The 288,358-nt window shown below is 42.2% G+C and overlaps 7 protein-coding genes, 2 long non-coding RNA genes, 1 other non-coding gene and 1 pseudogene across 24 annotated transcripts; 5 read left to right on the plus strand and 6 right to left on the minus strand.

Moving 5' to 3' along the window:
• Positions 1 to 6,058: 6,058 nt before the first annotated feature.
• On the minus strand, positions 6,059 to 18,613 carry LOC113268709 (uncharacterized). Of its 3 annotated transcripts, none has more exons than XR_006411486.3 (4): positions 18,196 to 18,613; positions 7,874 to 7,959; positions 7,171 to 7,297; positions 6,059 to 6,584 (listed from the first exon to the last, which is right to left on the minus strand). It is a non-coding gene; the product is annotated as an uncharacterized LOC113268709 (long non-coding RNA). The 3 variants fall into 3 exon arrangements; XR_006411485.3 differs by having other exon boundaries at positions 6,059 to 6,282; positions 6,477 to 7,297; XR_006411484.3 differs by having other exon boundaries at positions 6,059 to 7,297.
• On the plus strand, positions 17,077 to 17,149 carry TRNAT-UGU (transfer RNA threonine (anticodon UGU)). Its single transcript has one exon. It is a non-coding gene; the product is annotated as a tRNA-Thr (tRNA).
• A 2,178-nt stretch (positions 18,614 to 20,791) lies between the features above and the next one.
• On the minus strand, positions 20,792 to 51,772 carry HHIPL2 (HHIP like 2). Of its 2 annotated transcripts, XM_048225349.2 has the most exons (10): positions 50,794 to 51,772; positions 43,168 to 43,383; positions 39,543 to 40,195; positions 38,522 to 38,665; positions 35,612 to 35,943; positions 33,983 to 34,109; positions 31,144 to 31,289; positions 26,401 to 26,482; positions 22,449 to 22,531; positions 20,792 to 21,735 (listed from the first exon to the last, which is right to left on the minus strand). In XM_048225349.2, exons 2-10 carry the CDS (start codon positions 43,231 to 43,233, stop codon positions 21,350 to 21,352), a joined length of 2,019 nt encoding a protein of 672 aa, XP_048081306.1. In that variant the 5' UTR covers positions 43,234 to 43,383; positions 50,794 to 51,772; the 3' UTR covers positions 20,792 to 21,349. The 2 variants fall into 2 exon arrangements, with proteins under 2 accessions (XP_048081306.1, XP_026373074.2); XM_026517289.4 differs by lacking the exon at positions 50,794 to 51,772 and having other exon boundaries at positions 43,168 to 43,544.
• A 1,003-nt stretch (positions 51,773 to 52,775) lies between these two features.
• On the minus strand, positions 52,776 to 82,152 carry TAF1A (TATA-box binding protein associated factor, RNA polymerase I subunit A). The gene is made up of 11 exons (XM_026517290.4): positions 82,047 to 82,152; positions 80,725 to 80,847; positions 78,578 to 78,747; positions 73,287 to 73,400; positions 67,752 to 67,950; positions 63,085 to 63,215; positions 61,796 to 61,954; positions 58,917 to 58,983; positions 58,108 to 58,231; positions 55,876 to 56,030; positions 52,776 to 53,264 (listed from the first exon to the last, which is right to left on the minus strand). The coding sequence occupies exons 2-11, from the start codon at positions 80,843 to 80,845 to the stop codon at positions 53,152 to 53,154; spliced, it is 1,353 nt and encodes a 450-aa protein (XP_026373075.2). The 5' UTR covers positions 80,846 to 80,847; positions 82,047 to 82,152; the 3' UTR covers positions 52,776 to 53,151.
• On the plus strand, positions 55,446 to 57,892 carry LOC113268708 (40S ribosomal protein S11-like; annotated as a pseudogene).
• A 93-nt stretch (positions 82,153 to 82,245) lies between the features above and the next one.
• MIA3 (MIA SH3 domain ER export factor 3) lies at positions 82,246 to 161,345 on the plus strand. 7 transcript variants are annotated; one of them, XM_057315412.1, is made up of 29 exons: positions 82,246 to 82,373; positions 110,029 to 110,162; positions 114,419 to 114,505; positions 116,927 to 119,720; positions 120,953 to 121,168; positions 123,711 to 123,856; positions 141,387 to 141,518; positions 144,408 to 144,429; positions 145,142 to 145,230; positions 145,480 to 145,557; positions 145,649 to 145,759; positions 146,778 to 146,849; positions 147,022 to 147,126; positions 147,792 to 147,914; positions 148,001 to 148,112; positions 149,178 to 149,233; positions 149,324 to 149,414; positions 149,530 to 149,668; positions 154,956 to 155,057; positions 155,693 to 155,753; positions 155,863 to 155,898; positions 155,974 to 156,041; positions 156,167 to 156,267; positions 156,435 to 156,572; positions 157,500 to 157,568; positions 157,686 to 157,765; positions 157,899 to 157,970; positions 159,444 to 159,594; positions 160,506 to 161,345. In XM_057315412.1, exons 2-29 carry the CDS (start codon positions 110,034 to 110,036, stop codon positions 160,814 to 160,816), a joined length of 5,691 nt encoding a protein of 1,896 aa, XP_057171395.1. In that variant the 5' UTR covers positions 82,246 to 82,373; positions 110,029 to 110,033; the 3' UTR covers positions 160,817 to 161,345. The 7 variants fall into 7 exon arrangements, with proteins under 7 accessions (XP_057171395.1, XP_026373067.2, XP_026373065.2 ...); XM_026517282.4 differs by lacking the exon at positions 82,246 to 82,373 and adding an exon at positions 106,951 to 107,127; XM_026517280.4 differs by lacking the exons at positions 82,246 to 82,373; positions 157,899 to 157,970 and adding an exon at positions 106,951 to 107,127.
• On the minus strand, positions 121,749 to 140,106 carry LOC113268704 (uncharacterized). The gene is made up of 4 exons (XR_006411464.3): positions 140,023 to 140,106; positions 137,101 to 137,190; positions 124,171 to 124,321; positions 121,749 to 122,223 (listed from the first exon to the last, which is right to left on the minus strand). It is a non-coding gene; the product is annotated as an uncharacterized LOC113268704 (long non-coding RNA).
• Positions 161,346 to 163,106: 1,761 nt separating the features above from the next.
• AIDA (axin interactor, dorsalization associated) lies at positions 163,107 to 198,773 on the minus strand. The gene is made up of 10 exons (XM_026517287.4): positions 198,459 to 198,773; positions 190,853 to 190,922; positions 183,688 to 183,741; positions 183,016 to 183,070; positions 177,276 to 177,339; positions 176,942 to 177,048; positions 170,263 to 170,385; positions 168,255 to 168,377; positions 165,040 to 165,157; positions 163,107 to 164,919 (listed from the first exon to the last, which is right to left on the minus strand). Exons 1-10 carry the CDS (start codon positions 198,566 to 198,568, stop codon positions 164,823 to 164,825), a joined length of 921 nt encoding a protein of 306 aa, XP_026373072.1. The 5' UTR covers positions 198,569 to 198,773; the 3' UTR covers positions 163,107 to 164,822.
• A 25-nt stretch (positions 198,774 to 198,798) lies between these two features.
• Positions 198,799 to 219,290, plus strand: BROX (BRO1 domain and CAAX motif containing). 5 transcript variants are annotated; one of them, XM_026517284.4, is made up of 13 exons: positions 198,799 to 199,194; positions 201,134 to 201,250; positions 204,142 to 204,248; positions 204,602 to 204,698; positions 208,147 to 208,242; positions 209,343 to 209,415; positions 210,762 to 210,867; positions 211,548 to 211,637; positions 212,991 to 213,076; positions 214,261 to 214,342; positions 214,660 to 214,810; positions 215,699 to 215,858; positions 216,868 to 219,290. In XM_026517284.4, the coding sequence occupies exons 2-13, from the start codon at positions 201,150 to 201,152 to the stop codon at positions 216,949 to 216,951; spliced, it is 1,233 nt and encodes a 410-aa protein (XP_026373069.1). In that variant the 5' UTR covers positions 198,799 to 199,194; positions 201,134 to 201,149; the 3' UTR covers positions 216,952 to 219,290. The 5 variants fall into 5 exon arrangements, with proteins under 5 accessions (XP_026373069.1, XP_044246576.1, XP_026373070.1 ...); XM_026517285.4 differs by lacking the exon at positions 198,799 to 199,194 and adding an exon at positions 199,546 to 199,674; XM_044390641.3 differs by lacking the exon at positions 215,699 to 215,858 and having other exon boundaries at positions 198,804 to 199,194.
• A 2,620-nt stretch (positions 219,291 to 221,910) lies between these two features.
• On the plus strand, positions 221,911 to 234,393 carry FAM177B (family with sequence similarity 177 member B). 2 transcript variants are annotated; one of them, XM_048225351.2, is made up of 6 exons: positions 221,928 to 222,020; positions 222,367 to 222,968; positions 227,903 to 228,256; positions 228,542 to 228,608; positions 230,788 to 230,885; positions 231,162 to 234,393. In XM_048225351.2, exons 3-6 carry the CDS (start codon positions 228,083 to 228,085, stop codon positions 231,342 to 231,344), a joined length of 522 nt encoding a protein of 173 aa, XP_048081308.1. In that variant the 5' UTR covers positions 221,928 to 222,020; positions 222,367 to 222,968; positions 227,903 to 228,082; the 3' UTR covers positions 231,345 to 234,393. The 2 variants fall into 2 exon arrangements, with proteins under 2 accessions (XP_026373058.1, XP_048081308.1); XM_026517273.4 differs by lacking the exon at positions 222,367 to 222,968 and having other exon boundaries at positions 221,911 to 222,020.
• Positions 234,394 to 267,108: 32,715 nt separating this feature from the next.
• On the minus strand, positions 267,109 to 280,364 carry LOC113268763 (flavin-containing monooxygenase 5-like). Its single transcript, XM_026517374.2, has 7 exons — positions 280,230 to 280,364; positions 276,600 to 276,788; positions 276,006 to 276,168; positions 272,857 to 272,999; positions 271,882 to 272,081; positions 269,897 to 270,295; positions 267,109 to 267,463 (listed from the first exon to the last, which is right to left on the minus strand). The coding sequence occupies exons 1-7, from the start codon at positions 280,362 to 280,364 to the stop codon at positions 267,109 to 267,111; spliced, it is 1,584 nt and encodes a 527-aa protein (XP_026373159.2).
• Between the last annotated feature and the right edge of the window lie 7,994 nt (positions 280,365 to 288,358).

Raw genomic sequence — 288,358 nt, forward strand, 5'->3', positions numbered from 1 at the left:
ACGCCTCTGGGCCCCTTCCTGCCTCTCAGACAGCCAGGTGGCCGCTGCGCTGCTATCCCTCCAGGTGGGAACGGATCACCAACAACGCAGAGACCTCAGAATGTCTCGCCCTCCTCACAAGAAGTGGGCCAAAAGCCTGACTCAATGTCCCACCCAGGCTTCACCCTCTCGCAGCCTGTCCACGACAGTCACGTCCTCACCAAGGGCTGTGGCCGCCCCTCGGCTCCCCCCAGACAGAGGTGGACAGCTTGGAGGCGAAAAGGCAGCAAACGGGAGACCCCCTCATCCACTCTCACCGCCTCACCGACCTAACCAGAGGCGGGGAAGCACACACACGGTCCAGCCCAAGGTCAGAAGCTTTGCCCTACATATTGCATGGTGCACTGGGTGTTATACACAACTAATGAATCATCGAGCCTTACATCGAAAACCGGGGATGTACTGTATGGTGACTAACATAATATAATAAAAAATCATTATTAATAAAAAAAAAAAGAAGCTTTGCCCTGCCTCCACTAGCACCTCGGCCCTGGAACACACGCAACCCCATGCTTGGGGCTGGGAACAAAGCCCAGAGTTTCCCTCCAACGGGAGTAGCGCAGGCCTGCCCGAAAGGGTGGGGGCCGCCTGGAAGGAGGGGGAGGGAAACAGGAGGAAAAGCAAAGGGTTGGTTCATAAACCCGGGTTGTTTCGGGTCAAGCCCCAGGCAGGTCTTCTTTCCATAAGGTCACGACCGTCCTCCTCCTCCATAGCCTGACTTCTAAGGGCTTTGAGAAGGTCCCTAGAAGGAAAAGTGTAACTCCTTCCCTGCACTTGGTTTTCTAGAAGCCCTCTCTTCATCTCACTGCCCTGAGACCACACAGCCTGGCCTCTGGGCCTCGCCCATGATGTACACGTCCCCCTCCTCCCTGCTCCGCTCCCTGGGCTTCTTGGCACCCAGGACCCTGCCTCTCTCCTGGCTTGTGCTCCTGAATCCGTATGTTTGTTGGGTCTGCTCCCCCAGTCTGTCTCCCAACCTGTCTCACTCCCCAGTCCCATCCACCAGGAACACCTGCCTGGCCCGGCTGGTTCTGCAGAGTCCGGAGCACAAGAAGGAACCCCATAGGCCACTGAGCCGGCATGGGCCACCATCATGCCCCTGGTTCTCTTCCATGACATTTCCCTGCTGCTATTATTCCCTCGAAACCTGAAGAAGGTCAAGGGGGGTGATTAAGACAAAGAGGAAAAAAGCAAGCCAGGTCCTCGTGCATCGTGCCCCAGGGAGGTCCTCGAGCAGCAGGCCGAGCTTCTCAGCGACCTGCGGGCTCAGCCCGACATTTATGCAGAGCCTGGCCCAGCAGCCGTGTCAACGTGGGACCAGAGAATTGCATCAGGGAAGACGGATGTGCCCCTGTGAGCAGGATGGAGGTCAGCAAGTCGCTTCGTCCAGCTTTAAATCTCCGAGGTGTGACATCTTGGCGGACGTGGAGATCTCCTTTATTTTCTTTTTGATAGCAGCTCTGGACATATTGCAGCCCGCTCGCTGTATATATCCAGGCCCTGACAGCCCTGCAGACGGCCCGTCCCCACACAATGGGGGCATTCTCCGCGGCAGCCGCACCTGAGGCTGGGACAGAGCTGCCATTCAGGCCCCGGCAGGAAGGCCCTTCCACCACGACCAGGAAAAGGGCCCGCTTGTCTGCCCCAAAGGTTCGGGAAGAAGCAAGGATCCCGCCGTCACCCCTGTGCTGCCCCGGGCAGGAGGTCGTTGAGACGAAGGGTCAGTTCAGACCCCGGCACCGGCTTTGTCAAAGGCTGGACAGAGTCCTCGTTGTCTCGTCCCCCGATGGTCACTGCTGAAGAAGAGACGGAGGGTGAGATGTTGAGTCCTGCGCCCCACACACGAAGCCAAGCCAGGGACTGGCTCCCCAACACAACGGGGTTGTCCATCCGATGGCTCGGCAGGCCTTCCACGGCCCTCAAGGTATGTGGACATGCCCTTCCCGACCCCGCACCTTGAACTGTGGTCTTTCTTCCTCCTCTTTCCCCCCTCCCCGCCTGGATCCAGACTCGTGCTTTCCACCCAGGGGAAGTTCTTCCCCCACCCTCACTGCTGTGGAAACCTCTTTACTTGTTTTAAGATTTTATTTATTTATTTGACAGAGAGAGCGCGCACACAAGCAGGGGGAGCAGCAGGAGAGGGAGAAGCAGGCTCCCCGCGGAGCAAGGAGCCTGATGTGGGACTCGATTCCAGGACCCCAGGATCATGACCTGAGCTTAAGGCAGACGCTTACCTACCGAGCCCCCCAGGCGCCCCCTGTGGGAACCTCTTATTCTCTTGCCTGAGCTGTAACCTCTGCCCTTTTGTGCAAGAAGAAATTCCCACTTCCAAGCTGAGCCTCCCAGACCCGCAGTCCCAGCTCGCTGACCACTCCCCGCCCCCACGGTGTAAGTCCCTCTCCTAATGCGCTATTTTTTGCCAGTACTTGTTTACCTGCGCCCTCCCTGGGCTGGTTTATTCTCGTTCATCTTTAGTGCCTTCATCATCTTCATCTGGGCAAACTCTCCTTTCACAGAACGTGGGGGCACATGTCACAGCCCGTGCAATTTCAGCAGGTGGGAAAGGAGAGCAGCTTGGCAAAAGAATGACTTGAAATGGGAGGATCCTTATAAAAGCCGTGGGCCTCGGCGGATCCCTGTGCACTCTGGGCCCAAGGGCAGCTGCCTCTTCTCCACAGTGACCCCTAGGTTTGTGGACCTGGCCACCTCTCAACCACTGCTCGTGGTGGAGAGAGATTCCTACAAGGTGCAAGATCCTGATGGTATCCGTGGGGAAGACAAAACAAGCCAAAGCTGGACCTGACTGACCCCTAACTAAGTCCTTTACTGTTTCCATCGACCTCCTTCTGCCTCCTTGGTTAGAAAGGCGAGAGGCGTTATTAAGAGTGACCAGGTTAAAAAAAAAAAAATATATATATATATATATATATATATATATATATATATATATAAAATCTGGAGTGACACGGCCTAGGGTTCAAATCTCAGCTCCACCGTTCGCCAGCTGTGTCACTGTGAGCAAGCTCCTTGGCCTTGCTAAACCTCGGTTTCTTCATCTGTAAAATGGAAATGAAAACACACAGCTTAGGAGGCTCGTAGATGACGTAAGTAAGACAATGTGAACTCTCTGGCACGTTTCCTGAGAAGGAAAAGGCTCAGGAAATGCTACTCCCTTCACTTTAATCCAGGTTCCCCAAGTGTAGGTGTTACACATGTAAAATGGGTTTCATACTCAAATAAGTTTGTGAAGTGCTTGGTGAAACAAATGAACACCCTTTTCTTCTCTGCAGGACTTGTCAGAGCCTTTAACCTGCCAACATGAGCTGTGAATTTCCAAGAGGCACTGTAGTCTTCAGGCTTCCCGGGCCCCTGTGACCACAAAACCCTCTTCCTAGAACATCACTATAGGACAGTGCTCCTTGACTTGTTATTTAGGAAATGATACTTAAAATTAAAAAATATATAGCAATTACCATGTCAAACGGCACAGATGACCCCTTCTTCTGGAATCCGTAAATGGCCACTGTTTCCCTTCAGGGAAGCCATCACCAAAGAAGAGAATCCAAACTAGGCTTTCTTCCCCCAAACTGCTGCATAAAAGGACTGTTCATTCCAACCCTAACTTTTTCCTAGACGGAAAAAGCCTTCACTACTCACATCTGCCTCAGCCTTCACTACTCACATCTCTGCTGAGGCTCCCTGGCACTTACATCTCAGGAGGGAATTGGGGCCAAAAGTTAAAGGAGAGGGGTGAATGGTTAAGCATTGTTTTAGGTCTTTGTCTCATTTTATGCCTTACATACCAATTTTTTCTTAATAGAGATTTTTGAGCCCATTAGTAGCTGCAGAGAAACATTCAGCCACTTCTCAACGTCGCACACCGCGGTAGAGGAAGCAGGCTAAGGGCTCCCGGGGCCAGTTGGCAGAGTTAGAGACAGCCACTCAGAGAAGTTCAGCCAGACAGCAACCCACCCTGGGAAGAGGGCACGGCCTCCCCAGGGCCATCGTGGGGCCCAAAAAGCGTATTCTGAGATCATAGTCACTTCCACGCATCAGCGATAGACCCTGGCATGTTGTGGAACCAGCCGGTACTGCTCGGAGACAGGGAATTAACATGCACGCTGGGTCTTTCCAAACTATCCATCAGGTATGGAGAGCCACTCTAGACACTTCGGTCCAACAAAGCTCTGCCTAGGGACATGCCTAATAGCTTTACACTCGAGTTTGTGGATTAGACTCAAGGACAGTTTATCCCGTCATGCCGATGAGAATGTCAGCCGGCTCACCTTCACCGCTGTCCCCTGCATCCAGCGGCACACTTAATCCCAAGTCAAATGCGAAGTACAGTCGTATCAGCTGGGGAGAGGTCGATGAATTGGAGAGAAGAGCTTTAAAAATAAGGATTCATGTTACCAAGTTTCAATCTCAAAATCCTCATCTCCGCACACTCCGCCCCGACCCCGGCTGCCTGGAGCTGCGCTCCTCCACGCTCAGTAACAGCCCCACGTGCGGGGCAGGGCCTGGCCCCAGGGGAGCACTCACTCATCTCTGCAGAATCAAGACCCACCCGTGGAGCGCTTAGGCTGAGAAGCCCCGGGTGCAGACGTCATCTTCACGCTAGCTTGGCGAAACAGACAAGTCTTCCCATTTAACAGATGATAACATCGAGACTCACAGAGGTTCAAAACGTACCCAAGGAGGCTCTCCCAGCATCTAAACCACAGGCAGGGCTGGCAATGGTGGAGGAGATGGACTGCCGACCTCCCTACATGCGAAACACAGGGCGCCCAGCTCCCTCGCCGTCGGGCTGCCGTTTCAGAGTCTGAATATCGTTGAAAATGGGAAATGTCGTACTGGCTCCTGTTGAAACCTCCCGACAATAATTCCTCTCCTGCATCTAGGCCCCCTCTTTGCCAGGCATGAGTCTACCTAATTGGTGTATGTTACCTACCTCGTCCTCATGACAACCCAGCTGACAAGGCCTAGTCTTGTCCCCCATTTTATAGAGGAGGAAACTAAGGTCCATCAAGGTCAAATGCCTTTTCAAAAGTTTAAGAGCCAGAATTCAAATCCAGACAAGAGAGGCTGGCTGCAGAGCCCACACATACTCTAAGCCGTCAGTTTTCACCACCTGCCCTGCTGGGCTTTCCCGGCTGGTGGACTTTCTCCCCTATTAGACTGATAGTTCCTCCAGCGTAGTAACCAAATTCCATTCATCTTGTATATATGTCTGTGTGTGTATAAACACACACACACACACACACACATACACCCTAAGCACCATACATGGCACGTAATCAGTACTTAATAAATTTTTAATTTCTTCCACCAATTAACCCCACTCATTTTTCTCTTGTTACGTTCCCCTCTTATCGGTGAGAAGGCATGTATTATTTTGGCCCCGTTTTATAGGCAAGAGGTTACCTCATCTCTGCAAAGAGCTTCCAGAACTCAACAAAAAATAAAAAGCAAGCTCGCTTGGAACAAAATGCCAGAAGCTGTATCTGAGAAGGTCTTCTGAACCCTACATTCAAACCCTCAGGAGGAAGTTTAGGGAAAAAATTGGGAGAATCGATGTGAGACCATCTCCCCAGTGATCACCTACAAACTGTCTGCTGAAAACCAAAGTCTAGGGAGATTCTCTCCTGTGAGGGTTTTGTTTGTTTGTTTTGTTTTTGTTTTTCAAAAGATTTTATTTATTTGACAAAGAGAGAGACGGCCAGTGAGAGAGGGAACACAAGCAGGGGGAGTGGGAGAGGAAGAAGCAGGCTCCCAGAGGAGGAGGGAGCCCTATGTGGGGCTCGATCCCAGGACCCTGGGATCATGAGCTGAGCCAAAGGCAGACGCTTAATGAACGACTGAGCCACCCAGGTGCCCCTCCTGTGAGGTTTTGACAAGAACTTGTTTCAATCCTGATGCCACTAGAACCACCTGGGAAACAATAAAAATACACGATGCCCAGGCCCCACCCCTGACACTGATCCTGTCTGTCCAGGGAGAGCTCCAGCTCATCAGCGTCTTTTCAAAGCCCCCAGGTGGTTCTGACACGTAGCCAGAGCTGAGCCCCGATAGACTGCATTCAGAGCAAGAAGGATGTGTCAGTAGAGAGACTGAAAGAACATTCCCCAACCACAGCCCAAAGGACCAAGCCTCACCTTGGGATGGGCTGTTGTGTTCTTATCAAGGCTCTAACGGCACCTTCACAAACAGAAAGTGTATCGGTGGGTGGCTGATGTCTGGGCCCTGAGAAAGCGGAGAGGTAAATCCACACCAGAGAGAAGGCATTCACACGTAAAGACCCCCAGAAAATTACCAGTGCACCAGCTATGAGGTCGTTCTGGCAGTCACCAGCCGCCACATGCAAAGGGCTTCCGCTCCCAGCCCCTCTCTGGAGCACCTGGGAACAGCCCACCATGGGAACCCCAGGGCATACTCACAAGACAGCAACAATGTCTGCATCGCCCATCACTGGACACTCAGTGCCTCCCTGGCACGTTGTAGGCTCTCAATGAACATTTGTCATTTGAGTAAAGACACTGGAAAGTCTATGGGCAAAGATGGTCGACCAGTTCTCCACCAATAGGAGCAAGCATTTCATCAGGGCAACCAAGAGCTGAGCTCTGCAATTCATTCATGTGGACCGGGATTGTATAACATAGTTTTATGCGCAACCCAACCCAAGCTTCAGAGGAACCCTAAAAAGCAGAAACCGGTATTATTTTGAATTTTACACATGAGGAGACTTCAGTTCATAAAGCAACTCGGCCAAGATCAAATGGCGAGTAAGTGATAAGGCCGCTTGATCCAGAGTCTGTGTGCCTCCCACTTCACTGCCCCCGGATTCGCTGGGTGAGAGACTAACAGCCGCAGGGAGACTTGGGAGAAACAGAGCACAGTCATCCACAGGTGAGACCCTCTCCCCTGCAGGTGTGGGGAGTTGCAGGCAACAACCTGCCCTTGTCCTGATTTGAGGGAGGACTTGTAAATCCTACCAGTCCTCCTAGATTTGGGAGACCAAGGTAGGGTCGTTGAGGTCATCCCGTTGATTCCCCCTCTCTAGGGAACCCCCAGAGCCATTCCGGGGATGTGGGCACCAAGCTCTAGCAAGGCTCTGGGGAGAAGGGTCCCCACCTTGCTCGAGTCAGCCACCTCTCCACCAGAGGAATCCACACCGCTGAGACGGCTTGACTTTGGGTCCCTGGAACACACCCTGTGAACTCCGCTTGGAATGGGCCCCATCTGGCTCCACCGAAATCTTCTGCAAATTTCAAGAACAAACTCATTTCCCACTTTCTTCATGAACTTCCACTGACCACCCAGGTATCTCTCCCTCGAGTGAACATTTCATCTCTTCTTACTGGACATTTGTGATACTTGATATCACTCATTAACTTCTGTCTGTGTAAGCCTGCCTCCCACACTGTGCTGTAATTCCCCGAGGGCAGGAACCGTGGCCCACATGTCCTTGCACTGCTCAAGGTTACCTAGGACAGTACTTCCTGCAGAAAAGATACTGAAATAAATATGTGTTGATTAAGGCATAAACTTCAATAGTACAACGCACTGGAAAGAACTCAGATCTGAGCTTTAAACCCAAGTGCATTTGCAAACTGCCTACTTAGAAACAAGGTCATCCTCGGAGACATCACGAAATCAGGGCTAATCGCAGTGATACTATGTACATACATAAATCAGTGTATATAAAGCACCTAATAAGTACCTGGAACATAGTGTGCCCTCGATAAATGTTGGTTCCCAAAGCACCCCACCTGAAGTGATGACACTGAATGTGCCCGCAGTCAGGGCCCAGGCAAAGCTGGCTAATGTACTTTACCTTACAAAGCTCAGAGATCCTGGTCCAGGAGGCTCGACTCTTAGACGAAGTATGAAAGACAAGGTGATCTTTGACTCTAAAGGGGCCTGAAATGAGGTTTGGGAGATAGTGAGATGCTAACCAATTGGAAATGAGGATTATCTCAAGAACCATTTCCAACCCAAAGGTTTGACCTCAGAAGGATGCTGGCGACTGTCTACCACTTTGTCACTGCTGGACAGTGAGTGTTCAACCCTGAGGCATCACTGGCCCAGACAGCCCTGGTTTAATATCCCAGGGTTAGGGGTCGGGCCTCGACCAGCAGGCTCACGTGCCCCATACATGTTGGCGAATTTCTTAACTGGCCATGAGGAGAGCCACCTTGCAGGACACCCGGTTGAGTCCGTGGCTGTTTATAACACAATGAATGTGTGCAACTTGGGATAAAAACGAAGCTCTGCATCTATGGGAAGGAAGATGTGTGTGTGTGTGTGTGTGTGTGTGTGTGTGTGTGTCCTCTGAAGTACTGTTAATGATTGAACAAGAACTCACGGCATATTCTTGCCCAAGCAGCTGCGAGACACTTTATAATCCGAGGAAATAGGCAGAAACTCAGCTACTCATAGAGGGCAGTCGAGTTTCGTGCCCAGCTGCCTTCTCCGATGGACCGGAGTTCACCTCCAGTCTCTCCTGTCCACCGTGACCTGCCGGCATCTCCTCGGATGTACCCTGCGTGTGATGACACGCGCCCTGCAGGTGCTTGCATGCACACTGAACTCAGGGGATATGTATTCCTAAAGTGCCCGTATGCTATGTCCGCTGCTCCGACCATGACAGCTACGGTTCCATTATTAGAGGTCAAGAAACCCAAGAATGGGAGGATAAACTAACAATTTACTAAGCATGGGTAGGGACCAAGGCTGGGCAGCCACAAGCAAAAAAGAAAAGAGCTGAGAGTGTTGAAAAGGGCATTTGCCCATGTCCATTCGAGGTCCCTCCAACTTCCTCCAACGACGCGTGGGGCTGTCTGGCCACTTTATTTGCAAGTCTTCCCAGTTTCCAACTGCTGTGAGCGCAATTAGAGCAGTTCTTGCAAGCTTCCCTCCCGTTTTATCCACCTTTTACAGATTACCTTTTCACCAAGGCTTGAGTGAAATGAGATTTCCAAGGTCAAAGAGCTAGTTGGTGGTGGAGCTGGAATGCAGGACTATTGGGCCCAAAAGCACCCTCTCAGTCTTGTTGCTCCGACCCTTCTTAAAGCTCAGCCAACCTGAGACTCCGCGGGGACGGCTACGAGAGTGTGGACGGGTCAAGCTGATTGTGAACTTGTGCCGGATCCAGTGAGTCCAATTCACCCCACAGTGGAGTTAGACGGGCCCAGGAGACCATTCTGGGGCCCCTGAGCGGGTGGATGGCCCGTCACCATTACAACCCTCAGCGCCACCCCTTCTCACTGCCATCCGCAGCCTCCTGAGAGCTTCACTCGGCTTACCTTCTAACAAAGGTAACGAACGTGATCCCCGTCCCAACTGGTGAACGCGAAGGCCGGAAAGGGGCAACTTAAGTGTGCGGCCAGCCCTCTCCTCATTGGGGAAGAGCCAATCAGACAATGAAAAGGGTCTCCACGTGACAACTGCGCATTTACACAACAGTCATTAGGAAGGAACATCGGCGCCAGATCCCAGACCTATGGCTGAGTCCAGCTGGTTCTCATTCCCTTCTGAGACCAGGCCTGCGGCGTGGTTTCATTTAATTGTGTATTTTTATCGTTTGATATCTGTAGCCAGATGCCTGTAGGCAATCAATGCCCTTCTCCATCAGTTCAAGCAAGAAAATGTACCTGCCGTGGCAGTATTTGCTTCACTGGGCTGCTGACTTATTTTAAGAACTAAATCTTTCCTGTTACTATATTTTTCACGCTGGGGTGTACGCGCTCCAACACCGACATTAATAACGTGTGTCCAGGGCAGAGCTCTCCTCTGCCGTGAGAACGTAGCGCCACCTAGTGCCCGCGCGCCCCACTGCAGCCAAAGTCAATCACCGCGATAACCTTGACAGTTTTGTGCTCTTCGGGAGAATTTTTACACGCGTTCTTCCCTCCCCACATAACAGAGCTTGCCTGGCAGTGTTCTACTTATCTTCTTTTTAAGATAAATAAGTTAAGACACAAGGCTCCGGCGAGAAAGCTGAGTAAGTTTTCCACTTGCCAACTCGGTGCCGTACTTTCCAAGTTTGGTGGCTGTCATTTATAAATGATGAGCTCATGAGAGAGAAGACCTCATGCAAGTCCCAGGTGCCCAGAGCACAACCGTGGAGAAAGACAGCCCTCCCGTGGGACCCGATGCAATCGTCTTGGCGTTATTTAAGCCTTTCATACCAGCCTCCCCAAGCTCTAGGTGCACGATTATCCTCACAGCACCTCTCGGGGGTCTAAACACCAGTGTTATTACTACCTGCAGGTTACCACAGGGACTCACATGCCAAGAGGTAGAAAGTCCATCCTCCCTGGGGACTGAAAGTAGAGATGGAGCGGCTCACTGTCCCCTAAACTCCCCCTGAGACTCCACGGGGAGGGCTATAAGAGTGTGGATAGGTCAAGATGATTGCAAACTTGCATCGGATGCAGTGAGTCCGAATCCCCCCACAGTGGAGTTACACTGCCCCAAGGAGATGACTCTGCCCCCCCAGCAGGTGGATGGCCCGTCACCATGGCAACACTCACATTATGTCTCCGCCTTCTCACTCCCATCCACCTCCTCCTCGTCCCCCCGCCTCCTCATTAGTGCAAGAACCAAGAACTGTCATCCTAATACCACCCAATAGCTCTGGCCTTCAAAACCCCAACTCTTTTCAGATACCTAGAGCAGGGGTTTTTATCCTTGGCACCACTAGATTAGATAACTCTTGGGGGGGGGGGTCCTGCACACCGGAAATGTTTAGTAGCATCTCTGACCAATACCCACTAAATGCCAGTAGCATCCCTCTCCCTACCCATTATGATAATCAACATATCTCTAGATGTTGCCAAGTGCTCCCTGGGGGTGCAAAATCACCCTGCTTGAGGGCCACTATTCTAGAAGGCAAGTACACCAGAATATAACAATAATACTAATAACAACAACTCCTATGACTGCTACCACTTAAAAGGCACATAGTGTATGCTAAGAGCCTATGACAATATTCTATTTAATCTCTGCAATGAAAAAGCCAATCTGTGTTGCCTTCTCTAAGGAAATATTTTCATTGCAGATAAAGAAACTGAAGCTCAGAGAGGTTAAGTAACATGGCCAAGGTCACACAGCTGGTAGCGGAAGAGTTACCATTTAAAACCAGGCTTTTCTGATGCCGAAACCTGACACCATCTCCAGATCCTGGGACCATAGATCACAGATGTTTCTGGAACAGTCTCAGTTCTCAACAGTCTTGTAGAGTATGCTGACACTGTTCGAATACTATGTCCGGATTTATATTTAAAGACCTAAGCATTGCAGCTAGTCTCTCTAGGAACACCAATCCTAAGTGTTAGTGCTGAGGAGATGTTGCTATGGGGTAATGGAGAGAGCCCTGAGTCCAAGTCCAGACTCTGGGGCCAATAACTGACTGTAAGGTCTTCATTTGTGGTCAATTATTTAAGCTCTCAAAGTCCCTGTGTATTCATCTACAAGGTAAAAAGGATTGGTTCGATCAGGTTCTCAGCTGTGGCTGCACACTGAAGTCACGTGGGGAGCATGAAAAAGGAATGCCTAGGCCTCACCCCAAGCCAATTGAACCAGAATTTCTGGGGCTTTGTTTAAGCCCCAAGATAACTAATGTGCAGCCCAGAATTGAGACCCATGGGGCCGGATGAACTCGAAGACTCTCAAGTTCTGTGTTTCTGTCTTTGGGCCCCACTCGCCTTAGGCTGGACACCTTCTTTTCTCCCTTCCCACCAGGATCATAGGACAAGAGCTCTTTGCGTGAGTTTCCTGGGCTCGTAAGGCTGCCCTGCATGCCTTGAACAATTTCCTGAGAGGCCCTCAGTTCCCAACCGCCATCCAGTCCCTGAATTAACTATCTCCAGTATCATTCTCCCACCAAAGCTATGGACCCTACCCCACTGTCCTGTGGTTGTGGGGGTTGGAAACTCCTCCAAAGGCCTGCAGGGGGCAGGGAAAATGACAGAAGACAGCTGCGTCATCTGAAAGACTATCCTCTTCCTGGCCTTGTTGAGCGCTTGCCCTGTCGGACTTGAATAAGGTTAATTCTAATCTGCAGTCTTTCAAGAGGTGAGAGAATGTCCCCTTTCTGGACATGACTCACCGATTCCTATGTCAGCTCCCAAAGGAGAGTGATAACGTCTCACTCAGCAGGTGCCCGCGAGGAGCTTCGGCTACAGAACAGGGGCTTTGGGCCTTCTGAGCCCCATGCTCTTTACCCCCTCCTCTGCCTCCTGCCACCCAGCCTTCTGTGAAGGACCCTCTCACAACAGGGGGGGCTTCACACACTACCTCTAGGTACAACTAGTAATAAAAGCCATGTATATGGATGAAGTCCTCCCCCAGATGCCAAGTTCATCTATTTTCATCCAGTTTCATCTATTTTTCCCAAGTGCCTACATGAGAGGCTATTAGTGGTCACATTATTTTTATCATCACCATCCTCCTCACCATCATCATCACCCCATTTGACATGTGACGAAACCGAGCTGTCTATGTTCACTGTCCCCCGTCCCCGGCGGTGGTCGCTTTGAGAATGACGGTGGTCTTCCCCACTGGCCCATGAGCTCTGCAATGGTGCAGAGACCACCTCTGGGCTGGCCCACAGCGTCTCCCAAACTGGCCGGAGACGCACCGCAACTCCGACCCGGGCAGGCTGGCCCCTGTGAACCCTTCCCCTTGCCTCGGGGAGGGGAGGGCTGCAAAGACGGCTGAGAAGCAGCTTCTGGGAAGTGGGCCGACTCTCAGGAGTGTGGGCCCGTAAGGGACACAAAGAGAGTCTTCAGGGAGGAGAAAGGGGTCAGTGGGGACAAGAGCTGCCAAGATACCAAGGTTCATCCACGCGGGGGGGGGGGCGCAGAAGACGGAGGGCAAGTGAAGTGAGTGGGCGGTGAGGAACGAGGGAACCCGTGCAGACAACTCACTGGAGTGGAGGGTTTTTATGTCCTTTTCTTTCATCTGATGCTTTCCGTGGGAGAGACTGGAGAGTGTTAAAAGCTGATGGGAAGGGTCCAGTGGAGAGGGAGAGGCTGGCCGTTCCAGCGATCAAGGGCACAGCCGGACGGCGGGGTTGCCGAGGAGGACAGAGGGGGGAGGAGGCTGGCTTTCTCCGGGGCCACGGACAGCCCCTCCGCCGCAACCGGAGGGAAGGCAAGAAAGCGGACGGGATCGCGCCCGAGTACCTGGAGGGTTGGCGCGGCCGCCCCACTGACGGTCCTACCGCCGCATCCACCCTGGGCAGCACGACCCCTTGGCCCCTCGGCACAGGTGAAGGACCCGAGCCTTGAGAGTACAAGCACTCCACTGCCGCCAGCAGGGGGCAGGGCTGGGCCGGGAACCGGGTCCCTCCGCCGCTCCGGCCCGAGCTCAGCCCAGGCACAGCCTGTCCCCTCCGCAGACACCGGGATCCGGTGTCCCCGCGTGTCCCCCGATTCGAACTGAGGTCTACCAGACCCCAAAGCCCAAGATCTTTCCCCTGCCCGCCGGCCCCCTGCGTTTGATCTGGAAGGGAAGAGACGCAAGGCTCGGGGGAGCCCACCAAACGGGACGTAGTCAGAGGTGTAAATTCGTTCTGCAAGCCAGGTATCAAGGTGGTGGGGCTAGGGGTGCATTTTCTCCATCCTTCTCTTCAGTCCTCATCCCTCCAGACTCCTCCCTCCAGAACAACCTAAACACACCGGTAGCCCCCCTCGTATTGCCAAGCTGTGGAGCGCCCTGACCCAATGTCATCTCTGCACGGCTGGTGCACATTCTCTCCGGACTCAAAATTGCAGTCCTTCCATGGAGTCCACCCAAAAGCCCAGCAATCGAATTAAAAACCTACCCAAGAGAAGGCTGTTTGGTGTGGGACAGGATCAACATCCAGGAGATGAATTTTGTTACCATGATTTTAATAAGTGAGTGCCTTCCATTGGGTCCACGTAAGTCTGGCAGGCATTCACTGTTGAGCTGCCCACCCACTTTCTGAGCTGTCTACCCTAAGGCTTTTCCATCTGGGATGGTGAGAAGGGTTGTGTGCCCTGAGTTATTGCGGAAGATGCCACAGCCCCTCCCCCCAAGGATCCCGGCAAATGGGAGGAGAGGGTCAGCTGGGACCAGAGCCCCTGACCCCAGCATCCCAGGTTCTAAAGCCCTCCTGTCTGTGCCCTAGGTTCCTGCTGGCCTCCCCATCCAACAGGGGGAAAGGGGGTGGAGGAGAGGGGGTGGAAGAGCTCAGACACCAGGGCCAGGGGGCCAGCTTCATGTAAATCTGTGTTGGGTTTATAAAGCAACATGAACAGCATCCTGCTTCCTGCCCTCTCTCCTTCTTTAGCTTTGTTCTTCCTGCTTTCGGGGTTTGTGCTGGCCGCGGGGGTCCTATCCCCCACCCTCCACCTCTAGCTGGGTTGTGGGTGGGTGTAAGGAGGGACCAGATGAGAGGGAGGACTCTCCACCTCCTTCCCTCCTTCCCTGTCCTGATCCACCACCACCCCACCACCACCACCCCCCGGGGGTCCGCACTAAAGAGCCTACCTTTATCTTGGACAAATTCAGAAAGCCCCTTTGCCCTCTGTTTTGGGTGGTGGGTTGGTTGGCTAAGTTATATACATGTGTGCACTTCGTTTGTTTTGTCTTTTGTTTTGTTTTTTTACTTTCTTTGACCAACCTTCAGAGTAGGAAACAAAAACCATGGGAAGTCCCAAACGCCACGACGGCAATGTGCCTTCTGAGACCATTGTACTGCGCGACGTGGCAAGCCCCTTCCCCTCCTGGGCCAATGCTTCCCTGTCTTCAAAATGAACCGGGGCTAGATGAGCTTGGAAGTCCTTCCTGACCCTTGCACCCTCACACCCTCTGACCTTGAGTTTGATTTGGGGACAGAACATGGCCTCCTCCCAGGAGGAGAGGACACGGGACAGTGATTCCAAGGAGAGGGCGAGGAGAGAGGGTGGAAGCGCTGTCCCTCCTACATCCTCCAGCCCTAGGGCTGCAGCAGACTCATCTGAAGAGAAAGAGGGCAGGAGTGAGCAAAGGAAACTGTCGTTTAAAAGCAAAAAGAACATAAAACAGCCAAGGGATGCTGCTGAGACTTCTATTGTCCATCTCGTCCTCTCCCTCCATCCAAACCGGACCCCAGGATGCCTTCCCTCTCTATCACGTTTGTTTCTGGCACTTCACAATTTCCCCTAGCACTTTCAAGTTCATTGTTAGGTTGAATCCCCCAGACTGCTCTGAGATAGAGACAAAATGATCACCTCCATTTCACAGGTGGTAAGTGCTAAGTGGGCTATAAAGCCCGTCTGGAGGGGATAGGGAGAAGGAGGAGGGGACGTAAGATTCAACAGAAAACCCTCCCAGACTTTTTCTCCTGAGGCCGTGCTACACAAAAGCCGACTGAAGTCTATAAAGGGTGTTCGCCCTCCTTAGCTTTCCTTCACCTTGTCCTTTCATCTTTATAGTCTTTATCCTGCAGATCACACGTTAGAACTGAGAGGAGAGGCTCTGTTTTTCTATCACATCTCTCCTCCTGCTGGGAGGTGCTGGGGATTCATCATTTGGCCTGGGGAAGGGGTGGGGGCAGCAAGTGAGAATCGCTGGTGAGGTCTGCTAACCAGAGGCAGACAAGGTCAAGGGAATGAAGGAGGCCTTGCTTCTGCCTTAACTGAATGCCCGGCTGCATTTGTTCCTGAGAAATTGTGTTCCCTCAAAATTCTTGGGTGCAAGCCCTAACCCCCAGTAGCTGAGGGTGTGACCAAAGTGAAGACAGAGTTGTCACAGAGGCGATCAAGTTAAAGCGAGGTGGGCCCTAATGCAATAGGACTGGTGTCCTTATAAAGAGGGGGGATTTGAAATGACATGCATGGAGGGAAGAGGATGTTAAGAAACACAGGGAGAAGCCGGCCATCTACAAGTGCCAAGGAGAGAGGCTGGGATGGGTCCTTCCCTCAGAGCCCTCCAAAAGAAACAACGCTGCCCACGTCTTGAATTGGACTGGTAGCCTCCAGAACCATGAGACAATGCAAAAGGTGTTAACAAAACTCCAGCTTGGGTGGGGAGGCAGGGGAAGTGGAACTGAGATGAGAAACCTTCTCCCCAGGCACTTTCCCAATCTCTCCTGGCTTACGAAACAAACATAGATGTCAGTCATTCAGCATTTATTGAGCACCTACTATGTGCTACACACTATTCTGGGAATAAAAGAAAACCCTTAGGGCTCAAAGAGCTGACACTCTAACACGGAGAGACAGAAAAGAACGATAAAGCACATTATCTAGTAGGAAAGAAGGTTCACCTAGTATGGGGTAAAATGGACAGGATAAGGACGATGGTGCAGTTTCAAATAGAGGATCAAGAAGGGTTTTGACACTCCTAGGAGGGAAGGGAGAAAGGCCTGCAGACCACTGGGCTTCATGGCCTTCATTCTGTCCTTCCTGCCGGAATGGGTTACGCTGTCACTACAACTTCATTCCTTCCGTAAACAGTTCATTAAGCAAAAAAGAACGAGGCACAGTTTCATGATCCCAGTCATTAAAAGAGCAAAGACGGAGCTTTACTTATCCACCCTATCTCCAAAGTCTAGAGGGATTCGAGTATTCAATAAATACTGTTAAATCAATTAATTCATCCATAATCAATAGCATATTTAACTTATGAGAAGCAAAAACACCCCCCATAACTTCCCAGTAAGTAAGAAACTTGATACAATGTATCATATAAACAATGGCTCTGGAGGCTTTTTTCACATATAAAAGAACCACTCAGAATAGGATCAGAACATGATTTCATTTTTGCCTTTTCCCTTCCAGCCCTTGTCTGTATGCATAACTTACGCAGGTACGATTTAGTGTTTTGTAATCCTAAACATAGGACTTTGACATTGGGCGGAGGGGTGAGTAGTGCTTGTCATATTGTAGTCATTTTTCTCTAGCATTTCATAGTCTTTACGATTATCACTGATAATGGACGCATGAGGTCAGTTGTTTTCAAACTGCCAGCTAAAGCAATATTGCTTCCAATGTCCCTGAACTAGAGCAAACCAGGTAACGGGTAGGCTCCATAGCTCAGTGGTTAGAGCACTGGTCTTGTAAACCAGGGGTCGCGAGTTCGATCCTCGCTGGGGCCTCTTACACGCTTCTACCTTTTTTTTAAGTCCTCCCCTTCACGGAATAGAAACTCGAAAATGGAACAGAGATTTCTGAAAACGTTACTTCTGGCAGGATTAAAAATTACTCCTCCTGAAATGCAAATGATGGGCGTCCTTCCAGTGAGTTAGAGGTGACCCGGAAGAGAAAATCCTGGACCGACACAAAGAGCAGGAAAAAGAAAGAAGAAAAGCCGTCCTCGGCGACCCAAGCGCTACCGGGACCTGCGACTCGGTCCCGGGCAAAGGAGACGCGAGGCGCCCTGGCTCGTTTTCAACCCCCTGCAAGTCTAGCCCCAGCCCCGCGTTTGGAGAAGCTGGGGGGCGTCCGCGGCGGGTTCCCAGGGCAGCGGGAGGGGCGGGCCTGGGGCGCTGCCGGGGGGCGGGGCCGGCGCTGCGCCTGCAGTGACGCCGCGCGGCCGGCGGGCGGCGCTCCTGCGCCGGCTCCCACTCGCCTCCCGGGAGGCCGGCGAGCGCGCGTCCCGCCGCCCGCCCAACCCGGCTCGAGCGCGGCCAGCGTGGCCGGGCCGGAAGTGCGCGCGGTGGCCGCCACGTGGCAGCCGCGCCCCCGCGCCCAGCCCTGCTCGGAGGGCCTGCCCCTGCAGAGGGAGGAGGAGCGGCTCCCGACAGTAAACAGCCCCGGGCTGCTGGAGAGCCGTTGTGTGCCGCCGCTCTCGTTTCTCCGCCGTTTCCCTGAATTCCGGAACGCCGCGGGACTGCAGCCTCCAGAGTCTTTTCAGAATAGGCAGATTCTCCCCACCCTGGATTTCTTTTCCCTTATTTCAGGGCAGGGCCTGATAACGGACTGTCTGCAAAGTAGCCGCTAGCCTCCGCGGCCACTGAGGGTCTGAAATGGGGCTAATCAGGATTGGGCTGTCTGCAAGAGTACGATACACCTCGGATCTAGAAAACAGTACCAAAAGGAGAACGTAAACTCTCCCCCGTTGGTAGCTTTTCCTTGATCACGTGCTGAAATAATATTGTAGATATATTGGATTAAATAAAATATGTAATTACATTAATCTTACCTATTTTTTTAATGTGGCTACTGGAAAACTTTACATTACATCCACGGCTCCCCTTTGCAGCGCTCCTAGTTCTGTTGGACCGGGCGGCTTTAGAGAGCCCGAGTCCTGTGACCTTGAGTTCAAGTTAATTCTTAACCTGGCTCACACCAGGTAAACCGGTGGGCACAGTCTCCTTCGTGTGTGGGTTTCCCAGAGCCAGTACTGTGTTTGGCAAGCATTAAGTATGGCATCGGTTGAAGTGAAATTAAATATCTTCCCAACATAATCTTAAACGCCACAGGAGCAAGGGAATGTTTATTTTCTTTCTTTCTTTCCTTAATTCTTATTTGAGTACAGTTGACAGTGTCGCCTTCGGGTGTACAACACAGTGATTCAACTTCTCTGTGTGGGACTCAGCGCAAATGTAGATGTCCGCACACAACACTGTTACGGTATCATTGGCTAGATTCCTCATGCTGTGTCTTTTACTCCCAATTTAATCAGTAACTAGAAACTGTACCTCCCACTCAGCTTCAGCCATTTTGCCCATGCCCCCCTCCGCCCCTCCCCCTGGCAACCATCACTTTGTTCTCTGTATTTATAGATCTGATTCTGCTTGTTGTTTATTCAGTGGTTTTTTAGATTCCACATCTGAGTGAAGTCATATGGTGTTTGTCTTAAGGGAATGGATTTCTTGAGTTAGCTTTGGGGACGATGCAACGGTCCGACGTTCGATCTTGCTTTGCAAGATTCTAGCTCCGGGAAAGCACACTCCTACTTTTGTTGGTTGCAGGCCCTTCTGCGGTCAGGATGGCTGCTGCTGGGGATGCTGTGGAGGTGAGATGCTCAGAGTGCCCCCAAGGAAACAGGCCCCAGTGGTGCAAAAACAAAGACCCATAGTGACCACAGAGGGGTCAGCAATCACGGACCCTGAATGCCTTTTTGCAAAACCATTTCAGAGCGTCCAACACCGTAATCCGAGACTGCTTACTTTGACTGTTCCTTGTGGCCCCTGCCCTAGCCCTCTCCCCCAACAGGCCCCTAAAAAGAGCAAGCACAAACATGTGTGCCTTTTTCTGTACTTCTCCACACCTCAGCCTCTGAGGAAACCAGAAACATCCGGGCTATGACCTAAATGACTGCTCTCTCAGTACTGGCGCCTTTGTGACAGCTCACGGGCATTGCCAGCCATTTCCAGAAAAGAAAGCCACTTTGCCTCAGGGGAATATAGTGCCTCTCCCCCCAGCTTCCTGGCTTTTCAGGGAGACCCGTTCAGTTCCCTGCCCTAGACCCGTCACCCCCCATCCAAAAACCCGTGTGCAGAAGGCCTAGAACTTGAAGGACATGGTCCTTTGACACATGGATTCTGAGCACCTTCCCGCCAGGGCTCAAAACACTTCTAAGCCAGACTCTATTTATGCCACCTGTCTTCGAAGACAGAGCGTACAAAGATAGATGAGACAGGCGAGTTCAAACATTTGTTCAAGAGATCAGGGGCACCTGGGTGGCTCAGTTGTTAATCTGCCTTTGGCTCAGGGCGTGATCCCAGGGTCCTGGGATCGAGCCCCACATCAGACTCCTCCGCTGAGCCTGCTTCTCCCTCCCCCACTCCCCCTGCTTGTGTTCCCTCTCTCTCTGGCTCTCTCTCTCTCTGTCAAATAAATAAATAAAAATCTTCAAAAAGAAAAAAAAAAAAAAAAGAGGTCGGTCCAATCTCCCCGAACTGACCCAGGCTGTTCAGCCATCTTTCAACAAAAGGATCCAGGGTAGAATTCCTGCCGCCTTTATGTTGGTGTCTTCATCTGAGAAGATGCTAGAAGTGTAAAACACCAGGGCTGGTTAGATCCTGAAGTTTAGTGACTACCCTAGAGAGTGTTCACGTGAGTTACGGAGGTGGGCGAAAGTAAAGAAAATCAAAAGCCCTAAGCTTAAGTTAGCCTACAAATAAAGACTGCTAAAGAAACAATGGAATTTGCTTTTTGGAAGTCCAAAACATCTGTGCAGGGTGCATCCAGCCGTATGAAAAGCAGTGATTACATGACCTCTGATGGTTCCTCGACAACCCTGGCAATTCGTGTTTTCGTTCTCCTTAAGCCAAATTGCCTACACCGTTCTGGATGATTTGCAGCATTTGGAGAACTTCCTAAAAACGGCGATCATTTCCTCTCTTACCTCTTTTACTCCTCCAACACCCGGTTAAGAGCTACCTACCCTCGGGGTGTCTGGGTGGCTCAGTCGTTAAGCGTCTGCCTTCAGCTCACGTCATGATCCCAGGGTCTTGGGATCAAGCCCCGCATTGGGCTCCCCGCTCAGCAGGAAGCCTGCTTCTCCTGCTCCCACTCCCCCAGCTTGTGTTCCCTCTCTCACTCTCTCTCTGTGTCAAAAAAATAAATAAATAGAATCTTTAAAAAAAAAAAAAAAAAGAGCTACTGACCCTCACCGAGGGCCCTGCAGGGGGCAGGTGCACAGGACATCGACAGGGGCATTGGTTCAAGTCCAGCTGAACAGATCCCTGTTCCCTCCCTGCCGTGGTCTAGGGCAAGTAGCTTAACCTCACGAAGACTCACTTTCCTCCTCTTCAACAGACATTACATGGCAACACACATAAGCAGCAAGGTTTTGAGGTTTCAGATAATGTATATAATCTTGGCGCATAATAAGTACTCAAAATGTAGTTACGTCCACTATGCTATTGGCCAAGGCCAATTAGTGGGCGCTGGAGTTACAGACCAGAACCTGCCCCAGTCAGTCTGTGAGAGGCAGCCTGGGGCAAAGGAGAGGACCATTTTAGAGGGTCTTTCCTTGGAAACATGTCTCTATGGGCTTCCTCCTGGACCTGGGATGAGGCAGGAGAGCGAAAGAGGGTTCTTAGGCAAACTGATGAAACACACCAGATTTCTTAATGCCAGACACACGTCCAAGAGATCAAAGGATACAGGACCGATTGAGCAAGTATTGATTGATTACCTTGGGTTGTGGGCATTTATGAAACAAGAGAGATGCACCGTGGGATTCCAAGGTTAGCCAGGCGCCCTGGCCATGTGGGATCTGGTGTCTTCACAGAAGCAGAGAAGGGGCAGCCACTCAGATAGCAAGATTCCTGTGCAGAGGACAACCGCACTGGCCCTAAGTCAGGTTCCCTGTGCCTGTCCCCACCTCCACCTCCGGCTCCCACTCAGCTAAAGCCACGTTCAGCAGCAGCAGGAATAGCTTCCACGCGGCGAGGTGGTTCTCCCCTGGCACGTCCCCTGGTCAGCCACCTTGACAGAGAAGGCGGAGGGAGTCTTCTGCCAGCTCGCTTCATCTGTGCTGACTGCTGGCCCCTGCCCCGGCAGGGTTTCGGGCTCCGCTTCCTCTTGCCCTGGGGACCTGGGGACGAAACGCTGGCTCTCTTCTTCTCACCAGGCCTTTGCAATGCCTTCCTCCTGCCTAGGGGAGAAGCTGGCTTCTTGGAGGGGCCTTTCTGAGATGAGGCCCGGTCTGGGCTGAAGGCTAAAGTTACACTGGATAATTTTCTAGCCGCCTTCTCCGACCGCTCCTTGAGCAGGTCCAAGACTGTCTCTGCGAAACAAATATTTATGCAGTGAGAAACAGAAATCCTGGAAAGTCACTCTAAGGGAAACAGCACCCAGGATACCTATGACTCCCTTTTTTCAGGGGCGCCTGGCTGGCTCCGTGGTAGATACGTGACTCCTGATCTCAGGGTTGCAAGCTCAAGCCCCATGACTGGCCTTGATCTAAATATGTTACTTTTTTAATAGGGTCACTCCAGTGATCCATGGTTCTGGAATAGTTCCCTTAAGACAGTCTCCCTCCTCTATCAGCCCTTCCTGAATCCCCACCCTGCCTCTGCTCACTCCAGGGGCCCCTCGGTCCCCTGGGCATCCTTCTCTACCAGAACCTCGGTGCTCTATCTATTTCTTCATTTGCCTGCACTGCATTTGACTCTGAGCTCCTACAGGTCAGGTTCACGGCTGTAGCCCCAGGGATTAGCACAGTGACCGCTGCAAACTCAGGGCTAAACGAACAGTGCCCAGTGAAGAACGGATGCATGGACAGAGGGCAACGGGTCTCTGCAGAAGCACGTGCCGCTCGGCGTGCAGACTCCGGTATACGGAGACGTACACACAGAGCCACAGTTACAGTCCTCATCCAGAGCATAAGCCTTCGCGGGAACAGACCTCCCGCCCTGGGAGGACTGCAGCGTGCTTGCAGAGGGCACCGTGCCAGCGCCTCGATGCCGGGGCCTGAGGCTGGGACAGAGACGGACTCACGGGCGAGCGGCCTGAACTGGACCCGCTTGCTCTTGGTTTTCACCGGCAGTGGCTCGTACTTGCACTTGCCAGGGGGTGCTCGCCTAAAAACAGAGAGAGAAAGTGAGGACACCAGATTCTGAAGACGGGACCAGGAAGTCAAGGTCACACATTTGCAAGAGTTGGATTCAGCTCTCCTTTATCCATGGGGATGGGACAGAGGGAGTAGGAAATACGTGATGAGCTCAGAGAGGACAAAGAACAGGGACACGGTAGGCTCTTGCGACAGAGTAGTGAGGGGGGCAGGGGCACGGGTATGGTGATAGAATTGGGTGCAAACTCTGGGGACCACGGGCAAGTAATCCTTGCTAAGCATCAGTTTCCACATTGATAAAAAAGAAAAAGTAATAGTACCCATCCTTGCAGGAATAAATAAGAGCTGTGTGGGGCGCCTGGCTGGCTCAGTCGAGTGACCAACTCTTGATTTCAGCTCAGGTCATGATCTCAGGGTCCTAGGATAGAGCCCCGCGTCGGGCTCCCTGCTCAGCGGGGAGTCTGCTCAAAGACTCTCTCGCTCTCTCCCTCCACCCCTCCCCACACACACATGCATGCGCACTCTCTCTCTGAAATAAATGAATACATCTTAAAAAAATAATAAAAATAAAAATAAGAGCTGTGTACTCGATATACCATAAAGTGACTGAGAAGTCAGTTCTAAAATTATTTTTTAAAGATTTAGAAAACGACACTTAGAACAGTGCCCCACAGATGATGATGACGATGATGATGATGATGACGGTGATGGTGGGGGTTCCCTTTAAAGAGAATCCCGTCAAGAACTCACGGCACAGCCCCTGAAGGACCGCCAGCCTCTCTGCCTACTAGAAAAAGATTTCCATGACTGCTGTCTCCTGGGTGCATCTTCTGAAATAAAACAGACCCTGGAGACTAGGACACTTGCTATTCAGAGCAGAGATGGAACTTTCCAGCCAGTCCCCACTGCCTCCTTCTCTGCCTCCCTTGCTTCGGCTCTGTCTCTCCTTGCTACCGCCCTCATCCCAGGTGGAAAAAAAGTAATTCTCTTTATTTCACAGACACTTGCCTAGTGCTTACACACTGCACGAATACTTCATAAGCATAACTCACTGAGACCTCACGATAACCTTGTGCGGTAGGTGCCGTGATGATCCCCATTTTACAGAGGGGAAACTGAGGCACACAAAGATTAAGAAACAGATGCAAGGTCACACAGCTGGTCAGTAGCAAAGTCAAGTTTCCAACCCAGGCTCCAGGGTCTGTAACTCGCAAGGAAGGGCAAGAAGAAAAGATGGAAGGAAGGAAAAAAAAAAAAGTCACACGGCAATAAACCATCTGCTCCTCAGAAAGCTGGCCTAGGTGCCTTCAGCGCAAGACAGGCTGACGACGCAGGCAGAGTGAATCTGGATCCACTGCTGGGGAAGCTCTGAACGTCAGTCCAGGTCCACACGATGATGGCCGGAGAGAGAGATGCCGAAGACTCTGCTCCCCGGAGCTCGGTGTCCCTACCCCGGGCCCCCTCTGGCTAGCCCCCCTCAGGCAAGTACCTTCACCTGGCCAAGCTCAGCTGGCTTCCCTGTAGGGTGAGGGTATGAGCCTGTCCCCCTGGGATCTGTCAGCACTAAACGACAGCCCAGCTGCTCAGTGCCCAGCACAGTGCCTGGCACACAGCGACAACGCCATGAACGTCAACCTGAGAGGCAGGTGAGCGAGCAGGGATGTCATCCGGGTGCGCTGGCATTACAGCTGTTCTACGGCTGCTCTTCTGAGAGAGGGGAGCTCAATTATCCCCTAGCCAAGCCAGGAAAGTGTCAAAGGAAAGACAAAGCGATTCACGCAGGGAAGAGCAGAACTCCCACCCAGCCATTATCTGCCACCTGAGGCACTTGAACCGGGTGCTGGGTCTGCTCCCCTCAAGCACGGGCAATATGCAGACCGGGCAGCGAAGCCAGCCCAGTAGCTAATTCGCCCCTTAGCAACCCTGCAGGTGCCACTCAGAGAGCACCTCAGGCACGGCCTCAGGGACGGAGTGTCTTCCAGGAACTCCCGAGAACACGGAGGCCACGAGCCTGCTGCCAAATGGGGCGCACGGGGCCTGGCTCCCGAGCCCTGATCCACACACAGCTGTGCCCGTGGCCCAATGTCGTCTGAACACCACCCCAGGTAGGAGCAATGTGGCCTCACAGGGAGGTTTTCCTCTGTGGGTCTGTCTTCAAGCTGATTCACGGGGGAGCCTTTCTTGCTTGGGGGCAGAATCCTGAGAGAAATCCAGGCACTGCCCCAGGCCCTCAGGCTGGATACCCGCTTCACCCTCCCAGCAGGGCACGAACCACACGCAGACACCCTCACAGATGGAAAGCTGTCCTGTGGCCTTTGTCCCGGCAGCTGGTGAGCCTCTGAGGTCAGCAAAGAGCAGAAGTAAGCAGTATGGAACTGTTGGCCACTGAATATTGCCACTGAATTCCAGAGAGGGTCAGGTGGAGACACGAAGAAATCCATTTAAGATATTTGCCGAGACCCCCTTACACTGTCGGTGGGAATGCAGGCTGCTGCAGCCGCTCTGGAGAACAGTATGGAGCTTCCTCAAGAAGTTGAAAATAGAGCTACCCTACGACCCAGCAATTGCACTACTAGGTATTTACCCCAAAGATATAGGTGTAGTGATCCAAGGGGCACCTGCACCCCAATGTTTATCGCAGCAACGTACACAAGAGCCAAACTATGGAAAGAGCCCAGATGTCCATCAACAGAGGAATGGATAAAGAAGATGCAGTCTATATATACAATGGAATACTACTCAGCCATCAAAAAAATGAAATCTTGCCATTTGCAACGACGTGGATGGAGCTAGAGGGTATTATGCTAACCAGATAGGTCAATTACAGAAAGACAGTTATCATATGATCTCACTCATATGTGGAATTTAAGAAACAAAACAGGAGCATAGGGGAAGGGAGGGGAAAATAAAACAAGATGAAATCAGAGAGGAAAACTCTTAACTCTAGGAAACAAACAGGGTTACTGGAGGGAGGTGGGGGAGGGGGTAAATGAGCTATGGGCATTAAGGAGGGCACGTGATGGAATGAGCACTGGGTATTATGTAAGACTGATGAATCACTGACCTCTGAAACTAATAATTCACTTTATGTTAATTAACTGAATTTAAATAAAAAATGTCTTAAAAAGGGGCGCCTGGGTGGCTGTCATTAGGTGTCTGCCTTCGGCTCAGGTCATGATCCCGGGGTCCTGGGATCAAGCCCCACATCAGGCTCCCTGCTTGGCTGGAAGCCTGCTTCTCCCTTCCCACTCCCCCTGCTTGTGTTCCCTCTCTTGCTATCTCTCTCTCCGTCAAATAAAAAAAAAAATCTTAAAAAAAAATTTTTTTTAATTAAAAATTAAAAATAAATTAAAAAATAAATAAATTGTCCCAAATTTGGCCGGTAGGAGCCCTTCAAAGCTGGCTCCTGCAGAAAAGAATAATCATAATAATATAAATAAATAAATAAATAAATAAACAAACAAACAAACAAATATTTGCCTGGGACCTTGAAACCTCAACCAAACCCAGGGGAGAGGGCAACAGTACTTACTCAGGTGGTCGGAACTATACACCCATTGTCAGATGATCCCAGAGACAGAAGTTTCCAGAAGCATATTTTTAAAAATAAATAAAACAGGAGCCACAGGTCTAGACTAGTCATCCAAGAAAGGCTCAAGATCCTCCTTTCCCACCACAAAGAGACAATTTCCCAAATATTTCATAATCCCTAGACCCACAGCCCTACACATTTATTTGCCCAATCTGCTTTTTTTTATCTACATTACAGATTTGCTTCATTGATAATTTCTGGAAATTCCTAGGAAGTCAGGACTGTTTTTATGATCTGCCATGAAGATATATGGATGCACCTAAGAAGAAAATGAGACCAAAGCTCACCTCGATGGGTCAACAAATTTGTAGATCGATCCTTGCGGTGCATAGGCGCTGGGGTAGGCAGTGGCCAGGAAATAGAGCTCCCCTGGGGAAACGGGGACAGGCGATCAGTAGCACGGCCGAGACAGAGCTGAATGAACAGAAACTCTCGACATGGGGTTAGAGCCCTGAAATGCAGTGAGCCCCAGGAAGGGAACCCCAGGAAGGGAACCCCGGAACCCTAACTGACAGCTCGGCCTTCACTGGACTGTGAGCTCCTTATGGATAAAGCCTTTCTCTGACCCCCAAAGACTAGCTCAGAGTGCACCCCAACAGACGCGCGTTTCTGTTACGTTCAATGAACCAAACCGGCTTCATCTCTCTGCTCTCAGAAACTTTGCCTTAACGAATCTCCATTTCCTTCCCCACCTCTTCACTACCAATAAGGATTCTCTGAGAAACCCTGAAATAGCCATCTACAGGATAAGGACCATTTACCCATCACTTTTTTTTTTTTTTAAGATTTTATTTAATTATTTGAGAGAGAGAGAGCACTTGCACACGAGTGGGGGGAGGGCAGAGACAGAGGGAGAAGCAGGCTCCCCACTGAACAGGGAGCACGAAACTGGGCTTGATCCCAGGACCCTGAGATCATGACCTGAGCCGAAGGCAGATGCTTAACCGAATGAGCCACCCAGGCGCCCCCTTTCATTCTTTCTTAAGAAAGAGTTACCCTGTGCCTGTCACTTTCTGTTGCCCCTTACTGAGTCCACTGGCACCAATCCCCACTGCCCCTGCCTCACTTTTCCCTCCATGTGCACCTTCTTTCTTTGGTCCTTGGGTCCCTCGCTTCCCCAGACCCTCCCACACTTCCGGCTCTCCTCCTGGCCTTCTCCACACCTCCCAGAATCACCTCTACCCACGGTCTCCTTTCCCCGTTTGAACATTCTCTGCTCATGGCCACGACCTCATTCCACCTCTTCTCGCGGTTACCTGTGAGGGACAGGATAGGATGGGTTGACGAGCCCAACTTTGGAGCTGGCGTCATCTGACTTTGAATCCTGACAACACCAGTTGCTAGCTATGTTGTCTCGGGCAACCTCTGAAGCTTGTAACCGTCACGTTATTTATTAATTCATTTGTCAAATGGGGCTAATAATACCTCACATGATTATTTGGGATTAAATTAGAAAATAGTGGGGCGCCTGGGTGGCTCAGTCAGTTAAGCATCCAACTCCTGGTTTCAGCTCAGGTCATGATCTCAGGATTCTGAGATCGAGCCCCACGTTGGGCTCCGCACTCAGCGAGCAGGCTACTTGAGGATTCTCTCCCTTCCTCTCCCTCTGCTCCTCCCCGCATCTCTCAAATAAATAAATAAATCTTAAAAAAAAAAATAAGAAAGTGAAGATCGGCTATTACTCTTACCTTCTTATCTCTTTACGTCCTAACATTCGTGCCACTGCACTGAACGGGGCTCACTTGTATGCTCTCTCAACCTCATGGAAGTAAATGTCTACTAAATTGCTAATTGGAAAAGCCTCGAACTTCAGACAGCTCTGAGTTACTTCCACAACCTTCTTCCTTGAATTTGTGCAGGACAGCGATTAATGTTTGTCCCGTGCCAAACGTGAGGCCTCCGGTCTTCACGCAGCCCCCACACAGCTGCCTAATAAAGTCTGGATTTTGTGTACCCACAAACTATACTGTCATCTTGCCTGTAAGGGGTCTGAGACATCAGGACACATCCTACCCTAGAGCCAGTTTGCCTCCTCTGATTAGAAACCCTGTTAGATAAACGAAGGGTCTACCAAGTGTTATATACGGGATGCCATCAGGCAGGAGCCCCTCTAGACCCTGCAAAGAATTCCCGCTCTAATTGAAAACCCCACATTGTGGCATCGTCCCCCTACAACCCCAGTTTACTCAAATTATATGTCCTAAACACGCTATAGACTTCCCATTGTATTTTTAGGGGAAAACAATGATAGAAGCGAATGCCATCTGTCATGTCCAACTGACAATTTTAAAAATGTATTTTAGGACCAAAAAAGACTACCCCAAAAAACTGTAACATGCCATGTAAAACAAAATGCATGTGATGTAAATTTAGTGCAAGCATTAGTACTTTGACCGGCCCTCTTGAGAATGTGACTGATGTTCAGAAATCCATCCCATCGGGACCCACCCAGCGATGGGCTGCCCCACGCCCGCGCCTCCCTCCACAGTCACTCATGCCAGCTGTCAGCTAGAAAAGCCTGGAAGTACTGGAGGTTCAACCAAAAATGACGTGTCTCTGGCTGGTGACTGATAACAAAATAATGAAATACTCAGATCTAAAAATATGTCCGTAAGTGGGAAAGGCTAGGACGTGAGCAGAAAATCTGAATCACTCTGTGCTAACACGGAAGAGCAAGCAACTCGGGAAAAAAATAACTTGCTTTGGGACACCTGGGGGGCTCAGCTGGTTAAGTGTCTGCCTTCAGCTCAGGTCATGATCCCAGAGTCCTGGGATGGAGCCCTGCATCGGGCTCCCTGCTCAGCGGAGAGCCTGCTTCTCTCTCTCCTCCCCACTTATGCTCTGTCGCTATCTCTGTCTCTCTCTCAAATAAATAAATAAAATCTTTAAAAAAAAAGAAAAAAGAACTTGCCTTAAAAACAGCCTTCCTGGGTTTAGGGCCGTTTTGGGCAGTCTGGCTTGGGAACAACACCCTGGCAATTCCACTCGATAAAATTCAGCCAAGGACACTTAGTTTTGTTGGCCAGATGTACCGACTGGTATTTAAAGGATCCCTGTTTTCTCCTGCGAGAAGCCTGCAGGCACAGCAAACCAAACTACCCAAGTCAGGGTTTCTGACGCCTCCTGAAAAGAAGCAAGCCGCAGAGATGCAGGATACTGGGGCAGACCCGCCTCCGGGGCTCCAGCCTCCAGGCAGAGCGATCTCCAGCCTTGGAGGACTCCAGCCTCCCTGGGGCACCAGCCTGGGGGGCTCCACCAGGCCAGACGCCCCACCAGGCCTGTGGCTTTCACATCACCCTCTTTCCACAGAGCATCGTCCTGCCAGCCTATGGTTTCTCTCCTGTTTTCTATGTTCAGACTTCCACTTTGGAACTCACTTAGACTTCCTCTATTAAGAACACTTGAATTTTCTAAAATATCCTCTGTACCTCTAAAATATTCATCTCAAATGATAAGCTAGGAAAAGGTCCAGGAGCCGACTGGATTTCCGTACGCCTTGCTCAAGTGAAGGTCTGGCACGGCCGCCCCATGACTCAGAGCGGAAAGAAGCCCAGGACTGAGGAAACCGTCCAGGCTCTCTGGTTCACACTCACAGAGAAGCCCAGGTCTGGAAGGGGCCCTGAGAGACCATTTTATCCTCTCCCGAGACTCCGAGCAAGGCTACATGCAGGGCCAAGTAGCAACGAGGTCACAGGCCCTGTCCTCCTCGCAACATAAAATGTTATCTTTCAAAATGTAACATCACTTAGGTAAAGCTGAAATTAAAACTCCAGTTTCTGATTACAGAATTTGAGGCAATTTAGTAAAGCAGAGTCTCTGTCTCTCCTACATGCACACGTTTCGCGTTGCGATGCCCTTAATAAATGCCTCATCTGTCTAGCGAACAGCCTCCTACCTAGCTGTCTACCCACTTCCCAGGAAAGTTCTCAGGAAAGCTCTCCTGGCTCATTCATGGCACTTGCGTCACAGACTCCTGGTCTGTCTACCTTCTTCCCAGGAAACTTCTCAGGAAAGTTCTCCCTGGCTCACTCATGGCACTTGCGTCACAGACTCCTGGTAGGGTGAGGAAAGAGCGCAGCACGGTCGGGCGCTGATGACCAGAGGCGCTCCCTCCCAGGCAGCGCCAGGAGGACAAACACCAGTGTCCACCATGTCTGCCCCACTGCTGGCCCTGCCCACGCTCCTGGGATTGCAGACGAGGATCAAATCAAAGATGAGGACATGAATCTCCTTCATGGTCAAAAGACCGAAGGACTAAAGTGTAAACCCTGATTTGCCCCACACCGTGAGGTGTGGGCCTCAGTTGAGAAGGGGTAGGTTGGCATATTGGATCTGTTGCCTCACTGGCGGAATCAGCATAATCATTACATCATGGGAGTGTTGTAATAATCAAACAACATAAAAAAATGTAAAGTGCTTAAAACGGTATCCAGTACCTTATAAACGCTGCCTATGGGGCGCCTGGGTGGCTTAGTCAGTTAGGCGTCCGACTCTTGATTTTGGCTCAGGTCATGATCTCAGGGTCGTGAGACTAGGCCCCAAGTTGGGACTCTGTGCTGAGCGTGGAGCCTGCTTAAGATTCTCTCTCTCTCTCTCCTCTCCCTTTGCCCCTTCCCCTGCCGCACATTTTCCTTCTCTCTCTAAAAAAAAAAAAAATAACTAAATGGTAGTAAAAATAGAAGTGTAGTTGTTATTTAAATAACAATAATAGGGATGCCTGGTTGGCTCAGTCGGTTGAGCGACTGCCTTCAGCTCAGGTCATGATCCCGGAGTCCTGGGGTCAAGTCCCGCATCAGGCTCCCTGCTCAGTGGGGAGCTTGCCTCTCCCTCTGCCTGCCGCTCCCCCTGCTTGTGCGCTCTCTTTCTCTATCTGACAAATAAAAAAATAAAAACTTAAAAAAATAAAAAATAAAAATAAATAAATAACAATAATAGTAATAATAATTATTATAACAAATGATTAGTTCACGATGCCTGTGATGCTTTAAGTTCCAATAAGCAGAAACAGAGTAACTCTGGGTATGTGTTACCTGCTTCATCTTCAGCAAAAGAGATGATAAATTTGCTATAGGTGCTGATCAACCCTGGGAAGGCGCAGGACGCAGTGTTGCCCAGGCAGATGTCCCGTTTCTTCCATTTCTTGGTTCTTCTATCTTCCTGCAAAGCCATAAGTCGACTAGATAAAAAATAAAACCTTTATTATAGGAATCCATATTTTCACCGTGTGGGATATTTTTCTTCCTCCTCCAGGAGATCAACACCTAGCCTCTCCCTGGAATCAAAAAGCTGCATCAGAGATATCTTAGTCACCTGCTGGCCCTACATGGAGAAGCTCATCTTCTATTACAGGAGTCTAATGGGGGCCTGTGAAGGGTGCACCCCCACCAAAGACTAATCTAATTTCTGTGAGTTTGTGACCTTTGGCTCGGTGCTCAACTGGCTACGCCTCAGTTCCCTCATCTGTAAAATGAATTTACCACGGACAAAAGTTGCAAAGGTTAAGTAAGATAATATACGTGAACAGCTCCCCAGTGTGCCTGGCACATAGTAAGGGCTCAAAAACTGGTAGCCATGGGGCGCCTGGGTGGCATAGTGGTTAAGCGTCTGCCTTCAGCTCAGGGCGTGATCCTGGCGTTATGGGATCGAGCCCCACATCAGGCTCCTCCTCTATGAGCCTGCTTCTTCCTCTCCCACTCCCCCTGCTTGTGTTCCCTCTCTCGCTGGCTGTCTCTCTCTGTGTCAAATAAATAAATAAAATCTTTAAAAAAACAAACAAACTAGTAGCTATTTTTGTTATTATTACGTCTGTGTAGTAGCAGGTAGATGCTTCATATCCCTTTGTCATTTGACCTACAAGCAGGTTTTTAGAATAAAAAGAACAGGAAGATGGGTCAACTAGGGTGTCACATGAACCATTTTAGAGACACAGAGATGCTCAATCCCAGGTGCATGTGCTCTGACCGAGGATCACCGAATACCAGCCAAGTGAAAGGCGGACTTGGGTTAGTTGTAAATGGGTATTACAAACTTTAGGCAACCACTGAAAAAGAAAAAAAAAGTATAATTGACATGCTTAGAAAGGGAAGAAAATGGAATTCTATAGCGTGCTCAGTTAAATCCACAAAAGGCAGAAGAAGAGTGGAAGACAAAGCAGAACAAAGAACAAGGGCAACAAACAGAAAGCAGTCATAAATACGGCAGATATGAACCCAACTACGTCCACGACCATTTTGAAAGTTAATGGTCTAAATGCACTAATTAGAAGACACAAGAGATAATAGGGGCGCCTGGGTGGCTCAGTTGGTTAAGCCTCGGATTCTTGATTTTTGCCTCAGGTCATGATCTAAGGCTCCTGAGATCGAGCCCCATGTCGGCCTATGCTCAGCGTGGAGTCTGCTCGTCCCTCTCCCTCTGCTCCTTCCCCTGCTGTCTTTCTCTCTCTCGCTCACAAATGAATAAAATCTTTAACAAAAAAGAAGACAGAAGAAATAATAAACAAACAAATAAATAACAGAGATCACCAGAGTGGATCAAAAAACAAGACACTACTATACATTGTCTCCAAGAAAACTTTAGGCCTGGATGATTTCACCCGGAAGAAACATATAAAGAAGAAGTAACGCCTATTTTACACAAACTCTTCCAGACAACTGAAAAGGAGGAGACACTCTCCAACTCTTTCTATTAAAGCCTGCATTACCCTGATGCCAAAATCTGGCAAAGATATTCCAAGAAAGAAATCTGTTTCACGAACACAGATACAAAATTTTCCAACAACGTGTTAGCAACTGCAATCCAACAATATATTGAAAGGAAAATACATCATGACCAAGCGGTGTTTATTCTAGAAATGCAAGATGGCTTCAATGATTAAAAAGAAAAAATCAGTCAACGTAATTCACCATATTAAAAACTAAAAATGAGAAAACCACAGGATTCTCTCACTAGATGCAAAGATGCATTTGACAAAATATAACATCCATATTTAATACAAACTCTCAGTGAACTAAGAACGGAAGGAAGACGTCCTCGCCTGATAGACAGCCTGTAAAAACACCTGCAACTGACATCATACTCACTGGTGAAAATGGAAGCCTTCTATCCAACACTGTACTGAAGTTTAAGATGAAGCACTAAAGTCAGAAGAACAAGAGTAAAAGCCTTGCAGTTCAGGAAAAGAAAAAATATCTATATTTATAGATAAAATGATCCTTCACATAGACAACCCAGAAGAATCTATACACACACACACAAGCCGATAGAGCCAATAAGAGTTTGACAAGGTTGCCTGATACAAGCACAATACACACACACACACACACACACACACACACACTTAAATGCATATAATAAAACAAGTATATAATAAATATAAAATAAACATATAGTAAAAAACTGGAAACAGCCAAAACAGGAGAATACATGAAGACTTTGTGGTATATCCATACAACGGAATATTACAAAGCAATAAAAGAGAAAAACTACCCAAACATGTGACAACAGTGATGAATTTCACTGACATTATTGAATGAAAGAAGCCATACATATACCAAAAAAGAATACATACATATGATTCCATTTATATTAAGTTACAGAAGCAAACTTAATGTGTGATGGGAGTGGTTACCTCTGGCTGGTGTGCGTATGTGTGAGTGTGAGAGAGAAAGGGTGGTATTGACAGGATATAGGCAAAAAGGAACCTCCCAGAGTGATGGAAATGTTCTGCACCTTGACATAGCAACAAGTGTATCTACTGTAAAACTTTAGCCAACTGTGCTCTTAGAGATTGCATCTCACCACATGTGATTTATATCTCAATGAAAATGGTGAACTAAAAAAATATGAAAGGAGACATCAATCCCTTCTTACCCACTCACGAAGTCCCCAAAGATGTAGAGGCCATTGAGATTTGGGGATTCACATCCACGGTAGACATATCCTCCAGTGACTGACTTCCCCACTGCATGGCCGTAAGCATAGATTGGCAGAATGTCACCTGTCCAGGAACAAAGAGACTGTCACAGCTAAAAACTGAGACCTCCAGGTCACCGAGTGGCTCAGCTGATTAAGCATCTGACTTTTGTCTTTTTTTTTTTTTTAAGATTTTATTTATTTATCCGACAGAGATAGAGACAGCCAGCGAGAGAGGGAACACAAGCAGGGGGAGTGGGAGAGGAAGAAGCAGGCTCATAGCGGAGGAGCCCGATGTGGGACTCCATCCCAGAACGCCAGGATTGATCACGCCCTGAGTCGAAGGCAGACGCTTAACAACTGAGCCACCCAGGCACCCCAAGCATCTGACTTTTGATTTCAGCTCAGGTTATATATGATCTCAGGGTCATGAGATCGAACCCCCTGTCAGACTGAGCACGGAGCCTATTTGAGATTCCTTCTCCCCCCTGCTGCCATCCCCCCGCCCCCCGCAACCCCGCTCATGAAGCACATACACTTTCTTTCTCTCTCTCTCTCTTTTTTTTAAAGATTTTATTTATTTATTTGACAGAGAGAGACAGCCAGTGAGAGAGGGAACACAAGCAGGGGGAGTGGGAGAGGAAGAAACAGGCTCCCAACAGAGGAGCCTGATGCGGGGCTCGATCCCAGGACCCCGGGGTCACGCCCTGAGCTGAAGGCAGACGCTTAACAACTGAGCCACCCAGGCGCCCCTACACTTTCTCTCTCTTAAAAAAAAAAAAAAAAATTTAGAGATTTTCAAGCAGGAAGATGGGGACTTTCAAATGTAGTTGCCTAATTGAGTGGAGAACACTTTATCTCTTGGTCTTTGGTAGGGCAGGCAGCCAAGAGAATCACATTTATTTTTCTCAACAGACCAGCTACAATATTCGTGAGCTTCCCATTTGACTGGTCTCTGCAAGCAGAAAGGAAGCCAAAAATTCCCCCACCTATGAGGCAGTGACCTGGGAATCCACACACCTAAATGTATCCCCTAGGCTGACATGGCAGATACTCAGGTTTAAGGATTTGAAAAACTAACGAGGGTCTCTAAGACTCCTAACTTAGAGGACCAATCAAAGAGATTAAGCACTGCTGATAAAATGCAACTGAAAAGCACATCTTGATAACTGATATTTAGGGACTGTATATGGAATGTACCACCTGACTGTATATGGAATGTCCTTTCAGTGGGCGGTTCCAATTGGAAATAAATTAGAAACCTATAGCCACCATTTCTTCTGCTAGTGGTTCTCAAAACTGCATGCCTAAAAATCATGCGGGTAATTTTTCTAAAATGTAGATTCCTAGGTCAATCCCAGTGCCTGAACCCACCCAAGATCCAAATGCATCAGGTCCACAAGCACTACCGAATGTGTTTCTGGTGACAGTGGCTGGAGGGCCAACCTGAGAAGCACGATCCCACAGGACATAAATAAAGACACCAAGGGACCTGCAGGGCCAAACACTCTCAGGTCTCATTCCCCCACCTCTATCTCCCACCCCCTCAATTCATTCAAGAAATCACCCAGAGAACTTCTGACTTACCCAAAGAGGCATTATGACAAAGCTTTCTGTCATAACATTCAAAGCCTTCCTTGGCCCTCCAGCCATAATTGCCGCCTTTCACAATGATGTCAATTTCTTCAAACCTATTTTGTCCCACGTCCCCGCAGAAGATGCGGCCTCGGCCCCGGCGCGTGACGGGGTCCCCTCGGTCCACAGCACAGCGCCACATGTTTCTGACCCCATAGGCATAGACCTCAGGGTGCGCCCCTGGCTCCGCCACAAACGGATTGTCCGGGGGCACTCGGTATGGTCTGCCGTCTGCGCCTGCCCCGTTCACATCGATCCGTAACACTTTCCCCAGCAGGGAACTTCTGAAAGAAGGAAGCCAGGAAACAGGCGCAGGATGAATACCCAGAAATGCAATTGCCAGATCATTGGCTAGTTTTATCTGTAATGTTTTCGAAGCCTCTCCATACTGTTTTCCAGAGTAGCTCACTGTTTTGTATTCCCACCACCAGTACACGAAGGTCTCCACATCGTCAGCAACACTTGGCTGTCTTTTGTGTTTGGTTTTGCGGGGGGGAGGGGCGGGAGGGGGGGAGCCATCCTAATAGACAGGAGGTGGTATCTCATCACGGTTTTGATCTGCATTTCCCTGATGGTGAGTGACACCGTGCATCTTTCGTACACCTGTTGGACATTCGTTTACAAGATGAGTAAGTTCTAGAGATCTGCTGTACGCTGTCCCTATAATGAACAATATTGTATTTACACTTACAATTTTTCTTACACTTAAATTTTTTAAGAGGGTAGATTTCGTGTTAAGTATTCGAAATTTAAAACTAAATCAAATTATAAAATAGAAGATAAAATAAAACGGCACCAGACCAGAGACTGTCCAGGAGGACCTACCAACAGTCAATGCTAAATAACTGCTAGGAATCACTGGGAAGACAGGATTTTTTTATAGATATATACATGCATACACGAGATACATACACCAAGTCATGTCTATATGATAATATATATAGATATATAGGTATACAGATTTATGCAAAATGTTAAGACTTGCCAAGTTTTGGCTCAAGGAGAACTAGTAGGCAAAAGTTTCCTGGGATCCTGGCCCATATGACCCTGAGCAAGCAAGTTGCAGATTCAATTTTTAAAATGTTTTTGATGGGATGGTTTCTCTCAGGTTCGGTTTAACACTATGAATTTTTTTTTTTTTTTTTTGGAATATGAAACACTTCGTGAATGTGCGTGTCATCCCTGAGGAGAGGCCATGCTTATCTGTAACGTTCTGATTTAGTGTATGTCCAGCTGAAGCAAGCACTAGGACTATGGATTTTTAAAAGGAGTTGGTTGGTTTATTCGTCCTCAGAGAGTACTGTGGTCATAGAGAGAGCAGAGCTTTTAGCAAGCCTCTGCCAGAGAGTGTGGTCTCTGGGCCTCCGTTTCTTCCCATGTATAGCAGGGGGGAGAAACACTACCTCGCAGTGTGGTTGTGGTTTTAAGGGGTAAGTGAGTTACCTTGTGTGTAACAGGTGAGGCAATTCGTAACAGTCGGCCTTTGACAAATGTTGGCTCTTGAATACTTTTTGTAAAGATTTATTTATTTATGGGCACCTGGGTGGCTCAGTCGGTGAAGCATCTGCCTTCAGCTCAGGTCACGATCCCAGGGTCCTGGGATCGAGCCCCACATCGGGCTCCCTGCTCAGCGGGGAGCCTGCTTCTCCTTCTGCCTGCTGCTCCCCCTGCTTGTGCTCTCTCTCACACACACTCTCTCTCTCAAATAAATAAATAAAATCTTTTAAAAAAAAGATTTAGTTATTTATTTGAAGGGGGGGGCAGGGGCAGAGGGGGAGAGACAAGCAGACTCGCGACCTGAACCGAAATCAAGAGTGGGCCACTTAACCGACTGAGCCAGCCAGGCGCCCCTGTTAGCTCTTGATTATTGTAACGTCAATATTTTAACACTAGGGATAATGGCATTCCAGTGCTTGCTGGTACAAAGGGCAGAAGGATCATGTGACTTTTAGCTAGGTCAGCACAGCCCTCACTGGGCTCTCGCACCAGCTTGTCTGAGTTTGATTTCGTTTCTGCCACTTACTTGCTGTGTGGCCTTAGAAAGTTACTTTACTCCTCTGTGCCTCTATTTTCCCATCGGTGAAATGACTATCATAATACCTACACTGCATAGGAGTCATCCATTCCGTAAGTATTTCTGAAGTGACTCCTGTGCCAGGCCCTATTCCAGGTGCTGGGGATACATCAATTAACAAACGGATAAAAACTCCTGCCTTTGTGGGATGTTAGAATTACATTCTTGGGGCACCTGGGTGGCCCAGTTGGTGAAGCGTCCAACTCTTGGTTTCAGCTCGGGTAGTGAGATCAAGCCCCGAGACAGGCTCTACCCTCAGCGCGAAGTCTGCTAGAGTTTCTCTCTCCCTCTGCCTCTCCAGCTCGTGTTCTCTTTCTCCCTCTTGAATAAGTAACTAAGTAAATAAATAAAGAGAATTACATTCTTAAATACACACAAGGTATTCAGAACAGTACCTGACACACAGTAACCATTCACTACATATCACTCACTAACTACCTTCTCACATGTCTCCAGGGCCTAGCACAGTGCTGGTAATATCACTGAGTTGAACGGAAATGGATAAGATCTTGGTGTGGTAAATGTCCCGCTAGTATATACTGAACACTGAATTCGTCTCTCCGTAGCACTCTGACAGTTACACTGAGCACCCATAGTACTACTTACCAAAACACACTGTGCCTGAAATGTACAGGACAGGAAACCAATGTTCCTCGCACTTGCCTCAACAGAGAGGGCTACATTTTGCAGTTAAATGATTTGGGCTTGACCCCCTGTAGGCTCCATCTCAGCAAAAACATACAAGGGCTCACCCTAAAGGGACAGGGGCCCAGATCCATCCCGCTTACTTGTTCTGAGCATTTCCAAATCTGCCGAAGGGATCCCCAGCCTGTCCTCCATCCCCAGTGAATATATACAAGTAGCCGTCCACACCAAAAAGAATTTGTCCGCCATTATGATTTGAGGCTGGTTCGTCTATCTCCAAGATGACTCTGGAAGGAAAAGAAACCATGCATGAGGCTTTGGTAGAAGCTAAAACTGCATCCTCCTGAGACTCCCAGAAATGACTGGTCCAAGCCAGCCAAGATCTGCTTCGGAGTTTCCAAGAATCACAAAGCTTGGAGCACTAAGACACCCCTAGTTTCCCAGTATGACTCCTTCATGCATCATTTTTCTTTCCTATCATGATATCATGAGCTGGAGACACAGCCAGGGTAAAAATCACCCTTTTCTGGGCCTTACTCTCTGTTCTACCAGAACTCTTAATCCCTTCCTTTGAGCAACCCAGCAGGGGTTAATCTATCAGTTAGTTTTCCATGTTCTTTTCGATCCTCCAACCTGTCTGCTTGAGAAAAGGGAGACAAGGCAGAAAGGACAAGCAGGAAAAAAGGCAGAATGGTAGAGTGGAAAGACCATGAGCGTGGAGTCAGAATTAAGTCCTTCAGACCATGCATCCATACTCTATGGCCTTGTGCCACAGCTTCCTGTGAGGATAATTCCCGTGTTCAAGGCCAAGGGCCTGGAATCCAATGGCCACACAATAATCAGAGGCCACTATTATATTTAACATACTGATATTATTATCTATAATCATTTCCCAAACCATTACGGCTGCTGGCCATTGCTTACGCTATAAAAACAAGCAAGCATGGCTCTGATGAGTAAATATAAGGTGATGGCTATACCCCAGGAAGACCCCCCGACTCAAAAGTCTAACTTTCTGTCTCATTATTCAGTGATGACTCCTTGGTCTATATTATAAGCTCATGGCTCTAAAACCAGAAACATGTCCCTTTATCATCTCAAGGGACGGACTGACAATATTTGGGGTACAGGACAGAGTTACCCGTTCTCACGGGCATGTCTTACCTTTCTGATTTGGGGTCAGCTTTGTTGGCATCAGCCCGAGAAACCTTCATCTCACTAATCCGGATCTTTTCTACCTTCTTCTTGCCCAGACATGAGTAGTAAATATAGAACTTTCGGTTCCGGTGGAATTTGGGATGAAAAGCCAACCCCAAGAAGCCTCTCTCATCCCCTACCCAGGGAGTAGTCAACACGATATTCTTGAGGTCCAAAAACGGTTGTTCCAGGCGACTCCCATCAGGCAGATAGACCCATACCACTCCCACCTGCTCGGCCACAAAGAAGCGATGGGTGCCATCCCCAGCATGGACCATGGAGACGGGGTTCTTCAGCCCATTGGCCACCTCGGTCAGGCAGAGCTGCAGGCAGCCCTGGTGGTCCTCGGCCACCATACCCAGGTTGCGGTTGAGATGGTCATTCCTCAGGACATTAGGGAACCAATAGTCTTCGTCAGGAAGGTTGAGGGGGTGGAAGAAATGTGCGCCATCCTTTTCATGTGACCCGTGGAGGCGACGGTCATTGGTCAGTAGGGAGAAGGCAGAGCGGCAGTTAGAATGAAATTCAGAGCAGTAGTCAGAGCAGAAGTCAGGAAGGTCCCAGAGGTCCATCTGAGCGTTCTCAGCATCGTCGAGACGATCTGCATAGGGTGAGCACTCCTAGGAAACAAAAGGAGGCTTGATTCGTAGTCAGACTGGCCACACTGGGGCTGGTCCCAATTTCTGAGCAAGCAGAAGGAAAAATGGACTTGGAAAGAACCAGGATTCTGGAGTTTCCATGACCAACTACTGTAAAGTGCTTTTCTGGGACCCCAATTTTCTAGTCAGTGCTTCAGGACAGCAAAAGGGGAGAAATCTTTCATGTTCACTTTACTTCTTTAGCATTTTAACTTAGTTCTTGACACTTCAAGTTTTAGTAAGCGATTAATTTTTTTACAGAGTACCCGGGTGGCTCAGTCAGTTAAGCATCTGCCTTGGGCTCAGGTCATGATCCCAGGGTCCTGGGATTGAGCCCCCACATCAGGCTCCCGGCTCAGCGGGAAGCCTGCTTCTCCCTCTCCCTCTCCCCACCCCCCCTTCTACTCACACTCTCTCTCATATAAATAAATAAAATATTTTTTTTAAAAAGTACTAATTTCTCCACCTTTCCCTTTATTATAAATACTGTATCTATAAGATTTTATTTATTTAACCAAATCTGAAGCAATGTGGCAAAAATTTCACATTTGCTAAATCTGGGTATTGGATACACGTTGTTAATTATTTAATTTTCTGTGCTTTTCTGTCTGAAAACTATTTCTGTCTGAAATAGTTTACAATTAAAAACAAAATTACCAAACTGAACATGCAACGTATCACTCCCAGAGATTAGGCATCTAGTAATTTCTTCACTTACTTATTAAAGATATTCAAGTGCTTCATGTATACAAAGCCCCAGCCTGGGAGTTGCACGAATCTGAACCGTGGCTATGGGGCCACACCATGCTCTTTACACAAACACACAAGTTCTGCGTGCCAAGTACCCGCTACTCAGGGCTCCCTAGGGAACACGGGACATCGTAGGCAGACAACGGACTCCCAACAGTAATGAAAGATAGGCAACTGAGAGTAAGGAAGAAAGGCCAGTTTAAAGGGCACGCTTCGGGGCCTGGGACAGAACCCACTGGCCCAAGAACCCCCTTCTGATCACTGAACCCCCTCCCAGCAGCCACCAGAGCAGGACCATCCCAGTTTATCTGGGTTCCCGCCACCTAACAAAGGGGTAGCAGCACTTCTCAGGTGTGCTTGAGCTCCCCATTCACTCATTTCAACCCTGATGGCAGGTTGCAGCTCAAGCTCCTGGCTATTGGAAAGAGGGGAAGAAAGAGTCCTTCCAGAAGATTCAGTGTCTCTTCCTGGGTGCTCTGTTTCAGTTCAGGAGACCTGTCAGAGCTGCTGACAAGAAGCAAAATGAACTGCTCCGAGTCTCACGCCACTGGCCTGTCCACTCTGGAGGAGGGGAAAGAAGAGGGGAGACAGAAATCGGGATGAGCTACCAGGGAACAGAGGGGGCCCACTCTTAGGCAGAAACGTAGAGTCTGCACCGTTGCTTCGACTCAATTATCTCAGGATATCATTTCTCTACTTAAGGAAAGCAAGGCCCAGGAAGGGTCTTCCCTGTGGTGTCAGACACTGTTCTCTGTGCCGAGGACAGACAGCAAGAGGCAGCAAGGCTCTGTTCGAACAGGACGGACGCCTGGCCCGGGTCAGAACACCATGAAGTCAATGGGTCACTGCTGTTGGGACTCCGCCTTGGCGAGGTATGATCAAAAGGGCAGAAGACTTGGAGCTGGAGCCTCTCTAGATGTGTGTCCCAGCACTGCTGGACCTTAGACAAGTTCTTTAAAACTCCTGACTCCTCACCAGTAAAAACGGGATCATAATAACTTCTGCGGAATCACTGCAGGGAATGCACTAGATGTGTGTGGAAAGAAAGAAGAGGGGCTTGAGACTTTTAATAAACAGACTCATGTAGGTTATTCTGATGACTCAAATCCTTCAAACAGGGGAGCTGCTGAATTTGGCCTTCGGTAGAGAAAGTGGGAGGGCGGGGCGGGGAAGGGTGGAGACATTTTTACCAGAGGGCATCTCGGAAATTAACAGGCTTCGTGTTGCTCAGAAGAGCCCAGCTTCTGCCCTACGTGGTTATCCCAGAGTTAATTCTCCTGTGAACAGCTGAAGGTGCCGGAGGTAGGAGAGTCCAGCCCCGGGGAGATGCCATGCGGGTGGCTGGCTTTGTGTCGGGATCTGCGCTGTGCCCTGCAAATGGGGAGACGGGGCGGCCCGCGTGCTCGGCAGCGGTGGCAGCAGGAGAGCCCACTAGCTGTGCTGACACGCCCAGGAGGGTCTCAGATCACAGGTCGGCCTGGACTTCCTGCCTCTTCGCCCCCAGCACATTAGAGCACCCCTCCCCGTGGCAGCCTCTCTCAGCAGCTCTCCTCCAATGCGACTCTCGCCTGCACCCTGAGTCGGTGATGGGGGATGCCTGCCAGGGATGTGGAAATATTTTGGCTCTTGGAGAGCCGGGAGAAGCAGAACCTCTGAGAGTCATTGCCACCCAGCGGCTTGAAGCCCTGTCAGCCCAGCTCTAGAATACTGGGGAGAGCGCCCCCAACCGCCGCCACCACCATCACGCCAGACACACACACACACACCCGGCACAAATGACCCAGACGAGGATGGGCCCCAGCAGGTGCCACCACTCCCTCCGAGCCCCGTAACCGCCCCGTAACCACCGCAGCTGTGCATTGCTCCCAGGGCAGGGCAGGGGACCCAGACCACGCTGCTCGGAGAGCTCCATGGAGGACACCCACCTCCGCCTTCTGCCTGAGAAAGCACAGGGGTCAGCAGACCCCATGGGGAGACCTTTGGGTCTCCCAGTGGAAACCAAACCCAGCACCCCCTCACCTCCGCGTGCCCGTCCAGGGACCAGAGCTCTAAGGTGAGGCAGCTGCCCGTGAGCCTCTAAAGGGCTGGGTGCCCAAGGAGACCCCACCACCACCACCCCAAGACCCACAGCCACCAAGCCCAGCACCCCCACACTTTGCTAAGCTGGCTCCCTCACTGCCCTGCAGGGTCACGCCCAGGCCTACCTGGCAGAGGATGTCCTTAATGTAGCTCCCACACAGCTTGTGGCCCCTGAGGTCAAAGAAATCCATGACGACGCTGTACCGAGTAGCGAGGAGGTAGTCCTTGTGCTGGTCACAGCGGCCGAAGGCCTCGTAGTGTGAGCAAAACTCGAGGGGCGGTGAGGGCTGGAAGGGGGGCCCGTGATCCAGGCACTGGGAGTGTCCCTGCAGCAAGCCCACCTGGCCCAGCCAGAATGTAAGGCAGAGGTGGAAAATGCCAGAAGAGGTAGGGAGTCTGGGGGCCCAGCAGCTCAGACCACCCCCAGGAGTGGCTGTCCTCAGCATTTTGGGCTCCGGAACACTCAAGCTGCTGTGTTTGCTCAGGTTGGTTCCCCCGCTGGCCACTAGTTCCCTCCCTCCCCCCACCCCCTACTCTACCTCCAGGGTGTTTTCTTCCTTCCTTCTATCCCCACCCCCACAAGTTCCCGGAGGTGGTTTCTGAGCAGTGTCCCTTCTGCGGTCTGGGTAGCTAAGTGTCTCACGTGAAAACAGTGAGAGACGCATGTCCCCGTCCCCTCCAATGCCATCTAAACATGAAGCTGGTGCAAGTTCTGACCCCTCCTGTTGCGTTTTTGGGGGGGTGCATGGCTGCTTAGCAAAAGGTACAATGGTGTCAATGGCAAGCCTGCCGTGATTCATTAAAACTGCAAAGAATTCCTGCGGGGGGGAGGGGCGGGGGCAGGAAATTCACACTTTGTTTACGGTTTCTTCACTAGCCTGAAAGCCTGAGCTGCCCAGAGTCTCCCGGAGAGAGCATCACCTATCACACAGTCCCAGACCCGGGAATGTGAAAGGGCAAGATCGGGCGTCCCTGTAGTGCGGCACCAACGGGACTCCGGCGGGGCTCGGAGAAGCTGGAGGGGAGGTAGGGGGAGGCTGGGGAGCTGCACGGTCCCTGTGATCTGGAAAGGTCTATCCCGGCAATGGTAGATTGTGAATCTTGGCATCCACAGCAGGAGCAAGCAGAAAGGAGGGGGTGTGGCCTGGTGGAAACAGGGAGTCGCAAAGGGCTCCTGGAAGAGTGTCATCAGGAAGCACAGAACATCTGGGGTCTTTATTTTTGCCAAATCTGCACTTGCTCTCGGGGCACACCTCCTCACTTAGTATAACATTAGCATTTGAGAATGTGTTTCACTTTGTACATGTTCCTTGCACGTAACAGGCCTTTGGTAAATATTTCTTAAATGAGGGGCGCCTGGGTGGCTCAGTCTTAAGCGTCCAATTCTTGATTTCGGCTCAGGTCTTTGTCTCAGGGTTGTGAGATGGAGTCCCGCGTCAGGCTTGGGGCTGGGCTTGGTGCTAGGCGTGGAGTCTGCGTGAGATTCTCTCTCTCTCACGCACACAAGAAATGGGGACACCTGGGTGGCTCAGTTGGTGAAGTGTCTGCCTTCGGCTCAGGTCATGATCCCAGGGTCCTGGGATCGAGCCCCGCATCAGGCTCCCTGCTCATCGGGGAGCCTGCTTCACCCTCTCCCTCTGCCTGACACTCCCCTTGCTTGTACTATCTCTCTCTCTGTCAAAAAAATAAATAAATAAAATCTTTTAAAAAATAATAAATTAAAATATATATATATATATATATATATATATATATATATATAGTTCTTGAATGGGTGGATGAAGGACATGGAGTCCCAAACTCACACAACCCCTTTCCAGAGGCATGAACCTGGGCATCAGTCTGCAGAGGCATCAGGCAGGTTCCTGAGTTCACTTTCCTTCTGGTACTTTCCATGGTTCTACTCCACCCTGAAGTTTCCTTAGGGGCAAAAATTGCCCTTTGAAATGCAGATGAAATCAACCATTCTCCGCGTCTATGGCGGGCACCCGCTCACCACCCCAAATAGCCTTTCCCTGATGTCATCGAGAGGGCACAAGGAGGCTCCATCTAGTCGTGTGTGCTCACAATGCTGTGGATTATGAAGGCCCCCGATGGCACTCAAAATACAAACAAACACATTTTTATAACTAAGGGAAAAGTCAGGAGGGAGTGGTTAAGAATAATCAACAACACGGCCCTGTTTTCCCGTTTGTGCTGTTCAATATCATCCCTAATTGAACATTGCTTTTTAAAACGTAACACAGCATCCATGATTCACTGCTGACTGGGCTGTTTCCATGGGGTTGTTTGCTGAAAGTTAGATAATGTCATGGCTCTGGAAGCCTTGGGCGGGAGGAGTAACAAACACACATACGGACCAGCTTCAGCCAGAGGATTCACACACCGCTACCTTCTCACAAACGGGAGGTAACAGTCTGACCCCATGAGGCGTAAGAATGAGTGCATTCTCTCATTCCACGTGGGACCTGAAAGCACTTTTAGATCTTTTATTGACATTGATGTCTCAGTTTTCCCTTTGCCACAAAAATTGAGTTCAAAAGGAATGCCTCCTTCTTGGAAAATAATTCTTAATGACTGTGGTTAAAGAATTAGCACAGGGGCGCCTGGGTGGCTCAGTCGTTAAGCGTCGGCTTTCGGCTCAGGTCATGATCCTGGCATTCTGCGATTGACCCCTGCATCAGGCTCCTCCGCTGGGAGCCTGCTTCTTCCTCTCCCACTCCCCCTGCTTGTGTTCCCTCTCTCGCTGGCTGTGTCTCTCTCTGTCAAATAAATAAATAAAATCCTTAAAAAAAGAAAGAAAGAAAGAAAGAATTAGCACAGGGGCGCCTGGGTGGCTCAGTCAGTTGAGCACCTGACTCTTGGTTTCAGCTCAGGTCATGATCTCATGGATCGTGGGATCGAGCCCCAAGTCCTGCTCCCAGCCCCGTGGGAACTCTGCTTGTCTCCCTTTCTCCCTCTGTCCCTCTCCCCCACTTGTGCTCGCTCGAGCTCTCTCTCACTCTCTCTCGCTAAAATAAACAAATAAAATTTTTAAAAAACCAACTGATCCTTTAAAAAAAATTATAGCACAGCACTCAAAAAAGAAGGAAAGAGAAACAACAAAGACCTTGGACATAATAATTCCTATCCACCCAGGACAAATCAGATCTTACTGTTTTAGGCAAAGAGGGATTTCAAAATTAGTAGGAAAAGATCAGCCAGCAAGTCCCAACAGACATAGTGACAGCATAAATTTCTAATTATTAAAAGATGCAATATTTCAGATGGGACTACATAATATTTTAGATATAATTATATAATACATGAGATTATATAATAATTATGCAGTTATTAATTTTACCTTCGACATGCTATTATCATGCACAAAGCATTATGCTGAAAGAGGAACGTTTAACAGAAAACAGATGCACAAAATACACTTTTTCAAGGAGTTTATGCTCTGAGAAGAAAGGTTAAAATAAGAGTCCAAATAATACTAGGCAGATGATCTTAAGGTAACAGTGAGGAACAAACTTGCCACTAGGAATCCCCAGGAGGGGGAGAGGGCATCAGGTTGGAGTGGCTAAGAGAATCCTAATGAGGGTTGGCCAGGGTGTTCAGACAAGGTACACGTAGAGAAGACCAGGAAACAAGTTTTGACCCTTCGATCAGTTTAGGAGATAACTCTGAACTACAAGCTGGGACCAGACAGGGTATCTGAAATCACCTGAGCTCCAACCTTGGAAGCAAACAGAACTTTTTTTTTTTTTTTAAGATTTTATTTATTTATTTGGCAGAGAGAGACACAGCCAGCGAGAGAGGGAACATGAGCAGGGGAGTGGGAGAGGAAGAAGCGGGCTCCCAGCAGAGCAGGGAGCCTGATGCAGGGCTCGATCCCAGGACCCTGGGATCACGCCCTGGGCCGAAGGCAGATGCTTAACTACTGAGCCACCCAGGCGCCCCCAAACAGAACATTTTTAAAAAGAGTGTATTAGTTTGCTAGGGCTGCTGTAACAAAGTGTCACAAACTGTGGGGCTTAAACAGCAGGTGCCTCACACTTCTGAAGGCTGGAGGACAGAAGTCAAGGTGTCAGCAGGGATGGTTCCTCTCAGGGCCACGAAGAATCTGTTTACTGGCTATCTTGTACATTCCTCAGCCTGAGGATACGTCACCCCAATTCCTGTCTTTGTGTTCCCATGGAATTCTCCATGTGTTTCTGTGTCTAAATTTTCCCTTTTATGAGGACACCGGTCATTTTGGAGTAGGCCCACCTTAATGACCTTACTTTATCTCTGTAAAGACCCTATCTCCAAACGAGGTCACTATTGTGAAGGACTGGAGCTTAGGACTTCACCATATCTTTTTGGGGATGCATTATTCAACCCGTAGCAGACACACACACACACACACACACACACACACACACACACACACATGCTATTTCATATAGCAAGGGCCTTTTTTTTAGTTTATTTATTTTTTTAATAATCTCTACACCCAACATGGGCCTCAAACTCATGACCCTGAGATCAAGATTTGCAAGCCCTTCCGACTGAGCCAGCCAGATACCCCTGGCAAGTGCCTTTCAAAAATAATGTTGAGAGGTTCAGGTCTGGTGTTTATTCTAGCATCATGTCATGGGATTGAACAGAAAAAATTGAAAAAGGAATGTTCTAGCTCAGTCCCTTCACATATAGTTTATGGTTTTCTCTCGCAGTTTATCTGCTTTCTCACCATATGAAAGTGAACAGGTGTGTCTGAGATTAGGCGATGTATTAGTAATTCACTTGTATTATAGTTTATAAAGTATTTTCTCATCTCATTTGATCTTCACAAAAACTCTCTGAGGTAAGCAAGGGATATACTATATTCCCAAGGTATAGACAAGTGAATTAAGTCTCAGACAGGCTCCATGAAATGCTCAGGGTCATGCTTTGGGTGGATGGGAAAAATGGCAATTAGATTTAGGTGTTCTGGGGCACCTGGGTGGCTCAGTTGGTTAAGTGTCCGACTCTTGATTTTGGCTCAGGTCGTGGGATTGAGCCCCGCATCAGGCTCCACATGGAGCATAGAGTCTGCTTCTCCCTCTGCTCCTCCCCCTGCTTGCGTGCTCTCTCTCTCTCTAAAATAAATAAAATCTTTAAAAAAATTAAAATTAAAAAATTAAATTTAGGTGTTCTGGATTATAGCCCAGATCTTGTTCATTCCATCACGATGTATCAAAACATGAGAGTACAGCAATCGCTTTTACTTATCTTCATTTAGAAAAGATGTGTGTCAGAGGCCGCTAGCCAACTGAAAAGTATGTTGACTGAAGATCCAGGCATGCTGATAAGATTGTGAATTCTTGGTATAGGCATAATGGGCGGTTGAAGCAGACAACTGGCAACTATCACTGTGGGGCGGACAGGACAGAAATTCAAGTTCTGCCTCTATTCACTGAGTTAAAGACTACATCTGTATCAACAGGGATCCCATAGAGAAGGTTCTCTGTAGGACTGAAGAGCAGTGGACTTTTATTTGGTGCCTGATTGTTTCTTTTGGGAGCATGAATCTTGGATGGAGGAAGAGTTTCAAATAGATTAATTTTTAACCTTTTTTTTTCTTTTTAAGTCGACTCCATGCCCAACATGGGGTTCAAACTCACGACCCTGAGATAAAGAGTCACATGTTCTACCAACTGAGCCTGCCAGGTACCCCGAATAGATCCATTTTTAAAAATTAACTTAGTCAGATGTTAGTCATAGGATTTGTAGACCACATCCATCAAGGGTCTGCTTATTTCCTTTAGAAATATTTAAAATATATTCTAATTCAATCCAGCAGAAAAAGCCCTTGTGCTATTAATATGAATAAATAGCTAGATCTAAAAAGGCCACACTTACCCCTTCATTAAAGAATGGTCTAGTTTTGTGTTTGTCTTTTAGTTTCTTTTCCTTTTTTGTTTTTGTTGATAATAATAAGTGTTACCACTTATTGAGAAAAACAATCCATCAAAACTCATGCTAACCATGTTCTGACTTTCTCCGATCACCCCATTTTACAGAATAAACTTGAGGCTCAGTTCAGTGAGGTGCTTTGTTGAATCCAGACCTTTCTGACTCCATAAAGCTTATTGATTTTTTGGTTTTGTTTCTTTTTGTCATTGATAAAATTCACACACCACGTAATAAACTCGTTTAAAGTGTACATTTTAATATATTCGACAGAGTGAGTTGCATTTCCCTGACTTATGTGTTTATGGTCCATGTTTACCCTCTTATGTGAAATACTAATTCATGTGCTTTGCCCATGTTTTTCTATTGGGATCTTTGTCTTGTTTATTGATTTGAATTTATTTTAATCTTTCATCAGTTCATGTGTCGCAAACACATATAAACATTTCAGTCATTAGTTGGAACTAATGACTAACGTATAAATTAAATGTATATGTTTACATGTTTTTCTCAATAACTTTTTTTTTTAAAGATTTATTTTTAAGTAATCTCTATACCCAACATGGAGCTCAAACTTAAAACCCAGAGATCAAGAGTCACATGCTCTACCGCCCGAACCAGCCAGGCGCCCCACAAATACTTTTCTTTTAATGGACTGTATTTAGTTTTCTTAAAGGTATCATTTGATAGGCAAAAGATCCTAATTTTGATTTAGTTAGTTTACATATAATTTAATCTAGATGAAATATACGAGAACTGTTTTCGAAGTAGTGGGCAACAGACAACACAAGCCTGGGATTACTCAAGTGAAACTCATAAAGAAGTTCTATGATAGTCTAACTTCTCTATCTTGGGAGGACAACCTCTCATGAGCAGTGCATTGGGCCAGAGTCCAAGCAAAGCATGGCAGTCCCACTAAGCTGGTGAGCCAGAGATCAGAGTTTGGGGCAGCTGAGCAAGGAGGAACAGTGCTCAAATGTGTGTGAAGCCCTCAAGTCCATGGTTGATGGCTGGATGGTACATAGCTTAAAAGACAGGTATATTTTAGTGGGAAGCATTAACTCGACTATTATACAATTTCTGTATTTCAGAGATTTCTAGGAGAAAATAAGACTTTTTTAAAAATATTTTATTTATTTGAGAGAGAATGAGAGAGAGAGCATGAGAGGGGGGAGGGTCAGAGGGAGAAACAGGCTCTCCACTGAGCAGGGAGCCCGATGTGGTACTCGATCCTGAGACTCCAGGATCATGACCTGAGCCGAAGGCAGTCGCTTAACCAACTGAGCCACCCAGGCACTCTGAGAAAATAAGACTCTAAATTATCTTTATTTAGTTCCTGTTATTTAGTGTCTAAAACCATCGTGATGGATGGTCACTTACTTAAGATTTGTTAAGTATTAATTATTATCCTACGCATTCACTATATTTTTCATTATTCATAGCAGTCCCGAGATAAATCCTACTGTCTCTCAGCTACAGGTAAAGGAACTATGAAAGCTCAGTAACCTGCCCAAGAAGTCACAGAACTACCTAATGATAAACCCAGAATTCAAGCCTAACAGTCTCCTGAGGCCTCATACTTGGCACAGGCACCCCAAGATACCACTCGCAATGGCAAAGGCACCCTGGGTCAGTAACTTTCATGAATTTCCATTCAGTTCTACTCAGTAATTAATGAGCTAGAAATTGTTAGGGACTGATGATAGGAGATTATCAAGCCCAGATAATATACTATCAAGAAAGACAGATGTACAAAGACAACGTAACAATGTAGTGATTTGGTAAGGGGCTGTATAGGGAGGGACCAGGAGGGACACAGAGGGGGAGCCTACCGAGCCTGGCAGACAGGACAGGTTTTGCTGGAGCTGGTAGGCTCTGGGTTACGAATCCCCTCTATTCTTCACCTTGCGACCTCAGTGCTCTGCAGGGTATAAACACTGACCGAACTGGGAGGCAGTACAGACAGCACAGATAGAGTGTGATCTTTGGAACCACACTGGTCAGGTTAAGGTCCTGGTGCCAACACCCACCAGCTCTGACCTTGTGCAAGTCACTTAATCTGTGAGACCCCACTTCTTTTCTAGGTAAAACAGGGACCGTCCTTAGGATTCTGGTGATAGTAAGACAAAATGGAAGGCCCAAAGTGGGCTTTTAGCCATAATAATTTATGAAATGGACTTTAGTGGACCTAAAAAAAAATTTCATAGTTGATTTGCACTGCTCTGCCTCATGCGATAGAACATCTGATATAAAAGTTCTAGGAAACTAAGCTTTGTGTGGAAACCAAGAACCATATCTACTCATTTCCTTCATTCCCACCTCCATTTGCCAGAGATCTTGAGAACTCATCAATCCCATTGAATAGCTTCTGACTAAAGGTTTCTGGGAGCAGATGCCATGACAATCTCAGCCTGTGCTTTGAGATTTTGTCCATGTCGTCTGGGGATTTCATCCCTGTCATGTTGATCTACAGAACTTCCTACACAACCGACTCACCAACTCCCAGCGGTAAAGCTGGCCCTACTCATGCGGTAGCTTGAACCGTTTCCGTTGCTCTGCGGGGCACGTACTTGTTTCATATGTACATTCTAAGGGCGAGCAGTTACTCGTTGATAGCCATCTCACTAAGTATAAAATACTGAATCACAGTATTGACAAAGCATAATTTGTCCCCCAATTCTCTTGCAGATGGGTTTTTTTTAAAGATTTTATTTATTCGAGAGAAAGAGGGAGAGAGCATGAGCAGGGGGAGGGGCAGAGGGAGAGGGAGAAGCAGACTCTACCCTGATCAAGGAGCCCAATGCGGGGCTCCATCCCTGGACCCCGAGGTCATGACCCAAGCCGAGCCGAAGGCAGACGCTTAACCAACTGAGCCACCCAGATGCCCCTCTTGCAGATGGTTTTAAATTAGCAGGAACATAAGCCATGGGGAAAAAGTGTGGTTTGCCAACTAAATACTGGACTTGCTGTAAAGTTAGTGGGCCTTCTTGGAACTCAAATACAAGTTATCGGAACTGTAAAGGTGTAAGAGCTGGGCCAGTGTGGAAGAAGCACTCGCTCTACTCGTTATCACAACATATTATAAGGCTCCAGCTCCCATTCCAGGAAAGCTGTTCTTGGCTTCTGCGCCATGCTTTCCCACAAGGCTGACTGGGTGACGCTTGACACTATTTCACTGGCAGATTCTTCTCCACTGTCCAGCGCCGACTGCCACATCCCAGTTTCCAAGAGAAAGGTGAGGGACACAGGAGTTCCAAAGCATGATGCTTGGAATGATTGCTGTGCCCAGCATAACAACAACAAACTAAAGCCCTTTGAAAGTAGGCCACCACTCTACCCTCTCTGACCCAAATTCGTGTTCTAGAGTCAAAGGTAGCTTTATGTCAGGTCAGTTAGCCCCAGACTGCCATATCTTAATATCGAAAAAGAAAGAGGATTCCTTTCCTAAATCCTTCTCTGTTTCCAAAATTCCTCAACAGAACTCATGACCAATATATATATATATATATATTGGCTATATATATATATATATTTTTTTTTTTTTAAAGATTTATTTATTTGAGAGAGAGAGAACGTGCACGCACGCGCTTCCAAGCACCTGGGAGCAGGGGAAGGGGCAGGGGGAGAGAAGCAGACGCCCCCGCTGAGTGTGGAGTCCCAATAGGGGCTCGATCTCACGACACTGAGATCATGACCTGAGCCAAAATCAAGAGCTGGACACTCAACCGACGGAGCCACCCAGGCGCCCCCCAATATATTCTTTATGACGGTAAACCTAACATGGATCATTTAGAATCTTCAAGAAGAATATAAATTCACTTAACAATACTACAAGTTATGTTTTATTATACAACAGCCGGAAGCAAATTATTTGCAAATGGCAGTAACTGCCATACAACTGTATTCTCTATACATTACACAAATGTATTTCTTATGTGGAAGTTATTCCATAATAAATACTATATTTCACAGTACAAAAAAGGAAAAATATGTATTTACAAAGAACAAAGGCAGTGAGACTGTTTCTTTAGTTATAATTATAATAAAAGAAAATATAGAAAAATATAAAAATAACTTTTTTGCAGCCATATAAACTATCTCCTAGAAACACCAAATAAATAATACATTCAATAATTACCCACTGAGCTACTATTCTGTAGCTACTCATCCGAAATAACTAATATCCAATTTCAGAGTCCTGGATTTACAACACTGTGTTTTTTCACTGACTTCTTTATCTGCTTAATTTTTTTCCTTAAGACTTGATCATCTTGTTTGGAAATAAACCGAAAATATCTGCAACCTACAAAACAAAATAAACAAAGAGTTTTAATACTTATCAATTCTTCAAGCATATTTCTACATTTTTAAAATTTTGCTTCAGCTCTGGCATACTAATGATTATGGAAATGGGGGGATTTGTATGATGTATACCAGTCTGAGCACATTCTAAGAGATGTCGCTGATGAAATGTACGCTTCCTGCATATGAAAATGTTTCTGATCTGTCATAATTGGAGCACATACTTCTGCTAGCTTTCCACCTGGCCTCCCAAGTCCTAGTTAAGGTGATATGTGTGTTATACACATATTCGTATATTAAATGAGCCTTCTCCAAAAGCAAATTACTACAGCTTCCCTTTCAATGTTAGCTTGTAAAACAGCCCAAGAGGCATCTGTAACAATAAGAAAGTTCTCCGTAAGAAAACTCTGAGGTGAAGGATTAGGATAAATAACTCACAGGTCAGAAGAGATCAGAACTTATCTAGCCATTCCAGCACCTAGCGAGCAGCCGGGTGGTGACCGAGCAGCTCTGAGAAAGGTGCCTCGTGCTCAACAGAAGTTCCTTCTGGGGCGCCTGGGTGGCACAGCGGTTAAACGTCTGCCTTCAGCTCAGGGCGTGATCCCGGCGTTATGGGATCAAGCCCCACATCAGGCTCCTCTGCTATGAGCCTGCTTCTTCCTCTCCCACTCCCCCTGCTTGTGTTCCCTCTCTCGCTGGCTGTCTCTCTCTCTGTCGAATAAATAAATAAAATCTTTAAAAAAAAAAAAAAAAAGAAGAAGTTCCTTCTTCTACCTGCTTTTCCTAGTCTTACCATGCTAAGTAGATCCCTGGTTAAATATTTCAGACATGAATCAAAGTTCTGTAAAAAAAATACATAAACTGGATATTACAAGATTTTAAAAAAACATTTGATAAATGAGCGAGACCATAAATCACCTAAGAAAAACTAATTTCATTATAGTCTCAGCATGTATCTATCCATCCATCATCTCTGGGAAATTGCTAGGATATATACTGTACCTACAGTAACCATTTTATTATCCCCCAAAACAGTATGCCAGAATCACTAATATTTTATTAGCTGGGAAGCAGTGGTGTTAATATAATAGACTGTATTTCTAAACACACCTACCACTTTAGCAAAAGCAAAATACTTGGAAAACAGACCTCTGCTTCTATCTAGAATACACAAAGATGGAAAGAATTTTGCTCCCACCCTAACACAGAGAAAAAGCCAAATAAACTACAAACTCCTACCTCCTCATGAGCCACCGGACGTGGAGTCACGAGGGGAAGGGCCTGGCTTGCCTTCGCAGAGCACGGGAAGAAGGGCAGCTACCATACGCCACTCTAAGCATGAAGCAAAGGCAACCATGACCAGAATTTGAATCCTGTGATATAATGAGGGTAACCCGAGCACGGACCAAACCGAGCTCAACTCCTGAACAGACTGACTGAACCCCGGACACTAAGGCCCGAAAGAAGAGATGGACCCCCTTTTCCGCCATGATTATGCCTGATATTCACAGAGTACTTCTGACTGTATAAAGCACTTCGATGTGAAGCTCACTTGATGCTTACGACCATCCTGTAAGTAACACGGACAGGTGTTCGCAGAGCCCACTCACAGAGCAGCCTCCCAAAGGTTAACTGTTTGACCGAAGTGACAGGGAAAGGTGACAGAACTGGGAAATCAGGCCAGGTTTTCCGACTCCGCTCAAACACAGACACCTTTAGGTACCTGTACTAGATGCCTCCATGCTCATGAGGAGGCAGAAAATCAGAGTCCGAATTACATTTCTGTTCCTCGGCGTGTGTTGAGAAATCTTACGCTTGCTTTCGTATTTATTTGCCCCTTTCCTCTGAAAAACTGGCATTTTATTAACCTTAGTAACCATCTGAAACACTCACAGAGAATACTAATTCCAAAATAGTATCAACCATATCTAAAACCAGGCTGAAGAAGCTCTTTAGGGTACTCCGAATTCTCTAGCAACAGACTGCTTACTCATGGACACAAGACGTTCACTTCATCTCTGGCCAGACCCAGCAGCGGTCCCGTCCATCTCTGTCCTCATATGGCAGGAAGAGTCTTAACAGCCAAGACAGTCCACAGAGAAAAGATCGATTTCCCTTTCTTTTAAGAGGATTTTTAAATAAGTTAATAGGAGGTATACTTTTTCTTATGGGGAGATATGTTTCATCCTTATAGAACAGATAGGTAAATATAATAGAGAGCAACATACAACAATGAGGTCAGCAAAGAATATTTTTCTCTTTCTAATACCGTAAGGTAAATAATATCAGTAAACTTTCTATACAGTTGTTGTGAAAACAGTCTGCATCCCCTATTTTAATTGGCCCCTAAAGATACTCAAGTTACAGCATTAAAACCAACCACCACAATCAACAAGATGAAATTGCTGCTTCTAGTCCACGGACAGTCCTGACAAGCAGATCACCTGGCCCCAACTCAATACTCATTTTCCCATTCACCGGTTATTTCTCCGGCCTCTAATGTCCTTGGGCACCGTACCCAGTAAGCTGTGGCATGAACAAATGGCCATACTTTGTAATTTCAGAATCATCCAAAAGTTCTATCTAGATAAGAAGAACACAAAACTCCGTACCTTTTCCTAACAATATTCCAGCTACCAAAGCTTTCTCACAAGCCAATGCTTTATCCTCTTTCCAATCGCTTTTTGCCCAAAAGGAGCTGAAGTGAAAGCTTGGCCACCAGTTCTTCCTGGTTTTCCACTCTTCTTGAACCCAGGCAAGGTGATTCCTAGAAAAGAAAAATGTCAAAAGGGAAGGTCAAAGATGAAAGTGGACCTATACTGCCAGAATCTGAACTTAAGAAGAGTCTGTGGCGTCCTTTTCCAGGCAGCCGGGAAGATGGCGGACATTCAGACTGAGGCTGCCTACCAAAGCAGTCAACCATCTTTCAAAACCAGAAGAGGGTCCTGCTTGGAGGAAAGGGCAAGGAGAAGCTCCTGCGATACTACAAAAACATCGGTCTGGGCTTCAAGACGCCCACGGAGGCCACTGAGGGCACCTATCCTGACAAGAAATGCCCCTTTACTGGTCATGACTCCATCGTGGGCAGATTCTGTCTGGTGTGGTGACTGACCAAGATGAAGATGCCGAGGACCATTGTCATCTGCTGAGACTACCTCCACTACCTCTAAAAGTACAACCGCTTCGAGAAATGTGACAAGAACAGGTCTGTGCACCTGTTTCCCTGCTTCAGGGATGTCCAGATCGGTGACATGGTCACAGCGGGAGAGTGCCAGCCTCACGTAAGACCGTGTGCTTCAACGTGCTCCAAGTCACGACGGCCACTGGCACCAGGAAGCAATCCCAGAAATTCTGAGACACCTGTCCAGATCCCTCCCCCCAAAATAGTTATTTTCCCAGTCAGGGGAAAAAGAAAAGTCTGTGGAAAGATGACGAGGAAGATGTTCTCAAAGTAATTTCTGAGTGTGGCCATCCATGGTATATATGGCATGTGCATGAAAGCAAATCCTTTTTAGTCCTCTTTGATTTCTGCTTTCCATTTAATCAAACAGCCAGTTTGGTACACACGGTGGTTAACAGCACACACCCTGAACTCAAATTCCTGGATTCAAATCTCAGATCTTCCATTTACTATCTATGATCCCGGGCAAGTTGCTTAACCTCTCTGAGCCTCAATTTCCGTGAAGCTATTAAGGGTACCCATCTCACAGCACTGTTATTAGATTAAACCGGCCCAGGAGTATAGTGGTCTCATATAAAGCTCTTCGCACATCGTCTTGTACTTAGTAAATGTTCAATAAATGTTAGCTATTATGATTATTAGTTAAAATTACTTTAAAACCTTACTTTATACGCTACAAAGAATTACTACTCAAAGTAAGATGGCAATATTATACAAATATGTGAACACACAGGTTTGACAGTCGGACCCAGACAATACTAAGTGTTCATCAATAACTTAATTGAGCAAATACTTACTAGCACCCATGTGTGCCCTGTGGCAGAACTTCTAGAGGTTTAAAATACTGAACAGTACATTTCTCTGCCTTCACAAATCTTACAGTTAGTTGGGGTTTATATGCTGCTGTCGATGTGGAAAGTGGTTTATAGTTATCACACCAAAAACATTTTATAATCAGCCCTCTTCCATCTCCAAGGTCAAGTCAGATCTGAAGGCTGACACAAGTTCCCATCGATGATGAAGCTTCTAACCAATTAAGATGGACATGATAAATCAATGAAACTTAACTTTGTGATATCCCTTCCTCTCACAAAGTAAAAATGACAAGGACCACTCACTCGTACTTTCATTTGAAATGTGGCACTAATGATATCATGATCACAGGTAAAGCTTCAGATATCCAACTCACAATGGACTTAACAAATATTTGTTGAATGAATACAACCTACGATGATCTTATGAGGCCCTCAAAGCCCCACTGAAAATTCCTGAAAAACAGCTGGGAGAAAAGCTGCTTCCTATGTGATTTTACAAGATGATGACACACAGATCACCAAGAGCTTTACAAAGAGTCTAGCAAAGAGTGGGAATGACCGCTTTATGCCATCATTTCCAACTTGAAAATGTACATCTTCCCTAATACTGCAGTGGTAAGATACAGTAGTTATTTTGATAGCATAAAAAATCTTAATAGAATTTTTGTATGTTTTACTTGGGACTGTATTTTCTTGCTTCTGATGTACTCAGAACAGCTGAAGACACAGTTCAAGAAATCAAAAAACATAAGCAAAGAACTTGATTTAAACAGTGAGAGATACCAGCTAAAATACTGGGGAATGTTATTGATGCTGAGCCAGTAATAAACACTGTGTCTTTTACTTACCCCATTAAAGTCTGTCTCAGATATTTTGCCAAATATTTCCAAGCGGTTATATTCTTAGTGCATCCACCAAAATCTAAGACTCCAAATAATACCTCCAACCCCAGTTTATGGTGGTCTTCTTTTTCTGCAATGGGCACAACAATTAGAACTTACACGAGGTATTGAAGTGCACAAGGCTAAAAATATATATTTGGTTGATAAAATACTACTGGGTTGTAAGCCTTTGGTTAAAAGTTTAAAATAATTCATTATGCTCATATTCCCTTGTGATAAATCTGAAACATTCAGTGATTTAGTCCTGGGTAATGATGTCAGTGGTGGGTCTGATTTCTAAGTGGACTACATTCTACTGAGGGGGACACTATTTAAAGAACCTGCCCTCTCTTCTAACAGGAGAGCAGCTGACATAGCCCCAGTACCTACGGGACTTAAGCACACTTCCTTCTATGAAGAAGTACCTTCTTTTCTATACCGAGCTGAAATGCAGTAGAGATTAAAACAAGGTGAGTTCTAGAAATGGAAGCCACTTCTCTTGTGCTAACCGCTACCTAATAGTCTACAGCAGGGGTCAGCAAACTTTTCCTATAAGGGGACAGACAGGAAATATTTAAGCTTTGTGAGTCTTATGGTCTTTGTCACAACTACACAACTCTGCTGTTGTAGTGCAAAAGCAGCCAGAGACAACACAAAAATGCTCCAAAAGAACTTGATTTACAAAAACAGATGAGGGGTGGATTTGGCCCATGGGGCCATAGTTTGCTAGTCTATAGCTTGTCTGCACAAAGAGATACAAAACAAAAACTGTTTACCTGATTTCCTCAGTAACCTATGGAATTCTAACATCAGTTTATGAGATGGTACAATCTGATACAAAATCTGGAAGAAAAAAATAATCTTGTAATTTGTGTATATTACAAAGGCATTTCTTTGTCAAATTTCATTTTACTTTCAAGTGAAGTTCTTACTGTCTAATAAGCCCTCAGTAACTGAATCAAGGATTTAAAGGCACTTTGCTTTTGTCCAGTTTCAATTGGGGTATAGAAAGGTGTTCTATGTAAAGCTACTTTTAAAAATCCCTGTTAATAACAAGACAGCTGTTGCGGGGGGAGGGCAGGGGAAGTAGATAAGAACTTTTTATTTACTCTTTATACATTTATATTGTTTACCACACTTACAAACTTAATTTCTTTTCAGAAGCCAGGATGGAGGGGAAAAAAAAAATCAAAATCACACAGAAAAGATCAATAAAAACTTATTGATCACAAAAGGTCACAGAATATAAATTTAAATAAAAAGCCCAAAAGGGCAGGGATGGCTATTTTGGAAGACTGTGTTCAGGAACACAGTACAGTAAGAGTATTCAAGAAAGTATTTTGACCATTTTATCATTTACCATTTTACACAATAGGGAGAAATTAAAGGTTTTTAATTCCTTTTTATTCGTTTAAGAATAAGAAAGACTATTTTTATGACTATCCAAACCAGGATGTAAAGTAAAATTATATTTTTCATTTCAATATACTTCACATTAGAAATCAATTTATTCTGTCTGCTCGCTGGGGTCCTTTGACCTTACACTGAAATTATTTCTTACAAAATAAAAAGTAAATTTTATTAATTATTCTTAATAGTTGCAATAGTCTTTTAAGTGGAGACCAATCACAAACAATATACCAATATCAGAGTATTTTTAAAACTCGGTTCCTATGAAATCACATTTGTCTTATGATTTATGGAATTCCGCAAACGGCTCAATTCACTTAGGTTTTAGAAAACTTTTTATTGACATACATGTAATAGAAATGTATACAATCATGAGTGTGCCATTCAACACATTCTTACAAAGTTATATGCACTCATATAATAAGCACCCAGATCAAAAATTAGAACGTTATCAGAACCATAGTAGTCTTTAGTTAGTTTTGGAGAATTCTTAGCCATTAACTCTTCAAATAGGCCCTGTTTATTTGTCTGCTTTTGCCCTGTTCTCTCTTCTCCCTGGAACTCCAATTACAAGTATGTCGGACCTTAACCGAGTCCTCTGTACACCCTTTCATCCTTTCTGCCTTCGGTGCTTTAGTCTGATGTTTTCTATATAGTTCATTAACACTTTTTTTTTTTTAAGATTTTATTTATTTATTTGACAGAGAGAGAGACAGCCAGCGCGAGAGGGAACACAAGTAGGGGGAGTGGCAGAGGAAGAAGCAGGCTCCCAGCAGAAGAGCCTGACATGTGGCTCAATCCCAGAACTCCGGGATCACTCCCTGAGCCGAAGGCAGACACTTAACGACTGAGCCACCCAGGCAACCCCCCTTTTTTTTTTTTAAGATTTTTTATTTATTCACTTGAGAGAGAGACACAGGGAGAGAGAGGGAGAGCACGAGCAGGGGAAAGGGACAGAGGGAGAGAAAAAAGCAGACTCCCCACTGAGCAGGGAGCCCGATGCGGGGCTCAATCCCGGGACCCCGGGATCATGACCCAAGCTGAAGGCAGATGCTGAACCCACTGAGTCACCCAGGCACCCCTCATTAACTCTCTTCTGCTACGTTCAATCAGCTATCAAACCCATCTATTGACTTTTTAATTTCAAACATTACATTTTTCAATAGGAAAACAGAATTTCCCTAAAGCCATTTTGTCTTGAACATAATTAAGTGTTCAACACAGTTATTTTCTGTTAAATTTTTTAAGATTTTGTTTTATTTTAAGATTTTATTTTTACATAATCTCTACACCCAATGTGAGGCTGGAACTCACAACCCCAAGATCAAGAGTCACACACTTCACCAATTGAGCCAGCCAGGTGTCCCAGCTAATGTACTTTTTAAAAGAAGACTGGGGGTGCCTGGGTGGCTCAGTCAGTTAAGCGTGTGCCTTCACCTCGGGTCATGATCCCAGGGTCCTGGGATCGAGCCCCATATCAGGCTCTCTGCTCAGCAGGAGACTGCTTGTACTCTCTGTCAAATAAATAAAAATCTTAAAAAAAAAAAAAAAAAAGAACCCTAAAAAATAAATAAATAAATAAATAAATAAAAGAGGACTGATAGATAAGAATTTTTCTCAGGTCCCTGTTGGCTAAGCATCTGACTCCTGATTTAGGCTCAGGTCATGATTTCAGGGTTGTGAGATGGAGCCCCACACTAGGCTCCACACAGGGAGAGAGTCTCTCTCTCCCCACTCCCCACGCCCCCTTTCTCTAAATAAATAAATAAATATCTAAAAAAATTTTTTTTACTGCATTCAAAGTGCATACCTTAAGTGTTTTACTGTATGTAAATTAAATGTCAATAAAGCTGATCTTCAAAAAATATCAAAGCAGAACTTTCCCACAAGGGTGACAAAGGGTTTCCAAAATACTGACCCTTTGCCCTCAGCCTAACTTGGACAGGGTAGTTGGGAATGGCAGTGGAGGGTCGCCCAGAGCCCGCAGCCTTGTATGTCCACCCCAGGCCACACCCGGTCATTTGGCTAGAACTTGAAAGCTGGAAAGCATGACCTAAGGATGTTTCAAAATTTACTTTTTTAAAAAAATTTTTAAAAGTAATCTCTACACCCAACACAGGGCTTCAATTCATGACCCTGAGATCAAGAGTTGCCTGCTCCACCAACTGAGCCAGCCAGACGCCCCTAAGGCTGTGTTAAAGCAGATGCCCAACCCAGTTCAAGCACTGAAGTAAACATTTTATACCTTAAGCACACTTATCAGTTTCTCTCTTGGTGCCTTCTCTCTCTTTAGAAAGTTGTATAAGTAGATGTGAGCATTTGGGTTTGATGGGAACTTTTCATCGTAGGCATAATTGGTGAGTACCTCTCGGGCTCCATCTTGATCCCCATAGAATTCCAGCATCTATATAAAATAAGTCATCATGTCTTAGCTAAATTCTGTAAGATAGCTGTATGAAAGATAATGCACAACTTAACACTGTTGATGGGTACAAAAATTCATTAAAGTGACAAACAGTACTTACTGTAAAGGGAACAATAGAAATGCCAGTTTTCACTTCCACCAGTGTGTGTTACAACCTCAATGGAACACAGATCACTTACAACACAGGTGTTAAGTGGGTTCCCATTTCTTCCTTATCACATTTTTGTTACTGCAAAATGCAGCAACTTCAACCTAGGAACTATTCCTATAAGAAACGAAGTCCTCAAAGGAGGGCACACTAACAACTGAAAAAGACCATACGAAGCAACTAAACTCAGTGCCCGACATAATCTCAGCCACAAAAGGAGCTCATGGGAGCTAGAATTCTTTTCCTTTCATTCCCACGCATATGCAGGAATTTCCAGATTCATTGCCGTGTGGTTTCAGACATTATCTTTTGACAACATAATTATCAGGTTAGCATCCAGGAAACTTTCAAAAAGCCAATTATTTTGAAGATTTATTCCTAGTGCCCATGCCAAGGTTCCCTGTCCTTTTCACACTGACTGTGAGATGACACGGCATGGCACCCTAATGAACTTCCTAAGAGTCATTAGTCTTCATCCCACATATTGTGACCCACTTTCAGATTTTTGTCCCCTGGTCTTCTCTATCCCCACGAAATCGTAAAATATCTCTCTCTGCTTTTCTTCTAAGTTCAGTAAAAATAATATAGAATTAACATTTATAAACTATATTGATATTTATTTTATAAATATTTCACCATGACACATTATCCAGTGGTGAAGGGGAAAAAAAAAAGTAACATTTACATTAGTAAAATAAAAATTATTCGGACCAAAAAGAGACATATTCTCTCTTTTTAATTTTTAAAAAATTTTTATTTTTTTATTTTAAGTAGTCTCTATACCCAACGCAGGGCTCAAACTCACAACCTGGAAGTCAAGAGTTACACACCCCACTGACTGAGCCAGCCAGGCGCCCCCTCTGTTTTTAAAACAATTTTCTCCACTTAGTTGCCTTCTGATCATAAAGATAAGGCTTATAACAAAATGAAGCTAATAAAACTTAATGAGAAGGCTACTTGCCTCTACGTAACTCTTCACAAAAGGGTCCCAAACGCCGGGAGTTTGAATCAATGCACGAAGGTTTACAGATGTCTTCCAGCTGTGGTCGAACATATTCTGGGATGCTGTGTTATACGCATAATCATCTTCATCTGCCCAAAGAGAAAAGGTTCTTACGAGTCATTCAGTCCTGAGGGCTTTGCTGATAGTAACAGCAATCAGCAAACTATCCACAAGAGAAGTTCAGGCCCTGATGGCTTTGATAGTAACTTCTAACAAAGAATTTTAAAGAATAATATAGTTAAATTATTTATTATTATTAAATATTAAACATTTAAAGAATAATACTAATCCTTTACAAACTCTCCATACCCCCCACCCCACCCCAGTCAGAACGGGAGGAAGTGCACGCATGGGGAGCTTTAAGGATCAATGTAGGTGGCAGCTACATGGATATTTGTTTTAAATTTTAAATTTGTTTAAAATTTTATTTATTTATTTAATTTTATTTTATCACGCATTTGTTTTGTACATTTTTTCTGCATGTTATATTTCACAATCTTAAAGGATTAAAAGGAAAGTTAGTCCTTCAAAAAAGACAGCTAATAGAAACAAAATACTTTTTATTTTTGGCCACTTTGGGGCAAAAAACCAGCTCTCCCCTCACCCTAAAAGGCATTGGTATTCTCTTCCCAGAGGACCAACTAAATAAATATCAATATGGGCTTGGAAATGAGGTGATAAAGTAGGTAAGAAACTATATAGAAAGAAAGGAAAAAAAAAAAAAGCAGACCCAAGTCAGAATAAGTTGAGTGTGAATTTGCCATGGAAGGGGCTTCCCAGGCAGCAAGTGCATCAAGCCACCCAGGACAGGCCACAGCAACGGAGACAAATCACAAGCCAGCACTGAGCATACAACATGTGTTATGTTCTCGTGAGCCTGGTTATACAGAACTAGTCCTAACGTTTTTTTCTTATTAAACAGATGTTCAGGGTTAAAGATCATCCAAAGAGCTCCACATATTACCCCATCTTTATCTCTTCTTGCTACAGAACAAAGTGTCAGCTGCAGAAAGGCATTGAATCATCTACCCAGTGTGAACGCCATGTTCCAACTGCTTTAATCATCAATGTTTGCTTGAGTTCTACCCAATCAGGGGTAAGAAAAAGGCAAATATTGACTTTAAAACTCATCTAACCTATTAATATCAACAAGCCTTTTTTAAAAGAAATATTATACCAGGCGTTATGGCAAGGTTAACAACAGACATAAGAGAGGTATGTGACCTCAGAAGACCGATTAGTCTAGAAGAGAAACAACACAAAATAAACATGAAAAAACTTAGGACAATAAAAAGCAAGTGATAAAATGCTGAACGATGTAGGCTGAATGCACAGCTAACGTATGAGGGTTGTGGCATGGGAATGACAGATCTAGGGAGTCCTGCAGGGCAGATGGCATTCTAGATGGGGAGGCAAGCTTATCATGATGAAGACAGTATTTCAGAAGTGTCCCGGGAGAGCTCCTACTCAGAAAGAGGGAAAGGAATTTTAAGATTAGTGAACCTACATGCCTATGAAACAAAGGAAATACTACTTACCACATCAGGATAATAAGGAATCACTGCTTATACTTATAAGCCAATATATGCGGGGACTGAGATTTGGATGGAGGATGAGAAAATTAAAAGGGTTGTCCCAGGGAAGCTATGGAGAAAAACTATACAAGGGAAGGAAGATGCAGAGAATCAAACACAAATCTGTGGAGAGGAGAGGATGCCACCACCACTGGAAGTAAGAGAAAGGGAACTCCATTTGAGAAGTAAGCACACACAGCCAATCCTTGGTGTGGTCAATCAAGAAAACTACCTGTTATGACCTCAGTACAGAAATAAAACAATTTTACCTTGCCCTATTCTCTAAACATACTATTCTGATGAATGATATTATAAAACACGAGCGCCTGGCTGGCTCAGTCAGAAGAGCATGCAACTCTTGACCTCAGCGTTGTGGGTTCAAGCCCCACATTGAGTGTAGAGATTACTTAAAAATAAATAAATAAACATCTTTAAGAAAACATTATCAAACAAACTAAACTCTATTCTAAACACACAGGAAGAAATACTTATTATAGGCAATGATGTCTACTGAAAAAAATTTGTAACTTTTCTTAGAAATATTTTAAAAAGCAATAAATCTAAGATGGCCGTGGACTTAATTTACCAATCATCTAATTTATGTCTGAAAAGTTTGATAAAAACAGAAATATTACAAAGGATGATCAAGAAGTTTACAACAATAGAAATGTCTGCTCTCTACAGTATCTGGGAAGAACCAGGCTCGAAAGTAGGGGAATAAGGTTACTCCTTAAGATCCTGAGTGTCCCTTGTCCACTCTCACCACTGTTGTTCAACACAGTACTAGAAGTCCTAGCCTCAGCAATCAGACAACAAAAGGAGATGAAGGGCATCTGAATCAGCAAAGAAGTAGTTAAACTCTCACTCCTGGCAGATGACATGACACTCTATGTGGAAAACCCAAAAGACTCTACCCCAAAATTGCCAAAACTCATACAGGAATTCAGCAAAGTAAGCAGGATATAAAATCAATGCACAGAAGTCAGTTGCATTTCTATACAATAACAATGAGACAGAAGAGGGGCGCCTGGATGGCACAGCGGTTAAGCGTCTGCCTTCGGCTCAGGGCGTGATCCCGGCGTCATGGGATCGAGCCCCACATCAGGCTCCTCCGCTATGAACTTGCTTCTTCCTCTCCCCTGCTTGTGTTCCCTCTCTCGCTGGCTGTCTCTATCTCTGTCGAATAAATACATAAAATCTTTAAAAAAAAAACAAAAAAACAATGAGACAGAAGAAAGTGAAATTAAGGAGTCAATCCCGTTTACAATTGCACCAAAAACTGTAAGATACCTAGGAATAAACCTAACCAAAGAGGCAAAGGATCTGTACTCAGACTATAGACCACTCATGAAAGAAATTGAGGAAGACACAAAGAAATGAAAAAACGTTCCATGCTCATGGATTGGAAGAACAAATATTGTTAAAATGTCTATGCTACCTAGAGCAATCTACACATTCAATGCAAATCCTTCAATCCCTATCAAAGTACCATCAACATTTTTCACAGAGCTGGAACAAATAATCCTAAAATTTGTATGGAACTAGAAATGACCCCAAATAACCAAAGGAATGTTGAAAAAGAAAACCAAAGCTGGTGGCATCACAATTCTGGACTTCAAGCCCTATTACAAAGCTATAATCATCAAGACAGTATGGTACTGGCACAAAAACAGACACAGAGATCAATGGAACACAACAGAGAACCCAGAAATGGACCCTCAACTCTACGATCAACTAATCTTCGACAAAGCAGGAAAGAATATCCAATGGAAAAAAGACACTCTCTTTAACAACTGGTGTTGGGAAAATTGGACAGCCACATGCAGAAGAATGAAATTAGACCATTTCCTTACACCATACACAAAAATAGACTCGAAATGGATGAAAGACCTAAATGTGCGAGAGGAATCCATCCAAATCCTAGAGGAGAACACAGGCAGCAGCCTCTGTGACCTTAGCCACAGCACCTTCTTGCTAGACACGTCTCCAAAGGCGAGGGAAACAAAGGCAAAAAAGAACTGTTGGGACTTCATCAAGATAAAAAGCTTTTGCACAGCAAAGGAAACAGTCGACAAAACCATAAGAAAACCAACAAAATGGGAGAAGATATTTGCAAATGTCTTATCAGATAAAGGGCTAGGATCCAAAATCTATAAAGAACTTATCAAACTCAACATCCAAAGAATAATCCAATCAAGAAATGGGCAGACGACATGAACAGACATTTCTCCACAGAAGACATCCAAATGGCCAACAGACACGTGAAAAACTGCTCCACGTCACTTGGCATCAAGGAAACACATATCAAAAGCACAATGCGTACCACCTCACACCAGTCAGAATGGCTAAAATTAACAAGTCAGGAAACAACAGATGTTGGTGAGGATGTGGAGAAAGGGGAACCTGCTACACTCTTGCTGGGAATGCAGGCTGGTGCAGCTGCTGTGGAAAACAGTATGGAGGTTCCTCAAGAAGTTAAAAATAGAGCTACCTTACAACCCAGCAATTGACCCCAAAGATACAAATGTAGTGATCTAAGGCAGCCCCTGCACCCCAATGTTTATAGCAGCAATGTCCACGATAACCACACTATGGAAAGAGCCCAGATGTTCATCAACAGATGAATGGATAAAGAAGATGTGGTATATATGTACAATGGAATATTATGCAGCCATCAAAAACTGAAATCTTGTCATTTGCAACTAGTGGATGGAACTAGAGGGTATGATGCTAAGCAAAATAAGTCCTTCAGAGAAAGACAATTATCATATGATCTCACTCATGTGGAATTTAAGAAACAAAACAGAGGATAATAGGGGAAGGGAGGGAAAAATAAAACAAGATGAAATCAGAGAGGGAGACAAATCACAAGAAACTCTTAATCATAGGAAACAAACTGAGGGTTGCTGGAGGGGAGGTGGGGTGAGAGGATGGGGTAACTGGGTGATACACTATATGTTAATTAATTGAATTTAAGTTAAAAAAAAAAAAAGATCTTGACTGTCCCTGTGATTCAGTCTCATTGATACAAGTACACTCCTCTTCACTTACCAAGTGTAGACAATTCCATCTTTTTTTTAGACCAAGTATAATACTGCAAAAGCCCTTTATAGGCCTGAATAAGGTTGATTAACACTTCCTGGGAAGACGACTTTTCACCGTATCGCCATGTCTCTGCATGACTAAGATTTCTGTTTGCATCTTCAAGCATTCCATGATGCAGAAGGTATAATGCATGTTGTAAGGAGATCTGCAACAGTAAGAAAAAGCCCAAATAGGTCATTAGATATCCATTAATCCAAAAACTCAGAGAATATATATGCTAGGCTAAGACCTTGGTAGGACACAGATGATGCAACCACATCGTCTCTGTCATCAAAAATGTCAATTTAGTAAAGAGGAAAGATACACGAAATAATTAACATTATGTAAATGAGCTAAATTATATAAACTCATAGAAGACAGTGTGATCTGGTGAAACAAACAGGGGCTTTCAAGATAAATAGTCCTCGTTCAGGTGCTTTGTTACTTGCTGTTTGAGTCTTACAGGTTATATGGAACAATTACATCTGAAGGGAACATAACACCTTTCAGAAAGCTGTTATGAAGACTAAATGAGATAATATTTGCATACCACCTAGTGCCTACTTTGGCCCATAGCAGGTAATCAACGCATTATTTTATACATGTCATATAAACTCAGAGAAAACATCTTAAGAAGGAGTACTAAACAATGGCATTTATTCAGATGGAAAAGTGAATGCCTGATACAGAAGCTGTAAGAATAAATACACAAAGAATGAGCATCCCAAGTAGGGAGGACACTAAGGAGGGGAATAATGGGAAGTACAGTTAATCATGTGAGTAGAGTCGGAGTTCAAGGCCTTCATCACGAACTATCACAACAATTTCTCAACTGGTCTCTCCAGTCCTGCCCCACTACAATCCACCTTCCATGTGGCTGCCGAAGAAATCTCATTTGTGTAAAAGCCCTCAATGGCTCCCATTGCCTACAGAATAAAATCTAAGCTCCTTCGGGGATGGCACAGAGGGCACGGCTGACTTCCCCAACCGACTTGGAGAGTAACTAAAGCACTGGATACGGGGCTATCAAACTCTCATCGACCCTGCCGTTTCCGCCCACCTTCTTCCCTAATAGGCCCAGTGAACACCCACTCACTTTTTCAGCCTCATCTGAAGCATCACTTCTTTCCCTGACTCTCCTATTCATTTCCTCCCAGCACTCTCTGATTCCAGAGAGCTGACCATTCCCCTCCTTTGCCTTCTCACTGTATCTGGCGTTTCTCCTCTGGTACCGTAATGTATTCCATGTACGTGCCTGTCCCCCTCTACAGCAAGGTCTATTTCTAGCACATTATCTGGAAAATAGCAGTAAGTGGGTTTTTTAAAAATTATTAACAAGAAATGTTTTACTGCCTATCCTAATTATCACTCTCAGACTCTGGAGTGTGAAATAAGGTCTCTTTCAGGTTTCTTCACTTCAACTGAATAGATTCTATGGGCTTAAAAGAACCCAATCAATAATTTAGTTAAAATTCGACCCTCCCTTCCCAATCAAATGACTACCCAGTTTCTTCTTGAAAGAAGAGAAGGGAAGCACACACCGAGACAGGACATTCCTTTTTGCAACTGTTCAGTTCTAAAGTTCTTCCTTATGCAGAACCATAAGCTGCTTCCATTTCAATCCCACTTATAGTAGACCTGGGCTTAACAGACAATAAGATTCTAAGAGAGCACCCAGCACATAAGTAGAAACTCAGAACATTTTTTCTAGTAAGAAAAGAATCCTAAACTGGGGGAAATCACTTTTTTCAAAATAAGAAAGCAGTGAGAATGTAAAATGATGCGAAGTTAAACGTAGAGTTATCTTCATATATTTTATATTTACTCATATACACATTTGTCTACATTTTATATGTATAAAACATGACCCAACAAATCTACTTCTAGGTATCTACTCAAAGGAATTCAAAACAGGGACTCAAACAGATACTTGTATACCAATGTTCACTGCGGCACTATTTACAACAGCCACAAGGTGGAAATAACCCAAAAACAGATAAACAAAATGTGATAGGTACATACCACAGAATGCTAATGAGTCATAAAAAGCCATAAAAAGTTCTAATGCATGCCACGATATAAATATATCTTGAAAACACTATGTTAAGTGAAATAAGCTAGACACAATAAAACTAATACTATGTGGTTCCACTTACATAAAATATCTAGAATAGGTAAATCGGTAGAACAGAGAATAGATTAGAGGTTACCAGAGGCTGGGAAGACGGAATGGAGAGTAACTGTTTAATGCGTACAGAGTTTACATTTGGGATGATGAAAAAGTTTTGGAAATGCCGGTGATGGTTGCACAACATTGTGAATGTTATTAGTGCCACTGAATTGTACACTTACACTGGTTAAAATAATGTATTTTATGTTATACATATTTTACTGCAATAAAAAAATTAGAAAAAAGGAAAAATCAAAACAAAACAAAAAAAGGACCACAGAATAAATATTTTAGGTTTTGCAGGCCATATGGTCTCTGTCACAACTATTCAACTCTGTCATCTGCCATGCTAAAAGCAGCTGTGACAATGAAATGAATGGGTGTAACTGTGTTTCAATAACTTTATTTAGAGATATTGAAAAAAATTAAAAAGCAAAGCATTTTAAAACTTTATTGAAAAAGGACTCTTTCAGTCAAATATATACCACAGAAAGGGAGCTATCTAACATTCTGGAAACATCTCAATGTTTTTGGATGAGGCTTAAATAAAAAAAAAGAAAATCTGGAGAGGAAGTTCCACCTACACATTAGGAATATTAACACATTTTTATGAATGGAATGAGAGTTAATATTACTAAAATGTCCATACTACCCAAAGCCATCTATAAAGTCAATGTAATCCTGTCAACATTCCAGTGGCATTTTTCACAAAAATAGAAAAAAAAAATCCTAAAATTTGTATGGAACCACAAAAGACCCCAAATAGCCAAAGCAATCCTGAGAAAGAACAAAGCTGGAGACATCACATTTCCTGATGCAAACTATATTATAAAGCTATAGTAATTAAAGCAATACGGTGCTTGCATAAAAACAGACACGAGACCAATGGAACGGAATCAAAAGCCCAGAAATAAAACCACAAATATAGGGCCAACTAACATTTGACAAGGAAGCTAAGAATACTGAAGAGAGAAAAAAGACAGTCTCTTCAATAAAAGGTGCTGGGAAAATCAGATATTCTCAAAATAATGGAATTGGTTCTCTATCTTATACTACTCACAAAAACTAACTCAAAATGAATTAAAGACTTAAATGTTAAGACATGAAACCATAAATCTCCAAGAAGAAAACATAGGAAAAAAGGTCCTTGACATCGGTCTTGGCAATGATTTTTTTTTTTTTAAGATTTTATTTATTTATTTGACAGACACAGTGAGAGAGGGAACACAAGCAAGAGGAGTGTGAGAGGGAGAAGCAGGCTTCCCGTTGAGGGAGCCCGATGTAGGGCTTGATCCCAGGACCCTGGGATCATGACCCAAGCCAAAGGCAGACGCTTAATGGCTGAGCCACCCAGGCGCCCCTTGGCAATGATTTTTTTTGGATATGACACCATAAGCACAAGCAACAAAAGCAAAAATCAACAAATGGTATTATATTAACCTAAAAGGCTTCTGTACAGCAAGAAAAACTATCAACAAAATGAAAAGGTAGTCTATGGAATGGGAGAAAATATCTGCAAGTCATATATCTGATATGGGTTTAATGTCCAAAATAAATACGAAATTCATACAATTCCATAACAAAAAACCCCAGGAGTGCCTGGCTGGCTTGGTCAGTGAAGCATGTGACTCTTGATCTCAGTGTTGTGAGTTCAAGTTCCACGACGGATGTAGAGTTAATAAGTAAAACTTAAAAAAAAATACATATATATATATATCACATTCAATTACAAAAATGGGCAGAGGACTTGAATAGACATTTCTCCAAAGACACACAATTGGCCAACAAGTACATAAAAAGGTGTTCAACATCATTAGCCATTAGGGAAATGTAAATCAAAACCAGAATGAGTTATCATCTCACATTTATCAGAATGGCTATTTTTTTTTTTTAAGATTTTATTTATTTGACACAGAGACAGCCAGTGAGAGAATGACAAGCAGGGGGAGTGGGAGAGGAAGAAGCAGGCTCCCAGCAGAGGAGCCTGATGTGAGGCTCGATCCCAAAACGCCAGGATCACGCCCTGAGCCGAAGGCAGACGCTTAACGACTGAGCCACCCAGGCGCCCCAGAATGGCTATTATTAAAACAAGAGATAACAAATGCTGGCTAAGATGTGGAGAAAATGGAACCCATGTACCCTACTGATGAGAATATAAATATAGCCACTATGGAAAACAGGACAGAGGTTTCTCAGAAAAACTAAAAGCAGAACTACATACGATCCAGCAATTCCACTTCTGGGTCTATATCCAAAGGAAATGAAATCACTATCTTAGAGATTTCTGTTCTCCCACATTCACTGCAGCATTATTCACAATAGCCAAGACATGGAAACAGCTACGTGTCCATCTACTGGAGGAATACATAAAATGTCATCTATGTCTCCATAAACACATATACACAATGGAGTACTATTCAATAATAAAAAAAAAAAAAAAAAAAGAAGGAAATCCTGCCATTTGGTTAACATGTGGTGGATGGACTCTGAGGGCATTATGTTAAGTGAAATAAGTCAGAAAAAGACAAATATTGTATGATCTCACCACTTACACGTGGAATCTAAAACCATCAAACTCAGAGAGAGTAGAATGGTGGCTGAGGGGTGCAGGAAATGGGGATGTAGGTCAAAGGGGACAAACTTTCAGTGAGAAGATGTATAAATTCCAGGGATCTGATGTACGAGATGGTAACCATAATCAGTAACACTGGATTGAATACTTGAAAAGTTGCTATGACAGCAGAGCTTTAACGTTCTCACCACAGCAACAACAAAGTGGTACTATGTGAGGGGACAGATGTGTTAACTAACCTTACGTGGTAAACATTTCATAATAAATACACGGATCAAATCATCACACTGTATGCCTTAAACTCACACAATGTTATATGTTGATTATTATCTCAATAAGGCTGGGGAAAAAAACCCGTTTTCACATATTCAAATTCCCAATTTGTTTTAGTTCTTTCCTTTTTCTAAAAGCACCAATTCCTACAGAATGACTTAAGCAAATGGCTGAAATGACTTAAGCAAAAATGTTAGAATTTGGCCCATCATCATAATGAAGCACAAGGGCCATCACTCAAGGACTGGTTTTGGCGGCCAGAGACATACAAAGAGAAGGTATTTTCTCTCAGAGAACAAGGTAGGTAGCAGGAAATGGAGAAGCAAATGGTTTTCACAAGATGACTTCCTTTCAGCCTCTTTTATCTATCCAAGTGTCCTACTCTTTTCCATACTTTTTACATGATTACCTACCTTACTACTGAGACAAACAATTTCTTTAAAAAATGAACACTGCAAATGTAAATTCACAAAACCTGCATTCTCACCTTTAAGTAATTCATGACACCAATATTTTTCATCCTGTCAGCAAAGGTATTGAACGTCTCCACACTGCTTTTGGGATGATAAAATAGAATTTCACTTCCGAGCTTCCAAATAATCTGTCAAAACAGAAATTACTAATAAATATGTAAAATCCTTGCCTTAACAAATTTTAAGAATGCTATTTTTTTTCTGCTTACCACCTGTAATTCATTTTCCTAGGTACCACTACTGCCAATATTTTGCTGTTTCTCATTTCACCCAGTAAAACTAAATATCGTATCTTATGCGATAAAGTTTTTTTCCATCCATTAAATTAAAATACCAGACGCCTATACTAGTGCCATTTTAAAGTTTGTAGTCTAAAGAAGGTAGGAAGTTAAGATCCATATTGAAGAGAGAATTTTTAATTAGAATACGGGCAAGTATATTAAAGTCAGAAAACTTGGATTTCTATCAGCACTGGCTTCTTCACTGCTCTTGGTCTCATCTTTATTATCTACAAAATGACAGCAATGGACTAGATGTTTCCTGAGATCCACCAAACTCGATAACTCTGGACTATATTTAATCTATATTTAGAACTCCAACTTAAAATTTGTCATCAGTTACAGTCAAATTTTAATAAAATATATTTTCTCCCAGAGCACCAAAACTTTGGTGACAGAACCTGGAGCCCTTCTTTTTCATGGGACTGAATCTATTTCTCTCAACCCAATTTAAAGTATTTCTTTTTTTTTTTTTTTGTTAAGATTTTATTTATTTATTTGACAGCGATAGAGACAGCCAGCAAGAGAGGGAACACAAGCAGGGGGAGTGGGAGAGGAAGAAGCAGGCTCGCAGCGGAGGAGCCTGATGTGGGGCTCGATCCCAGAACGCCGGGATCACGCCCTGAGCCGAAAGCAGATGCTTAAGGACTGAGTCACCCAGGCGCCCCTAAAGTATTTCATTTTTTAAAAAAAGATTTTGTTTATTTATTTATTTGACACAGAGAGAGAGAGAGTTCATGCCCAAGCAAGGGGGAGGGGCAGAGGGAGAATGTGGGGCTGGATCCCAGGACTTTGGGATCATGACCTGAGCCAAAGGCAGACGCTTAACCGAGTCACCCAGGTGCCCCTAAAGTATTTCATTATTGACCTCAAAGTAAATTTAAGAGAATTTTAAATCAATTCTTTCTGTGAACATACACATTAGTTGTTTGGTATGATCCTAAAACTTACCTTCCCAACTCAGAAAGAGAGATCAAGATTTCCTTTGTAGAACAACCAAACTATAGCATTTTGGAACTTAAAAATTGTAGATTATCTATCACAGTTGTTCTTAAACCTAGTTGTACATCAGAATTACCTAGGACACCTGTTTAAAATATTCTAGGGATGCAGACTCTGATTCAGTAAGGGGTGGAGCATAAGAATCTGTATTTTCTTTTTTAAGATTTTATTTATTCATTTGAGAGAGAGAGAGACAAAGCACGAGCAGTGGAGGAGGCAGAGGGAGAAGCAGACTCCCCACTGAGCAGCGAGCCCGATGCAAGGCTCGATCCCAGGACCCTGGGATCATGACCTGAGCCGAAGGCAGATGCTTAACCAACTGAGCCACCCAGGTGCCCCAAGAATCTGTATTTTCAACAAAAGCCCTAGCTAATTCAAAAAATGGTAGACAGGGGCACCTGGGTGGCTCAGTTGGTTAAGTGGCTGACTTCGGCTTAGGTCGTGATCGGGTGGCTTAGGTCGTGATCAGGGTGGCTCAGGTCGTGAGCAGGGTCATGGGATGGAGACCCCTGTTGGGTTCCGCACTCAGCAGGGAGTCAGCTTCTCCCTCTCCCTTCGCCCCTCCCCTCATTCGTGCTCTGTCCCTCTTTCTCTCTCTCAAATAAATAAAATCTTAAAAAAGAAAAGAGGCAGACAAGTATCTGAAAACCAATGATTCAAATCCTTCATTTTATAACACAAATTTTGAAGAGAAAGAACATATAACTTGTCCCGTGTTTTATAGATGCAAATAGCTTTGTCCATAAACTAAATTTTCAACCAATAGTTAAATTTTCTTTGCTCAGATTTTTTTTTTGGCTCTACTAAATATCTAAATGGTACAATGCTCACTGTATTGTAAAAGCTACTTGAAATATTCATGTGAAGTTATTCATGGATAAACTGTATTTTACTGAACAAATTTAAAAATACATGTCAGGCCCTGTTCTAGATCCCTCCCCTCATGGAATTTACATTCTATTGTAGAGAGACAGACAAGAACCAAGAAACAGAATAATTAAATTGCAAGTATCGTGGGCAAAGAATGGAGCAGGCGAAGAGGATCAGAAGTGACAGCTGGAAAGTGCAGGGGGCCGGTATGGAGTTGCAATTTTAAATAGTCACAAGAAGCCTCACTGAAAATGAGACTTGACAGATAACAGATAACCATAGTGATATCTGAAGACAGACCTTTCCAAGTAAGGCAAAGGCAATCAGGCAAAAGTACACATGACCCGTTCAAGCAAGAACAAGGAGCTAGTGAGTTTGGAGGACAAAACAAAACAAATATCTGAGTAACAGGAAATGAGGTTAGAGAGGTCATAGGGGGAAAGGGAGTGAGCGGATCAAAGAGAACCTGCAGGCAATCATAAGGACGCTGGCTGTTACTCTGCGTGAAATGGGAAGTCATTATACTCTGCAGCACAGAAGTGATACGATCTGACTTGTGTTTTAAAGGGATCACGTTGCATCATTAGTCACTGGGGAAATACGAATCAAAACCACAATGAGATACCACTCCACAACCACTAGGACAGCTATAATCAGAAAGACAGACGATAACAAAAGTTGGCAAGGATGGGGAGAAATCGGAACCCTCACGGATTGCTGGTGGGAATGTGAAACGGTGCAGCCACTTTGGAAAACAGTCTGGTAGTTCCTCAAGAGGTGAAACACAGTTACCATGTGACCCAGGCCTCCACTCCTAGGTACACACCCAAGAGAAATTTCAACAAACATCCATAACAAAAACACGTACATGAATGTGCATAGCAGTATTATTCATAGTGCAAATGACCCAAATGTCTAACTGATGAAGTGATACATAAAATGTGATGAAATATTACTTTGCAATAAAAAGGAATGAAGTACTGGGGCGCCTGGTGGCTCAGTCAGTTGAGCCTCTGACCCTGGATTTCAGCTCAGGGTATGATCTCAGGGTCATGAGACTGAGCCCTGCATTGGGCTCTGTGCTTAGCGCGGAGTCCGCTTGTCCCTCTTCTGCCCCCCTCTGCCCCTCCCCCTGCATGCGCACGCACTCTCTCCCGCTCTAGGAAATAAATTAAAAAAAAAAAAAAGGAATGAAGTACTAATATATACTGCAATAAGGCTAAACGTGAAAACATTATGTTCAGGGGAAAGATGTCAGGCACAAAGATCATATACTATGAAATTCACTTATATGGAATATCCAGAATAGAAAGTAGATCCGTGGTCGCCAGGGGCTGGGGAGTGGGGTAAGGAGGGGTGGAATGGCAAGTGACTGCAAGCAGACACAGGGTTGTTTTGGGGCTGGGGGAGCAAAACTGTTTGAAATTTAGACTGTGGTAATGGCTGCACATCTCTGTGAATCTGTGAAAAATATTGAATTGTACAATTTAAATGTGTGAACTGTATGGTGCGTGAATTATAAAACTTTTTTTTTTTTTAAGATTTTATTTATTTATTTGACGAGATAGAGACAGCCAGCGAGAGAGGCAACACAAGCAGGGGGAGTGGGAGAGGAAGAAGCAGGCTCCCAGTGAAGAAGCCTGACATGGGGCTCAATCCCAGAACTACGGGATCACGCCCTGAGCCAAAGGCAGATGCTTAATGACTGAGCCACCCAGGCGCCCCTTAAAACTATTTTTTTAAAAAGATCACCCTGGTCCCTTTGTTGAAAAGAGACTAGGGATTGCAGGAGGACAAGCCGTCGTCTAAGTCAGGGGACAGTGGCTTGGATCAACGTGCAGCAATGCAGGTGGTGAGAAGTATTCAGACTGAATTTTTTTTTTTTAAGATTGTATTTATTTGACAGAGAGATAGCGCACATAAGCAGGGGGAGCAGCAGGCAGAGGGAAAGGAACAAGCAGACTCCCCGACGAGCGGGGAGCCCCATGTGTGGCTCAATCCCAGGCCCCTGCGATCATGACATGAGCCGAAGTCAGACGCTTAACCAACTGAACAAGCCAGGCATCCCTCGGACTGAATTTCTAATGTAGAGCCAAAAGGACTTTTTGATGGTTTGGATATGGGGTATGAAAGAAAGGGAACTTCAGAATCTGGCTCCAGCGACTGGATACATAAAATAACCATCACTGGAGATGAGGAAAATTAGGTTTGATGGTGAAGATCAGAAGACCCATTTTAGATATGTTAGTGTAACAGGACTGTTAGATATCCAAGCGGTGACGTGGAATAAACAGCTGGATACAGGAACGCGGATGTGAAGTGATGTCAGCGCCAAGATATACAAATGGGAATCGTCCATCATAGAGACTAAATTTAAGGCCATGAAACTGAATGAGCTCATCAGGAGTGAGTTCAGATAAAGAAGAGGACTAAGAATTGAGTTCCGGGGAACTCCCAAGTCAAAAGGCCAGGAAGAAGAGGAGCCTTCACAGAAGGAGGCTGAGGAAGGCCAGTGAGGCCAGAGAAAACCGAGACTGTTCTAGTGTCCTAGAGGCCAGATGAAGACAGTTTATCACACAGGAGGGAGTGATCTACTGTCTTAAAGCCTGCTGACAGAGCAAGTTATATGAGCACTGAGAACTGGGCACTATTGACCTTGACAAAGTAATCTGGAAGAAATGGTGATGCTGGTGGTCGGGGGAGCCTAACTGGAGAGGGTTTAGAGAGAACAAGTATACACATTCTTTCAAGGAGTTTTGCTGAAAGCAGAAGTGGAAAACTGGGGCACACCTGGGGAGGAAGTGGGGGTCAAGAGATGATTTTAAGATGGAAGAAATAACATGTCTGTAGGACAGGAAACATCCCTACAGAGTGGGGAAAATAATGACACAGGGAAGAAGGAAGAATATATGAAGGAAGGAATGAATAGTGGGGAATCCAAGAATTCAGACTATTTTGAGTTTCCTTTAAAATCCTAATAAGTAAAAAGAAGTGCGAGAAACAACATCCCAATACAAACTCTCCACCCAAAACTACTTTTAGTAGCTTTTAGAAAAATCAATTTGAGATCTTGCAAAAGCTCTTCAGGGGGCACTCCACAGGCAGAAACGCTCCGGTACCTGCGATGTTCACCAGCGGACTCACAGGCCACTTACCTCGGGTGCCGCCTGCCTCTTGTGGCTGTCCGAATCTTCCAAGATCTGGAAGTAACTGTGCATGTAGTCGGCAGCTTGCTGCCACTGGTGCTTCAGCAGCGCTTCTTGGATAAAACCCAAACAAGCACTTGTTGTCTGAGCAAAATCCTTCTCCTTTTTCCCTCCAGTTTCTACAGATTAAAGAGAAGAGTCTTTACCCACAGTGATGCCAAGTCAAGTTTAAAAAACTGATTTCTGACAAGCCATTGTTTTCGGGTTTTTTTTACAGAGTTCTTTCCCTTGTTATTTCCAGTAATTTTTTTTTTCAAAGATTTATTTGACAGAGAGAGAGAGCGCGCGCACGCACGCGCGCACACACACACCCAAGCAGGGGGAGTGGCAGGCAGAAGGAGGCTCCCTGCTGAGCAAGGAGCCTGATGTGGGGCTCCATCCCAGGACCCTGGGATCATGACCTGACCTGAAGGCAGACACTTAACCTGAGCCATCCAGGCACCCTCAACAAATAGTTTTTGAGCACCATTTTGAGCCAAATACTATTCTAGGTACTCAACATATAGTTTCAATCCAGATTAATCCAGTTTTAATCCAGATCCCCTGCCTTCAAAGTTTTTATTCTAGGGGGCATATCCTTCAGAACCCTGAAAGAAATCTACTAGAATTTTTTTAAAAAAGGCAATTGCTAGGCAATTTTGTTTTCCTATTATGGTTATTTATTACTACAATGTCAATATTACCTGAAATTATTTTCTCATTGCAGACGTGAAGTATTTTGGGCTTAACAGGCTATCCATAACTTAGGAAACATTTCTAAGCATGTAAATTCTTGTCTTAAACCTACCTGCTTTCAGACAGACTCAAGCACTCTACAGAACACCGATGACAGAAACATGCTCAAGTATGTCTTAACTAGCAAGAACTTTAGTTACTAGTTACCTGCAATGGAGGGAAATAGCACTCCCTCTGAAGTGCCATCCATTCAAACCTTGTTTAAACCATGTGCATTTATTAGCAAAAATAAAATGAAAGGAAAGAAACTTATTTTTCCAATACCTGCTATGCATGAGGTTCTGTGCTAGGCACTTTACATATATTATCTCATTTTTAAAATTGTATTTCAGTTATTGGATGTATAAGCCTTGAGATCCGAAAGACGTGGGTTTAACTCCTGATACCAACACTTAGAGTTTAACTTCTTTGAAATTCATTTCCCTCATCTCTAAACTGCCCATCACATGGATCTGAGCATTAATTTCCCAAGATAACTAAATGAGATAATATTTAGACTGAAAGATAAAGAAATAGGAGCAAGTTCTAGGAGCTAAAGAATCTCAATCAAGGGGGAAGATGGCTAGGCTAAGAGAGATCTATTTGAAGGCATTAAGTGTCAGTTTTAATACATTCCCCCAGAACTACACCATCCAACATGCCCATATACAGATAACCACTTCTTTTATATATTCTTACAAGAAATATATCCCACAGAAACTCTTGCTTATATGTACATTTATATGGGGGAAAATATTATTTTTTTGAAACCCATTATAGATCAATTCTATTAGGAATAATTTCAATGCAATTCAACAGAAATTTTTTTCTTTTTTTTTTTTTTAAGATTATATTTATTTATTTAACAGAGAGAAACAGCCAGCGAGAGAGGGAACACAAACAGGAGGAGTGGAAGAGGAAGAAGCAGGCTCCCAGCAGAGGAGCCCGATGTGGGGCTTGATCCCAGAACGCTGGGATCACGCCCTGAGCCGAAGGCAGTCGCTTAACGACTGAGCCACCCAGGCGCTCCTCAACAGAAATTTCTTAAAAACACTTCCTACATATGTACTCCTCAATGGCCAAATTTTCTTCATCTATGTATCTCTAATATTTAGCCAATGCTAGGCATATAAGTACCTAGTAAGTATTGCTAGAGAAAAAAAAAGTATATCTACCATGATACAGACTGTTATTAGTTCAAAGGAAAAGTAGAAAAAAAGAACTATTCTTTTTATGATTTTTTTGCTTACAGCCTCAAAGACCCTCGTATAGTCCCATCTTGAAAACTGAATAAACCAGCTTGGTTATTCACTTTGTATCCATATTGAGTCTTATCATCTCCTTGCATTAAAGATAAAATGGCTATGTGTTATTTTACTTACCCACAGTCCCTATATGCTTTTGGAGCCAAGGAAAAGACATTCCTGTACCAGAGAATACACATGATTCCTCCTTGTCATCCTCTGTCTTGGACCTTATCAATTCTTCACTGAAATCACTCATACCTGTTCCAAATTGAGAATATCAGTTACTTTCTGTACATCTTATTTCACAGCCTTCTTAGTTATACAGAAAAACTGCCATCTTTTTATCATTTGATCAGTGAAATTAATTCTACCAGGTACCTCCTTTAAAGTTAAGAAATAAAATTATGTCAGCAACAGCCAAAATAATATGATCCGTTCAAAAAAATTTTTAATCTTTACTCCTATGTTACAAGAACATACAAAGATAGATAAGATACTGCTCCTTAATTTAAAAACACACACACAACTCAAGTCTAGAGGAAGAAATAGCAAAATGACATATAATAATAAAACAATACAAGCACGATACTAGGAGTAGTAGTTAATACATATAGGTCCTTTCCTATACAACAAGCATATAAATTATCTCATTTAATCCTTATAAAAATCCTGAGGAAAGTACTATTATTTTCTTCCATTTTCATGTTGAAAAAAACTGAGGGGCTTAATTAAATTATATAACCTGACCCAACATCATAAGAAAGATGAAGACAATATTCTAGGAACTAGAATATCAAACTCTTTGGCATGAATAGAGTCTTGGGTCCGCGTCGAGGAGGGGGTCGCAAGACAAAACCAATGACGGGAAAAGAATCTAGGAGAGCCATACACCCAGCTAAGTGTGGACTTAATCCTCAAGTTGCTCAGGGCTCCTGTCCCTCTTTCCCTAATAATCCAACTGATTTTTAGGTCCTGCTGATACTACCTGCCGGAATTTCTCCGATTTTCCCTCTTCTCCGCAGTCCTACACCATTACCCTAGTTTAGGACATCTTCAAACTGTGTCTCCATCACTAAATTAGCTTTCCAACTAGTTATCCCGCCTCAAATTCTGCTCCTCCATATTACAGCCGGAGTACACCCTTTAAAATCACATTCTGTGGTTTAGGAGCATGGGTTTGAAGTAACACCTAAATTTGCATCCGACGCACAAGTACTTTAACGAGCCCTTACAAGAAGAAGCTCTCCCTTCCCAAATTCTCAAAAACTAAGTTGGTGCCGGTCAGTTGCCACGGTAACCACCATAGCTTCTTCACCCCTTCCGCCTCGTTCTCAGAAATAAAGGTTTCAGAACATCAGGAGAAAATATCAGCAGAACATGGGTGAATCCTAGCACAGTCCTTCCGGTTCTACTTTGAACGGTGGCAATGACTGATGAACAGATAAAGCGGCACTTACCTGCCTAACGCCCAATCTTTCCTGCAGCTATAAATGCAGCCTCTCAACTGGGGAACAGCGTGAGCAAGCGGCACCGGAAGCGGAGTTAGAGACGGCTTCGTGTGAACATGCGCAAAGCCCGCCTGCTCTTTCAGGCGGCACGCAGACGCGGCTCCGCCCCTAACTCCTCCTTCCGCGGCGGAGGCGTCGCCATCCATGCTCGACCCGGAAGCGACCGCGGGCCGCTGCCCTCCCTTTGGGTTGGTCCTGATCTTACGCCTTAGTCTGTCCCAGTGGGAAAATGCGAGACTTTAAATGCAACTGGAGACTGAGAAGAGGCTGGTTGAGGTGAGCGGTCAAAAAAGCAGAATGTCACTTTACCCTAATAATGCAGTGTACCGGGACCTTAAAATTTGTGCTTGGCTCAAGGGCGCACGGCGCCAGCCTCAGAGGCGTGGCTAGTGGTCCTGATCAAGATAAATCAGCTTAACCTCTGAATTGCTTCCTGGAAATCTTTTTTTCTCTTTGATTAAAGTTTTAGCTTTGAATTTAAGGGATTTGACACACACCCACCCCGCCCCACCCCCCAAAAAATGTGGGCAAGAATGTCTTTTTCCCTCGCAACGGAGATGGCTCTGGGGACACATCTGGGGTCACTTTTCATGAGGAACACTGATGAACTTACACGGAAGAGGGGTCAAAAGTAAGATGGTTAAATGTGAAATGAGGGAAAGTTCAGGAGTTCTGGGGAAGATGCCCCTGAAGAAGCAGAGACTCATGGGAACACAGTATGTATCTCCACATTTTGGAGGTTTGGTCTGTTAAAGAAGGGTCAGACCATTTTTCCATTGGGTCAGAGAAAAGAACTAGAACTAAGGAGTAAAAGTTAAAAGGAGGTAGCTTTAAAGTCATTACAAAGATTTTGTTCATACCTAAGGCTGCACGAATAATGGCATAGGCTCCACAAGAATCTTTGGGTTTTCCCTACGCTGAAAGTGAACCATTTGAACAGAATCAGAGTATTGTGGAATTGATTAAAGGACGTAGTAAGAATTTCTACAGGAATTCCTTTTTTTTTTTTTTAAGATTTTATTTATTTATTTGACAGGGACAGCCAGCAGAGAGGGAACACAAGCAGGGGGAGTGGGAGAGGACGAAGCAGGCTCCTAGCGGACGAGCCTGATGGGGGCTCGATCCCAGAACGCTGGGATCACGCCCTGAGCCGAAGGCAGACGCTTAACGACTGCGCCACCCAGGCGCCCCTCTACAGGAATTCCTTAAAATGCCTGAAAAACTTGATTCTGCGTTTTCCTCATGAACACCATGCAGTAGCTATGAGCTTGCAAGAAAGCTCCAGGGGCGCCTGGCTGGCTCAGCTGGTGGAGCGTTTGACTCTTGATCTCAGGGTGGTGAGTTTGAGCCCCACAGTGGGATGGCTGTTCCTTGTCACCCATTTCCCTCACTCAAGCCTGTGCTCTACAGCAAGGCTGATCTAAATGATGATGTGGTCCAGCAAGGCACACAAACGAAATAACATGGCCATCATCTTCTAGTCTAGAGGCTTGATGTGGCTACATTTCTTCCTTTGCCATGAGCTTGTTGACCTTGAAAGTAAAACAGCTTATTATTTTAACCAGCAAAATGTGTTTATTCAGGAATAGCAGAAGAATTGCAATTTGGAACAAGAGCTATAGCAAAAGCCATAGGCAAGTCCAGAGAACAAAGGAGAGGACCACTCTTCTATATAGCAAAGGGGAGAGTTCGGAGGAGCTGTTATAAACAACAACAACAACAAAAACATTGGACTAAACTGGGGCTTTGAAGTGTAGTAGCTTTTCATTGGCTGAGTTGTGACGGTTTTTCATTTACTGGGGCTTACTGGGCAAGGAGAAAATCATCCTTTTTCCTACTGGGATAGTGAAAGGGTTTCTTCCTATTGGGAATGCAAGATCATCTCTTCCTGTTGGATCTGCAAAGGGTTGCAATGAGTGGTAGGGCCTGAGAGCTCCCCTTTCTGGGCTCCCAGCTCCATCTAAAAGAGGTTTCCTTTCTTGAATTTCACAGGGTATAATTTCACTCAAACCAACCCGGAACTGATTTTGTAAAGCTACAAATCTACGCTCTCACAAAAATAGAGAAAAATTTTTTATTTACCTTAACATTCTCAGACAACTTGAGGTAACTGTAGAAAAAAGAAAGTTAAGGGGCGCCTGGGTAGCACAGTCATTAAGCGTCTGCTTTCGGCTCAGGGCGTGATCCCAGCGATCTGGGTTCAAGCCCCACATCAGGCTCCTCCGCTGCTTCTTCCTCTCCCACTCCCCCTGCTTGTGTTCCCTCTCTCGCAGGCTGTCTCGCTGTCAAATGAATGAAAACAAAACAAAACAAAAAAAGAAAGTTAAGGATGAATCTTTTTTTTAAAGATGTATTTATTTTAGAGAGAGAGCGGGAGTGTGCACGTGAGGGGGGAGCAGAGGGAGAGGAAGAGAGAGACTCTCAAGCAGATTCCCTGCTGATAGCAGATCCCAATGCAGGGCTCTACAGTCCCACAACTCTGAGATCATGACCTGAGCCAAAATCAAGAGTCGAACACTTAACTGATTCAGCCACCCAGGCACTCCAGGAATTAATCTTTATATGCTCTACCTACCCGTACCCTTTCCCATAGTACAATTCTGGTAGAAAATGTGGTGGGTGAAAGCAGTAAAATGAAAACAACTGTACTATATCTCATCCAATAGCATAAACAAGATTAAAAAAAGAAATAACGTGACAAAAAATGCAAACATAAAGCATGCAGAAGGCTCTAGACTCCAATCTAGAGGAAAACATATTCTTTTTTTTTATTTAAAGATTTTTGTTTATTTATTAAAAAGAGAGAGAGCCCAGAGGGAGAGTGAGAGGGAGAAGCAGACTCCCCACTGAGCAGAGCCCGACTTGGGGCTTGATCCCAGGACTCTGAGATCATGACCTGAGCCGAAAACACTTAACCGACTGAGCCACCCAGGCACCCCTAGAAGAAAACATATTCTAAGAAACAAAAAGATGTCCTTACAATTACATTGTGCTAAAGAGCAACTTAATATAATAGTAACATTTTTTATTATTTAGAGAATATTGTTTCCATGAACCCTTCAGTGATTCCCATGAACACTTTATCTTATTCCCTGCAATCTAATAAAGAACAAGCTTTAGACAACCAAACAGTTGGAAAGACATCATCATAAATAGTCTATACTATATCACAGCTGATAATTGAACCAGATAAAAAAGGAGTGTAGCAAAAATGAAAACATAAAACAAAGACAGCTTACATAGTAATATAGAGAAAAATATTATCTAACTACAAACTCCCTAAAATACATAGACCAGGATCCCACCCCAGGCTTAGAATTGAGGAAAAAAACAAAAACAAAAAAACCAAAAAAGTATGTCATCAAAGGCATGGCTTCATTTTTTTGCCCATTTGATGCCCTGAGATACTCAAAGAAGTTCAAGTAATCTTACTGGAGAGAAAGGCCACATGAAGAAAGAGTTCCTGAAGGATGAAATACCACATGGAGAGAGGCCACATGAAGCCAACAGTCTGCATCTTAGTTCCATACATATGAGGCAGCCTTTCCCAGGCCTTGAGACCCAGATCAGTCAGCTGCTGAATGCAACTGCATGAGTGAGTCTAGTTGACAACACATGAAGGAGGACTGAGCTATTCTCACCAAACTCTGCAAATTCCTGACTCACAAAATGCGAGCAATGAAATGGTGGTTGTTTTAAGCCACTGAATTCTGGAGTATGTTATGCACCAAGAGATATCCGAAACACTGATATGATCATTTGCATCTTCCATCTTTCTTTTCTTCCTCAGTCTAGTTAGAGATTACCAATTTATTTATGCTGTGATCAGAAAACAAACTTTGTCAGATGTCAATATTGTAAAAATTGTTGAGACTTATTTTATCCCTCCAATATGATCTGTCTCGGTAAATGTTCCATGGGCAGTGAAAAAGCATGTGTTCTGCCATTGTTCAGCATTGTATATTCTATCAATGTCAATGAGGTTAAGGTAGTTGATGGTTTTGTTCAGATCTTCTATATCGTCACTGACTTCTCATACAGTGCCACTATCAGTTACTGAGATAGGGGAGTTAAAATTGCATACACTGGATTCATGTCTTCCTTTAGTTTTGTCAGTTTTTTCTTTACATATTTTGAAGTTTTGATATTGAGCACATTAACGTTGATGGCTCTTATGTCTTCTTGATAAAATAACCATTTTATCATTATGAAAAATTGTCTTTGTCTCTGATAGCTCTTCTTATCCTTAAATGAAATTTCTTATATTAATACTGTCACTGCAGCTTTCTTAGCTTACTGTTTCTTTGTTCCATGTTTTTCCGCCTTTCTGCTTTCAACTTACCTGTGTGTTTTTTAATGTGATTCCCTTGTAGACAGTAATTAGTTGGATCTTGTTGTTTTTAATGCAATGTAGCAATCTCCATCTTTTAATTGGTATGTTTTATCCACTTATATTAATTGTAATAATTTATATTGTTGAATTTAAGTCTATCATTTTGATATTTGTTTCCAATTTGTCCCATTAGTTTTGTGTTCCTCTGCTCTTTTCTTCACTTACTGCCGATTTTTTTGATAAATCAAATACTTTAGTATTCCATTTGAATTCCTCTGTTGGCTTTTAACTATATCTTTTTGCATTATTGTTTTAGCAATATTTTTAGGAATTATGATATGCATTCTTAAATTATCAATCTACTTGGAACTAAAATTGTGATACTTCACATAAAATAAAGGAGCCTTACTTTGTGCAGTTCTATTTACCACCACCCTTAAGTCCTTTGTGTTTTGTTCTGTTACATCTACATTCATTATAATTTTTGCTTTAAACAGTCATATGTACTTTAAAGAAATTAAGAGAAGAAACATATATTTTGCCTTTTATATTTACCTATGTTTGCTATTTTCAGTGCTTTCATTTCTTCTAATAGATTATCTTCAAATAGCTGCCAGAAATTCTTCCCATTCCTGCCTGCATATACATGTTGCTTCTCCCATTACGAGGTAGAATCTAGAGGTACCTGGGTGGTACAGTCGGTTAAACATCCAACTCTTGGTTTCGGCTCAGGTCATGATCTCAGGGTCGTGAGATTAAGGCCTGCATTGGGCTCTCTCCCTCTCTCTCTGCCCCTCCCCCCGCAATGCTCGCTCTCTCTCTCTCTTTCTCTCTCTCCCTCAAACAAGTAAATCTTTTTAAAAAATACATACTTAAGAAAAAAAGAGGTAGAGTCTAGGTGCACCTGGGTGGCTCAGTTAATTGTCTGACTCTTGATTTCAGCTTAGGTCATTATCTCAGTGTTGTGAGAGGGAGTCCTGCATTGGGCTCCACACTGGGTGTGGAGTCTGCTTAAGATTCTCTCTTCCTGGGGCGCCTGGGTGGCGCAGTCTTTAAGCATCTGCCTTCGGCTCAGGGCGTGATCCCGGTGTTCTGGGATCGAGTCCCACGTCCGGCTTCTCCGCTGGGAGCCTGCTTCTTCCTCTCCCACTCCCCCTGCTTGTGTTCCCTCTCTCACTGGCTCTCTCTGTCAAATAAATAAAATTAAAGAAAAAAAAAAAAAGATTCTCTCTTCCTCTCCTGTTCCTCCCCCCTCCCTCTCTTAAAAAAAAAAAAAAAAGAGCTGGAGTCTATTTCTCCATCCCTTGAATCTGGGTGGGTCTTTTGACTTGCTTTGATGAACTAAATATGCCAAAAGTGATGTCATGCCAGTTCTAGATACAGACCTTAAGAAGCCTTGCATTTTCTTTTTTTTTTTTTTTTAAGATTTTATTTATTTATTCGACAGAGATAGAGACAGCCAGTGAGAGAGGGAACACAAGCAGGGGGAGTGGGAGAGGAAGAAGCAGGCTCACAGCGGAAGAGCCCGATGTGGGGCTTGATCCTAGATCGCCGGGATCACGCCCTGAGCCGAAGGCAGATGCCCAACTGCTGTGCCACGCAGGTGCCCCAGAAGCCTTGCATTTTCTACTTTTATCTTCTAGAAATCCAGGCAGCAAGTAAATAAGTTTGGGCTAGATTACTGAATAACAAAAAACATTTAGAAAGAAAAAGACCTATCCCAGCCATTTGAGCCACCACATTTGAGTCTCCAGACATGCGAATGAAACTATTTTGGAAGCTTCAGCCCTAGCCAACTTCCCATCCGAATGCAGCCACATGAGTGACCTAAGCCAATAACACCCATATCTGAAGAATGACCCAGTTAAGTCTAGCTAAGGCACAGAATAGGGAGAAATAATAAATGATTATCATTTTAAACCACTAAATACACAGTAAAGGAAATTAAAACATTACATATCTCAGTTTCCATCAGGTATGTCATCATCTTTAATCCTGAAGAAAAATTTTTAGCATTGCTTATGGTACAGGTCTATTGCTGTTGAATTTTGTTTTCATTTACCTAAATATGTCTGTTGTGCCTTCAGTTTTAAAGGATATTTTTTTCTGGATATAAAATTCTGAATTGGCAATTTTTGTCTTCTAGTACTTTAAGCCCTTCCATTGTCTTTTGATCTCCCTCTCTCTCTCTCTTTAAAGTAAACTCTACCCCCAATGTCGGGCTCAAACTCATAGCCCTGAGATCGAGTCACATGCTCTACCAACTGAGCCAGCCAGGCACCTTTCTTTTGATCTCTAGTTTCTGATGAGAAGTCAGCTACCATTTTTATCATTTTTGCTCACGTGTAATATATCACTTTTCTCTGGCTGCCTTCAGGACTTTTCTTCCCTGTTTGTTTTTCAGTTTGACTATACTGTATCTAAGTATGCATTTTGTTTTTGTTCTCTATATTCTCCTTGATATTCACTGAATTTCCTACATGTATACATTTTTTTCACTGAATTATTTTCAGCCATTATTGCCTCAAGTATTTTCTTTACATGCAATTATCCCTCTGCTCTCCTTCTGAGATTCTAATTATATGTATATTAGTTCGCTTGATGTTGATAGGTTACTGAGTCTTTGTTCATTTTTTTCTTTTGATCTTTAAACCAGATGATTTCTACTAATCTGTCTTCCAACTAACTTTTTGTTTTTACAGTATTCAATCTGCTGATAAGCCCATTTAGTGAATTTTTCCATTTTAATTACTGTATTTCTCAGTTCTCGAAATTTTTTTTTCTTTAAAATTTTCAGTTATATGCTGACAACCTTATCTGTTCATTCATTACAACTATATCTTCCTTTAAGTCCTTGAAAATATTTATGAATGTTATTTAATTTTTTTTCCTAATCCCCAAATCTGGGTCATCTCACATAAATTTTTTATACACTACTTCTCTCTTATGGTTCATATTTTCCTATCTCTTTGTACATTTGATAATAAATAATTGTATGTTAGATAATTGTAGATAATACATTACAGGGAGCCTGGATTATGTTGTCTTCCTTTAAAGGGTATTACATCTGTGCACCACACAAATTAATTACTGGTGGGTCGTTTTGTTATGTTAGCCTTGGTACAATTATTAGCAGCATGTGTCCATTTTGGTTTTATACTTGGCCCTAGCATGTGCCTCTTACTTTTTTGCATGGTTCTCTCTTAGGGCTTGATTCTGGATTCTCAATTAAATGCCCAAAGTATTAGTGAAGTTGCTGCTCTTGGGTTGGGCTGGAAAGCCAATGTCTCCTAGCACTGCAGGATTTTTAGCATCACTTTTCAGCCTTCCTCCGGCAGCAGGCAAACTTGTCTGGCACATTTGTGTCCCTCCACCCCAACACACATATATGGCATGCATGCATGCACACACACACACACACACACACACACACACCACAGCTCAGGTGTTCTAACCCACAAAATTACAGCCATTTCAGTAACTTCGACCTCTGATAACTTTATCCTCATCTCAGGAAGACCACTACTTTACTTGAGTTTCACCTCCCTAATTACGTGTGTTTTGTTCTCAAGTATGACAGTCATGTGCTGCTTATTTATCAATGCCTGAAAATATTTGCTCTAAGTAGTTTGTCTAGTTTTATACTCTTTTGTGGCGGAAAGGCAAGTCTAATGCAAGTTACTCTATCTGATTCAAAGTAAAAATACTACATTCCTTATATCCTTGTCCATCATAGTGATAGATACCCACTTAGGCCAAATTACATGGAAACCTTGTATTGTAATGTCTCACAGATTGAACAACAATTTCATTGTTGATGGAGTCCAAAATCAACTTAAAAAGTACATTTCAAAATAGGTCTCTGAAAAATAAACTGGCCAAAACTTGCAAGGCAATCAGACTGAACTGACCATATATTTTACTCATAGCTTTGAGTATGAGATCTGCACTTGATTATAATTGAGTAAATGAGATCAGCCATCATGAAGATGATATACGTTGATTACAATTACTATCCTAATACATCTACATGCAGCATCTCAACCTACATTCCCCTACGTTTTAATTAAGAAACATGTTTATAGGGCACCTAGGTAGCTCAGCTGGTTAAGTGTTTTGGTTTTGGCTCTTGGTTTTGGCTCAGGTCATGATCTCACATCCTGGGATTGAGCCCCTGAGTCAGGCTTCACACTCACTGGGGAGTCTGCTTCCCCTCTCTCTTTCTCCCTCTGCCCCTCCCCCCAGTTCATGCACTCTCTCTCTCTCAAAAATAACTAAATACAGTCTTAAAAAGAAGAAGAAAAATACCATGTTCTTTCATTAAGAAAAAACCTTCTACACATCCATTCCAAATAATTCAAAATGTGCGCATGATTTGATTATTAACACAAAGAAAAAACAGTATAATTTATTCAGATCTAAATTTAAGAGAAGACAGTGTAGAAGAGGGAACAAATGTGAGAAGGTGGAAATAGAACAATATACAACCCTTCTTGGAAGAAGAAAAATACAAATTCATAAATGTGAGATGTCCATTGAGGTGGTGTTAGCTGTAATGATAAACAAACAAACAAACTGTAAAGCAAAGTCACTTGGATCTCTAGGGACTCTTTTTTTTCCGGTTGATGTTATAATCTTTTAGCTGATGAGAGAAACTACCAAATACAGACTATAGAATATTTATAAACATGGGTGGATTTTTCTTAAAGATTTTATTTTTAAGTCAACTCTACATCCAATGTGGAGCTCAAACTCACAACCTCAAGATCAAGAGTCACATACTCCACCCATTGAGCCAGCCAGGTGCCCCAAACATGGGTGCTTTTTAACCGATCAGATTTTAACAAAAGTCCTAAGCAGTGCATCTCAACTAGGAGGGTGGTACCATTCTCACCAAGGGGAGCTTGGGAGTGCATGGGGGCAATTTTTATTCTGTTGCCAAGACTAAAAATGCTACTGAAATTTCATGGCTAGAACCAAGGTTGTTGTATATCCTGCAACTGGTTGGACTGTCCCACCTAAAATGCCAATAGAGTCTAGCAAGAAACATTGCCTAAACTAGTATCATGCTCATCCCTTATTTATCCATAATTGTGTTTTTCTACAATTTAACATGAAGAGATAAGGGCTCTTGTGCAGTCTCATTGTTATATTATCCATATAAATGTCATTCTTGGTTTCTTTATGTTTGTCAAGAACGGTTAACGTGTTTAAGATAATTATAAGAAATAAATAATAAAGGGGCACCTGGATGGCTCAAGTCGGACTCATGATTTTGGCTCAAATCATGATCTCATGGCTTGTGAGATCCAGCTCCATACTCAGTGGGGAGTCTGCTTGAGATTCTCTCTCTCCCTCTCCCCCCACTCATGTTCTTTCTCTCTCTCTCTCAAATAAATAAATCTTTTTAAAAAATAAATGATAAAAAGCATGACTAGTGTAGGAGCTCGATGATGATCATAGTTTATGCTTTTCATTAAAGATTTCAGATTCATCTGAAGAAGCAATGAAATTCTTAGATATTCCAACAAAAATCTCAACCTCTGCAAACAAATAAAATATTGGGGGATTTGAGATAACCACCATCATTCTTTCTCTTTCTGCGGAAGTTCCAAAAGAGCTTGGTCAATAATATTTTATATCTTGTAACGGAATTTTAAGCTTTGCTTTTAAGTTATATGCAAAATTATGTACAATTATATGCTATGGATCTAATGTTAATTTTTAATCCCTGCTTTCTAGATATGTCTGTCTTTAAATGTACCTAGTCTGAATTGAGATGTGCTGTAAGTATAAAATAGCAGATTTCAAAGATTTCATATGAAATAAAAATGTAAAATGTCTCAATTTTTATATTGATTACAAATTAAAATGATAATCATTTAGATATACTGGTTTAAATGAAATGTATTATTAAAATTGATTTCATCTGTTTTGCTTTGCCTTTCTTTTTTTTTTTTTTTTAAAGATTTTATTTATTCGACAGAGATAGAGACAGCCAGCGAGAGAGGGAACACAAGTAGGGGGAGTGGGAGAGGAAGAAGCAGGCTCATAGCGGAGGAGCCTGATGTGGGGCTCGATCCCATAACGCCGGGATCACGCCCTGAGCCGAAGGCAGACGCTTAACCGCTGTGCCACCCAGGCACCCCTGCTTTGCCTTTCTAATGTGACTTATAGAAATTTTAAATTATAGTTGTAGCTGGCATCATATTGCTACTGGACAGCATATTCTAGAGAATTCATGAGACATAAGGGAAATATCAGATTATGTTTAGATTCTCTATTTAGTCACCCTGGTTTAATGTCAGTTGTTCATCCTTTTATGTATTCCATACCATTTCATATCCTGTGTAGATTTAAATGGAATGAGCTTTCATAATTGCAGGCAACTCTTACCCCTTCTGTATGCAATTGCACAGTATTCACACTTGAATAGTCTTCATAATGGTATTTATGTTCCTGTCCCTAATTTTATACTGCATGTATTATTTAAAATGCTGACAATTCAGGAGGTTTGCTTTGTCTTAATGTGTGATCTGTAACAGGTCTGCTGGGATTGTATGTTATCCCAAAGAATGTATTTTCTCCCTCTCAGTTTTTAAGGTCTCCTCCAGGAGGCGCTTTTGACCTGCCAAGCACAGCTTGGGAGGCCTACCTGCCCTGCTGATTTTTACCAAGAAGTGGAGTTTCTAGGGAAGGCAGTATCAAAAAAGGTCTCCTTTGTGACTGTCATTGATTTACGGAGACTCTTGTTGTACCATTAACCATCTCTGTTGGCTGAGAACCAGATAGGTTGCTGTTTAATTATTTAAACAACAACAAGGGGCCACCTTTTCATATATTATCTCATTTGCTTCTTAAAGAAACACTATGGGTTTAACATCAGCCCCAGTTTTTTAGGTGAAGAATCTAAGACTCAGAAAAATTGATGACTTACCTAGGGTCACACGATTGGACCTCTCTTACCTAGGTTAGAACTTTTGTAAATTTGTTTTTGTTAAGATTTTATGTATTTATTCGACAGAGATAGAGACAGCCAGCGAGAGAGGGAACACAAGCAGGGGGAGTGGGAGAGGAAGAAGCAGGCTCACAGAGGAGGAGCCTGATGTGAGGCTCGATCCCACAACGCCGGGATCACGCCCTGAGCCGAAGGCAGACGCTTAACCACTGTGCCACCCAGGCGCCCCTAGGTTAGAACTTTTGATTACTTCCCTTGCATCTGCTGTTGCCTTAGCAAGGAAGTAATTCATATCTGAAAACTAAATGGACAAAGCCAAACAGTCTACATGGTAGAAATGGGTTGTATAGGCCCCACCCTGGAATCTATTCTATATGTGTTTCAAAACATCAAATATTTGACTTCTGTGGAAATGGTGCCAGGGTAAATTAGGCAGAACCGGAAACAGGAACTTATAAGTCTATATACTAGTGGCGATTTCAGATGTTTGAGTTTCTCTCTTCATACAATAGAAAGCAGGATAATATTTGTCGGGACTAGACAAATAGTACATGCTGATAGATATAATTGGCTTGTATATGACTCACTCCCGGTATAACATACCCTTTGACATGACTGACATGGCTTTTGATTGTGGGGAAGAATTAAACCCTACTGGCCATGCCCAACACAGAACTCTATCCTCCTTGGCTTTCAGAACAGGATATTTGAAAGGGGGGGTAATCAGAAGGGGGAATGAAGCATGAGAGACTATGGACTATGAGAAACAAACTGAGGGCCTCAGAGGGGAGGGGGGTTGGGGAATGGGATAGGCTGGTGATGGGTAGTAAGGAGGGCACGAATTGCATGGTGCATTGGGTGTTATATGCAACTAATGAATCATCGAACTTTACATCAGAAACCGGGGATCTACTGTATGGTGACTAACATAATAAAAAAACATTAAAAAAAAATGAACAGGATATTTGCTTAAATTCTACTTCAGTTATATGATCACTTTATTTAAAGTATGGTAGCTTTCTGTTTCTTAACTCTATTAAGTCTAAATTCTTGTGCTTGATTTTCAAGGGCTTGTTTAATCTGACCTCCTCTAGCTGCCTGAATTTATCTTCCACTACTCTTTACTAGGATCATTTCACTCTGGTCGATTAGATCCCCTTACTGTCCTTTAAACATTCTGCTTTCTTTTCTCTTATGTCACTTTCTTCACATGCCCTTTCCTTTTCTCTTACCTACTCACCAAGACCTAACTCAAATTCCACCACTATCATTTACGATCCTCCTTCTTTTAATTCTTTGGTGCTTAGAATTTGTACCTGTTTTGAATGTGAAAATGTGTTTTCATCTTAGCACTTATTATGTGGCTGGGTTCTGTGTCTGCCTCCCATCCCCCACCCCATACTTAAAAAGAAAAGTGACTGGCATTAACAAGAGAGATTTGTTTATCTTTTAGGAGTTTCCACTCTGAAGCATATAATAGGATCCAGAGTCCTCCTGCACCCTTGAGGGTAGGAGACAAGATTGGGCCTCCTTGGGCACAGGTATAACAAGTGGACCTATCTTCTAGACACTGACCACAATGGGTGACACTGGACACAAAAGAAGTCAGAAATCTGGGAAGAGAGAATATCTCAGGGTGCCCAGAGGGAAATGATACTGTGCAGGCTGACCTGACAGAGTAAAACAAAAATGTTTGTTGCTCTTCTAACTCACTATATTGTAACCAATCATGGTGTTTTCATGTTTAACTAAGATCTTTACTAGGATTTACCTGGTTTATGACTCTACAGTTACCTTTAAGGATAACCATATTTTATCTCTTTCTTTCAATTATTACAAAGTACTTTTTCCATATAATTTTTTGACAACTTTATTGAGATATAAATGCTATTTCAAAATAAATAAATAAATTGTATGTAAGTATTTAAATTATATAGTTTTCTATGGTGACATAATATAATAAAAAATTTTAAAAATAATAAATTATATAGTTTTCTGAGCTCTGACATATGCATATACACCTGAGACCATCATCCTCAAATTTCTTTGTGTTCCTTGCCATGCTGTCCTGTTACCAAGCAATAATTATCATTATAGATTAGTTTGAATTTTCTAGTATTTTATGTAAAAGGAATTATAAGTATGTATTTTTTTTGGTGTGGTTTATTTCACTCAGAATCTCCTTGCCATTGCTATTATCAATAGCTCCTTATTATTTTTTTTTTAAGATTTTATTTATTTAGAGAGAGAGCATGGGTGCAAGGGAGGGGGGGTGGTCAGAGGGAAAGGGAGAATCCCAAGCAGACTCCTCACTGAGCATGGAGCCTGACATCGGGCTGGATTGCAGAACCCTGAGATCATGACCTGAGCCAAAATCAGGAGTTGACTGCTTAATTGACTGAGCCACCCAGGCACCCCAATAGCTCCTTATTGATGAACAATATTCCAAAATTTAATACCTATGTATCTGTCGATGGACATCTGGGTTTTTGGTTTGTTTGTTTTTACTCTTACAAATGAAGCTATTATGAACATTTGTTAACAAGTCTTAGTGGGGAAATAACTTTTATTCCTCTTGAGTAAATACCCAGGAGTGAAAAAAACTGGGCTCATATGGTAGATAATGGTTTAATTTTTAAAGAAACTTCCCGATTGACAATTATAACCAGCAGTGTCATGAGAAATCCAATTGTCCTCATCTTTGTCAACACTTGTATGATTAATCCATCCATTTTAGTAATTCTAGTGGATATGCAATGATATTCATTGTGGTTTTGATTGGCATTTTCCTAATGATTAATGATGTTGAATATCTTTTCATATACATGTTTTCCATGTGTGTATCTTCTAAAGTGAAGTGTTTATTTAAATCTTTTGCCCACTTTTTTGAAATTGGGTTGTCTTCTTATTTATAAGTTTTAAGAGTATGTATATATCTAGGTTTAATTCTTTCGGATGTATGTTTTGCAAAATTTTCTCCTAGTCTGCAGCTTACCTTTCCATTTTCATAACAGTGAATATAAAAGTGAGAGCAAAAGTTTTTGTTTTGATGAAATCGAATTTATTGATTTATTTTTTTTTAGAGTTTATGTTTTTTATGTGTATTTAGAAATTTGCCAAACCCAAGGTCAAGAACATAGGAAACATGGGAACATAGGAAAACTTTGTTTTCTTCTAGAAGTTTTATAGCTTTAGTCTTACATTTAGGTCTATGATGTATTACCTGTCGATTTTTGTATGTTATATGGTAAGGGTTCAGATGAATGGACTTTGTCTATTTCATCCTAGTTGTATCATTTATTATCATAAAGTTGTTCATAATATTCCCTTGATATTTATTTATTTATTTATTTATTTATTTATTTATTTATTTATTTATAAGACAGAGAGTGGGAGGGAGGCAGAAGCAGAGGGAGAAGCAGGCTCCCCACGGAGCAGGGAGCCTGATGTGGGGCTCTATCCCAGGACGCTGGAATCATGACCTGAGGAGAAGGCAGATGCTTAACCAACTGAACCACCCAGGTGCCCCTCCCTTGATATTCTTTTAATGTCTGTAGTATCTACAGGGATGTCCTCTATCATTTCTGGTATTGATAATTACTGTCATCTCTTTTTTTTTTTTTTCTTCCTACTCAGTCTGACTAGAGATTTATAAGTTTTATTTAGATTCAGAGAATAAACTTTTGATTTAATTGATTTTCTCTATTTTCTTTTTGTTTTCTATTTTTTTGATTCCTGATCTTATCTTTATTATTTCCTTTCTTCTGCTTGGGTTTTAATTTGCTCTTCTTTTTCTAGTTTCTTAAGGTAGAAGCTGAAGTTGTTGATTAGAAACTTTTCTGATTTCCTAATGTAGACATTCAGACTATAAGTTTCCCTCTAAAGAACTTTCATGGTATCCCACAAATTTTGACATGTTGTGTTTTCACTTTCATTCACTGTGAAATACTTCCTAATTTCCCATTTGATTTCTTCTTTGGCTCACGGGTTATTTAAAAGTTTGTTACTTAGGGGTGCCTGGGTGGCTCAGTTAGTTAAGTGTCTGACTCTTGATTTTGGCTCGTGTCTTGGGATCAAGCCTCGCGTTGGGCTTTGCACTCAGTGCAGAGTCTGCTTGTCCCTCTCCCTCCCCCTGCTTGCACTCTCCCTCTCTCTCTCAAATAAATAAATAAAATCTTAAAAAAAAATAAATAAAATTTGTTACTTAATTTCCAAAATTTGGAGTTGTTCCAGGTATTTTTTTGTTGTGGTTATTGATTTCTAATGTAATTCCATGTGGTCAGAAAACATACTTCACCTGTTTTGAAATTTTTTAAATGTATTGTTTTATGTTTCATGATCATGGTAAATAGCAAAAAAGAATGTATATCCTGCTGTTGTTGGGTGGAGTGTTCTATAGACATCAGTTAAGTCAAGTCAACTGATGGCATTTAAGTCTTCTATAACCTTATTGAGTTTCCATGTGCTTGTTCTATCAATCATTGAGAAAGGGATATTGAAGTTTCTAACTATAATTGTGAATTTGTGCAGTACTCCCATCTGTTTTTGCTTCCTCTATTTTGAAGATTTTCTATTAGGTATATAAACATTTAAAATTGTTATATTCTTTTGATCAATTGATTTATTTAATATGAAATATTTTCCTTTACCCTTGGTAAATATTCTTTGCTGTGAAATCTACTTTCTCTGGAAACAAAACAAATAAAGGGGAAGAAGAGAAGTGCCTATTTAAAGGGGGGGAGGAAGAGATAGAGAAATCAAGAAACAGAGCCTTAATTATAGAGAACAAACTGATGGTTTTGGAGGGGATGGGTTAAAAGATGATGGGGATTAAGGAGTGCACTTGTGATGAGCACCAGATGATGTATGGAATTGTTGAATCACTGCATTGTACACTTGAATTAAAATAAAAACTTAAAAAAAAGAAATCTACCTTGTCTGATATTAATATGACTATTCCAGCTTCCTTTTGATTAGTGTTAGCTTGGTTTATCTTTTTTATTTAAAGTGTGTTTTCTTGTAGGAAGCATATAGTTGAGTTTTGCTTTTTTATTTTTTTAAAGATTTATTTATTTTTGAGAGAGCAGGGAGGAGCAGAGGGTGAGGGGGAGAGAGAGAATGTCACGCAAACTCCCCTCTGAGCACAGAGCCCAATAGGGGGCTCAGTCTCACGACCCTGAGATCATGACCTAAGTCAAAATCAAGAGTCGAGGGGCGCCTGGGTGCCTCAGTCATTGAGCATCTGCCCTTGGCTCAGGTCATGATCCCAGTATCTTGGGATCGACCCCACGTCGGGCTGCCTGCCTAGCGAGGAGCCTGCTTCTCCCTCTCCAGGTCCCCCCTGCTTGTGTTCCCTCTCTTGCTGTCTCTCTCTGTCAAATAAATAAACAAGATCTAAAAAAAAAAAATCAAGAGTCAGATGCTTAACTGCCTGAGCCAACCGGATACCCCAAGTTTTGCCTTTTTAAAATTGAATCTGAAAATCTATGCTTTTTAAAGAAATTTTTAGACCATTTACATTTAATGTCATTAATGATACAATTAGGTTTAAATTTGTGGTCTTAACGTTTTTCTTCCTGTTTGTATCTTCTGTTCTATGTTCCCCCTTTTCTCTTTTTCATCTCCCTTTGGATTAATTAAGCATGTGTTATCTCCTCTGTTGACTTACTAGCTCTAACTCTGTGATTTTGTTGTTTGTATTGCTATAGCGCCTTTAGCTTATACACTCCTTTAGCTTGTGACAGTATACCTTCATGTGATATTTTATCGTTTTTGTTATAGCTTTAGGTCTTTACAACAGTATACTTCTATTCTCCTCTTCTGCTTTTATGCAATTGTGGTCTTACATTTTACCTGTACATATGTTATGAACCTCACAATATGTTATTAATTGCTTTAAATGGTTAATTATCTTTTAAAGAGATTTTTTAAATAAGAAAAAAGTATTTTACATTATTTTATGTGCTTTAGATATATATTTCATATTTGCCCACATATGTACACTTCTTATATTCTTCTTTTGTTAGATTCAAATTTCCATCCAGTAATTTCTTTCTGCCTAAAGAGCGTCAACATTTCATACAGCATAGATATGGTAGTAATGAATTCCTTTAGCTTTTGTGTCTGAAAATACATTCCAACATCTTTTCGCTTTGTTTAGCGTATTTAGAAATTTCCTTTTTCTGATGGGAATCTTTTTTTTTTTTTTTTTGTAATAGTGTTACTGACGTATAATTCACATAACTAAACTATTCATACATTTGAAATGTATAATTCAATGGTTTTTCATATGTTCACAAAGTTCTGCATTACCACAATCAATTTTAGAACATTTTTATCACCCCCAGAGAGAAATCCTGTACTCTTTATCTGTCTCCGTCTAAAACTCCTATCTCTTTAAGCCCTAGACAACCAATAATCTATTTTCTGTCTCTATAGATTTAAATATTCTGGTCATTTCATATAAATGGAGCCATATGATATACGGTCTTTTGTAGCTGGCTTTTTCACTCAGCACAATGTTTTCAAGGGACGTTTCTGTTTTAGCATATATCAATATTCCATTTCTTTTTTATTGTTGTATTGATATATTACATTTTATTTATTAATTAACTTGATGGACATTTGGGTTGTTTACAGTTTGGGCTATTATGAGTAATGATGCTATGCATATTTGTATATAAAGTTTTGTGTGGATATATGTTCTTTTTTAGATTTTACTCATTTGAGAGAGAGGGAGTGAGAGAGAGACCATGCACACAAGCCAGGAGAGGGGCAGAAAAGCAAACTCCCTGTTGAGCAGGGAGCCCAATGTGGGACTCATCCCAGGACTCCAAGATCATGACCTGAGTCGAAGGGCGACATTTAACTGACCGAGCCACTCAGGCACCCAGATATATGTTTTTATTTCTATTGGTTATTCACCTAGGAGTGGTATTAATTGGTTATATGTTAACTCTATGTTTAACCTCTTGAGGAATTGCCAAGTTATTTTCCAAGGTGGCTGTACATTTTTACACTCCTGGCCATTGTATATTTTCTCTGGAGTAATGTCCATTCAAATACTTTGCCTTGGATTTAAAAAAAAAATAGGTTACATGTCTTTTTATTATTGAATTTTAAGAGTTCTTCATATATTCTAGGTACAAATCCCTTTTCATATGAATGGCAGATATTTTCCTCTTCTGTGTGGTTATCTTTTTTTTTTTTTTTAAAGATTTTATTTATTTATTTGACACAGATAGAGACAGCCAGTGAGAGAGGGAACACAAGCAGGGTAAGTGGGAGAGGAAGAAGCAGGCTCATAGCAGAGGAGCCTGATGTGGGGCTCGATCCCATAACGCCAGGATCACGCCCTGAGCCGAAGGCAGACGCTTAACCGCTGTGCCACCCAGGTGCCCCTGTGTGGTTATCTTTTAACTCTTTTGATCATATCCTTTGAAACACAGAAGTTTTGAGTTTAATAAAATCTAATTTATCTATTTTTTCTTTGCTGTGCTTTTGATGTCATATCTAAGAAATCATTGCCTACTCCAAGATTTCTCCCTATGTTTTCTTCTATGATTTTTATAGTTTTAGCTCTTACATTTAGGTCTATGATCCTTTTTGAAATAATTTCTGTTTGTGGTGTAAGGTAGGGTTCAGTTTCATTCTTTTGCCTATGGATACCCAGGTGTCCCAGCATCATGTGTTGAAAAGACTTCACCTCATCTTTGAAAAATATTTTCACTTGGTATATAACTCCAGAGTGTCATTTTTTCACCAGCACTTTAAATATGTGAAACAACTGTTGTTTTTTGTTTTTTTTGTTTGTTTGTTTTTTTGCTTCCATTTTCTATGAGAAGTCCTGTGTCATTTTATCTTTGCTCCTCTGTACATAGTGTGTCTGTTTTCTCTAAATGAATTTCATTATTTCTCACTATCACTGGTTTTAAGCAATTTAATACGCCTTGGTGTTGTTTTCTTCATGTTTCTTTTGCTTGCGATTTGTGGAGCTTCTCTGTGAGTTTTCAGCAAATCTGGAACGCTTTTTATTATTTCTTCGAACATATTTTCTGTCTCCCCCCTCCTTCAGGGACCCCATTTACACATATATTGAACTGAAGTATGCACATTGATGCCCTATTCATTTCTTTCAGTCTCTTTTCTCTCCATTTCTTTTTAGAAAGTTTATATTGCCATGTCTTCAGGTTCAGTAATGTTTTCTTCTGCAGTATCTAATCTGCTATTAATCCTATCCATTGTATTTTTCATCTCAACCATTCTTTTGTTCACCTAAGTTTTATCTGGATCATTTTTATATTCTCTATGTTTCTACTTTGCATGTTATGCTTTTCTATGGCATCTCTAGTTTAGGGAATAGAACTGTGTTAATGTCCTTGTGTAATAATTCTTTCATCTGTGTCATATATCAAAGTTTCTGTTGACTGATTTTTCTTTTCATTATGGGTTGTATTTTCCTGCTTCTTTGCATGCCTCATAATTTTTTATTGGATTCCAGACATTGTGAATTTACCTTTTTCAGTACTCAGTTTAAATATTCTACAGCTTTATTCTTGAATGCAGTTAATTTACTTGGAAACATTTTGGTATTTTTTTTTCTTTTTAAAACTTTATTTTAGAGAGAGAGACAGTGTGTGTGTGTGTGTGTGTGTGTGTGTGTGTGTGTGAGTGAGGAAATGAGCAGGGGTAGTGGGAGAGGGTGAGGAAGAGAAGCAGACTTCTTACTGAATGTGGAGCCTGATGTGGGGCTGGATTTCACAACCCTGAGATAATGACCCTAGCCAAAACCAAGAATCAGACACTTAACCGACTGAGCCCCCTAGGTGCTACAAACATTTTGATATTTTCAAGGCTTGTTTTAAGGCGTTGTTAGAGTAGCTTTCAATCTTAAGCTGACATTTTTCCCTTTGCTGCGCAATCTACCCGATGCCCTGTTTATTATAGATTTTCCACTCTGGCTGGTGGGAGCACAACCTATTCTTTACTCCAACAAGAGTTCTTCCTACCCTCTCTGGTGGTTCTTCCACTGGCCTTAGGTAGTTCTTTACACACGGGTGCTTATCATTGTTCAGTTGAAGACTTGACAGAACCCTCTGCAGATCTTTGGAGCTCTGTCTCTGTCTGTGCAGTTGTCTTTTCCATGCAGCTCTCTTCTCTCCTGTACTCTTCCCTGCAAATTCTAGTTGCCTTGACCTCCCCAAACTTTCAAATCTGTCTCCTCAACTCAAGGAAATCACCTGTTTGAGTGTTCCTTCTCTGGCTGTGGCCTGGAAACTTCATCCAGAGAGTAAGCTGAGGCAATCATAGCACTCCCCTCATCTGTTCCACTTTTCTTAGGGATCACTGCCCTCCACTGCTTGTTGTCCAATGTCTAAAAACTATTGTTTCATATATTTTGTCCAATTTTTTCATATGTTTAACATAGGAGGGTAAATCTGGCCCCTGTTACTCCATCTCACCTGGAAGCCATAGTCCTCAATAAATATTTTACACCATTCTCTGAACACTGAGTGGTTTCGTCATTGGCAGTAGACTGTGTTCTTTCTGGTAACTTCATTCAGTATTAGGCCTTCTAGAAGTTCCTGGGCAGGCATCATGGGAGGTTTACAATTATTTGTTATTATTCTGTCTCCTCTTTGTTTCAAATATATTTGTCTTGTCTTCTCAGGCAGACTGCAAATTCTTTAAGATCAGAAAACCTCCAAATCTTATTTTTATGCCCCCCAACCAGACATATTTATTTTATTTTTTTAATTTTTAAAAAAGATTTTATTTATTTGACACAGAGAGAGAGACAGCCAGCGAGAGAGGGAACACAAGCAGGGGGAGTGGGAGAGGAAGAAGCAGACTCCCAGCGGAGCAGGGAGCCCGATGCAGGGCTCGATACAGGACCCTGGGATCATGCCCTGAGCCGAAGGCAGACACTTAAGGACTGAGCCACCCAGGCGCCCCATAGACATGTTTATTTTTTAACTCTTACTCAACCTATTACTCAGTGAAAATTCCATTTGAGGTGTTAACAAATAATATACTTGGGATTTGAATTTATGTTAAGCATCAGGACCACATACTCAAATTCTATTAAAAATGAACGCTGATTCATCCACTAGAATTATATACATACACTGGCAGAAAGAACCACCCTCATTGTGGTCAGCTGAGAATTTTTTTCTGTCCACTGAACTTGTTAATATCGCTTTAAGGCGATCATCATCATAAGAAATGCAGATAAATGAAAACCCTGGAAAATCAACAAACTAAACAGCCATTCTTCAGCAACTGAGAGCTCTCATCCTTCATATAAAAGCATATCTGAATATTAGTCAAAGTAAATATTAGTAAAGTAATACTGAATTAGATCATTTTGGATTTTGCCTTTTCAACCAATGAATTGTCATTAATTAATTCTACTCTAAATAGAAATAAGAAAAAGTAGAATTACCTTTATCTGCTTTATCTATTCCGGTAATACGTAGGAAAAAAAATACACTGTAATTTCATTCACTCTCTCCATAACAAATATGCCCTCAATCAACAATAAATGTATTCTAGATTCTGTTCCAGGTGTTGAGGATGCTGCTGAGGGGAAGACACAAAATGCCTTGTTCTTATGGCATATTTCCTTCTGGCACTATTTACATATGGAGGCTCCATGTAGGTTAATGGTATATTTATAATATGTGAGTTATCATGGGTTCATCCAACAAATCATTTGTTGAGTCCCTCATACATTCCAGACACTTTTCTAGGCATTTAGATTATAGCAGTGAACAAAATAAATTCCTTGCTCCCCTGGAACTTATATTTGGGGTTGGGGAGTCAGTCAGATAGATAAATGTAAGGCTGCTGGAAATGCCTAAAGAAAAACAAAGCTGGATGGTGAACTAGATATTCATGGAAGGAGCTCTATTTTATGTAGAGTGATAAAGAAAGGCCTTTCGTTAAACTAGAAATGGTGTTGCTACAGACACCTGATGAAGTGAGGGAACTAGTCAGGTGGACTGTTTGGGGGAACTGTTCCAGGCTGATGAATTGCCAGTGCAAATGCTCTGATGCAAGACTGGGGCTTGGTGAGTTTGAGTACAACCAGCAGAGCAAAAGGAGAGAAGTGGGGGTAAACGGGATGGGCGAGGTCAGATCAAATAAGACAGTGTAGTCCTTCATAAAGACAGTGTAGTCCATGCATTTTACTTGGAAGTGGAAAGCTGTAGTAAGGTTTGCAGAGGAGAGACATGACCAAATTAATGTCATGAAATGATCACTCTGGTTGCTCTTGACACAGTAGACCTCAGGGAGGCAAAGGCAGGACAGTAGGAAGACTATCGTAACCTTCTAGGTGAGAGATGATGGTGGCTTGGCCATATGGTGTTCACAGAGGAGATGGTGAGAGAGGTCGGATTCTGGATGTGTTTCCAATGCTTGTGCTGAGTGAAAAAGCCAGATAAAAAAAGAAGACATACTCTATGATTCCACTTTATCAAATTCCAGAAATTCTGAATCTATAGCAACAGAAGGTTGAAGATCGGCAGGAAGGAGGGAAGGATTACAAAGGAACATGAGGACTCTTTTATCAGTGATGGGTATAGTTAATTATCTTGATTATAGTGATGGTCTCATGGGTCAAAACTTATCAAACCGTACACTTTAAATGTGTGCAGTTTATTATATGCCAGTTATTATATGCAGTTTATTATATGTAATATGCCAATTAACTTCCAATAAAGCTATTAAAATAAAGAGAGCCCAGGATTGTCTGATGGATTGGATTTGGGTGTGCGAGAAAGAGTTGTCAGGAATTAAGTTTTTTTTTGTTTTTTTTTAAAAGATTTTATTTGTTTATTTGTCAGAGAGAGTGGGAGAGAGAGAGAGAGATTCAGGCACAGGAAGAAGCAGGCTCCCCACTGAGCAAGGAGCCGATATGGGACTCGATCCCAGGACGCTGGGATCATGACCTGAGCTGAAGGCAGACATTTAACCTACTGAGCCACCCAGGCGTCCCAGGAATTAAGTTTTTGACTTGAGCTCCTGGAGGATGGGAATGAAAATGGCATTTATTGAGCTATAGAAAGACTGACAAGTGTAAAGTGCTCCAACCACCGCCAGAACAATGCGGCCACTCTCCTCTGGGCTGATCTGTGGGCTTGGGGCCTGCCTTCTTTTCTTTTTTCTTTTCTTTCTCTCTTCGCACATATAAATAATTCAGTGATACTGTCATTTAAACAAGATTTTGCTTCCCCTAGTCAGAAAGAAAGTACAAAAATTGCATGTTGCTTGATGGAGGCTTTACAGAGTTGTGATTAAAAGGGAGGATAGGGGCGCCTGGGTGGCACAGCGGTTAAGCGTCTGCCTTTGGCTCAGGGCGTGATCCTGGCGTTATGGGATCGAGCCCCACATCAGGCTCCTCCGCTATGAGCCTGCTTCTTCCTCTCCCACTCCCCCTGCTTGTGCTCCCTCTCTCGCTGGCTGTCTCTATCCTGTCAAATAAATAAATAAAAATCTTAAAAAAATAAAAGGGAGGATATTCCCTGGGTTTGAATCTGAGCTCTACCTTTCACTAGAAGTGTGAATGCACCAATTTACTCATCTCAAAAATGAAGATAGTAATAGCATCCTCTATTGTGAAGATTCAAGGAACGGATACATTTAAAGACCTTAGAATAACACCTGGGCCTAAAGAAAGAACTCAGTACAAGTTAGTTGCAATTAATTAGCCTTTCCCTATCTTATATTTGTTCTTTAGCCGTTTTTATGTCAGTTGGTTTCCACTAAATTGTGGATTTCTTTAGACAAGGGCCAGATATCTTGTCTTTTGACCTACATCTTTCCCCACGCCACCCTGGTGTCTGGCATGCATAAATGATCGCATAAAATGGAAGCTCAACACGTTTGTGTTGAATTAAATTACTTCTCCCCTTAGATAAAGGCCCAAGAATCTGAAGATCTCAGCACTGGTATACATTGCTAACCCCTTCCCTACCAACGCTCAAAAAAAGACCAAGCTGGCCACCGGCTCTAATTTCCATCACCAACCTACCATTCCACTCATGCCCCTTCCCAAAGGGGATCATGGATGGGTCCCCCCAGGGAACCCCTGGAAGCCTGAAGGAAAGGGAGCCTCAAGCCAGAGACTAATAGCGGCAACTCGTGGGTGGGATTTGGTACTTTGGAAAAGGAGGCACCAAACCAAGAATGGGGGGGAGGGTGGCGGTGGGCTGGTTAGGGCTGGACCAGAAATGAGAAGCTGCGAGAAGGTACCAAAAAAGGACCCCGTATTGGGCTGGTGGGATGGGGGCTCCAAGGTCGCAGAAAGGGGTGAGCGACGACTGCAGCGGCGCGGAGGGCTGACCGCGAAGGGACCGGGCCATGCAGGGGAGACATGAGGGCTGGCGGCGGGGGCGGAGAACGGAGGAACGCGCGAGGCAGAGGGTCGCAGCCCCTCGCCGCGGCGGTGCTGACGTGTCGGCCGGGAACGCCGCGGCCTCCGGCGCCGCCCCTCCCCGCCGCGCGCCCCGCCCGCCGCGCTCCGCCCTCGGCCCCGCCTGCCGGCGCCCGCCCGGCCTCGCCTCCGCCTCCGCGCCGCCGGCTCCCCCGCGGTGACCACAACATGGCTGCGGCGCCGGGGCTGCTCTTCTGGCTGCTCCTGCTCGGGCCGCTCTGGCGGGTGCCGGGCCAGCCGCACGCGGACACGAGCCGGCGCTTCGCGGAGCACAAATTGTGCGCGGACGAGGAGTGCAGCAGTGAGTGGCAGGAGGGCGGTGGCGGCGGAGCCGCGCGGGGGCGGGAGCTGGGCAGCCCCGCGAGCGGGCCGGGGGCGCAGGCCGGGCGGGCGCGGCGCCGGGGTGGGCGAGCGCCGGCGCCCCGCGCTGTCCTTTCGGCTCTCGGCGCCCCCGGGCCCTGGCGGGGGGCTGCGCCTCCCACTTGTTGCCAGCGTTTCCTTTCCCTGTGCTGATCTGGCTGGGTTTGGGGCTGGCGGTGGCCGTGGCCCCCGGTTTCCCCAGGGACGGCTCGAAGCACCCGCTCCCCGCCCGGCCCCGAGGGGAGACCGAGCAGTTGGGGTGCGCGCCGCGCGCCCTGGGCTCACCGCGCCGCAGCAAGCGCTCTCCTGCCCCCGCCGCGGGGACCTGGGTGGGTGCAGTCGGGGCGCAGATGCGCCGAGGGCTCGGCGGGTGCGTTCCTGGCCGCAGGTTGATGGTGGGGCTCGGGAAGGGCGCTGGCGGTACCCCTTCGCCCTACTGCTTCTCTCGGATTTGGGGCTCGTACCGCCTTTTGACAGGGATTGGAGTTTGGGTTTGGGACGAGCCCGGAGTCCAAGCATGCAGTGTATTCCAAGGTCTCCGCCTCGGCTGTGCTTCAGTCCTGTCATTTCTGTGCTTAGAAGTCTCCTTGCAAACAGCCAGGCAGGGAGGGCACCTTAAGGAAGGCCAAAATCTTTCGCTCTTGAAAGAGGCCAAGAATCTCTGCCTCGGCCACCTGGGACCGGCAGCCTCCTCTTTGCGCAGGAAGCGGAATTGTGCCCCAGTCCTAGATTGGGGGTGGGGGATGGACTGTGGGCGGCGAGGAGGACTGAGATCTCCAGAGGCAGATGAAGAGGATTCGTAAAGTAATCATAAAAAATATTTATTCGTTTTCGTAAACCTGACCAGCCTTAGCCTTAGTCACTTGTGTTGTTGGAATCTCTTCCCATGTGTTTGTGGGACCGGGATCATTCTTACGGCCTCCCGGAGGGTCTCGAATAACCTTGTAACTTAGTGATAAACCGCGTTCGGAAACGGTTGTTCATAAATTGTAAACAATACATGTAGAAAACTGTTCTTGCTGAAAAGGCTGTATGCCTACAGTTTAGCTATTTATATTCAAATTGATGCTATTCGAAAACAAATTTCCTAGTTGGAAGAGTTTGTATCGCCGCAACGCCCGTGAACGGGAAGCCAGGAGGCATCTCTGCGTTAAGCCATTCCTGGAGGTAACCTAGGGCTGAAGCACATCAACGAACACGACAAAAGTGGAGCAACTTCCACACTTTTCCCTTTCAGTTTTCCCTGAGCAAACCCAGATGATTAGCAAGCAGGGTTGGCTAAGACAAAATGTTTGCCCTTCTTTGCTTTCAAGCACTTCCCTGCTTGGGTTCCTCCAAACCAGTTACCTGGAGAATCACATCGCTGATGCTTCCCCAGGACGGAGACTTGGTGCTGGAAGGGCCCTTACTTGTCACATAAGTTGAGAAATGGCATGTGTCCAAACAGATACAACCAAAACACAACAGGCGGCAGCCCAGCAGGGTCTGGGACTGTGTTGCATTAAGTATCTCGTAAGGTGTGTGTGTGTGAGAGAGGGAGCTGTCTGTACTTTTAGGAAAGTTGTATCACAGTGTGCGGTAATGTTGTCATCTAATGTAACAATTTTTCAGTGATCTCTTCTCAGGAGGAAACAAAAGAAACATTGCTATTTCCAGTTGCGATAGAATCCCCAGTCTTAAATTGTCCATCACCTTCAACCTGGCCTTTCCCCCAGTTACATCTGAATTAGGATGTTGACATGTATTAAAATAATCGGATTTTAGCTTCAAAATCCAAATAACCGCCCTCAGATCTATCTGTTCTTCCCTCAAATATGTATTAAAGATACATTTTAATGTATTTATGGCTCACTGGCTTTAAGAAAAAGTTTTCTTTCCATGTCACCCTTCTTTTCTCTATTTAACTGTATCTTGTCCATTTCATCTTATATCAGAAACTGTGTATTTGGCCAACAAAAAGAAAAATGCTGCTTCTACTAGTTTCTAGATCAAGTGTGATTTAAGTACTGCGTTTTAAGACTGAAGGTAACTGCTGGACAATTCTCATAGTTTTGCTTGTCCCTGCAACATGTGATGCCCACTTCTGATTTCATGTATATACATAAATAAAATAAATAAGGGTATCTTTACTTCGTGTTGAAACCTTCATAATGTTGGGTACGGTGAACATTACTTTCATAATAATTTCACATTACCCCGTCATGTGATTGGACCAGTAAGAGGATGTGATGTCCCTTCCCGTTAATTTATCCAGATACTGTACGGGGAGAGCAGCGTGGCCTCAGATGAAGTCAACAGTGTTTACTACTGCAAGGTAGCAGGTTTAGCCACTTAACGATAGTGCCTTTTAGTGTTAGTTCAAGTTAATTGACCCCTTGGGGGTTCCTGGGTGCTCTCCCCAGCTCCCTATTACCTCTTCATGCGGCCATGCTTAAGCCAGCCAGCATCTACATTTGAATTTATCCAATTGCGCCATGAAGCTTTTTATGATTACAATACAGCAGAGATTGAGGACAAGAAGGTTAGAGAGGGGACCAAGAGTTTCTTGGTCCACACTGGCTATGCGTGGCGGTGGACTCCTTGCTTTATGTTTATCCATAGAGAAAAACAGGGAAAGTGGCCATCTCTCCTGTCTGCTTGTAGGGATGATATATGATGATAAACCTCTAAAGATTTTAGATACTCGGAGCCTGTGCATTGAAAGCGATTGATTCCAGAGAGTACTGGAGAAACTTGATTGTTGTTTACACACTAAAGGACACCCTCCTATTTCCTGATACATCAGCATGGACTGGTCCTGATACCTGTTTTTCTCTTTTTTCCCCCCTGTCTTTACATACAGTGTTAATGTACCGGGGTGAGGCTCTAGAAGATTTTACAGGCCCCGATTGTCGTTTCGTGAGTTTTAAAAAAGGTGACCCTGTGTATGTCTACTACAAACTGGCAGGGAGACCTCCTGAAGTTTGGGCCGGAAGTGTAAGTACAAATTTGACACGCTTTAGCTTCTTGCTTTCTATCGGCTTGTTTCTCACTGTAGATGGAAATAACTGTTTTCCTGGGGTCTTTGATGGAGTTACTTGTCCTCTCTGCCAGACTGGGGAAACAGGTGTCTGTGTGTCCCGGGCAGGCATCAGGCCTGGCCCCAGGTAGGGACTCTGCTCTGTTCCTTAAACAAAACTGAACTGCTTCTGGTTGTTATCAGCCGTGGGTGCTGCCTCCATAGGAAAGGTTGTGGTGGTGAAACCTGGAAATTCGGAACTTCATTGCTTCACAGCGGAAGGGTGCACGGGCATTAGACTTAGTCCTGTAGACTTGGTGCGGGACAGTGTTTCACGTGTTCATGTTTAAAGTTGATTGTATGCGTATTTTTTTTCTAAGTTATCAATATTTGTGAAAGAGTGACAGCTCTGGGACCAGTTACCTAATTATACGTACTGTCACTAGTCTGTTAAAAAAGCAAAATGTCCTTTCCATTGTGTGTTTTTTGTTTCCTTTCTTTGTTTGCAACTTCTGGGTCATCCTTTTCCTGCTCTTCAGACACCTGCTCCTGGAGGATCCCCCCCGCTGCTCTCTTCCCAGCCGGTTTTATGGGTGCCCTCATGGCACCCATATGACTGGAAACCAATGACTCCATCATGCTCTGCTTTTTAAAACAAGTTTTTGTTCAAGTATAAGTAACTTAGAGGGTTCTGTTAGTGTCAGGCGTGCAGTATAGGAACTCCGCAATTCCACGTGTTACTCAGTGCCCGTCACGATAAGAGTACTCTTCATCCCCCATCACCTGTTTCACCTGTTCCTCCACTCACCTCCCCTGTGGCACCCACCAGTTTGTTCTGTGTATTCCAGTGTCTGTTTATTGTCTCTTTTTTTCTTTGTTTTGTTTCTTAAATTTCACATATGAGTGAGATCATATGGCATTTATCTTTCTCTAGCCCACTTATTTTTCTTAGCGTTATACCCTCTCAGTCCATCCATGTTGTTACACATGGCAAGTGATTTCATTCTTTTTTGTGGCCGAGTAATATTCCATGGTGTGTGTGTGTGTGTGTACACGTCTTTGTCTACTCATCTATTGGTGGACACTTGGGTTGCTTCCACGTTTTAGCTATTGTAAGATTCTATTTATTTATTAGATAGGTATCAAGAGAGCACACTCACGGGGGAGGGACAGAGGGGGGAGGAGAGGGACAAGCAGACTTCATGCTGAGTGTGGGGCCCTACGTGGGACCAATCCCATGACCCAGGGCTCAATCCCACAACCCCGAGATCATGGCCTCAGCCAAAATCAAGATCCAGTGCTCAACCAACTGAGCCACCCAGGCACCCCATTGGCTGTTGTAAATAATGCTCATGCGTTTTACGTTTTTAATGAGAGTCCCTAGGAGTGGCCTGACTGAGAGGCTTATGAGTTCTTGTCCTTTCCTTTCTAAAAAGTGTGATGTGTGGGCTGTTTATTTACCGAAAGTTGTAAGAGTTCTTGATATCCTTATAGATTGTTCAAACTTCCAGAAATACCCAGTCCCCACTGTGAAAACTTTTACTCTCAATAAAATACCAAACAACAGAAAATAAGGCTTGAGAAACCTACACAGGGAAAACCAGATTCATTTTGTTGGTGTTCCAGATTCCTAGGGAGGAATCTTGAAAGACCAACTAACTGGTCAGGTTCAGCCCTTGTAATTTGGGCAGAATCCTGATTGAATCACCAGATACAAAGAAGGGTCTGTTCTGTTTCCTTCAAGTCGACCACATGAGATTTCTTGATAATCTTTACTCTTGGCAAGTTTTTTCTACATACCTAGGCTACATGTTTTATGTGCAGTGAGGTGGTTAAGTTGGAGCATTTGGGTGCGTGAGCTCGACTTGGATTTCCCTATGGCCATGGTCACCTCTCTTGCAGCCTTCTTAGGGAAGCAATGCTCTCAGCAACCCAGCCAGAGGGCTCTGGGCTGTTTGATGATTGTCCAGGTGGCATTTTGTTTGCGCTGCTCACGTGGCGTCCCTTTTACTGCTCTGTCTTGCACTTGGCTTATGTACTGTCTTTGCTCCTGTAAAGTCATAAGCCCCGTACGGAAGGGCCCATGTCTTACCCATCTGCCCTTTGAATATTGCCTTTCAGGGCAGTGGCACTTACTTACATGTGTCCTGATAGTAACTTATGCAGAATTTATTCTCTTGAACAAATGTTCTACTTCTCCCCCCCCCCCCCCATCAAATTAATAGTTCTCTGGCAGGGATGATACAGGGAAGCAAAATTAGATATAAATCTTACTTCCAGTCATGAGGGTCCCTTTTTGTCAGATCCTGAGGCACAGAATACCCCCCCACCCAGTGTAAAAATACGGAGGCATTTTTTCTTAAGATTTTATTTATTTTATTCTTTTTAAGGTTTTATTTATTTATTTGACAGAGAGAGAGGGAGGGAGAGGGAGAAGCAGACTCCCTGCTGAGCAGGGAACCTGATGTGGGGCTCGATCCCAGGACCCTGGGATCATGACCTGAGCTGAAGGCAGACGCTTAACCGACTGAGCCCCAGTCGCCCCAAGATTTTATTATTATTTTTTTTTTTTTTAAAGATTTTATTTATTTATTTGACAGAGACAGCCAGCGAGAGAGGGAACACAAGCGGGGAGAGTGGGAGAGGAAGAAGCAGGCTCATAGCAGAGAAGCCTGATGTGGGGCTCGATCCCAGAACACCGGGATCACGCCCTGAGCCGAAGGCAGACGCTTAACAACTGTGCCACCCAGGCGCCCCAAGATTTTATTATTTTTAATAATCTCTGTACCCAACATGGGGCTTGAACCCATAATCCTCAGATCAAAAGTCACATGCTCTGCCGACTGAGCCAGCCAGGCATCCCCCAAAAATGGAGTTTTATATGACCTGTGGTGTCAGTGCAGAGACTACCCAAAGACAAATGTATCTCCTTTTTCCATATATTTCTGATCTGTCTCCCTTTTCTAGATTTTCTTTTGAAAAAGTTTTCCCGAAAAGGGGAAAATAGTATATTTTCCCTCAGTGTCTCTTACTTCATGGAACTTACACTTTAGGAAATTAAAAACTCTTTCCCATTAGCTCTCAAAATGATTCTTATTTCTGTTTTTTTTGTTTTTGTTCTGTACTCTTTTTTAGTATCTTAAGAGTTTTAGGTTTTAACTGCCAGTGTAGCGGTTTTTAATTGCTCTGCCTTATCTAATCTTGAAGACGGTATTCTAGTACTCAGGCTGGCTTTCACATATTTGCCAGGTATAGCAACAGCACTCCTAATGAGGATATTTTAGGAGTCGGTGATAAGATAGCTTTTTCTCCTTTGGTGCATCGGATCTGCCTGTCAGCCTCCTCCAGAGAGATCTGCTTTCCGTTTCAGACGGAGCCAGGAGAAAACAGTGCATGCGTCTCAAGAAGACACACTTTATGTATTTTCGCTGTTAGGGCTGTAGGTAAATGGGGTTATTTTCTCTAGAGGTTTATTTTGCATGAAATTAAAGCTTGATGTATACGTTAGTATGAATTTTATTTTCTCCTCAAAATACTGGAAAACCTAGCCTTTGAAAAAGCTGCTACAGCCCATTCTGTCAATAAATATTTACTTTTTGTTGTAGTGATCACACATTTTAGGGATTTTATATTCTTTTTACTTAATTTTTATGACTTTAGTGGTGTAAGAAAGACTTCTAAGTACTGGTTGATGAGCAAAGCTGTGAAATGTGCAGGTAAATTATTGCTAGAGGTTATTTGCAATTTTGTTTCTAACCAGCTCTGATTTGCAGGTTTTTTGTGTTTTTTAAAAGATTTTTATTTTCAAGTAATTTCTACCCAACGTGGGGCTCAAACTCACAACCCCCAGATCAACAGTCATACGCTCTTCTGACTGAGCCAGCCAGGTGCCCCTGATTTGCATAGTTTTAATCACAAAATATACAATAACTTCCTCTTATGTAGATCTTTTATCTACTTCAGAAATACAACTTTATGTGTTCTGTGTTTAGAATTAAGTTTCATGTTGAAAGGAAACCTCAGTGGTTTTAGAAAAGTTGGCTTTAAGATATTCTGTGCTTGATTTTCATTGGAATAGTAATCTGTGTGATCGTACTAGCAACCGGCTATCTCTTGTGGTTATACCTACGTACCTATCTGTGTATTTCCTCTCACTACTGAGAAGTCTGTCATTTGTATTTCTTATACAGAATTTTTATTGGCGTTTGTTTCTTTTGCCTTTTCTTTCATGTAGGTTGGGCGTATTTTTGGATATTTTCCGAAGGATCTAATCCAAGTAGTCCATGAATATACTAAAGAGGAGCTACAGGTTCCAACAGATGTAAGTTATGGACTTTTTTTTTTTTGGTTCTCAATTATAAATTGCCTTTCAAATTCATCAGTGATAGTCAGTTAGGGATTTTTGAAAGTCTTTGTATTTTGGCCAGAAAAAAACCAAGTTCAATTTGTGTATAAAGTTTTAATTTAGAATCAGATTACCTTTAAAAATAGAAAAAATAAGAAAGAAAAGTTTGAAAAGAATTTATAGGAGACTATATATCATTGTTTGGTAGTTGTCTAATATGTGTACTTTTACATAGGGTGTTTTTTTGCTGCTTTAGATGAGAAAAAATTAAGAATTCAATATCTTCTTATTTAGTTATTAAGTTTCAGAGGTAAATCTTTTTAATTTTTTAAAGATTTTAAAAAATATATATTAATTTATTTTAGAGAGCGAGCAAGCGCGAGCAGGGGGAGGGTCAGAGGGAGAAGGAGAGAAACTCAAGCAGACTCCGTGCTGAGCGCGGAGCCCAACACAGGGCTCGATTTCATGACCCTGAGATCATGACCTGAGCCGAAATCAAGAGTCGGAGGCTTACCCGACTGAGCCACCCAGGCGCCCCAAGAGGTAAATCTTTTTAAAAGCAAAAGAAGAAGGTATCTCAATCAGAAAACCACTCATTGAATAGCTCTTAGACATTTTAAGTATCGAGAAATCAGGTGAAATTAAATCCTAAATATGTACTAGGCCACAAATGCCAATTTACCATGGTTTTCTTATTACTGACCCTTTAGTGATTTCAGGGGTTGTAGCTATGTTATAGGTTCGGAACAGGGATCTGCACAGTACTGACTGCACCCCCAGTAAAGTATTCGTCTGAGTGCACTGACTTCCAGCTCTGTGATGACGAAGATTTTGTGCTCTGGGATCCTCAGTCCTGCTGATCATTTTCTCGAGTTTTAAAATTTATAGTAATTGGTGCTCACTTTCATTCAAGATCCTTTGAGTAGTTCTTTGCGGGGCTGCAGAACATGCAGCCTGCTGGCCTGGAGCCATTCCTAGATGAGATTGGCAGAATAGGTGGTGTCTTAGAGCCAGTGCTGTTCTTAATGTTTCTCAGTAATCTCGAGGGTCATAAAATCAGCCCATTACCTGTCTGGCCTCATTCCCAGTGAAGAGACTCCCCAGGATACAGGTGTGAGACAGCAGTGCGTTGGCCCCGGTGACCTCACTAGTTTGGGAGCCAGCCTTCTTACTGTGCCTCCCACTGCATGCTTCCCTCAGTATTGAGAAAATAGCTTGGAAACACTTGTGATGAAAAGAAGAAATCATCCATCCCACGGCACTGGTCACGGCTCCTCAGACTTTAGTGAAAGCTTAGTTAGGAGAAGAGAATTATCTTGGCTTTTTAACTTTCCCTCTGTGTCTGGCTCTTTTTATGTCAATTTGCTTATTATTGGAGGAAAGGAAGAATATAGATTTGTGGATAGTCCTGAAAGCAGATCTTAATGACACCTAAACCCTGATTTAGAGTAGAGTACATTCCTTACTGAATCTTGTTTTCAAGTTGTATTTGAGGTAAGAATTAAGCGGGGTGCCCCCTTGACATCCATCTTTGTATCTTTAAATGTTTAGTTCCTATGCCCCTGTGTTTAAAAAGATACTTCCTAAGCTGATTTATCTTTTCCAATCTAAAGAAAATATGAGGCAAAAAAATCTGTGAAGACTTAGATCCTGACAGCAAGGTGGTTCTGCCCATCTCTAGCGGGGTAAACAGAAGACAGCCTGGAGGGCCCAGTGATAGGGAAGCTGGGTGGTCTTCCAGCTTCTTCTGCACATATTATTAGGGGATGAATTCCCAGAACATCAGGCATAGATATTGGGGGACCCAGCAAATGACACCCTGTTTTTTCTCCACTTGTGCTCAGAACAAATTGAGAAACTCAGGAGTCAGGCACATGGAGACCAAATTGTCACCATTATTTCTTGATAAAGCTTTTCAGTGAACACGGCTCAGGTTGCAGAACTAGTGGGCTTTCCAACTTTGTAGTCTAGAATAAGACAGACTGCCCAGCCACAGACAGAGCTAGCTAATGGGGGGCCACCCCAAGGGGACTGTCCCTGTAAAACTGACAACACAGAGGGGAGAGGAGGTATGTTCCCTCCAGCAGGTCCCAAACAGCAAACAGGGATGGTGCAAACGCACCAGCCACAAGAATTATGTTTCCCCTGGGGAAGAGACAGCAAGGGGCAGCCAGGAGTGGTACTCAGGTAGGAGTCCTTCTCCGTGGAAGCAGGGAACCAGGGAAAAGTGGATTCCAGCTTCTATATCCCTTCACTACCCAAGAAGATTTGTTGCCCAAGGTAGGCACAGAAGCCCCTCCAGAGCCAATTTGAGATTATCGCTGTCACTAGTATGGGTAGTAAGAGTTTGCTCTTACGATACTTAGTGACATGCTAACGTTTTTCTTTCTCTTGCAGGAGACAGATTTTGTTTGTTTTGATGGGGGAAGAGATGATTTTGATAATTATAATGTGGAAGAACTTTTAGGATTTTTGGAATTGTACAATTCTGCAACTGGAGATTCTGAGAAAGCGATAGAAAAAACTCAGCGTGAGGATACCCCTCCTGAAGTGCTTGAGGAAAGCGACCTTGAAACTGAACCAGTAGAAGTCAGCTCAGAGGAGGGTGAAAGTGTCTCCTCAGAAAACACTAAGGAACTCAAGGAAAGATCTGGGGCCCAGAAGAACCACCCCCATGGAAACAGTCAAGCGGATCGTGCTCAGGGGGACCCATCTTCATTTGAACCTTTTGAGGAACTGCTACAGGATAAACTAAAAGTGCCAGAAAGCGAAAACAACAAAACCAGCAATGGTTCTCAGGTCTCGAGTGATCAGGAGAAGATGGATGCTTATAAACTTTTGAAAAAAGAAATGACTCTGGACTTAAAAACCAAATTTGGCTCTACTGCTGATGCGCTTGTATCCGATGATGAGACAACCAGACTCGTTACTTCATTAGAAGACGATTTTGATGAGGACTCGGATACTGAGTATTACACGGTGGGCAAGGAAGAAGAGGAGAACGAAGAAAACTTTGATGAGCTGCCATTACTGACCTTCACCCATGGCGGAGAAGATGTGAAAACTCCAGCAAAGTCTGGAGTTGAGAAATACTCGGCAGATAGAGAGCAGAGTTCAAATGGAGAGGATACACTTGAGGCAGCTCAGCCTCCAGGCATCAGAAGCTATGATAAAAATATACTCACAACCTGGGAGGATACTGTCTTCTCCTTCACGGAAGATGATGGACAAACGGGTGTGGATTTAGGGAGTTCTGATTCAGAGGAAGGAAAGGAAGGTGATGATGGGTTCATCCCAGATAGCAAACGGGGGAAACCACGATCAGCCACGGATGACACTGACCCTAAAAAGGTAGAAGATAGTCTTTTGACTGTAGATGTCCCTAAAACAAATAATGACAAAGACCCAGAAATTCTCAGTACAGAAGAAGGGAGGAAAGCTGAGGAATCCAAGAGGGGCCTGGCACAGGCCGAGGTGGGGTTACAGGAGGAGAAGCAGGAGGGCGTGACTGCACATGGTTCTCCTCAAAGCAGTGACCCCGGCTCTTCGCCAGCTGCCGGAAAGGGTAAAGAAATGTTGGAATCAGAATTGGATGACAAAAAAAATGACCTGAAAGGAACAGCTATTCATGTTTCAAAAGGAATGCTCCATGAAGGAAAGCCTGGAGAGCAGATTTTGGGAGGGGGCTCAGCACCTGAACCGGTACCTGAAGCCTCAGGGAGTCAAGGGAACGAGGAAAAGGTTGGACGGGAATCTGTGGACGTTGCGCCGCCGTTGGGAGGTCACCAGCGTAACGCATCCAAAGACAGGGTGGGAGAAGAACACGCTTTAGTAAGCGGAGTAAAACCGCACATGCTTTCAGTGGAGCCTCTAAGTGAGGAATTTAAAGACGAACAGCTTAAAACTCGGAGTCAACCTAGACCCTCCCCTCTGGATGAAATTGGTTTGCCAAGAGAACCAGAAGAAGAGGGTCCCATTTTGGGAAGAAATCTTTCCTGGCCACAAGGAAGAGAAGAGGCTGTTGCACACGGTAAGCAGGTGGGTGAGAAGATAAGGCAGTCCGAGGAGGAGGGCAAAGAGGACCCCTCAGGTGAAGAGTTGGCTCCGCACAAGCCCGGGGCGGGCTCGCGGGAAGTGGAGGCAACAGGCCAGGCAGATAGCCCGGAAGGACCAGGTTTCCATACTGAGAAACCAGAGGCAGAAGACGATTACAGCCCCGAAGAACTCCTGGAGGATGAAAATGCTGTAAGTGCACAACAGTCTAAAGAAAAAAGCCCTGAGGTCCAGGGCGGGCGGTTGGATGTTAATCTGCAGGCCCCCCCAAGAGCTGGTTTAGGCGCCATTAATCCTGACGCAGAAACGGAAGGAAGTAAAGAAGAAACTAGTAATATTCTGGAAGTTGAAAGAGAAAGTGAAACTTTGGGCCAAGGGGTAGACACGGGGGGCGGGGAAGCAGGGAGCGGGGTGGTGGAAACAGAAAGCCCTCCTGCAGCTAAGAAAGCACAGAGAGCATCTGAAGTAAGGGACTCTCCTGACAGAAAAAATCAGACTCTCCAGTTAGATGAGATGTTTCAGGATCAAGATACCGATTATTTTAAAGAAGACAGCCCTGAGGAATCCGCACAGAAGCCTGGGGTAGAAGAACTCTCGGAGGAGGACCAGGAGGACGTGGAGGTGTTCGCGGACACAGGGAGTCAGGGATCTGCCACCGAGGAGCACGGAGATGACCGGCCACACTGGGCGCCACAGACAGCTGGAAAGCCAGCGCACAGCGACGATGTGAAGGACTTGCCTATAATCGGCAGCTTCTTTAAGGAACAGCAGTCTCTGCAGAGGTTCCAGAAGTACTTTGATGTCCATGAGCTGGAAGCCATGTTCCACGAAATGTCCTTAAAGCTGAAGGCCGCGCAGCAGGAGAGCCTGCCCTATAACGTGGATAAAGTGCTGGATAAGGTCTTCCGGGCCTCCGAGTCCCACATTCTGAGCATAGCAGAGAAAATGCTTGATACTCGTGTGACCGAAAACAGAGACCTGGGAATGAAGGAAAATAACATATTTGAAGAGGCGGCGGTATTAGATGATATTCAAGACCTGATCTATTTCGTCCGGTACAGACACTCGGCCGTGGAGGCCACTGCACCACTCGCCACAACACCGCTCCCGCAGGAAGGCTGGGGGGGCTCCGTGGAAGGTAAAGTGCCTCTTGGGGGCGCGCTTGAGAAGCAGGTGCGGGGGAGGGGGTGACAGGGAGGGGGGTGACTGCTGAAGTGCCTCCTGCCTTACTTGTAAAGCTCTGTCAAGTTTACAGTGTGACTGAAGGTAAGGGACAACAGCACTGTGACATCCACGTGTCCCTTCCCGCCTTCTTTAAGGCTGGACCATGGAAAGGATTTCTCACATAGTTTTCCCTTTCGGAGTTGAGACTGGGTGTCATGTTTTCATCTTTTGTGGGAGTCATGTTCTTTCTTGCCTCTTTGGAGCAGTCACTTAGGTCAGTTAAATTCTACTGGGCCCTAGGATTCTTGCATTCAGGTGAATCAGCGACTAAACCAGGGTGCAGAGCTTTCTAACACAGCACTTGACACATAGAAGCCTTTCCGTAAATAGTGATGGAATTGCCCGAGCCAGTACCCTAATACAACCTGATTCCTAGTTCTGTGCCCTATTCCGTGTCCCCATGCTTTTCAGACTGAGGTATTTGAACTGAGGCATATGGTAGAATACCGGGGGGACATAAAGTCAAAAGAGTAAATGTATCTTCCCAGAGGGCCAATTTTTCCGGAGAATCTGGGGAGGGGAACATTTTTGTGTGTAATCAAAGCAGATCTATTTTGCATTAGAATGCAGAACTCTAATGAATTTTCAGGGTAAACTACGAGGCTTTAAAGAAATTCATCTTTGCTGTGTGTTACATTGGGCTATGCCCTGAGCCTCTTGGGGAAAGACATGGGTTCCCTCTTTTTGACGATTAGATATACTCTGAAAAGATTTGAGAGATACTTGGGCAGACTGCCTTTGTACGAATGCCCTTCCCTGGTAGCTCTGTGAAATGAGCAAGCTTATGTTTCTGCACTTGATGTTTCCTGTTTCTGCACTTGACTGGAATCTCTTCCGTACATTTATCTGTGTGAGCATATGTTGGTTTGTCAAGGAAGTTAGGTTGTTGAAGACCCTACCATAAATGTGTGTGTTTGTAAAATACTTGGAATAAGGGTTCTTTATCAATTTTAGCCGTCTGTGACATGAGACAAAAGCAGTTGAAACTCTGTTTCCCTGCTCATGTGTGCTCCCTGGGATGCCAGCCTGCGGAGGGCAGTAGTGAAGCGACTAGGGGTGGATGGTGAGGGGAGCTGTGCAGTGGGAAAGGGGGAGTGGGGAGTGTCCGCAGGCTTTGCCAGCCCAATGCATTCTTCTTCCCTGTAGGGATGCAACCACACCTTGAAGATAATTTCCCACAAGATAACACAGAAGACAGTTTCCCACAAGATAACGCAGAAGACCATTTCCCACAAGATAACGCAGAAGACCTTAAAGTTCAGATTCTCAAGGAGCCCAGCCACTTGGATGAACCTGTGACTGGTGGCAAGGGTGGCCCAGAAGTGTCACAGCAGCCAAATACTGAGAAAGACGTAGACCCAGGTAAAGCTTGCAGATTTTTCTCTACAAAGTAGAGGTATGTCATAAAGAAAAGCTTCTAGGACATTTGCTCTTTTGTTTTTTCCCCCTTTAAATTATTTATTTGCTTAAGTAATTTCTGCACCTGTGGGGCTCGAACTCATGACCCCAAGATCAAGAGTCAAATGCCCTACCGACTGAGCCAGCCAGGCACCCCTGGACATTTGTTCTTAAAGATAGGAAATCAGAAGGGAGTAGAATACAGGCATGAGTGAGTTTAAAAAACAAGAAACCCCAGAAGGGAAAGAAAAGCAGGAGTTGAAGCGAATGGAGATCAGCAGTAGGAAAAAGGCCAGAGACTGTAACCAAAAACCAGTGTTCGGCTGTCATGACTTATGTGAATAATTTTAATCTAAAATATTATTCTTAACCTTATGTTCTAAAAAGTAGTTTTCAGCCAGACCAGAGGCATCAGAAACTCTGGGGGAGGAGACCAGCAAGCTCTGTTTAAGCCCTCCAGGAAATCTGGATCTGTTGAAAGTTTGAGAACCACTGCGTTAAAACTCACAAATTCTGTGTTTTCCCCCCACTCCTTAGTCCCCTTCACCCCACGCTGCCCCCAGTAGAATACAGTGTGGTTTAGCTTGTTTACCTTTTTAAAAACAGTGAAGGGAATATTTACATCCAGGTATCTTTATACTGTAGGGAAGAGTACAGAACTTTGCAGTGTGTCGTGGTCCAGGGTGGCCTGACACTGGTGAATAGAACTTCATCACAGAGCACAGCAAACATTCAGTGGAGAGCAACTCGTTTCACTTGAATTGAGGAAAATGTTTAAAACAAAAATACAACAAAATAAAACAAAATGTTGGTAGGTTTCTAATGAAGAAGAACTAATTGTGCTATTTTGCGTATCCACTGTGGTGGGGTGATTTCATTACTGTGTTTGTGCTCTTAGAGGTTGTGGTCTGTGACCACGGCTATAGCATTACCCTGTGATACTGTAAGACCTGGTAGCACTGGGTGGACCCTCCATCTGTCCTCAGAGTACGGGAGAAGCCACAGCATGGGGAGCAATTCTGTGAATTTGAGAAGAAATGACGTATCAGAAGTCTCCTGTGTTCCAGAGGCTATTCCATTCATATGTCACCCTCTCTAGTTCTAAACTCCTTTAAGTCAAAAAGGTTCTGCTTGTTGAAAATGAGTCATGAAGTCTTGTTATTCTCCTGCTCAAAAACTTCCAGGGCTAGGAAAAGTTCTGCTTGCAGAATTAAAAACCGATTTTTTTGCCCTGTCCTTTAAGGTGTATCACAAAATGACATCAACTGCCTTTACAGGCTCATCTTCCCAAATATCCCTTCATGCATCTCAGACATGGAGATGGTCACCTGACCGGGAACATTTCCCCAAAGGTCAGATTCATAGATGAATAGTGAATGGAATCTCCTGGCGGAAGAGACACGAGAGGCCCCTACTGCACCCATCACTAATGGCTTGTTGAATTCCTAGCAGTTTATAAGACGTGTCTCAGATTCAAGTAATTCAAACTGAAATCCCCTTCCCATCACCTCCTCAGGTGAAACCCTTTCAGGTGGTGCCGGAACCCTACCTTTTATGCAGAGCTCCAGGCCAGCCCCCACCCTGTAAGCAGTTCGTTAGTGTCTCTGGGCATTTACCATATTCTGTTTTGTGTAGCTGTCATCCATCTGTTTGATAAGCAGTCACTGAGTGCCTGCCAGGTGCTACACGCTGTGCTAAGCATTGGTGTATCCTACCTGCAGGTCTGCAAACTGACACTTTTCTACTCATCGTTTGCCTGAAGTTTCTAACAGTGTTTCACCAGCACTAAATGAACGTTGTTAAATGCAACTGTGCCTATGTGGAAAAAACATAAAATTCTTCTTTTCTCAGCTCTCATGACTAAATATTGTTCAGATAGCAGTTGCTTTGCCAGGGACATGATGGAGGGGTTTGGTGAGGGGTAGACTGTACTGGAGATATGTTCATTTCATAATGGAAGGGTATGATGGCTCTAATAGGCATTCTGAATGTTGTTCTCTTTATAATTCTTTTTTTAAAGATTTTATTTGAGAGAGAGAGTACGAGCAGGGGGGAGGAGCAGAGGGAGAGGGAGAAGCAGACTCCCTGCTGAGCAGGGAACTGGATGCAGGGCTCCATCTCAGGACCCTGGGACCATGACCTGAGCCGAAGGCAGACTCTTAACCGACTGAGCCACCCAGGTGCCCCTTATTATTATTCTTCAAGAGAATAATTATATACATTATATAAGTCTTTATATAAGACATATGAAAACTGTATGTCTTTTTTTTTTAGTAAATATTTTTTAAGTAATCTCTACCCCCAACATGGGGCTCAAACTCACGACTCCGAGATCAAGAGTCGCATGCTCTTCCAATTGAGTCAGGAAGGTCCCTTAAACCATATAAGTCTTTAAGAGAAGCCACTGACTAATATTCACCGGGCACTCAATAAATATTTTAAATGAAGAGAAACAGGTCTTACTCTGAGCATAAAATAAAATATTAATTTTCACCCTCAATTTTAGGGATAATTACAACAGAAAGCAGTCCTGTTGATGCTATTGATGGAGAAAAGCAACTAGAAACAAATGCTGAAGAGCCAGCAAGTGTCACACCATTGGAAAATGCAATTCTTTTAATATATTCATTCATATTTTATTTAACTAAGACGGTAAGTTTGACATATATAGTTTCTTCAGATAGCATGTTGATTAATTACAGTTTTTGAGTTGATCTTGAGCATGAAGTAAAGAGCTTAAAATGTCTTTATGAAAACTGCTGATCCTTTGATGTTAGCCTCTGAAACAAACCGCAGGTGTATAATTTGGTGGGTTCTTAGCGCAGTTCAGCCCTTGGAGAGGATATGCGGTGTGTCAGTGCTGGGTATATACCTGTAAAACATGGCTCTTCCCCTCAAGGACCTTGTAGTCTAGCAGGTAGATAAAGACTTTTACTGGAGACATGATATGGGCAGAAAGTATTTACCTGATGATGGAATGATGTGTTGGATAAATTGATTCATCGTGGTAGGAGGATGGGCAGAGAAGGTCTGAAGTTAGCGGAGACGTGTTTTGGCAGGAGTTGAAGGACAAATGGGAGTTGTACGATGTGTAGGACGTTGCTGAATAGAAGGGCTCTGAGGAGGGAGACGGGGGTGGCATGCAGTTAGACCAAAGAAATAACATGGCCAGAAAGTTGGAAACTGTTACAAAGAAAAGACCTTTTGGGGAAGCTGAGGAAACCTTGTTGGTGTTGAATAGTCAGAGGGGGTGGTCTTTGGAGGAAGACGGGCGAACCTTAAAGGAAGTTGTGTATCATAAAGGAAGTTGTATATCATGACAGGTAGTGTTGTTACATTGTTTGGGATGGGGATCCTGAGAAGGTTTTAAGCAGGAAAGGGATGTGGTTAGATTTGTTTCTTAGAAAGAGCCACTTATGACAGAGTATCTATTCAGATTTATCTTTCTTAAGGGAGTCATGATCCAAATGAGACATTTAATCTATCTGGAAGCATATCTAACCTTTTTAGGACTTAGCTCCCCCTTGTGGTATTTATTGAAATTGGACATTTTTCTTGGTAAATTTGTGGGAATGAGCGAGCTTTCAGAAGTTTGAGGCCAGGTTGTCCTTGGACCTGTAGAGAAAGTATCCTCCCTCACACAAAAATATTTTTCCACTAGGTTCTGTTATTTTAAGACTTAGGTAGGAAAGAGTTTTTTGTTTTGTTTTTTGTTTTCTTTTCTTTTCTGTTTCGTAAACATGCATAAGTTTTGAGCCAGGATGATCTGGTTTCAAATCCCAGATTCATCACTTAGAAGCTTGGGCAAATTACTAAACTTTGTGTAGCAGTCATACATCTTCGAGATGCAGACAATACCAATTCTTAACTGTTGGAAGAATTAAATGAATAAACGAGTAAAGTGTCTAGTGCAGGATCTCACCCTCTGTGCACTTTTCATTTGGATGGTCAGAGGGCAGTATAAAGATACTGAATACCTGTGGGATTCAGGAGAAAGGCCACCAGGATGGGAAAGATTTTTCAGTTTTCCCCATGATTGTAGTGGTTTGCAGCCATCAAGGTAAAGATGTGTATGACCTGTGCAGTTAGGCTAATGAGGTTTTCAGTGATTAAGGCAGTCTCAGAATTCAGATTTGATCACCAGAATGAATCCTTGTCACTTCAGAAATTTAACAGGCTCCAGATGTGGGAGGAATTCTTTATTCATTTTCTCTGTAGATATGCACAGAGCCCTGTTCTAGGCCTGGGTTGGGGGACACAGATGTGGTATAGGACAGGGTCTTGGCTTGGGGGATGGGGGGAGAAGACACAGGAATGGTGAGGGAAAAGGGCACAATGTTACAAAGCAACATTGACTTGAAAGGTGTTGCAAGAAAGCATTTTGATGGCTCAGTATGTACAGAATATTTTGTTAGGAGTACAAGATTCTAAGAGGTAAAAGCATGATTCTGATTTTGAAAAGGTTTAAGAAAACAGCATATCAAATATACATGAAGCTTGGGGAAAATGGAAAATATTTGAAATCATTTTTGTGAAGTGTCAAACAGTATAGATAATTATTTGGTAGGGCTGGGAGGAATGGGGTGCTGACTTGTTCAGGAAAACTGAACCAGAAGTCAGATTCATGGATCCGCAGGGAATGGAATCTTAGAGCGGGAAGGGACCTCCGAGGTCAGTTTGTCCAGATTCACAAATTGCAGTAATTTCCTCTCCTGCAGCGTGGCAGGTAGTTATGGGATCTCGGTGTCAGCAGTTCCTAGGGTGAGCATTCTAACCTTACAAGGCCACTCATTGATTGCTTTCTTGGCGTGTTCATTCTCTTATTGACTCCAGATTTTCTTCACATGACTCTTTCTCCTAGAATTGAATTCTTTTTCTACATAGTAACCCTTAAATATTTGAAGTTATGCTTTAATTTTTTGTGTTTTATCATGGAAAATTTCAAACATGCAAAAGCTGAGACAATTATAAAACGAGCTCATGGGCCCATTACCCAGCTTAACAGTAATTCCTTAATATCACCCAATGTTGGGCACATTCGGAATCCTGCTTTTTAAAAATTGTTCTTGTTCAAATCAGGATCTTGTTGAGGTCCAGATGTTGTAGTAGGTTGCTGTATTTCTTAAATGAACTTTAATCAGATATAAATGATATACAATAAAGGGTACCCATTTTAAGAATATAGCTCAGTGAGTTTTAACAAATGTATTCACTCGTGTAAAAACAATCATAACCAAGACATGGAACATTTCCTTCATTCAAATGAGTTCCTCAGGTACCTCCCCCGTGTATCTCCCTCACCACCTGCTCCTGGCAACACTTTTTTCCTCTATAGATTAGGTTTTCCTGTTTTAGAATTATAATTACAAAGTGGACTCATACCTAGGAGTGAAACTGCCAGCCGGGTCAGTTTATCTTAAGAGAAGATGCCAAACGGTTCTCAAAAGTGACTGTCCCAGTTTCTCCTTCCACTAGCAACTTATGAGGCTTCCAGTTGGTCACATATTGCTAACACTTGGTATTAGCAGTTGTAAATTGTAGCCATTCCAGTAGGCAAATCTTTGTGGTTTTAATTGTATTTCTTGATGATTTATGATATTGAGCAATTTTTTATGTGGCCATATGTTTTGTGTGTTCATCTGTGAAATAGTTTTTCAGATCTTTTGCCCTTTTAAAATTTATTTATGTATTTTTTTTTGCCCTTTTTTTCAAAGTTTATTTTATTTGGGCACCTGGGTGGCTCATTCGGTTGAGCATCTGCCTTTGGCTCAGGTCATGATCCCAGTGTCCTGGGATTGAGGCCCACATCAGGCTCCCCGCTCCATAGGGAGCCTGCTTCTCCCTATGCCTCTGCCTCTCTCTCTCTCTGCCTCTCATGAATGAATGAATAAATAAATCAATCTTTTTTTTAAAAAAGTTTATTTTCTTTATTTAAGTAATCTCTACACCCAGCATGGGACTCTGAACTCCTAACCCCAAGATCAAGAGTTGTATGCTCTTCTGACTGAGCCAGCCCGGTGCCCCTCTTTTGCCCTTTTTTTTTTTTTTTTTAAGATTTATTTATTTGAGAGAGAGAGAGTGAGCATGAGTTCGTGTGGGGGGGTGGGGGGAGGGCAGCAGATGGAGAGGGAGAAGCAGACTCCCTGCTGAGTAGGGAGCCTAACTCGGGGTTCAATTCCTAGGACCCTTGAGATCACACCCTGAGCTGAAGGCAGATGCTTAACCAACTGAGCCACCCAGGAGCCCCTTGCCCTTTCTTAAATTGGGTTCTTTTCCTTCTACCCATTAAGGTCTAAGAGTTCTTCGTATATTTTGGATACAACTCCTTTGTGAGATGTATATTATGAATAGTTTTTTCCAGTCTATGTCCTGGCCTTTCAATTTCTTGACATTGCTTTTGAAGAGCAAATTTGTGATTTTGATGAATACCATTTCATTAACTTTCACGTTTATGGTTAGTGCATTTTGTTTCCTGCCTAAGGAATCATAGGCCATATCAATGATGCAAATATTTTCTCATATTTTCTTCCAGAAGTTTTATAGTTATACTTTTCATGCTTAGGTCTCTGTTCCATGTTGAGTTAATTTTTGTGAATGGTGTCATGTTTCATTTTTTCCTTCTGTGGATATCCAGTTGTTCCTGTAGCATTTCTTTTCCCTTGAGATTACCTTGGCACCTTGTGTTGAAATCCGCTGACTATATTTGTGGTCTCTCTGGACTCTATTCTGTTCCATTGATTTATTTTTCTATTCTAAGATAATAACACACTTTTATGATTAGTATAGCTTTATAGTAGGTCTTGGAATCAGGTAGTTCTTTGGCAAAATTATGTTCTTTGCATTTCTATATAAATTGTAGAACCAACAGCAATTTCTATAAAAAACTTGGTGAGATTTTGTTACCTTGAATCTATAGATGAGTTTAAGAAGAATTAATATTAACAAATATTAAGGCTTCTAATCTGAGAACTAAGTTCATCTCCACAATTAGTTCTGAAGAAGATCTGTAAGAGACCTACAAGACACTGCTGAGAAACTTCCTTAGTCTCTGTGTACAGGTTTCATGCATATTGTTTATGTATGTCTGTGTGTTTCATAACTTTTGATGTTGTAAATGGTATCTTTCTTACATCTCATTTACAGTTGTTTTGTGTTTATAGAAATACAGTTGGTGTTTGTATATTGACCTCGTATCTTAATACCTTATTAAATTTATTAGTTCTAGGATTTCTTTTTGCAGATTTCATGGGCTTCTCTATGTAGACAGATGATTATGTCATCTGTGAATAAACACACCTTTTAAAAAAGTCAGGTTAATTAAAACATGATTACTTCTAGTAAAATTCACTCTTACTACATACAGTTTGATGAGTTTTCACATTATTTCTTTAGATTTTTTTGTATCCCTCTTCTCTTGCCTTTCCTTCTTGGACTCTAATTACGCTTATCTTAAGACCACTTTATATGGTCCCAGAGGTCACTGAGGCCCTGTTCTTTTTTTGTTGGTTTTCGTCTCTTATGTCTTTGCTTCTGTTTAGATACTCCCATTGCTCTCTTCATATTCATTGATCTTTTGTAGTCTCTAATCTGTGGTTAAGCCCATCAAGTGAGATTTTCATTTCTGATATTTTGTTTTTCAGCTCCAAAAGTTGCACTTAATTCTATATTGTATCTTCTACTTTTTGTCAGTATGGTCATGGTTTCGTTTTGTCTTATTTTAGTATGCTTAAAAATAATTCCTTAAAGTTCTTTTAAGCAAATTAATTCTTTTATCTCTTTTGCAACTTCTTGGTCTATTTTTATGGATTGATTTATTTCCTCCTCATGGGACATTTTTCCTGCTTTTTTACACATCTGGTGATTTGTTGTTGCTGGAGGCTAGGCGCTGTGAATGTACATTGCTGAGTGCCTGGTTTTTAGTGGCTGCCTTTAAAAAGTGTTGGAGTTTGCTTTGCCTAGACTGTTGTTACCTGTGGACCAGCTTGATCCTTTCTCTCTAGTTTTCTTTTTAAGATTTTTTAGGAATGTGTATACAGAGTAATGTTTACTTGAGAGCTAGCGTAGCCCTGCTCCTAAGGCGTGATTCTTCTATCTACTAAATGCCTTGAGCGTTCACAGGGTCAGGTCGCTCTAACAGGCTGGAACACGGTTTGCCTCCCAGGCCCATGTTAACTTTGTTCAGCTTCCAGCTTCCTGCTGATGTTCTTTTTATCTGTACTTGCTTTTCACCCGTCCTCAAATCTTACCTTATAAATCTTACCTTATACAGATGCTGCTTCAGATTCAGCAAAGATTGAAGGAAACCCCCTCACAGATTTCTGGAACTCTTTTTTTTGTAGTTCCCATCTTCCCAGTGCTTTTCCTTGCCAGGTTCCGGGACCTCAGTCTCCCTGGACTCTGGTCTCCGCCTCCTCCTCGAGGTTGGTGGAATCACATGGTTTCTCCCTCCCTGTACTGAGGTCTAGAAAGTGCCTCCTGGTAGAAAGCTGGTTGATCTCCAGGTTTCCCTTCTCTCAGGGGTCACAGTTGTATGCTGCCTGTTGTTCTCTACCTGATTTTCTAGTTATTTCAGTGGGAGGGCAAGTATATCATTTACTCTGTAGATTTCTCCTTTTGTTTATTGTTGTTGGAATGTATTCATTGCAGAAACAGGTTGGTTTGGCTTCTTATCATGGTCTGCATTTTGCTAACCACATCCCCCAGGATAACTGAACATGTTTCTCTGGCTCTTTATATTTACTGGGAATTGGTAGTCAGGTTCAGGTTCAATATCGATTGACAAGGAAAGTACAGGAGATGTGTACTTTCAGCAGGCGGCATCTAATGACTCGGTGTCCCTCTTTTTTTTTTAAGATTTTATTTATTTAGAGAGAGAGAAAGAGAGCGAGCGTGCACACAAGCAGGGGGAGGGGCAGAGGGAGAAGGAGAGAGAGAATCTCAGGTAGATTCCGCACCAAATGCAGAAAATGCAGAGCTCGATCTCACAACCCTGGGATCAGGACCTGAGAGCTGAAATCAAGAGTCAGAAGCTTAACCGACTGAGCCACCCAGGCACCCCTTTTCCTATATTTTTGATGTCACTAGTCATTGGTGATCTTGATTAAATCTGTTAATATATTATAGGCTGCAAAATGCTGATATGCTGATTATATTGTTCCTGCTTCATTTAAAGGCTGGGATATTTCTACAAAAAGAAGTTTATAATCAAGTGTTCTTTACACTGAGATTTGATTTGCATAGTTCAGGCAGTATAAATATTTGATTCTATTTAAATAGTTTCCAAAATAATGAGTTGTCTTCCTGGCTTTATCAAAAGATGCCAAAGGGATTTTTTTGGTGTGTTTCCTCTAACTCTTTCTAATCATTATGATATCATGAATTTAAAAATATTTGGGGTGTTTTAATCAGGTGTAGTTCTTTTTTTTTTTTTTTTTTTTTAAGATTTTATTTATTTATTTGACAGAGAGTGAACACAAGCAGGGGGAGTGGCAGGCAGAGGGAGAGGGAGAAGCAGGCTCCCCGCTGAGCAGAGAGCCTGATGTAGGACTTGATCCCAGGATCCTGAGATCATGACCTGAGCCAAAGGCAGTTGCTCAACCGACTGAGGCATCCGGGCGCCCCCGTCGTTCTTATTCTTATCAGTGCTCAATTTCTCTCCATTTTGGCTAATGGGAGCCTCTTCAGCTCAGCTTCTGGGCCTTTTTGATACCACCCAGTGGTCGCTGATACCTTCCTTGATTTCTAGTGTGGCAAGATCATGAAAGAGTCATTTCTCTTGTGAGTCCCTGATTCCTTTTAATGGGAAATGGTATTTAAAGACTACAGTGTGGGTACTAAGATTGCTAATTGCTTTTGAGTTGGCCATGATTTCCAGGCCTTTCAGAGGACAAAGCTAGGACATACATAGAGTTTTGTGTGTGTGCACATTCATCTTGGTGCCATACGGATACTCCCAAAAGAAATTCAGGATGTGAAAGGAATTTTCCTTAACTTCATCTATCTTTTTTTTTTTTTTTAAAGATTTTATTTATTTATTTGACAGAGATAGAGACAGCCAGTGAGAGAGGGAACACAAGCAGGGGGAGTGGGAGAGGAAGAAGCAGGCCTCCAGAGGAGGAGCCTGATGTGGGGCTCGATCCCAGAACGCCGGGATCACGCCTTGAGCCGAAGGCAGACGCTTAACCGCTGTGCCACCCAGGCGCCCCTAACCCCATCTATCTTACACATGTGTTTTCTTTCTCTGGGGTTGGAAATCCCAGTTTTCAATGACGTCAGCATGTTTATTTTATTTTACAATATTCAAACAATTTTAAAAATACCAGTATCAACACTGCCACCCACATTTGTTACTGAAAATGTTTTTAGGATGTTTTGCAGTTATTTTTGTTTTAAAGCTGTATTCCTCCTAGTACAGGCTTAACATAATTCCTTTCTGTTGTCCTGCCATCAGTTTGAATCACAGTTAGGTCAACTGTTTCATTTTTGCTTGTACTTTGTAGGGATTGCTTCTGAATGTTTTTTGTTTTGTTTTTTAAGTATCTAACGTATTTACAAGATCTCATGCCAATTTATAAAACAAGGTCTCTTCAGAGAAGTCTGGGTTTCATCTCAGTTCCATTGAACCTGTTGTTACCCTCCTCTATGGGTAATTTTAAAAATTAATTTAATATCTTATTAAAAAGTAGGCAAATGATTTCTGCATTCAGCCAAGATTCTGGCTTTATTTACCTTCCTTACCGAAACAACTGAAAAGAAAAAAAAATCCCAGACAAAATGAATGAGACAGTTTTCAAGACACTGGACATCAGGTAACAAAAGACAATGATTCCTGAAAGATAGGGAACCAGTGCTGTGAGCCCTGCAATTATGCCTGCTTACTGCATTGAAAGAGTTCCCCAGTTGTAGCATAGAAGTGAGGAACCGTCAATGGAGGAGATGGAGCTGAGAGTCCAGGGAAAGTAAGGCTCAAGTTCATAGGGCCGAGCAGCAAGAGGAGGGCTCTACACAGAGAGAGCTGTGAGACTGTGAAAGGGCCCCTTTGAGCATTCATCAGCATATAAGTTTGATGAAATTACTCAATGTCAGAGAAACTGTACAAGTGATAAGAGGAAGCAGTTCATGACACAAGGCCAAGAATATACCTTATAAATCTAGGAGAATTGGATAAATTACTCAGAAGGGTCTCGTCTCAGAGTATCTGCTCATGTCTTGCCTAGCAAGCCATAAAAAAGCAAGAGCTGAAAGAATCAAACTATTTCCTAGTAATTTACCTGAACAAACAGAACAATGCTCAAGAACGTTTGTTATATTAGTCAAAGTTCTCTAGAGAAGCAAAACAAATATGGGACCCACCTACACAGATAGATAGGTAGAAGAGGTTTATTATAAGGAACTGACATCTGCATAATTGGAGGCTGAAAATTCCACAGTCTTCTGTCCGCAAGCTAGAGATCCAGGAAAGCCATTGGTGTAATTCAGGCTGAGTCCAAAAGGGAGCTGCTGGTCTGAAGGCCTGAGAACCAGGAGTACCAAGGGTGGAAGAAAAATGATGTCCCAGCTCAAGGAATCAGGCAGGAATTCCTTTCGCAGTTTGCTCTGTTCAGGCCCTCAATGGATTGGATGTTGCCTACCTATATTGGGAAGGGCAGTCTGCTTTACTGAGTTATTCCAATGCTAATCTCACCTAGAAACCCTTACAGACATACCCAAAAAGGTTTAATTTGGGTACTCTATAGCTAGTCAAGTTGACACATGAAATTAACCGTCAAAAGTTACCAGGAATGCAAAGAGGCAAGAAAATACAAACATGATGAGAAAAATCAACCTATCAAAACCAACCAAGAACTACCAGAGATGTTAGAATTAGGCAAGGGTGTTAAAATAGTTATTATTACTATATTTTGGATGTTAAAAAAGTTGAGACATGAAAGATACTAAAAAAAAAAAAAAAAAAAAGACCTAAATCAGACATCGATTTGAAAACTACAGTGCCAGAGATAATAAATATACTGGGTGGGATTAATGCTATAGACTAGACATTGTAGATGAAAAGATAGTGAACTTGAAGGCATAGCAATAGAAGCTATCCAAAATGAAATACATAGGGAGAAAAGACTCAAGAAAAACGATCAGATCACCTGTGGGACACTTTCAAACAGCCTAATAATGTAACCGGAATCACTGGAGGACAGGATAGAAGAGGTGTTCAGAAAAATATTTAAAGACATAGTAGCTGAAAATTTCTAAAATTTATGAAAACTGTAGGTCCACATACTCAAGAAGTTCAATGAAACCCAAACATATGAAGCATGCAGAAAACTACAATGAGGTATATCATAATCACATTGCTCTAAATACATGATAAAGAGCAATCTTAAAAGGAGAGGGAAAAAAAGACATTTTACATAGAGAAGGGATTAAGATAGGTTGCTATCAAGACTTCTTGTCAGAAGGCATGGGAGAATACAATAGAATAATATCTTTTAACGAACTTGAAAAATAATATTTTTGACCTACAATATCATACCCAGCAAAACAATTTTATAAAACAAAGAAGAAATGAAGATTTTATTTCCCAACGTACAAGAGCTGAATTAATTCAGCACATCTGCACCATAAGAAATGTTAAAGGAAGACCTTTAGGCATAAGGAAAATGACAGATGGAAATAGTCAAGCTATAGAAAGGGGGTGAAGAATGCCAGAAATGGTAATCATATACGTAAATGTGTAAAACCATTATCTAATTATTATTTAAATATCTTTAAAATTTGACTTTCTGTAGTATAGGGTTTCAAAAATATGTAAAAGTAAAATAGATGACAACAATAATATGAAGGTCAGGAGAGGGAGAAATGGTAATAACTCTTGTGGAAAGTTCTTATGCACATGAAGTAGTAGCACAGTATCACTTGTAGACTGTGGTACGTTAAACATACATAGTATAAACCCTAAACCAACCACTAAAATAACAAACTAATGAGCTAATAAGCCAACAGAGGAGATAAATTAGAATCATTAAGAAGACTCAATTGATCCAAAGAAGGCAGAATAAAAGTAAAAAAGAAACAAGAACAGATGGGAAAAATAGAAAAAAAAGAAGTTGCCTAGGCTTAAACTTACCCATATCAGTGATCACATTAAATAGAACTTGTCTAAATACCCCAATTAAAAGGCAGAAATTGTTCAGTTGGGTAAAGAAGCAAGACCCAAATAGATGCCTTCAAGAACCACACTTTAAATAAAAAGACATACGAAGGTTAAAACTAAAAAGATTGAAAAAGTTACCTCACATTTAAAAAAAAAAGCTGGAGCGGCTGTATTAATACCAAAGTAGATTCCAGAGGAAAGTATATTACCAGGGATAAAGAAAGTTATTTTCTAGGATAAAGTAGTAAGTCAGTCAAGCAAACATAATCTTAAATGTTTGTGTTTCTCATAACAGAGCTTCAAAATACATGAAACAAAAATGGATAGAACTAAATGGAAAAACAGATATAAGAATATAATTATAATTGGAGATTTCAGTGCCCTTCTCTCAATAATTGATAGACTAGACAGAACATGAATAAGGTTCTAGAAGATATAAACAACACTGTCAACCAACCTGACCTGATTGACATTTATAGGACACCCCAGAAGAGCAGAATATAGGGGCGCCTGGGTGGCTCAGTCATTAAGCGTCTGCCTTTGGCTCAGGTCATGATCCCAGGGTCCTGGGATCAAGCTCCGCATTGGGCTCCCTGCTCTGCTGGGAAGCCTGCTTCTCCCTCTCCCCCTCCCCCTGCTTGTGTTCCCTCTCTCGCTGTCTCTTTCTCTGTCAAATAAATAAAAAATTTTTTTTTTTAAAACAGAATATATATGATTTTTGAGTGCACATAGAGCATCTACCAAGATAAGTCATAGTCTGGACCATAAAGCAAATGTCAAAAATACAGAAAGATTGAAATCATACAAAGTATGTTCTCTGGCCACAGTAAAATTAAATTAGAAATCAATAACAGAAAGATCTCTTGAAAGTCCCCAAATACTTGGAAACCAACTGACACACTTATGAATAACTTATGGGTCAAAGAACTCAAAAGGGAAATCAGTATTTTGAGCTGAATGAAAATGAAAACAGCATACCAAGTTTGTACAGTAACAGTAAAGCACTACTTGGAAATTTATATAGTGTTGTCTATATTAGAAAAGAAGAAAGGTCTCAGATTAGTGACCTCAGTTTGTACTATTAGAGACTAGGAAAAAGAGTAGATTAATCCCCAAGAAGCAGAAGAAAAGAAAGAGCATAAATTAATGAAATAGGAAACAAAAGGAAAACCAATGAAAACTAAATCTGGTTCTTTGAGATTAATAAAATTGATTAACCTCTAGCCAGAGTGATGAGGGAAATAAAGGAGGAGACACAAATTACCGATGTCTGTGATCAGACAGGGACATCACTACAGGTTCTACAGAAATTAAAACAACAAAAAGGGAATATTATGAATAATTTATGTCACTTAATTTGACAGTTTGGATGAGATGAAGAAATTCCATCTAAGACACAGATTGCAAAAGCCTACGCAACAGACAGATGGCCTAAATAATCTATGACTATTTAAAGACATGGAATTTATTGTTATAAACCTTTCTATAAAGAAAACTCCAGGCCCAGATGACTTCACTGGTGAATTCAATTAAACTTGTTGGGAAGAAGTAGTAATAATTCTGTACAAACTCTTCTAGAGAATTGAAGTTGGGAAAATACTTCCCAATTCAAACCAGAGAGAGATATAACAAGAAAAGAAAACCACAGACTAGTATCTGTCATGAACATAGGCACAAAAACTCTAAATAAAATTTTAGCAAATCAAACCCAACAATACACAAAAAGGATAATACATAATGACCAAGTATGGTTTATGCCAAGAATGCAAGGTTCATTTAACATTAGAAAATCAATGTAAGTCACATATTAACAAATTTTAAAAATAAAATCCAAATATGCAGCTTGAGAGACAAAGCATTTGGAAAAAATCATAATGTTGATTATTGATATTAAGAAGAGAACTGGTAGCAAACTAGGAAAAGAAGGGGGCTTAAAATAGCCTCTATGAAAAACTTACTAACATCGTACTTAGTGGTGAATAATTCATTGTTTCCCCCTAAGATCAGAAACAAAACAGGGATGTCCACTACCACATCTATTCAACATTATAGTGGGGCACAGTGAGACAATGGCCAGTGCACTAAGGCAAGAAAAAGAAATAAAAACCATACAGATTGGGAAGGAAGGAGTAAAATTATCTTTGTCTGCAGATACTGAACATCTATGAATAAAATCTGGTGGAATCTACAAAATCTGGTGGAATGTTAATTTTAGATTAACATCTAAAAGCAACTGTATTTCTATATGCTGGCAATGAGCAATTGGAAATTGAGATTAAAATCTTCCATGTGCAATAGCATCAAAAAATATGAAGTACTTAAGGATAAATCTGGCAATACCGTGAGACTTATAATTAAAAACTGTAAAATATTGCTGATAGAAATTGAAGACCTAACTATGGAGAGACTTAACTTGTTTGAGAGTCAGAAGACTAAATATTGTTAAGCTATCATATTGTCACTATAACAAACAGTATGTCAAGTACTAAGCTCCCCCATTTTGATCCCCAGAGTCAACATAATCCTGATCAAAATCTTAGTCTCTTTGGTAGAAAACAAGTTGATTGTACAGTTCATGTAGAAAATTCCAAGGACCTTGAACAACACAAACATGACCCGATTTCAAGACTTACAATAAAGTATGGTAATTAGGAGAGCATGGCCTCAGTAGAAGATAGACCAAAAAAAAAAAAAAAAAAAAAATATCACTGGAATAGAATAAACAGTTCAGAAATAGATCCATACATACCTGGCAATGGACTTCTGACAAAGGTGGAAACACAAAGTGGAGAAAGAGACGTCTGTTCAACAAACAGGACTGGAGCTATTGGATATATCCCTGTGCAAAAGATGGATTCATGCCTCAGTCATAAACATAAATGAACTCAAAAAGCTTCATTGAACTGAATGTAAAGCCTAAAACCATAAAACTTATAGAAAAAGTTAAGCAAAGATTTCTTAGATTTAACACCAAAAGCAGGATTCATTCATAAAAGAAAAAATTGACAATTTAGATTTCATCAGAATAAAAACTTCTGCTTTTCAAAATACACTGTTAAGTGAATGAAAAGACAAGCCACAGATTAGGAGAGAATCATTGCAAAGCATATATGTGAACAAGGACTTATATCCAGAATATATAAAGAACTCTCAAAGCTCATTCTTAAGAAATAACCCAGTAAACACTTCACCAAATAAGATGTGTACGTGAAAAAATGCTCAACATCATTACTTCTCAGGGAAATGCAAATTAAAACCACCATGAATTATACATACTTATTAGGATGACTAAAAAAGAATGATTTAAGTGAAAATACCAAGTGGTGGAGAAGATGTGGAGAAGCTGGAAATAAACACTGCTGGTGGGGATGTACAATGGTACATCACCTTGGAAAACTGGTTGTTAGTTTCTTAGAAAGGTGTATGTCAGATGTTCCAGCCATCCCTCTGCTAAGCATGTACCCTTGAGAAAATAAATTCTGCATCTACATCCATTTGTTTTTATATCAATATCCATAGCCCCTCTATTCGTAAAAGCCAAAAACTGAAAAAAACCTCAAATGCCCATCAACAGCTGAATAGATAAGCAAACTGTGCTAGATCCGTATAATAAGATGCTACTCAGCAACAAAAAGGAATAATAACCTATTGATTATGCAGTAACACGGGTGAATCTCTATGCTGAGTGAGATAAGCCAGAGAAGTTGAATACATGGTGATATATAAAACGGTAGGAAATGCAAAGAAATTCTGCTGGGGCAGGCCCAGTCAAGCAAGTGGCAGGAGGTGGGATGAGGAAACTTGTGGAGGTGAAGAATATGTTCAGTTTGAATGTGATGAAGTTCTCACAGATGTATTCGTATGTCAAAATTGACAGATGGTGCACTTTGAATATGTGTAGTTTATTGCATGTGGGTTTTATGTCAGAGCCATAAAAAATATATATTTGTATCTCATTACCTTCTTATGTGAAAGTTGTAATCTACACCTTTCTCCATCCCTCCTTTAAAAAAAAAACATTGTGGAAACTGTATATAAAATTTATTTTTTTTCCAGTTTCACAGTATACTTTAGGTTATTGAGCAACTCTTCTGCTGATGGACATTTTGGTTTGCAGTCATTTGTTATTATAAATAATGCTGGAATAACATAGTTTTGTTCATATATCTTTTCAACATTTGTTGTTGTGTCCACAATATCTTTGAGATCTTTAGAAGTGGGATTGTTGCATCAAAAAGTAAATACACAAGTAATTTGGGGGAGATGTTGCTAAATTCCCATTCATAGAGGTTGTGTCATTTTGTATAATGATGAGCAATGTGTGAGAGTACTTGTTTCCCCTACATTCTCTCACCAATAGAGAATGTTGTCAGATGTTTAGATCTTGCCAGTGTAAGTGAGAAATGGTATCTCAGTGTAGGTTTAATTTCTATTTCTTTTATTATGAGTGAGGCAGAGGATGTTTCCATATGTTTGTGAGCTATTTCTGTTTCTTTTCCTGAGAACTGTTGATTCTTTTATTTCAGCTCATTTTTCTCTAGGCTGTTTTCTTCTGTTTACTTGTACAGTTCTTCATACTTTATGAATATTAACTCTTTGTCTCTGATATTACAAATATTTTTTCTCTGGTTGTCATTGTTAAAATTTTTGACATATTGCATTTTTTTGCATGCAGGGGCTAGACAAGTTTATTTTTAAGCAGTTGTTTGCAAATCTTTTCTCTTGGATTTTGAGGCATAATTAAGAAGGTTTTGCTCACTCATAATACATTGAGAAATTCACCCATGTCTCTTCTTGTACTTGTTTTCATTTTTTACATTCAGCTTTCTGATCATTTGGAATTTATCCTTATGAAAAAAAATCCAGTTTTAACATTTTCCTTAGGGCTTAGTTTTACTAACATCACTTATTAAAAAGTGTCTTTTTCCCCAGCTGGCTTTCAGTGTATCCCAAATTTTCAATGCAGTTGGGTCTATTTTTGGATTTTCTGTTTTATTCCATAATTTATCTGTATTCTTGGGTCAGTTCCTTACTGTTTTAATTGCACAGCCTGCTTTCGCCTCCCCGCCCAGCCCCCTCCATTGCTCTTCTTTTTGATGATTTTCCTGATTTGTTCTTGATTGTTCCGAATTGACTTTGTATTAAACGGGAAGACATACCTTTAAAGATTTACAAACATCATTTTTTCTCCAGGTTAAATGTCCCCAGTTTTTTCAACGTTTAGAACGTGCCTATGCATAATCCTCGTCCTTTTCCACAAGTCACGTAACTATAAAATACGGGACCCTGGGGTATGGTGTGATAATGACATGGCTCCTTAGGAGAATCCTTATTCCAGGGGATCAGCAGAAATGTGAGCAGTGTGAGCATGTGGAGTAGGAAAGGAAAAAGCTGAGCGGGGGCCTGGAGATACCGGGGAAGGAAGGCCTCGCCCTGCAGACGGGGGGCGGAAGGGGGTCTTCACTCGGGGGTCCAGAGAGGTCGCTCTCCTGTCTGGACAGTGGGACAGGTGCCTGGGGTCTCGGCACTCAGTGACAGAAGGCCGGCCCTGAGGGGCGTGAGCGTCGGACTTCTCTCCAGCCCCAGCTCCTCTTCCTGGTAGCCCCCGGGGCCCTTTAGGGGGCGCGGTCTCCCCCAGCTCCTGCGGCAGGTGAAGCTCCCGTCAGCTCACCTCCCTTAGCTGCTTCTGCGCAGGTCGCCTCGCTCGACCGTTGCTTTCTTCCGCCATGGCCCCTCCCACTGCGTAGGCACGTTTACGTCCTCCGTGGGGCATTGTCTGATGACGTATTTTCCAGGAGGCGTAGGGCTGAAAGTGCCAGTAGCGGGGGAAGGCGAAGTTCACTTCCAGTGTCCGCCTCCTCAGCCGGCCCCTTTCCGAAGGAGGAAACGGCGGAAGAGTGGGTTCCGGTGCTGTTCCGCGGGGAACATCGCCTCCACTCAGCTGTCCCCTCACAATGGACTCGGTTCCTGCCACTGTGCCTTCTGTCACCGCTTCCCCCGGAGACTCGGAACTTCTGGGACCCCTGTCGGTCCTCTACGCAGCCCTCATAGCCAAGCTACTGGAGGTGACGGTCCCCATTCTCAGGGAGGGAGCCCAGCTCTGGCAGGCGGGTGGACGAGTTGTGAGCGGAGTTGGCGGCTGACGGGTCGAGGGAGAACTGGAGTGGGTCAGGCCCGAGGCAGGCAAGACGTTGCAGTGCTGTCCAGGGAGGCCAGCGGAAGTGATTTTAAGAAGGTTTCGTCACTTGTTCATTTGTTATTGATTTCTTAGATTGTACCAGGCGCTGTGTTACTTTCTGGTAGACAGTCAACGATCTCTTCGGGTCCTTTTCCAGTGACTCCCCGCACTGTTGTGGGGTGGGGCCAGTGTGAGAGTTACTAGTGTGCTCGTACAGGGCAGTGGAAGTGTAGAAGCAGGCAGGTGTTTAATGCAGCTGTGTTCGCGGAAGCATTTAAAGATACTGCGTTATGTCGACGACGGTTAAATTCATAGCAGTCTGGACCAGTTATCAGGAGCCGTTTGAACCAGTTATCAGGAGCCGTCTGAGCTTACTCAGCATTTGTTTTTATGTAAAAGTAGAATAAAGATTTAAAATCTTAGAGGAAAAACACATTAAATGGTTATTTGCTATTATCATTTTGGTTTTATTTGCAGCCATACAAGTTCATTATCTCTCTAGGGTGTTCAGTTTTGTGTTTTATGTGGCTTTTTAAGTTGTAAAAATCAGTTAAGAGGAAGGTCTGATCCAGAGAATTCTAGACGTGTCCTAGGCAACATGATGTGGTAAGTCCTTTTGCAAACTGGAAATATGTGTTGGGCTTAAAGACATTTAGATTCATAATATTCAAAAACACTTAAAGGCAAACAAGAAATAAGAGGTTGCCAGTATCCCATCGTTTTTGAAGCAGTGGAATCTACTTGAGGGGGTAGTTATCTGAAGGAGGTTGGTTTAGAGTTTCTGTGGATGATTCTTTGTGACTGTTGTGTTCTAAATTCTTCATGGCTTCTTGTCATTTCCAATATTTCTGTTTCAGTTAGTTGCTACATTGCCTGATGATGTTCAGCCTGGGCCTGATTTTTATGGCTTGCCATGGAAGCCTGTACTTATCACTGCCTTCTTGGGAATTGGTTCATTTGCCGTCTTCTTCTGGAGAACTGTCCTTGTTGTGAGTAAATTAAACTTACACTTCGACTTATCAAGACAACAGATATTTTATAGTCACTAGCCCCTTTGTTTCTTTTTCAGTTAGGTATAACGTGAACACAAATGCTTATAATTTCAGCTAACCTTGTGAAATAATTCAGTGTAATCTTTGTTGGTAAAGACTCAAGTGAACAAGACAACATGTATGATCTTAATGGGAAAACTTCAATTTATAAATCTTAAAATCTAAAGATTAAATGTATATGTACCTATTTGGGCACATGTATATGTTCCTAGTAGAACTGGGAACTCTTAGAGGCGTCTCGAAAAACAGTTAAATAATATGTATCAGAAGCCTTAACATTTTCATATCCTTTTATTATAGTATCAAACCATGTCTAATTAATCTATCCTAAAGAAATAACCAGTCATGCATTAAAAATCTTATATAAGGGTGTTCGATGAAACACTATTGGTAGAGTGAAAACTTGGTATGAACTAAATGATCCATAGTAAGGGAATTGTTAAATTATTGTACATCCATATAATGGGATACTAAGTCACTCTTTAAATTTATGTTATTTCAAAGATACTGGGGCCCAGAAAATGCTCACAATTTAATATTAAGTGGAAAAAAAGCAGAAATCAGGACTGTAAAGTATAAACTGTGTGTATTGTAACTACATAGAAATATACACACACATAGAAAAGATGCTACAAGACAACAAAATAGTAAAAATTTATATCTAGGACGCTGGGTAATTTTGCAGTGTTTTTCCATATCTGTTTCACAGATTTTCTAATTTGATCATGTGCTATTGGGCTCATAAAATATCTTTATATTTGGAAATACAGATTATGTAGTATCCAAAGACACACTCTTGAAATATTTATTCCTTAAGAGTCTCTTGCTGTGAATTTGTCTTTCATCCGTATCTGTAAATGTACGCTCATACACATTAATTCTTGGGACTGTATTCTATGTCGTTTTGTTTCACGGTTATCTAATATAACTGGAGGAAAAAATCCTTCTGTGTGAATGAGCTTTGCAGGTGAAAAGCTTTCAGTTTCAGTTGAAGCTTAACAGTTAAAGTAGCCAAAGCATTGGATATATGTCTTTCTAAGATTGAGTATTTCTTTTTCTGATTTCTTAATTTTATCAGACGTATCATTGTTCATAAGCTTTCTTTGCTTGCACAAGTGATGATAAAATCACTTAAAGAGAAAGGTCATTTGCCTATTCCTCGGAAGGGTTCGCTAACCTCATGGGACTTTTCCTCAGATGAAAGGAGAAAGGGAGCATAGAAAGGATGAGTGGAAGGGCAGAAGGTGAAAATGCTTTTTATTTCCCACTCCTGTTTCTCCCATCTTAAAAATCCTAACACCTGTTTACATTTTCACAGGGTGATGCAGGCTTTCTTTATGTACTAACTGCTGCTTCTCAGCCTCAGCATTTGACTTTGGAACCTTGGTCCCTGCTCTCATTTGCCTGCTTCTTGCTTCTTCCTACCTCCTCCTGCCTACTGATTTGGGTGAAAGGAGGGCAAAAGCAGCTTACTGTCTCATTAGCAAGGCTATTACATTAGAAAGACAATCATTTCTTTCCATGTTGGCACTTTGAATGCATTTTCCTATAACATTATTATATGTGATGTTAGATACTGTAATAATAATGAGATATCATGGATGATTTATTGACTGATCTGAGTATCTCATTACCATTTTTAACTTCTGAAAGTGGAAATAAATTCTGCATTACAAAGACATTCGGTGACACAATTTTTAAAAAATTGAGTACTGCTTAGTTTTGTTTTGTTTTTTAAAGATTTTATTTATTTGTGAGAGAAAGAGAGCACACAAACTGGGGATGAGGGGCAGAGGGAGACTGACCTGGGGCTCGATCCCAGGACTCTGAGATCATGACCTGAGCCAAAGGCAGACACTCAACTGACTGAGCCACCCAGGTGCCCCCTGCTTGGATTTTGTAACCCTATAATTCAGTGCTGTCTTTAGAGAGGATTTAGAGGTTAGTTGTCATTTCTGTTGTTGCTTGTGCATTTTCCTCTAGCAGTCTTCTTTCCCTTTCAGGTTGATGACCACTATGTTTAGGGGTTTGGGAAAATCAGATGATCTAGCATAATTATTAGATCTCTAAATTCAGCCATTGCCAACTTGTAATAGGATTTCCAAAATGTTTTCTGGTGAGGGAGAGAGACATGTCTTAGTACAAAGATTATGCCTTTAATTTTGTTTCCTGAGAGTTTCTTTGAATGATCACTGTTTCTAGACCTCATTCTGGCTATTTGGGGTTGTCAAATAAGTGATGTGGGGTAAAAGAAGCATTAGTATATTTAATATGAAAATACTCATTTCCATTATTAAAGTTAAGTGCTTGCTTAATAAGATTGGTGCTCATTTAATAGATAAACGTATCTTTATTTGCAAAATGAGGTATTCACTTTAGTGCTTCTATAAAAACTATGAGGTATCGCAACCAATTACATTTGAAATGCTTTAAAAATTTTTTTTTAAAAATTTTTAAAAGATTTTATTTGAGAGAGAGAGAGAGAGCAGGAGAGAGATCACAAGCAGGGGGGGAGAGGTAGAGGGAGAAGCAGACTCCCTGCTGAGCAAGGATCCTGATGCTGGACTCAATCCTAGAACCCTGGGATCATGGTGTGAACCGAAGACAGATGCTTAACTGACTGAGCCACCCAGGCGCCTCACATTTGAAATGCTTTTTAATGTTTTCTTATTTCTTAATCCTGTGGATTATTATGGTGAACCAAACTGTTACTAAATTTTTGTTATAATTTGACTATTGTATATAATATTTCTATAATATATAATACTATAATATTTCTGTTAATAAAATATTTTGACATCAAATCTAATTTTATTTTTCTTCTAGGTGAAGAGTAGAGTGTATCAAGGTAAATATTTAGGCTTATTCTGTTGTTTGTACTCTTCCCTCAGTATGGTGTTTGATACGAGTTTTATGTAAGCTAGAAGTAGATACAGTGACTTCTGATGTCTGATTGACTTACTCCTGAACATTTTACTAATCCTAGGTTGCTAGCTTGGATGACAGAGTGGATAGTGATGCCACCAACGGAGACAGGAGAACAAATTGTGGGAGTAGGAAGAAGATGATTAGTTTGCTTTAGGGCAGGTTGGCTTTGTTGATTTAATGCAGATTTATTACATGTGAACAGTGTTCCTGTGCTAATGGTTTAATCGATACAGTATTTATTTTAAGTAGATAATTTGAGGAATAGAGATGTAAATCAGTGTGCTTGTATTTTTTTGTCTTTTTCTTATTGCAAATGACATATTTGAAATCACATTTTCTAAGAAGGAAGGTACTCCATGAAGGGAAGGATATCAAGCTGAAAGATTTTTTTTTTCCTATTTTTGAAATAAATTTAAATTGGAATCCCACTGAAAGAAGGGTTCTTATTATACTTTTCTTATTTAGTAGTATTTTTACACCCTTATTTGCTATTAACTGCAGGTTGCTTTTTTAAAAGGCATAATAGTTATGTTAAGTTCTCATAGTGCTAGATAATGTATTGCTAATACATTGGGTAATTTAGTTTTATTTAGTCATCATAATAATCTTATGGATTTCCCCTCCCCCTTTAGTCACTGAACAGCAGATTTCTGAGAAGTTGAAGAATATCATGAAAGAAAATGCAGAACTTGTACAAAAATTGTCAAATTATGAACAGAAGGTATAATTATTCTTTCAGTATGTCAGTATTTTCTCCTCATGATTCTAGCTTGAATTATTTCCTCCTGTGTTATGGTTCAGTTATTATGGTATTTTAAAATTTCATTATTTCCTACAAAACATCCAAATCTGAAGTAATCACCATATGTATAAAGTACGGCTTTCTTCTCTAAGGGTTACCTACTCAGAGATAACTTTTGATACCCATGTGATTTATATTTCTGAATTCTGCATGTTTTGTTTTATATAGATTAAGGAGTCAAAGAAACATGTTCAAGAAACCAAGAAACAAAATATGATTCTGTCTGATGAAGCAGTTAAATTTAAGGTAAAAATCCCTTCTCTTTTTGAGATTACATTCTAAAAACAAAAGGAAAATAATGAGTAGTTATTATTAATTTTAATGTCTTTTTTAATAGGATAAAATCAAGAAACTTGAAGAAACTAATGAAATTCTGGATGATACAGCTAAAAATCTGCGTGTTATGTTAGAATCGGAGAGAGAACAGAATGTCAAGAATCAGGACTTGGTAAGAGTTTTGCTGCAAAGCCCTAACTGTAATTTAGCTTTCAAACTGTTCTGTAGATGGGGTGGATTGGACTCTGCATTTTCCCATGCTGTAACCAAAGGAAGATTGGGAGACAGGGAAGTTGAACCTACATCCTTCCATCTTTATGGAATCTTAAATGCTAATACCACAGCCTATATTCTCATGGTCCTAGGAAGTATTTTTGTCCTCAGCCATGGATAATTTCCATATTGCTTGGCTCTGCCCTCTGAAACATGTAGAGCAACTAAGAAACCATAGCCCTGTTGAACAGTTCTAGTACTTTGTTTTGTTTTGCATGATTCCTTTTAGAAACAAGCCTTTGAGAAGCATTTTAGAACTACAGGAAATGTGCAGTGATGGTATGGAGGGTTCCCATATATTGCACACCCAGCTGAGCTTGTGACTTGGCTGGCCGGGTATTTGCCAGGTTTCTCTACTCTAAATTTACCCACTCCCGCTCTGGGTGTACTGTTCACTTGGGGAGGAAGTACCTGCGCCTGACCTGCGGTTAAAAGAGTGAAGAGCGTGCTCCGCCTCCATGAGGCAGCACCTTCACGCATCATTTGGAATTCTTCTGTAAGTGAGATTTGTCTGTTTGTCCTCAAGTCCAACCATTTTTTGTTCAGGCAGGAGAATTTTTGAAGGACCTTGGGGATTTTTTTCTCTACCAGGAAAAACTGTTGATTTGAACTGGATTACTTGAAATTTTTTTTTTCTTTTTTTTCCCCCCCTGCTTTTTTTCAACTTTTTGTCTGGTCATCTTACCACATTATCTCATAGGCAGGAAGGTGGTGGATGGCACGTAATAGAGCTCTAGTTATTTTCTTCTTTCCTTATCTCTTTACATGCTTGACCTCTCAGCTAAAACTGAATCACCTGCTTTTACCTGCTACGTAGGGGGTGGCTCTGGGATAGCATTTCATCTTTTTAGCACATATCCTACTGTTTCTGCTAAAATCCTGATACCTTTTTTTTGTGTTCTTCTTCCACATGGCAGATATTGGAAAACAAGAAATCTATAGAGAAGTTAAAGGATGTTATTTTAGTGAATGCCTCAGAATTTTCAGAGGTAAAGCTGCCTATAATTTCTGCAAGATGTTAATAGGGTGTCTTAGTTTTGTTGAGCAAATATTTGATATGTGCTAGAATGTGCAATAAATGAAAACTATATGACATCTAATTGGGAAAGTGTGACACCCCTCCTTTGGTATTAATTCACTAATGGGAGTGTTTTGCACTAGGTTCAAATTGCCCTTAATGAAGCTAAACTTAGTGAAGACAAGGTGAAGTCTGAATGCCATCGGGTTCAAGAAGAAAATGCTAGGCTTAAGAAGAAGAAAGAACAGGTAAAGAAAAGTTAATGTCCTAGATTATGTGAACTAGGGGACCGAGTATCATTACCTCTTGAGTATCTTTTCTCAGATCTGTTTTTAAGGAAATGAAATATGTATGCGGAATTCTATTCTTAGATATGCAAAGTTTAACTCCCAAAATTGAGTGCATGTATATATTCTCCATCTGTTCTGGATTTTCTGTTCTTCTCTACAATTTCTTGTAACTATCAGAGTGTTTTTCATCTTTCTCTTGTTCAATACTAACCAATTATTAACTTGAATAGCCTTAGTGCGATGATGGATTTGGTTCTTGACCAAAGAATTAGGTATTTATAACTGTCCTTTGAGCAATTACTGCTTCACTGACCAAAGGAAGGTTACATGATCTGGGGAGAGACAGTGAGGTGTGCTCTTCTGTTCCTGTGAAAGTGAATTATTTGGGCTGCAGTTTTCTGAAGGATACGGTAACTGGATCAACTTCCTTGACAGCTGTCATGTTCTTACTGCAGTTCTGAGGGTAGGAGCCACTCTCCCCTCTCCCTTCACCAAGGCCTCAGTCCATAGTGACAGGCCAAAGAGTAGCATGGCTCCCTGGTTCCCTGTCTTATTCACAGGGTCCTGATGTGTCCAGTGCAAGAGCACTAGCCTTTGGAAATTCATGTGTTTTAACTTTTCAGTTGCAGCAAGAAATCAAAGATTGGAGTAAATCACATGCTGAGCTCAGTGAGCAAATCAAAGCATTTGAGCAATCTCAGAAAAATTTGGAAGTAGCTCTTACTCACAAAGATGATAATATTAATGTAAGTTCATTCTCTTGAATACATGCTTAATTCTCATGAAGTTCACTCGAGAAGCTCTTTCTAAAGCCCTTTTGCTTCTCTCCTAGGCTTTGACTAATTGCATTACCCAGTTAAATCGGTTAGATTGTGAATCTGAATCTGAGGGTCAGAATAAAGGAGGAAGTGAGTTAGATGAATTATCAAATGGAGAAGTGGGAGGTAAGTTCGGTGTCAGGGAGGTTGGACCTCTTTTTGTGTTCCTGTCTTTACACCGTTGCTCCTTTTTGGCTGGCTAACTTCCTCTTTTTTTTTTTTTAAGATTTATTTATTTTAGAATGAGCAGGGGGAGGGGCAGAGGGAGAGGGAAGGAATCTCAAGCAGACTCCCACTGAGCAAGGAGCCTCATGCAGGGCTGGATCTCAAGACCCCAAGATCATGATCTGAGCTGAAATTAAGAGTTGGATGCTTAACTGACTGAGCCACGCAGGCACCCCTGACTAACTTCCTCTTAAGTGGTAGGGTCGTAGATGCCTGTCACTGGACTTACACATACGTCTGTGTGCGCTGGGCAGAGGTGGGTTGCAGGGCTGTGTTATAGCAGTGAGTGTGCAGTGAATACGGACTCTGCTTTTCGTCCCACTGAGGACTGTTTGTGTGCATTGGAGCGAGAGCAGCGTAGCTGTGACCCCTCTTAAGTGTGAACACTATTCAGTAGGAGACATTTGTTTCTCACTGCGGTGGGGATGACATTTGAATTTAGTGCTCATCATCTCTGTAGCTCTGCAGTGTTAAGGCTCACAACCGATTTCAAGAGTACTGAAGTAGGGGGAGCTGTAAACTAATGAAGGCCGCAAGAGTGGAGCTCAGGGGTAGCAGTGTTTACTGATGAAGGACATGTCTCTGGACATGTTTTTCAAATTGGATATTGTGTGCATAGTGGGCATTTTCGACCACGCCTGGTAGCAGGTTCAAGGGAAGAACAGAAGAGGATGTCTTTCTAAATAAGATACCTGACCAGGTGGACATAGATCTGAGTGAGAAGGAAGAACCTTACTTCACACATCTCTTCATGTTTGAGAATGGCATGGATTGTACAAACTGGGAATTCACTTTTTGAATTTAAGTTTGCAATTCTCTTAAAAGTCATGGAGCCTGATTTGTTCTCTTGGTTGATTTGTGTTTTCCTTTGAATGTTTGAACATGGTAATTGTTTAGTTTTGGGGAAATCAAAATATAGTTACAAAGCAAAGGAGGAAAAGGCAATTAAAGGCTTTTGTATTTTAGGTGACCGGAGTGAGAAAATGAAAAATCAAATTAAGCAGATGATGGACGTTTCTCGGGTATGAGCTTTTTTGTGGAGTACCGTAAGTGCCTGTGCATTCTCATTGTGCCTCCCTTGTAAGGATAGTTCTCTCTCTTGGAATTTTTAGACACAAACTGCAATATCAGTAGTTGAAGAGGATCTAAAACTCCTACAATTTAAGCTTAGAGCCTCGATGTCTACTAAATGTAACCTGGAAGGTAGGCGGCTTCCTGAGAAGAAAGTGCGGGGTTTTTCACCCCTTCCAGCGCCACCCTCTCCGCCAGTGTGCAAGCCCTGTGCACACACCCAGCTCAACTGTTTTATCCTTTGCAGACCAAATCAAGAAATTAGAAGATGACCGCCATTCGCTGCAGTCGGCCAAAGCCGTCCTGGAGGACGAATGTCAAACGCTGAGGCAGAAAGTGGAGATTCTGAACGAGCTCTATCAGCAGAAGGAGATGGCTCTGCAGAAGTAAGGTGTTCGTGCCTGCTGGCCATCTTGTGCAGGCGAATGTGTGCACTGCTACACAGAATTTTGTCTTTTAAAAAGATTATTTGTAGGTTTTTTCTGTCCGTGATGAGAAGTTTGTCTGCCTTTCTCATTTCCCATAATTTGCCTTTTCCTTTCCATTGGAGTCCGTTGTTGAGGTTGTTGCCTTCAGTTTGTCTGGCAGGGAGTGGTTTACCGGTGCGAATGGTTCCTCCTGCGTCACGCTTTGTGAAGACCCGGTCTGTCCCTTTCGTGGCTCTGCCACGTACTTCACTCTCTTTCTTTGTGGCATTTTAAGTAAGTGTGATCTGTCTTGTGTCTGTTCTACTACTTCTTAATACAGCCTTTCAGAATCTTGAGTGATTGTAGGACCTGATGTTTAGTAGAATAAATACTCCAAAAGGAATATTTAGTTAGTCGAAGGTATCCTAAGTTTTGGAGTTTAGTCAAATGCTCAGGTTAAACGTTACGTACTATAATTATGGCGAGGATGTTTGGAGTTTTAAATACAGACATACCTGTTTAGTGTGTATATTTAGGTATTAATCTCCTGAAATCTCCATCTCAAATCCGAAGTGAGGTGTGTTTTTGAAAGATAGACTTTTGTAGTTCAGTTTAAGTTTTTTTCCTTCACAAAAATACCTGAATTCTCTAAAAATAGGTTGTCTGTGGTAGTGGCAATTTGTGTGTGCCCCCCTGCTTTACTCTGGCCTATATGGTGGCTTCTGAGGTGGCTTATCCTGCGAGCAAAGTTCATCCTTTTTTTTTTTTTTTAAATTTTTTTTTAAAGTTCATCTTTTTTAAATGCTCAGGCTACTATTGTGTGATGCCACGAAACATCGAAAGCATACCACTAATACTCTCTCTGATTCTTTGCTCACCATGCAGTCAGTTTAGATTTTCCAGATTTTGTTCAGGCCAGCTCTAAATACCTGGCCTGTTTCAAAGAAATATTTCTAATTTCATTATTATTTTTTTTTTTAGAGCACTTCTTTGCCACCAGTAGTAATCTTAATTTCCTAAATGAGAAGTGGTTTTCTTCACGATAGTCATCGTGGCACTGTTTTATTCAGTCCGTCCGGCATGTGTGGGTTGTACCCTGCTCTCCATGCCCAAAGCCTGGGTTAGTTCGGGCCCATATTCTCTTTACTGCCAGTCCCTGATTGGTCCTGTCGCCACCTGCCCTTTCTCTTACCCCCTCTTCCGGGCTCTCATTCATTCTCTCTCTGCCTCAAGCGAACTTCCTTAAAATGCGAGTCTCTGCATGGCCTCGTGTGCTTAAACTCTATCAGGAGTGCTCCATTCTCTTCTGGGTCAGTTCCAGACTCTTGCATAGGCACAAAGCACTCTTCCCCTCAGTTGTCTGCAGCAGCTTCTCCACGTGCATTTCCTGCCGCAACTTCTGATGCTTTCTGACCTATAGCCACACTGAACACAGTTCCTCACTCCACTCTGAGCCTCGCTGTTACTATGTATGCTGTTTTCTCTGCAGTAAAATGTCCTTTTACAGTTTTTCCACCTGGCAGTTTCTGCCCATTGAAAGGTTTACGCTCCTTAAAATCTTTTCTGGAGTGTGTTGTAGCGTAAATAGGTACGTAGCTATAGCGACTGCGTGAGTGCTCATTTTTCTATAATGTAACTCAATATATATTCAGTATAGGTTGAAATCTACCTGTTACTGGGGCACCAAGCTGGCTCACTTGGTAAAGCATGTGACTCTTGATCTCAGGGTTGTGAGTTTGGGCCCCATGTTGGGTGTACAGATTACTTAAAAATAAAAACATCTAAAAAGTAAAATAAATCTACCTGTTACTATTTGCTTTCTGTTTGATGGCCTGTTCTGTATTCCTGTGTTTCTTCCTCCTTTCTGGCTTTCGGATTGTTTATTTTTAATAATTCTGCTTTTTCCTCTCCTTAAGCTTGGTAGTTAAAGGTTGCTCTTTCTCTCCTCCTGTAATTACCCTAAAGACCACAACATGTGTCCTGAACTTGTTACAGTGTGACGTGCATGAACAGATATACCTCTTTCTGGGCTTTAGCTCCTGTCTGACTTAGATGCTATCTGAGTATCTTCATTCTCTCTACACCTAAACTCCTCAGACATTTCGCTGTCGGACTCCAGTGCTTTCCGGCCCGTGCTGGTTCCACTGACAACACATTCACAGTCCTGGTAGCTCTTCCTTCTCTCCCGTGTCTGTAGTCTTTCCTTGGGGGTCCCTTTCATTCTCCTTGAAGGACACCCTTTAGTGACAGATATGATCAGTTTATCTTTGTGTGAAAACGTCTTTTTTTTTTTTTTTTAAGATTTTATTTATTTATTTGACAGAGAGAGAGAGAGCCAGCGAGAGAGAGGGAACACAAGCAGGGGGAGTGGGAGAGGAAGAAGCCGGCTTATAGCGGAGGAGCCCGATGTGGGGCTCGATCCCAAAACGCCGGGATCACGCCCTGAGCCGAAAGCAGAAGCTTAACCGCTATGCCACCCAGGCGCCCCTGAAAATGTCTTTCTAAGGATCGTTCTGCTGGCTCTAAGATGCTTGCAGTACTTAATTTCCTTAGTTTGAAGATAACCAGTTACTCTGTGGTTTTATAGTTCCTTTGAGGAGTCCAGTATCCGTGGTCTTTTCCCTCCTCAGTGTCTCACCGCTGCCCTTGCAGCCTTCTGTCATTCTTTCTGGTTCTTCAGCAATGTTTTTGGTAGGTGTTCAGCTATGGGTGTATGTGTTTGCATTTTTTGTTTCTCTGCCCTCCCCTGATTTCGTTTGCATTTATGCTGCTTGGGGTCATTGGCACCTCTTGATTCTGGGGGCCTTTCTTTGTATATTGATTCTGCCTCATCCTCTCTTCTTGTAAGATTCTGTTTAAGCTTTTTTATATTTCCCCTGGCTCTCCTACATTTTTACCTGATTTGCTGCATTCTGGATGGTGTTTTTTCTGACCTGTCTCCTTGCGTGCTGAGATTTCACTTCACTTTGTCACATTAGCTGCTAAAATCATTCATTGAGGTTTTTTTTTTTTAATTTATTTATTTGAGAGAGAGTGCACGCAATGTGCACGTGCACAGGGGGCGGGGGGGAGGAGAGAATCTCAAGCAGAGTCCTCTCTGAGTGAGGAGCCCGCCCAATGTGGGGCTCAATCCCACAATCCTGAGATCATGACTGAGCTGAAATCAAGAGTCAGACACTTAACCGACTGAGCCACCCAGGCGCCCCTGTTTATTGAGTTCTTAATTTCAGTTACTATGTTTCAGTTTTATGGGTGCTGCTAATTTTTACTTTCATTTCTTTATAAGCATAATTATTATTATTATTATTTTAGATTTTATTTATTTATTCGACAGAGATAGAGACAGCCAGCGAGAGAGGGAACACAGCGGGGGGGAAGTGGGAGAGGAAGAAGTAGACTCATAGCGGAGGAGCCTGACGCAGGGCTCAATCCCATAATGCCGGGATCACGCCCTGAGCCGAAGGCAGATGCCCAACCACCCAGGCACCCCATAAGCATAATTATTTTAAAAGTTTGTGTAATGATTCAGCTGTGGGTCCATCCCTCTTTGTTTTTTAGATTTTGATCTCAAAGTCTCGTGGAGTGCCTGGTCAGTTTTGACTGAGTGGCAAAAACTGTCTATAATAATCATAGAGGAAACTAGAGATCTGGATGATGTTATTTTCCTACAGAAAAGATTTGAGTTTATTTCTAGCATGAGGTCATTACTTTAATCCAGTAGGCAATTCAGGTCATTTAAAAATGGCCTCGTCCCTTCCAAGAACACTGTGTTGCCTGTTTGCACAGCTCTTTCTAGTCCAGACCCAAAGCCTTGGACTTTTACTGGAGGTCCCTCATTGGCGACCTTGAACTCCATTTTTCTTCGAACCCAAATCTGTTGAAAGCTCTGCTCAGTCTCCTTATGTGTCCGTTGTCTTCAGTGCATGGAATGAACCTGGAGGAAATATGGCTTCAGATGCCAGGCTTGTAATTCTGAGATTCCTTTTTTTCCTGGAGCTTGTCCTCCTATATTAACTTGTCAGCTAATATATTAGCTCTCTGTTGCATTCAAGCACATTCTTTATATTTTTGTCCGACGTTCTAATTGTTCTCGGTATTCTCAGACCAACTCATTCATTACTGGAAAAAAAATTCTGATTGATCTTTAAGACTCCCATTTTCTCACCTCTCTTCCTAAGCCAGAGTCAGGGATTTTTCGGTTGTTATGTGCATCTTTTACATATTAAACTGTGAGCTCTGTTAGTGCAGGGATAGTACTTTGCCCATGCTTTTATCTTAGCATTTTAGGAGGTAACCAATATAGTATAGCCATTCATAAAATACTTTGCTGAGTATTGAATGGGCAGTTATAAAAGAATACATAAACCTTTTTTCTCTTTCCTGTTATTAAACCTTTTAACCATATAGCTCTTCTCATTTTGCTTCTGATTCATAGAAATTTAAATTACACTTAGTTACACTTCTGAATTAGACTTCTAGGCAAAGATGTACAAGGGTAACAAAATAGCATTTTTAAACCCTTAAACATTGCTACCATTGCAGTTTATTTTCCAGTAGATGGGCATCTTGAGCTTGAAGGTTAATTGGATTAAAACCAGTCTCCAGTAGGTAAGACCCTGATTATGGAACAGCTGGGATTCTTTTTCTGTTTTATTCACTAGACATCGCTAATTCTGAGATTTTTCTCTTCTCGGATCATCATTCCATCGAAACAGGAGGAGTTCCGTATCTGAAGTGCGGGAATGTTCTGTAGTTAATTGCATGGGTTAGAAGCTAGAAGACACGTTTTAAAAGGTTCTTCTTTCTCTGGCTATCTTATCGTGGTACCCATCTTAGATTGAGGGGCAGACCTTCCATGGTAAAAACAAGAGAAATAATTACAGGTTTTTCTGTGGTAGAAATAAGAGAAGTAATTATCCCTTGCTTTAGCCCAAGAAGCTTAATTGTGTGAGGTTGTTCAGCCATGGCCTTCCACAGTCACGTAACCTTTCACTGCATTAAGCATAAGGAACTTGCCCGTGGGCGTATGTTGCGTTTGACATTTGCTAAACTGTTTACTAGTGTGTAAAGAATTATGAGAAGTTAGAAAATGCAGGTGATTTGCCGGCAGGCCAGAGACTGATCTTTATCCCGGAATGGCAAGTTTGCATTCTTCCCTGACTTTGTGTGTGTGTTTTAGAGGGGAGGGGAGGGGAGGTGTGAGTAGAGGCTTTCGGACAGATTGCTGGGAAGACAAACACGTCTGACTGACCGATTTTGTCTTTAGGAAATTGAGTCAGGAAGAGTTCGAGCGGCAGGAGAGAGAGCAGCGGCTGTCAGCTGCAGACGAGAAGGCGCTTCTGGCTGCGGAGGAAGTAAAAACGTACAAGTGAGTTCAGCTTCGAGAGCGGTGTCTGTGATGGGGGACTCCCGTTGGTGTCTTTAAAAACCATGTTACATGGTGTAGAACAAGGCAGCACAGAACATAAATGGTCACAGGATGTGAAAAGAATAATTCCTATGAGAAAAAAATGCATTTTAAGTTAACAAAGGGAACGGTGTCACAGCAACAACCATTGCCGTGTACCCAGTATTGGCAAGACCATCTGGGAACTTGGTTCGTGCCAGCAGTGCTGGGCGGTTCTGTGTGTTGGAGGAATTCTCTCAGGAAGCCCGCGTGCTGTAGTGAGTATCCGAAATCACTACAGCGCTTATGCCGCTTGATAGGCCCAGCAGTCACGGCTTTGTGGAGGAAGATAGTCGTAGCAGGATTGCTTGAGAACATTGAAGAACAGTCAAGAAAATTACAGTGTTGTCAACTCAGACTCTCCAGCCATTAAATAATAAGGACATTAGGTCGTCTTAGTTTGGATCGTATTAAACTCTTACTGTAACCACGTGAGTATGTTTCTAGTGTGCGTGAAGTCTGTGGAGGGCAGGTGTTGCAGTAAGGGGGACAGAGTGAGACGGTTTCAAATTTTCTGTAGTTGCACTGTAACTGATAAAAGCAAGTGTGATTCTTAGGCGCAGAATTGAAGAGATGGAGGATGAATTGCAGAAGACAGAGCGCTCCTTTAAAAACCAGGTAATTCTCCTGCCCTGCGGCCATGGGGTTCTTCAGTGTCTGAGAGACGCTGGTCGTGGCTGAGATGAGGAATCCCCACACGTAGTCGTCCATGTGTTGTCTTTTTCAGATTGCTACTCATGAGAAGAAAGCTCATGATAACTGGGTAAGATTTTTTCTTTTCTTTCCTTTATTTTGTGTGTAGTCCGCCAGCGCTGATTTAGATGTTTGTCTCCCATAGCTCAAAGCTCGCGCTGCGGAAAGAGCTATCGCCGAGGAGAAGAGGGAAGCCGCCAACCTGAGACACAAGTACGCGATCTGGAATTCCGGTTTCTCAGTGCGCTCTCGGGTTTTCAAAGGCAATGCTGCTGGGTATCTGATAAGGAACGGAGGTTGTATTTCATATTTAAGTTTATTCTTTCTCCGTATTCAAGGTTACTGGAATTAACTCAGAAGATGGCAATGCTGCAAGAAGAACCTGTCATTGTGAAGCCGAGGCCGGGCAGGCCCAACACCCAGAACCCTCCTTGGCGAGGTGGGCCGCGCTTTTGGGGGCAGCACCCAGGGCTGTGGTGCGGAGTGTGTGTGCGTTACATTCTGGTTCTGTGGATCTTCATTCTGATGCCCTAGAAGTCATCCCAGAACTTACTAGAGAAAAGAAAGGTTGCCTCAGAGTGGGTAACAGTTCGCTGTTGTCTTCAGGTCCTCTGAGCCAGAATGGCTCTTTTGGTCCATCTCCTGTGAGTGGCGGGGAGTGCTCCCCTCCACCGACGGCTGACCCGCCTGCGAGGCCACTCTCTGCTACACTTAATCGAAGAGATATGCCCCGAGGTGAATTTGGTGAGCATTCACATTTTACCTTGTAGTAAACTGTTTCTAGAGGTCCCCCCCCCCCGCTTTTATTTGAGAATTCTTTTTTTTAATTTAAATTCAATTAACATATAATGTGTTATTGGTTTCAGAGGTAGAGTTCAGTGATTCATCAGTCTTACATAACACCCAGTGCTCATTCCATCATGTGCCATCCTTAACGCCGGTCACCCACTTCCCCCATTCCCTGACCCCTCTCCCCTCCAGCCACCCTCAGTTTGTTCCCTATCATTAAGAGTCTCTTATGGTTTGTCTTGAGAATTCTAATGCAAGAAGCTTTTAGAATTTGGGTTTGTCCAGTATAGGGAAGAAAATGTCTTAATTTGTCTTGGTGTATAATCTGCCGCAAGATCTGCTTTAGAACAGAAAGCATTTATTTATTGTTAACATTAATACAACATATGTAAGTATTAAAGATACATAAAATGTATAAGTAAGAATATATAATTGTTACTGTTTGCTTTTACTTTTTGACTGTGAAGTCTTTATCTTCACATTTCTATGGAGTTCCTCTCTCGGATATTATAAAAGTAGCTTCCAGCCTGTACGATTCATGCAGCATACATTCATTCTCATTAACACACAGCGCTGTGAGTCTGTTTCTAATCCGAGACGCTCTGTAATCCTTGGTAAGATACGGAGTCGGATCGCACAGACGCCTGTACAGCCGTATCAGGCCTGTAACTTGAAGCACCAGCTGGTGCTGTTAACGTGCAGGTTTTATTGCTGTTCTTTCAATCCAACAGTTCTGGTTTTAGTTCTTTAACTCTGTGCTTAAGTTGGGATTTCCCCTCATGTATTAGGAGACCCGTTTTTAATGTGGTTTCCCCAGACCTGTCCACAATTGGTTCGTTTCTTCTGAAAAATCCATACAAGAGCTCTGTTCTTTCTGTCAAGGGTCAATGGACGGACCTCTGCCTCGTCCTCGATGGTCATCTGAGGCATCTGGAAAACCCTCTGCCTCTGGTAAGGGATCTGAGTATATAGTCTAAAATCATGGAGGGAAGTGGGCAGAGATCTCCTATTCTTCCTCAGAGAGTATGAGTCAGGATAAGTCTAACTCCGTTCTCTGGCCTTCTGCAGACCCGGGATCTGGTGCAGCTCCCATGATGAACAGCAGTTCGAGAAGCTCTTCCCCTACTAAGGTGTTAGATGAAGGCAAGGTAAAGTCCGCAGCAGCTCAGCTGTAATTCGTTATTCAGGAAACCTTAAACTTCTGCTTCGACACCCTCTCTCTGCGTCGCCCACCCCGTTTGTGTGTCTTTTATAGCTGTACTATCTCATTTTTTTAAAAAGCAAACTGTTCCCCAAGACCCTGAAGGCTCTTCAGTTCCCAGCGGTACATCTGTGGCCGAGCAGTCGGTAGTAGTAAGTACTTGGAGGTTGAGGACTGAGCTGAGCTGTTACTTGGTGTATTTCTGGAAAGGATATGAAGAGCATGACACTAATCTGCTTTGCTTTGAATTGCATGGCAGTATTGATCTTATTGTTGTCTTTGACTTGGAAGTGTTGCTGGGTTGCTGAAATCTGGTTGGGTTTTTTCCTCCTTTTCCCGGTTTTGGTCAGGCTGTTACCCTGTTCGGAACATCTGCTGTAACTAAAGGATGTGGAAAGTCATCACTGCAACTTTATACAGTGTGTGGGTCAGCACTGAGTGTTCTGAGGCAACGTGATTATATATAGCCTACCCCGTTCGTATGGTCGCAGGCACGCTGCTGAAGAATACCTGCAGTTGGATACTAGGCAGGCCCTATTTGGAAACACCTGAACTTACAGACTGGTAAAAGAACGCTTGCTGGAAGTGAAGTACTGAACAGTGAAAACATGTCATTCCTGTTGTGCCTCTTGCCAGCAGTGGCCTTCAGCGAGGTGCACATAGCCTGTTCTCCACGAGCGCTGCACCGCTCCTCTGACCGTGGCTCACAGAGCTGCTCTGTGCTGCAGTCAGAGTTTGTGTGTTCTGATTACGTAGAATCTCTAACCCAGGTTCCCATGGGAAAGGTCAGTGTCTCTTCATATAAAGCACAGCGTTACTAGTGCACGAAGGTCAGTACTGGAGCTGTGCCTGCTGCCTCATGTTGCTTCTGCTGGAAAATGCTTCCAAGTTTCTGTGCAGGACTCCAGGGACACGCAGCGCTTGAGGTCTTTTCATCCAGGGGCAGCTTGGACCTGAGACCCTTCGGAGTGGACTTCAGAGAGCAGAGGCCCCTCTGTTAGGGAGGTAGAGGCACAAGGACAGGCTTGGAGGCAGACCTGATACTGAATTGCAGTGTGGCTTCTTATGTGCTGTGTGACCTTCAGCGGATTATCTGATAGTCTGTGTCTCTGCACCCTCATTCAAACCAGGATGTTCCTGCTTAGAGCTTCATCTGAGGATGAGAGAGAATATGGGAGAGGAAATTGAAGGCACTCTGAATGGTGGCTCTTGTGATATGTAGGGAGTGGATTTTTCTTCACCCTTTTGTTCTTTCCATGCTCAGGATGGAAAGAATGTGCTCTTGTGGCAGTGGGAAGGACGTGGGGGCGAAGGACTAGATCGTGGTGTTCGTGGGAGTCGCCTCGGTTGGCGTCCTTCAGCCATCCTCTTGCTTTCTCTTCCCCTTGCGTATTCCAGCAGTAGTGGGACTCCGACACACCTGTTTGCTTCGGTGCAATCCCTTTAACCTGCCTAAGCTGCCGGCGGGAACAGACGGGAGGGGTCAAGTTTTGTTGCGCTGATTCTGTTCTTTGGACAGGTGCCTGACATCCGCTTCGTTGGGTTTCAGCTTTTACTGGTGTTGGTGCTTTTGTGTGTCATACCAGAGTCTTTCAAAACTATAATTGTTTCTTTCTGCTCTGCAGGTGACTATGGCTGCAAAAGGGCCCCCTCCTTTCCAAGGGGTGCCCCTCATGAGCTCCCCCATGGGAGGCCCTCTACCACCTCCCATTCGATACGGACCACCTCCTCAACTCTGCGGGCCTTTTGGGCCTAGGCCACTTCCTCCACCATTCGGTATGATGATTGAATAGTAGTAATTAACTTGTAGAGTGTACTTCATCTTTTCTCTCTGTTCCTTGTTGAAATTTTAATAGTGGCTTTTATAGGCCTATGTAATGAAAGCGTAAGACAAATGAGAGTGCATCTTAAACTTTTCCTCAAGTTTTTAGGACACACAGGGTGCTGCATAATCCCCCTATACGGAGATGGGCAGATCTCTTGTAGATGAGAGATGTTAATAGAAAGCCAGAAATATTACTTCTGCAGATGGCTCAAACGTAGATACATAGATTATGAAACATAAAGCTTGTAATCACCATGACAGAAGTATAAGCAATGGATCACAGAGTATAAACGAGGGAACGATTCAACTTTCACTTCCTGCCTTGGCAATAAATGAGAAGGAAGTGTTAGCTCTAGAGAAGGTCGAGTTTAATGCCTGATAAACGTTGCTGAATTTAATTAGGGGGAGCTTAGAAGGCCTTTCCCCAGTAGGGCAAGCGCCTGGATTTGGATGGCATGTTTAGGTCCATGGGGAGCAACTGCATGAATCGTTGACATAGCGGTAGACCCTGGAACTTCCCTTTATCCTAACGTCTTTGTTGCATCTGTCATCTTTGTTGCAATGTAATCTGTCATCTCGCTATGACCTAGGGCACGTTCAAGTACTAAACCAAGCCCTTGCGAGAGAAAGATGGCAGAACTGTGTAATGGAAAATACACAAGGTAGTTAGAGTCATGTTTAAGTCCTGCCTGTGTGGCTTCCTGGCCATCGGCATAAAACTTACCTCAGTTTGCCTTGTCTCTGAAGTCGGGGATGCCACCACCGGACTTCTGAAGTTGTGAGAAATTAAAGACTGACATACCCAGGGTCCTCTACATTTACATGTGTTCATATGTATTTACAGTACTTTTTATTTTTCCAGGTCCTGCTTTACGTCCACCACTAGGCTTAAGAGAATATGCGCCAGGCATTCCACCTGGAAAACGGGACCTGCCTCTTGATCCTCGAGAATTTTTACCAGGACACACACCTTTTAGACCTTTAGGCTCTCTTGGCCCAAGAGAGTACTTCATTCCTGGTACTCGACTACCACCCCCCACCCACGGCCCCCAGGATTATCCACCTCCGGCGGCTGCAAGAGACTTACTGCCTTCCGGCTCTAGAGACGAGCCCCCACCTGCCTCTCAGAGCGGTAGCCAGGACTGTTCACAGGCTTTAAAACAGAGCCCGTAACTCTGACCTCTGACATTTAGTCCGAGAAAGTGGACTGTGCATATTCGTTAGAGTAAAGGGACTTCATTGGCTTCAGAATCCAAAAGTTTATTTTAAAAGGTTTGTTTTTAGAATTAAGCTGCCCTGGCAGTGTGCATTTTTGAGCCAAACAATTTAAAAATATCATTTCCCCCCTAAATAAAAAGCACCTCATAAGCTAGAGCCTCCTTACAACTTTGAAATGTGCAATAAAGAATACCTGTGTTTTAGTTAATGTAGTGTATGTAACTGCTAAATGATTTAGAAGGTCATGAGAAATATGAACATTTCCTGTGGAAATGCTAGAAGAACATGTATTTCCATTTATTATCCTGTTTTTAGTGTACACCAGTTGAACACAGAGCAATGGTGTTTAGTAGCCTGGTTTTTTAAAATACTGGTCGCAAAGACTGTTACGCTAAAAATGTTTACTAAAAGATCACTAAACTTTCTCTCCCTTCTTGCCGAAGTTCTTTGTAGTAATAGTTCATAAAAATTTGGTTATTAAGTATTTCCCAAGTGTCTGTTGCTTCATTGGATCGTTTTCTCATGAGACTTACCATTCTGGAACCACGTAAACTCCGGCTCGCAGAACTGACGGCCGTGACTTGGCAGCACGCTCCCTGTTGCTCAGTGCTCGGGCGGTTCAACCTAAAGTCCCCTGGAAGCACCACAACCGTATGTCTTCCTCGCTCTTCAGAGAAGTCACTGGGCCCATCTGTGCAGCATTCACATGCTTTCCCGGTGACTTCCGCGGCCTCCTTGAGGAGGGTCTCCTGAGTATGAGCTTACGGTAGTGGCAAGAGTTGTTTGACCTCTTGTTCTGTGGCTTTTACCATTCTTGCATTAAGGGTGCGTAACAGAAAACTGAAAATATGTTGTGACTATAAAAAGTAAGGAAATTTCTTTTTCAAAAAGTACAGTCTATTATTTCTCCCATACTTTGCCTCCGATTTTCAAGGAAAATGGCAAAAAAGATCAGAAGGGTGCAATACTATGAGAAAGAATGATTTAAGACTCTGCCCACAGTTCTTTTTGTTGACTACTCCTACTCCAAAATTAGTATTTGAATGTTGACACTTCTATTTAAAAATCAGTAAGTCTGAGAATCTGGGATTACATCATATTTAAAGTATTACTATACCTATTACTACATCATGTTTTTTAAACAATGTTTAAAATTTAGATTAAATCCAAATTATAAAAGGCTGGTAGTATTCACTGCTTAGACTATACTTTCCCCTTCTCCAAAGCGTTATGTCATGATACTACTGAAACCTACACCATGACCTGTCACCGTTATAATATTTAATGTGCTAATACCCTATAAAATAAAAAGAAGCAAAAGCTTCTCTGTGAAACTTTTTTTTTTTTCACTAAAAGATACCACTTTGGAAAGAGAAGGACCATTGAAAGAAGACAACTCTTCAAGATTCACAAGGAATACATAAATAGTTCTTCAGGAAGAGAGTTCATATGTCTTCCCATTTAATATCAAGAATAGAGGAAACCGAAGAGGAACACCTCCACAGTTAATAGCAGAGGTTATTTTTAACCATGTAAAATAAGATTGAATCCACAAATACAACTCTTAAGGTCCCTCTCTTCAGGACACAAAATGATGAAGTTAATGTAATTGCTAATTTTATATAACAATGAAATAGATGACACCTGCTAGCAAAGATGATCAAATTGGAAAGGTAGAGTTTAGTCTTTTTTACCTCTAAATACTTTTGGTGTTTGTCCTGTATCTCCTGTTCCCGCGTCCATAAGCTGCAGAGCCGTTCCAGTGCAGCTCACCTGAGCCGGGGTCATCACCTCTCCGCGCCTCCCGCGGCCCCTGGGCCACAGCAGAGCCCGGCAGCCTCCCGGCCCCCGCTGCTTCACGGGGCCTCTGCAGCTCATGGGGTGTCTGGGCTTAGTTGCTAAAATCATCTCATTTATGATAAAATCATCTCAAGCAGCAGCATTTCAGCCTGAGAACATTTCTACTACAGTTCTTGTCCAATAGCTGCTGTTTTTCATTGGAAAGTAAAAAATCACTTGTGGGAAGTACTGTATTCTGTCTACCGCTTCAAGACGATCCCGTGTCACCCCATTCGGGTCTGGATGAAAGCTACGCTAGTCACACAGCATCCCATTCAAGCTGCTTATTACTGAAAGGCATTGCCCTTCCCCCACCCGTACTCATGTGAGCCACAGCAGATGCAGCTTCATACAAATCACCACCGACATGCACGTCTTAGGGTCTATGAGAAAAGAGACCAACAGATCAGTTTTGCTACATTTTAATAGGTACTTTAAGGGATTATTTTTTTTAGGTCTCGTCAGCAACACCGAACAGAAGGTACTGAGTACTCCACAGGGTACAGAGTGCTGCCAAGCACCTTAGAACGTGTACAGGACTTGGAGAAAATGTGGTTCTTGCCCCTTGAGGACCTGACAGTCGGGGGCTGACAACTCAGTCTAAGGGTTGAGTGAACAACAAGGTAATTTATTAAGGCAAATTCTTTATCCCCTTGAGCTACTGTGGACTGAATCATTTTTGGAATTAATCTAATTATTAAGACAAGAGACAAGACTTAAATTTGGTTGAGAATTCTTTCAGGCTCCAAGTTTTTAACATCCATCTTAAACAGAACTGACACAACCGGAAGTAAAGACCAGCTTTCTTTAAGTGCAAGGGCTAGAACACTTCACTGTGGCTACTTATTTTAAAAAGCACACACTGAACTGTAGGACTAGGGTTATTACACTAGGTTAAAAACAGGCCAAATACCGGCTCTGCGTTCCCCTCGTGCTAGCATTGGTCATTCAACACAGTGAATGTTAAACGTGTGGGTCTGCATCTAACCCACAGAGAGCCCGCCCCCGAGGTTAATGTCCTGTGTATATCAAATATCCACCTCGTGTGTCCTCTGAAAGTTTTATCGATGCCCCATTAAGTCAAAAGTAATGTAAATAGTCAAATTATAATAAGCTAATGACCTGCATATTTCCATATGGATGAAAGTCAATATATCTACATAGGAAATAAATGGCAATCCTATCTACCTATCTAAAAACAACTAGAGTAGCTCCAGGTTTTGCATACTCACCACTCTAAGAAGAGGTATGCAGGCTTTAAGGTTTCACAATCAGTTGTCAGAAAAACAGCAGTTACTCCTGCAGTATCTCGTTAGCATCCGACTCAGATTAGACTACATGATTAGAAGATGGTACAAAGCCATCTAGAAATCTGTAATTATTCTGACATGGTTCCATCATTAACCCTAGAATCACTATCAGAGTAACAATGTGAAGCAGAACAGCGAATCAACGGACTACAAATGTGCTTTCAGACAAACAATCTGGTCATCTGGAAAAATCACAGCTACAACCTGGGAACCCTCCCATCTGGGTTACTGATCCGGCCAAGGCACACGATTTCTAAACAGGAAAACTGAGATCAGGGTGATTCTAGGCCACCTCGGAGGAGCAGCCTATAATTTTCCAGACTGACCTCCCTGGGCAGCATAAGCGGTCCAATTCCTCCTCTCAGAACAATTTCACACTCTCCTACCCCCATCAGCCCAAAGTTAGGCATTAACTCAAAAAACCAAAAAAGCATATTGGAGCAAAGGGAACGGATGTGTAAACTCTAGCACATTCTTATTGCTGTATTAATTTTGAAGACGAGCACATCCTACCCACAGCAGTGTTGTTCCAGGAAGCAGGGCAGGAAGAGTGGTAAGTTAGAAAAGAGACTATGAATTGCACAAATACTATAAAAGTAAAAACATGTTTCAAAACTACGATAAGCCCGTATCCAAAGGAGTCGTCTGTGTCAGTGGCGTGCTGGACTGTGAATTCCGCGGGCTCGCTCTGGCCCGCCGGCGCCCGTGCGGCCTGCCTCCTGCCTGGTGGAGGGGGAATGCGCTACGCGGAGCTGGGATGGTGGCTACTGAGTGGGAGAATTCACAGACGTTCCAGGTGACTCATGTCAGGATCATTCCTTGTGCAAAGTCTGATGTAGATGAAGATAAAGTGGTTTCTTGGTCAATAACTGCAATTTCTTTCTTTTAAAGTCAGTGGGTTTCTTGTATCTGTAACCACAGTAGAAAAGTCATGGTTTAACATACTGGGGTAACTGACCTGTTCCACAGTCACACACTAAGAACTAGTCAGCATTACGCTGGCGGGAAGCCTGTGTACGGGTCACTTACAGTTCTATCACCATCGGCCCGGCTTTAATTTCATCCATCTCCATGAAAGCAAAGCACTTGGTGCTGGTGAACCTTTTCTTAGGCTTGTAGTGTTTGAATTCAAAGAAGATAGCTGCACCTACAGAATGAAAACAAACCATGTCAGCCATGGCTGGCGTATTCTCACCGTGCCCGCCATTCTCCTCCGTCACCAGCAGCATCCAAGCAAGCAGCAGTCAGCGTCATTTTACCAAGTAACCTTTGTCACACAGTCTGATGATACCACTGTCATCACCGAAAACTCCTCTTCGTCTGAACGCAGTGGCATTTCTCCGTATCCTCCAAGCCACCACAGCACAGCGAAACTTCCTGAGCGGGGCTGACTCGAGAACGTACGTCAGTTCACACCCGGGGCGAACACCTTAAATGCCACACAGTGAACACAGAGGATGCCCGTGAAGTATGGACGTTACCCACACTCGGCAAGTAGCGGAGGCCTGTGAGAGCTCGTCACAGCACCCAAGCGTACAGCCCCGCTCCTCCCCCTGAAACAAAAGCTCAAAAATTCAACTTTTGTGGGTGTTCTGGAGGTCGAACAATATAAATCATGTGCCGTTTCAGTTTTTAACTGTTACCTGTTTCCTAAGACCTTTTATAGTACGCAAAGCACTGTTCTGCTCTGCCCGGAATTACATATGTTTTGGAAGACAAAGGTCCAAAGAGCAAGCCTATTCCTATTCCACCCTCCCCCACTGAGCAAGTGGCAAAGAAAAATTCAGATGTTTTTATCTCCCCAAAGTCCAACAGATAAGCTCCCCCCACAGAAAGAAGCTGAAAACAGAATAAGCTGCCTCATCAATGTAGCCAAGAACAATTTCTTTTTTAAAGATTTTAATTATTTATTTGAGAGGGGAATGCACACACGTGTGTGAGTGGTGGGGAGGGGAGAGGGAGAGAATCTCAAGCAGATTCCGTGCTAAGCATGGAGCCCAACGCAGGGCTCGATCCCACGACCCTGAGAACATGACCTGAGCCGAGATCAAGAGTCGGGCACTTAACTGAGCCACCCAGGCGCCAAGAACCATTAATTTCTAAAGGGGGCATGGAAACTAGTTGGAAGGAAGTTGGGGTCTCTCTCTTAACCGGCTACTTATTCGTTCTGCCTGAACCCAAGTGGGGCTGGATCTTGCTTGGCTTTTAAGGATAACACAAATCCAGTACTTTTTAAGCTGCGGACAAAACTCGCAAGTGACAAGAGGTTTAACGATGTTCAGAAATGCGTGCGCAGTCGTGGCACAAAGTCATCACGTAGATGGATCCAAACGGAGGACCTCCTGTCACAGGAGGGAAGAAAGAGCAATTGCTCAAGAGAGCAGGACGTGGGTGAGGGACAGATGGGCGCACCTGGCCATCTACTCCCTACCCACACACAAGGGTGACAACCAGTAGTTACTGGTGACTTCCAGTCCCCAGAAGACTCTGCGTATCTGCCAAAGGGTAGCTTCTCTTCTTCCTCCCACAGAAGTAACAGAAGACCTCACAGAGTTTTAAGACAGCAGATCCCACTTCTTCGCCTCTGCAGCTATGGAACCCATCTCCTTGTCATCATGACTGTGTCTGACGTCTGAGTAAATGTGAAACGGTCACATCTGAAAACAATACTAAAGTGCAAGTACAATACCATCATTTTAAGGAACTTAAAAAACGTTTCGTTATTCATCTGCCTCATCGGTAGCTAATCTGTTGCCTGCATCCTGGGCACGCACAGCTTCGTGGCATTTGTAAGAAAGGACGGAACGTACGAGACCAGCGTACGCAGATGAACGGAGCTTCTACATGTGAAGAGCGCGTCTATGTCAGCGTTGTATCAGTTGAAACCATAGAAATAATACCGCACACGGTAAAGTCAAAGCTTGAGAACATGAACAGAGTCTGAATCTAGTTCTACTTTCAGCATCTCGTGAATCCTCCAGAACACAGTGCACTAGGACAGAGGAGTCAGCCCAGGAAACGTCCCCACTCCTGCCCATATCAGAACCTTTCCCAAAGCAATGGACTTAAAAACAAACAAACAAAGGTTTTGTTCATATTTTTATGGAGACAGCGTAACACTTCATAATGAAATTTCTTTAGCATTATTTCTTAAGCCCAACCTCTCTATGTACTCTAATAGCGATTCCCAAGCTCTGGCGTAGAGAACCACGTGCAAGCCGCCACCCCAGAGACGGCTGAGCCCGGCTGGCGGGTTTCTGAGTCAGGAGGTCTGCCGGGAGGCGGGGACCCTGAGCCCTGGTGTCTAATGTGCTTGCAGGTGCTGCTCACACTCGCAGCCACCCCACCAGCGGAAGTCCCGAGAGACAAGCCTTCCAGGGGTGGAGCCCAGGCGGCAGCAGCACCAGATCTGAGAAAATGTCGAATAGAGACTGTGGCAGTTGTTTGAAAGGTACAAGCTTCTTGCAAAGCGTGAAAATGTCAAAACTGCAACTGAAGCTCAGGTGACAGAGGGACTCTGAAGTCTTGTCCTAGAATGCCAACACTCCCGCGGGGCACACGGCATGGAAAAGCATTTAGTCCCAGGAATCGGCTAACCTGGACATGTAACTTCACCTTTTTTTTTTTTTTTTTAAAGATTTTATTTATTTATGTGACAGAGAGACAGCCAGCGAGAGAGGGAACACAGCAGGTGAGTGAGAGAGGAAGAAGCAGGCTCCTAGCGGAGGAGCCCGATGTGGGACTCGATCCCGGAACCCCGGGATCACGCCCTGAGCCGAAGGCAGACGCTTTAACGACTGCGCCACCCAGGCGCCCCGTAACTTCACCTTTTTAAAAATGTTTTTGTCCTTTCCCATCCTCCTGCCAACTAAGTTATGGTATCTTTCTGCCCAATAAAATCAGCTGGAGAAACAACTTGTTCTTTCAACTATTAGAGACTTAACCAGCAGAGAGCCTTGGGAAGCCTCTACCTCCCTCCACTCTTCAGTAAGAGGAAAACTTCATTCTGTTTTGTTGTCCAAGATGATGAAATTTTATAATCAAAGAACGTTTTATTATATAACTGTTATTTATTACACAACTAGATCATACAAGTCCTAATTCCCACATTTAAAAAATCGATCGTTCATTCAAGTCACTGAACACTATGTGACGTGGACTTCGGCCACCGCGCCGGGTTGTGAGCGCACAAACAGAAGAGGACTCCGGCCACAAGAAGCCGACGTTTACCATCACAAACCAACCTTTGGTTAATTTTTCAACATGCTTCTGGAGCTCAATGTCCACATTAAAGTGAACATACGTATCTTCTTTCCTTGAAGCCACAGGAGTGTCCTGCACAGGAGTTAAATCTATGCCGTTCAGATCTAGGAGGGAAAAAAGAGTTTCAAACACACAGACTCAGAAACTGCCAACGAACCATAGGGGGTTATGTTTCCTACAGAGGCCTGGCAACAGCTGAGAGGAGCGTCTCAGATCCAGACGCCCCCTGGTGTGAGCAGTACACAGGGAGCTGCTGGTCTCCGGAGGTTGTGGAGGGAGCTCGGGACAGAGACGCGGGAAGCCTCAGGGCCAGGGAAGGGAGGCTTGCCGTGTACGGGCGCAAAAGAAAGCATGAAGACAACAAAGCTTGATCCTTATTGTTCAGAGGGGAAAAGAACTTGTGTCTTCCTTGCGCCGCTATATGCCATATGCAATAAAAATTAGGAACACGAAAGATATTCTGTGGCTTGGCCCCTGCGCCTATTTCCAACCCTGACCAAGTGCGTGGCGTGGAAAGGCCTCTCATCGGACAGTATCAGCATTCTCTTGTACTTCAGAGTCAAAACAAAGGACATGAAAGCTGCCCGTGGAAACCTGTCTCTAAATGAGTCATTCCGTAGGCACGTTACCTCAACTCCGCCGTGCCTGCTAGGAAGTAACCTGACTCACAACAGCCAGATGGTACACTATGTATGGTTGTCATTTCCCGGAGCCAGGACTCTTCCAGTTTTATCAAATTCAACATGGACTCATTTAATGACTCGTGTTTATGGATTACTCAACACACTCCTATCCTAGAGAACTTAATTTAGTACATTTGCTTCTTTCAGTTCCGTGTGTGGGCAAAGGTGACAGAGCACCTAGCACACCACCCTGCAGGACATTTTACAGTGTACTGTCCCACGTGAGACGCAGCTTTACAAATGGCCTGTCACACAGGTAGGGCACCAAGACTTTCCAGCAGACCGTGCACCTGGGAGCTAATACCATCAGAGGTTCCGGTATTTCTGCATTAGCGCTGTGGATCCTGCCGTCTCCATGCTAAAATTCTTCTCTGTGTCTGAATTCGTTTTTCTTTTATTTGGTACTAATGAACCCAGGGGCCTGAATTTATTTCTATGATTGGTAAGAGTTCAACTTCAGTCCCTGTGTCTTCAGTTTGCCTCGAAGTGCAGGTTAGCTGTGAATGAAAACTGACGGTGCAGGGCTTTCTCAATAATAGTATGACAACCTCATCCTCAATCACCCAAGAATTTTTAAAAGACTGCTGAGTGCTTTACAAATAAAGTGCCAAATAAAGGCCTGACACCAACAAAAGAATTTCGTCAGTGTGGGTTCCCTCCCAAACCAAAGACTCAAAACGTTGTTTTCAAGGAATAACTGGTAGGCCACACTGGACAGGAGAAAACAAACAAGTCCTGAAGACGACCGCGCTTAGTAAGAAATACCACTCTTCTTTCTGGCCCAGCACTGGGCTCAGGGAATGGCTGTTTATGGGTGTGTCCGACTTCCCTGTCTCAGGACGGTTCACTGGAGGCCCACTGCTCGTGCACCCTGCAGGGCTCCCCTGTGTCTGAGACGCCGCGGCAGGAAGCGGAGGGCCCGAAGGGGAGGCACGGGGGAAATGGAGAGCGTGGGGCTTGGCAAAGAAAATCACACACCCTGAGAAGGTGGAAGGAAGTGTCTGCTGTTAAAGACAGTGTGTATGTCTAGTCGGCACCCTGGATGGGATTTTGAGAATATGGAAATTTACCAAAAAACCCTCAAAAGCAAACACGTACATCAGTTATAAATAATGAAGCATTTTTAGAAACTCTCAGAAATACTCAGTGAAGGAACGAGGACGGCTGCCCAGGGATTTCCCCTCACTGTAGAACGAATGCAAACGCACTGTCACAGGTGCAAGGACCCACCCCCACACCTGCCCGTTTCCCAAGTGCGAATCCACGTGACACGGTTCGCCAGAGGGGAGAACGTAGAGTTATTTACCCTTTACGCTAACTGTGATATAGGGATCGATGCACTGCCCCGCATCCTTCAGACCGATTTTCTCAATTCTGATGGTGAGTGACGTCATTCCTGGCTCTGAGGGCAGCCTGGGTAGTAAAGTGCCTGAGAAGAGAAGAGCAAACAGTGAGCTCCAGCTGCAACTGGAGAGCAAATACTGAACACAGAGCCTTGCTCTTAATGGGCGTAGCAACTCGCCAGCCATTATTTAGTTTCCAAAGCTTCCAAACATTCAATGTGCTTCTTCTGGGCAAATATTTAGTAAGACACAAGATAGATCTGTACTTCCTTAATTCATATTCGACACTAAAGCATAAGTCCATCAAATCTGTTCAAGATTCAACTCACTCCGGGAAGCCCAATTACGAATTACCGCATGCTTAATATACTCACGTCATATATACACTTCACATTTACTCATGTTACATAAGATATATTTCGTATCTCTATATGAAGTGATAGGAAAAAAGACAAAGAGCCTTTTAAACTTTTCTTATATTATCCTAAAGTTTGAGAAGCTTAATACCAGAATCAAACAACAAATACCAAATCAACCAACCAATCAACAAATTGGACGAAATAACTTACAATATTTACGTATTAATTTTATGATCTAACTTCCCACCCCTTTCTGCATCCTATCCTGTCCAATCTTTTCCCTCAGAAATTAATCCTGCTGAGAATGGCATACACAACAACTGTGTATCTGAAACCTCTCACACATATCAACTAAAGTTTTTACTAAAACTGAAAAATCACCCAGGACCACACACTCCCTACCAAGAAAATGACATCAAGAAATCAACTGTACAGTTGTGTTTCATATCTACCGAGACAGAGGTGAACAAAAGTTGATTTTAATCTAATATGCACACAGTATCTCAAACTAAAGTACCTAACATTCGTAAAGGACTTTGACATTTTTCGTGTTTCTGTCCAACAATGTTATCCCACTTTTAATGATAAAGTATTTGAAATATGTGAATCAACTCACTATCTTCAAAACAGAACACTTAATTAGCTGGCAACAGGCTTGAGGGGATTTCGGGGGGTGATGGAAATGTCCTCAAATTGGATCTATCAAACCGGGAAGATGTACAGCTCTACAGACCAAAGTCACTGAACTGTATACATTTACAATGAGTGAATTTTATGATGGGAAAATTACTACAGAAATCAAGAATCTTGGGGCGCCTGGGTGGCTCAGCTGATTAAGCATCTGCCTTAGGCTCAGGTTATGATCTCAGGGTCCTGACGGTGAGCCCCACGTCGGGCTCCCTGCTCAGCAGGGAGTCTGCTTTTCTCTCTCCCCTCATTTGTGTTCTCTCACTATTTCTGTCGCTCTCTCTCTCAAATAAATAAATAAAATCTTTAAAGAAAGAAAAATTCAAGTGTCTTACCTGGTGATACTTGTTAAAGAAAACTTTTGGCTAATGAAAAGTTAGAAGTTAGAAAACCAAAATGGAACACTCAAAGCAGTATCCAGTACCATTTCGAAAGTAAATTATAACATTACCTTTTCTCCACATGAAATAGGTCTTCGACATTTCGCCGTATTTTAACACATTTTCAATATTCAATGGTTTTCTTAAAGATAAAAGGTCTCTTGCTGCACCCACTGTCCCTTTTAAAAGATTTTAACTGTGAAATCTAACAAATACTTAGAGAGGCGAATAAAGCAAGTGCACGGCCGAACGAACACTGGAAAACAAGCACCCATGTAACCGTCACGTAGGTCAAGAGATAAACATTACCCCAGGGGCTCCCTTCTATCACCACCCAATGTTCTTCCTAATCCCTCTCCACTCTCCTGGCTTCCAAAGTAATTGCTAAAAAGCACCGTATAACAATGTTTTGCCTGCTTCTGAACGTGAGATTTATCTGACTTGTTGCCAATAGCTGTAATTTGTCCATCTGTAGGACTTCATAGTATTGGTGCATAGTACGTGGGTGTTATCAACACAGCACAGTTTATGTGGCCATTCTTCTGCTGACGGGCATTATGAATTGCTCCAAGTTTTTGGAAATTGTTTGAACAATGCTGCTGTAACATTCTTGTACACAAATTCTAGTGCATGTGAGCACACATTTGCAAAAGAGAGGGATCACCAAGTCACACGCGGCATCGCCCTCCTACCACATAAAGACAATCTGTGTCCAAAGTGTTCATGCGGATGCCCCCTTCCAGCACTGCCCCCCCCACATCTGCCCCCGCCCCCATGTGCTTGGAGCAGTCAGACTCTTTTTAGCCAATTTAGGTGTGGAGAAATGCTGATCCAGTTTTCATGCGTGTTTTTCCAATGACCGACTGAGGTTGAGCCCCTTCTCATTTTCGAATGAGCGTTTGGATTTCCTCTTTTCTGAAGAGGAATAGTCATCTTTTTCTTATTTGTAAGAATTCTCTAATATTTTGATGCAAGCTTTTGTTGGATATGTGTTTGTAATAAGCTTCTCAGTGGCTTACATTTAAAAAAACTTTATATTGAAGGATAACATATTAAAAAGTATATAAATCATGTACAAATTCTAAGTACAGCTTAATGAATTTTCACAAAGGAATATGCCTGTGTAACCACCACCAGACCCAGGAAAGACACTGCCAGCATACTAGGAGCCCTCCTGCGTCCCCAGCACACCCCATTTTCTCGCGCGAGAGATAACAACTGTTCCGGACTTCTAACAGCACAGACTACTTTCATGCGTCAAGCCCTTCTCTGTTAAATGGCGTCTTCTGATTATGAGAAATTCTCAATGTTAATATATTCATATTTCTTAATCTTGAAATTCCTTTATAGTCACTACTTTCTGTGTCCTTTTCAAGCATCTACCCCCTTCCAAGATCATGAAGGCGTTTTCTTACCTTGTAAGAGCCTTATCGTTCTTCCATTTGCATTTAATTCTACAATCCACTTGTAATTAATTTTTGTCTTTGGTGTGTAATAGAAGCCCAATCTCACTCTATCCAACACATGGATACCCAGTTGTCCCAGCACTGCTTCTGAGAGCGCGCACAAGGGGGGAGGGCCAGAGGGAGAAGAGAGAGAGAATCCCACTGGGCGGGGAGCCTGACGTGGGGCTCAACCTCACCGCCCTGAGACTGGGGCCTGAGCCGAGACCAAGAGTCAGACACTTAACGGACTGCGCCACGCGGCGCCCAGCACTACTCAGAGGACCACCATCTCTCCGTCCATCTACAGTGCACCCTCACCACAGATCAGGCATGGGCTGTCCACTCTGTCTCACAGGACTATTTCCTACCCTTGCACCACCACCATAGTGTCTCAATCACTCTAATTTTCTAAAAAGTCTTGACATTTGGTAAAACAAATTCTCCCCTCTTAACATTGTCTTCCAAGAGTCAACTACTTTTGGCTGTTTGCATTTCCATGTAAATTATAAAAACAGCTGTCAAGTGCTTTAAAAAAAAAAATCTATTAGAATTGCAGTGAAGTTCAGTTCAACTCTAGAAATAGTCACATCTTTACAAATTGCTTCTTCCAATCCACGAACTGAAATATACCTTTCCATTTATTAAAGACTTCTTAATTTCTCTTGATAGTTTTATTATTTTCCTCACAAAGGTCTTATACTTCTTTTGTTGGATTTATTACTAGGTATTTGATAGTCTACGATACTATAATAAATGTTATAGTATTTATTTTCTAAGCAACTGTTGCTTGTTTATAGAGAAAAAAATCTGTACTTAAGAATTGATCCTTTCAAGGAACCATGCATGCTAATCTCTATTAATCCTAATTATTCATCTGTTGATTCTTTTATATGAATATATATATAATACATAACACCTGCAGATAAAGGGAAGGGATTTTCTTCTCCTAATGTTTCTCTTTTATTTTTCTTGTTCTAGTGTACTGGCTAGGACTTCCAGACAATGTTAATAAAAAGAGGTAATAGTAGGCACTCTTACTCTTGCCTTGCTCTTGATCTGAAAAGGAAAGTTTCAATTTTTACCAGTAAGTATGATTTTGGCTCTAAGTGTCCCATAGAGAATACCTGGAGACGTGTTCTATTCTCAGTCTGCTAGAATTTTTTTTAAAGATTTATTTATTTATTATTTTAGGAGGGAGGAAGGGGCAGAAGGAGAGAATCTGATGCGGGGCTCCATCTCACAACCCTGAGATCAAGACCTGAGCTGAAATCGAGAGTCAGACGCTTAAATGACTGAGCTACCCAGGTGCCCCAGTCTGCTAGAATTTTTTTAAACTCAAGAACAGATTTAGAATTTAATTATTTAAAATTTTATTTATTTATATGAGAGCGAGCATGAGCAGTGGGGGAGGGGCAGAGGGAGAGGGAGAAGACGACAATCAGACTTCATGCTGAGCAGGGGGCCCGATGTGGGGCTCGATCCCAAGACCCTGAGATCATGACCTGAGCCGAAGGCAGATGCTTAACTGACTAAGCCACCCAGGTGTCTCTACAGGTTACTTAATAACACTCGTATCACAGACTAAATACAGTTAATTAACCTACATGTGATCTTTCTTACTTTTAGGAAAAAGAAATTCAGTGAACAGAAGGGTTTGGTAACCTTTCTGTATCTCTGAAATAAGATAACACAATGCTGTGTCAGAATACAAAAATCTATTTAATTTGGGATTATTCCTACATAGCAAATGGGTTTAGTTTATGGTACAAGTTTCTCTTCAACTCAGCGACCTGAACCCCACAGAGACCTTACTCTGTACCATGGTTTACGTCATTTACTTCAAGCATCTTACCTTCTCTGGAAGTGCAGTAAGTGAGCAAACCACCAAATCAGACTGAAATTTATAGCACTGGAAGCTACGTCAATTACCGTATGTGGTTTGAAAAGAGAATGACAATTAGTCAGTCAAACAGCAAAGTAATTTCTCTCACCAGCTTGGCCAACTTGAAATTTCCTCTGTATATCACAAAAGTAAGAAAAATACACCACTCCTCATAAATCAAAGCAGATTGGAAATAATGCCCTTGTAGCAAAGAAACAGTCGCACTAAGTTGCTATCTCTAGTTCCTGTCATCTCCCCAGTAACCCCAGAGCCTAGGTCCTGCTGCCTCCCACTGAAGGGAGGCGACAGGCAGAACAGGCATCATGGAACGTTCAGCACGTGACCCCAACGGCGCTCACAGCTTTAGCCGTAGTACCATGTTTCATCTTCACGGTAACCTAACAAGTTAGGCACTGGTATCCCATTTTACAAAGAAAGAAACTGAGCTTCAGACTGGTTAGGAAACAAGAGCAAAGTCCTTCCACTAGTAACTGTCAGAGCCTAGACTCCAGCCCAAGCATCTGTTGGTTCAATCTGCTGCTCCTGCTGCATAATGCCTCCTCCCCAGGGGGTATTAAAAATACTGGAATATTACTATACTGTTACTACCAACAAAGTTATCTGGATGACACACAAATTGTATTTAGCTCTACTGTAAAGCTTCTAGGGTCTATTTCAAAACGCACGATAATCTTATAGCATATTGCTATCATACCTGAAATGAACTAGTTTACCAGAAAGGAAAACTACGCACTGTGTAAGAACAGAACAGAGTAAACCAGGGATTGGCAGAGGCAAGAGACTTATCCAGGGTGCCTGCCTAGGTCATTTACAGAAAGGGAAGACCCTCAAAGAGATCTTTTGCAAATAAAAACGGCTTGCCATACCTTATTTCCTTTCCTAAAACAAGATGGGAAGAAAGAGCATTTGCTCAGTACCCACTCCCCTTGGATCCAGTCTTAATGACTACATTTGATTAATTAAAGACGTGCTTACAATAGTCTACGGAAAAGAGTTTCCGTAGCGGGCCTGAGACTGTTATTTTCAGAAAGGCCTGCCAGCAAGGCCACCACTGGGCTAGAGTCTAGGAACTTGGATTTCGGGCATGTTCCCACCATCCCCCAATAAGGATGGTCACTATCTATAAACTATGCAAATCATATGGTTTATGCTGAATATGCGCTTTCCTTCCAGGAGTTTGGAACTCTGGCCAACTCCTAGCCAGTGCTAAGCAGAGGGCGCCTATGTAATCAGCCCCTAAGAACAGTGCTGGGCACGGAGTCTCTAATAGCTTCCCACGGACACATTTTACGTGTAGCACAACCTATGTGACTCCACTGGGAGAGGACTCTTAGAAGCCTGCACCTCATGGGGTGACTGGGTGATGGGCACTAAGAAGGGCACTTGTAAGGAGCACTGGGTATTATATGCAACTGATGAATCACTAAATTCTACCCCTGAAACTAACAATACACTCTATGTTAACGAACTTGAATTTAAATAAAATGTAAAAAAAAAAAAAAAAAGAAAGAAAGAAAAGGAAAAAAAGAAGAAAAGAAGCCCGCACCTGGTTTCCTCCAGACTTCGTTCACTTGTGCACCTTTTCCCTTTGCTGCTTTTGTTTTGTCTTTGCTCATCGCAATAACTCACAGCTGTGAATACAACTAGACGGTGAGTCTCTGAGTCCTCCTAGCAAATCACTGAACTTCAGGGTGGCCTTGTGCACCCCAACACAGACAGTAAGATACCTTCAGACTATGTGTATAAAATAGCTCCAGCCAATAACATGGCGATGAAAATGTGCTTAAGACTGGCAAGTACCAAAATAAGTTCTAAAACACCCTAACCTTGGATTAAGCTATGGCTGTTGTGAAATCAGTGATACTCACCAGGAACTCTAGCAGGAAAGGAATCAGGAGACCCAGCTCCAGCACCACCTTCTTCTTCATCTTCTTCAAATTCCAAATTCTCTTCTTCACCAGGTGCTAAAATTCTTCTACATGCAAAACGGCAGGCAAAATAGTGAGCTACGAAATTAACTACCCTAGGAGACATTATAGCCACCCATTTCCCAGGTAGGACGTGAATACAAAAAATGTTGACACAAAAATATTGATATTAAAGATATCAATACTGATATAAAAAATGCAAAAATATCTGAAAACTAGGTATAAAATAAGGCAATAAAATAAAAGAAATATTGGTGCTTATTTTTTTTTTTACCTTAAGGGGACAGGCTGAACGTCAAATGGGAATTCCTTATTATATGTAAGAATATTCTTTAGGACTAGAATAAAAACAGAAAGAAAGACACATAAATTCTTCCACAAAAAAATTTTGTTAGAAATGACTGATTTTTGATCAATTTTACTATGCATATTAATTTTTTAAAAAAATTCCCAATCTTATCATCATTCAGAGCCACGATGCTTTTGTCCATTGAAGGTCTTAGCAAAATGAAAATATCCATAGTATACTCCAGGTACCAGTACTTTGTCAGATCTCTAAGGAAAGTAAGTTCCAGAGTCTCAGAGCGCTCACAGAAAATAAACTCCAAAACAGTTGTATGTACAAGGTCCCAGGTGAGACACAGGGCAGCAGAAGAAAAGATCTCCTTCCGGGAGTACTTCAATGACAAGACTGGTTCAAAGATAACCAATTAGAGGACATGAGCTTATTTTAGTCTATGTCCTGATTAGATTTCCCCTCAAGTCCATAAAACTGGCAAAACTGTATAAAATTGGTCACGATTTCCATATGCCATTTATGATAGTTTATTATAGACATACATATCTACCTACATACACAGACAAATACATAAAGCGGGATTCACCCTCAAGAGAAGTCTCCACGTAACATGGCACCCACCACCTTCTGCATTAGGGTACGGTCCATGATTACATCCTGGCATGTAAACTTAAAGAGAGATGTTCTAGGGATGCCTGGGTGGCTCAGTTGGTTAAGCGGCTGCCTTGGGCTCGGGTCATGATCCCAGAGTCCTGAGATCGAGTTCCACATTGGGCTCCCTGCTCGGGGGTGAGCCTGCTTCTCCCTCTGCCAGCCCACTTGTGCTCTTTCTCTGACAAATCTTTAAAAACAAAAAAATTTCAATTAAAAAAAAAAAAAAGATGTTCTGTAACTCTGCTTACGTTTAGAGAGCTACTATGATGTGGGTACCTTACAGAGTTACTAAAAGTATGTAATTTAGTGCTTCGTGTCTGGCATTATGGGTCTTCAGTAATTACCTGCAATTACATGAAGGTAAAGTAATGGCATTAACCGAGCAATTCAAAAAGTTCCTATGATTTTGTACTCAACTTACTCAGCCTTGTTTCAGAGTGCTGTAGTTCAGAGATAAAATAGCTGTGGCATATATGTTGTCATCCCAAAGTAGGAAATCCCAGAGCACAGGATGCAGTTTTATGACTTACTCCGACAGGAGTCAGAGGCGTTTTTCAGACTTCTAATATACGCATTCAATTTACTGAGTCTTTCAGTGAGAGAGAGGTCTGAGACTTGTGTCTAGCGTCTCGTTCATTCTTACTCTCTTTTGCCCTCCAGCTCTTACCCTCATCTTTCCTTTCTCTTTCTTCCTCTCAACAAATGTGCACCACGTGCACACAATGTGCCACTCGCTGTTTTAGGTGCTAAAGCTATGGCAGTGATCAAGACAGAGGGCTCCTGCTCTCGTCTGTGGATCTTAGACTCCAGCCAGGAAAAGCAGACAGTAAATAAACCAACAAATTAACAAGGTACTGTTCGACTGTGGTTAGCATCATAAAGGACAGGATCAGGATGCGTGTGTAAGTGGAGCAGAGGGACAACTTCGGCTAAAGCGGACAGGGTAGGCCTTTCAAAAGTAACTTGCTGGAAGACAAGTGAGCCATAACCTGGCATGAGAGGAATTGTCCATAAGTAGCACCGGGGTAAGGGCTTTCCAGGTATTAAAAAACAGGCTAGAGGGGCGCCTGGCGGGCCAGTCAGTGGAGCACGCGACTCTTGATTCGCGGTTGTGCGTTCCAGCACCATGTTGAGTGGAGAAATTACTTAAAAATAACATCTTTAGAACAACAACGACAAAGACTCTGAGGCAGGTACTAGTTCGGCTTGTTCAAGGAATAAAACAGACTATATAACTGAAGTTTGATAAGGGGGAAGTGGCACAAGATCGGATATCAGATCTTAGCCCTATAATTAGGTCAACTATCATTACGGCATTCACGTAACTACTCTGAATCTGTTTCCCCAATTCTTAAATGGGAATATCACTTTCTCACTTTGGAGAGAATTAATATATATGAAGTTGCATGAGAAATTTAAAGTCCTTTGTACGTATTAACTCACATTATTATATGGTAATTTATTCTCTCCATAGTTTTCCCTATTCGGCTAACTAGAATCCTAGTATTTCAGGATTAAGAAGCATTATTTTTAAAAACATCATTTCTAAACTTATGCATGATTGCTCACTATGAGTAAACTATTAATTCAACTCAAATATCAATTAATCACTTACATAGTACTGCGTTACATCCTAAGAATAGGGGAGTGGGTAACAAAGAAGCCCTGGTAGCATTCATATCAGAAATGAGAGCACTGAAATGATATTTACTAATAAAACGGGGGAAAAAAAAAATCAACCTTTACAAGTATTAAAAAAAAATCAATTAAAAAAGTCGAACACTCTATCAGTTATTAAGAATACCCTGTGTTTATACTGTAATACAAGAATGAAACAGTATTTCTTGTCTTAGGTACCGATGCTGTGAAAGGAAAGGTTTATTTTTGCTCAACAGCCTGTCATTAGTTTCTATTTACAAGAATCGAGCATATCAGATATTTAATTTGTATCCTTTTGGAAGAAAATTATAGGTCCACTCTCATTTTCTGTAACTGTAGGATGGTTTCTATTCTCACCAACTATGGAATAACAGAGATTCTAATGTCCTTTTACAATAGGGTTCTACTTAAACTTTATATAGGATTTTTCTTCCACCGATACTAGTGCTGATATTTTAGGAAGATTTGGAGAAGAGGAAAAGCAGTTTATAATTTCCTGGAAGGTACTACCATGAGCGTGGAGTCCGTCACAGTATGGGGACCACGGTACAACGTACACACACAGGCCCACCCATCGGCTGACAGCTGATGGCACACGTCTGTCGGGAAAACTACGCTCCCGCTCCCAGCCCACTCGCACAGAGCATGGCCTGCCACCCCTGAAGGCTACACCCTAAAAATGACAGTCAACAAAGTGCGTTCTGCTTTCGTGGCTGATTTCTTTCATTTTTCTGGTAGACAAAATGAATAAGTGCTTCCCATCTAAAAGGTTATTTTTTGTTTTTTAAAGATTTTATTTATTTATGTGACAGAGAGACAGCCAGCGAGAGAGGGAACACAGCCGGGGAGTGGGAGAGGAAGAAGCAGGCTCCCAGCAGAGGAGCCTAATGTGGGGCTCAATCCCAGAACGCCGGGATCACGCCCTGAGCTGAAGGCAGATGCTTAACAACTGCGCTACCCAGGTGCCCCTAAAAGGTTATTTTTTTAATTATGGGAGAAGATTCCCTGAAGACATTCAATCCTATCAACTTAAAAATTTACCAAGATCATATGATATGCAGAGCATTGAATTGGGCTCTGTGGGGAAAATACAAAGGTTACTGACAATCTCCTTTAGGAGCAAAATGAATTTAAGTGAGAATCCCACAGGGCACGCTACGATAATGGATAGAAAAAGTGCTCCTAAAAAGGACAGCAGGCAGAGTTTAATTAGGGCTGGGAGAGCAGAGAAAGCTTTCAGAGAAAGGTGGACTTGATCCTTGAAAGATCAATCAACGGAAGGAGCTTTATAGAGTGGTAGTGGGGGAGATATGTTTCAGTAAGAAGTAGTACATTACCAAGGATCGACATCAGAAAACGAAATAAATAGTACTTTCAAAATCATAGTTGTAGTACTAGTTTCAGACAGAATTATCAAAAGAATTTTTTTTTGAAATTTTATTTAACCTTAAAGGAAAAATACATTGGCAGAATAAACCAAGTCCCACATAGTAATTTTCCTTTCCTTAGAGTCTTAAAAGAGGCTGAAACTAGCTTGACTTAATCTGAAATATACTCGAATACCAATTTGTAGAAAATGTTTCTGTTAAAATAACTCATAACAAGTGCCTAGCTTTGATAAATGCAAAATTACAGAGCATATCCTTTTTTTTTCTTTTAAAGATATTTATTTATTTATTTATTTATTTATTTATTTATTTATTTATTTATTCGACAGAGATAGAGACAGCCAGAGAGACAGGGAACACAAGCAGGGGGAGTGGGAGAGGAAGAAGCAGGCCCATAGCATAGGAACCTGATGTGGGGCTCGATCCCACAACGCCGGGATCACGCCCTGAGCCGAAGGCAGACGCGCAACCGCTGTGCCACCCAGGCGCCCCATACAGAGCGTATCCTGATATAATACACATATTTACATTCCTTTAAAAGGCAATAGCAAATTAAAATCACCTAAAAAGATAACTAAGTACGAAGAAGGGAGAGGTCCAAATGAAAAGCACTATATAAATTCAAAATATAACAAAATAAATCCCAATACCATCTTTCCATTCCCACCCCTAATCTTAAAAAAACAAAAACAGGCTAACAAACAAAAAAGCAAGAAATAGAAGACTAATGCAGATTTTAGTCCAACGTGCCATTAACACATGGGTCAATAATCTCTCAAAAGCTTGAACTGGAAACCCACGATATTTAGGATTGATGTCAATATTGCACCATTATAGGTATCACAACAAAATACAGTGGAAGGAACATCGGCCTTGGGGTCACTTAGCACCCTGGTTAAAACCCAGTTCTGGCCTTTACAAGCTGTAAGATCATGCAGTTAGCGAACTGCAGCTGAGTGGACTTATCTGAGTGTTTGGTCTCATTACTGGTAATGGTAACCATTAAAATCAATGAAAGATCCTATAAGGCAACAGAAGAAATCTGTAACACTCTAAAATTTTATTTGGAAACACCAAAAAACAAACAAAAAAACTAATGGAAAGCAGTGACTAGAAAACCAAAATCCTAATTATTCTTATCATTTAAAAAAAATTGAACATTATAATCTTTAAAACCATTACAAAACAGACATCCTCACTGTGGCTAATCTTTTTTATAAGCCATCGATGTGCTTTTCTTAAAATAATCTTAATAGGTCAGAAAAGACCATATGTGGTAGATTTCATTTATACAAAATGTCCAGAACAGGCAAATTCACAAGACAGAAAGTGGATTAATGGTTGCCTAGGGCTGGGAATTGAGGAGTGGGGGAAGCAGGTGTGTGCTAAACAGGGACAGGGCTTCTTTCTGGGGTGATGAAAATATGGTGGACTGTGGTACTTGTGCCTTTTCCTACTCTGCAAAGAGAACATTCATATGAACAATAAAAAAACATTCTTCTAAGAGAACATTCATGTGAACCAATAAGAAAATCTTATTTGGCACATCCCAACCACCAAAACATTTGAAGCAACTGTTTACTTCAAAAAAGCTTTCAAGAAGAGACAGGAGAAGGGGGACAACAAGGGAATCTTTTGTAGAGCATCACCAACAGCTGGACTGTAGTTTTTGAGGCCATGAAGGATAAATGGGCATCAATAATTGTAACTTTATACTCTCCAGTAAAGTCTACTGTAAATGTTTACCAAAGTAATTATAGCTTTATTAAAGTGGTTAAAACAAAGGCTGAAACATATGAATGAAGGAGAACCTGGAATCAAATAATTTTTCATATTCTATAATGGTGAAAAGAATAATAATTACTATAAATATTACAGGAATTATAAAAGCACCAAAAAATCACATAGGACTAGGTAGGAACAGAAATGAATAAGCATCTATGCTAATAATCTTCATATCTATAAGAGATTAGTTTTCTAAAGGAGTACCACCAAAAATAAAAAATAAAACTTACTTGGTTCTAGCTTCTTCAGGTCCTCCAGTTTAAATTCTTCTTGAGACTGTGTGGACTGAATTTAAAATATGCATATTACATCTTTTTATTACAAACATTTCACTATCCCCCTATGTCTTTTAAGTAGTAAGAACTAAATATTCAAAAAGTGGACAAAATAAATGAATCCATTTCATGCTTTCAGAGTAGAAAATGAAAAGTCCCGGGACGCCTGGGTGGCTCAGTTGGTTAAGCGTCTGCCTTTGGCTCAGTTCATGATCCCAGGGTCCCGGGATCGAGTCCCACAACAGGCTCCTTGCTCAGCGGGGAGCCTGCTTCTCCCTCTGCCTGCCACTTCCCCTCTTGTGCTCTGACAAATAAATAAAATCTAAAAAAAAAAAAAAAAAAAAAAAAAGAAAGAAAGAAAATGAAAAGTCCCAAACTGGTTTTTATTTGTTTTTGTATTTTGGAACATTCGGGCTAAAAATAACAAAAAACTGAAGTTATACCTTTTCTCTCTACAGTTTATTAAATATGAATTAAATCTTTTAATAGGAGCTTAACCCATGAATTCCTATTGCTGGAAATCTCTTCTGAGACGATACTGCTTTTAGCATTAATGCTTAAGGTTTATTAGACTAGCTCATAATGATTTTTTCTTATATTAAAAAGCAGGAAAAAAACCGTGTTTACCTGTAAAGCTGCACTTCGTAATTCCAAGCATGTTGCAATTTTGCCTATGGTTTTCTGTAGGAAAAAGAAAAAGCCATAAATACTGAATATATTGCAAGCGTTAGTTGTCAAAACCATGGAGTTAATTTTTATTAGTAAGGGATCTATAATTTTTTTAAATATTACTTCTTCGAAGCATCTTGCAGATTTTAAAGAAAAACAGGAGGCAAAGGGCTAAGATAAGGGAGAGAATGTGAGTCTATATTTTCTCCTGACCTAACTGTACCATGACCAATTTTAAATCAAGTTTGCTTTAGATTTATTTAAAGGGCAATGAAAAGGTCTTCCAACATCTTCCCTCCCAAGCTTTGCCCTCTCTTCATCTCCATTATGCCTGAAATTTGCTAAAAGATTTAAAATTAAAAATATCTGAAAGCAAGTGAAATAGTATCATTTAATTTTGACATAAGTCCAATCTTGACTTGTCTCATTAAATATGTACGTAATACTTAGCAAAATCAATACTTGTGATGAATGGTGGCAAGTTTTATAGTCAGATCTGTCTTACATGAGCTATAAAATGGATATAAATGATAGGGTACAGTCCTTGCTTTTAACAAGCTCAAGTTCTATTACGTGCGATGAGACTACAAAATCACTGTAATACAAAGGAGAGAGCCTTGATTCTTATAAGCTTTAGCAAAGTGAACCATCACACATTCTGAAGAAACAGTGCAAGGATCTGTGTTAGAAATCAAGCCCCACGGGGCGCCTGGGTAGCGCAGTCGTTAAAGCGTCTGCCTTCGGCTCAGGGCGTGATCCCGGCGTTCCGGGATCGAGTCCCACATCGGGCTCCTCTGCTGGGAGCCTGCTTCTTCCTCTCTCACTCACCTGCTGTGTTCCCTCTCTCACTGGCTGTCTCTCTGTCACATAAATAAATAAAATCTTTAAAAAAAAAAAAAAAAAAAAAAAAAAAAGAAATCAAGCCCCAGGGGCGCCTGGGTGGCACAGCGGTTAAGCGTCTGCCTTCGGCTCAGGGCGTGATCCCGGCGTTATGGGATCGAGCCCCACATCAGGCTCCTCCGCTGTGAGCCTGCTTCTTCCTCTCCCACTCCCCCTGCTTGTGTTCCCTCTCTCGCTGGCTGTCTCTATCTCTGTCAAATAAATAAATAAAATCTTTAAAAAAAAAAAAAAAGAAAAAAAGAAATCAAGCCCCAGTGACTGGGAGGATTTGTAAAACTGAAGAGTTTAGAAAACCGTCACGGTTCAGTTGTCTAAAGTCTCAAACTGAAAGCAGAGGGATATAGGTTTGAAAAGTGAAGAGTGAGTGTGAATGTGAGTGTGTGTGTGTGTGTGTGTGTGTGTGTGTGTATGCTGGGGGCAGCAGTGGTCTTTCTGAAGGGGACCTTCCATGACTAGCTGAGGAATCTGTTATTACTTTAGCAATAAATTACACAGAGGTTTTTGAATAGAAGAATGATGATCAGATTTGACCTTTAGGAAGACTGTTATGACAATGGTCTCCATAGGTTGGGGGAGAAAAGGGAAAAGACTACAGGCAAGAGCAGTCAGGTTACTCCAGCTGTCCGGGTAAATGAGAATCAGAACAAGAACATGAACTACTAGAATGGAAATAAAGAGGAGGAGACCCACAGAAGAAATATCTTACAAGAGCAGGCAGCTGAATTAGGCCCATTGACATTCTGAAGTCCTTCAAAAGAAGGGCATTTCTTATGTTTTTATTAGGAATAAATGCAGACCATAACAGTGAAGGATTCACGTACAATATTTGCAATACCTTCACATGAAACATTCTTTGGGAAAAAATGACATGTTTTTTTCTACACGTACTGATCACTTGCAAAGGTTTAGTAAATTGGATTTTCCCTTTCTTTATAAGATAAACGAGGAGCAAAGGAGAGTAACAAGTACTGTCCTGGCCCCTGGTACTCAGGCTAGGAGGCATTATGCAATTACCTTACTGACAATCGACAGCTGGTGTAGCCAACTCCAACCACCCCTGACCCAGACAGGACCCTTGGCCAAGGAATAAGTAACACTCTATCTCCACAATCTTTAAAAATTCCTTTTAATCCCAATATCACAGTTAAGAAAATATCCAATTTTATTCTGAAATTTTACATTTAAAAATTACGTTTAAATTTAGTAACTTCAAAAGGACTCAAGATAACTCAGATATTTATTTACTCTCTCAAATAGCTACTGCATAGGAACCAGCAAGAGTCTTTTCTACATAAAATCTAATATTCCCATTGTTGTTCAAATATACCACTCAATTCTGACAAAACTAAGTGATTTAAATATATAAGTAAATAAAACAAAATAAATAAACTATAAAGTTTTTTATAAAAACATAAATACAATAATACAGTAATGGCTAACAGCTATTAAGTACTCAAGTTCTAAGTGATTTATAAGCATTAATTCATATAATCTTCATTATAACCCTGAGTTAGAGACAATCATTCTATCAAAGTGAAAACTGAAGAGAGTTATTAAGCAGCTTGCCCTAGACACCCATGTCTTCTATACATACACTAGTAATATGTACAATAAACCGATATACTTATTTTAATACCATTTGGCCATACTTTTCAGGTTCTTTTAAAAATGCTTTTTAAAAAGAATTCTGTATTAAGTGAGCTGTATCAATGAGTAAGTCTTTAGAAATATTAGTTAACTCCCTTTCTTTCATTTACTATGAAATCCATTTGATTTGAGGCTGTTAACATTTAAGATAAAATGTAGTTTAACAATTACGATTCCACTAATAACCCATTTTAAATTTAAACATTTCTGCAAGTTAAGCAGAAGCAACAGCTTTTTACACAGAATACTGAACTATGGCAAAATACCAATAGGCATTATTCATAACTACTTTAAGGAACCACACCCAACATCAGTATTAAAAAGGGAGCGAAACACTATCATTTTCAGCTGCAGCAATGACTTTTAAAACATGTAGCATTTATTGATGTCAAAATCAAGTGCTTGCTACTGTTACTGTGTCACCTTTCTTAAAAACAAATGGTTAGGAAAAATGATTAAGCAACACAAGGTCGCTTGTGTCCAGGTATTAAATACTATTAACCAATGTACATTAAGACTAAGCACTGAAGGTAAATGAAGTTTAGTTTTAAAAGATTTAAATTATTAGCACCTCATTCAAATCAACTGCTCATGCAAAATATGGTACAGAAATGGAAAATGTTCTCGTTTTCAGAATATTGGCTATTTTATTTTGCCAATGGTAGAGAAATTAATAAAAACAGCAACTAAGGAGAGGATGGAATAAAAACAAAGAGCCAAGTTAATTTTGCTAAAATATATTCAATTTACATCAGGAAAAAGTTTAAAAAATACACATAAAATAGTACCATTTCAATCCAGACTTAATTTTTTTTATTTAAACAGCCAGTCATCTACTCTCTAGCAGGGGGGAGGCCGGGTGGGAGAAAAAAGAGGAAGGCGGGGGAGACAGTGGAAAGGGGGAACCTATAAAATATAAAACAAGCACATAGTGCTGGAACTCTCATTACTACCAAATTCGATTCAAAACAGGGAAAAACTTTCTAAGCATCATGAGACAGGATGTTCCATTCTGTCCAGAAACTTACATGAGAAAAACGACGACACCAAAGTAGGGAATTTAATGGAATGAAAGCTTTTGGCAGCTATTCTTTGGCTACTAAACTCAGTTGTTACAATGACAAAACTATTGAGGATTGAAATGAGAACTAAGTCCACTAATCATGAGGGAGGATCAAATAAGAGTCCTAAACGTTCTCATTTTCCACCAGAAATCTTTGAGAATATTATGAATAGCAAATCCATGTGAAGATTTTTTTTAAATCACCAATTAATAAAGTTGAGAGAGATCAGTAGTTCTGCTCTAGAGTTTAGATTTAAAATAAATACTGTTAACATGTGTATGTTATTTTCTCAAAAATTAGTATTTCTCTGATCTTAAATAATTATATATGAATAAATATCAATAACCTAAGACCCAACAAAGCATTTATTCATCAACTATTTTTCAAAGCTTATTGTAAGACAGTAAAAATCTTCATAAAGAAATACTGGTTTTTATTTTCATTTTTTTAAAAAAGATTTTATTTATTTATTTGACAGAGAGAGAGACAGCCAGCAAGAGAGGTAACACAAGCAGGGGGAGTGGGAGAGGAAGAAACAGGCTCCCAGCGGAGAAGCCTGATGCGGGGCTCGATCCCAGAACACTGGGATCATGTCCTGAGCCGAAGGCAGACGCTTAACGACTGAGCCACCCAGGCGCCCCTGAAATATTGGTTTTTAAAAAAATTTTCCAAAGTCTCACAAACTATGAACGGTTAGCATAATTCTAAGATTTGTCACTGCTACAAAAACACTGAGAACAGCAAAAGCATAAAAAATAAAATTCAAAATAGTAAACATAAAGAACAATTTTGCTTAGAATAATATAAGGTATATTCTGCATTTTCCTGAAAATGCAATTGAGTTTCTTCTCCTTAGGCTTATAGGCCAGGTCTGGCATTCAATTAATTTTGCAGACCTAACAGTTGGTTTCGAAATCTCCCATAACGTGTTCTTCGGAACACTAAGCCCAATGAGGTGTCCTATAAAGGGAAGAGGGGGGCAGCCTCCAAAAGCAAACAAATTTAAGAAACACTCCATTACCCAAAGTTTTACTTCAACATACACATTAGCATATTAATAGCCCTGACAAGCCACAAACTCTCTGTTCAAATAACACCTATTAATTTTTCAGAGCCAGTGTTCCCCCAGATCACATCTGGGAAATCTCTGTTCCCTAATTATTAACTTGGAGCCTCTTAACTTTTTCCTTGGGTGACATTCAAAAATAAGGTCTATATGTCAGTATGAGTTGTTTGGCCCATTGTGAATGTTTCACCTGTATTTTTTAAGAAAATTAAATTTGTAAATGCACACAACTTGCCTTAAGCTCCTAATGTAGTACAGACTGATTGGGGGTCCTTCTCCAAGCCCAAGGAATAGGCAGGCAGGCACAAGCTCCCTCTGTAGTCACAACTGGCAGCCACAAATGCCCCCTAGGCAGGTATTATAAATAACAAATACCTCAGAAATCAGGCCTCCAGGAAAGGAGGAGGTACAGAAAACTTCAAAGGTATAAGTCATTAGAAGACGTAGGGCTATCTTTTAGGATCATTCAAGGTTATCGAATCCCTCATTTCATACATGAGGAAATTAGGGCCGCAACACAGAGCCCAGATTCAAGACCAGGTCTTCTGACTCCAGACCTCAGGCTTTTCCTTTAGGTCATGCTGCCTCCCAGGACTTCTGTGTAATCTGAAAAAAAGGCAGCATCGGTGGCTACTAAGGAACAGCTATAAACTAAAGAATAAAAAGCATCATCGAACATCAGCTTCAGCCTTAGAAAGTTAAAGAAAATTAAGAAAAAGTTTCTTTTTTCTTGTTAATCATTGTATGACAAAGCTCATTCTTGGTGGCATTTAAAAACATTTTAGGTCAACTCACCTACTATTTGCGGTCATATTGCTCACAGGTCCTATACCTACGCAAGAGGCGCTGGTGAAAAAGCACGTAAGTAACGCAAGACCAACAGGTGATTCAAGCATGGGGAGGGGGTCATGAAACTGTAAAACTTCCCTAAGCTTTCATCTGTTTCTGTATGCGTAACACACTTTGTCAGCTATTAATTTGCATACTCAAATATTTGAGATTGTTTCAAAATTAATTTTGTGATGCCAGCTGATCACTTATTAATCATTTCCTAGAGTTCGCAAATCTTATAGAGGTGATAAAGCATATAGTTTTTGTTCCTTTCCTCAAGCAAAACAATCATTTCTTCTGTGGTAACTACTTTCCTGGACTCAAATCCTAAATTTCCTAAATCTACTGCATACATTAACAACTATAAAGGAAAAAAGAAAAATGCACCTGTAAATTGTAGTAACGTGTTTTGTTTTCTAAATACAAAAAAAAGTACAGATGATGCAGATACTATTTTTTTTTTTTTAAGATTTTATTTATTTATTCGACAGAGATAGAGACAGCCAGCGAGAGAGGGAACACAAGCAGGGGGAGTGGGAGAGGAAGAAGCAGGCTCATAGTGGGGGAGCCTGATGTGGGGCTCGATCCCATAACGCCAGGATCACGCCCTGAGCTGAAGGCAGACGCTTAACCGCTGTGCCACCCAGGCGCCCCCTAAGTATTTTTAAAATGCAAACATACTGACTTGCGTGAGAAATATAGCTAACCCTAATCTTTAGGGTTTTTATCTGTTCAAACGCCTATAAGTAAGAGTCAAATGAATACAGGCAAAAGGACTAAAATAAATTTTAGGCTTAAAACGCGTGCAAAAAACCACTCCCATCCCTTGTACAGAAAAAGAATTAATAAAAACAAATTAAGTCACTATAGTTTTCACAATGTCTTTTCTTAAGAGATGAGGGAAAAACTGACCCAGTAATTTTTTTCATTATCTACAGGATTAAAATTTGACTTAACACTAGATACTCTGCACCAGGAAAAAATGGGACTTGTTTCTTTCTGTTTCTTTTCACTCTTTGAAAGCAAAGCTTCTTAAAGTATCCCACTTTTTATAATCTCTAAAAGTCCACGGCATCGACTCAACACATTAAAATCTTAATTCAAGAGCACCACTGAGACGGTTTACAACCTTATGCATTTATTTTGCTGATGGATTCTTATGCCAAATTCTTGACTTGAACTATTTTTTTTTAATTATAATTTTACTATTAACTTTTTTCAGTGATGGTTTTGGGGGTTTTGTTTTGTTTCTTGGCTTTGTGTTTGTTTTGAGAGGAGGAAGGGAGTAAGAAAATTCAGAGTTAAATAAGTCTTGAAGGTGGACATAATTACTCACAAACTTCAGCCTCTGGAATCTACCCCTCTCCCAGAGTGTAGACAGTCTCCACTAAAGTTAAAGTCTAAATGGCTGAGTCGAGAAATTCATCAAGTGAGAAAGTTACTAAGTGGTACATCATGTGTTATCTCTCAGAGATCACTTTATGTCCCCAGAGCATAATCAGTGTCATTCTTTGTACTTAACTATAACAGTTTCTGTTGTTTTTGCTTAATGGGTTGAAAGACAGAATTCTTTTCATTTGGAATCTGATCATACGGAGAGACTATTTTATAGTACCTTTTGTTCTTCTGTGAATTCAGAATTATTGTGTTGCGCTTGGGCCTCTTTTTGTAGATGTCTTGCTAATCTGTAAGAAGAAAAAAATATGTTCTTTAGAATTGAAGGAAAGCAAACTACCCCAAATACAACAAGGTGAGGTAATTTAAATCTTTTAAAAAACAGACATGAAGTAAAATAATATTTTGCTGTGTTTTCAAAGTATAAATCTACATCAGAATCAAACAATACAACAACAACGAAAATAAGATATAATACTTTTTATACCATTGCACTGGGACAAATTTCAGCTCTAGGCAGTAAAAACAGAATCTTAGAGCTGGAAAGAATCTCAAATGGCAACTAATCCAACTTTCTTTCGTGTGCATGAATTTCTTCTTTAACAAGCCAATAAGCAGTTGCCCAGATTTTGCTTAAACACTTCCAGGGAGCACCAGTAATAGTACCAGCCAGAGACACTTTATCAGTCTATCATTAATTTGCTGATAAGATTAGTTCAAATAACAGCCATGACAAAATGATAAGTCTATTAAATTATGCTTTTCTAAATATTTTTCATGAAAAATAAAGAAAATCCTCCACCAATCAGACCTGAAGATCACTGTTTGCCCAATTATCATTCTTAAAAAGAGCAGTTAGGCCTTGGATGAGTTTTCAAGGATGGATCTGTGTTACTAGTCCAAACTCAACAGTAAGGATCCAAAGCTCTTTTTTTTTTTTTTTAAGATTTTATTTACTTATTTTGACAGAGAGAGAAAAAGAGAGTGCGCACGCACAAGCAAGGGAAGGGGCAGAGGGAGAAGCAGGCTCCCCGCTGAGCAAGGAGCAGGATGTGGGACCTGATCCCAGGACCCTGGGATCATGACCTGAGCTGAACACTTAACCAACTGAGTCACGCAGGCACCCCCAAAGCTGTTTCTAAGACAACAAAAGCTCAAAGATTGACTCTTACAATGAAACAATAAAAGGACAAATAACTCAATTTAAAAATGGGTAAAGAATTTGAACATTTTTTTAAAGATGATTTATTTTAGAGAGAGCAAGCAAGACAGGGAGTGAGCAAGCACGAACAGGGGGAAAGAAGATATAAAAATGGTCAATAAGCACATGAATATCATTAGTCGTTAGGGAAATACTAATCAAAACCACAATGAGGGGCGCCTGGGTGGCACAGCGGTTAAGCGTCTGCCTTCGGCTCAGGGCGTGATCCCGGTGTTATGGGATCGAGCCCCACATCAGGCTCTTCCGCTATGAGCCTGCTTCTTCCTCTCCCACTCCCCCTGCTTGTGTTCCCTCTCTCGCTGGCTGTCTCTATCCTGTCAAATAAATAAATAAAATCTTTAAAAAAAAAAAAAAAAAAAACCACAATGAGATACTACCTCATACCCACTAGGATGGGTACAATTTCTAAAAAAGAGAGAGGAAAAAAATAATGGTGTTGGCAAGGATATGGAAAATTTGGAACCTTCGTACAGTGCTGGTAGGAATGTAAAATGATGCAGTCACTGTGGAAAACAGTTTGGCAGTTCCTCAAAAGTTAAACATAGAGTTACCATACATATAACCCAGCAATTTCAAAATTCTAGGTATAGTCCAAGAACTGAAAACATGCTCACACAAAAAAACCTGTACACGAATGTTCACAGCAGCAGCACTATGCATAACGGCCCAAAATGGAAACACCCACAACGTCTATCAACTGCAGAACGGATAAACAAAATGTGGTGCATCCATTCAATGAAACAGGAGTTGGCCGCAAAGAGGAATGAAGATTGATACAGGCTACAACACAGATGAACCTCAAAAACCTTATGCTAAATGGAAGAAGCCAGATGCAAAAAAAAAAAAAAAAAAAAAAAAAAATCACATATGATTCCAATTACACAAAATGTCCAGAATGGATAAATCCATAGAGACAGCAGATTTGTGGTTACCTGGGGCTGGGGTAAGGAAGGAGTGGAGAGTGACTGATTCAGGTATGGGGTTTGAGGGTGATGGAAATGTTCTGAAGTGAGATGGTGGTGATGGCTGCATAACACTGTGAATATACTAGAACAACCAAACCGTACAACTTTACAATGAGAAATCTTATGTTATGTGGTATTTATCTCAATTTTTAGAAATTTTTGCAGGAAAAAGACCCCAAAGAGTTGAGAGATTCTTTGATGAAACTTTTTGTAACTGGCAAAGGAATTTAAAACCGTAATTCTCAAGCTACTATACTATTCTGGGTGGAGAATGGAAGCAAGAATGCAAAGGGTAGCAAGTGTTAGATTTCCTACTAAGCCCACTGCAAAAGACAGTTCACGGAGTCTCCAAAAAAACGTCTTAGATGAGAGTTCTATTCTATGTAATCATGTCTTTAAAGATCAGGTATAAAGTTCATTATATTTGATGGCCTCCATCCAATCTATGAAGGTATGCATCCTCCTTATCATAAAATATGAAAACTCCTACATAAAATCGTTGACATTTGCCAGGAATCACTCCACTATGTTAAACTGTGTGCATCCATTTATTTTACCTCAAAAGGTAGAAACCCCATGATATCATCCTATGATGTCATTTAGAGACCCACTCTTTGTGGATTCTATACAGAGAAAGCACAAATAGAAACAGACATAGCCATTATCCTTGTCCTTGCTCTGCACTTGGTTTCTAACTCTTGCTGGCCTACCACTTATATGAAGTTCTCTTTTAGGAATTATAGTCTATATTTAATGATAGTCAACTACACATCCCCAATCTCAGGGAAGTTTTAATGTGGCACAGTTTCTTTATTTGAAAAGTTCTACACATAATATGCTAAAAGTGACTGTTAACCTAAGCAGGGTCGCTGTCAGAGGAAAGGGGGTAGCTCTAAACTGCTCAAATGCTAACAGTCAGCAGACAAGGATGTTAAATTCAAACAGAATCCTGCTTTTAAAAATTAGGCAACAGACTGGGAGGAAATATTTGCAAATCATATATCTGACAAAGGACGTGTATCCAGAATATATAAAGAACCCTTATAAACTCAATAGGTAAAAAACAAGCAACCCAATTAAAATATGGGCAAAAGATTTGAATAGACATTTCCTAAACCAGACTTACAGAGGGAAAATAAGCATAAGAAAAGATGTTCAGCAGCATTAGTCATAAGAGAAAGGCAAATTAAAACTACAGTGAAGTACACTATACACCTACTAGAATGGCGATACTAGAAAAGACAGACGATGACAAATGCCATCAAGATGGAGAGCAGTAACTGTGAAACACGGCGGATAGAAACATAAAACTGTATCGCCAGTCTGGACAACATGGCAGTTTCCTCCAAAAAAGTACACATAAATTTACCATACGAACCAGAAATTCCACTCCTTGGTATCTACCCAAAAAGGAATGAAAATACATGTGCACACAAAGACTTACATGTGAATGTTCACAAGAGCATTACTGATAATAGTCAAAAAGTAGAAACAACTCAAATGTCCCTTAACTAGTGAAAGGATACATGAACATGGTATATCCATTCAATGTAATGCTATCCAGCAGTAAAGAGGAACAAAGTACCGATATATGTTCAACGTGGATGAACCTCAAACACATTATGCTAAATCAAAGAAGCCACATACAGAAGATCACATTTTATATGATTCAATTTACATGAAATGTCCAGAAAAGACAAATCTTCAGAGACAGAATATACATTAGCAGTTGCCTGGGGCTGGGGCAGGAATATGGAATGATTGCAAATGGGCACAAAGGATCTTTGTGGGGTGATGGAAATGTTATAAAATTTGATTGTAGTGATGGTTGTACAACTTGGTAAATTTACTAAAAAAAAAAAAAAATCACTGGACTGAAGATGTACAATGGGTGAATTCCATGGTATGTAAGTCATACTATTTTAAAAACTATTTTAAAGACCTGGGTGAAAAAAATAATTTCCTAAATCCATAAATGATTGCACCATTTTAAGACAAAGTGAGACATGATTTTGTCCACTGAGGGACAATCCGCATGCTTTGGATATCAGATGAGCAGCTAAAAGAGTTGACATTCTATTAGGAAAGGTGAGAAACCTCTCAAATAGTCTCTAGAGAATAATCTCATCCCACAAAGATGCCTACAGGTCAAACAGCACTATTCTCAAGAGGGAGTTTAAAATATACTTTAAACACATAAACAAGTGACTGAAAGAAACCCCACAACAATCCACGACAGAAATTAGTGCTTCTCAAACTATCTGCACTGAAGGACTAGTTTCCTTCCCCAATCTGTTCCAAGCTAACACTTCCATAAAATATAATAAAAACTCTCATGAAGATGTCGAATTGCTATTAAGTTTCTAAATCTTAAATTTCAATTCCTCTACCTCATTGCAGACCAGTACCCATCTGTGGACCCACTCTGAGAAGCACTGATGAAGGCACAATAAAGATGATTAAGAGCAATATTATTCAGTCTTCAAACTCATTCAAGAAGTATTTTTTGAGCATCCGTGTGCTAGATTAATACCTCGGCATTGATCCTGTGAAGCATCTGATTCTGAGCAACAGAGTCTATACCATTCTACCGTAAGTTTGGGGTCATGTATCCCCAGGTTGCTGAAAGATCTGGTCTGCTTCATGGAATTAAAATTGACCACGTATCTTTTGGCTAGCAATCCTAGTTTTGACATATTCGTTTAAGCCTTCCGACAGCACTTTAATATCAACTCAATGCTCCCACAGCATACTTCTGAATCTATATTCATTCTAAAGAATACAAAATATCTAAATAAACAATTATTTAATAACAGCCTAGCATCATTAGGACACTAAGTATATAGTAAAGAACAAGACAACACCTCCAACTCTGCCCTCTCAGAGTTTACATTCAAGTGGGGAAAGAGACAATAAACCAAATGAGTTTGTAAAATGTATTTTAGGTGGTGATAAATACCACGGAAAAAAATTAAGCAGGATTGGGGGGGGGTCGGTTAGGATGTGTAAGACTAAGGTAGAGGGAACTGGGGTGGATAACAGGTTTCACAATTTTAAACAAGGTATCTAGAGAGAACCTCACTGAGAAGATACCTGAACAAAGACCTGAAGGAGGTGACCAAGCGACCCAAGCAGATAATGAAGAGAGGAATGTTCCAGAAAAAGTACAAAAGCCCTAAGGCAGAAGCACACTACTGGAAACAGCAAGCAGTGTGGTAACATATATTCTTTTCATACTTCTGTAATAGCAAAACCCAAATACTTTAAAATCTTCCACTAGACTCTCAGGGCTTTGAGAGTAGGAATCAAATCTACACATCTTTACATCCTCTGCTCTTGTTGTCGCTGAATGTTTAAGCTACAGTATTCTTACATTGTGATGGTATAAACATGTTTCTTTCCTCCCCAATATCCCCTCTCCTATAAATTCCCTGTGTGTTCCAAGACCATAAAGTCCTGCTGCCTACCCAATTAGAAATGCTAATTATCCTAGACTCTTCCACCTTCACTCTCAATTGTCACTAAATGCTGTCAACTAAATGCTGTCCACTCCTTTCTACAGTATTTACTGGCCCCCCAATGGTCTTCTTTTCTGCAGTCTTTCCTCCCAGATAACTGAAATAAAAAAGACAATTTGTCTTCATTTTTGAATATATTAATTTTAAATGCAACCTCATTTTATATGTAGCGTATGTGTTTGCAAAATTTAAGCCAATCATTACTCCTCTGATTTGAGACTGGCAGTTTCTATAATTTGAGAACTTCTCTGAATCATGAAGTTCAAAGGTTAGTACTGTGGTCCAATAATAGATTTGTATGTGGCTATTACTCTCATTGAGATGTTTCTAGAAATTCCAGCTAAACAGCTTGCATACTCAATTTTCCTTTGAATTTCAATTGGACATGGTATTCTTCACTTTCCATTGTGAAGTCTGCAGCTGAGTGCCAACAGCTGCTAAGTCCCACCGCATCGCAAGTGAAGGCAGCTTTACATTTCGGGGTACATGATTCTAGTTGACCGGCAGAATGAGTATACACAGGTGCTAACTGGCTATGGTATGGTTAAGATATGTTCTCTGGTAACGAAGGAAACCTTCTCATTTGTCCAATTCACTTACACACGGCATGTTAAATAAAGTGTCTTAAGCACTATGCCGTAGAGCAGTCAGGATTTGGAGTTAAAAAAAAAAAAATCCCAGATTTCATCAGCAGTTTTATGACCCCTGTTAATCTGTTTAACCTGAGCTTCAGTTTCCTCATTTTGTAAAATGAGAGTAACGTTCTCACTAAGTAGTTGCAGGAGCGAGTGAAGTCAAGTGAAGATGCAAGACAGACGCTAGTACTTGTTATACTTGGCAGCATGGCCCAGAGCACGGTTGTTTTCAGGGCTCTTTGAAACTACAAGCCAGTACCACGAGGGTAGAACACATCTGCACATTTAAATTATATTAATGGTCAGATAAAAACAACTATTGTAGGGAAAGGAAAAAGAATTTAAAGCTTCCAAGTCTCAACCGTATATTCTTTCCAGAAGACACTGGGGGGGGGGGGAATTTTACTCACATGGTTTCATACTCAGTAACACCTCAAACAATAACTTGCTTTTAACCAAGAAGTAAATTAATGGCAACAGTTTGCAAACAATGGCATTTTAGCAGGCAGTTCTTATTTTCAGTAAAAGGTGCAAGAAATTAAGCAAGGTTTTATATACACGTAAATCTTGTCTTTTAATTCAAAAAACACCCCTGAAATTTTTTTGGGGGGGGGAGTCAGAAAGGCTATAAGAAATCCGACTTCGGGTCAAAGATCAAAGAAACTGGTACTCACAAAGTACCCTACGGCTATACATTAGACACAGGACAAGGAGGAGGGACCCAAAGAGGGAGTGGTGGCTCCCGTGCGTGGTCTATTAATTCAGTTTGCTCTCTTCTGTTCACATCCTGCGCGGACTCCACCCAAAGCAACCGAGCAAGGGGGTGGGTGGGACTCACACAGCCAAGCAAATAACAGTCCCAGAAACCGAAACGGAATCGAGGTGAATTGTGAAAACACTGCTCACCAGAAAGAGGGGTGGAGAAGGGGCGCCAGAAGGGACCCTTCCCTTGGCTGGTGAGGCGCCCCTGTTCGCTGCTTCCTGGGGGCGCCCCCTCCTTTCAAGCGCCCCCAGTTCCCCCCAGTCCTACACATGGGAGGAGGAAGGCACCATGCAGAGCAAGGCCACTCATCCCTGGAACGTGGGCGAGGAACACACAAGTATCCCTCAGAGATTCTAGAAAAGAAACTGAGGGGCAGCAACCTGAGAGAGGCGGGGGAAAGGAGGAAAGGAATCCGACTGCAGAGCGGGGGACAGGAACTACAGAGGTAGCCTGCCAGGGCGGGCGCCCCAGGAAAGAGAGGCTACCTGTTGAATGGAACTGGCCCTGTGGCGGCGGAGGGGGAGAGGGGCGCCAAAGCCCAGCGAGCGGACCGTCGTCTCCAGGGCAGCCCGTCCGGGGCCAGCGCGATCCCAGCCCCAGTGCCTGCGGGGGCCCCACCCTGGGAAGCCTTGGCTGCAGATAGAGATAAGAGACACCGACAGAAGAAAGGGGGAGGCGGCCGACTGGAGCCCGGCTGGCCCGCTCCCGCGGTTAGTCACTCACATCTGATACTCGTCTATCGCCTCCACCAGCTGGCCCCAAGAGTCGAAGTCGGCGCCTCTCCGAAAACTGGCGCCCCAGCGCTGCAGCAGACTCCGGGTCACCTCCGACATGGCCGGTGCCCACCCCGTCCCCTCCCGCCCCTACCCCAGCGAGGCCGGGCTCTAGGGCGCCATCCTCCCCGGGCCTGGCCCCGACATTAACAGGGCCAGGAGGAACCGCTACGGCCACCACCGCCACCCGCCGAGGAGCCGCCCAAGCCCATTTGCCGCCACAGCCAAACTTTGCGGCTCTGAAGAGGCCGCCCCGCCGAGGCTCCGCCCCCGAGGCCCCGCCCCGCGTTAGGTTGAGGCCGCCCCGCTCCCGCAAGGGCGGCCATCACTATTGAGGCCTTCTTCCTTGGCTTGGGAGGCCCGGCCGCGTCCTCTCTTCCTCTCAGGGGAAGAGACTGCAGCTCACGATTAAAGACTGGGGAAGAGTAGCTAGGACAGGGCCGAGGAACGGAGCGTTCCGAGGGGGCGCGACACGCGGCCTCTCCGCCCCTAAGAGGCGCGTACTGCCGCCTCGGTAGCTGTAATGGCGGCCCGGGCCACGTGACCCCGGCGCGGCGCAGGCCTGGTTGCTCGTCGCTCTGGTTCGGCAGCCCTGGCTCTCCGCCTACCTCCCTTTCTCGTTTGCGGACTCGGACATTCCCTTTCTTCCCTCAGGAGAAGTGCTGCACAGATTTCCGAGAAATCCGGTAAGTTTGTCATGAGAATGGGCGTTTCCCCGTAACACCCCTACCCCTGGCGTTATCCCGGAGTCCCAAGCGATTGGGCCACCCCCTCCTTTTACACGCGTTTTAGTCTCCATGGACTCCTGGATAGTGGTCCAAAAAAGTCTCCTTCTAATGCCTTGAAACAAACAAAAGAAAGAAAATGCATGTTGGCCCCGCGAATCGATCGTATTAACAGCTAGGCTCGCCGTATCCCCTTGCCCTGTCTCCACTGGCAACCGGGGATGGTACAAGCTAAGTGGAGGTTTGTTCTGCCGTCGTCTGCCTGTCTCTCCCGGGTGGAGAGTATCGGCTTTCCACGAAAATGCCTGTTCGGATAAGGGGCTCCTAGGGTTGGCGCCTGCGCAAGGTCGCCGCGCGCCGCCTCCAGGGGTCGGGGCTCGGGAGGAAGAGGCTGGGTGGTAAACAGGAAGTGGGCGCTCCGAGCTCGGGGGTGGCTTTCAGGTAGGTTTCTGGGGGACCCGGGGCCTCGCGAGTGGGGGCACCTTTCAATAGTCGGAGGCAGAGGAGGTGGCAGCTTCGATGCGACCGTTGTGCTGGTGGCTCTGGGGGCACCCTAGCATCTGCGGGTGGGTGTGTCGCTGTTCTCTCCACCCTCCGAATTCCTGAAAACAGGAATGGCACGTCTCAGAAAGGGGCAAGATGGGGCCGGGGCGGAGAGTACAGTACTTACCGTCTTAGTTCCTGAAGTCAAAATACACAGAACTGCAGACATTTTCATCCAGGAAGTGGAAATCCGCCTGGAAAGGGTATTTGTAGAAAATTTGCTGTCCCCAAATCAAGTGTATGGTGTGCCATTATTTCAGAAGGCTTGATTTATATGCACGTACACGATGTATTAATTTACTTATGTTATAAAGTTGGTTTACATGGATATTTAGAAGATTATATATATTCTTAAAAGAACTCGTTAAGTGTTTTGAGCCCTGAGTGAACTTGCTCAGTTTTTCATTGAGTATACAGTGCATTTGAATATCTGGTGCTCTCCCCAATCGGTTTTGTCGGGAATAGGTAAATATTCCTATGAAACTTGAGGAGGTGCAGCCCATGGTGGTTGTTTTTTTTTCCCCTCCTTAGTAAGAAAAGTCGGTCAACAACATTGTATAATGCCTTTAAGTTAATTAAACCTTATCAGGTTTTCTTGACTATGATTTCCCGGAATCTAATTGCCACATGTAAGTGTTGCACTGGGCCTTCCTGTATTTGCATTATCTAACCAAGGACTATTAGGCAAGTGACCTGCTTTTTTTTTTTTTTTTTTAACCAAAAAGGAGTGGAACTTAATTTTTTTTTTTAAGATTTATTTATTTGAGAGAGAGTGTGTGCAGGGGGAGGGGCAGAGGGAGGGGAAGGGAGAGAGAGAATCCTAAGCAGGCTCCACTTTCAATGCAGAGCCCAACTCTGGGCTGGATCTTAGCATCCTGAGATCATGACCTGAGTGGAAACCAAGAGTTGTACACTTAACCATCTGAGCCACCCAGGCGCCCTTGGGACTTTTTTAAGTTGGCATTTCACATAGGTAGTTTTTAAAATATTTTGGGTTTATAGGATAGCAATTATTGATCAAGTATTGTGTTTTTTTATTCGTGAAAATTCTGATTCTTATTACTATTTTGTGGAAAGTATATTTAGTGTAGAAACACATGCCGTAACCAATTAATTGGCATCAGCAGTATTGCGTTGGAAATACAGTTAATTTAAAATCTGTTTATTTCAAGTAACCTTAGCATTCTAAATAAGGGTCATTATTTGTACCTATGTATGTCTCATATATATGTGTGTATATATATATACTTTAAAAATATATACATATATCCTCAGTAAACTTTTAATTATTTTTATACTATTTATGTTGTTAAATGTTTCGTTTTTATTTTTGATATATTTCCTTTTATGTTTATAGGAAAGAGCTGGAGAAAATGACACATTGGTTTCATAGGAACCCATTAAAAGCCACAGCTCCTGTCGCTTTTAACTACTATGGTGTAGCCGCTGGCCCTGCTGCTTCAAAAATTTGCAGGTTAGTTTTCGTCATAAATCTCAGTAAGTACTGATAGAGCCACTTTAGGATACAAGGTGCTTCTTTAGGTTTCAATAGGCAATACAGAAGTATGTAACACATTGCCCAACCCTTAGACTCTTTATAAACTTACAAAGGACCTGTGAAGAGTGAAATAATAGATTATTTAAACTTTGGCAGTCATCTAGGCTTCAGTCCTTAATTTTAGATCAGTAAGTCCCAGAGAAGCTAAAACAATCACAATAAAAGAGTTAAGCTATATATTATAACAGTACAAGAGACTTCACAAAGCTGAACATGGATATTGTTAATTAGCCACATAGTAAATTCATGGAGTTCTGAGCAGGGAGAGATCCCAATAACCTGGAATAGGCTTTAGAGTTCATATAGGAGAAAGGAGTTGAGTTGGAGTTTAAATAAATTGTATGGCTCAGTTCAGGGGTTGGCAAACTGTCCTGCAGATTTGGCCCAGTGCCCGTTTTTATAAATAAAGTTTTGTTAGAACACAGCCATGTCACCTCACCCCATTTATTTATATATTGTCTCTGGCTGCCTTTGGCTGCTTTCCTCTACAACAGCAGAGTGCAGTAATGACTTTATGAACCACAAAACCTAAAATATTTACTTTCATGCTCTTTGTGGAAAAGGTTTGCTAATACTTGATTTAGAAGATTATAAGAAGTCATAGGGGAAAATCATTTCTGTCAGGAAAACCATTAGGGGTAGTGAGTAGAGCAGTTTGGAACAAAAGAGCTGTATATGCAAGAGATATCTCAAAGGAGGAATCAATTGGTCAGAGTTTTTGTTCTGGGAAGTTGAAAAGGATTCATTCTACATGAAAAAGCAACCTAGATGATCAAGACGTTGATGGTACCAGTAATGGAACATTGAGAGCATTGCTGCTTTTTGTAGAAGTAATTGGGGCAAACGATCGGAAAACTGGCATCTTTATCTAGATCAGAGGTCATCAGACTTTTTCTGTGAAGAGCTGAGTAGTAAACATTTTAAGCTTTGTGGGGCTATATACAATTGCTGTTGCATATTCTTCTTTGTCCATTTTTACAAAAATAAGCTGTGGGCCACACAAAAACAAGTTATAGGTTGTCGTTTGCCAACCCCTGATCTTACACTCCTAGAGGTTGGTCCTGGCTTAATTGTTTCATCTGTAGCATTGGGGAAGTCTCTTAACTTCTTTGGGTCTAATTATTCATCTGTAAAGATACATTTTTTTTTCTGAAATTCTATAATTTTAAGGTGAATATAACTTTATACAATTGGGTTGCAGATGATTGAGTGCCTATCCAGAAATAGCTAGCAAACTATTTGAGCCTAGAATAGGCCTTAAGAATTCAACTTTTTTTCTGGTCCCAGAATTACTCTTGTCTAGCTTCTAGTTAAATAACTCAACAACAACCAAAAAAACACAAAAAACAAAACAAAAAAAACTCAACAATGGCAAATTCATAAGGTAGCCCATCCCATTTCTGGTCATCTGTATGTAATTGTTGGTATGTACTTTCTTGGAATAAGCCTTCATGGAACTTGTACCAGTGAGTAAACATTCCATCCAGACCGTTTAAAATTAAATGTGCACTTTTTCTAAAGTGCGCACTTTCTTCTAAACATCACTGCTACATTATAGGCCTTGTAAATCTTAAAATATTTGAGGGGCGCCTGGGTGGCACAGCGGTTAAGCATCTGCCTTCGGCTCAGGGCGTGATCCCGGCGTTATGGGATCGAGCCCCACATCAGGCTCTTCTGCTATGAGCCTGCTTCTTCCTCTCCCACTCCCCCTGCTTGTGTTCCCTCTCTCGCTGGCTGTCTCTCTGTCAAATAAATAAAATCTTAAAAAAAAAAAAAAAAAAAAAATCTTAAAATATTTGAAATGTTAGTATTCTTTCATTCAGCAAAGAACTTTGAGTATGTGCTTTACCCTAGGCAGCTACTAAGTTATGGATATGTAGTCCCTAGTCTCTCAGTGCTAACAATTGAAGTGTAGTCTTTCATTAGTCATTTACATGCAAGTGTCTTCAGTCATTGTCCCTGCAATATGATTTCTGAACCTTCATTAAGCAAGTTGCCTTCTGAAATTATATGTGGAACTGGAACCTAAGTTAGAGCTGATGATGTAGGTATCAGATCAGATGTGAAGTTATTAAGACTGCAAAAGAGAAAGGTGGAAAGCCAAAGACTGAACATTTTAAGGAACTTTTAGAGATAAGTGGAGATCCTGGAAATTTTAGTGTTAGTGGAATAGAAGGTGAAGAGAATTTCAAGAAGGAAATGGTGGATCTGCAACATTTATTCCTGCAGAGAAGTAAAGGAGAATGGAGACCAGGGAGCACTTTTAAAATGACTATGGCCACGTGTTCTCACACACTCTGGATGTGTTTGTTGACTTATAGGAAGCAATTTAAAAATAGGGTTTCCTACTTAATAAAATATATTGATATAATGTCAAGTTTTGAAATTTTAAGGCGATACTAAAACTGCATAAGCGTGTTAAATTTCCATTTTTCAGAAAACTTTTATTGTGAACTGGTCTGTTTAATTTACTCATTCTTGATTCCTTTCTCCCATCTCACATGCTTGTGTTAATTTGATTTTTTAAAATTGAAACTTGCTGTATATTGTTATTACGTAATTGTATCCACGATTAGCCCTTTAGATTGGACTGAGTTTATTTTGGTACAACTTATAAAACAGTTATTATTAGAAATTTCATTTACCCCAAGTGTTAGTCCTAATTAAGTTTATTCCTGTGTAGTCTTAGTGATACCCTAGAGGAGGTGTTATTTTAAAGCTTTTTACAATGGAAACTTTTAAGGTACTTTTACATAGATTCATCATAACGCACCTTACTTAATTTTACTGTTTCTGTCTCATATAAGTGACTTGAGAGCATCCAGAGCACGACTGCTTGAACTCTTCACCGATTTGAGCTGTAATCCAGAAATGATGAAGAATGCATCAGATTCCTATTTTTCACTTTTACAAGGTTAGTTATTTGTGGGCACTTCAGAGTTTTTAAAAAACAGCTTTGCAGAAATTCACATTTAATTCTTAGGCTTTACAGATTTGAATAGTTTAGTCTTCTAGTCTGTATTCTTTGATATATTTGAGTTTCAGAAACGTGAGAATGTCAGGGTGGCATTGGTCCTTCTAACATTTTGAAAATTGAGTGGGTCCATATTTCATATTATGTTACCTTAGAAGAAGGTATGAGGTATAGAAGGGGAGAGAGGAGCTAGGAGTTTTCTTCAGGTATCTGGATAAGTCATTATCTGAAAAAATTTCTAAACAGAATTCCTGTTATTTCTTCTAAAACCGAAATGCTCTACCTTTTTACAGGCTTCATAAATTCATCGGATGAGTCTACCCAAGAAAGCAAGTTACGATATATTCAAAATTTCAAGTGGACTGATACATTGCAAGGACAGGTTCCAAGGTAAGCAAGCTAAAGATAAGAGGAGTACTAAATGGAAGCCATTTTTATAACTAGTTAGCCAGTGGTTAACCCGTGGCCTCTGTATTTGAAGAAACAGAACATAGATCCAATCAGCATTTTCTCGTATTAGGTAATTAGTTAAAAACATTTGACCTAAACTCTTAATACATTCTATTAAGAAAAATATAATTTGTTTCTTCTGGACCAAATCTGTTTTTGAGATAATCAATACAAATGTTAACCAGACTTAAACACTCTTGGCTTTATAATAACACCCAAAGAACAGTTTGGGAATTTGGAATCCAAATCTATCTTTTAGTCTTTGCCTGCCTTCGAGGAGAGCAAAATTTTGTTTTTCACCTAGTTTTCTTTTCTGATAGATAGTTCAGATGTCTTTGGTCAGTCTCTTTCTCTTTGTCCCCAGGTCCATCCCAGCTCCATACTTTTTTGAGTCATAGTTTTATTTTCTTTCTAATTTCTCTTCACTATGCTCTTTTAAAAATTTCTCCTCAGAACTTTCTTATCACTTACTTGAAACTAATCAGAAGAGGTCTAGTTACAACAGGAAACATCATAATGGTGCTAAATTTTTATTGAATTTTTTTTTTTAAGCACCATTGTATTATTTAAATGACCATGTATCCGGATCTCAGTTTGCTGTAAAAAGTTGTATAAAGTCAGAAGGGAAGGAAGTGGAGCTCGCTGAGAGACCCAAGGCAGGCATTGCAGTGGAAAGAGTGTGGACTTTGGATTCCTACATATTCAGGTGCAATCTCAGGTCTCTGTGTGAACACCTGCTTCAACTCTGGGTTGGGGTTACAGATACAGGGCTTGTGTGAGGAACAAAATAGGCAAATTTGTGGTAAGTGACTCAAGTAACTCCAGGTGTGTAATAGATATTTAGTAAATTGTTAGTTTCCTTCCTTCCTTGGCAATATTGTATGTAGAATTCATAAATTTGGTAGGAAGTTGGAGGACTGTGGATTCTTTCCAAGTTTTAATATTCTGGGATACTAGTTTTCCAAGTCCTTGTTTTATGTCTTTTTTTATGTGACCCCTTTGTACTTCTAAAATTAAAGAATGTTTTTCTTCAAAAAGACGTTTTTTAGGGGCGCCTGGGTGGCACAGCGGTTAAGCATCTGCCTTCGGCTCAGGGCGTGATCCCGGTGTTCTGGGATCGGGCCCCACATCAGGCTCCTCTGCTGTGAGCCTGCTTCTTCCTCTCCCACTTCCCCTGCTTGTGTTCCCTCTCTCTCTGGCTGTCTCTATCTCTGTCAAATAAATAAATTAAAAAAAAAAAATCTTCAAAAAGACGTTTTTTAGAGTCAAACCTCTATCGTTATTACATAACAAAACTTTGGCAGATTCTAAAATGTTTTGCGTTACATACATTTGGCACTTTTCTCCACCATGCCAAATTTTGATTCCTTGTGACAGCTTTTTTCCACGAATTTTATGAGACAGTGAAAAATTAGGTGATGAAGGCCTTAAGGAATGATACCCAATATTCTCTACATCTGAGATTTTTAAGTTGCTTATCTTTGATTGCTGTTTATTCAGTAGAAAATATGCTGTGAATATATCTGTTCTGAAAAATGTTTTTTCAGCTATATATATTCTGACTACTGAGATGTGGTACAGTAGAAATGGAGTGTTTGGGAACAAGGCAGACTGAAATAAATGAAGGATAAGAAGGGAGACAGTTAATGAGACTTAATATAAATTAGCAAAACTATCTTATTATTTAAAGGTAAACTTATAAATTAGATATGCCTAGGGATTACCAGTTGTAATTCATTTGAAAGTTCTCAATGCTGAAAAGAATAAACTTTTTTTTTTAAAGATTTTATTTATTTATTTGTCAGAGAGCACTCACAAAGCAGGGGGAGAAGCAGGCTCCCCGCTGAGCAAGGAGCCCGTCGTCGGGCTTGATCCTAGGACCCTGGGATCATGACCAGAGCCGAAGGCAGATGCTTATCTTCCTGAGCCACCAGGCATCCCAAGAATAAACTTTTAAACTATGTGTTACAGTTTTTTTCAGTGGGGTAAAACATTTTAAGTTTGTTTAGTGCTCGCTTGGGCAGCACATTACTAAAATTGGAACAGTAGAGAGATTAGCAGGGCCCCTTTTGGTAGGATGATACCCAAATTTGTGAAGCATTCCATTAAAGAAATACATAACTCATATTTTTATGTATTATAACATATTAAACATGATAGTATGTAAGTTATCTTTGAATTGTGAATGTTTTATAACACCCCTCCTTTTTTTTTAGTCTAAAAAGTTTCCCTGTCTCCATTCCTTTTTTGAGGCAGCAGTTAAATAAAAAATGCAGAGTGGAGGGGCACCTGGGTGGCTTAGGCAGTTAGCATCCAGCTCTTGATTTTGGCTCAGGTTGTGATCTCAGGGTCATGAAATCAAGCCCTGCTTTGGGCTCCACCGCTCAGCGGGGAGTCTGCTTGAGATTCTCCTTCCCTCTCCCCTGCCCCTCCCCCCGCAAATGTGTGTGCCTGCTCGTACCCTCTCTCTCAAATAAATCTTTAAAAAATACAAAGTGGGACCATGATTCTAGTTTCTTCCCTTTGGGTAATTTTTCTGTATTATGTGTATAAAATAAGGATATTATTTCTGTTCTCTTCATCGTTTCAGATAAATGAGATAATATATAAAAAATTTTTCAGGTTCTTATCAAAACAGGAATGATTAAAAATTAGTATTACCTTATTTGCTACATAAGTTCTTGTCATCCTCTTGGTGTCATATCTAGTAATAGAATCTGAAGAAAACAAGTAAGATGTGTGTAAGACCTTTTTCTTTGTGGTATGCATACTGACTGGCGTGGCAGTCAGAGTCTACCAGTTTCACGTCAGCTTAGCTTTTTGACCTCGATTTCTTTCTACAAACTGTGTGCTGTATCATGCTAGTTGGGTCACTACTCGCAGAAAAAATGTTTTCTTGTGCTTTAACAGCATCGTTCCCTTACCTGGTGTATCCTTCTGCCTCTCTCCTGGCCATCTCTCAAGGCCTAATTCAGAGACTGTGTCTGCCATTAAACCTTCTTGAATCATTCTAGCCTGAAACAATCTCTCTTCTGAATGCCGTTGTTTTTAAATTGGTATAAGAACCACCCACTCCAGAATCAACTGGGTACTTAATTAAAAATATAGAGTCTGGGCCCCTCCTGGACTTTCTGATTCTCTGGAGTTGAGTCCCCATAATTTGTATTCTTAAAGCTAGTCTATGTACAGTAAGCTTTGAGAACCTACTATTCTTATGTTTACTATTATGGGCCATTATTTTTAGTCATTGAACACAAGGACTGTTTTCTTCATATTTCCAGTTCGCATGTAGTCCTTTTATACTTTTGAGTTGGATGTGCAGTGGGCTTCTTAGAGCAATGTCTCAGTAATTGACAGAACTTAATGACCCCCACGTTTATAATTCTAGTGCCCAGCAGGATGCCGTTTTTGAATTAATTTCCATGGGATTTAATGTAGCGTTATGGTATACCAAATATGCTTCAAGACTGGCTGGAAAAGAAAAGTAAGTCTAAAGGGGAGGGTTGTATACGTATGTGTTATTTTTCAAATATATGGAGATTTACTATTAAAAAGTCTGGGCTATTGATAAAAAATACCACTTCTGTAAAGTGAAAGGTTGCCTCGTAGTAGGAGTGTTTTAAGTATCAATTATGGAGCCCAGTGTTAAAGGGGGGAAAAATTAATCTTGTCATGAGGAATGTCTTTCTAAATAAAACCCCAAACCTAGCAAAGGAAAAAATAGAATATTTGACTGCATAAAAGTACCATAAACAAAGTTAAAAAACAAGTGACAGTCAAAAAAATTGTGATGCATATGACAGATTGTTTTTATAATGGAAAAGGAAAGGAAAAGACCAACAAATCATTTGAAAATAAGCAAAGGACATAAACAGGCAACTCAAAGAAAAGAAATACAAAGATGTGAAAGATGTTTTGAAGGATTCAAGAATTGCGAAATGAGATAAGATGCAATTTTTATAATAGTAAAAATGGGCGTTAGCAATGTGAACCTGGCAGCCGACAGCTGTGGTGCATCTGGTCATGCATAGAATATGCAGTCATTTAGACATAAAGTGGAGGGGCGCCCAATGGCTCAGTCCATGGAGCATGCGACTCTTGATCTCAGAGTTGTGAGTTCGAGCCCCACGTTGGGTGTAGAGATTACTCAAAAATAAAGTCTTAAAAAAATAAATAAAATAAAGTTCAATTATATGTGCTGATGTAAAATTACCTCTAAAGTACTTAGATGATTAAAACAAGAGTAGAATAGCGAATATTATATATGTATTTTTTTTAAGTGTGTGCATACATTAAGTGTAGACTATTTGGCACTTGTTTAATGCACAGAAGATTATCTGGAAGTCCCAGCAACAAGCCTTTGTCCCAACCTATAGACAGGGTCTCTCTTTTTTTCATTTGTAGTGTCTTCTGTGGATATTTTCCATGTGCGTTTGTTTCTAAGTGTCAGATTTTTTTAAAAGGGAGAAAACTAGTGGTGAGAAATACAAATGACTAATTTGATTTTCTGATAATGCATTAGTTGTTGGTTTTAGTACAAGAAACAGGATTCATCCTCTAACTAATGTAACCACTATCTTTAAGCATAACGGAAGATGAAGCAAAAGAAGTCCATCGAAGCCTAAAAATTGCAGCGGGGATTTTTAAACATTTAAAGGTAAAATATAACAATAAAATACATTCCTAATGCGTTAATTCTTGAATAATTTTTCTTTCTTTGGGGGGTGGGGAAGGAATTATTTCACTTTGTAAAAAGATCCTAGTATAGGTTATTTTTCTTACATAGACTATTTTATTGATGATTGCAGCAATTACAGAATATCAAATGTCTTCATTTTAGAAAATCATCAGTGAATTTTATAATTAAAAAATTCAAGTTGTAATTCACTGGTTATTTTTTGTATCCTTTCAGTAAAGATAGGAAGCAAAGCATGAAAATTGACGGTTCTTACCATTTCTCATTGCTGTCTGTGGCAGTTGCCAGGATAAATCCTGATTCTGCAAAACTGAACTTCTGAGTGTATTCTCTGTATCTCCGTGAAAACTCTAGAGGGGCAATCAGTATGCACTAATTATATTAAATTTCCAGTGATGGAAATTCGGAGAAAGACTGATGTATTTAGCAATCAGGATTACCCCCACCTCATCCTAATTAAACTGCTATTTACTGAACACCTTCCAGAGGCCAATGATGAATTTTCTCATGATAAAATAAGATGCTTTTACAGTGATTAAAAACCTGTGATCCTGAGTTACCTACAGAATTGTAGACCTCTTTCTACTCTACAGTTATTAATATGAGTGAATAATTCTAGGTGTCATGCAAAAGAGAACTTCGGTTACTGTTTCAGATGTTTTCTAAGATGAAAATATAGCTTGCATATCGAAGCTATCCATTTTGACACAAGTTTTGCAAATGCAGATGAGAAGCTTTAAAAATTTTAGTGTACTGGAGATTTAGTTCTCTAGAAGCTTAGTATCACTCCTTTTTACACAGCTTTGGTGTCCTGAATTCTTTTGTTGTTTAGGATTTTTTTTTCTTAAAGACTTTTAAAAAAGCTTTTATTATTTTTAATTTTAATTTTATTTATCTGTTTTTAATATTTATTTTTTTGAGAGAAAGAGAGAGAGAGAGCAGGGGAGGGGAGGGGCAGAGGGAGAGAGAAACCCAAGCAGACTCCATGCTGAGCCACGGAGCCCGACAGGGGCTCGATCTCAGGACTCTGAGATCACAACCAGAGCTGAAACCAAAAGTCATACATTTAACTGACTGCGCCATCCAGGTACCCCAAGATTTTATTTTTAAGTCATCCTACACCCAAGGTGGGGCTTGAACTTAAACAACCCTGAGATCAAGAGGCTCTACTGGCTGAGCCAGCCAGGCACCCCCTGAATTTCTGATAAATCCCCAAATTGAATGTCTCATAACTTCCATTTTGTTCATCTCTGACACCTGGGTTAAAATAAAATGTGACTTCTTTGTTGTTTTTCTTTCTTTCTCAGGAAAGTCATATCCCAAAGCTTATTACACCTGCAGAAAAGGGGAGGGATTTAGAGGCACGACTACTAGAAGCTTATGTTGTCCAGTGTCAGGCGGAAGCTCAAGAAGGTATCCTAAATATTGTAAGATTTTTTTTTTAAAAGAAATTTCTATTAGTATCTAATTTTTTTTAAAAAATCAGAATTAACTGGATTTGAGTCTTGCATTTGAGAACTTTATAGTGAGGAACAACTTCACCTTCAGCATTTGCCTTCATGGATAGTTAGCAGGAAAAGGCCTTGCAGTTTAATGGCTCTTTTAAGGAGGATTTTGATGTCCTGCCATTTCTGACAACATCAGATTAATTCTGTAACTCCTCTTTTCCCTCTCTACCTTGCTCTTTCTTTTTTCTCTTCCACTGTTTGGCTTGCCTTTAAATCTTCACCTTTCAGTGGCAGGAAATAAATGAAGACTCCAGTAAAACCAGTAAAGAAACTTTATAGACTTTTTGTTTTTCTTTATTTTAAATTCCAGGGCCCTGGAAGTGTTTGTTTTCCTCTGACATGCTGTTTTGTAGTAGTAATTTTTTGTGATTAGCTAGTAGTAATTGGCTAGTGATTTCAAGAAGCAGTATCAGAACCAGCAAGCTCAGTGTTTTTGGTTTATGTTGCATTTCTGTAACTTACTTTTCGTGTAAAATTCTTAACAAAGTATTAAAATTCCAAATAGATTGTTGGGCTGTCTTTTCTTATTGTAACTAATGCAAGTCAACTTAATTACACATTCACTTTCTTGTGCTTTGGTTATAGTAACAATTGCTCGAGCAATTGAACTGAAACACGCTCCTGGACTGATTGCAGCGCTGGCGTATGAAACTGCCAACTTCTATCAGAAAGCTGGTGAGTTTATAATTCTCTTGTGACAGTTTTAGTCTTTAGATTTTCAGGTTAAACTCTTGGCTTAATAGGGAACAAGCAAAACAACAAGATTCTAAGGTTGTTTCATCATTTGCAAAACTGGAATAATGTCTGCGTTGTTTTATTATCTTGTTTAAAAGAACGAGAACTGTTCAGTTAATATGCTACATAAGTTTTCATGGAAAGGACAGAGCAATCCTTCTTAACCAGTTATATGTAATAACCATACAGATGTTTTAGTTTTGAAGTTTTTGTGATCTTAATAATAACCTTATAGTTTCTGTCATTAAACTGAACTAACTAACCTGTAGTTTAACTGTTAGCAGGCATGAAGTTGGGACTAGAGCTCAGGTCTTCTCATGAGCCTATTATTCTTTTCATTCACTTACTTAGGAAACAAGGATTTGGTTCTATTTATGGGATGATTACAATTTTAGTTGCTAGCTATACAAAGATCTGTGCAACAGATTTACAGTCTGGGGAAGGTAAACACATAGGCACATGATTACAGCATAAAATAAGATGTCATTACAGCAGTGTAATAACCAAAGGATCTAGGCATGTTAGAGGAGATTGTCTAGGGGAAGGTAGCGTTTGAGCCTTACTTTGAAATATAAATAGAAGTTCCGAGTTTGCTAGGAAGCTTTACCATATGGGAAGAGTAGAACATTCTGTAGTACATACAGAGATAAGAAAGAGCTTCGCACATCCTGGGACCTTTAAACAGATGCCTTAGCTGAAACAGAGGATGAGTGACAGGAGAGAAGGTTAGGAAAGTATGCATGTGTGAGATCTGCATTAGTTTGTAGGCCTATCTAAGAAGTTTGATTTTTATTCGGTAGATCATGGCGACCCATTAAGAGATATGAAGCAAATCTGACTTGATTGGATTTGAATTTAAGAAAGGTCCCTCTAATTGCAAGATGAGAAATGTGTTAGGCAAGATTCAGTGCTGTGGTGATGGACCAATAAGGAGAGTGTCCGTGTTTCTGACTTGGGTGACCACACTATGCATTGCTATGTTATATAGTTTTAAGAGAACAGACAGTATAACAGTATGTAATTTGTATCTTCTTGAGGTTCTACTTTTATCATTATCTTAATCTTGTTACATTAACCATCAAAAGACATACCATGTATTTAAACAATCTTATTATGTAGTTAAAATACAGTGATGGGGAAATACTTTAAAGCAAAGTTTTTTTGGGAAGATATGTAAATGTTCGAGTTTTAGACTTGAATGGCATTCTGCTTTTAGCATCTGAACACATAATCTAAAAGTCTTCTAGTGAATCAGGGTGAAATTATATTTTGCTTTTTAAAATGTAACTTTAGATCATACTTTATCCAGTTTGGAGCCTGCATATTCTGCTAAATGGAGAAAATATCTTCACTTGAAAATGTGTTTCTACACAGCTTATGTAAGTATTTATAACCTGAAAAACAATGTAAATTACTGTCTTTCCAGCCCCTTGAGTGCTAGGTCTGTCATCTTGTCAGACTCTTAACTAGCGTTTTATAGTAACAGACAGCTCTCAGTAAATGTTCATGGACAGTGCCGCCATTGTGAGCTGAAGCGGGTGGAAGGAGATGATGTAGAATTGTAGAACTGGGGGGCGCCTGGGTGGCACAGCGGTTAAGCATCTGCCTTCGGCTCAGGGCGTGATCCCGGCGTTCTGGGATCGAGCCCCACATCAGGCTCCTCCGCTATGAGCCTGCTTCTTCCTCTCCCACTCCCCCTGCTTGTGTTCCCTCTCTTGCTGGCTGTCTCTATCTCTGTTGAATAAATAAATAAAATCTTAAAAAAAAAAAAAAAAGAATTGTAGACCTGGGTGATAGCGGTGGAATTACTGTTTGAGCGACACCCACTTTTAAGCGGGAATCTTCCACCTACTTAACCAGAATTCTCTCCTTTCATCTTGTATATTGAAGAAGGTATTTACTGATTCTAATCTTAAGGCTTACCACCCAATATGTCACCTGGATCTGCGCAGAACCATTAATATGCACTCTTTGAGAAGTTACTTATCAGTCGCTTACACCCACCAAACAAACTTACTTGTATTTTGGTTAGAATATCACGTGAGAGATAATCAAACACCTTTTTTGGATCCAGATGATATCTTATTTCTTATACCTTAAAAATCTGTTTTCAGGCGTACAGTGTTGGACCATTTACAGTCCCTGCATTTGATAGAGACATTTGAAGAGTGGCATGTCCTACTACAGGCTGATAACATTTCTCTTGACAACTGTTTAGTCATTAGCCTTAGAATCCTCCCTCCCTCTCCCTCTGCTTTAGCACCGCAATTTCCCCTCCTTTATCTGCGGTGCCCAAACTGTAAAAACAGATTTCATTATTCAGAAATTTTTTTTTGCTCCTAGCCCATAGTTAGAAGGTTAATTTGGCTCAAAACTTGACATAATCCCACTTTTTATACTAACAGAGATTGGGGGAAGCTTATTCAAGTAAAGAAGTGTAAGGGGTTGCATTGATACTTTAGCAGTGGACAAAGGCGCTCATTCATCTGATGCATATGTAAAACAATGTTAGCAGAAAGCAGCATTTGCAGAGAGAATGAATAAAAATTTGTTTCTTTATCAGGCTTACTGTTATCACGGTCAGACTTTGTTGGCTAGTGATAAGTGTGGTGAAGCAATCAGGTCTCTCCAAGAAGCAGAAAAATGTAAGTATTCCTGCCAGAATTTTAACTCCCTTTTTAAAAACAAATGTTTTATCGTAAAAGGAAATAAGCAGTTAAAAGAGATTTTGGCTGAGTTCATGAAAGAGAATAGGACCGAGTGAGCGAATTGGACAGAGAAACAAAGTTTCAAAAGCCAAAAAATCTGGAGAAAATACCCCCTCTCCCCTTACACTGTTACTGGTATTGTTGTCATATTAGGTAAGGAGCCGAAAAGTTCCTGTTATCTCTGATTCAATGCCTTTTTAGTACAGTCAATAATTAATTATAATCAAATGATTTTATATCTCTTTCACATGCAGTTTATGCAAAGGCAGAAGCATTGTGCAAAGAATATGGAGAAACCAAAGGACCTGGACCAACGGTCAAACCTTCAGGACACTTATTCTTTAGGAAACTTGGAAATCTTGTGAAGAATACCCTAGAGAAATGTCAGAGAGAAAATGGATTTATGTGGGTACAGCTTGGTGTTATTTTAGTAACATTAATACAGTATATGTATTTATAATTATAATGTTTATTTATATTGTGTCCGTAATCTCACAGTTTCTTTTAGTCTCTACCCCCAAGATTTTATGTCAGATTGCATTTAAGTTTAACTCTAATTTTCTCTTTAAATTGGTAATAATGTGCCCTTGTGTTGGACCTGACTTTATCCTGCATCTGATGATGATATATAAAAGCAGATTTTAAAACTAAACGTAAGTTATTAACATATAGCTCACTTATAGTGTCTTAATTTTCCCTTAACTTTGCCTCCCTGCTGTTTCTTCCCCATATGTTATATATAGCTTCTCTCCTCCCTTCGCATATTCATCTCGCTCTGGTTGCACCTGCTTGTAAAGCAGGGAAATGGATTTTCTGTCAATCCTGCCTAGTCCCGTCAAGCAGTTTTCCAGTGGTTAGTCAGCACCGTTCGAACTGTCGATCATCACCTGTGTAGGTCGGGAGAATCAGTTTTGTCCCCGCTTTTATCTCACGTTCTTCCCCTTATATTCTGCATCTGGTCACACTGAGCTCTTCTACTTGCTTAAACACGCCTAGTAGAACTTCCGTCACTTCTTTTGGGAAAGCGTTCCTGAACCACCCCCGCCCCCCAGCATTGGGGTTAATTGCCCCTGTTTCGTGTTCTCACGGTTTACAGCATCTGTTACAGTTCGAGTACGATGCTTTGTTGTTGACAAGTTTTCCTGTTTTGTCTACTCATGCAAGCTACACGAGGCAGGAGAATCTGGTCTTATTCATGATTAAATTGTCTCTCTCCCGCACAGGGCCTTGAACATAGTAGACACTCAAGCCGTTGACGAGTGAATGAATTGCTGTTTAAATTGCTTTTTGCAGTTACTTTCAGAAAATTCCAACAGAAGCTCCCCAACTGGAACTCAAAGCAAATTATGGTCTCGTAGAGCCTGTACCTTTTGAATTTCCTCCTACAAGTGCGCACTGGACACCAGACACACTGGCCGCATTTGACCTCACGAAGAGACCCAAGGATGACAGTGTACGAGATTGGCTTTCTACCGTTCGTTCACAGAAGTTCAAAAGGAGAATTCAGAATGAGCATTTTGCTATTTTTCTCTACTTAGTAGATCTGTACATTTGTCTGAACGTTAGATTAGCTGACTGCCGTGTTTGGTGTAATGTGTGTTGTTGAACTCCCTCAGAGATAGGATCTCTAGGCCTTCATTATCTTTTGATTTTCTATATAATCGAGGTTGTTTTCAAACACAGTTATCTTGCCTTTCTGTAGTTTATCGAGCCTCCTTGAAGAAGAGTGTGGGAGAAGAGGTCTCAAACGCATGGCTTGTCCATGTTTATATTGCTAGAGCAATACTTTTGTTTTTGCTTTAGCATACTGCAGGGTATTTGAAGATTTGATCTCATTTCAACATTCCATGAAGTCATCCAGGGGTAAAATAAGACCGCTTTTATTCATTTATATCTAAGTACATCTAGGTGTACTAAATCAAATAGATTAAGTGGAAAATTTGAGGCTTGTTTGCCAAAAGAGTAGGGTTCTGAAAAAAAGGGAATGGGAATTAATTTGCAGCCATAGCTCTTTCCTTGAAATGTTTTTATGTAATTTCATAATATAATTTTTTAAATATCATTTCCTCCCCATTCTAAAACCATTATTACTTAAAATGACTATCTTTTTATCCTGTTCAGCCTCTAAAATAATGCTGTAGGAGGTAGCCTGTTACTATCATGAGGTATTTTCACACTTAAGAGTTCCTCCTGCACGGATTCATCACTCAGTTTCTCCCTCCTCAGAAAGAGTAAGAGCACATTGGCTTGACGTTTCCCTACCCGGCTAGGGTCTCCTCTTCACTGGAATGTTGCTTTCTGGTTATGTCTTGAGTTGATACGTAACTTCTGGAACAGCTGTGTTAATCTCAGTATTGTGTAATGAATACAGCATCTCTTAAAAGTCTAAGGTGGAAAAGATCTAGTGTTTGTTTTCCAAATCTTGGTTTATGTGTTTAACACTGTGTTTCTTTTCTCCCTAGACCAAACCCAAACCAGAAGAAGTGAAGCCTGTCAAAGAGCCAGATATCAAACCTCAGAAGGACACGGGCTGCTCCATCTCCTAACGCACACTGATCAGTGTGCGCTTTGAGTTTCTCCACCAGTAGATAAGACAAACCATGGAGCTTCCGCTCCTAGTTCTTGCAGTGTTTTCTCTGAAGCCTGTAGAATGATTTAGTACATTCGGAGGGAATCTGCCTTCAGTTTATTTGTTCTTGATTTTTAATGTAGTAGAGATGTTTCATGCTTGTTTCCAGGCTCCTTTTTAATCAGGACAACATGTAAAAGATTTTATTGTGTCTCTGAAGGGCATATTTGGTTGTTGGTTTTTGTCTCCGAACTCTGGGTAGTAATAAGTTTCTGGTTAATATATTATAGGCCCGAATCATGTGGTTTCAGGTCTGTTTTTCTATCTTCACATGCAAAAAGTTTATTTTCCTTTCTCTTATTTGATGCCAGAAGAGTGACAAGAGTTGGTTTTTAACCGAGAGTTGTTTCCCCTTCAGCATTGTGTTGTCACACAGACTTGTTACGTTCGGAGTCTGTTATCTTTCTGGTAGAAAAGTCATTTATCGTTGAAGGTCAGAAAATCTTCATAACAAATCCCTTACATATGTAAGAAGCTATAATTTGTTCAAAAATCAGTGTTTATAGGTATTTCGAGACCATTTAAGAATTTACTCCAGGGGCGCCTGGCTGGCTCAGTGAGGGGAGCACGTGACTCTTGATCTCAGGGTTCTGAGTTCAAGCCCCATGTTGGACATAGAGATAACTCAAATAAATAAATAAATCTTTAAAAAAAAAGGCACATACTCCTATTCTGGTAGCCCTGCACTTTATTTCAGTCTCAGTAAACCTAGTGATTTTCACAAGTACCTTTCCTAATGGGTTTTTTTAGTTAGAGGACAGGACTTTATAGCAGCTCTTAATGAACACCGAATGGAGATTTTTTTTGCAGAAGTGAGATATTGCATGATGTAAAGAAGAAACTTTAAACCTAAACGAGATAGGCTCTCCTGAATTACACTGGTAACTCAACATTTTGGCGACAGTAGTTATGGTAAAACGCCTTTGTTACCTGACTTCAGTGTGCATTGTTTCTATATGGTTTTCTAATACACACGTCCTATCCAGGTTGTATTGCTTTGGGCCAAAGGCCATAACAAAAACTTAAAGAGCAAGCATACGGTATACAAATAGCTTATAATATTTGAAACAGTTTAGCATATACACAAACCTGGGAAATAGTGGATGCATAATACTTTAACAAAAGTCACACATCTGTAGGTGTATCTTTTGATTATTCTTTGGGGTGTTAGCTAATTTTCCTATCGTTAAGTGACGGATTGGTTCACTTAGTATAGAAATAACAATAGTGTGTATTGGGAGTTTACTATGTGCAAGGCCCTCTGCTGAACGCTTAGATAAACCATTGATTCCACACAGCAATAAGTAAATCTGCATAAAGTGTTAAAATAGTAATAAACATTTCATTGAGAAGAGTAAATAGGGGCGCCTAGCTGGCTCGGTTGGCAGGACATAACGACTCTTGATCTCAGCGTCGTGAGTTCGAGCCCCATGTTAGGTGTAGAGGTTACTAAAAGAAATAAAAAGAATGATTATGCCTATCTGAATCAATATTGTGTTCAAACAAATGATTACATCATAGTTTTCACTCTTGAAAATACATAGAATCAGTGAGGGTTTTTTTAAAATATGTGGAAATGCTAATTACCCCTCACTGTATAACGTTTAATATTTGAAGCTGCAGATTCTAATAAGTGGAGTAATAACTGAACATTTAATTTTATTTTGCTGTGTACAGAAAAAATACTTTAATTAAATTTCATGTATTTCGTGTGCTACTGCAGAATCATTGGTTTGCTGTATGCCATTTACTGACAAAACTTGAAGCACTCCTTGATGCCAGCTTGTTGCTCTTGGCCTGTAGGACCTACTTATCTTGGGTACCAGTGCTTAACCTAGTTAACTAAATTTTCACATTGACATTTTGTGAATCATACTACCATATGTGGAATGAAAACATGTCATACGGTCAGTGCTTCTGGAAAATGCAGGAAATACTGGTATTTCTTTAAATCATTGATTGGCAACTTCGACATGAGCAAGTAATAAATATCGTGTTGACTCAGCATAAGTGACGCTTTGTGACTAGAATCCCCTGTTATTTATCATATTCTCTAAAATGGTGTTGGAAATTTTTGGAAGCTAACAGATGTAAAGCAGTTGCATGAAGGCTGTAGAGGGATGTAACTTTGTGTTAACTGTGCATACATTTCATAGTTTAAGCTAGATAATGACACTAACATACTCTGCTAAAAGTGCTGTTTGTATAATGAATTATCTTTTTATTTATGAAAATAAAAGTAATTTTACTTAACGATTTCATTGGGATTTTGTTTTTTTGTTTTTTAAGATTTTATTTATTTGACGGAGAGACAGCCAGCGAGAGAGGGAACACAAGCAGGGGGAGTGGGAGAGGAAGAAGCAGGCTTCCAGCGGAGGAGCCTGATGCGGGGCTCAATCCCAGAATGCCGGGATCACGCCCTGAACCGAAGGCAGACGCTTAATGACTAAGCCACCCAGGCGCCCCGGGATTTTGATTTTTGACAAATATTTTTAGATTTTTTTTTAAACCAGTAACCATTAACGCAACACAAAAACCCTAATTCTTCCCAGGAACGTTTTCCCATGACAGACACACATGCATCGGTTGCTTCACGCCACACGAGTTCATCAAAGATCCAACACTCCTTGACCTTTCTGGTTTCTATTTATGTTTATTGGTGCTTACACCTCTGAAGCTCAAAGTAGGATTTCAGTTGGCCTGTGTCTGCCTCACTCATGTTATCCAGTGCGACGCAGTGGTGTGTTCTGTGGGAAACGGCTGGAGAGTCCTCTGTACTAAACTGTGCTTTGGAAACGAGGTGGCATTTTCAGTGCTATAGAAATGTACTGAGACATAAAACCCCATTCAAAAATCTTACTTTCCAGAGTGTGCTTTAGAAAATACCACATTTTTAATCTCTTAATGTGTGTATAAAAATAAATTTGTAGGCGTCTGGGTGGCTCAGTCAGTTAAGTGACTGCCATCTGCTCAGGTCATGATCCCAGGGGCCTGGGATCAGGATAGATCCCCGCGTCAGGCTCCCTGCTCAGTGGGGAGTCCACTTCCTCTCTCTCTGCTATCCCCCCACCCCCCATTGTGCTCTCTCTCTCAAATAAAATCTTAAAAAAAAAACTTGCAAAGTCATTTGGGTTAGTATAATTTTGTGTCTAAAGACTTGATATTTGAGTCATTTGCTTAGATTTTACATTTTAATTTTATTTTTAAAGATTTTCTTTATTAGAGCACAAGTGGGGGGAGAGGAGCAGAGGGAGAGGGAGAAGCAGACTCTGCACTGAGCCCCATGCCCAGTCTGATCCCAAGACATTGAGATCATGACCTGAGCCGAAGGCAGATGCTTAACCGACTGAGCCACCCAGGCACCCCAACATCTTCATTTTTTTTTTTTAATTTTATTTATTTATTCGACAGAGATAGAAACAGCCAGCAAGAGAGGGATCACAAGCAGGGGAGAGGGAGAGGAAGGAGCAGGCTCCCAGTGGAGGAGCCCGATGTGGGGCTCGATCCCAGAGCACCGGGATCACGCCCTGAGCCGAGAGCAGACACTTAACGACTGCGCCACACAGGCGCCCCCCAACATCTTCACTTTTAAACATGTTTTAGTAGTAAACTAAAGGGACTAAATTAAGGGGAGCCTACTCTGAAGTACTGAACAAGAGTCCACTTATCCAAAAGGCCAGAGCTATCACTTAAATGCAATTCAATATATTTAAAACCTTCGATATGCTTGAGGTAGGTGTGAGTTCATACTGTCATTCAGAGTGCTCCCTAGAGAAAATGTTTGTTCAGCAGTAGATTGAGTTTTATTCTCTAAAAAAATTTTTTTTAAAGTTTTGCTCGTTTATGTAATACCTACACCCACCCAACATGGGTCTTGAACTCATCCGGCCAGGTGCCCCTTGGGTTTTTACTGTCTAGAACTTCTCAACTAGTTTCCCTCAAGCTACTAATCTCAGCCAACTCAGCCTCTCTGTTGGGCAGAGCGTAAGCTGGCTGGAGCTCCCAGGCTGGTCACCTCGAGGATTCCAGAGAATTTCCTACATCCTCTACCACGACATAGAAGAAGTTGAGAAATGCCCTCAGTAGTGTCTCTGTATCCACAGTGATTGGGTGCACAATTGTGCACGGTTCAATACTGAAAATAAAGATACAAAAATCCTGCCAGGTAATGTTCTGTCAGCAATTCTCACGGGGAACAGTGGTTGGTTGATAGACGTGTTCATCTTTGCTCAGCCACATAATTCCTCGCTCCACCCTGCCCTTTCCCCTCTAGGGTGAGTCACGGATTGGAGCCGGCCATTTTCCTCACATGAAATGGCGGGTAGATGCCGGTAGTGAATCCTGCTGTGTGAAGTGGGGCTTTGGCTGTCCAGGCCTGCGTTCAGCAGAGGCTCGATCTTCAGACCCCTCTGGGGAAGGGGGCACAGTGGAGGCTGGGAGTACCTGCCTTGGCTCTGTAAGCTCCTGGAGAGCATCTACCCCCACGGGGCTGCTCTGCTGTGTTTGAACCTGGTTCACCTGAAAACATGTCTCGATTAATGAAAACTGAAAGAACTCGGAAATTTTAGGTATGATGTCTTCCTGAGGTTAAATGCCGAGGTGTGGAACTAGTGTGTTATTTTGTTGGGACAGATTCCAATGCTGTGTGTTCCAGTGAAGGAGTTAATGAAATGATTAACGTGTAAAGGTAATGAGAAAAGTATTAAACAAAAGGCAGCTATTTTAGCATCAGGAATAAAGCCAATTACAAGTCTGTTCTCTCCTTTTTTTCCACTCTATTACATAATCCCTCCCCCCCTACACCTGTTCAAATGATCTAAACAGATGGTTCATTTATTAAACAAATACTGAGTTCCAGCCTCGTCTCGGTGGGGGCGGGAGATAGAGCAGGAAGCACACAGGTAAAGCCCCTCCCACTCTGGCCAGAGGACAGGCTGCAGGAAGCGGAGAGGGAGACAAGTGAAATACAGAGTATGTTCAATGATGGTAAGGACTAAAGAGACCCAATAGCGAGGTAGACTGTTGAGTGGTGGTGGCAGTGGTGAGGGGAACGGGAAGAGGCCTCCAGAGACAGAGTTGCTCAGAGTAGACCGTGTGTGTTAAAACCCTGAAGGAAGTGAGGGAACAAAGTCCGGGGGAGGAAAGCCTAGTCCTGGAACTGCGGGCACAAGGTGCCAGCCTGGAATCTGTGTTCAGGGAATGACAGTGCAAAGGCCAGTGTGTGGAGGGGGAATGAGTGAAGGGGAGAGCAGCACAAAATGAGATCAGACAAGTATTGGGGCCAGATCTACAGCCCTGCCGGCTATTGTAAAGACTTGGGCTTTTCTCCTAGGGGCCAAGCTAACCCCCTGGAGGGTTTTAAGCAGAGGAGTGACTTCAAAAACCCTGGCTGCCTTTTGAGTATAAACAGTAGGGGGCCAGTTAGAAGCCACTACAACAATCCAGGTGAGCGATGATGGCCCAGACCAGTGTGGAGTGGTAGTACGAGGGTTCCAGAAATATCCCAGAGGATTTCCTGATGGACTTATGGGGTGGTGTGAGTAAATGAGAAGAAGCAAGAATGACTCCCAAGCTTCTGGTCTGAACTGGAAGTATAGAACTGCCATTAGTGAAACGGAAAGTCTCCCAGAGGAGGAGATAGGAGTGTGTGTCTAGGGGAGGTCTGTGCAGAAAGATAATGCACTGGAAGTGTGAGCAAAGCTTTAGGTATGTCAGGACTGAGAGGTCTATTAGACATCAAGAAGCGATGTTGGGTTGATGGGAGGATCTATGAATCTGAGATCCAAGGGAAATCTGACCTGGAGGTAACACTGTTGGTTATCAATTTGTGTTTAGATAGTACTTAAAGCCATTGGGCCAAATAAGATCATCAACGAATAGATGAAAACAGAAGAGATCCAATCACTGAGCTCCAAGGTGCTCCAATATTGAAAGGTTAGAGAGATTATATGGTCTGTTAACTATACACTTAGGCACAATCCTTGATAAACTGGATTTGGGGTTTCTAAGAAACAAAAAGTAGAGGTGCTCATAAGAATTAAATGGAGATAAAAAGCATGTCATAGGGAGTATTTGGCCTTCCGAAGCTCACTTGCAAAATATTCATGTCTACATACATGGTGCGAAGTTGGTGGTACTCCCGAGGGTTTTGTAAATAAAAATAAGCAGATTCCAGGGGCGCCTGGGTGGCTCAGTCCGCTAAGCTTCTGTCTTCGGCTCAGGTCATGATCCCAGGGTCCTGGGATCAAGCCCCTCGTGGGGCTCCCTGCTCAGTGGGGAGTCTGCTCATCCCTCTCCCTCTGCCCCTCCCTTGGCTTGTGCTCTCTCTCTCTCTCTCAAATAAATACAATCTTAAAATAAGTAGATTCCACATTCTTCAGTAATTTTGCATAGCACGTCCTAAAAAGCCCATTAGGTGGCAGAAAAACATTCACTAAATCAACTATAAGCTAGGTCTCTTTCTTTGTTTTTCTTTCTCCTCACTCCATCCCTTTGAACCCCCCAGAATTAAAAGATATAAATGCCTATTTAACTCCCAACACTCTTATCATGAAGAACCCAAACCAGTATTTTCTTCAGAGAGCCAACAGGGAGCTAAGATCTGTAATCTCGGTAACAGGTGAGCCAGGTGTGTGGGGGATGGGTACTTCACTTGGTTTGGAAATGTGTGAACTGAGAGATGGTCTTCAGAGGAGTAAAGTACGGTAAGAGAGTGGGACTGTTGGGCCCCATTCTTAAACTTTTTATATTTAAGCTTTTTAGCTTGGAGCAAGGTTGGGGGGGGGGGGAGTCTCAGAAGCAAAAGGTGAAAAGCTCGCTTGAAAAAAAATACACAAGATTTATCTTGGCGCTAGCTTAATGTACACCGAGTTACTAAATCTTTTCCTGCTTCTGTAGGACGCTGGTCCCCAAACTTGCCTGCACAGTGGGATCACCTGGGCAGCTTCAAATATAACTGATGCCCATGTCCCACCATAGAGACTGTGATTTAAGTGGTCTGGGGAGTGGTCTGCCCTTAGAATTTCTTTCTTTCTTTTTTTTTTTTAAAGATTTTATTTATTTATTTGACAGAGACAGAGACAGCCAGTGAGAGAGGGAACACAAGCAGGGAGAGTGGGAGAGGAAGAAACAGGCTCATAGCGGAGGAGCCTGACGTGGGGCTCGATCCCATAACGCCAGGATCACGCCCTGAGCCGAAGGCAGACGCTTAACCACTGTGCCACCCAGGCGCCCCTGCCCTTAGAATTTCTTAAAAGAACCTTAGATGATTCTAATCTGGACAAGTTTAACCGCCACTGGGTTTATGTAATGCCGTGTGTGTAATATCACTGACCTTCCCACAACTCAAACATGTCCCACCCTGTAAGACACACACTAGCACACGTCCACGTCAGCATATCCGAGGGCTCTGTATGGCCTCAGCCGAGTTCCACTGACTTATCATCTCCCGAACAACTTGCAGCCCCAAATTCTGTACTAATTTCAAAGCCAAACGTAACAAATAAAAGCAATGAAAGAAAACGCAGAGGGATAAAGGCAGGTGAGTCGCTTTTTAAAATGTTTCCATTTCCTTTTGACTATTGTTGTAGGATGTGTTTTTTGTCTCATGGCACTGACAAGGTGGTTTTAAACACCCAAGTAAAATGGTTACTTTTTGCTGCCCTTTGGCATCAGAAACTAAGTGGTAACAACCTTTCCTATTTCTTGCTGAGTGATACAGTCACTAGTCAGGCAGGGAAAACCCTGTGTATTGCTCAAGTCTCCTTAGGAGCCCCTGTGCTGGGCGGGTATCACATCACCTGGCTGCAGGTGACAAATTTCAGCCTTGACAGGCCTCGTGCAACTCTTACCTTTGCCAATGACATAAACTCAGCACCCTACCAAGAAGATCTGGTGACTTATTCACAGATACTGAAGGGCATGAAAAATTCTTTTCTATACTCAAGACCTTCCAATTGGACTAAGAATTAAATTTACATGAGACAGATTAATAGGAGAAAAAAATCAAAGTTTTATTACCTGCACACTGAGACCCAATAATGAAACAGACCCAAGAAATGACCAAGGCAGGCAGTTTTTATACTTTTTAGACAGAGAATAAAGCTGTGAAGAATTGAGAGGACAAACTAAACGTTCAGAGCTTTAATTAGTAAGGACTTCTAAACAGACTTTGGGCTGGGAGAGTAAATGAGTAAAAAGTAACGAGAGCTATTTGTACAGTCTTCTTGGCTCTAAATTTCCAAGTCTGGTACCTAGGGAGGGTACCTTTCACACAGATTTCCTGCTTTCAGGGGGACAGAGGAGGGTCTGAGCGTCCTTGCACAGGCTGGCTCTTAAGTAACTTTTATTTAAAATAATCAATATGCCGGGGCGCCTGGTGGCGCAGTTGTTGAGCGTCTGCCTTCGGCTCAGGGCGTGATCCCGGTGCTCTGGGATCGAGCCCCACATCAGGCTCCTCCGCTATGAGCTTGCTTCTTCCTCTCCCACTCCCCCTGCTTGTGTTCCCTCTCTTGCTGGCCGTCTCTGTCAAATAAATAAATAAAATCTTAAAAAATAAATAAATAAAATAAAATAAAATAAAATAAAATAAAATAAAATAATCAATATGCCGAAGTCGCCTATCTTGGGGCAGCCTGCACTTGGCCCTTATGACACATAAATATATGAATATTCATATATACATAAACATATGTATTTCTGGTCTCAGTTGTTGCTGATCTGAAGTCAGCCACTAGTCTGTTACTCCTTTATAAGTAATCTGCCTTCTTTATTGTAAACTAAGATTTTCTGTAATTTCCATGGTCTAGGTTTGATTTATTTTTTAACCTTCTTAATGGTTCTTTATGTTTCCTATATTTGAGGATTTATGTCTTTCTTCAAATATCGAAAATTCATAGTCATTTCCTCTTCAAACACTATGTCCCCTGTTCTATTCACTTCTTCTGAGCTCCCAATCAACATGTATCGAACTTTCTCACCGATTTTTCATCTCAAAACTTTTCTTTCCTGTTAACGGAAGATATACCTCTTTATGCTGTGTTATGAGAGATTTCTTCATAGGATAGGCTTATCCTATGTTGACTCTATATTTCATTTCTAGAATTTCTGTTCGGTTCTTTTTCAAGTCAACCTGTTCCTCTTGGATATTATGTTTTGTTTCCTTTATCCCTTTGAATATATGAAACATACTCATTTTCAAGTTTTGTGTTTTTCTATTATTCCTAACTCTTGGGTGAAGACTCTCCCAATTTTTTCTTCTGCTTACCCTTCCTCAAGATGGTTGGCTTCTTCCCGTGATGTGTAAGTTTTTCCAAGTGCCTTCTTGGCAAGAGTTGTGTTTAGTGGAGATCCAGCGTACCCTGTCTTGCTGACAGATCCCTCCAGGGCGGCTTTGGCTTGCTTCCAACAGAGTTCTGGCTTACGCTGCCTTTAGGTCCCGTAGCTTCACTTCGGGTCCTCAAACCACCGGAGGACTACGAATTTGGCCACACGCAGCATTTGGTACTGGCCTGGGGTTCCAGTATTTTTCAGGTGACTATCTCTACCCATGTTGCCAGGAGATGACAAATTACTTTGCCACTTCTGTAAAGCAGTAGGCAGTTCTTCTAGTCCTTATTTTATGGGTAAGATTGTACCTTATTATCTTGGCTTTACAAGGGTGTTTCACTTGGGCTCCTCACACTCACAGCATCTGTGATGTGGGCTCTCCTCTCCGCATCTGTGTTAAAACTTCAACCCCCAATGCCTATTTCTGAAACCCTCAGGAACCGCGTCAGCTTTAACTCACCCTTAGGACTTGGAGATTTCCTTCTTTTGTGGATACCTAGGCTTCCTTCTTTCTGGTCTCTCTCTCTGCCTTAGTACAGCTTGAGTTAATATTTTTTTATTTGTTTAATCTTGTGTATTTGGAACAGGAAAGAAGTCGTTCACATCAGCTCAGTCTGCCATATTTGCTGATATAATCTTAAAATATATTAAGTACTAATTAAGACAGTAGTGTGCTTACCACATGAGAATAGTGTCTAATACATACGTTATTATGTGATAGGTCCTTAATAATAGCTAGCTTTTACTAGACACTTGCTGTTTGCTAAGAATTGTTCTAATTCTGTGGTGTGTCTTTACTCACAGAATTCTCATTTTAAAATGTTGGTACTATATTCAAACATACACTCAAACTGTATTACTCTTTTTTTATAGATAAGGAAACCAAGGCACAGAGATACTAAGTAAAAGGATTTTTAGAAAAGATTTTATTTATATGTTTGAGAGAGAGAGTGAGTGAGCGAGAGAGAAGCATAAGCCGGGGGGGAGAGGCAGAGGGAAGGGGAGGAGCAGAGTCCCCACTGAGCAGGGATCCTGACATGGGGCTCCATCCCAGCAAGTAATGAATCATGGAACTTTACATCAAAAACTAGGGGTGTACTGTATGGTGACTAACATAATATAATAAAAAATTATTATTAAAAAAAAAAGGACCCCAGAATCATGACCCAAGCCAAAGGCAGACACTTACCAACTAAGTCACCCAGGCACCCCTCTTTGCTCATATTCCAATTGAGTTTTTTTGTCTTTTACTTATTGAATTATAATAGTTCTTTACATATTCTGAAAAGAAATCCTTTACCAGGTATACTTGACAATTTTTTCCTTCTTTGTGCAAAGCCTGCCCTCTTAATCACGACACATATTGCCTCTCATGATTTATTGAAATAACTGGGAAATTTCCATAGGTTAATGGCCTCGTCCTACTATTATTTGTTGGTTTTGTAATTAATAAGGTGTAAGGACACCCTGATGAAAGTTTTGTTTGGAGACTCAAAGTTCACATTTTCACTACTAATTAAATTTTTTCCATTTTGGTACAGAACTGAACAGTCCTTGTTGGATTTGAAGAACTGATGAGGTCACAGCTATGATTACATCTGAAGTCTCTAGCTTTACCATCCACTGAAAATAGCTAGGCACCTCTCAGCTATATAAACACTTCGCAGGGCCACGTGACCTAAGGTGCCCTGCTTTTAACTCCCTAGTTGTTTTATTTTCTTATGGAAAAAGACAATTTCCAGGAGTCAGAATTAGAGAAGAGTGGATCTCCCAAAAGAACGACTCCCAAAAGAATTATCCATTTCATTGATGGAGACATCATGGAAGAATATACCACAGAGGAGGAGGAAGAGGAAGAAAAAAAGGAACAGAAAACAAATTCAACACATGATCCCGTAAGCTTAGGGTATAAATATTAGCGAACATGGGGGCTGGGCGAATGAGAGATTAAGCCAGACAAGGTTTGTAGAAAATATAGTTTTAAGCTAACTCTTTGTTCCCCTTGGTTTGCTTTCTAGATTCGCTTATAGTCAACTCATAATTTTGTTAACTTTGTATTTCTCCTCTATGAGAAAGAAAATGAAATATACCATAAAGCATTTGAAACCTCTACATGAAACACTTTGTATCAGCACTCCTGTTAATAATTACTCTAACTTGATTTTTCTCTCTTTTTTCAGTCTACACTTTCATGGGGGCCCTATCTGTGGTTTTGGGCAGGGCAAATAGCAAGCACCTCATTTTCTAGTAAGTACTGCCCAGGTTATTTATTTATTTATTTATTTATTTATTTATTTATTTTGTCCTAAATACTCAAGGATAGACTTACAGACGCTCAGAGTTAGGGTTTCCAATAGTTTATTCCACTCCACGGCATCCTGGAGAAGGGACGACTCGGTCACTTCTCGATCCTGCTTCAACATTCCCAAAGGCATAGAGCCTCACATCTTTAGGCAGACGCTCCCATCTCTTTCAAACTGTTTTTAGTAAATTCTAGCTTATATTTTGTCTTCTTTTAAAGTTATTCCCACTGATCTTAGTTGTCTTTCTTAAGACCATATAAAACAAGTCTAGATTCCTCTTTCGTAGGACAGAGTGGCAAATATTTGAAGACAATAGCCTTTCTCAAACCCCTGTTGACACTATCTGAATAAACTTTCAAGTATTTTTTAAAAATATTGTTATACGACACAGTTCCAAGTTCCCTCATCATAATCGCTCTGTTATGAATAAGAACTTCATTGACCCTTCCCAGGGACATAGTGGATGGCCTAAGTGGCTATTTATAACAGATGAAATACGAAATTTTAACATTCACCAATTTTCTTTAAAACACAATTGGTGACACCTAATTACTTATTTCCTCCTAATTTGCATATGCTTGTCTGGACAATGGGAAGGAAACAACTTTAAAAATGTGAGAAAATACGAAGTATAGCTCTAGCTCTGAGGAATTGGTCTTCATTCATTCATTAAATAAACATTTATTGAGTGCCAATATGTGTTTGGCACCGTGTGGGTCCCTGGAACGCAAAGACAAATGACAGTCTTTGCTTTCAAGGGACTCAATATTCAAAGGATATGATAGGCCAGTAAACATGCCTATAATTATAATTTGTTGCCACATCACCGGGGTAGAGGGAGCATAGGGACTACCGATTGGGAGACTCAGTAATGCCGATATAGGGAGGCAATATCCTCAGAGTGCTATGAAAGTATGGCTAAGGTCAGTGTGTAGACCATGCAAGTCACTGGGGGTGGGGGAGGGGAAGGAAGTCTTTAAATTACAGTAAAAAGTAATGATGGGGTGATTTAGTCAGATAGTATGAGCCTTAAAGGACTTTCACATCAGGGTAGAGGGTTGCGGATTTGGAACTTACTTTGGGACTGGGTGAGATACTAATCTTGCCTCAACCATAATACATTGGCAGAAAAAATGCCGTCTTCCAGCGTTCTGTGCTTTAGCTAGGGCAAGACTGTTTAAAGAGATGAAATGTTTTGGAGAGAGAAAGCCTTAGGAGACTAGGTCCGGTGACAAAAGCAAAACCCACTACAGTGATATGAAAATGTGAAGGACAACAAGAACTGCAGTGATTTCCACGTTAGGCTTTGACTGAAGACGGCAAGGACAGGAGGCAAGGGGAATCAAGCTGGCTTCCAGGTTCCAAGCAGGACTGCAGCATTCAAGCACATCTGCATGGGGCTTCCAGGTGGCAGTAGAAGCATAAATATGCTAGCACTCAGCACCCTGGACTCCACACGGAAACTCTGGATAGAGCTGACGCCCGGATGAATGTGTAATTAGTGTTTTCAATTGAAAACTCTAGTAGGACATAAACAGGAAAACTTCCCAAGATTTATTCTAATATTTTAGAAACTTCTCTTACACACATGTACCAGGCATGGTGGCAAGCAAACAGATTAAAGAGCTAGAGTATTTTGAAAACCATTTTAATGTGTCATACGAGCAACATCCCAAAAAGAGGAATCAGTCATGGGGATCAGAAAATTGTGTCATGGGGAAGTGGGGTGTCAGACATCCTATAATTTTAAAGGAAAACATTTCTAGGAGACATCTTCAGGAAACCACGATCAATGCTAAAGCTTTATCCCTAAATTTTACAACCAAAGCATCTACGCTGATTGCTCAGGACCAACGCTGACCCTGGGTAGTAAGTATTTTGAAAGTCTCTCCTGACATACCCGTCTGGAAAGGATAGTTTAGACGTCATCCCTCGTGAAGTGAGAAGAGTTAGCAATTCTTTGGAGTCCTAGAATTTTTTGAGAGTCCAGAGCAGTGAAAATCTTTTGTCAGCCTTAAAGTTAAGTGTAGTAATGGACCACCTGCAGGCAAGTTTAAACTCTTGCCCCCTCAATTGACTTTAAGTTATTACCTCAGCTTACCAAGTGCTTGTTCTTCTTTTAGCATGTGAATTCCTTGGTGGAAGATTTGCTACCTTCTTTGGTCTTAATCAACCCAAATATCAGTATGCGTTAAATGAGTACTATAGAACACAACATAAGGTATGTGACATCCTGATGGGGGAAGACCGGTTGCTTCCGCTTCATATAAATTATTCTTCCACCTGGTAATCATGTACAATTTCACTCCATGGTACTTCGTAGTTGCCTTTCTTGTGTGAAGTTCGAATGTCATGAGATGGGTTGTAGAGTTGGTTGAATGTGAAACCTGCGATCACTTAAATAAAGGAGCTTCTTACAGGGCTGTCTCTGCAAGGGGGGGAGTTCAGAGGTACTTGGTTTGCAGTTAAAACTTTTCTGTGTTGCTCTCTATACCAGGAAAGTGACAAGGAAATTGAAGGGAATGGATCAAAGGCCCAGCCAACCAAGGTTCCTAATGAAAAGTGTCACCTGGAGGCTGGGAGCCAAGAGTATGGAACCAGACAACACGACATTGCAGGAAGTGTTCCTCAGCAGAGCGCCTCATCCAGGGAGAGCCTGGCAGCAGATTCCAGCTCATAATGAGCCCCAGGACTGCAGTTCCTCTGAATGTCTATTCCACCCATTGATGACCGTGGCAACAGCACGACAGGTTGTGCTTCTGAGACAGATGTGATCTTACTCTCCTTGTGATTTATTCTCTAGCATCCAGTGATTGTAAGCATTAATGAGAATTATGGATGCTTTCTCAATCTTATAAGCCCCCCAAGTGAACCCCCCTTCAGTGATGCAAGTCTTGCTAGTCAGTTGTGATCTCGTACTGATGTTTGCACAGAAATGTAAATTCCTTATGGAATTTGGTTCTGGTGGGGTTTTTTTGTTTGTTTGTTTGTTTTAAAGATTTTACTCATCCATTTGACAGACAGACAGCCAGTGAGAGAGGGAACACAAGCAGGGGGAGTGGGAGAGGAAGAAGCAGGCTCCCAGCGGAGGAGCCTGATGTGGGGCTCGATCCCAGAACTCCAGGATCACGCCCTGAGCCGAAGGCAGCCACTTAATGACTGAGCCACCCAGGTGTCCCTGGATCTGGCGGTTTTGGACTGAAACTCTTCATCACGGGGCTAGGGTGCAGAAAAGAAGCTCTCTTCCTCAGAAGAAATTTTGGGCATTATGAAGTCTAAATAAGTCCCCTTTCAGAGTTTGATGTGAGGTGTGTGTTTTCCAACAGCCACCTGGCTTAGTTGGGGCTTGCTTTACAACAAGCAAACATTGCTAGTAACTTTGTTACAATCTATCAAAGTCATTGAGAATTGGGTACGTTCTCTCCCACACAATTAGAAAAAATAATCTAAACTTGGGAAAAGTATTTGGAAAAATGGATGATTTTGTTTATTTGTCAGCAAAATTTCAAAACCTGGGAAGATCAAACATGGAAGTCATAGCTAGATATCACAGGTTGTGCTGGCCAGAGGTCGCTGTGAAACAACAGAGAAACACAGGACTTGCAGTAATAAGACCTGAGGTTAAGTCTCAATTCTACCATTTACTAGTTGTGTGATTTTAGGTGTCCAGATTTCTGAGCTCTTGTCCCCTTCTTTGTAAAATAGAGGTGGCATGTATTTGTTCCTCAAGGGTTACTGTTAACAACAATGAGATAATGAATGCAAAAACACTTTTAAAACTGTGAATATTCAATGTTAGTGCTTAATTAATGGCTGTTCTAGACTGTTACCTTGAAAGTCCCAAAGAACCATGTCTTCTGGAATTCACGCCCTGGTACCATCCCATCTATACCGATGCTAGGCTTGGCCACATGACTTGTTTCGGCCAATGAGATAGTAGCAAACGTGACACAAGTGGAGGCTCGATGAGCACTTGCAAATAGGAGCCTGTCCTCTTAGAATCTCCACCTTGTAAAGAAGCTTGGGCTAGACTTCTCAAAAATGAAAGGCCACATGGGAAGAGATTTCCAAGGATGAAAGACTGCCTCGCACATTCCAGTCCCAGCCAAACTCCTCACCAAATGGAGGCACATAAATGAGCTTCTGTTATCCTGTGTGGAGCACGTGAACCCAGTGGCTGAGTCGAGTCAACCCACAGAATCATGAGAAATAACAAATCGTTATTGTTTTAAGTTTTGGAGTGGTTTATTATGCAGTCATATGTAACTGAAATAATAGCTCTAAGAGAACGGGAAGTTGGAATTGATTTGATATGAAATCAAGAAGAAGGCCTGGAGAATAAGGTGTCGTTGGTTGAATACATGAGAATAAAATAGGTTTTCCTGCATAATCGGACAATTCTAAAAGCTCAGGGGCCTGAAACAACAAAAGTTTCTTTCTTTCTCATGAGAAGTCCGCTGTCAGTTCAGGTGGCTTCCCAGAGCATTGGCTCAGTGATGCATACATCTTTGATCTTACGGTTCCTCCATCCTGTGATGCTCTCAGGGTTGCTGAACAGAGATGGAGAGGACAGTTGAGCACCAGCAATCAACGTCTCCCCTAAGAATGAATCATGTCACTTCTGATCACATTTCTTCCACCAAAGCAAGTCACATGGCCACAACTAACTATAAGGGGTGTGAGCCTCTTAAGACAGCTGAGAAGAGGAAACACTTTCTTCTAGTGGCAGTATGGGATAAATGATAGGCTCAAGGGTCAATATGATATTGATTTAATCTCAGCTCTGCTGTCCCTGGTCACCCAATGGCCCTGTGCAAATGGCTCAACTTTGCAATGTTCCTATGTGTAAAACAGATCTGATACAGGCTGCAAATTCAATTTGAACTAGCTTATGCAATAAAAAAAGAATTTTTTGGAGGGATATTGAGGTATCTCAGGGACCCCAAGGGCACATAAATTTTAGTAGGTCTAGAACAAATTCAGTAAACATATACATAAGCAATACTCTCTCCAATTCTCATCTTTCTTACACATGAGGAAGAAAGATCACTCAATAGCTCTTTTATTTTATAATCTTTATTTTTTACTGAGAGATAACTGAACCTATAATATTAGAATAGTGTCAGGTGCACAACCTAATGATTAATGTTGGTATATCTTATGAAATGATCCCCAGAGTTAGTCTGGTTAACATCCACCACACAGTTATAATTTTTTTCTTGTGATGAGAGCTTTTAAGATCTACTCTTTTAGCAACTTTCAAATATACAACGTTATTGACTACATTCATCATGCTGTATCATTCCATCATCATGACTTACTTATTTTATAACTGGAAGTTTGTACCTTTTGACCACCTTCACTCATTTCACCCACCCATCATCCCCCACCTTTGGCAACCACCAATCTGTTTAGCGTATCTGTGAGTTTGGATTTTTGTTGGTCGGTTGGTTTTTAGATTTCACATGTAAGTGCGATTATGTGGTATTTATCTTTCTTTGTCTGACTTATTTCACTTAGCATAATCATGCCCTCAAGGTTTATCCATGTTGTTGCAAATAACAAGATTTCCTTCTTTTTCAAGGCTACAGAGTATTCCACTGTGTGTGTGTGTGTGTGTGTGTGTGTGTATGCCACATTTTCTTTATCCATTCACGCATTGATGGTTCCTTAGGTTGCTTCTGTGTCTTGGCTATGCAAATAGTGCTGTAATAAACATGGTGCCTATATCTTTTTCAGTGAGTGTTTTCATTTTCTTTGGATAAATGCCCGTAAATGGAATTGCTGAATCATGTGGTGGTTCTACTTTAATTCTTGAGAAACCTCCACACGGTTTTCCATAGTAGCAGCACCAATATATTTTGCCACCAAGAATGCACGAATGTTTCCTTTTCTCCACATCCTCACTAACACTCGCTTTTTCTTGTCTTTTTGATATGAGCCACTCTAACAGGAATGAGGTACGATCTCATTGTGGTTTCAATTTGCATTTTCCTGATGATTAGTGATGTCGAGCCGCTTTCCTCTATCTGTTGGCCATGTGTAGATCTTCTTTGGAAAAATGTCTATTCAGATCCTCTTCCCATGTTTTTAATCAGATTCCTTTTTTTTTTGCTATGGAGTTGTATAAGTTCTTTATATATCTTGGGCATTAACCCCTTATAAGCCATATGATTTGCAAATATTTTCTCCCCTTCACGAGGTTGTCTTTTCATTTTGTTGACAATTTTTTTTGCTGAGTAGAAGCTTTTTAGTTTGATGTGGTTCCACTTGTTTACTTTTGCTTTTGTTGTTTTTGCTTTTGGTGTCAAATCAATAGCATTTTGTAACTCACCTGTTCAAGTCTGCCTCTCAGTCCCAATTCCAAACACACAGGACATAGAATCTGATTAGCCCATTTTTGCTCAGGTGACCATCCATCATCATCTTATCAATTGTGACCAGGGAAGTGGAGTCAGGTAGCAGCGACACGAATATAGGACCTACATTCGGGAGAGCAAGATTCTCAGGAGAAGAGGATTAAAGTGAACTAGGCAGACACACCCCGTGACTGTTCTAAGGATAAAATGCGAAAATTGAGGAAAAGCACATGGCTCTAATTACGTACTTAACCCATAATATCAGTTATAATTGTTAATACTGATAAGAATTGTGGGTTGAAGGAGTCTGAATGGTTTATCCCCACAAAGGATTCAGTCTTAGTTCTTCATCTGACAAGCCTTGTTAGTCCAATTTCAAGATAAAGTAAATCTGAGCTTCTGATATGGCAGGAAAAGAGGCTAAGCCCACCAGTTAAGTATTGGTCATTTGTGCCTCGGATGTCAGATCACACTAAAACCCTGTCCCTGCTTTATCTGCTAAGTTGCTTCAAAACAGACCCCATGATGGACTCTTTTTTACCCTTCTACTTTTCCTAAAAATTAACTGTACCATGGAAGATATCCACTTATTGCTGATTCCAGAGAACTAGGCGAGCCAAAGTGTAATATTTGCAGGAGTGAATTTTATCTAGCAAATAGTATATTCTCAATCTATTTTTCTTTTCCTCTGAAAGAATGGAGGTTGCCTTCCCTTAATGTCAGGGACCATATGCAAATCAGTCAAATCTTGAGCTAAATATCCTAAGGAAAGCCAATGGAAACCAATGCCTAGATCTTACCAGACTGCGGCTGCAAGATAAGTTCACATTTCCCTTAATATTAATTCATTCTTTTAATATTAACTGGGCATCTTCCCTGTACCAGTTAATGTTTTAGGTGCTATCAATCAAAGAGACAGAAATCTCTGCACTCCTCTTGGCCTCACGTCCCAGATGGCTAAATTATCAGGGGATCCAGGCTTTGTGTGGCCAGCCTCTCAAGTCGTCCCAACAATCTTCACCTCCTGGTACTCACATCCCATGCAGCCTTTCCCACATTGACCCAGGGATGTCTCTGTGACCAATAGAATATGTCAGAAGTAATGGTGTGACACTTCTGAGATAATTACAAGAGAGACTATGGCTTCTGTTTTGGTCTCTTTCTTAAATCACTCGGGGGAGAGCCAGCTGCTCTATTGTGAGTACCTTCATGCGACCTGTGGACGGGTCCCTTTAGTAAAGAGCTGAAGTCTCGAGCAAACAGCCAGTAAGGAACAGTGGGGTTCTGACAGGCCCAGTTTCTCCCAAGAGCCAACCACAGCATCCCCACTTCTCTGAATTAGGTCCTGGTGGCTACCAGGTCACACACTGGCTGGTATACCCCCTTGCTCAGAGAGCTGCCAGGACCCTATGCACAGCTCCCCCTCCTGAACCAGGACTCCAGCAGCCAGGGCTCCCAGGTGTCTCTGATGAAGGTAACCCCAACCCCAGCCCCGGCAAGACTTTCACGTTCCCCCCAGATCTGCCTTCAGGGACAATAGGCACCATTGGATAGGTTAAGGCTTGGAGTTATTCAGATGCCTTGGGTCCCCCCAAAGCCTGAGCCATTGGTCCTGCTGCTTAGGACAACCACTGAACTGTTCCAGATCTCCAGCGACCACTAGCTAGCAGGCATCCACACAGTGCACACCCCTTCAGCAGACCTTGGGCAGCCAGGCCCTCCAAGCCTTGATGGCATGGCTGGTCTAACCACCTGGATATTCTCCTGGGGTGCCCCCACAACAGGATACAATCCTGAGGCTACAAAGGTGTGAAAGTCAATTTCCTGGTGAAAGTGCTGCTCATGGGGAACCAAGGTTATCAATAAACAAGGGCTCCCAGATGTCTCATTCAAAGACACCTCAGTCCCTCCAAATAAGGCTTTCGCGTTCTCTCCAGCTCTGGCTTCGGAGGGAACAGGAGCCTTTGTGGAGTGCGAGCTCGGACACTGGCAGATGCGTGCTTTTTCCCAAAAGCTCACAACTGTGACTCTGGTCTCCTGAGCCGAATCCTGGTTCAGTACCAGCGCACGGGATGGCCTTTATTACCCCTCGCTCCAGAGCTGTGTGGGAACACCAGGCACAGATCTCTCTTGCACCAGGCCCGCAGGAGCAGGGGCCTCTCCATCAACCAGTGCTCCCAGCTGTCCCTTATCAGACGGTACCCCAACCGGTCAGCTTGGCCCCACCCTGGCACAGCAGTCCAGTGTCCTCCAGCTCTGGCTCCAGGGAGAAAAAGGGCATTTGTGTAGGTTAGGGCCTGGATCGGGAAGAAGCCTTGGACTCCAGCAGCCCAACTGCCATGACCAGGCTTTCTCCTGGTTCCCTGTAACAGGTCCCTGGGTCCCCTGAGCTGCATGCCACATCCATGTGCTAAAGGCACCTGTCAGCTGGCACGGTTTGGTGACTCGGATTTCAGAGATAGATCTGCTCTGACAAAGATTCTGGCCCTTGCTGATGAGAACAGAAGTGGTGAAACAGCAAAAAGTTAAAACCAACCCTGTAGGGAAACTTGGGTGGCTCAGTCGGTTAAGCAACAGGCTCTTGATTTCCACTAGGGTCATGATCTGGGAGTCGGGGGTTCGTTAGATCAAGCCAGCATTGGGTCTGGGATGCTCAGCTGGGAGTCAGCTTGAAATTCTCTCTCCCCCCTCAGCCCCCCATCCCTCTCCCTGCGCTGTCTCTCTTTCTCTCAAATAATAAATCTTAAAAAACAAAAAACAACCCTGTGAACATGCTCATTTTATCATTTTGGTATGGCTACATTCTCCTAGGTTCATTCATTCATTTAGTCAACAAATATTTATATTTACATATTTGAATACATTTGCATTTTATTTAAATATACTTTATTATTTTTTTTCGGAGCAGTTTTAGGTTCACAGAAAAATTGAGCAGAAGGTACAGAGATTTCCTGCATACCTACTGCCCCCGTTATCACCACCCCCCACCAGATGATACCTACATCGGCACATCACTATTCAAAGCCCACTGTTTACGTTAAGATTCACCTTTGTTTTACATTCTGTGGGTTTGCATAAATGTATAAGGACTTGTACCATCATAGTATCATACGGAATGGTTTTATTGCCCTAAAAATCCTCTGTGCTTTTCTTATTCATCCCTTTGCCTCACGAACCCCCGACAACCACTGATCTTTAACTGTCTCCATAGTTTTATCTTTCCCTGAAAATCATGTAGTTGGAATCATATAGTAAGAAGGCTTTCAGATTAACTTCTTTCACTTTCTAATATGCACTTAAATTTCCTCCATGCATTTTCATCGCTTGATAAATCATTTCTTATTAGTGCCGAATAATATTCCATTGTCTAGATTATTTATTATCCATTTATTCATTCACTTCCTGAGGGCATTTTGATTGCTTTCAAGTTTTGGACTCGCTATTCAGCACTCCAAAGGATCATCTTTATATAACAGCACCGTCATTCCATGGGCAAATCGAGACCATACTAAATGCTCATTAAATTAAAATATAGTAACTACAAATTTTGCTTATGAGCAAGGCTTTTTGTTCATTCAATATCTAAATTCCTTTGGCTGAAACTCAAGATAGATTCTCTTACACCAAATTCTTCTTTAATAAATACATATTCCCCCCCCTTTTTTTAAAAAAAAAAGCAGAAACTAAAAACCAACAAAATTTCTAGGAATCGAATATATTGGTATTAAAGAAAAATAAGCTTCAGTAGAAGTATTCAAATAACAGATCAAACACTCAGTGAACCACCATTTCTTGTGTATTGACTGTATACCAGGCACTGTTTTTAGCAGTCAGTCTGTATTACTCAATAATTCTTACAACAGCCCAATGAGGTAGGCACGACTATTATCCCAGTCTTACAGAGATAACTAAAGTAGATTCTGTGTTTTCTCAGGTCTTTTTGTAAGAGTGAAATGAGATTAAAAACAATAGTGTAAGGGGCGCCTGGGTGGCTCAGTTGGTTAAGCGCCTGCCTTGGGCTCAGGTCATGATCTCAGGGTCCTAGGATGGAGCCCCACATCGGGCTCCCTGCTCAGAGGGGAGTCTGAGTCTTCCTCTGCCCCTCCCCCCTGCTTGTGCTCGCTCACCCTCTCTCTCTCTCAAATAATTTTTTTAAATGTTTTTTTATTATATTATGTTAGTCACCATACAGTACATCCCTGGTTCTGATGTAAAGTTTGATGATTCATTAGTTGCACATAACACCCAGTGCACCATGCAATACGTGCCCTCCTTACTACCCATCACCAGCCTATCCCATTCCCCCACCCCCCTCCCCTCTGAGGCCCTCAGTTTGCTTCTCAGAGTCCATAGTCTCTCGTGCTTCGTTCCCCCTTCTGATTAAAAACAATGCCTTATTCTGGTCTTAGGTTTTAAATTCCTTCACCTTTAATCTTCTAAACATGCTTATGGTCTTTCTTCAACACTATTGTTATGTAAAATGTCCTGTTGTGTCTACAGCTTCTCACAGCCCTTGTTTAATTTTTTTTTTCCTAATTAAAAGATTTGCTCACTGCTGTAAAAAAATACATACATACATACATACATACATACATATTCCCAGTTATAGATATTCATATTTTGTATAGTTTCTCTTAAATATGTGTCTATTTTGTATTTGGATTGAAGTTCTTTTTAAATATGTTTTTATCTACCCCATTAGATCAGAAGACTCCAAGGGCTGTGATTTGGATGTTCTCTATTTTTAAACCTCTTTAAAGAGATTTAAAGCCATAAACTTACCTGTGTGCAGAACATTTGTTTACTGACTATATCATTACTGGTTGATTCTGAAATCAGTGTTTGCTAGCGTCCTTGAACCTCAGAAGAAAAGCAGCTGTGGACTTAAGAAAAATTCCTTTATCGGATAAAGAAAGGGGGGGTAATCAGAAGGGGGAATGAAACATGAGAGACTGTGGACTCTGAGAAACAAACTGAGGGCTACAGAGGGGAGGGGGGTGGGGGAATGGGATAGGCCGGTGATGGGTAGTAAGGAGGGCACATATTGCATGGTGCACTGGGTGTTATACGCAACTAATGAATCATCGAGCCTTACATCGAAAACCGGGGATGTACTGTATGGTGACTAACATAATATAATAAAAAATCATTATAAAAAAATAAATAAAAAAAAATAAAGTCAGCATCACCCCTCCAAAAAAAAAAAAAGAAAAATTCCTTTATCGGTGCCACAGAAACAGTTAGAAGCCTGTTGGGTCTGGACAAACTACATCGTAGCTTCCAGTAGGTTTGTGAAGTATGACGGTCTTCAGAGGCGTTTATCTGAGGTTACCAGGCTTAAATCCTCTGACTACGCACAATACGCACCAGTGTTCTTAATTTTATTTTTTATTCTGCAATCACACAAACTTTCCCCTTATTATTTGTTTCCTCAAGCACCGCCCTTCTTATCCTTGCTTGCGAGGGAATGACACAATATGGGATGTCATAGGCATTTCCATCGAAGCTACGCTTAGACTTCTTTTTTTTTTTTTTTTAAGATTTTTATTTATTTATTTGACAGAGATAGAGACAGCCAGCGAGAGAGGGAACACAAGCAGGGGAAGTGGGAGAGGAAGAAGCAGGGTCATAGCGGAGGAGCCTGACGTGGGGCTCGATCCCGTAACACCGGGATCACGCCCTGAGCCGAAGGCAGATGCTTAACCGCTGTGCCACCCAGGCGCCCCTACGCTTAGACTTCTAAATCTGATGTCTGGATCCTGACGGCTACGCTTTTACTGCGATTTCCTCGTGGCTGGGAGGTTTTCACCAGTATAGACTGTGTTTGGTAAACAAGCAGAGGTTTCAGTCCTACTGAGCAGCTGAGAAACATAGGAAAATGACCTTCTGAGTCATTGATAAACTTGTATTCCTGAAACAGAAATGTCTGGTTTTAAAAGTGTTTGAGAACACCATGAAGCATCCTCAGTAAAAGTTGCATGCCACAATTATTTGTTAATGAGGTTAAGGAGAGGTGTACGATGCTTGCATAATAACAGGCCACGTATTTAACTGTGGCTGGCTTTGTTCTTTTTTTTTTTTTTAAAGATTTTATTTTATTTATTCGACAGAGATAGAGACAGCCAGCGAGAGAGGGAACACAAGCATGGGGAGTGGGAGAGGAAGAAGCAGGCTCATAGCGGAGGAGCCTGATGTGGGGCTCGATCCCAGAACGCTGGGATCATGCGCTGAGCCGAAGGCAGATGCTTAACCGCTGTGCCACCCAGGCGCCCCGGCTTTGTTCTTATACTCTGTGTTTCGTCAATCCAAATGCACCCCGCACAGCAGAGAACTGACCCTAAAGAGCTTCCCTCAATTTCAAAATGTGCTTTTTTACATATTTTATAAACGGCCGTATCTTTTCTATCTATAAACTATAAGCTCACTGAAAAATTAAAACAATACAGTAATATATAAAGTGGGAAATAAAATCAAATTCTTGGTTAAAATCCACATATACATGGTTTATAAAAATGGGATTGTAATGTTACGTCATTTCCGCTTAACAATATATTATGAGGGGCGCCTGGGTGGCACAGCGGTTAAGCGTCTGCCTTCGGCTCAGGGCGTGATCCCGGCGTGATGGGATCGAGCCCCACATCAGGCTCCTCGGCTATGAGCCTGCTTCTTCCTCTCCCACTCCCCCTGCTTGTGTTCCCTCTCTCGCTGGCTGTCTCTCTCTCTGTCGAATAAATAAATAAAATCTTTAAAACAAAACAAAACAATATATTCTGAATCTCTTTCTTTATCCCATTAATTTTTTGACTAGGCAATGGCTGTGCACGGTAGAAAATTTAGAAGGTATAGAAAGATACAAGTAAGATACCTGGCTGTCCTCTCTGAAGACAACCGTTGTTACTAATTTTTTGGGTAATGACAGTTCATACATAACTTTGTGTATTCTTTTTGTTCTTTCACAAATTTTAACGTATTCTAAACACTGTGCATTTGTTTTGTCGCTGACTTAATATCACCTAGTTGAAAGTGAGGGGTGAGGGCCGTACCACCCTAGGACTACTGTGGCCAAGTTCCCAGAGAAGCTCAACTTGGGACTTAAAACTTGGTGATTCATTAAAGCTTTGAGATGCAGTTGGTCCGGAAATGTTTAACATCTGAGGAGTGAATCTATTTGGTAATGGCTGAGAAAGACCAGAAAAACTTTGAGATCTGTCTGAGATTTCATTCAAGTTCTAGTTGACGGGATAGATTTAAAGGGACAGGAGTGTAAAGGGACAGCTTCTTCCAACTTTTTACTCTCATAAACAATGCCCAGGTGACTATGCTTTAGGCCACATTTTCACACAAGTGTCTCTTTGGGTAACCCCCTAGGAGTAGATGACTGCATTGATGGGCATTTTTGGAACACATTTTGCCCAAATTCTTTATGCTACAGTTGTACTATGTTGTCTTAGTGCCAAGATTCAGGATGCCCATTTTTCTATATCCTTGCTACCCAGTGTATTATTGAAATTGTTGTCTTAAAAAAAGTACACTTGTATCATCTTAATAAATTTTCATAACTAAACACCCATGTAACCAAAACTCAGATCAAGAAACAATATTACCATTATCCCACGTCCTTCCTTACCACCTACCTAAATAAATTATTACTTTGATGGTTCGGCAACTGATGACTTTCTAGTACCATTATTCCTTCTATATTTATAAGTAGGCTTTCTGTTGTAAGAGGTAAAATGTATTTTTATTTTTTTAATTAAAAAAATTAAAGATTTTATTTATTTGAGAGAGAGAGAGCAAGCACAAGTGGGGCAGAAGGGCAGAGGGAGAGGGAGAAGCAGACTCCCCGCTGAGCAGGGAACCCGATACGGGGCTCTATTCCAGGACCCTGGGATCATGACCTGAGCAAAAGGCAGACCCTCAACCGACTGAGTCACCCAGGAGCCCCATAAATGGTGTTATAAAATATATTTTTATTGTCTATTGACGGTATAAAAATATGGTAAAATTTTTTTGAGTAACTTAAATTTTTGACTGTAAAATCTTGCTAAAATCATGTATTATTTCCAGTAGTTTGAATATTTCTTTGGATTTTCTATGGATACAGTCATATTATCTGAGAATCAGAGTAATTTTTCTCCTTCCCTTCAAATATTTATGTCTTCCGTTTCTTTTTATTGCCTTATTGAACTCACTAGAATCTTAAGTGCAATGTTGAGTTGATATGGGTTAGTGGACACCCTAGTATTGTAAGGCAGCCACTAGTAATGAGTTTTAGTTAGTTGATCTCTAATTTATTTCACCTTATATATATCAGAAGCTTTTTGAACATATGATTAGTGAGCTATGATTAATCCATTTGAATTGTACTGTTTAGTCAGTAGGAGCTGTTTAATTTTTGCCTTACATTTTTATGATTTCAATATAGTAAAAGCTGCTCTTTTTCTATTTTTGTTTTGTTTTGCTTGGTATATCATGGATGATTATTTTAATCGTAATGTTTTGGGCCACTTTGTTTTATTTATTTTATTTTATTTTTTTGGGTGATATGGTGATATATTACCCTTTTTCAAATTTTTATTTAAATTCTAGTTAGTTAACATGCAGTGCAATATTGCTTTCTGGAGCAGAATTCAGTGATTCATCGCTTACATACAACACCCAGGGCTCAACACAACAAATGCCCTCCTTCATACCCATCACCCATTTAGCCCATCCCCCCCCCACGTCCCTCCATCAACCCTCAGTTTGTTCTCTGTTGTTAAGAGTCTCTTATGGTTTGTTTCCCTCTCTCTCTCTTTCTTTTTCCCCTCCCCCTATGTTCGTCTGTTTTGTTTTTATAAATTCCACATAGGAGTGAAATCATATAGTTATTTGTCTTTCTCTGGCTGATTTAGTTCACTTAGCATAATACTCTCTAGCTCCATCCATGTCATTGCAAGTGGCAAGATTTCATTCTTTCTGATGGCTGAATACTATTCCATTGTATATGTGTATCTATACCACATCTTCTTTATACATTCATCAGTCGATGGACATTCAAGTTCTTTCCATAGTTTGACTATTGTTGATAACACTGCTATAAACATCAGGGTGCATATACCCCTTCAAATCAGTATTTTGGTATCCTTTGGGTAAATACCTAGCAGTGCAATTACTGGATTGTAGGGTAGTTCAATCTTTAACTTTTTTTTTTTAAAGATTTTATTTATTTATTTGACAGAGACAGCCAGCAGGGAGGGAACACAAGCAGGGGGAGTGGGAGAGGAAGAAGCAGGCTCCTAGTGGAGGAGCCTGATGTGGGGCTCGATCCCAGAACGCCGGGATCACGCCCTGAGCTGAAGGCAGACGCTTAACAACTGCGCCACCCAGGCGCTCCAATCTTTAACTTTTTGAGGACCCTCCATGCTCTTTTCCAGAGTGGCTGCACCAGCTTGCATTCCCACCAACAGTGCAAGAGGGTTCCCCTTTCTCTGCATTCTCGCCAATACCAGTTGTTTCCTGTGATGTTAATTTTAGCCATTCTGACAGGTATGAGGTGGTATCTCATTGTAGTTTTGATTTGCATTGTCCTGATGATGAGTAATGTTGAGCATCTTTTCATGTGTCTGCTGGTCATCCGGACGTCTTCTTTGGAAAAAGGTCTATGTATGTTTCTGCCCATTTCTTTTTTTTTTTTTTTAATTTTTATTTATTTATCCATTCGACAGAGATAGAGACAGCCAGCGAGAGAGGGAACACAAGCAGGGGGAGTGGGAGAGGAAGAAGCAGGCTCCTAGCGGAGGAGCCTGATGTGGGGCTCGATCCCATAACGCCGGGATCACGCCCTGAGCCGAAGGCAGACGCTTAACCGCTGTGCCACCCAGGCGCCCCTTTCTGCCCATTTCTTAACCGGATTATTTGTTTTTTGGGTATTGAGTTTGTAAAATTCTTTTTTTTTTTTTTTAAGATTTTATTTATTTATTCAACAGAGATAGAGACAGCCAGCGAGAGAGGGAACACAAGCAGGGGGAGTGGGAGAGGAAGAAGCAGGCTCACAGCAGACGAGCCTGATGTGGGGCTCGATCCCACAATGCCGGGATCACGCCCTGAGCCGAAGGCAGACGCTTAACCGCTGTGCCACCCAGGCGCCCCAGAGTTTGTAAAATTCTTAATGGATTTCAGATACTAACCCTTTTTCAGATACATCATTTGCAAATATCTCCTCCCATTCTGTAGGCTGTCTTTTAGTTTTGTTGATTGTTTCCTTTGCTGGGCAGAAGCTTTTTATCTTGATGAAGTCCCAATAGTTCATTTTTGCTTTTGTTTCCCTTGCCTCTGGTGATGTGTCTAGTAAGAAGTTGCTACATAGGCCACTTTGTTTTAAATATATTTCCTTAGATTTTGCATTTTAACCCAATATGAGAGAGTTTTTTAAAAAAAATGTAGAGGTTTAATTCATTTACCTTAATTAATATAATTTCTGTTTCTTGTGTCATCTTGTTATGTTTCCTTTTTCCTGTGTTATAAAATTTTTAAAAAAATTTTCCTCATTTAGTTTATATGCCAAATTTTTTTGGGGGGGGGTGTCAAGAAGTTGTCTATCTTCATTAGGGGCACATTGAAATGTTTCTCAAATATTTTTAACCTGCGTTTTTCTAGAGTCAAGAGTGAAGTTGGACTTTGAAGTCCTTCCTTCACGTTGTAGTCTTTATGCTGTCACTTACCTCACTGTCGGTTGCCTCTCTCAAGGAAAGCCAGGACTTGGGAAGAGAGGAAAGGCCAATAGCAAGAGTGGAAACACTGCTTGGACAGTGAGCGCCATTTTGAGCCATTTTGCTTTGCCTGTAGCTGTCACAGCAGCAGAACTTCTGGCCTCCTGCTGTATTGAGAAGAATGTCTGAAATATGACCTTTACTTCACTGAAGCCCTAACGTTGGCATGGTGTGTCTGTCCTATTATCACAGACTATGGTCATCTTGTCTTTTGTGGGGGTATTTTTGCTTTGAGAGGAAGGGAAAAAGCAGCAATGGCCTAAAAATCAAGTCTAATCCACTAACATGACCTGGAGACTTGAATTAGGCAGTAGGGACCTTACAGTTAGCAAAGAGACTATGAACGAGGCATTTTTATGTTGCTGTGGACACCTAAATATGGTTACAGATAGAAAAGTCCCGCTAAGAGAAACGAATCTTTTTTCTCAAATCATCCTCCCGTGATGGAATGTGGTTAGACTTCAAAGACCCCACAAATTTTGTGAGCTCTCTCAGAAAATGTTAAGGGGATTTTGTAGTTTGGCTCCTAATACATCAACGTTTAATCATTTGATACCAGACTAATGACTTTTTTGCTCATGTTTACACCGACCATTTATTAGAAGCTGCTTTTCTTTTTGATAGTTTTTATTAATTATTAAAGGTACATATTATTAATAGTGTTCAAGTAGACATTTAGTGTGTCAGAGGTCTCGCCAAGAGAGGCCAGCATGCACAGACATCTGGAATGGTTTAATGAGAACCGCCAGGTGCTAGGTAATAAACTTCCAGAGACCTGTGCTAATTCAGGGGTCCTCAAATTTGAATAGTTATTATAAAAATAGAATCACAAGCTCACTTGCCTCAGACTGTAAGCATCTTGAGAGCCGAGGCCGTATCTTATTTATCTTTGTGTCCCAGGGCCAAGGATGGTGTCTGGAATATTGTAAACCTACAATCACAGATATTGAAAAAATTCCATGCTCGAAACTCAACACACTCTAGGATTTGCTGATTGCCTTGTAATGCCAGCTTTTCTAAAATTACAAAAAGCTAGAAATAAGGCCACTGAGATTTAACTGACATTAATTACATTCAGCGGGTTTAAGCTCCAATGTATTTTTAGCTTATTTTTGAAAGGGCCCAGGAACTAATTATCTCTAATATTTATCTCTAGATTTAAGTCCTACCTTTGTAGTTAGCAAACTGTGCTACGGAGAGAAGTTCTATCGGCTGTGAAATCTGTTTCTCTTAATTCCTTCTTTGTCAGCTACCCCTTGAGCTATGAAATATTATGTTACTCCGTCAAAACTGTCAAGCCGTCTTTGTGAAGCTCATGGGATTATGACTGTATACATTTATAGGCAGAGGCTTTACCTCTGCAGGAGAAAGAAAATGACAAGGTACAAGATGAGGTTACCTTCACAGTGGAAAAAGGTAAACAGTTGTCAGCAGTGAAAAGAAATATTCTTGTCACTTTATAAAAATGCCTAGATCATGGCCTTATTTCAAAGCAATTGTGTAGCCTTCCTACCTGTCAGGGAGGATTCGATATTTGCTCATTATACACGGCAGAGAGAGCATTTTAAAGGATGTATCCCAAATTTAACTTCGCTCGGTGGGGTTCACCCTATTTTCATCTGTTTAGTGATCATAATTCTGCTTCTTCTAAAACGCTTATGGTTGGAATTTTTTCTTTTTTCATTCACCAGCTAAATGTTTATCAAGTACATGCTATGTGCTACTTTTTTTTCTAGGTGGCAGGGATAAAAAGAGGAAAAGCCATGGTCTCTGTCCTTTACTGGAGAGCAGGAAACAGCCAGAAGCACCCCCAGGTGCAGTACGAGGGTAATACGGAGGCAGGGGCACCTGGTCTCAGTGGGGAGTTTGCCCATACCTTCGCCTTAGAGAGTCAGTCACCGCTGCTTGGGCAGAACCAATCACTTATCACAATTCAAACTAGAAAATTTGGCAAAATATTCTGAAATTGTTGTCTGTATAAACATCACCTGGCCCCCTCTTCTAGTATTTACGTTTCTTTTTTTTTTTTTTTTAAGATTTTATTTATTTGACAGAGAGAGAGACAGCCAGCGAGAGAGGGAACACAAGCAGGGGGAGTGGGAGAGGAAGAAGCAGGCTCATAGTGGAGCAGGAAGCCTGATGTGGGGCTCGATCCCAGGCACCTGGCGTCAGGCCCTGCGCCGAAGGCAGACGCTTAAGCACTGAGCCACCCAGGCGCCTCTCGTTTTTAGGTTTCTTTAACCTGTAGCACAGAAACAGCCCAGCTCAAAAAGTCATGCTTAAAGAACATGCTTCCAACCTCATATCCTCTGTGGGGTTTGCTCTCAACCCGACATGAGCACAATCTCAACCAGATTGAGCACATGTGGAGATCAAAGTCATCGCTTCCGCCATTTGTAGCCTCTTCCGTGTGTGCGGGTCATCGAGTGAGGGGCGTGCGTGTTACAGAGGAAGCGTGGCTCCAGCCTGACTCCTGACCCTCTGTCTCTGTCCTTTACACATCTGTGTGCACAGGGCCCTGCAGTCCTCCTACACTGTTACCTCCCTGCCTGAATTGGGGGTGTGTGTGGGGGGAGAAGCCCAATATCAGATACAGCTCTGCCCCTCTAACCCTGCAGTACCTCCGGAATTGCCAGGTGTGGAGTCGGGCAGGTCCTGGGCAGGGAGACCAGGCTCCAGCCCTATTTCATCAGTCTCCAGCTCCTGACTTTAGTTTGTTCTCTTTCTCTGTCTCTCTCTCTGTCTCTCTGTCTCTCTCTGTCACACACAATGAGACTAAGAATAGCTGATAAAAAATAATTGGCTTTCCTTGGAAATTACGTAACTTATTTGTTTATATAAAGTCCACACAATCATCTTGTCTCTAGCAAGGACTTTATTGCAAGTATCCACATGGATATTTGCTTTGCCACAGTGTTTCCCCGTAGTCCTGCTATCACGTCTGGTTATTCACTCAGGCTTCTCTAGAGACCTGCCTTTGCACTGAACTGAATACGATGGAAAAGGCAGTTCATAATCCAGAGAATGAGTTTATAGTCATCTCAGAAAATTCTAGGTCTTGTCCCAGTTTTTGTCCATAGGTTTTGCCATTCCTCATCTGCCCTAGATTTTTCTTGAGAGATCACATTCGAAGGCATTAATAGGGCGCATTTCATAATCTTAATTTTGCAAATACAGCTACAAAAGGGACTTTGTTACCTTGTCAAACTGCCTCTGTGACTCACAATTCTGCCACCAGGTGGAAGTAGTGTGCCCGTTTTAGCAACGAAAACAAGTTTCCAGAAAGATTCCTACAATGCCTTTTCTTTTTTTTAATAATGTTTTTTTATTATATTATGTTAGTCACCATACAGTATATTCCTAGTTTTTGATGTAAAGTTCCATGATTCATTACTTGCGTATAACACCCAGTGCACCATGCAATACGTGCCCTCCTTACTACCCATCACCAGCCTATCCCATTCCCCCACCCTCCTCCCCTCTGAAGCCCTCAGTTTGTTTCCCAGAGTCCATAGTCTCTCATGGTACAATGCCTTTTCTACCCACCTGCTGCTCCTTGTTTTTCTCTTTCCATCTCTCTTTCCGATTTGGAACATTCTCAGTTTCACAGTGCACAGACATCCCCATTCTGGGAAAAGAAGGGAGAAAGCCTTTATAGAAATTACTTGACTATGACCATTTGTATTCAGCACACCTACAGAAATATTTATACTTTGGTTTATATTATTTATACATTTGTTTTCAACTTTGCAAAGATTTGTATGTTTAGTTGAACTTGGGGCTGTCCTTACCTGAAAAGATACCAAATAGTTGTATCAAATGAGGTTTTGCTTTTTTTGTTGTTGTTGTTGTTGATTTGCTTGTTTTTTGGTGATGGTGGTAGGGGGTGGGGAGTGAATAGAATGAACTTTGCTAGGGACACCTGGATGGCTCAGTTGGTTAAGCGTCTGCCTTTGGCTCAGGGCATGATTCCAGGGTCCTGGGATTGAGTCCCAGATCAGGCTCCCTGCTCAGCGGGGAGTCTGCTTCTCCCTCTGCTGCTCCCTCTGCTTGTGCTCTCTCTCTCTCTGACAAATAGATAAATAAAATCGTATTTTTAAAAAAATAATAAAACTTTGCTAGAAAGCTAACATCTAAAGTAACTGGAAGGGCATTTTGAAGGTGACCCTAGCAAGAGGGCACATAAGGCGACCACAGAGAAGGGCCAGGGGCTATAAATAAGGGCCAAGGAATAAGTACAGAAGTAAGGACTGATAAGTGGGGAATAAAATGGAGGGGGAGAGTTTGGGGTGATGGCCCAGCGAGTTGGCCCACTGCGAGAGATCAGCAGGAAGTATCCCACTTCCTTTAGGCTTTCTACCACAGGCGCTGCAGAGCCCCGGCTTCCTGAAAAGCCATGATTCATTAAGAAAGGATGCAGTAGCCAGGCTCCCAGACTCTTCTTTCAGCTCATACCCTCCCCGTTGTACTAAGTAATCAAGTGGATTGGGTTCCTGTGGAAATTCAGCATTTCTTGCCCCGGGTGTCTAGTTCACCTTCTCTCAAGCTTTCAAGGCTGGGATTCAGATGAGCAGTAAACAGTGTGTCAGGGAGTGGATGGAACCCTGGATAGATCCACACGGAGACAGAGGGTGGAGAGGTGGAATGCCACGGGGTTAGGAAGGTTCCAGGTGTGTTTTGCCTTCAGGGAGGGATTTGTCTGTTTAAGGAGGGGAGCTAGGTGGTGTTTCCTGCGCAGACGCTCTTTCTTGGTTCCCAGTGCTGAGAACAGTAGACCTGGAATCACTTCTTGTGTGTTGGACTGGATCATAGAGTCTCCAGGTGATAATCGATTATGGAGGTGATGGCGGGGTTCTGGGTGTGAAGAAAGAGTGGGAGAACCCTACTCCTAAAGGAGTGTTCTGGATGAAGTAATTGGTTAGGAGCAAACTGGTCCACACGACAATGATGTCTGGGGGTACCATCAACATGTTCCCAAGCTTTAGACTTTTTAATTACCTAAAGTGTTCCTTATCCACCATCTCATAGATAATGAATTTTTGATTATTTCTTTTATAAATTCCCATATGCTGAAACAAACCAAATTCCCCAAACTGTCCCGTTGCTGGACTAAATTATAGAAGTTTACAAGAAAGTAGGTACTGTATGTCCCAATTCCTGCTGAAAAATAGTTTGGGCATTGACACGCATCAAGAAGGAAGATGACTACACACCAAGTTTCTCAGTGGTTGTCTCTTTCCCCTCATTCGGGGCTCTGCTGAAATGTTCTCCCTTGAGAGTCCTTCCTTGATCAAAGAAGCACCTCACCCCCCAGCCCAGATCACTTTCTATTCCCTTCCCTGGCTTTATTTTTCCTCCTGGTCTTCTCCCTCCTCGGCATGACGTGTATCTGTCTATTTAGGATCTGGAACCCCCTAGGCTATGTAGTTCCAGGAGGGCAGCAACTTCGGCTTTCTTGTTTCCTGCTTTATCTCCAATGCCTCGGACAGTGCCTGGAGCTCAGGAAATGTTTGTTGTATTGACGAATAAATAAAGGGGGGAACGAAGTTGCAGACATGGAGAACTCTGCCAGTACAACGCTTCTTGGGGTTCAGAGTAGGTTCATGCTTCAACTGGTTTTGTCTGCTAAAGATTCTGCTTAAACAGAATGCCTAAGCAAACTAAGGGAAGGATTTTCTGAGAATATAAGGACCTATTCATGCTTTGAAATAGATCCAGCCGGGGTACTAAGCTCTGAGCCACCCACTTAAATGCCAATCAGCTGGGAAAATGGCGGGGGTGGGGGCTGTGATGCCCTGGCGTCATTGCTTGAGCGTGAAGCTGCCTTGTGGCCGACGATACTGGCAGCCAGTGTCCCCACCACCTGCAGCCCTGGAGTTACCGATTCTCTAAGGATTTCCTTCAAGCCTTTGGAAACAGTGACAGTGCAGCTGTGATTCAAACCACAGGATCTACTTGGGGTGTTCCTGGTTCTTAATCCCTCCTTACTGTGGTGCCCTCAGCCAGGCAACCATGTATATCTGTGGGATCACCTCAAACGTGAAGGGATAATAAGGCTTCCTGGCATCTAAAAGACATTATGGAGTCATTAGTTCATGTTTCAAATTGTTTCACAATTATAAGGATCATCATTTTGAAATAAACTCTTTTGAAGATTTCGGGAAAACCAGATGTCAAAAATACTAAGCTTATAACATGTCTTCTTACTCACTTGCTCACTCTCCTCAGGCATGGGCCTGCCCAGTGGGAGATACTCTGTCCGAAGTGTTGGTTGAGTCCCCACAGGATGCAGTTCTCGGTTGGGTGCTGTCTGAGGGGAAAGAGAGGGTGGAGGCTATTTCGTGCCCTATGAAAGAATCCACTTATGCTGAGGGGGTCTCCATGGAGTGGACTAAGCCATTCTCCGCAATGCACACTTCTGATTGTGTGTATTTGTTGAGAGCTTCCGCATACAGTCTGATCGATGATTCATCCTGAAAAGACAGATTCCAGAGTCCGTATCGAGCCCTGGATCTTCAAATGCCTTGGGTAACCTCTTCACCCTATAGGGCCTAAAATATCTAGAGGACCAAGGGTAGCAGAATATTCTGGAGCCTGTCCCAGGACTCATGGCAGGCCCGGATGCATTTGGAATGGAAAAGGTGCTTGTGGACTTTGATCCACATCCTTCGGCATAATAAAAATTCCATTTGTAGTCAGTTCAAAAAATATTTGTTTTTTGACTTTCATAGAACATCAGGGAAATTAACATTTTTAACGGGCATTTTCAGGGCACTAGAGAACCATAGCTCTCAGGAGGCACTTGGTTTCAGAAAACTACGTGGTCCCTCCTCTAAGTGCAAGTCTGGAGAGTTTAAAGACGTTTAAAAGTATTTTCTTTGAGGATTTCTCAGGCTTGGTTTGGATAAGCTTTCGGGCTTATTACATGAGGTCGAGGGGCTTCTGTTGCCGTGCTGTCTCTGCTTTGTGCAAAGATCACGCTCTAACTTCCATTTCTGACCTCCTGGGTTGGGTAGGAATGTAGCAGAAAAAGCATAGTAATTGTAACAGCATCTAACACAAGGCATGGTGCTAAGATGAGGACGCACTTCATTCATTTCATCGTCCTGACTCCTCTGTGGGGTAGGGACTGGCATCCCCGTCTCACAGAGGAGGACGCAGAAACTGGGTGGGTTGGGGCAACTCACCTGACCTCACACAGTAATAAGAAGAAGGACTGGGATTTGAACCTGAGTCCGTTTGACTTTGGAGTGTGAGGCTTTCAGCCACAACGTGGGCGGAGATGCCTCCCACTTTTTTGCTGCCATTTTTTTTGGAATTGAATGTGAAAGAGGAGTTGAGAACTTTATTTAATGAAGGTCTGAGCCAGGGCAGCTGAAAGCTACTTAGGATATATCAAATACTGCGTGGAGTTTTGCTATAACTTCTTTAAATATGAACGCATTACTTTTTTAGATGAATAAAGTCATCAAAAAAGTATACAAAAGAAAGAAATTATGAAAAAATGAGGGATACTAATGACCAGTCACATGGCACAATAGAATTTGTTTTGTCAAAATTATGTTTAAATACTTCTTATTTATGAGTGGGAAATGTTATCTTTTATTTACGATGTCTCTAAACCAGGAGAAGCTGTGTGTACAAACCAGTGCTGTTGTGGCCTGTGTCTTTTTTTCTTTTTTTAACTGAGGTAGAATGGACATAGAACATTATATTACTTTCAGGTGTCCACCTTCATGATTTGATTTCTGCATCTGCTGCGAAATGGTCACAGTAAGCCCTGTTAACATCCGTCACCACACAGAGTTACGAAGTTTTTCCTCTTGTGTGAGAATGTTAAAGGTTTACTCTCTCAGCAGCTTTCATATATAACAGTATTAACTGTAGTCGCCATGTTGTACGTTACATCCCCAACTCACTTGTCTTAGGACTGGAAGTTTGTACCTTTGATCCCCTTCACCCAGGGCTTTTTTTTTTTTTTTCAATGGCATGTGGCTGGTTCTCAGTCAGCCCTTCCTCCCCATTGGCCATTCTGGGCACCTGGGTGGCTCAGATGGTTAAGTGCCTGCCCTCAGCTCAGGTCATGATCCCAGGGTCCTGAGATGCAGCCCCTGCTGGGAGTTCCCCACTCAGTGTAGAGTCTGCTTGAGATTCTCTCTCCCTCTCCTTCTGCCCCCCCACTTCTGCACCCTCCAAATAAATAAATAAATAAACAAATAAATAAATAGATAGATAAAATCTTTAAAAAGTTAGCTGTCCTAATCTAAATCTAAATTTATCATTTTTGGTAAATATTTCTCAACTTTTAACTGCCTTATAAATTGTAATCCTTTATAATAAATTAGTTCCTTTGGGGGCGCCTGGCTGGCTCAGTCGACAGAGCATCTGACTCTTGATCTCAGCGTTGTGAGTTGGAACCCCACATTGGGTATAGAGATCACTTAAATAAATAGGACTTTAAAAAATTAAATTAGCTCATTTGCATTGGAATATATTTCTCAGTTTACCCGAAGGTATTCAACAGGAAGTTACAAGATGAATATTCCTTAGAAACCTTTATGATTTTTTTTTTTTTCAGATTAAGACTCTTTTGGCCACCCTGGATGGAGTAAGCAATGAGTTCTTTTTCTCAATCAGACATTTGCCTGTGTGAAGCAGATTCAAAACCACGTACAATGAAGAATGTTGGCCTCGGAGCAAACTCTCGTTGGGCTTGTGTCTTAGGGCAGGAGAGATGACCTACCTTAGAGACAGCTGCCCCTTTCACACTCAGTTTCACAAAAGGGTGTGAGTCCCATTCTATTACTGTGATCAAAATGGCCATCTTAAAAGTCACTCAGGGGCGCGTGGGTGTCTCAGTCGTTAAGCGTCTGCCTTCGGCTCAGTGCGTGATCCCGGCGTTCTGGGATCGAGCCCCACATCAGGCTCCTCCGCTGGGAGTCTGCTTCTTCCTCTCCCACTCCCCCTGCTTGTGTTCCCTCTCTCGCTGGCTGTCTCTCTGTCACATAAATAAATAAATAAAATCTTTAAAAAAAAAAAAAAAGTTAAACTCAAATTTGCGGCCCAACTGTGGCACATAGATAAATCATTATTGAGAATATGTTTTTCTCTATTTTTTTTTAAATTCTCAAACTTAAAAAGAGCGGAGGGAATAGTACATTGAACACTTGTATACCCTTTCATCTAGATTCACTAGTTGTTAATATTTTGTCCTTTACATTTTCTCTCTTACACATGCACACACACACAGTTCGGGCTGTATCTTTTGAAAACATTGTAGATATCATGATATGTTACTCTTACTTCTACAAAAATCTACTAAAAATAAGAGTATGTATCTTTAAATTTATATATACCATTTATAGTATATAAACTTTATCGTTTAACAATTTTGTGGACGTATTTCCATGTACATGGAGGCTCTCAGAATGTTTGTCAAATGAATTAATGAAGTTTAGTGGCTGCAGACATTTCCACTATATAATTTATTTTTTTTTATTTTAGATTTTTCCAGAGTTTCACTATTATAAATAAAGAAAAACTTTATTTTTTCAAAAGATTTTTCCAACTGCAAAAGTTGCACTCTTTCATTCCCTTTTCAATTGGATCTTCATCAATTATTCCCATTACTGGTGCTCATTGAGCATGCAGACATCTCCCTGGTGCAGCCACTGGGACCTAGAAGCTTCTCGGTAGGTAGTCGCCTATGTTTAATAAGTAGTTAGAAAATTCCATGTCTGTATTAAATTTCAATTCAACAAATATATTTTAAGCAATCCTAAGGTGGAGCAATCTGCTGGGTATATGCGTGCAATAACAAATGAGCAAAATAAAAGTGCAAGAAAGAAAAAAAAATCCAGAAGCTATAATGCCAATGTTTGAATAATTGCATTGTGGGGGAAATAATCATAAAATCTGATGCTCCCAGTGCTTCTGGTCCAGCAATTTTTCAATTTTTTTAAAGATTTATTTATTTATTTATTTGATAGAGAGAGAGAGGGAGAGAGAGAGAGCATGAGCAAGGGTGGGGGGAGGGGCAGAGGGAGAGGGAGAAGCAGACTCCCTGCTGAGCAGGGAGCCGGACTCAGGGTCCTGGAATCAGGACTGGAGCTGAATGCAGACACTTGACCCACTGAACCACCCAGGTGCCCCAATCTTTCCATTTTTATCTTCTTAATTTAGAAGTACAAGTCAGTGCTATTTATCTTGCCAAGGAAAAATGTACTGGGACTATCCACCAAAGGGATCTTTCACTGGAATAGTCCTTGGATAGAACTGACAGCTGTAACTTCAGTTTTTGGGGTTTCTTTTTTAGATTTAACTTTTTTTTTAATTGAGGCATAATTGACATATAACATTGTATTAGTTTCAGGCGTACAAAAATAATGATTTGATATTTGTATATACTGTGAAACGATCACCACCATAATAATCCATCACCTCACATAGTTACAGAATTCTTTTCCTTGTGATGAAAACTTTTAAGATCTACTCTCTTAGCAACTTTCAAATATACAGTTCAGTATTGTTAACTACAGTCACCATGCTGTACATGACATCCCCAGGGCTTATTTATTTTATACCTGGATATTTGCACCTTTTGACCCCTTTCATCCATTTTGCCCACCACCCCCCTGACAACCGCTGACCTACTGTCTGTAACTATGAGCTTCTTTTGTGTTTTTCCTTTTTGTTTGTTTTTAGATTCCACATAGGAATGAGATCACGTGGTATTTGTCTTTCTCTGTCTGACTTATTTCACTGAACATCATGCCCTCAAGGTCTATGGTATTTAACTCCTTTTTTTTTTTTTTAAGATTTTATTTATTTATTCGACAGAGATAGAGAAAGCCAGCGAGAGAGGGAACACAAGCAGGGGGAGTGGGAGAGGAAGAAGCAGGCTCATAGCGGAGGAGCCTGATGTGGGGCTCGATCCCGCAACGCCGAGATCACGCCCTGAGCCGAAGGCAGACGCTTAACCGCTGTGCCACCCAGGCGCCCCTATGGTATTTAACTCTTAATAACATTTTAAAGCATCTCTGTATGTTGAGTTCTGCGGTCGTAGGGCCTATACAATTGTCGCCTGTAGCATGACGTGAGTCTCTTCAGAGACTCCCAACCAGTTTTTCTCCTTGCTGACTTTCCCACTGACTGCTTTATTACTCGGATAAAAATATGCAATGTTTAAATTTACAAAGGTGCCAAGGCATCATATGAATTAAATATTTTTAAGATAAGGGTACTATGAGGAGGCAAAAAGCTTTCAGAATTAAGGACATAAAATAATTTCGTGACTTAAATAGAGTTTGCCTACAAACATATTTTATGGAACAGAATCAATATTCTATTTAAAAATCAATACAAAATATATCTATTTCTTCACCTTTTGTACAAGGATCAGGGTTTTGTCCCTAAAAGGTATTTGTCAAGAGCGAGAGCGTGGGTTCTTCGTGTTGAAGTACTGTGTGTAAGTGAGTTGTTCACAGTTCCTGCTGAATGAAAAGTTGAAACTGAAGACGCTATTAGGAAATCAGAGGAAAGTTACCAGAGTGAGTGACTAGGGGAACAGGAGGTGAAATCATTATGAAATAAACTTGAGAACCCAGGAGCTTAACACTTGGAGGAAAGAGAAAATACAGGGTCACAGAGGAACAACACGAGACACAAAGAAAATCCCCAGACTGGAGAGCCTGAAATTTAACTGAGCAAACCCAGTGGAATCTCTTCCTCTCAGCTCCGGGACTTGAAGGGTCCTGATGGGATCAGGTTATTCAGACCAACTCTTTCCTCTCTCAAAACTCACCGTAGCAAGTTACTCTTGATTCTTGAGTATTTCTGTTTCTCCACGGTCGGTTAAGATAGCACTTGTATCTCCTTCTGGATCATAAGTGGATTACGATCTAGCCGGGAAAGGCTTGAGGAGACGATGTAATTACAGAGGTCACTTTTAGGCTCTATGAGGCTAACATGCTCTGTCAAAGGGACCGGGGGTCATGCAAAATCTCAAGTGTGACCCCAGGGAGGCAAAACAGGCAACATGCAGCTCAGGGCAGTGGTTGGAATTCACGGGGCCCTTCACCAGAAGAATGCTGGCCAAGTCTTGGTAGCTAAGTTGAATGGCATTTCCACAAAGGTATGCGTTTTGGTCTATTTTCTCAGGGAGTCCTACAAAAAGATGGAAGTGGAAGGAAAATGGAGACATAGTCAGGAGAGGTGGAAAGAATGGCAGTGGCTGCTCTGATAAGCCTTTTCCCTGCACGTGCTTTCCCGATTGTGTGTGCACCGTGAGCCAGCTCTCGCTGTCCCAAATGAGCACCAGCACGCCCACCCCACATCAGTGACCGCGAGGCCCAGCTTGCCTGACTGCATCTCCCAAGTCCTTCTGCTCTCTCCACATTCCATGTCTGCATATGGGTTTGCTCTCTGTGTTTTGTATTCATTCAGCTTTGCTCTGTGAACCTGTGTTTTTGTGCTACTCAAGATCATGGGTCCGCCAGCCTTGTCCACTTCTGTGTCTTCAGGGCCTGGTATGCAGCGGGTGTGATGGTTAGTTTAATGCATCACTTTGGCTAGGCTGTGGTGTCCAAGGTCAAACACCAGGCGGATGTTGCTGTGAAGGTATTTTTTTTTTAGATGTGATTAGAATTTAAATCAGTAGACTTTGAGTAAGGAGATCAGTCTTCATTATGTCTGTGGGCCTCATCCAACCAGTTGAAGGCCTTAAGAGGAAAGACTGAGGTCTCCCAAGAAGGAATGAATTCTGCCTCTAGACTGCCTTAAACTCGAGACTACAACATTATCTCTTTCTGGGGTCTCCATGTCTTCCTGCAAATTTCAGACTTGCTAGCCTCCATAATCACGAGCTAATTCTTTACAATAGATTTCTCTTTCTGTCTCTGTCTCTGTGTTTCTTTATATATAGATAGATATCTACCTATATCTATCTGCTTATCTATCTCCTCATGTCCTCTAGGTTCTGTTTCTCTGAACAGAGAACCCTGGCTCATACATACGGTGGACGTTCAAAAAATATTTGTGAGAGGAATAAATAGGAGGGGGAGTGGGGATGTGGCACAATCCTGCTTGTTTCAAACAAACAAATTGTCCAGAGTGTTGGGGCAGGATAGTCAACATTAAGACACCATTTCATGATAATAATTACTGGGGGAACTCATGGATGTATACACTGTGTTTCATAGATGTTCAAAAACTAAGCAGTGGACTAAAAGATATGCAATGGATCCGTGGGCTCTTTGTTGTGTTAAAGGAACCGATTTCTTCTAGAGCATGTCAGCTCACTTCAGCTCTAGTGGAGGATTCCCTTCAAGCTAGGATAGAGACCTCCAAGCCATTAAAAGAGAGGAGCATTTATTACAAATAGGTGAGCTTTGATGCTTTCAGATCACAGTTTTAAAAATTTAATCCAAAATAAGAATAGTGTAAAGATAGAGAAAAATTGCACTTACCTAATTTAAAAAACATTTTATATAAAGCATTTTGGTTTAATGAAGTTGTTAAGGTCTTATGTACGTTATAAATGGATGCTATACTTAATTTCCTACAATTTTTCATATGTTTAAACAAAATTCATTTCCACATTATCAAACAGTGTGCCCACAGTCTTATGCTGTGGGGTTTACTCAAACACCATTCTTTGAAAGGAGGCAAATTAGATATTGAATAATTGGTTTAGATAGAAAGAAAAACTATTATTTAACTTTCATTGATTATAATGGAAGAATTACGATTTAGGAAATTAAATAAGCCTCTAACTTAAGGAGAGTATTGTGCGGCTTAAAAAGAAATTGGAAAAGTGTGCGTGGTTCTACTCTGAGCTCATTTGCCCATTCATTAAAACTCAAGGATTTCCTATCCACTTAGTGAAGGCTGACATTTCATTCCACTTTATTAATAATGTTATAATTGATTTATTTCTTTTTTTTTTAAGATTTTATTTATTTATCTGACAGAGATAGAGACAGCCAGCGAGAGAGGGAAGACAAGCAGGGGGAGTGGGAGAGGAAGAAGCAGGCTCACAGCGGAGGAGCCCGATGTGGGGCTCGATCCCGCAACGCCGGGATCACGCCCTGAGCCGAAGGCAGATGCTTTAACCAATGTGCCACCCAGGCGCCCCTGTTTCTGTGTGTATTCTATATCTTAGTCTATCCTTCATTGCCTAATGTAGGGGTCAGTAAACTTTATTTTTTGTAAAGAGGCTGATAAATATTTTAGGCTTTGTGGGCCATATGGTCTCTGTTGCAACTACTCCGCAGAAAGGAGCCGTGGCCAGTACAGAAACAGATGGGCATGGCTGTGTTCCAATAAAACTTATTTTTATAAAAATAGACAGTGGACTGGGCTGGATTTGGCCTGTGGGACATAGTTTTCTGTCCCTTGGTCTAATCTTTTGTGTCATTTGTTTTATCTTCTGTAGTTAGTCTTCGTCTTATTCAACCAGTATGAGAGTTCAACCCATTTGTATTTATTTTCAAAAGCGATTAAGTTGGACTTTATTTCCATCATTGTGTTTTATGGCTTCCATTTTTTAAGGTATCCATGGTTCTCCTTACTACGCGGACAATGCCGTCTTTGCTTGTCCCTTCTCTGGCCTTTAGAAAGTTGTATACATTGTTTTTGGTTTTATTGGTGCAAGTTTTCGGAAGTATTCTGTAACCTATTCCTGTGTCCAGGTCATCAGGGCTGTTCAAACATGTTCCAGCTCTTGGACTTCCTGGGAAACTGTTCTATCTAATGGTGATAGGATGGCACTTTTCTTCTAGAAAGTCAGATGGGGCCACATGACTGACCTTGGCCAGTAATACGGGAGTCGCGGTGACACATGACACTTTTAGGAGGCGACTGTATAGCGAGTGCACAATTCACCATGTTCTCTCTTTCATGTCTCAACAATTTTGGAAGCTGAGATGAGCAGAGATGGAGTTTCTTCTGCCAGCCTGGGTCCCCGATTGACTGTGACGTGTGGAGTCCTCCTGCGGACCTCGCCACAGCACACATCGAAATAAACATTTGTGATTCTGAGCTGACGAGGCTTGGGGGCTGTTTGAATGGCAGCAAAAGCTGTCATCCTGAGTGAGAAACTCACACCTCGAAATGTGATGCTGCCACGCCGAAAATCTAGGAAAGTGTTAAGGGTCCACGTCAGACGGAGCTGAGACTTTTGGTTAACTGGCCACCTGTGATGACCTGGGATGCATATGATGAAGTGACTTCGAATTCTAAAGAAGGGTCTGCAAACTGTGGCCCACAGGCTGAAATCGGGCCCACTCTCTGTTTTCATGCAGCCTGCAAGCCAAGCCTGGTTTTTACATTTTTATATGATTGAAAAAGAGTCAAAAGAAAAGTACCATTTCACAATATGTGCAAATTATATGCAATTCAGATTTCAGCGCCCATAAATAAAGTTTTCCTGGAACACAGCCGTCCGCATCCATGTCATTACTGTCTACGGCGGCTGCTTTCGAGCCAGAGCAGCGGGGCTGAGCCCTTGCAGCAAGACTGTGGCCTGCAGGGGTGAAAGAGTGGCTCTCTCCACTTCTACACAAAGTTTGCTGTCTCCTGCTTTAGACCTGAGAGAAAGAGGTTGGAAAACAATGTTAGGAATTGTGATGTTGTGATGTATAAGAAATATATATTTGGTTTTCATCCCCTGCGCAGAGCTCCTCAAATCCTTGGCATTTTCTAAGAGAGGACAGCGATAAAGGTATCTTTTGTTATGTTAACGAGGCTACTAGGACCCACATTTTTAAGGATGCGGCTGGTTGCCAGGGGAGCCAACCCTGAATAGAAGGCTGGGACACTCATTTCCACCCCCTAGTTTCCAGAGAGGGTCTGGAGGTTGAAACAGTCAGCAACTGGCCGATGACTTTGCCGACATAAAAATCCAAAGGATGGTGTTCGTCGAGCTTTCAGGTTGTGAACTAGAACCCTCCCACCTGCCACCTGTCTGTCCACAAGGACAGACGCTCCTTTGTACAGGAACGCTTCCTACGTATCTCTTTATCTGGCTGTTGGAACTGCTTTCCGAGTTCTGTGAGCCACTCTAGCAAATTAATCAGACCCAAGGAGTGGGTCTTGGAACCTCTGATTAATAGGCAGTCAGAAGCCCAGACGACTTGGACTTGTGATTGGCATCTGATGTGGGGGCAGTCTTGTGGGACTGAGCCCATGGGAATCTGATGCTATCTCTAAATGGATAGGGTCAGAATTGCATGGAATTGGAGGACACCCCACTGGTGTCAGGGAATTGCTTGCTGTTGTGGGGGGAATCCACACTTTGGAATTGGGGGAGGGTGCAGAAACAGGAGTGTGTGTTGATTGCTCTTGGTTGGTTCAGTACTGTAAGAAAGAAAGAAGCACAAAAAAGAACTGTCCAGTTAGCAAGCAAGAATAAGAGGAATAAAAAGAATTTTAAAAATTTGGGGCTTGCAGGTTTGGAAGAGGCAACGGCTGCTTAATCCAATAAATAAAGTATAAAACTGAGAAGGCCTTTGAGGGACAAAGGCTGATTAAAACTCACTCTTGGGAAGGCGTCAAATTAAGGGTACAGCCATCGCACTCATTGTTAAAACCTTTGAGTGGATTAAAGTGTCAAGGTCCAGCCTTGGCCGTGGTGCTCAGGAAATCCTTTCAGTTGAGCAGAGGAATCTGCAATCCACTCAAGATGGGGTGGGGAAGAGAGAGAAAGAGAAACAGAGGACGTGGGGGTATGTGTGCATGTGGATGGGGGGCAGAGGGGAGCAGCATAGGTGGGGGAAGGCAAAGAAGGACAGCAAGCTGGCTATTGGTGCTTGTCACTGGCAGGAACTGAAGAGATAGCTCAGTTTTTGAGAGTCGTGCTGTCAAAAGAGCCTTCTGCCTGAATGGAATCAGACTGTGACAGTTTGAGACTAAAAATGAGCCTTGGAAGGAAGGCAGAGTCCCTAAAGCGCATTTCAGGTGTGGCCCTGGAGAAGAACGGAACAAGCAGAAATGCCAGGGGGTGGAGCTAGGGGCACAGAACACAGCAAACTTCCAGAAGGTGCCATTAGGGCTAAGGCAGAAACATTTCCACGCCCAGTGGTATCTCGGAATCACCATGGTGTGGTCACAAGTGAAGGGCGGGTGTTGAGCCCTCCTCAGTAAGACTAGGAACTTAGGGGCGCCTGGGTGGCTCAGTCGTTAAGCATCTGCCTTCCGCTCAAGGCCTGAGCCCAGGGTCCTGGGATCAAGCCCCGCATTGGGCTTCCTGCTCTGCTGGGAGCCTGCTTCTTCCTCTCCCACTCCCCCTGCTTGTGTTCCCTCTCTCGCTGGCTGTCTCTCTCTCTCTCTGTCAAATAAATAAATAAAATCTTAACAACAACAACAACAACAACAAAAAAGACTGGAACTTAGCACAAGTGCAGTCTCTCTTCATCTCTATCCCAACTTGTCTTAACAAAATTTAAGATTTTAGATCCAGGTTTCCATTGCTATTTTATTTTCTTAAGTATATTTATTTATCTCTTTTTATTTTATTTATTTATTTGAGAGAAAGAGTGCAGGTGTGAGTGCAAGGTCGGAGAAGGGGGAAGGGGCCGAGGGGGGAAGGAGGGACAAGCAGACCTTGCACTGAGCAGAGCCTGGCTCGGGGCTCAGTCTCACCGTCCTGAGATCATGACCTGAGCCAAAACCAAGAGTTGGATGCTCAACCAACTGAGCCGCCCAGGCACCCCTTAAATATATTTATTTATTTAAGTAATCTCGGTACCCCACATAGGGCTTGAGCTCCCCCGAGACCAAGAGTGTTCTTCTGCCTGAGTCAGCCAGGCGCCCCAACATTGTTATTTTTTTAAAACCATGGTCGTTATGTAACTTGTTTTTCCAGAAAACAACACCGACATTTGTGTTTAGTATGGCACTGGGAACTGAAATAATTATGAGACATTTCTATGTTTAGATGGTTTCAGAGAATAATTCCAGTCTCATATCATGATTTCTCTGTATCCAAGCTCTTAAATTTCTTCAATTCTTTTAGTAATTTCTGCAAGAAGAGTGAGGGAACAGTGACTGGGCAACTGTATTGTTTCAGGGGCAACAGGTAACTCTTAGAGTTCTTGGGTTTTTAATCTCCACACCCAGCAGTGACTCAATGTACAGCCTTAGGCCAGACGGCTTAACATATCTGTTTCATTTCTTGGGGATGAAAGGCTCTTAAAAACTTTCTGACCTCGGAAGGATTTTGTACAAAGTATTATCCGATGTCGAACATTATAACATACATGCAATTACTATTTCTTTGAAACAGACACCATCAAAGATCCGGGATAAGCATAGAGCAAGAAACACATTTCAAAAGTACGTTCCATTTGCATGGAACCCCTCCAGCGTATTTGGGCTCACTGGAACTTGATCGTTCAGGTGTATTTACTGCGAGCTTTGACTGCTGTGAGTTGTGAGGTAGGTGTTAACACGTGTAGAGGCTGGTAGACTAGGGGGTTTTGTTGCCACTCCTGGGCCCACTGGCAGGGCCAGTCTTACAGGATGGTCTGGGACCAAAAAGAATCCCTCTCTAGGTCTTTCAGAGGAAGGTTAAACTAGAGAACACCTCTGTGGCTCACTTAAAGATGGTGCCGAGCTGGCTCTCCCTGGGGGTCTGCTGTCTACCTTTCTATATCTGTCTACGCAACTGCTCCAGGGTGAACGAGCAGAAGCTGTCATTTTTCTAAAAACCCAGACTTTGACATTCTTGGCAGAATTCACTTCCCATGAACATATAAAATGATTTCAGAATTAATCACATGGTTATAGCTGTTACAGGGCCATGGTTCTCAAACTGAGGCCCCCAGATGGCAGCAGCAACATGGCCCTGGGATTTGTTAGAAATACCAATTCTTGGGCCCCACGCTAGACCCACCAAATTATGGGGACAGGATGCAGCAGTTAGCGTTTCACCAGCTCTCTGGAGGAGTCTGATGCACACCGAAATCTGAGAACCATTGTTGAAGGGGATCGTTTTGTCAGTGAGAGGCCAGACCAGAACTACTAAAAAACTGAAAACAAATAAAAGAAAAAAAACCCTTTTCTATGTTTGAAATTACCTTTTTTTTTTTTTTTTTAAAGATTTACTTATTTCTTTGAGAGCCAGAGAGAGCGCACAGGTGCACGAGTAGGGGGGAGGTAGAGAGGGAAAGGAAGAAAGAGGATCTCAAGCAGACTCCATAGCGAGCACGGAGCCCGACGCAGGGCTGGATCTCATGACTCTGACATCACGACCTGGGCCGAAACCCACAGCTGGACTCCTAACCACCTGAGCCACCCAGGTGCCCCTTGAAATTACTTTTACGTGCTTACGTTTGTATGATGGATCTCAGAAGCATGGGCAGGGGTCCGACGTGGGGACAACTGAATTATGTATCAGATGTAAATCTAAATTCCAGCATGGCATTTCTGGATTAATAAATTGAAAAAAACTTATATAAAAATGAAAAATTTGGGGAGGTAGAAAAGCAAAACAAAACAAACAAAACAGACCAAAAAATGGAAAATTTCACTTCACTTACAACCTATAAAAAGAACTTTATATGCAAGCTAAGGAGTTGAGCTTGTTCCATAGGTAAAGAGTGAAATCAGTTTTAAGCAGGGTAATGATGTGACTAGATCTGCCTTTTAGAAATTTAACTCTGGTGGCCCTTTAGGAGATAGTATGATGAGGGGTGGAAACTGAATGCAGGGAGATGGAGGGTAGGGATATGGAAACTTCTGGTTCTGGTCCAGATAAGTCAAGGGAGTGGGGATAGTTGTGGAGGGCAGAAGCTCTTTCATTTCTATCCCCAAAACACCTCTTCTGGCTCATTTCTGTCACCCACTCTTGCATACCCCATGCTAGGTTCATTCCTTGAACATTCTAGCATTCTAGGCTGTTCTGTTCACTCATACATTGCATAATCGATGTCCTCCTCTTTTTCCAGAAATAAACTCTTAGGCATCTTTAGAGATTCAAGTCCATTTTCCTTGTCTCTGTGATTCCCTCCTGGCTTCCCCTTCTCTGAGTTCTTTGCTCTGTCTTCTGTATTCCAGCAGTACTTGTTCATGTATTTGCTATAGACAGATGCGTCCATGGTCAAGTGTTACTTGTATGTTCATGTGGCTACTTTTTCCTATTCAATTTTGAGCTCTTTGAGAATAGAGCAATAAATAAAGCAAGATGAGAAGGATGGGAATTGCTATTGTACATAGTCAAGAAAGATCTCACTTAAAAAAAAACCCACAAAAACCAACCAGGGGTGCCTGGGTGGCTCAGTCGTTTAAGCTACAAATACTGCATGATCTCACTTGTGTGTGGAGTTATGAAAAGTTGAACTCTTAGAAACAGAGAATAGAAGAGTGGTCACCAGGGGCTGGTGGTTGGAGGGAAATGGGGAGATGTTGGTCAAAGGAACAAACATTCAGTTATAAGATGAGGAAGTTCTGGAGGCCTAATGGATGGTATGGTGACTATAGTTAATAATACTGTATGACTAAATTATTAAATATTGTATTGAATATCATATTATTGAAATTTGCTAAGAGGGTAGATCTTAAGTGCTCTCACCTAAAAAATACACGAATCTATGTGAGATGATGGATATGTTAATTACCTTGATTACGGTAATCATTTCACCACGTTTATCTATATTTACTACTTTTTCTCTCCGTCTCTTCTTCACATTCTCCTGAATGTTTTTACAGAATTTTGTATGTTTACTGTAGAATTCCTTCCATGTTTCGATAGTTGTAACGGAACACAAAATTATGTACATTTCCTGACTCCTATTATTCCTGCTTTTTTCCTTGGCATTCTCCATCCCCTAAAATACCCTCAGTAACACCTGACATAGCCCGTGTACAAGTGATCTGTTACCTCGATATCCGTGACTCTGTAGAACGCAACCCTAGAGGAGAAGGTTTCTGATGAAGACGTTGTTCATTGTTAGCTATTCAGGATTGTTTGAAGAGATACATTTTTCTAGCCTATGCTTTCCATGCAAAACCAAGAATTTGCCAATTGCAAACAGCTGACAAACCGTGTGTTTACTATAAAGGGAGGGCCTAGGAGAACTTGGCGTTACGGAGAACATCTGTCATGTTACGGAAATAACTATACACTTCAAAGCAAGTTTCCTACAAGTAACTTCATTTGAAATCTCTGCTGAAGAACCTCCAATTTTGCCCAAATACTTCTGCATGAGAAATTTCGGAGTTATAAGAGAATTTATTGTACTGGTCTCATCTGAACTGAGGGATAAACACTTGGATATGCCCAGCTCTTAATTAGTGTGTGTCACTGTTAGCCTCTCAAGTACTAATGATCACAGGATTATCCTTTAATAACAACTAAGGTGAGAACAAAGAGGAGAAGAGCGGCACAGGTGCTTTTAAGCCAGAATGGCACAGAGGACGAAGGGTGGTCACGGGTAAGGGTGCGAGTCCTCAGGGGCTTGATGATCCGCTCTCTCTGGGTCAGGATGGCTCTCCGGGCCCCAGCCCACTTCCCTGGCCCCCGCAGGCGGTACTGGTAAGGCGTGCACGGTCCAAAGAAAATTTCCATAGCCAGCTTTGGGTCCCACAGGAAGAGTGAGAGCAGGTTGGGTTTCACTCCCATTTCAGAGGCAATCTCATCCATGTAATCCATGTACTGTATCCGGCGTGAGTCACGAGGATTAGTCAGGAATCTGACATCAGAAGGGGGAAAAATTAAAAAAACCTCAAGTCAGATGACAACCCCAATCCCTCTAAGCACAATTTCCTCTAAACATCAGTGGACCTTGTATGAGGGGATAATCCACGGGGCAAAGAATGAATGGCTATTGATAATTTCTCAGTGGTTTCTAACAAAATATTCACACAGGGTATTTTTCACTCTCAAATCCAAGGGTCTTGGATAGTCATGGGTGGGGTTCGGAAGAGTTTTGTCCTACTAATGATATTCGTTTCTGAAATCTTCTGTACTTTGGCCACGCATTTGATTCTCATTCAGGATATAATCTCATTTTGGTACACTGGTGGGAAATATGAATTGTACAGGCCAGTTATTTAGGTATGTGTGACACTAATTTGATTTTCAGTATTACTGAAATGCAGTTCTTGGCTGACCTTAAACCAGCTCCTGGGTAACTGACTAGTCTGAGGATGAACCCTTTGATCGTAGAGAACGAGCTGTGACACTCACACGGTAGATTCTCAACAGGCATTTGTTGCATGGAAAAACATTTCCAACACCAATGGTTGAGAATAATTTTCTATTAAGAAGATTTGGTACAACCTACAAGCCTCTGACTTCATGTCAGAATTTTAATTGGATTCTGTAATGATTTGCCAACTCATTTCTCACATTGATTTATCTTTCCAACTCCTTAGAAGAGTGAACAACCCTTCATTTCGTCTTTGCATTTCATACACTTTGCACCTCTAAGGCTCTGCTATGACATAAATTTATAATTGTATGTTTATATTGCATTACATGAATTTTAAATACAATTCTAAAGTTTCCATGTTGGATTATTCCGTATCCATTCTTCCCACAAATATTCCATACATTTATATTATGCTCAATTAAGAAGAAATGAAAAAGTTGATATTTGAGATCTCATCTAGGCAAATAGACTCGGATTCTATGATGAGAAAAATATAAAGCATATTTGATAGGCAAACAATTCCACCTAAATACTTTCAATTGACTTTCACTAAGAAGCAAGCTTCTTACTCCTTTTCAAATTTTTTCCTCTTCTTTCTTATGTCATCCACCATGACACTCACCGAAGGTAATTTGTTCAACCCTAGGAAAGAAAGAAGATGAGGTTCCACAAGAAATGAATGCCCTGAAAATCAGTTTGGTAGAGAACATCCTGAGTGAGGTAGCCCGAGAGTGGGGGAGATGGACCAAGCAGTTACTCTGGAATGCCCTCCACTCATAGTTTCATCAGATGCACATAGCTTACAGATGCAAAGTCATGTCCTTTCATGACTTTGCATCTTGACTAGCAGACCTCAAAACTCACAAAGAAGAATGGACTCTGAGAGGAGTCGCACTCAATTGACAAGACACAAAGTAGTGTGTGTGTGTCGTCCCATCACCAGAGCATTCGTTCTGGCTGTCCTTTAAGGAGTGAGTTATACTTGTTCATTGATGTTATGAATTAGTTTACAAATATAGATCGTATCTACTCATAGTGACTCGGTGTCTCCTGATTGTTGTCATTGGACAGAGATTTATTCTTAATTTTCCATCTTAACTCATGGAAGGCACCTTCCTATAATTCTTCTTCATTTCTTTGATGAGTGACATCTTACATTTTGAGAAATACAGAATGTTCCAGGAAAATACGGGGAACTTTTTAAAGGAGAAACAAACAAATGAGCAGAATTATTACAATGTGATTGACATCATTTCATAAAGGTAGGTTTTTTTTTTTAAAGATTTCATTTTTAAGCAATCTTTACACCCAATGTGGGGCTCAAACTAACAAGCCTGAGATCAAGATTTGCATGTTCCAGCGACAGAGCCAGCCAGGCACCCCCATAAAGGTAGGTTTTGAATTTGTCTTCATGAGTTCTTTCTCAACCTTCGAATTAATCATATAATAAAGAATAATAATAATTATAACAGCAATGGCTGATCTTCAGTCATTGATTCATTCAGTATTTATCGAATGCTTATAACAGGGTGCTTAATTATTAATTTTTACTGCCCTGCAAAGTATATGTAAATATTCCCATTTTTATAAATGAGGAAACTGTGGCTGTCAGGGAACATGACAAGATCATGCAGGCAGTACATGGAGGGGGTGGGTTTTAATCCAGGTTTATCAAAGCTCTTTATTTCCTATCTATACTCTAGGTTAAGATCTTTCTTCTACTGCCCTCACTTCCTATTCTATATACCAGCCTCAAGTGCTCTAGAGAATTCTTTGCCAACAAGGTATCACTTGATGATAGCTTAAAGTACTGGTTTTTAAATCTTCGTTTTCATACAGGATTCCTGAAAGTTAAATAGCGATCAAAACCCTAAAGTAACACATCTCAAGTGGCACGATTTTGGATTCTGTCAAGGTTTATTTCAAGCTATGTTTTGCAGCGGAAGAGCTTTGCAGTGCCTCTGAATTCACACTATCTGGACGGCCATCTTTTCTAAATATGCGGACGGTCGGCACATAACCTTGAAGACACGAACGGCCCATCGGCTCTGGAGCTCCGATGTGGGAATGGTGGCTCCCACTGGCTGGAGGATGCCAATGAAAGCCAGGGTTGGTTTCTCTAGTCGAGGAGGGAAGACAAATTTAAACATGGAGTGCTGGCTGTCCAGTACTGTTGAATTATTTTCCAAAAAGGGGAAAGAGAACGTATATCCTGTGGCAAAAATAACAACATCAAGGTCCTCTTCTGTGCCATCTTCAAAGATGGCGGATGTCTCCGTGAACTCTCTAACATTTGGTTTTATCAGAACTCCTCCGGATATTATGTGATTAGGTAGATAATCACTGAAAGTAGCTTGATGGCTCAGAAATCTGAAGAATAAAAATTGAAATCCAGGAAAATTAATATGTCTTTTTGGAAAGGAGCTGAGCTCAGAAAATGCAAATACTTTTTAGTTGAGCTAAGAAAAAAAGACTTACATTTTTGTGTTGTAAAATACTTTCTTTACTCTATACTTTTTCTGCATGTTCACCGGATAAACATGCTATATTTATTAGAATGCCAATAACATTTATTTAATGCTTATTAGAAGCAAAGGGAAGATTTTGAAATGTGGTATATAAGTTTATACCAGTGATAATATTGATACCTAACTTCTTGAAAATAATTTTTTGGGGGAGAGATTGTTAAAAGCAATTGGTGGAGGTATTCATACTAGAACAGCAAAATCAGATCATATTCTGATTTCCAATTATTTTGAGCACCTACATACTATTTTTATAAATTTTACTGACATTATTTAATACCATGAATAGTCTCCCTGCTTCTACCCCCAACTCCCTACAATTTCTCCTCCACTCAGGAGCAGGAGTGATCCTTTTAAAATGTAGAATTATATCTTGATGGGTTTCTATTTCACTAAAAATGAAATCCAAATCTATGCCCATGCTGTAGCCCTCAAAATCCCTCTGATTTCCACTCAGGTCATGGTCTCAGGGTTTCGAGATTAGCCCTACCTTGGGCTCTGCGCTCAGTGGGGAGTCTGCTTGGAATTCTCTCTCCTTCTGCTCCACCCCCCCCATTCCAGTTGCGCTCTCTCTCTCAAATAAATAAATCTTAAACAAAATAAAAAATAAAAATCCTTCTGTGATCTGGCCCCTGCCTACGTCTCTGAACTAATTTCCAACCACTTCCCCTCTCCCAGTAGTCTGGGTTCCTTGCTCTTCCTTGAATAAATCATGTTCATTCCGGCCTGTGACCTTGGTGCTTCTTCTGCCTAGGATGTGATTCTCATCTTCCTTCAGGTCCCCATTCAAATGCTCTCTCATCATATAAGCATTCCAGAGTGACCCCATCTAAAAAAGATTCTTCTCCTCAACTTACTGTTTCTTCACAGCATGTATTACTCTATGTCATTGCATTATATATTGACGAGTTGTTTTCTCCCCTACTAGACAGGGGGCCCAGTAAGAGCCAGGACTCTACCTGGCCTTGTCCTTCTTCTACTCCCAGTACCCAGAAACCTACTTGATCATAGTAGGAACTCAGAATTATTTATTAAATTTATGTGGGCTGTACACATAGTCAACTTTATGTGTTTCCACATTTATACCTCTCAACAGATAGCTAGATAGGGATTACATTTTACCAACATTAAAAAAAAAGGTAATATTTAACCACACCAGGGTTAAAAGACAGAGGCAAAATTAATTTTTAAAAATCCTAGAACAGGGGTGCCTGTGTGGCTGGGTCGGCTGGGTGTCTGCCTTCAGTTCAGGTCCTGATCCCCGGTATAGGGATGGAGCCCTGCGTCAGCTCCCTGCTCAGCCGGGAGTCTTCTTCTCCCTCTCCCTCTGTCCCTTCCCACCACTCATACTCTCTCCCTCACATGCTCTCGCTCTCTCTCTCTCTCAAATAAATTTAAAAAAAAAATCTTAAAAAATATCCTAGGTTATACCTGTGTTGAGGGAACAAACCATAAACATCATGGTTAAATCGAACATTTAATTTATTCTCTGCCCATCTGTTGATTAAGAATGTAGGGTAAAATTTGTTGAGGACAGCATTAAAATGAGTGAAGAGAACAGTGTCCACAGGCATTCCATAATCCCAGACCCGGTTCCAAATCCATGCACCCCGCCTCGTGCTGAGAAACACCTAGGAGAGAATGCAAATAAATGAAAAATAGATGCCTCGCAATGTAAGACATTCCTTTTCCAGTTATTGCTCATTTGGCTCATGAGAAACGGATAAGAACTCTCTTGCCTTATTCTCAAAGACAGACAGACAGACAGACAGACACAGTGACATACACTCATACAAATGGACACATCTGACTTGTTCACTATAGTTCCAGAGAGCTCCCTGTGCCTTCCTCTGGACCTCACTCACTATCCTTCCTGTGCTTCTCCAAAGCAGTGTTTGATGCCTGCCAGCTCTTACATTGCAAATTCTGGACAAACACAATGATGCAAGAAGACTAGCAATCAACAGATCCGCACACACCATCCACCTGCTAATTATGCTATGACAGAATTAAGAATACTTAGTTAATATGCACCCCTTGAAAAGTAAGTATGGGAGGAATCAGGGTTGGGAGATGTGTCACGTGTCATGTCAGTGAGAAATAAAAGGATTTAAAGTGGTTTTCTGATAGAGTTCATATTGGTAACTGGTGGCTGAGCTGGTGAAGTTTACACACTCTGGTAAAAATAAACCATATGGCAGTCACTAAAGTTTGAAATATTTATTTTTATTCCATTCTCACTTTTTAAATGTATTGCCAAGATGTCTACCAAGAAAACAAATGCGAGGAGGTAATTAACAATGAGGATTGAAGCAGTGTATGGGTACACCTGACATATTTCACACAATGCTAATATCTCAGAGGGCAGTGGGTACAACTCAGGAAAGAGAATTGTAGGAACCAAACCTGTGAAGCTACATGACTGAGCTCAACTGCCAAATCAGCTCCAGAATTCCCAATGCCGACCACAATGATTTTCTTCCCCCGAAATTTCTCCGGACTCTTGTATTCCCAGCTGTGAATATATTGACCTTTGAATCTCTTGATTCCTGTGGGCAAGAAAGTATTGCTCAAGCCGTGGTCGTTATTTCATATTATTTTTTAAAGCCTATTATTGAACTCCAGGTCCATCCTATTTAAACTTCTCCTTTGCTGTTCCACAAATGCTGGGCTGTGAACTGTGTCTGCCCATCATCAGACAGAAGAAATCCTCATACAGTTTTGTTCTAGACCTTAAGTTCCATGCTTACATCCAGACATCTAATTTCTGCCTCCTTTTACTGACCTCTAACCCTGCCAAACCTTCAGAGAAGAGTTCGGCTCCTATCAGTAGTACGTCTTCCTTATGCTTCATCCTTGTTATTTACGACTACTGCTTTGGACCGACTTTCCTGTCTTGCTTTCCCAACACAAGCTTCATCCTTATTGAGATGTTTCATCTCTTCTGGGGCCCAGTACACCCACCCTTCCCATCAGCACTATTCACTCTGCTCTCCTCCTGGGGACAAACGCTCCAACGTCACCCAGGAGGATCTGAGCTAAGAGAATGTAGGGACTTCATATTTTTGCCTAAAAATTTGCTCTGACCTAAACAGAAACCTCATATGGCAAAGTCATAAAAGCTGGTTGATTTTGCAGCATTTCATCTTTTAAACAACACTGGGGTCTGCACATATGGGCTTCATTTGTCCCTCTTGTGATGCTGGACAGCCCTAATCACTCCTGACTGAGGGTCAGTCCTCGCCCTGTTCCTTTCTCCCCACAGAGTCTGATCCCAAACTCCAGCTTTCTTTTGGAAGCAGTTCTTCAATCCTCCCCTAATGAACTCCTGGCATGGATCTAATTGTTCCCAAACGCCATCTTTGCAAGTCCGATCGTCCAATACATTTCTCACTGTGGCTGTTTCGGTATTTCCCCCTCCCCTTGGTCCCACGGCATTTCCTTTCATTTCCTGAAGACAACTTTTTTCCTCATTTTTACAAAACAACAAAGATCTTAAGTGAGTGTCTCAACACCTAAAAGTTACTGTGTGTTCATCCATTCTTCCTCTGTCTCCTTTCCCCAGGAGGAAATATTTCTCTTCTATTCCAAAATGAACCCTTCACCCTGTGGGTCAAAATGCGAGGGGGTTTTGAGGTCAAACAGATGTAGGCACAAATCTCAGCTCTTTCACTTCTAGAGGCATTTGCAATGTGTAAAATGGAAGTGGTTTCACTTAGCTCACAGGAATGGTATAAGGATCCCTTAAAATGTTCTTATAGACTTTCCTTGAGAAATAGCTGTAATGCCCTTCTTTAAGAACCTTTAATCTCAGCCCACCCTCTCCCATTTTTCGTGCACATCTCTTCAACCTTGTTACCTTGTGGCCACCTCAATCTTTCCCCCTCACGCAGGCAGAACCAGCTCTTCCCGCAGTCTTGCCTGTCTCCAGAAAAGGCAACTCAATTGCTCTGACCAACAACACGAGAGTTACCCCGACACCTCTCTATTACATCTCACATCTGGTCCATCCGCGAATTCTATCATCTCTATGTTCACACTATACTCAGGATCCGAGCACTTCATTATGGCTCCACTGCCACCCCCCCCCCCCCATCGAACCTACCATCATTTCTCACCTGCATTTGTGCACGAGCCCCTCCCTGGTCTCCCTGCTTTGACCTTTACCACCTCATTCAACGACTATTCTGAACACAGCCGCTGAAGAGAGTAGAGCACGCCTCTCCTCTGCTGGAAACCTCCTCACAGCTCTTACCTCACTCGAAGTCAAAGCCAGACTGCAAACGATGGCTCACTGTTCACCCTCTGACATCATCTCCTTCCTACCCCTTCCACTCCCACCGCACCGGACCTGTGAGGCACACCCCCACTTCCAGGCCTTCGCACCTGCTCTTCCCTCTACGCAGTGTGCTTTCTCCCGCTATCAGCCTCACCTCCTCCATTCCTTTGGGCATTTGCTCCGATGTCCCTTTCCCGTGGAAACCTGACCTGGCTACTCTATCTGACCTTGCATCGCCACCCCCACCCCTAAAAGCCCTCCCATTTTCCATAGTCATCACCTCCCACGTAGTTATCCGAGTTTTGTCTGTGCCCATCTACTGCATGCAAAGCCCCCAGGGACCGAGGTCTTGCCTGTTTTGTTCTCTGGACAATTGGTGCTGGATAGGTATTGCTTGACTGAATTTGAATGAATGAATATGGGAAGATTTAAATTTCCAACTAACTAACCAATTAATGGATTTCTCTTGACCAATTTTAACCTTCTCTATTTTCTCATACACTGGGAAACAGACACTCATAGTGATGGAAGTAGGGGGAGTCTAGAATTTCCTGAGAACTCCAAAGGAGTCTCAGGTTCAGCCGTTTTTGAGAAGACCAAGTGTATATGCTGTTCCTAGAGATCAACAGGGAGATGGTGTGTGGGTAAAGCATTCCCGCACCATTCGTTATGTGCAAGGTGCTTAAGCTTCCGGATAGTAAACAGTAGCATGGCAGTAGCTTCTGAGATGGGCGCGTGGCTGTTTATCGTCACCATGCTACGCACATATGTATACATTCAGGAATAAAGCTAAATCTTAATATATTTTCTGTCACTTCGGTCCTACTATTTACTTGAAATTATTTTTTTAAGTTTTCATTTATTTAAATAATCTCTACACCCAATGTGGGACTCAAACTCACAACCCTGAGGTCAAGAGTCCCATGCTCTTCCAACTGAGCCAGCCAGGCGTCTCCGTATTTACTCCAAATTATTATCAACACAATACAACTCCCACATTTTGTTTTCTAGTTGTGGAATAATGTAGCATTTTCTCTGAAAATAGCCCAGAACTCGTGGTGGTAGGGTATTAGTAATTTTAATTTTCATTTTAGTAACATTACGTATTATTTGAATGGAGCCTGAAAGAACATGCATTACTTTACAATCAGAAGACATAAAATTTATTTTGAAAATCAGGTGACTTTCAGAATTACAAACTTTCTTCAAAAATAACAATAAGCAGCGATGATAAAACCCCCACATCATCAGTGCCTTAGCGTTCAGTATGACATACCTGGAAAGTTCTGGAGTGGCAGGAAGGGGTCGCTGTACATGCCACTGCACACCATAATCCCATCAAAGACATGGGATTCCTGCTTCCCTGCGGCCTCGACTACGACGTCCCACCGCCCCGTGCAAGAGAAGTCAGAGCGCTTCCTCACGCTGCACACCTTTGACTGGGGATGAGACAAACTTGGACTTGTGGCCTCTCTTTCCAGTGGCTTCCTGTCCCCGAACTTTGGGCCTCAATGAGTAAGGTTGGTTATAACTACTCTCCTTTGGGGCTTCCTGAAAGAATTTCTTTAAAGCTGGTTTCCCTACCAAGGCTTTTTTTAAGTAGAGTTGGAGGCCAGTGTGTCCCCAGCTGCAGTCCTAAATGTAGTCGGTGGGGAGCCAACACCAGGGGCATAGTTGGGCGTTTCACCCAAACCACCAGACTTTTTCCTGAAGGAAGTGAGGAGGGGAGGTCCTGCTGCCTTCACCGGAGATGCTCGTAGAGCTGCCCTCCCGGCCTGAACGGGTGTGACTTACCACCCCTCACTCTGGCCTGGCCCTTGACTCCAGCCAGAGGTTCCCGCGCTCGCGGAGGGTTCCCTGCCTCACTTACCAGAAACCGGATGTGCTTTGTGAGGTCAAAGTGTTGCACGTACATCCGGAGATAGTCCATGATTCTGGAATTGTGCAAGTAGTTGGGGAAGTGATCGGGGAACGGGTAATCACTGTAGGTTGTCATCTCCTTCGAAGTGTTGCTGGTGGCGGATTCATAGATGCTTGGCCTGCCACTCTGAGCCTTCTCCTACCAAGGAAAAAAGGACGCTCCCTGTCTTTTAGCATACAAGAGTAATAGCCAAAAAATCAGTTCCTCTGTTTGTCAAAGTATGAGGCTCCTGGGATGAATTCCTTCAAAGAAAGTAAAGTTGCTTTTCCAGGACCTTCACTAAGAGATAAGATGCCTTGTTGTAAATAGTTTAAAAGAGCAAATAATGTTGTCGGGCAACACAAAGAAAAATATGAAAAGATGGAAAGAACATGAAAAGGACATGAAAAGAAAAATGTGTGTAGAATACCAGATAGTGAAAATAAACAGAGGAAGACGGGGCTGCCACTCTGCCGACAGAGCTCGATGGGGTCAGAGTCCCGGGCAGAGGGCATCCGAGACGTCACGCTGTTTGTAGTGACGGATGCAAGAGAATGCAGAACCTTAGTACGGGAGGCTTTCTTTGTTCTCTATGTTTTCACTGGCGAGTTTTTTCTAATTACAAAAGCAGCACCTGCTTATTATAATTTTGTAGAAAATCATGGAGACGAATATCATTCTTGTTGATCACTTTATTATTTATTTTTTAAAGATTTTATTTATTCGAGAGAGAGAGAGAGCACGAGTGGGGGAGAGGGGCAGAGGGAGAAGCAGACTCCGGGCTCGATCCCAGGACCCTGAGAGCATGGCAGATGCTTCACTGACTGAGCCACCCAGGGGCCCCTTGATGATCACTTTAAATGTTTTGATATATACTCTTCTGGTTTCAGTCTCTCTCTCTCTATTATCTACTTATCTATATGCATACTGACAGGAGATAGTATTTTAGCACTTTACAATGTGTCATGGTTTATAATTATATTATATACTTATATAATAGTACATAATATAATAGGATATAATGATATATAATAAATATAATATATAAGTATATATGTATATATATACATATATATATACTTATATATAAATTATGTAAGTATATAATAGGATATAATGGTATAATATATAATAAAATATAATAGGATATACATACTATTATATAAGTATATAATATAATATAATATGATATAATGGTATAATATATAATAATATATTATATAAAATACAATAATAGCTAATAGCATATAATTATATAATATATATAATATATATCATCATCTATATTTCCTCATTAAATTCTGTGAAGCACATTATCATCCTCATTTTTCAGGTTACAGCAGGAGACCATACAACACACAATATTTGTTATGTGCGTTAGTAGCCATTCTAGATTTTTCTTAAAACTAAGGCCAGATACCTAAGTAATTTAAGACTAAGAAAAAAAAAATACACCATCACTTAAAATAAGCTGTTTTCTCCTAGAAGAGTTTATTAGAATCCTAAAATATAATCATTTTTTTAAAAGATTTTATTTATTCATTTGACAGAGATAGAGACAGCCAGCGAGAGAGGGAACACAGCAGGGGGAGTGGGAGAGGAAGAAGCAGGCTCCCAGCGGAGGAGCCCGATGTGGGGCTCGATCCCAGAACGCCGGGATCACGCCCTGAGCCGAAGGCAGACGCTTAACGACTGAGCCACCCAGGTGCCCCTAAAATATAATCATTTTAACATATGTACACGGAAAACACAATCGGGGAAGAGGTTAATTTTTTTTCTGTATCTTTTGAATATTATTGGTGAAATAAAAAATCAGTAATGCATGTACTATGAATATTCTAGACTCGAAGCCAGGAAATATGGCATCTAATTCCTGCTAAAGTATATCAACTTTAAGAACAGACGACAAAGTGTATGTTTTCTTCTTCAAAATGAAGAGTATTGTTTAATACATTGTATCGAAGCAGTCATATATAAAAACACCCCTTCTGATAAGGTTAGTTTCTGCAAATATAAGCGGTATTTTTTACAAGCGAAAAATTTACGGACATCACTAGTGAAATCAGATGACATGATGTGGTATTTTGTGGCATTTTGATGTGGTCCTTGAGATAGATCATTGCCTGGCTTAGACAGGGAACCTGACATCAAATCATTTCTCCGAATCTACATCTTTACCTGTTAAATACTACCTCACAGAGTTGTTGTGAAGACCAAACAATGCACATAAAATGCTTTAAAAACTTTTACAGGAAATAAACACGTGCATATAGTGTGATAGGATTAGTCGTGGCCGTGTGCACAGGGCGCTGGGGACATCAGGCTCGGAGGCTGGAGAGGCTTTCCTGGAGACCTGTCTGTATTGATCAAGAAACATGGAAACTGGGGCGCCTGGGTGGCACAGAGGTTAAGCGTCTGCCTTCGGCTCAGGGCGTGATCCCAGCGTTATGGGCTCGAGCCCCACATCAGGCTCCTCCGCTATGAGCCTGCTTCTTCCTCTCCCACTCCCCCTGCTTGTGTTCCCTCTCTCGCCGGCTGTCTCTATCTCTGTTGAATAAATAAATAAAATCTTAAAAAAAAAAAAAAAAAAAAAGAAACATGGAAACTACTCTCAATACTTGAAACCGGGAATGTAATGCAGGGAACTGTTCATACAAAAAAATGAAAAACCTGAAAAGCTGACCAGGTGTTGGTGGGACATCCCGGAGATTAGCCAAAGCAGGCAGCCACCACGGCCTATAGGCTGGGTCTAGGCTATTAAGAGCTGGTATATTGCTGTCTTTCTTCCCCAGCCCCCACGGCGATGCTGGGGGCCACGTGGTCTACAGGTTTAACTCCAAGTTGGAGAAGGACCTTAATCACATCTGACCTTGATGCAGGACAGAAACCCTTACTGTGCTAAGCTCTTGAGATTTCAGAGTTTGTCTGTGGGACAGTTAGTGCTAGCTGCCCTCACTGATACATATATATATTATTAGGCTGAAGATAAAAAATCTACAGGTCAAATATTTGCATATATGTGGTAGTTGAAGCCAAGGGTGGTAAGGAAGAATCCTAAGGGACTTGCAAAAAGTAAAGGACCAGAGGACTGAGAATAGAACCACGATCAGCCCCATTTAGAGGCCAAGGGGGAAAATACTGAGTAGGAAAAGCAGAGAAGAAAAGAGTGAAATCACAGAAGCCAGGGCCAAGTGTTTTAAAAAGGACTTGGTTTTTAACCTTTTTAGATCCCCTTGAGAAAGCAAGAACATTTAGCACAGGAAGTCCATCTGATTTGACAAGATGGACTGGTAACAGCAGCGAGAGCTGCTTTCTGGAACGCTGGTATGCCCATCAGGTCACGAGGGTGGAGACACGCCCCAGGGGTGAGACAATGCAGAGACAAGCGCACGCTTCTCCTTCAGGAAGCTAGACCCTGGGAGGAGGAAGGACAGCTGGAGCACATCCTTGCGGGAAGGAAAGATTGGGATTCAAAGTACATATATAGGCACTAATAAAGAGGATTCTTATTAGGCTAGAAGTTGAGGATAAGTTATTGCTGGAATCTTAGCATTCCTATTTCCCAGATATGGAAAAGATGCATAGTCTATTCAAACTTACCTCGTATCTCCACAGTCCTCCAATGTCGTCACTTCCTTCAAAACAGGTGGGTTCTAGTCCCTCCTCCAGACACGTCTTAATGGCGCCCAATCCGCTGACCCCAGCATCAACCACCGCAATTCTTTTTCCTGGCATTGTGTCTTGTATCAGGGAATTTATTAGTAGAAAATCAGATTTTTATTGTCATGCAATTTTTTTTCTATAATGCAAGATTGTTATTTCCCCCCCTAAAATTGCTAGCTAATGCATTTAAGAAACGTCCTACTCAAAGTAGTTATCCAAGTCAAAGGCTCTCTGAGTGACAGAAAACCCTACCTCACACCAGACTTTCTTTCAAGTACAAAGTAGATTGCTTAAAAAAAAAAAAAAGTTTTGACTCCTAAAGTTCCACACACACACACACACACACACACACACACACACACACATTCTCCATACATAGATTTTGCCCAAACTGACTTTTAATTCCTTCTGCTACTACTATCTGCTTGCCAAAACACTCATGTTGGGTTTTGAATTAGGCCAGAGAATCCCTGCTTTTGCCCTGTGGTAGAGTTTGAAGTGGGGGTGGGGAGTGGGGAGAAGAAAACTCCCACAGAGCAGTTCATCAATTAAATATTACTCATCACACTCTTCTTGGGGAAGAGCGCAAGCTACCCAGATAAATGGTCTTTAGAAAAGTACTCCACTGCCTTCATACCAAAGATCAATGTTCTGCCATTCATTCATTCATTCATTCATTCATTCAATAAACACTTACTGGTACCTACTACGTGCCAGATACTACGTTAGTTGAGGAAATACAGTAGAGAACAGATCTGACATAGTTCCTTGAGAACAGCTGGAGAATAAACAAAGAAGGAAATAAGTAGCAAGTGGACGATGATGCGTACTCTGGAGAAAAAGGAAGCAGGGTATTGTTTTCTATAACATGGTCAAGGAAGGGCTCCCTGATGACATTGAAGCGGGAAGTGGGGGACCAAGCCTACTTGTGGGTATCTGAAAGAGAATTCCAAGCAGAGAGACTGATGCAGAAACATGCTGGGCATTTTTGAAGAAAAGCAAGGGGAGCTTTGTGAGTGGGTGCCAGAAGGGGAGCAGGCATAATGAGGTCGGAGAGGAAGTATTAGGCGTCAGTGTCAGAGTCAGGATCGGTCTCAGAGGTCAGAACAGGCAGAGCACTTTCTCAAAGGATGGAGCAGAGAAAATAAACGGACCATATCAACAGGAACTCAGAGATGCCACTTACTGGTGAGTGCCTCCGAGGACACTACCCTCCTCACCCAATCTGCTCTACGAGATTGTTCCATCCTCTGCTATTCAGCTGAACCATAAAGAAATAGAGTCCCCCCCACTTTTCTCTTTTTTAGGAAATGGAGTTTTCTTGGGGTGCCTGGGTGACTCCGTCTTGGAGCCCCTGTGTTGGGCTCCCTGCTCAGTGGGGAGTCTGCTTGTCCCTCTCCCTCTGCCCCTCCCCTGGCTTGTGCTCTCTCTCTGTCAAATAAATAAATAAAATCTTTAATAAAAAAAAAAGGAAATAAAGTTTTCTTAAGAGAGGCCTCCTTAAATATCATCTGGCAATTTTCTCCCTGTATCTTTGCTCTTTACTCTGAATTTCTCTCTGAAGGAGAAACTGAATGGAATTCTGTACTGCATTTTTGGTTTTTTGTTTTTTTGTTTTTTTAAAGATTTTATTTATTTATTTGACAGAGAGAGAGACAGGCAGTGAGAGAGGGAACACAAGTAGGGGGAGTGGGAGAGGGAGAAGCAGGCTCCCAGCAGAGGAGCCTGATGTGGGGCTCGATCCCAGGACCCTGGGGTCACACCCTGAGCTGAAGGCAGACGCTTAACGACTGAGCCACCCAGGCGCCCCGGAATTCTGTACTGCATTTTAACAAGTTTATGTTACAGTGGATTAGAGCAGCTGTTAAAATATGAGACTATATTTAAATCTGGAGTTCCTTGGTAAATTCTTTTAAATTAAGGCTTATTAACATGACCCTGCACCATTAATGTGTTGCTACTGCTTGAAAATGTATCCAGAGGCTATAAGCAATGAGTTTACCCAATGACAGCAGCAAGTACCTAAATAACCCCCCTGAGTATAGCAGTTAATGCATAGGTCTTTCAAGTACTTAGCAGGACTGTAATATCAGCCAACACCCTGGATCACAACGTAGCAGAATGAGTGCATATTAACAACAAAAAAAATCGCTATCAACAGAAATACATGGATAATGAAGATGCATTTATTAATTTGAAAAGTAGGTCCAAATACTCAGTTCCCATTTTTAAATGCCAAGGCTATTACGTTTCACTGGGATATGTACATTTGTTTGAAAAATCACCTCTCAAATGTCAAAAATATCGAGTCAAATACTTTTCTCCTGGGTATTTAAATTCCCTGGCTGTTGAAATAAAAGGCTATTAGCACCTACAATCTGTCTTCAGTGTGCTGTGGGTGCATCCTTGGTCATTTGTATCCTCTCGCACCTCCAGCAGCTCCCCTAAAACTCCAGTGCCCCATCACCTCTGTCTCTTTAGCCCCTCATCTGAAACAAACCCAAATGAAACCTCAGTGGGCCAGATCTCTCTCCATAAGTATAGCCGACGCTGACTCCAGCCTGTCTTCATCCCCGCTGGAAATGGTAATGAGTTGCTCTTCGGATGAAGTCTTGGTCCATTTTTCCTTCCCTTGTGAATATTCCATACTCATTAGCTAGTTTTTTTCTTTTGATTGTGTATATAGAACCCGGGATATTTTTCTAATCATGCAGTTATATGGCATACAACAAAAATTTAAAAATCCCATTAAGCCCCAACGTCTTCAAGGAATAAAGGTCGTAAAACTAACCTGGAGTAGGAAGAAAAATAAAAGCCGATTTGTTCCTGAAATCTCCTGGCACCGAGGTAAAGAAATACGCTCCAGAATCCTGTCTCTTCAGGAGACGACTGGCTTCTCCTTTGCCCTTCCTAACACTGAGGCAGCCCACCAAGGTGAGTTTTATGCGATGACTAATTCGCAAAAACTCCTCCCCTTGTCTCTTGCCTTTCCATCTGGCTTTTAAAGTTGGCGTTCCGGTAAGAAGCTGGCATGTCATCAAAATTTTCTAAACACAGTAATTGTGTTGGTCTCACAAAGTCTAATTAATCAAAGGTACCAAGAAGCCTGGAAGGAACTTCATGAAGACAGTATACAGCTTGGAAATTGATCGATAGTGAAACTTGGAAAACATGAGGAAACATTTCATCGCCTGGGGTGATAATGAATATAAACACATTTCCATTGATGGAGCATTATCACCAAAGCTAGAATAGGGACTGGGAGAGACTGACCAGAAACATATTGTACATAACTTTTTTTTTTTAAAAGATTTTATTTATTTATTTGACAGAGACAGCCAGCGAGACAGGGAACACAAGCAGAGGGAGTGGGAGAGGAAGAAGCAGGCTCCCAGCGGAAGAGCCTGGTGTGGGGCTCGATTCCAGAACACTGGGATCACTCCCTGAGCCAAAGGCAGACGCTTAACGACTGCGCCACCCAGGCGCCCCTGTACATAACTTTTTGTCTATTTCTATTTCTTTAAGGTGAATTCCTACATCAGCAATGGCTGAGTCCCAAGGCATTTGAGGAACAGTTTTTCAGATCTCTGATACGTTGTTTCTTTTTTTTTTCTTTTTTTTTTTTTTTAAAGATTTTATTTATTTATTCGACAGAGATAGAGACAGCCAGAGAGAGAGGGAACACAAGCAGGGGGAGTGGGAGAGGAAGAAGCAGGCTCATAGCAGAGGAGCCCGATGTGGGGCTCGATCCCATAACGCCGGGATCACGCCCTGAGCCGAAGGCAGACGCTTAACCGCTGTGCCACCCAGGCGCCCCCTCTGATACGTTGTTTCTAATAAAGATTTAAGCAGTTTCATGATGATTAAAAATGTTTGAAGATACCCTTTCTCTCCTCCTTGCTAATTACATAAATATTCCATTTTCTTAATGGAATCTGCCATTCTTGGAATATCAGTGAATCTAAACTCCATTCCTATATTTTTGGCCCATTTGTATTTCTTCTTCAGTGAATTTGATGAATATCATTTCTACATTTTTCTACTCTTTTTGTTTAAAGAAATCTTTTAACATTATAAATAGGAGCCATTTTCCTCTCATACATTTTCCAAATATTTTCTCTTGTTTTGTTATTAGCTTTTAAAAATTACATAGATTTTTTTCCCCATTTTTACCAAATGAAATGTATTTTTTCCTTTACAGTTCCTGGCTACTGTGTCACACTCCTAGTCCTCCCTATCTCAAGATTGTAAAATTACTCATCTATATTAATTATGTTTTTTATGGTTTTTAAATTTTTATTTAACTTTTTGATAGTTCCAGAGTTCAATTTTTTTTATTTTTTATTTTATTTATTTATTTTATTTATTTATTTTTTTAGAGAGTGAAAGAGTGTGCACAGGTAAGTGGTGGGGAGGGCGGGGGCAGAGGGAGAGGGAGAATCTTAAGCGGGCTCCACACCAAGCATAGAGCCCGATATGGGGCTCGATCTCACAACCCTGAGATCACGACCTGAGCTGAAATCAAGAGTCAGATGCTTAACTGACTGAACCACCAGAATTCAATTTTGATAGAGTGCAAAGCAACACTTCAATGCGATCCTTTTTTCCAATAATGACCAGGTGCTTCTGCCCATTTTATCAAACAAGACATCCTTCCCATACTATATTGGAAATGCCACTTTTATAATATCCTCAATATTTTTATGTTTTGTTTTAGTGTAGATATTCATTTTCTGCTCTGCTAATACTTCTTTATATTCAGATATCAAAACCACACTATTTAAATATTGTTGCTTTAAAAGATTTTTTATATTTCCCTGTGCAGCCTCCAATTTATTACTCTTCATTTTCAATATTTTCTTGACTTTTTTTTTATCAAATTTACTTTTCTGGATGAAACTTGGATTAATTTTTCACCATTCCTAGAAATAAAATTTAAAGGTAGCAGTTAATTATGGAATAAGTGACATCTTTATAACATGGAACTTCTCCACTCAACAATTGTGTGACCTGGAGGACTGTGGGCATGTTATTTAATCTTTCCTTGTTTATGAAGTGGCAATAATAATACCCAGAACTCTTGTGAGGTCTAAATGAGACACCAAGTGTGGGAAAGGGCCTACCTTTCACAGTATCTGAGAAATAGCAGGTGGTCTTTTATTGGTGATACAGAGCTGTAGTGCCTTGGTAGCTTAATAAAAATAGGGATTTTTAAAGAGATTTTATTCATTTATTCATTAGAGAGAGAGACAGCATGAACAAGGGGAGGAGCAGAGGAAGAGGGACATGCAGGCTCCCCGCTGAGCACAGAGACCAATATGGGGCTCCATCCCACAACCCTGAGATCGTGACCTGAGCTGAAATCAAAAGTTGGTCACTTAACCGACTGAGCCACCCAGGCGCCCCTGAAAATATTGGGTTTTGATCCCTCCCTGGGGCCTTCAGCTTCAGTAACTACAGGGTGAAGCCCAGAGGGATGTTCAACATTTATTCGTTCTAAGTTCCTTACTGATTCTAGGTTTGAAATCCACCCAAATAGGCAATCTTCTAAGTAATAAAAACTAAGTTTGTATCCTATAGTAAAATGTTCTTTACATAGGCTTACAAATTTTATTGTTGATTTCTAGTTACATACCTGATTATTATTGGTAATATTAATTTTTCGATTGTATTTTCAAACTTATTTATTGCTGGCATATCAGCTAACAGTTGTATATGTGTATTATTTATATATTATGTAGGAAACTATATAAATGTTATAATTTTTAATCGTTCATACACACACACATGTAATTTCAATCATTTACCAAACTCTCATTCATTCTAAATATTTCATAGATTCTCATGTCAGTGCAAATAAAGAATGAAAGAATCAAAATGATAATATAATTTAGTTTCTCCCTTTCTGATAAATATTCCTGTATTTTTCTTCTCTCTTACTGAATTGTCTAGAATCTTCAGAACGGGGGTGCATTGGTGGCTCAGTCAGTTAAGCATCTGCCTTCAGCTCAGGTCATGATCCCGGAGGCCCAGGATCAAGTCTCGCATCAGGCTCCCCCCACTCCCGCCCAGCGGGGAGTCTGCTTCTCCCTCTAATCTTCCCTCCTCTCTTGCTCTCTCTCTCTCTCACTCTCTCTCACAAATAAAAATCTTAAACAAAATATGAGAATTTTCAGAACAATTTCCAGCAGACGTGGTTACTGACCACGTTTCTTGTGTGTCTCACCCTTGAGATGATACTGGTTCCTGACCTGAGAAACATAAGCTGTATTATAGTAAGGAAATATTCTTCTCTTTCTAGAAAGCTCTGTGTACATGTGTGTGTATTTAATCAGGACACAGTATTCATTTAATTAAATGCATTCTTGAAGCAATTAAGATAATCATATCGTTTCCTAACTTCATCAATGGCCATAATGGATTATATTAATAGATTTCCCATTTGAATCATATTTGCATTTCTACATTAAATCTTACTTCATCATGATATACTAGTATTAAAAAAATGTTGGATTTTATTTCTTGAACTTTGTTAATGGTTTAAAATCACAACTAATATTGGCCTATTGCTTACTTTTTTTTTCTTTGTCAAGATTATGTTATCTTTATTAGGGTTATGAGGAAGCTTTCATATTTACCTGATATTTGGACAGTTTACATAGTATGGTGATATCTGTATATTGAAAATGAATACCAATTTTTCTGGGCAATCATCTGAGCCCAGTTATTTTTCTGGAGGTAATTTTTATTTTTAAACTTTTTGTTTTGTAGGTTTTATACTTTTTCATGAACAATTAATTATTATTTTCCTTCAAGATTATTCTTTTATATATTTCAGCATTTAAGCTAGTATTATATGTAATCTCATCTTATGCCTTTCTGGTCTCTGTTGATTTGTAACTGGCTCTTTGTTCTTTATTCATTTTGTATGGTGCATTAGCTTTAAAAATTAAATAAAAATTTGGACTAATTGCAAAGCTATGCCAACCAGTTCCCGATGGGATAAGGAGCCGGTATCAGGGTATAAATCAATGTACTGCTACAAGACAGGCTTGCACAACAGCCAAAAGTTAGTGAACGTCAACCAGAAGCTCAAATAAAAATTTGTTCATCATCTTCTTGTTGTAACCCTTCCTTCCCTGCCCCTTGCTCTAACTCCTTTGGTTCAAAACTCTTCTTTGAGATTCAGAAAATGATATGCAGAAATGTCTATGTCTGTAGTTCTTTTTTTTTTTTTTTTTAAAGATTTTATTTATTTATGTGACAGAGACAGCCAGCGAGAGAGGGAACACAGCAGGGGAGTGGGAGAGGAAGAAGCAGGCTCATAGTGGAGGAGCCCAATGTGGGACTCGATCCAGGAACGCCGGGACAACGCCCTGAGCCGAAGGCAGACGCTTAACGACCGCGCTACCCAGGCGCCCCATATGTCTGTAGTTCTAAATCTGAAACCCGTGGCTATTCGAGGTATTTTGGATGGGATTCAGGGGTCCACGGACCTCCTGAGGATGTCTGCAAAGTTATGCACACGTCAATGTGCATTTTTCTGGGGAAAATGTCCAAAGTCTTCGTCTTCCTTAAAGGGATATGAGATGCAAAAATATGAAAAGATTCTTGTCTCTAGTGCACTTACAAAAATCTTAAGAACCCTAAACAACACCAATTTAAATGATCAAAAAAGAAGCTAAAAGATCAAGGCATTTGAGAACTTGTTCCCTTCTCGCAGTGCCTGGGATAATGCTACCACACAGGAGATGACAGTCAATGTTTATTGGCTATTTATTTAGTCAATACTGATAATTGAAGGATGATGTAAAATTGATAGGAAATAAAGTGCCCCCGGGGAAGGGCAGTGCCCCTTGATGAGCTCCAGCGTTCTTGAGGGAGGCCGCTAGACTTCCCAACGAACTTAGGAGCGGTGAGCCTGGGATCTTGACCGTGAGGTCGCTGCACCTGTGCTATTATTGTTACTCTCTGACTGCTTTGCAGAATGAAAGAGCTCCAAACAAATAAAAAGGACCTAACTTACTTTTTTGAGGGCTCCATATAACGCTCTGCAGTTAAGGAAA

The sequence above is a fragment of the Ursus arctos genome, unplaced genomic scaffold, assembly GCF_023065955.2.
Source record: "Ursus arctos isolate Adak ecotype North America unplaced genomic scaffold, UrsArc2.0 scaffold_2, whole genome shotgun sequence".
Classification (NCBI taxonomy): domain Eukaryota; kingdom Metazoa; phylum Chordata; class Mammalia; order Carnivora; family Ursidae; genus Ursus; species Ursus arctos.

Coding starts and splice junctions, on each gene's coding strand:
- HHIPL2 (XM_026517289.4), bottom strand. CDS start 43,488: ATGCTGAGGACAGCCACTCCTGGGGGTGGTCTGAGCTGCTGGGCCCCC. Junction 38,666..39,542: donor GCTGACCCCAAATCAGAAAG/GTAAGACATGCC, acceptor TTTTCCTTCCAG/AGTCATCTTGGAGATAGACG. Junction 34,110..35,611: donor TTGTCATAATGCCTCTTTGG/GTAAGTCAGAAG, acceptor GTTCCTGGACAG/GTGACATTCTGCCAATCTAT.
- TAF1A (XM_026517290.4), bottom strand. CDS start 80,845: ATGAGTGATTTCAGTGAAGAATTGATAAGGTCCAAGACAGAGGATGAC. Junction 67,951..73,286: donor GTGTCATGAATTACTTAAAG/GTGAGAATGCAG, acceptor TTACTGTTGCAG/ATCTCCTTACAACATGCATT. Junction 61,955..63,084: donor TTGTGAAGAGTTACGTAGAG/GCAAGTAGCCTT, acceptor TATTTTATATAG/ATGCTGGAATTCTATGGGGA.
- MIA3 (XM_026517282.4), top strand. CDS start 106,995: ATGGCTGCGGCGCCGGGGCTGCTCTTCTGGCTGCTCCTGCTCGGGCCG. Junction 147,127..147,791: donor TTAAGAAGAAGAAAGAACAG/GTAAAGAAAAGT, acceptor TTAACTTTTCAG/TTGCAGCAAGAAATCAAAGA. Junction 155,058..155,692: donor GAGGAAGTAAAAACGTACAA/GTGAGTTCAGCT, acceptor TGTGATTCTTAG/GCGCAGAATTGAAGAGATGG.
- AIDA (XM_026517287.4), bottom strand. CDS start 198,568: ATGTCGGAGGTGACCCGGAGTCTGCTGCAGCGCTGGGGCGCCAGTTTT. Junction 177,340..183,015: donor CCTGAAGAAGCTAGAACCAA/GTAAGTTTTATT, acceptor TTTTTATTCTAG/TCCTAAAGAATATTCTTACA. Junction 164,920..165,039: donor GGGCCGATGGTGATAGAACT/GTAAGTGACCCG, acceptor CTGTGGTTACAG/ATACAAGAAACCCACTGACT.
- BROX (XM_057315414.1), top strand. CDS start 201,150: ATGACACATTGGTTTCATAGGAACCCATTAAAAGCCACAGCTCCTGTC. Junction 210,868..211,547: donor TCAGGCGGAAGCTCAAGAAG/GTATCCTAAATA, acceptor CTTTGGTTATAG/TAACAATTGCTCGAGCAATT. Junction 213,077..214,260: donor TGTGTTTCTACACAGCTTAT/GTAAGTATTTAT, acceptor TTTCTTTATCAG/GCTTACTGTTATCACGGTCA.
- FAM177B (XM_026517273.4), top strand. CDS start 228,083: ATGGAAAAAGACAATTTCCAGGAGTCAGAATTAGAGAAGAGTGGATCT. Junction 228,257..228,541: donor CAAATTCAACACATGATCCC/GTAAGCTTAGGG, acceptor CTCTTTTTTCAG/TCTACACTTTCATGGGGGCC. Junction 228,609..230,787: donor AGCAAGCACCTCATTTTCTA/GTAAGTACTGCC, acceptor TTCTTCTTTTAG/CATGTGAATTCCTTGGTGGA.
- LOC113268763 (XM_026517374.2), bottom strand. CDS start 280,364: ATGCCAGGAAAAAGAATTGCGGTGGTTGATGCTGGGGTCAGCGGATTG. Junction 276,789..280,229: donor GAGGACTGTGGAGATACGAG/GTAAGTTTGAAT, acceptor TTTCCTTGGTAG/GAGAAGGCTCAGAGTGGCAG. Junction 272,082..272,856: donor TCAGTCATGTAGCTTCACAG/GTTTGGTTCCTA, acceptor ATTCTCTCCTAG/GTGTTTCTCAGCACGAGGCG.